At 45.5% G+C, this 278886-nt stretch overlaps 28 protein-coding genes, 2 long non-coding RNA genes, 1 other non-coding gene and 3 pseudogenes across 46 annotated transcripts; 16 read left to right on the top strand and 18 right to left on the bottom strand.

Moving 5' to 3' along the window:
- The first annotated feature begins 9773 nt into the window (after positions 1-9773).
- Positions 9774-16431, top strand: LOC133915082 (squamosa promoter-binding-like protein 6). Of its 2 annotated transcripts, none has more exons than XM_062358091.1 (11): positions 9774-10973; positions 11457-11638; positions 12293-12595; positions 12690-12910; positions 13765-13839; positions 13913-14020; positions 14098-14215; positions 14333-14474; positions 14590-14734; positions 14825-15412; positions 15759-16431. In XM_062358091.1, exons 1-11 carry the CDS (start codon positions 10291-10293, stop codon positions 16200-16202), a joined length of 3009 nt encoding a protein of 1002 aa, XP_062214075.1. In that variant the 5' UTR covers positions 9774-10290; the 3' UTR covers positions 16203-16431. The 2 variants fall into 2 exon arrangements, with proteins under 2 accessions (XP_062214075.1, XP_062214074.1); XM_062358090.1 differs by having other exon boundaries at positions 12681-12910.
- Positions 16432-16553: 122 nt separating this feature from the next.
- On the bottom strand, positions 16554-24701 carry LOC133915084 (tRNA:m(4)X modification enzyme TRM13). The gene is made up of 9 exons (XM_062358092.1): positions 24484-24701; positions 24341-24415; positions 23964-24254; positions 23633-23870; positions 17959-18016; positions 17678-17764; positions 17438-17569; positions 17128-17266; positions 16554-16878 (listed from the first exon to the last, which is right to left on the bottom strand). The coding sequence occupies exons 1-9, from the start codon at positions 24603-24605 to the stop codon at positions 16656-16658; spliced, it is 1365 nt and encodes a 454-aa protein (XP_062214076.1). The 5' UTR covers positions 24606-24701; the 3' UTR covers positions 16554-16655.
- A 3182-nt stretch (positions 24702-27883) lies between these two features.
- LOC133914058 (short-chain dehydrogenase reductase 3b-like) lies at positions 27884-30539 on the bottom strand. The gene is made up of 3 exons (XM_062357218.1): positions 30513-30539; positions 29654-30420; positions 27884-28565 (listed from the first exon to the last, which is right to left on the bottom strand). The coding sequence occupies exons 1-3, from the start codon at positions 30524-30526 to the stop codon at positions 28513-28515; spliced, it is 834 nt and encodes a 277-aa protein (XP_062213202.1). The 5' UTR covers positions 30527-30539; the 3' UTR covers positions 27884-28512.
- Positions 30540-34694: 4155 nt separating this feature from the next.
- On the top strand, positions 34695-42575 carry LOC133915081 (uncharacterized). Its single transcript, XM_062358089.1, has 10 exons — positions 34695-34884; positions 36387-37270; positions 38399-38528; positions 39448-39905; positions 40037-40117; positions 40215-40313; positions 40526-40684; positions 40779-40865; positions 41056-41127; positions 41990-42575. Exons 2-10 carry the CDS (start codon positions 36494-36496, stop codon positions 42296-42298), a joined length of 2172 nt encoding a protein of 723 aa, XP_062214073.1. The 5' UTR covers positions 34695-34884; positions 36387-36493; the 3' UTR covers positions 42299-42575.
- Positions 42576-43126: 551 nt separating this feature from the next.
- LOC133913993 (probable glycerol-3-phosphate acyltransferase 2) lies at positions 43127-43692 on the bottom strand. Its single transcript, XM_062357163.1, has 2 exons — positions 43414-43692; positions 43127-43336 (listed from the first exon to the last, which is right to left on the bottom strand). The coding sequence occupies exons 1-2, from the start codon at positions 43690-43692 to the stop codon at positions 43127-43129; spliced, it is 489 nt and encodes a 162-aa protein (XP_062213147.1).
- Positions 43693-45754: 2062 nt separating this feature from the next.
- On the bottom strand, positions 45755-47224 carry LOC133913992 (uncharacterized; annotated as a pseudogene).
- A 3056-nt stretch (positions 47225-50280) lies between these two features.
- Positions 50281-52966, bottom strand: LOC133915080 (uncharacterized). 5 transcript variants are annotated; one of them, XR_009909292.1, is made up of 4 exons: positions 52634-52966; positions 52296-52548; positions 51382-51523; positions 50281-50933 (listed from the first exon to the last, which is right to left on the bottom strand). It is a non-coding gene; the product is annotated as an uncharacterized LOC133915080 (long non-coding RNA). The 5 variants fall into 5 exon arrangements; XR_009909290.1 differs by having other exon boundaries at positions 50281-52038; XR_009909289.1 differs by having other exon boundaries at positions 50281-51523.
- A 766-nt stretch (positions 52967-53732) lies between these two features.
- LOC133915079 (probable protein phosphatase 2C 36) lies at positions 53733-56930 on the bottom strand. 2 transcript variants are annotated; one of them, XM_062358088.1, is made up of 5 exons: positions 56337-56930; positions 55875-56242; positions 55777-55792; positions 55556-55620; positions 53733-54264 (listed from the first exon to the last, which is right to left on the bottom strand). In XM_062358088.1, exons 1-5 carry the CDS (start codon positions 56653-56655, stop codon positions 54052-54054), a joined length of 981 nt encoding a protein of 326 aa, XP_062214072.1. In that variant the 5' UTR covers positions 56656-56930; the 3' UTR covers positions 53733-54051. The 2 variants fall into 2 exon arrangements, with proteins under 2 accessions (XP_062214072.1, XP_062214071.1); XM_062358087.1 differs by having other exon boundaries at positions 55556-55792.
- Positions 56931-72799: 15869 nt separating this feature from the next.
- On the bottom strand, positions 72800-74613 carry LOC133915078 (uncharacterized). 2 transcript variants are annotated; one of them, XR_009909288.1, is made up of 3 exons: positions 74336-74592; positions 74021-74255; positions 72800-73215 (listed from the first exon to the last, which is right to left on the bottom strand). It is a non-coding gene; the product is annotated as an uncharacterized LOC133915078 (long non-coding RNA). The 2 variants fall into 2 exon arrangements; XR_009909287.1 differs by having other exon boundaries at positions 72800-74255; positions 74336-74613.
- Positions 74614-75403: 790 nt separating this feature from the next.
- LOC133915085 (uncharacterized) lies at positions 75404-78078 on the top strand. The gene is made up of 4 exons (XM_062358093.1): positions 75404-75691; positions 76961-77016; positions 77587-77653; positions 77738-78078. Exons 1-4 carry the CDS (start codon positions 75527-75529, stop codon positions 77816-77818), a joined length of 369 nt encoding a protein of 122 aa, XP_062214077.1. The 5' UTR covers positions 75404-75526; the 3' UTR covers positions 77819-78078.
- A 2476-nt stretch (positions 78079-80554) lies between these two features.
- On the bottom strand, positions 80555-99626 carry LOC133915077 (uncharacterized). Its single transcript, XM_062358085.1, has 3 exons — positions 99223-99626; positions 82883-83083; positions 80555-81362 (listed from the first exon to the last, which is right to left on the bottom strand). Exons 1-3 carry the CDS (start codon positions 99529-99531, stop codon positions 80880-80882), a joined length of 993 nt encoding a protein of 330 aa, XP_062214069.1. The 5' UTR covers positions 99532-99626; the 3' UTR covers positions 80555-80879.
- LOC133915076 (uncharacterized) lies at positions 93598-97018 on the bottom strand. The gene is made up of 2 exons (XM_062358084.1): positions 95408-97018; positions 93598-95329 (listed from the first exon to the last, which is right to left on the bottom strand). Exons 1-2 carry the CDS (start codon positions 96838-96840, stop codon positions 93625-93627), a joined length of 3138 nt encoding a protein of 1045 aa, XP_062214068.1. The 5' UTR covers positions 96841-97018; the 3' UTR covers positions 93598-93624.
- A 3688-nt stretch (positions 99627-103314) lies between the features above and the next one.
- On the bottom strand, positions 103315-106032 carry LOC133915072 (uncharacterized). The gene is made up of 2 exons (XM_062358082.1): positions 105916-106032; positions 103315-105813 (listed from the first exon to the last, which is right to left on the bottom strand). The coding sequence occupies exon 2, from the start codon at positions 104724-104726 to the stop codon at positions 103911-103913; it is 816 nt and encodes a 271-aa protein (XP_062214066.1). The 5' UTR covers positions 104727-105813; positions 105916-106032; the 3' UTR covers positions 103315-103910.
- On the bottom strand, positions 106018-106879 carry LOC133915075 (cell number regulator 10-like). Its single transcript, XM_062358083.1, has 2 exons — positions 106670-106879; positions 106018-106576 (listed from the first exon to the last, which is right to left on the bottom strand). Exons 1-2 carry the CDS (start codon positions 106794-106796, stop codon positions 106215-106217), a joined length of 489 nt encoding a protein of 162 aa, XP_062214067.1. The 5' UTR covers positions 106797-106879; the 3' UTR covers positions 106018-106214.
- A 6470-nt stretch (positions 106880-113349) lies between these two features.
- On the bottom strand, positions 113350-114014 carry LOC133913991 (uncharacterized). The gene has a single exon (XM_062357162.1). It carries the CDS (start codon positions 113935-113937, stop codon positions 113350-113352), a length of 588 nt encoding a protein of 195 aa, XP_062213146.1. The 5' UTR covers positions 113938-114014.
- A 5225-nt stretch (positions 114015-119239) lies between these two features.
- Positions 119240-124504, bottom strand: LOC133915071 (uncharacterized). The gene is made up of 7 exons (XM_062358081.1): positions 124057-124504; positions 122727-122918; positions 122346-122618; positions 121515-121617; positions 120932-121050; positions 120512-120667; positions 119240-119915 (listed from the first exon to the last, which is right to left on the bottom strand). Exons 1-7 carry the CDS (start codon positions 124387-124389, stop codon positions 119316-119318), a joined length of 1776 nt encoding a protein of 591 aa, XP_062214065.1. The 5' UTR covers positions 124390-124504; the 3' UTR covers positions 119240-119315.
- A 3698-nt stretch (positions 124505-128202) lies between these two features.
- LOC133915070 (uncharacterized) lies at positions 128203-130162 on the top strand. The gene is made up of 4 exons (XM_062358080.1): positions 128203-128756; positions 128881-128932; positions 129042-129109; positions 129455-130162. Exons 1-4 carry the CDS (start codon positions 128571-128573, stop codon positions 129986-129988), a joined length of 840 nt encoding a protein of 279 aa, XP_062214064.1. The 5' UTR covers positions 128203-128570; the 3' UTR covers positions 129989-130162.
- A 113-nt stretch (positions 130163-130275) lies between these two features.
- Positions 130276-135858, bottom strand: LOC133915069 (pumilio homolog 24). 2 transcript variants are annotated; one of them, XM_062358078.1, is made up of 17 exons: positions 135577-135858; positions 135418-135471; positions 134900-134961; positions 134747-134828; positions 134534-134657; positions 134337-134420; positions 134045-134159; positions 133826-133976; positions 133508-133720; positions 133187-133258; positions 132963-133013; positions 132820-132870; positions 132621-132731; positions 132384-132554; positions 131697-131771; positions 130891-131129; positions 130276-130653 (listed from the first exon to the last, which is right to left on the bottom strand). In XM_062358078.1, the coding sequence occupies exons 1-17, from the start codon at positions 135787-135789 to the stop codon at positions 130524-130526; spliced, it is 1998 nt and encodes a 665-aa protein (XP_062214062.1). In that variant the 5' UTR covers positions 135790-135858; the 3' UTR covers positions 130276-130523. The 2 variants fall into 2 exon arrangements, with proteins under 2 accessions (XP_062214062.1, XP_062214063.1); XM_062358079.1 differs by having other exon boundaries at positions 132384-132548.
- Positions 135859-136568: 710 nt separating this feature from the next.
- LOC133915067 (uncharacterized) lies at positions 136569-141315 on the top strand. Of its 3 annotated transcripts, none has more exons than XM_062358075.1 (6): positions 136569-137373; positions 138317-138531; positions 139773-139956; positions 140027-140112; positions 140710-140801; positions 140961-141315. In XM_062358075.1, exons 1-6 carry the CDS (start codon positions 136999-137001, stop codon positions 141218-141220), a joined length of 1212 nt encoding a protein of 403 aa, XP_062214059.1. In that variant the 5' UTR covers positions 136569-136998; the 3' UTR covers positions 141221-141315. The 3 variants fall into 3 exon arrangements, with proteins under 3 accessions (XP_062214059.1, XP_062214060.1, XP_062214057.1); XM_062358076.1 differs by having other exon boundaries at positions 136570-137373; positions 139776-139956; XM_062358073.1 differs by having other exon boundaries at positions 136571-137373; positions 139731-139956.
- A 258-nt stretch (positions 141316-141573) lies between these two features.
- On the top strand, positions 141574-142698 carry LOC133915068 (uncharacterized). The gene has a single exon (XM_062358077.1). It carries the CDS (start codon positions 142038-142040, stop codon positions 142503-142505), a length of 468 nt encoding a protein of 155 aa, XP_062214061.1. The 5' UTR covers positions 141574-142037; the 3' UTR covers positions 142506-142698.
- Positions 142699-148695: 5997 nt separating this feature from the next.
- Positions 148696-236642, top strand: LOC133915066 (protein GLUTELIN PRECURSOR ACCUMULATION 3). Its single transcript, XM_062358072.1, has 18 exons — positions 148696-148700; positions 229153-229242; positions 229336-229433; positions 229647-229785; positions 229878-229906; positions 230031-230127; positions 230211-230266; positions 230383-230490; positions 231003-231059; positions 231558-231649; positions 232366-232450; positions 234037-234189; positions 234774-234868; positions 234955-235131; positions 235210-235313; positions 235799-235868; positions 236006-236098; positions 236201-236642. Exons 2-17 carry the CDS (start codon positions 229160-229162, stop codon positions 236063-236065), a joined length of 1503 nt encoding a protein of 500 aa, XP_062214056.1. The 5' UTR covers positions 148696-148700; positions 229153-229159; the 3' UTR covers positions 236066-236098; positions 236201-236642.
- LOC133915064 (uncharacterized) lies at positions 151175-155844 on the top strand. Of its 3 annotated transcripts, none has more exons than XM_062358069.1 (6): positions 151175-151571; positions 151868-151993; positions 152093-152151; positions 152253-153899; positions 154708-154843; positions 154921-155844. In XM_062358069.1, exons 2-6 carry the CDS (start codon positions 151879-151881, stop codon positions 155595-155597), a joined length of 2634 nt encoding a protein of 877 aa, XP_062214053.1. In that variant the 5' UTR covers positions 151175-151571; positions 151868-151878; the 3' UTR covers positions 155598-155844. The 3 variants fall into 3 exon arrangements, with proteins under 3 accessions (XP_062214053.1, XP_062214055.1, XP_062214054.1); XM_062358071.1 differs by having other exon boundaries at positions 151178-151571; positions 154711-154843; XM_062358070.1 differs by lacking the exon at positions 151175-151571 and adding an exon at positions 151580-151774.
- Positions 175122-177394, top strand: LOC133913990 (uncharacterized; annotated as a pseudogene).
- LOC133913989 (protein transport protein SEC13 homolog A-like) lies at positions 177988-192177 on the top strand (annotated as a pseudogene).
- On the top strand, positions 199933-200005 carry TRNAE-CUC (transfer RNA glutamic acid (anticodon CUC)). The gene has a single exon. It is a non-coding gene; the product is annotated as a tRNA-Glu (tRNA).
- LOC133915063 (translocase of chloroplast 101, chloroplastic-like) lies at positions 201081-206219 on the top strand. 2 transcript variants are annotated; one of them, XM_062358068.1, is made up of 2 exons: positions 201081-204841; positions 205947-206219. In XM_062358068.1, the coding sequence occupies exon 1, from the start codon at positions 201303-201305 to the stop codon at positions 204834-204836; it is 3534 nt and encodes a 1177-aa protein (XP_062214052.1). In that variant the 5' UTR covers positions 201081-201302; the 3' UTR covers positions 204837-204841; positions 205947-206219. The 2 variants fall into 2 exon arrangements, with proteins under 2 accessions (XP_062214052.1, XP_062214051.1); XM_062358067.1 differs by having other exon boundaries at positions 201081-204872; positions 205890-206219.
- On the top strand, positions 216844-219924 carry LOC133915062 (electron transfer flavoprotein subunit alpha, mitochondrial). The gene is made up of 8 exons (XM_062358066.1): positions 216844-217003; positions 217262-217444; positions 217604-217815; positions 218371-218531; positions 218894-219052; positions 219210-219262; positions 219545-219685; positions 219778-219924. Exons 1-8 carry the CDS (start codon positions 216914-216916, stop codon positions 219853-219855), a joined length of 1077 nt encoding a protein of 358 aa, XP_062214050.1. The 5' UTR covers positions 216844-216913; the 3' UTR covers positions 219856-219924.
- Positions 220192-227225, bottom strand: LOC133915061 (acyl-CoA-binding domain-containing protein 6-like). Its single transcript, XM_062358065.1, has 18 exons — positions 226843-227225; positions 226580-226650; positions 226149-226212; positions 226003-226071; positions 225663-225863; positions 225491-225568; positions 224784-224894; positions 224620-224686; positions 224444-224505; positions 224022-224161; positions 223231-223357; positions 223038-223152; positions 222287-222375; positions 222127-222210; positions 221900-222052; positions 221419-221574; positions 220901-220960; positions 220192-220700 (listed from the first exon to the last, which is right to left on the bottom strand). The coding sequence occupies exons 1-18, from the start codon at positions 226987-226989 to the stop codon at positions 220518-220520; spliced, it is 1977 nt and encodes a 658-aa protein (XP_062214049.1). The 5' UTR covers positions 226990-227225; the 3' UTR covers positions 220192-220517.
- Positions 236643-238774: 2132 nt separating the features above from the next.
- On the top strand, positions 238775-240742 carry LOC133915060 (ferredoxin-3, chloroplastic). The gene is made up of 2 exons (XM_062358064.1): positions 238775-238984; positions 240040-240742. Exon 2 carries the CDS (start codon positions 240056-240058, stop codon positions 240509-240511), a length of 456 nt encoding a protein of 151 aa, XP_062214048.1. The 5' UTR covers positions 238775-238984; positions 240040-240055; the 3' UTR covers positions 240512-240742.
- Positions 240743-241290: 548 nt separating this feature from the next.
- LOC133915058 (actin-3-like) lies at positions 241291-244623 on the bottom strand. Of its 2 annotated transcripts, XM_062358061.1 has the most exons (5): positions 244487-244623; positions 243222-243285; positions 242723-243116; positions 242004-242620; positions 241291-241718 (listed from the first exon to the last, which is right to left on the bottom strand). In XM_062358061.1, exons 2-5 carry the CDS (start codon positions 243279-243281, stop codon positions 241653-241655), a joined length of 1137 nt encoding a protein of 378 aa, XP_062214045.1. In that variant the 5' UTR covers positions 243282-243285; positions 244487-244623; the 3' UTR covers positions 241291-241652. The 2 variants fall into 2 exon arrangements, with proteins under 2 accessions (XP_062214045.1, XP_062214044.1); XM_062358060.1 differs by lacking the exons at positions 243222-243285; positions 244487-244623 and having other exon boundaries at positions 242004-242617; positions 242776-242934.
- A 3988-nt stretch (positions 244624-248611) lies between these two features.
- Positions 248612-251054, top strand: LOC133915059 (abscisic acid 8'-hydroxylase 3-like). Its single transcript, XM_062358063.1, has 9 exons — positions 248612-248817; positions 248905-249223; positions 249307-249459; positions 249553-249813; positions 249906-249992; positions 250405-250483; positions 250569-250675; positions 250760-250878; positions 250964-251054. The coding sequence occupies exons 1-9, from the start codon at positions 248612-248614 to the stop codon at positions 251052-251054; spliced, it is 1422 nt and encodes a 473-aa protein (XP_062214047.1).
- Positions 251055-251303: 249 nt separating this feature from the next.
- Positions 251304-254626, bottom strand: LOC133915057 (glycine-rich RNA-binding protein RZ1A-like). Of its 2 annotated transcripts, XR_009909286.1 has the most exons (5): positions 254356-254626; positions 253580-253692; positions 252492-253010; positions 252018-252337; positions 251304-251944 (listed from the first exon to the last, which is right to left on the bottom strand). XR_009909286.1 is itself a non-coding variant. In XM_062358059.1 (4 exons), exons 2-3 carry the CDS (start codon positions 253688-253690, stop codon positions 252525-252527), a joined length of 597 nt encoding a protein of 198 aa, XP_062214043.1. In that variant the 5' UTR covers positions 253691-253692; positions 254356-254626; the 3' UTR covers positions 251304-252337; positions 252492-252524. The 2 variants fall into 2 exon arrangements, 1 of the variants encoding a protein (XP_062214043.1); XM_062358059.1 differs by having other exon boundaries at positions 251304-252337.
- Positions 254627-262143: 7517 nt separating this feature from the next.
- Positions 262144-265980, top strand: LOC133915055 (IAA-amino acid hydrolase ILR1-like 3). Its single transcript, XM_062358058.1, has 5 exons — positions 262144-262579; positions 264464-264589; positions 264830-265144; positions 265224-265352; positions 265448-265980. Exons 1-5 carry the CDS (start codon positions 262298-262300, stop codon positions 265823-265825), a joined length of 1230 nt encoding a protein of 409 aa, XP_062214042.1. The 5' UTR covers positions 262144-262297; the 3' UTR covers positions 265826-265980.
- LOC133915054 (mRNA-decapping enzyme-like protein) lies at positions 265936-270820 on the bottom strand. The gene is made up of 8 exons (XM_062358057.1): positions 270521-270820; positions 270370-270410; positions 269410-269459; positions 268570-268714; positions 267990-268043; positions 267301-267430; positions 266626-267141; positions 265936-266279 (listed from the first exon to the last, which is right to left on the bottom strand). Exons 1-8 carry the CDS (start codon positions 270701-270703, stop codon positions 266223-266225), a joined length of 1176 nt encoding a protein of 391 aa, XP_062214041.1. The 5' UTR covers positions 270704-270820; the 3' UTR covers positions 265936-266222.
- Positions 270821-278886: the final 8066 nt, after the last annotated feature.

The following is a 278886-nucleotide window of genomic DNA, read 5'->3' as shown; positions in this document are numbered from 1 at the left end:
CGTAACAAACCGCTTGTGAAAATACATTTACTTTTTATTTTTATTATTTTCCTGGAAATATGCTTCTATTACAAATTCTATATGCATATATTTAAAACAATATATCATATTATTGTATTACATATTTTTGTTACATGGCAATGCGTATACAATCGTTTTAAATATGTTTTTGACAAGTCTATTGGACATTATCATTTTTGTCACTTTTGGGAATCAATAAGCACATTGGAAATTAAGTTACATATGAAATATCATATTGGAAATTAATTTACACAACATGAATGTCGTAATAGAAACTAAGTTACATAACATGACACTATTTGCCTTAAATTGTTTTTACTAGACCATCAAGGTGCATGTAGAGCATCACAGATCTATTGAGGGTCGCTTCTACAAGTTTGATCTTTTCTGGATCTTCAAAAGGCGGCACATCATCGAACTGATTGTATTCTTCCTCATCCCACATTCTCAACTTCGATAATTCTTTGTTTTCCGGCAACAACTACATACTTCTTTTCATTCGCAGGGTTGATTATATAGAAAACATGTGCGGCGTGATCAGTGAGTACCCACATGTCATCTTTGTGCCTACAATGTTGAGGTCGACAGTTGTGAACCTGTAGTTATCCATCTTTTGTCTTGTTCGATATGTCCAGTAAGAGGCCAATTATGCTATTACACATATTCTTCTCAATGTGCATGACATCGATGCTGTGGCGAACGTTCAAGTCCTTCCAGTAGGGAAAATACTTTTAAAAAATCGGCATCTTCTTCCACAGCATGCTGGTCGGCGTCTCACGTTTCTTACTCTTTTTATCCTTCGGTAGCTTCCCAAAAACAACTTTGATGCTCTTGACCATTTTAAACACTAGTGCCTCACTGCGAGATTTTGGGCCAGTACCTTACTCAATCATGTTGTCAAAATATTTTTTTATCTTGTGGTATTTGCGAGTTTTGAGTAAAAACCATCGGTGTCATGTGTACGCTACATTTTGTGAGTACGGAAGGTACACAGACACGATTTCATCCAAGCACATTACACATCTTTGCTTCCCTTTGACCTATCCCGATAGGAGAAAAGGGCGGGATAATCACTGATGGTAATAAAAATCATAGCTTTCAACATGAAGTATTGTTGTCGGAACTCATCCCACACCCGGTCCCCATCGTTCCACAGTTTCGCCATATCTTCCATCAATGGTTTCAAAAACACATATATATCGGTGCCAGGTTGTTTCAGTCATTGGATAAGAATGGACAACATAATGTACTTTCGCTTCATGCATAGCTATGGAGAAAGGTTGTAGATGGCTAGAACCACTGGCCAACTGCTATGTGAGGTGCTCATGTCATCAAAAGGATTCATTCCATTGGTACTCAACGCGAACCTTACATTCCTTGGTTCTTCAGCGAAATCTGGATACATGACATCAAACTTTCTCCATTGGCTAGCATCAACGGAGTGTAGAAGTTTAGTTCCATCCTTCTTGCACTTATCAAAATGCTAACGTATCAGTTCAGAGTCCCTAAGGTTCGAGTACAAACGCTGCAAGTGGGAGATCACTGGCATGTACCACATCACCATCGCATGACTTTTTCTCTTCTTCTCCATGTTGGAAGAAGTGTATTCTTTGTCACGACTAACATTAGTCTTCTTCTTCTTCACGTTGGCGAAAGCATATTCATCATCACAATTATCATTCCTCTTATACCGACTCACATTGCACATTAGGCATCTATCCAAGGCTTCATACTCTTTACGGTAGAGGATATAGTGGTTTGGACACGTGTGTATTTTTTGCACATCTAATGATAACGTGCAGATAAGCTTCTTCGCCTGATAAGTAGTGGTGGGCAAGGAGTTAGGCTTCGGAAACATGTTTGCCAAGAGACTTAACAGATCCAAAAAACTCTTATCGGATCATCCATTGCTGGCTTTCAACCATAGAAGTTCAAGCACCGAATGCAACACCGTGAACTCCTTATCACAACCCTTCAATTTCTCATACAAAAGTTCTTTCGATGCCTTCTATAATACCTCAAAATTATCTAAACCCCTCATGTCCCTTAAAACATGCGGTTCTACGTGGCACAACATTTCCTCCATATCGAAATCAGCATCATCATTCATCATAACTCCTTCGACACCATCATCATCACCATCCACTTGATCAGGAGTGATGTCCTCGTTTGGTTCGCATATACGTTGTTCACCGTGTTTGAACCAACTTATGTAATCCTTGAAAAAACCTCTCAAGATCAAGTATGATTTGATTATGTTTGATTTGTCCTATAATTTTTTGTTCTTAATGTTAGAACATGGACATTATATTTCCTTTGTCTTCTTAGCTAAAGAGTCCTTCTCGGTGGCTTCAATAAAAACAGGGAATCCTTTGATGTATATTTCTTCATATCTTGGCGCATCGTGCATCCATGCTCTGTACATCTTTAACATCAACCATAAAATTAGATACATAAATTAATTAATAAGAAAATCGTAATAAAAAGGATTTTTTTAAAAAAAATAGTCTTGTTATAATTATAATATGCCTACGTAATTGAATCTACAATGAGAAAAATTAGATCAAAACAATATGGATTCATTCTCTCTCCTTCTATATTTAGATCTAGATCTATAAAAAAAAATTCCTATTCATAATAAAACCTCCTATAGGATATAAAACATCAAATTCAAGCTACATTTTTAAATATAATGCTAGAATCATGTGAATCTACACAATTTAATCAATATTTATCACAAATTTTAGCTAATTCAAGAATCTAAATGGCTAGAACCATAAGCATCTTTAGATCACATTCAAACACTAATTAAACTTTAAATCTAAATCTAGACTTAAAAATACACTAGCTAGGGATAAGATATCTTTATCTTAGATTGCTCCTTCAAGGAATTCAAAAATAAAACCTTCTCCCCTCTATTTTCAGATCTCGCAGCCGCCTCCGAGCTGCTATGTTCGGATAGCGAGCTCTGTCTGAATGAAACTCCCCCGCAGACAGCTACTGTTTATGAAGATATTATCATAGATGGTTCACATAAGAAATCGTCTATAAAAACAAATTTTCAGAGACAGTTCCTTATATGAATCATCTGTGTAAATTCTCTATTCACACAGATGGTTTACATAAGTAACCACCTATAAACATAAGGAAAATGGACTCTATTATCACAAATGGTTAACATAAGAAACCGTCTATAAAAATATGATATTTTCACAGACAGTTCCTTATGCAAACTGTATATAAATGGAGCTATTTTTACAAGTAATTCACATAAGAAACCACCTGTAAAAATTAATTTTCACAGACAGTACACAAACACATAGGGCTACAACCTATTACTTAAACGGTTTATCAGATGAACCGGCTGTAAAAATGAAATCTAGGTGGTTTAAAAAATAGTTTTTATATAGTGAATGAGTACTCCATATGGGCGTATTTGTACTCTTGTATTTTATGGGAGTAGGAGATATGCATCTACTTAGATAGAAGCATCTACTAGATAGAACAATTTACTAAGTAAAAGATGTGTCGTGTACTCCTCGTTCTTCAACAACCAGTTCAGAACGCAAGGGTTCTTTCTACAGCAGTCGCAGAAAAAAGAACAGCGATATCTGGTGCGGATTCTGAGGGAAAAAAGGACTGGTCCTGGAGTCAGCCTGACAATCCCTCTCTCTCTCGACAACACCTACCAGGTGCTCCTGTTTGACTCGAATTTGAAATATAAAAACATTCAAGCATTTTACGGAAATAACAATGATTTAAGACTCAGTGCTAAGATTTTGGAGTATCTGTGTCTCTAAGTGAGGTCTTAAGTCGCTCAGAAAAAGAAGTCAACTCCATAATGGGGTTTAAAGAGAACCAACGTGGACATGCATCCATAAGCGAGGCAACGTAGACTTGACGCTTATGCACCTCGAGAAAGCGTGTTCCTAAATCTTCACAATGATAGAACACCTAACAGGTGAGTCCACAGTCGTCATATCATATAATATTGGGAAATTATTTGACCACATCTATAACCTCCTGAATTTAGGCATGCTAATTAATTATAAATTTCACTTTAAATTAATTTTTTTTAATTTATTAAGCTAACTAAGGTTAAGAAAATAGGTATGTGGTCATGTGGATATATATACCAGTATGTATACATTCATGTATATTAGATATGCTAAGTTGAATAAGTGTTCCAAAATACACTAGAATTATTTTCAAAATATTCCTTGTATTAAAATATTTCTTATGCATTGGTTTATGTATTTTATGGTTCTTGGTCTGAAGATTTGAAATTGAATGTCTCTCAATTTCAGTTTTCTCTCAGCTCAAATCAAGTTGGATTTAAATCCCTTAATTCAAATCCTCTTCCGAAGATCTTGAAATCCAAATCAAAGTTTGAATATGTTCGTTTGAGTTGATCTTAATCTAAAGTCAAAACTAAATTCAAATACCTCATTTAAATTCATCTAAAAAATTCCTTCTCTTTTTCTTTTTCTATTTTCTCTCGTGGCCTCATTCTCCGCTTCCTTCTCCCTTGCATGGCCCACGGCACCCGGCCCAGACTCCCTTTCCTCCCGTGTGCTCGGCCCCCTCGCTCACACGCTGGTCTGCCCACTCACCCGCACTCCACGCGTCGGTCGATCATCCGCGTGTCCACACATCGCCCATCCGCGTCGCGCCCGCGCCTCTCCCCCCTTTCTCCTCCCTCCAGCACGACGCGCCCGTCATCGACCGCCGTTTTCCCCTCTCTGGGAAATATCCCGCGTGCCCGACTAACCTCCGCTTCTCTCGCTCTCTCCTTTCTATCTCACTCACTCTCTCTCTCTGTCCATGCTGCGCGCCCATGCCGTGCGACTTTCGCTCCCGCGTACGCGTGTGGCCGACACAGTCCGACCATGCCGTGGAAATAAATGTGAGTGTCACCTTGCCACCTCACTGCTGCTCAGCTCACCGACGGTCGCATGACGCGAGTGACTGCACCGCCTCGCTACTCCCTTCCACCTCTATAAATAGCATAGCCCTGGCCCCCTCTCCTTCCCCCTTTTCCCATTCACCGCCGCCACCGCCACTACATGCCACCGTAGCTCGCCATCGTCGATCAGCCGGCCACGTGCTTCCTAGGAGCTCAAGGAGGATGTCGCCATCCCTATGCCGCTGTCCGTTCACCAGAAGCCCGACGGGAGTCCGCCCGTGCCGGTAGCCAAGCCACCTCTGCTGCCACCGCTTCGTCGCATCATCGGTCGTCGCCTAGCTTCTCACCATTTCTGAGCTTGGTGAGCTTCCCGTCCCCTCGCGCAACCCCCTAGCTAGCATGTCATCACCCCCGTGCTTCCTTCTCGCGCATAGCCACATGCCGCCGTGTTTTAGCTTGCTACCGGTTTGCTTGTGCCTCTGCTTGTGGTCCGACCATTGTGCCGTCTAGTCTAGGGAGCCTTAGGCTCATTTTTCTTGCAAGGAAATCACGCGTAGGCTAGGGGAAATGCTGCCTAATTTCTATGCCACCACGTAGATCGCCTCCGTCCGCCGTCTGGCATCGCTCTGGCCCCAGTCCACCGCCGATAAGCCCCAGATGAACTCGTTGTCGCGTGTAGAAGCCTGGCGACCATCCGTCATCGTGAAACCTTGGCGGGTGAGTGATTTTGGTGAGCCCTCCGGCGTCGCTCTGCCGCATTCGCTCGTCGTCGATCCCCCCTTCACCACTCCGCTTGGGCCAGCGCGCGTGGCCAGGTCGTCCTCGCGCTTGCGCGACCCAGCCCAGCCGGCCAGCCTAGCCACCCGCAGGTCGCGCCCTAGTGGGCCGACCCAGATCCTCAGCCTGTTAAAACTGGGCAGCCCAACCCGAGTGGGCCAATACTTGCAATCCAAGCCAGACCCAACCCATTCAGGCCGGCCTCGGCCCAATCCGAGCATATTTCGGGCCAACCAGTCACTGTTCATGTGGGCCCCACCGAGTCACTGTTCATGTGGGTCCAAACTACTATTCAGTGGACCCCACCCGTGGGTCCCACCTATGAATAGTGCCATTGCGTAATTTCCCGATTTAATTTTCAATTAAATCTTCCGGGAGGCATAACTTCTCCGTTCTGGCTCCGATTTCGGCGATTCTTTCACTGAAATTCATCTAAATCAAAATCTACTCATCTATCATATTGTGATATATATTAGAGCTCATTTGGCTTTCTATTTGGTGTTATTTAATTTTTTCTCTAGTATAGCCATTATTGATCGTAGTCGCAATTGCAGATCAACCAGAGTTCTGCGAGTGCTACGCGAGAAGTGTTAGGAGCGAGGAGGATCCCGACTACAACCAAGAACTTGAAGAGAACTTCGGAGAAGGCAAGTCCTATCTCCTTGATCATATTGAACCTATGTTTTTAAATAATCTACATGATCAACTTAAAATTGGACTTATATCGCATGTGCTATGTATTGCGCTTTACAAACTGTTTGTAGTAAATATTATCATTCAAAACACATATTATCATAGAATTACCTGTTTTATCAATATTAATAACAGACGACGTCTTGATATCTAACATGCTTAGAATTGAATATGTCTCTTCGGAGACGTCGCTTTTAAAACACATGTTATCAATGGTAACTCATATACCATGAATCATTGATGGTTGTGAATTCCGTGATAGTTGTGAAATCCTTGATGTCGTGTGAGATATGATGGGAGATGTGTAAAAATAGGTGAAAACTGCTTTAGCATGGGCAAGTAGAGTAGTACTCTAGACGAGGATGCTCTTGAGGGCTTGAGTTACCTTTGTGGTATTCATTTTGCTGGAAGATACCTACCCTGGCTATTTAAGGACCAAGTCTTTTCGCAGTCATACCTTGGCAACCCCCGTGCAACCATACGTCTTGAATGGGTAGGACTTGACTTCTCCTTCACCGGACTGACTTAGGCATCATATTAGGAGGCTGGGAGCAGCGAGTAGTCAAGTGACCATCCGTCCCTCTGTTTAGAGGTTGCTAGTACCGGCCTAGGCTTAAAAGGGAGACTAGCTTTCGGTACATAGACTCTGGCGCTTGGGGTTAAATCTCGTAGAAAAGCTCGGCAGGAAAGGTGATTGAAGTGTCTCGGTATGATTCGCTCTGAGCATATCGTGTGGGTAAAGCTGTACAATATATACAGAGTGTAAATCTATTCGAATAGTCGTGTTCATAATCATGGACATATGAAGGCAGAACCTTTTTGACTAAACTCTGGTGCGTGTCTTGATGAGTGAGTGTGTAAACTAGATGTCCGTGTGATGATGTTACTGGCTGAATCCACTGGGATCTGTGTAGTACTAGAGGTACACAAAATGTGATAAAAAGATACTGCGGAGTGAGGTGTGGCCCTTTTCAGGACCGAGAAAATCCTATATACAGCTTGATACCTAGTTTTAAACTATTTAAACTGTTTTAAAGTCAATCATAGATGATACAATTGGATACCTGCATAAACTACTTTACGTTTAAAACTAAACCATAAAGCTCTATCCTTGAATCACCCCTTTATGCATATATCAAACACCTTGAAGTAGTATGAGGCCTACTGAGTAACTTCCGTACTCATTCTTGCTGTCATTCAGATGAAGAAGTCGATGCTGATTTCGCCGGAGGTGAAGACAATGATAAAGAATAGTCTTAGAAGTTGCGACCGCATCCTGCTTATGGCTTAGGCTTTTGCTTTTCATTTTGTTTTGTTGGCCTCTCGACCAAGTTTGTAATATACAATATTGTTTGTAAATCTTTATACTCTGTAACTTTAATAATTATATTTAAAATTTAACTACGATACTACAACTGTTATACTATACATATCAGCTACTTAATTCACATACTAATATTAGAGGCACAAAATAACCTGACTTTAGAGTCTTACAACATCGCCCAAAAAAAAGGTCTTTCTACCCAGGTTTGACGCGAGCTCTGAACTCGGATTAACACTTCGGACTGTAATCCATCAGAAAACACAATCTAGTGGTCACATTATTTTTTTTAATAATAATCCATACACCACAGCCAAATGTCTTGGCACTAATTACTTGATTTTCGTCCTGTTGTGTGTTGACACATGGGCAAATCATAGGACGACGAGGTGATAATTAATCCCATGTTACTTGTGGTAATAACCGTGCATGCATCAAAATGATGTCGTCAACTTGTCATAGTAATTAAATATATATATATATATATATATATATATATATTAAACACAACATGCATTATTAACAATCTTGAGGCCACAGTGGCATTAGCAACGTATGGTGTGGCTCCATGATGGTGGCAACCATGATAGCACCACAGGTGATGAGCCGCATGAAGAATTGAACCGACTAAAGCGAATTTGCTAGGCATAGTAGGTGGCCGGCCGGCGAACGACTCAACGCCATACAAGTAACCATGTTGAAATGGCCATGGTGCTATTTCCATAAAAAGGAATGAAATGACCATGCCATGGAAGGGAACTATGCTAGGGGCACACATGCATGACCAATTAGTGTTTTTGCTACATTGCCATGACCAAAAGGCAAGTGTAAATACAGATCTAAACTTTTCAATATTGTAATTTTTGGCTGTTGAAGATCTTCATAACATTTTCTCGTAGGAAAGGTTTAGACAGTTTATTTTTTTCATGCTTCACAACTACGACTAATATAGATACTTATAAATTATTTTCGTTTAACCAAATACCTATATCTCAAATATGTATCCACCTCATATTTTTACTCTACTTTATGTGAAAACTTGCATCATAGGTGGTTAAAATATTTATGGTTTCATAGCAAGTTGGTTGTGGCATGAGGGGTTAGCATGGTAGCCACATTGCATACTTATGACAATCATGCTAGCACAATCATGATGATATTGTGGCCATGCCAAGATCAGAAACTAGTAAGATAGCTATGTTACAAGCTTATAAAAATCATGTTAACACAACTATGACATACTATGGTTTTGCATGATCAAAACTATAATTCTGAGGTCCCTTGAACATAGAATGTACATACAACTAGAAGTGACAAGATATATATGGAGGAATGTGATATATAAGTTATATATTGAAAAAGCTCTCTACGACTATAAAGTTTATTCATCATTATTTCATGGTAGAAGCATATTCATTAGTGGAATATTACAATTCAGTAATAATATATCTTTTTATTTTTCTTACATGTTAAGGATTACATGATAAACATGTATATGCTGTTGATGAGCTTTTAAATAAGAAGATTACTAAACACATGTCGAGATAATATGCAACAAATGTACTCAGATTTAAACTCCACATCAACAGGCTAACTAAAATTTAACTTTTTACATGTACATGTGTTGAAGGTATGCTTTTTAACGGCTATACTTGTCACATATCTACTATATATTCGGTAATCTTATCACACTGTCGCACGATATTTAAATGCTCTTCTCTTTCCGATGTAATTTATATGAACTTTATTATTTAGTTAAATTTAGCACAAATCATGGCGTCTCTACTCATTATATTGATATCGTATATAGTTTAATAACTTTGCTCCTCACCTTATTATATGACATAAGTAGTTAAACACTAATTAGTTTTATACCGATTTAAATATAATTTAACATTTTTATCCTCTAGTCATAGCATAAAAAACCGTTGGAAAACTTGGCTAACCACACGATTGATTCATCTTCCTTTGGCCTGTGCGAATCGTCGTGTAGCCGCTGGGGTGTCGCATGCAATTTGTGGCGCCCTTTTTCTACCAGACCATCCCGCTACGCGTCCCAATCTACCATCTCCCCCACTCACACATCCCATCCCCATCTCTGCCTTCGTGCTCTTTCCCCTCACCCCTGCTCTGACTCCACCTCGACTCCATTTCTGCATTCCCACAAAAAACGTCCGCCCCGAATTCCTCAACCTCCCACGGATTTTGCGCAGTTCGTCCCCTCCGGAGCTCGATTCGTCCCCAAAGCTACGGCCTTTGCCGCCAATTCGGCCGGTTTGGTGTCCCGCTGATTCGCTTCATTTTTTTCCTGGAATTTTCGTGATTCGCCCCGTATGAGCTCGGATTGGCGGTGGTGTTCCTGATACCCGCTTGCTGGAGGCGGAGGCGAGTGGGCATGTGGGTTTCTCTGGTGTGGATCCGGGGCTGCGTGGGCGTCACGTTCGTCGATTTCCAGGGCGGGAGGGGAGCCGACTAGATCTCTCGGCTCCTGCGGCTGCCGCGCTTGGTTGCAGAGTCTGGGGAGGTTAACTGCGATCAGAGGTTCGTCTAGGGTTTTTGGAGGTGGGGCGCCATGGAGGCGGCTAGGCTCGGCGCACAGAGCAGCCACTTGTACGGCGGCGGGTTGGGTGAGCTTGACCTGAACAGGCGTGAGAAGAGGGTGTTTGGCTGGGACCTCAACGATTGGAGCTGGGACAGCGAACGCTTTGTTGCCATGCCGGTGCCCGCAGCGGCAGCAAATGGCTCGGTGATGAACAACTCACCGTCCTCATCAGAGGAAGCTAAGGCTGAGGTGGCTAGGAACGGTGTGCCGGTGCCCGCAGCGGCAGCAAATGGCTCGGTGATGAACAACTCACCGTCCTCATCAGAGGAAGCTAAGGCTGAGGTGGCTAGGAACGGTGGCGTCAGAGGTGACTCTGATAAGAGGAAAAGGGTGGTGGTCATTGATGATGATGACACGGAGAATCAGGACAAGATTGAGAATGGTGGCGGGGCACTCAGCTTGAGGATTGGGGGTGGTGCTGTTGGTGGTGGATTGCTGGAGAATGGCAGTGTTGATGAGGAGGGAAATGGAAAGAAGATCAGGGTGCAAGGGGGCAGCTCGAGTGGGCCAGCATGCCAGGTTGAGGGCTGTGGAGCGGATCTTACTGCGGCGAAGGATTACCATCGGCGGCACAAGGTCTGTGAGATGCATGCTAAGGCCACCACTGCTGTGGTTGGGAATGCTGTCCAGCGGTTCTGCCAACAATGTAGTAGGTTAGTTTTATGACTCTACTGCTATTACCTTTTACTTGCATGCAATTATTTGTTCATATGGGAATGGATAGTGAAATATCTCATGCAAACTCTATTTAGCACAGCCAGATACAAAACTCGACACATGTGCAAGCTCTGATGATGATGTTATAAATTCCATCTTTTGATCTTTGAGAGTCACCATAATCCATGACAGGTGTAGACAAAAGAAAATGCACACTTATCATCTGTAGACTGAAATGACAATATTTAAGTGAAAATTGTTTGGAAGGAAATCTAGGTATAAGTTTTAAAGATGGGAACGCTCGCCTTCCATAGGCAAGAGTTAGGGATGATGCTGGGAGAACTGGAGAAGTGGTTCAACAAAGTCATGCTTAGAACTTAAGAAGTCAAATAGTGTGTTGGTGCCACTATATACTTAAAAACAACATTCTTTTTAAATATTGGCAAGTTCTCTGTAGTTACTTAGATGTCCTTGTACAGATTTCACCTCCTTCAAGAATTCGATGAAGGGAAGCGAAGTTGTCGGCGACGTTTAGCAGGCCACAATAGACGGAGGAGGAAAACCCGCCCTGAAATTGCTATCGGTGGAACTGCTTCAATTGAGGACAAAGTCAGCAATTATTTATTGTTGAGTCTTCTTGGAATCTGTGCCAATTTAAACTGTAAGTTTGCTAACTTACTACTGCAACTTAGACAGTTGTCTATTCTGCATATAAAGGTTCTAATACCAGTATAGTTTGTTTTCCCTTCAGTCTTATGAAATTGCATCAGTTATTTTCAATGAAATTTACTCGGTATACTTTGCTAAAAAACAAACAAACTTAGTGTAGACCTAAGAGAAGACTTATAATCACGTTCCATGTCACTTTCTTGTATACGGCTTTACAGTATGTGAGTCACGGTTCTTGTTACTCTATCTGACACATTGATGGAAATACAATAAATAGTTTTTAAGACCATAAGGATGTAACATGGCACTGGCTGTACTGGAAGTTTCATGTATTGGTTCATTTTATTCAATTCTAGGATTGCTGACAGGAAGTTACTTCGCCACATGAGTGGTAGGATGCCCCCTCATATTCAGCAATTCACAATCTTGCACCGATAGAATGCTGCAATTACTAGCTGTGTGACCTTAATTTATTTCTATTCACTAGCTGTTCTTGTTGTCTATGCAAGCTTGTCTCTTAAATATAGCGACAACACCTAAACTGCACTAGTATGACTTATGAGCATAATTATTAGTCTAATAGTCTTCAGAACAACTCATTTGGTCATATTCAGGATGAGACATGACTTTAGAATTTTACTTGCAGCTGACAATGCTGAGCATTCAAACGGTCAGGAGTCGCTATCCAATCTTTTGCGAAACCTAGGGACTGTTGCCAAATCACTGGAACCAAAAGAACTCTGTAAACTCCTGGAGGCAGTCCAAAGCCTGCAAAATGGATCGAATGCTGGATCCTCTGGAACAGCTAATGCTTTAGTGAATACTGCTGCAGCAGAGGCTGATGGGCTATCTAACCCTAAGGTGCCTTTCGTGAATGGTAGTCAGTGTGGACAGGCGTCATCATCTGTTATGCCAGCACAATCAAAGGCTACCCTGGTGGCAACTCCAGGTATGATGTATAACCATTGCTAGACCTTCAGAAAATGTCTTCTGGTAAAAAAAAATCAGCTTATCCTTTTTCCCTGCCTGCAAAGAGCCTACAGCATGCAAGCTTAAGGATTTTGATCTGAATGACACTTGCAATGATATGGAAGGCTTTGAGGATGGGCAAGAAGGTTCACCTACACCTGCCTTTAAGGCAGCTGATTCTCCTAATTGCCCATCATGGATGCAGCAAGATTCTACTCAAAGCCCACCACAGACTAGTGGCAATTCGGATTCAACATCAACTCAATCATTGTCAAGCTCAAATGGAGACGCTCAGGTTTGTCATTTATTCCTTGCAACAACTTCATATAAAGAATGCTAAAGGGCTTATTGCGAGTTCATGGATGACTTACCGATCTGTATAGTGACAGACTTATATATTGATGACCACAGAAGTCAACTTACTATCATTTTTAATGGGAAATTGACAACTCACTAGCTGTCAATATGCTATTGGAATGTTATACATACATATGCATCAAACTGTCATCAGGAAACAACTTTCTTAGGTGGAGGCTATTCAAGGTTGTATTTTGAATTGGAATGGAATTTTCAGTGCACTGGAATGAGGGAGTGAGACGTCAAAATACATTCGGTTTGTTCGGAACTAGGTTTTGAATCCAGTTTTTTGCTTTCAGGGATATAATAACTCATGTGTACTGTTTCAACCTTCTGACTTTTACACCTACCTGACTTTTTGATACCCCTACTAGAAGTTGTGACAGATGTCAAGAATGAACAAAAAATCTGCAAGAGTAAAATCTGAATGGAACAGTGCACCAAACAAACATCCAATCCCCAAGTTCCAAACTTTTTAGAAGTTTTATGCACCAATAAAAATATCTCACAGCAAAGATATAGACTTCAACCAGATAAATACGCCATTCATTGCATCTCTTCTGCACAAAAATGCCGTGCGAATACTGAACTGAACAGCCTTTGACGTGTATCAAAAGTATGCATGAAAGAGGAGAATTTATGTTAACAACAATAGTCTTGGCAGCGCTTACATAAATACCAAAATGCCAATGTCACCATATTTCATAATGGATTTGAACCTACATATGCTTAGTTCTCTTTTTCTTATGAAACATCTCTCTCTCATACAGCTTCTTATTATTTTGGTTGCAGTGCCGAACTGATAAGATTGTCTTCAAGCTTTTCGAGAAAGTTCCTAGTGATTTACCTCCAGTTTTGCGATCAGAGGTAATTTCTGCACTCTCTTAGCATGGGATAAGAGAACATATCCTGAATCTAACACTTAAATCCTAAATTTCAGATTATTGGTTGGTTGTCCAGTAGCCCTACTGATATAGAGAGCTATATTAGACCTGGCTGTATTATTCTAACAGTGTATCTTCGGTTAGTTGAGTCTGCATGGCGAGAGGTATGCTTCCTTCCATAATTATTTTATCTCACTATAGTGCCCTTTTTTGTTTGGTTATTGATTTTTTTCCCCTACAGCTCTCTGATAATATGAGCTCACGCCTGAATAAGCTTTTGAATAGCTCCACTGACAACTTTTGGGCATCTGGCTTGGTATTTGTGATGGTGCGACACCAGTTAGCTTTTATGCACAATGGTGAGCCAAGCCCAGGCTCTTAACTATTCTTATACAGTTGTACTGCTGTTCAAGTTTTATTCTGTATGCTTCATGTAGGAAGATTGTTAATATTGCCTTGCATTCGTGTTACTGTAGGTCAAATTATGTTGGACAGACCACTGGCACCCAGTTCTCATCGTTACTGCAAAATTTTATGTGTCACACCAGTTGCTGCTCCTATTTCAGCAACAGTAAATTTCAGAGTAGAAGGCTTTAACCTAGTCAATGCTTCATCAAGGTACTTTATGATCTAGAATTTACATAGGCTCATTCTTGAAGGAGATGCTAATAAAGCTTGATGTTTTCTTAAGCAAATCCATTTTCGTCTAAATACCATCTTCTCATGTTCGCAGGCTAGTTTGTTCATTTGAAGAGTGTTGTTTCTTCCAGGAAGACACAGCTACTATAGCTGAAGATACTGTGCACGAGGATAGGGATACCGAGTACCTCAGTTTTTGTTGTTCTCTCCCTGGTTCAAGAGGAAGAGGATTTATAGAGGTACAACTTGTTAGATAGCTATTCTTTTGATGTGGTTTTGGTTTTTGTCATAACTTTCTAACTTACTCTGAACATAACCCACAATTTCAGGTCGAAGATAGTGGATTTAGCAACGGTTTCTTCCCCTTCATAATTGCTGAGCAGGATGTATGCTCTGAGGTTTCTGAGCTGGAGAGCATATTTGACCCCTCCAGTCATGAACAGGCAGATGATGATAATGCCAGGAACCAAGCTTTGGAGTTTCTAAATGAGTTGGGTTGGCTTCTTCATAGAGCGAACAGAATTTCAAAACAAGATAAAATAGAGCCACCTCTAGCTGCCTTTAACCTGTTGAGATTCAGGAATCTTGGCATATTTGCCATGGAGCGGGAGTGGTGTGCTGTGGTCAAAATGCTGTTAGACTTCTTATTTATTGGACTTGTTGATGTGGGGTCCCAGTCTCCAGAAGAGGTGGTGCTTTCAGAAAATTTGTTGCACGCTGCTGTACAAAGGAAGTCTGTCCGAATGGTTAGGTTTCTGCTGAGATACACGCAGAATAAAAACTTTAAGGGAACTGCACAGACATACCTATTCAGACCTGATTCTCTGGGCCCTTCAACAATTACTCCCCTCCATATAGCAGCTGCCACTAGTGATGCAGAGGATGTATTGGATGCGCTAACTGATGATCCCGGACTGGTATTCCCTCATCTAATTCTTGGAATGTTGCCTGTGTTTTTCCACCTCAAATTGAGCTATGCTTCAATTCTTTATCTAGTTACAGCAGTAAAACGATGGCAACTGTGTAACTTGTCATTCTTTTGATCTTTAAGCTAATGCACAGAGATCTATGCATCCATTGAAATGAACTCTGAAGTGTAACTTGTCATTCTTTTGATCTTTTAACTAACGCACAGAGATATATGCATCCATAATGAACAATGAAGTGATGAACACATGAATCATGTGTAATCACATGCGTTATATATCTTTTTAGCCTAGTTTATTTTTATCTAATAGTTCTATTATTGCTTTTCCCTTCCAGGTTGGAATCAGTGCATGGAGAAATGCACGGGACGAAACAGGCTTGACCCCAGAAGACTATGCTCGCCAGAGAGGCAACGATGCTTACCTGAATCTGGTCCAGAAGAAGACTGATAAGCATCTTGGCGAAGGACATGTTGTCCTCGGTGTCCCCAGCAGTATGTGCCCTGTAATAACCAATGGTGTGAAGCCAGGCGACGTTAGCCTTGAGATCTGCAGAAACACGCCAATGACAGCACCAGTGCCAAAGTGCCACCTCTGCAGCCGTCAGGCTATGATGTATCCAAGTTCTGCGGTGAGGACCTTCCTGTACAGACCAGCAATGCTGACGGTGATGGGCGTCGCCGTGGTCTGTGTCTGTGTGGGCATACTTCTTCACACCCTGCCCAAGGTTTATGCCGTGCCTACATTCAGATGGGAGTTGTTGGAGCGTGGATCAATGTAAGGAGTTTTAGGACGAAATAAGTGTAGCTGTCGTTGTGTAACTTGAGAGTTTTAGTGCGGTGTCTAAGATCAAAGGAACTTATGACCGCATGAAGAAGGCCCTTTGTATTTAAAAGCAGAATCGTTTCGCTGCTATAAGCTATATGCCGTGAATATCCCGTAACTATATTTACAGCCTAACATGTGGAAAATATCCTTCCATTCCATTTATCCATTTTGATTGTAGAATTCATTCTTCGCCGAGCTTCTGGGAACCGTCGGAATAAAACATATTCTTATTTGTATATAAGTTGAGCTCTAGTTCTTATCTGTATATAGGTTTGAGAATCAAGACAATGTTTGCTCCTGAAAATGTTTGAAAATCTCACGATTATATTTTTCAGCACAATCTATTACAGCTGAAGTTTGAATATTTTCGCTGGGCCAAAATACATGCAGCTTCTGTTCAACCCAATCAAGATTTACATTTTGCGATGAGTAGTCGGTTCTCTGGTGAAATGTTTGATGGAACATAGCTTACAAGATCTGCAACTAGACCCTTCTGTCTAAGCCATAGCAGCCTCCCAGTATCGATGATATCTTTACACATGAATCCCAAAGAGGCCCTCTCCTCTGCCGGTATACTTCGGATAATTCTCGCAATTCCAACAGCCTCCGGACCAGGCTTTTCTGGTTCTCTGCACCATAGTCCAATACAAATGGCGTCAAATACATATCAAGCTTTCAATGGCGCGGCACCAAAAGTCCAGAAAATGAATTACGAGAGTTATTTAAATGTTGAATGTTGATAGAAAATAAACTTGAGATAACCAGACATGATGTATGGATGACACTAAAGGTTCGAACAGAAATTCTTTAACAACAATAGAAAATGTAGACAAGACCTAATGGATAGTTGGCACTTGTACATGCTAATGATTCCCTACCTGACTTCAGAAGACGTGTCTTCAACCTCCACAGAGGAATCTTGGGAGCTGTGATCACCATCCACTGCCCAGCTGCTAAGCCATGTCATAGCATGGAATGCTTCCTCTGTAATCCCTAGTCCTGAGAGGAAAGATTTATCTGCAGCGACAAAAACAAATTGTTATCTGGAAAGCAATTTAAACAGCTTTGCTGTACTTCCAAAAGAGGACAAACTTTTATATATGTAAATGAGCTGTAAGTGACATGACATATCGCCCCCCAAAAAAATGTTTAAATGCTTAGCAATCTTAAAAGAATATCAGAAATTACTTGTGTAATGCTTCCATTGGCAAAGATGGTGGCAACAGGTAGCTAGAGCAAGGCCCTGGAGATGATGTTTGCCATAGTGTTTTTCTTCTGTTGGGTCATATTGCTCATGAAGACAGCACATCATGGTCATATCTGGAGATGGAATACAAGTTTTCTTAGATATATTCAACTATTCTCAAGCATATATGCATCACTATATCTCTGCATGCATAAATTATAAATATTAGAAGTTAGAACAACCTGTCGCAGGTCCACATAGATGTTTCCCAATTGCTAGATACTGAAGTCCACTCAATTCCTCTATTCCATGCAGGTTCAAATCCTCAACTGCATTGTATTTATGTTTCTTATCAGTGCTTATATTTTGTTTAAGAGCGTATGTACAAAGCACATACAGATAAATGATAGTAAAATGAACCATCTCTCTTTCACAAAAAAGGATTCAGTGAAGAAGGTGCTTGCAAACCACTCAAATGTCATTATGTCCACTATGCAGCAAAGAAAGAAAAAAGAAATCTTACTATCAATTCTCAGACGCTTCAAAGTAACAGCTTCATTTTGTCGCAAACTTCGATCAGCCTAGAAATTGTAGAGGAAAGATAGAACAGGACAACAAAAAGGCAGTCAAGAACTAATCCTGACGAAATTAGATTTAACATAATAAATTTCTCAGATGTCAGAAAAATCAACCATACAATCAAGTTTACTATAGAATATCATTGTTGTAGGAACTGTTGGAGAGTGTTGCTCAATAGGAAGGCGAGGCCCATTCAGCCTCGTCATCCCGGAGCTCGGTAGATGGGATCGAGAGGATGGGATGAAATAACCAATTAAATTCTTGCTTTCTTATTCATCTCTTGTGCTACTCTTTAAAGGAGAGCTAACAAACTCTTGATTATCAGAATCTAACCCCTGCCTAACAACTCAAACTTATCTGCTTAACTAATTCGAAATTATCTAATGGCAAGCGGCTCGATAAAGTTAATCTCTAATACTAACCCCTTCTGTTGTGACGTACATACGTTTGGCCCCACATAACATCTCCCCCCCCCCCCCCTCGACTAGCAGCTCGTCCTCAAGCTGAAAAGCAGGATATGTGCGCTTGAGCATTTCGACGTCTTCCCATGACGTAGCAGAATCTAGCTGCCTGAGTCATTTAATCAGCACTTGGCGCACACCTCTGGCAAGGCGCCCCTTCAAAGCCTTCTCCGGAGTAGGCAGCACAAAGCAATTGTGAGTCGGAGGCAGCGGCGATGGAGCGATCGGTGGTGTGCCTACAAATTTATTCAGGAGCCCAACGTGAAACACATTGTGAAGGCAACTCCCCTGCGGCAGGTCCAGTCGGAAAGCGGTCTCGTTGATGATGGCGCTGACCTGATATGAACCATAGAACCTTGGCCGAAGCTTCCCTTTTGTTTCTTGCTGGAGAGACGTTGGCGAATAATGATGGAGCTGAAGCCAAACCTAAACGTCCACGGTGAAGGTCTGCTCCCTGTGGAGTCTATCATAGGCTTTCTTTGCAAAGGACTAAGTCTGCTCCAGTCGGTACCGCATCTCAGTAAGGAATTCATCTCGTTCTTCCATGGTCTGAGCTACTGCCGACACCCGGCATTCCCCCGCTTCATACGAGCGTATAGAAGGCGGATCACGCCCATACACCACACAGAATGGAGTGTCTCGGAGAGTAGTGTGAAAGGTGTTGTAGACGAACTCGACCCAAGGCAGCCATCGAACCCAGTTGCGTGCATGGTCGCTCGTGAAGCAACGAAGATACATCGTGATGACCTTATTGACCGCCTCCGACTGCCCGTCTGACTGCGGATGGAAGGCAATGCTCATATTTAACTTGGTTCCCATGGTGTGGAACAGGAACTGCCAGAATGCCGATGTGAACACTGGATCTCGGTCGAAGACAATGGAGACCGGCATGCCGTGCAGACGAAATATTTCAGAGAAGAACACGGCAGCCACTGATTTTGTCGAGTAAGGGTGCGCAAGAGGTATAAAATGCACATATTTTGAGAACCTGTCCACAACTGTGAGAATCACCGATTTTCCTCCCACCTTTGGCAGTCCTCCGATGAAATCGAGCGCAATGTCCGACCAGACTTCTGACAGCACAGGAAGAGAAAACAGAAGGCCGGCGGGGTGGAGACGATCCGTCTTGTGGCGCTGGCACGTGACGCATCCCTTGACATGCTCCTGAACTGCTAATCGAGCATTTGGCGTGTGAAAGTCCCGACGGAACCTGTGCAATGTTTTCTGGATTCCTTCGTGGCCTTCCTCGTGAGCTGCAGCGATCAGCATGGGGAGCAAGGGCGAGGAAGGCGGCACATACACCATGCGATTGTAGGTGATCAGGTCGTCCTTAAACTCCCAGGGCAACCCCAGTGCACCAGATGAAATCTGCTCCTGCAACGCAGCTATGGCCGGATTCCTGGCCGCTGCCGATTTGAGTTCTGTTAGGATGTTGAAGCTCGGTGCAGAGATCGCCCGCAGGGCAGAAATATCGTCATCGCGGCGAGAGAGTACGTCGGCTGCTTGATTGAGACACCTTGGCTTGTACTCGACTGTGAAATTGAATCCTAGTAACTTGCTGACCCAACGGTGTTGCGGGATTGTTGCCAAGCGCTGATCGAGCAAGAATTTTAGATTGTAATGGTCCATCTTGACAACGAATTGGCGTCCCCATAGGTATGACCGCCAATGGCGGACTACCTAGACCAAACCAATGAGTTCGCGTTCATAAGCAGCCAGTGTGCGATATCTTGGTGCTATGGAGCGACTGAAATATGCGATTGGCTCGCCGTCTTGGTGGAGCACGTGCTGAACCCTGTTCCGGATGCGTCGCACTCAACCATGAATGGTCATGAGAATTCCGACAAGGACAGTACAAGTGCCGTCATGAGGGTGATTTTGAGTGCATGGAACGCCTCATCTGCCTGAGACCCCCAGTTGAAGCTATCCTTCTTGAGTAGTTGAGTCGGTGGTGCTACGATTGCTCCAAAATCCTTGATGAATTTCCTGTAGTAGCCTGCGAGCCCGAGGAAACCAAGAAGGGAGCGCAGAGACTTTGGTGTTGGCCAGTCATCCACTGATTGCACCTTGCTGGCGTCCATTGCTACCTCGTATGCCGAGATCCTGTGCCCGAGATATGTGATCGAAGGCTCGCCAAAAGAGCATTTTGAACGCTTGACAAAGAGTTGGTGGGCGCACAAGGTGCTGAGAACAACACAAACATGGCGCCGATGATCTGACCATGATGAGTTGTAGATCAAAATGTCGTCGAAGAACATGAGGACGAACTGGCGAAGAAATGGTCGTAGCACATCATTCATTAGCGCCTGAAATGTTGTGGGGGTGTTGGACAACCCAAATGGCATGACAAAGAACTCGTAGAGTCCCTCGTGGGTGCGGAACGCTGTTTTTGCCATGTCGTCTAGGTGCATGTGCACCTGATGGTACCCCGAACGCAAGTCGAGCTTGTTGAAGATGATGGCGCCATGCAATTCGTCGAGGAGCTCATCGACCACCGGGATGGGGAAGGTGTTCTTCATTGTGCGCTCGTTGAGGGCTCGATAGTCCACGCACAGGCGCCAGGACCCATCTGCCTTCTTCACTAATAGCACCGGTGAGAAAAAGGCCGACGTGTTACGTCGGATCAAACCTTGGGCTTCCATAGTGTGGCACTGCCGCTCCAACTCATTCTTCTGAAGGGCGGGGTAGCGATAGGGGTGCACGGATACCGGTTCTGTCCCTGGACGCAAGTGGATGTGGTGGTCTTGCGACCTGGTCGGCGGCAACCCCTTGGACTCAGCGAAGACATCTTGGAAGTCGTCGAGGAGTGTATCGAGCAGATCATGGCTCGTGCAGGAGCCAGCTGTGGACTTGTTGATCCGGGAATGCCTTGCCATAGAACTCGGCGATCCTTGTGCCAGAAGGACATGGTCAGCCGGCCAAAGTCCTACGAAATTGGCCCTAGTGTGGCCAACCATTGTGTGCCGAGCACCATCTCATATTTGCCCAAGGGAATGACGTAGAAATCCACCACAAAATGCTCCGTGTCAATGGCGAAACACGAGCGTTGGAACACGCTGGCATAGGGAATCCGCTCGCCGTCCGCCACCGTGACAGAGAGATTGCTCCATACTCGGAATTGCATCCTGGACTGAGTCGCCGCGGACTCGGAGATAAAGTTGTGCGTCGAGCCCGTGTCGAGGAGGGCGGTCACCGTGGCTGTGCCAATGTGGCAGCGCACTTGCGTCATCTCTCCAGTTCTGATGCCCGCAATATCGTGAAGGGAAATCCGCGACGCATTTGTGTCAGTCTCGGTCGCCGAATCCGCGCCTTCGTCGTCGTCCGTCATCTCGAGGAGGAAGAGGCGTTTGCAGGAGCGATTGTGGCCGCGAGTGTAACGCTCATCGCAGTTGAAGTAGAGGCCCAAGCAGCGACATTCCTTGAGCTCTTCCGGCGTAATGTGCTTGATTGTGCGCCCAGCCACTGTGACAGTCCCGATTGTCACAGTGCCTGCACCCGTCGTGGTCGTCGGTGTTGGTGTCGTTGGGGCGACCGATGGCAGGGTCGGCAGGAGTGGTGGCGCGGACCTGAGTGACAACGAGCGGGGTGCGCGAGATGCCGTGGCCACTGCCTGTTCTCGGCGTTCGAACGAGTGTGCCAAGTTCATGGTGATTTCCAAGGTTTGCAGCGTTTGCATTTGAACGTCGAGGCTCATAGGTTCTTGAAGGCCTACGGTGAAGAGCTGGACCTGTTGACTCTCAGTTAGAGGCCCTGCTCGAGAGAGGAGTGCCAGGAATCGCTCCTGGAAGTCGGCCACCGTGTCGGTCCGGCGGCACGCTGCCAGTTCGCCGAGAGGATTTGAGCGTAGTGGAGGACCAAAGCGTAGACTGATGAGCTTGGCGAAGCGTGGCCACGATGGGGTTCCTTCTTCTCGTTTGACACGCATATACCGTTGTTGGGCGGCGTCAGTGAGGTGGAAAGTTGTAAGCCAAACTTTTTCCTCCTCGATGGTGCGCTGGCCGCAGAAGTAATGTTCGCAGGGGTTGAGATAAGGCAACGGGTCGCCCTGGCCATCGAACTTGGGAAAGTCGAGCTTATGGAAGCGCGTTTGGCCCATGGGACCGTCACGCGCTCGCTGGAGGTGATCACTGTTGCGGCCAGCGGGAATGATCTCACGTTGATCGCATTCGAGCCGGCTAATGGCTAGGTTGTGCGCGCGCCGCTGTTGGTCGATGTCACGAAGTTGGCCTTCTAGGGACTCCAGGCGATCAAGCTTGGTGAGGATGGCCTACATAAGCGCCTGGGTCGCATCCTTGCCGACGCTGGAGCCGGCGTCGCTGGCCGACATGTTGGTTGCGAGAGGAGGACAACCTGAATCTGATACTAGATGTTGTGGGAACTGTTAGAGAGCGTTGCTCGATGGGAAGGCAAGGCCCGTTCAGCCTCGTCACCCTGGAGGTCGGTAGATGGGATCGAGAGGATGGGATGAAATAACCAATTCAATTCTTGCTTGCCTCTTATTCATCTCTTGCGCTACTCTTTAAAGGAGAGCCGAACACCATAACAAGCTCTTGATTCTCAGAAACTAACTAAGACCTGCCTAACAACTCAAACTTATCTACTTAACTAATTCGAAATTATCTAATGGCAAGCGACTCGATAATTCTAATCTCTTATACTAACCCTTTCTGTTGCGACGTACATATGTTTGGCCCCACATAACAATCATATTCATCCAAAGTATTAGCAAAGTCTCCAAGTTAACTGCAGTGGCATTTCAGAAAAGAATAACGAGTCAAATTCATAAATTCACATCACTACAAACAACATCTGCATACATTATACACTTATACATTACATCAGTACTGAAGTCAAGGCGTGTTAACAGCTGATTGCAAAATACTGGCTACATTGAATATAACAAAACTACGGAAATCAATAGGTTGTAAACACTGAGACATCATATTGCAAAATCTGAGACAATGCACTTGCTGTTAAGCCTAATTATGATGTCAGCAGCATTTTCATCTAGTGGAACTGAGTGGGCAGAAAGGTTAATTTCTATGGTTGCAAAGTTAAGCTGTATTTCGCAAAATAGAGTAAACGAACAGCAAGCATTTAATAAAGTTCGAATGGAACTTATCCCAGAAATATAATAATTTGTGTAGATTTACTGACCTTGAGCTTGTAAGACCGTCTCTCAACCAAAAACACATTTGCAATCCCATAACAGTCCACCAGCACCTGCGTCAAGTACCCTCTCCCAGCTCCAAATTCCACAACCGCCTGAGCACTCACCGCCGCATCCTCCCCATTGACCACCGCCACATCGCCCCTCTGCAGCAAACCAAATGCCTCCATGTTTCCAACAATGGAGGCCTGCTGTGCGACATGCTTCTCCTGGTACGGCACCTTCCTGTAGTCCAATTCACCAACAGAAATCACTCCCCACTAGTAAACGCTCATAAAATCCCAACCATTACACTCTCGAACTGGCAAAATTCCCCACCTATCGACCTGCCCTCTCATCCACTTTTCGCAAGCATCGGTGATCAGGTAGGACTCGCGCATTGCCACGGCCGCGTGTGATGACCGGATCTTGCCCAGCAGATTCCGGAACTCCTCCTCCGTGAGACCGTACACGGCCGCGCGCTTCTCCGCCGACGTGACGCCGCGGCCAGCCTCGCCCCCGCCGGAGTTGACGCCCTTGGAGTAGTACGGCTGCGCGGCGAGCGCGGCAACCTGCTTCTTCAGGGGGCACTTGCCGACATGCGCATCCAGGTTCTCCTCGAGCACCGTGCTGCGTGTGAGAAGAGAAGGCGGAGTTAGCGGAGTGGAGCGGCGGCGTTGGGGTCAACCCAACTGGGGGGTGGTGTTGGGGCTTACTGCGATGGGTCGACGGGGCAGGGGACGCGGCGACCGGCGCCAGAGGCGGTGGTGGGAAGGTGGTTGCCGCAGTACCTGAGGAGTCAGGGTTAGCGTTCAAGGGTCAGGCTGATGAGCGAAGAAGCTTAACAGGAGTTGCTTACTGAGAGGAAGGGAGCGGGGAGTTGGCGCAGTGGCGGCGTTTGTTGGGTAGCCAGAAGTGGCAACGGCCCGGAGGAGGATGCGGTGGCGGTGAGCGCTCTCCTTTAGCCGGAGCATGGCCCATCCCTGACGGCTGTGGCGGCGGTGGCGGCGGCGAAGAGAGAGGGAGACGCCGGGGAGGGGAGAACAGAACAGTGGCGCCGGAGAGGGGGATGTGTTTTGCCTTAGGTGAGAAGTCGAAGAGCCCCCACCCAGAAGATATCCTGAACGTCAAGTAGAATATAAGCGGTCCAGATTAGCGCAGGATAAAGAGCGGTGCGGGCAGTTTTACACTTCAACCCTTATACTTAGTCTAAAACTCTTCAAATGAACCCCAATTTGGATCGCGATTAAGGCCTTGTGTCGCTAGACTGGAGCTTCCAGATTCACTTCAGATCTCGAGACTATAGGATAAGATACTATAATTTAAATATTTATTATCTTCGGTGTACTACAATCTCAGTTTCATAAATAGCTGGAATACTAAGTCCCAAACTAGGTTCCTTATTTGTCCAGATCGAGGACAAACTGAAGACTCCCGGTTACATAAGTATATAGTGTCTTTCTATCGGAAACTATTTGGTTTCAATGAAGAACCTCATATTCATCTTAAAGAGGGTTTTTAGTGCTAATCAGCAGCTACCTCTACAGGACCGAAAAGACTGGATCAAGGAGATCTCGGAGGTTTTCAATATAAAAATTGTCTCTGCGTCGGTCCCTAACGGGTTTAGGTATCTTTTTTCAAATATTTTTGGGATATTCTTAAAGATGATTTTATGGATTTGATGAAAGATTTTCACAATGGAGCTCTTAATTTGAAGAGGCTAAACTATGGTGTTATAACTCTCCTTCTAAAAGTTCGGGATCCAGTGTCTATCAAACAGTACATGCCTATATGTCTGTTGAATATGGATTACAAGATCTTCACCAAGATAAAGACTGAGAGAATCACACCTTTGCTCTCTCACCTGATCAGCCACCAGTAGATTGCTTTTATTAAAGAGAGGAATATCCTAGAGGGGGTTATGATACTACATAAGATGTTGCGTGAATTGAAACAAAGTAAGACTAAAGAGGTCATCCTAAAGATTGATTTTGAGAAGGCATACGATAAAGTTAGATGGAATTTCCTTCATGAAGTCCTTGTGAGAAAAGGTTTCCCTGACACTTGGATAAAATAGGTGATGCAATCTGTCTAATGTGGACAGGTGTGCATTAACATCAATTGGCAAAGGAATCCATACTTCAAAACTTACCAAGGACTTAGGCAGAATGACCCTTTGTCTCCAACTCTTTTCAATTTGGTAGCTGATGTCCTGGGAGACCTGATGGTGAAGGTTGTAGAGAAAGGTTTAGTTAATGGAGTTTTGACTCATCTGATACTAAGGGGGTGTCTTGTGTTCAATATGCAGATGATACTATTTTGATGATTGATGGATTAGATCATTCCATTCTTAATCTGAAAATTCTTCTTTATTGCTTTGTGTGGATGTCAGGGCTAAAGATCAACTTCCATAAGAGTGAGATCTTCGCTTTTGGCTTTGACAGTGCCAATAAAGAGAGGATGGCCAATATGTTAAACAGCAAATTGGGGGCACTCCCTTTGAATTATTTGGGGATTCTCATCTCAGATTAGCATCTAGGGGTTAAGATGTTCGAGCCTGTTAGTACGAAAATGTATAAGAGACTCTCTCTTTGGAAAAGGAAGAACATGTCTTCGGGGGCAGGGGGGAGACTTACCTTGACCAATTCACGTCTGAGCAGCCTTCCCACTTCCACTATGAAGTTTTACCATCTGCATGCAGGGGTGAACAGAAAGATGGATTCTATTAGAGCTAATTTCTTCTGGCAAGGGGCTGATGATAAATTTAAATACCATATGCTGAAATAGGATGCAGTGTGTAGACCAAAAGAATATGGTGCTTTGGGCATTACAAATACCATGAAGATGAATGAGTGCTTGCTGATTAATTGGGTCTGAAAAATAGTGAAGAATAGCCAGGAGGCATGATGTCAAATCCCGAGGGCTAAATATATGCCTGATGGCTTATTCTTCAGATCAAAGAGAAGGGGGGCTTCTCAATTCTGGCAGAGGCTTCATAAGGTCAAGCATCTTTTCCAATAGGGGGCCAGATACAAAGTGAATGGAGGGGATAAGATTGTATTTTGGAAGGATGTGTGGCTAGGGAACACCCCACATAAGGTCCAATATCTAGAGTTTTTTGACCTCTATGATGACCCAGATACTATGGTTGAGGATTGTTACACTAATGGCAGCTGGGCCTTAACTTTTAGAAGAACCCTAAACCAAATAGAAAATGGCAAGTTGCAGGTACTCTACACACAGTTACAAGAAATCCATCTATGATGAGAGGATGAAGTGATATGGGCCTTAGATAAGTCTGAAAATTATACCACCAGATCTCTATACAAGTTTCTTATCTTTGGGGGGTCACCATTAAGGAGGTTTGCATGGTCTGGGATAGCAAACTGCCTCTCAAAATAAAAATCTTTCTATGGCAAGCTACAAACAACAAACTGCAATCTGCAGCTACTTTGAAGAAGAGGGGTTGGAAGGGCAGTGAGAATTGTTGTTTATGTGGCAAATTAGAAACATCTGATCATATCTTGTCTAGATGCCACATAGCTTATTTTGGATGGTGATGTTTGGTTGAATGTTTTGGTTGGAAGGAACAACCTAAATCTATGGGCGATATGTTTCATAATTGGATTAATCTGACTTTTAAAAATTCGTACAATTTGGGTTTGTTTATGATTGCAGGTTTTGAGTGGGCTGTTTAGAGGGCATGCAATAAAATGACGATTGAAAAAAATTCCCTGCTTCTTCGATTGATATTATGTTTTCTAGGATTTCATACTTGTAGAAGTGAAGACTCTTCTCAAAACTGATGAAAAGATGAACATGGAGGCAACGATGTCGAGAATGGTGTAGTGGATCAAATCCTTTGAAGTCAGCTCCGTGTGCGCGTCTGATATGTTGGAGATCTAGCCCATGGCGTTGTGTTGTTTTTGGTTGGCGCCAACCGAGCTCAAGGGTGAATGTTTGCTGTGGAAAATGATATCACCTAGATGTTTTGAAGCTTTGTGCTGTAGTCTCTAATCTGTCAGCTGGTCCTCCCAGCTTTATTTTTGTTTCGTTTTCGGTTTGGTTCTGTATGGTTCTTCAAACTTTTTATTGATTTTCAATAAAAATCGAGTAATCTTCCATAGAAAAAGATCGAGGATAAGCTAGAGCTGCCGGTGTGTTTTAGCAAATAGCCCCTTTGAAGACTTGGTATTACACTTGTTTTCAGTCCAGTCACTTCTTCCTCGAGTCGCTCGCCCGAGGCCGCCGCCGCCGCCTTGCTCCATGCCCGCCCACCGTCCGCATAGCACCTTCGCGCTTAGCTCCGCCTCGCGTATGGCGGTGAGCACGCAGCTGGCATTTGTTCTTCACGAGGCGAGAGGCCAGCTACGCGCGATCGCCCCGTCCCACGCCAATCAACAGGCAACCGACCACCAAAGATTCGAATTTGACATTTTGACGCACTCGCAGTGTTCTTTGTGTCTTTCTTTCAGGTAATTATCACACAAAATTAGCCAAGAATAATCTTCAAATTTAATGTTAGAAAGCGTAGACTCGTATCATGCAATGCGAGATTCAGAATTCAGAGCACACCAGGTTGTTCAGATTTCATAGCATGAAGATCTCATCAACCCCAGATTTTGAGTGTCTCAGCTGAAACAACATCAATGCAGTATTTGGGGGCCTCTAGGGCGCATTCAGGCGTCCATTGCACTACATCTCCAGAATGGCAGAGTTGAACTGCTTTGTTGTAGTCAGATTAATTTTGTTGCTTTTTACGAGCTTGTTGATAGTGCCAGGCGAAAATTATACAGATCACCAACTAAGTTAAACACAAAGTGCATTGATCAGTGACTGATACTGCAGGTAATCATTGCTGCACATGAAGCAGAAGCAGGTGCTGCCCTCACAACCTCGATGTCAATTCCTTCTGGGACAAGAAGATCTCAGAGATTCTCCCTTCAAAAAAAAAAAAAAGATCTCAGAGTTAATCAGACATGGCATCGCTTAAACTAATCTCTCTGCTCGTCAAGTGTCAAGCAGCAGTGATTACGATTTGCAAGCACAACGACTAGTCGTGTAGTCACTTTTGTCAGCACCACGTGCCCCAGTGGCTGACTTTTATCATAGATTCATAGCCTCATGTGTGCGCTGACCAAAGCTGATACGGTGAACATTCCCGGAACGGGTTTGAGGTCACTGATCATACTGATTTTCTGGGAGATTTGGAAGGAACGAAATGCCAGGATTTTCAACGGCGCTTATCGAACCGCACTCGCAATGGCTCACAAAATCATATAGCCATAGGAGGCGGTCTTTTGGGACCTCGCAGGAGCACGGCGCCTGGGGCGTCTAATTAAATTAGGTGAGAATAGGCCTTCAATACTTTTGGCTACGACCTTCCTTTTGTTTTGTAAATACTTTCCATCATCGGTGGGGTGCTTCTTCTTATTAATATAAACAACAGCTCTCATGCCTTCAGGTTCCCAAAAAAAAACAAAAACAAAAGTGGGTTCAGACTTTGAAATCCTTCTTTTCTTCAAGCTTCAGAAAAAGATGGTGAGATTTATGTCACAGAGCAATTCAGGGAATGCATTGCATTCTGATTGGAGGGGGAAAATGTAGATTACCAACCAACTACTTTTTTTCTTAGACCAAAAAGAAAAGAGTACTTGGTGCATTTCACAAAATGGCGAGCAGCATCAGTCTGTTTTTTTTTTGTAGCAGCTATAATATTCTACTGTAATAGCCAGGCATCAACGTTGATAACTTAATGCTTTTTTTATCATAGCCTCATATTTTTTTTTTGTAGCAGCTATAATTTTTCATAGCACTGAAGAGGTATATGGACAAAGCAATGGCCTCTTTTGGAACACTGGAATTTTGCAGAAGTTTCACTGCAAAACATTTGATTCTCAAAGAAATCGAGAGAAAAATTCAGTGTTCCAAACTGGGTCTAAAGTGGAACCAAATCAATGTATCGAAACAACCAAAGAGATGGAACATGCATCAAGGTATCTACGAGTATATCTTTGACATTCACATACCGACGGTGTGCAGCACGGCGGGGTTGACTGCGGTGGTGGCGCCGTCGACGACGAGGTTGTGACCGCTGACGAACGCAGCCTGGTCGGACGCCAGGAACAGCGCCGCCTCCGCCACGTCCTCCGCCCGCAGCACCTTCCCGCGCAGCACGCTGTGCGGCACGGTCATGGCCTCCAGCTCCTCGGGCCCCACGCCCATGAGCGCGCAGCTCATGGGCGTCGCCACGCCGCCGGGGGACACGCAGTTGACGCGCACGCCGTGCCGCCCGAGCTCCCCCGCCGCAGCGCGCACCAGGCCCAGCAGCGCGTGCTTGGACGCCGTGTACGACGCCGGGCCGAACCCGCCCTGGAGCGACGCCACGCTCGCCGTGCACACGATGGCGCCGCGGGTGCCGCGGGACACCATGGCGCGCGCCGCGTGCTTCACGCACGCCGCGGCCCCGCGGAAGTTGACGGCCATCACGCGGTCCAGCTCGCGGAGGTCCATGTCCATCACGGACCACGTCGGGAGCAGCACGCCGGCGTTGCTGAGCATGAAGTCCAGACGCCCGTGCGCGGCCACCACGGCGCCCACCGTCGCCTCCACCTGCGCCTCGTCCGTCACGTCGCACCGCATGTACCAGCACCCGGCCGACGCGGCCACCGCCTCGCCCAGCTCGTCCTGCACGTCCGCGATCACCACAGTGGCGCCGCTCGACGCGAACAGCCGCGCCGCCGCCTCGCCGATGCCGCTCGCGCCGCCGGTGACGATGGCCACCTTGCCGTCCAACCTGTCGTCGACCATCAAAACTCAACCATGTCAACGCACGAGCTGCATGCACGTCGCAACTCGAACTAAAAAATGAAGGCCACCAGCACTAACCTTGGCTTTGACATTGTCGATGCTAACTTCGTTGGCGCATGGTTAGGGATGGACTTTGGATGTGTTTATATAGGGATTCCTTAGTTTTCTTTAAATTTCGTCAACTTGGTTAGTATTTTAATCATAAAGCAACAATTTTTTAAAAGAAACGAGAGGGCATGATTGAGCATTGTTACACTTACAGATTAATACCAAATTAGTTCTTGAATGTTGAAAAAAATGAGCCATAAACTACTTGAATCCATCATGGTTTAGGATTTTGATGGATCAACGGGGAATACGATCGAAGAGGAGATGAATCTGTGGACACGATATGGAAGGAGGAGGAGGAGCAGGTGCATGTGGAGGCCATGGGTGATTGCACCCTTTGAGGCAAACACAGCCATTGCAGTCTTACACGGCTCTGGCCCGGGCACTGCTCAATGCTAGCAATGCACTACTAGTAATCCATACAAGATCAGAATATAATGTTATTTGGTGACTCATGAAATGAAAAAAGAGAGCATCCTGAATATAATGTTATTAGTAGCAATGCACTACTACTAATACATACAAGCTTGCTTTGCTCGAAAAAATAAAATAAAAAGCGAAGGTTGGTGCGCAAAATTTGCAGGAACTTTTGTGCTTGTTATTTTACATCCTGAGTCTGTTCATGTGCCTGTTCAATCGTGGCGACTGAGAGCAAGACAGTTGGGGTCTGGACTGATGGTCGATGCTCTCATCGGATCTCGTGCCATCATGTTAGCTCTGCAAGCTGTTTTTAACTCCATTTGCTTTCGCTGTTTCAGGTCAAGAGCAGCAGCAACTTAACCAATCAATTGCTCTGACTCTCTTCCTGCCTTGATCTCGGCAGGCAGAAGGCAGTTGCCTCTCTTGCGGTCAAAGCACATAACTTATTCTCACTCAGTTTTTAGGCTGGCGAAATGGTGAAAGTGTTACTCTGAATTGGAGCATTTCTTTCTCCGTTTTCTAGTGGTCTCATGATTAAGCTGCTTAGTGCTTGTTGATACTGTTATTGAATAATTGAATTTTTTTTGCAAATAATCTAGCTGTTTAGCGCTAGCTGATTCTTGTTTAGTTTTAGAAAGTAGGGTGGTGACTGCTTACTGTTGGTGCGGGTGCTCTCTGACACTCAAGATTTGAAAGAGAGGCAAAAATGGAATTGATTCTGACTTTACAACCAAAAGCATCATTCCAGTTGAGTTTGTTTGTAATCCGCAGCGGCCAGCCAGAGCTGACTGCTATATCGATGCGTTCAAACGACGGTGTACTTGCATTGCGTTGCTGCAGTTGACCTTAACTGAAGAGACAGAGGGCGGGGGGTGGGGGGGGGGGTGGGGGTGGGGGGTGAGAGAGAGAGTAAAGAATCCTATGAGCAGAAACATGACACTCCAGCTTGGCTTGCTCCTCATCCTAAGATCATCTCTAACGGTTTTCCTTCAGGGGCTAAAATCTCTTCACGACGAGATTTTTGTTCCCTTCAGCGCTCCAACGGTTTCCCTTCACGGTTCCCGTCACGACGAGATTCTCAGAGTCATTCCCTTCAGGACGGGATTCTCTCTCCATTCCCTTCGCGATTCTCCTCGAGGGGAAGCTGTTGGAGATGAGAGGAAATAAAAAGAATGAGAACAGGGAAGGGAATCGAGAAGGGAACGAAATGAAGGGAATATGGTTGTAGATGGTTAAGTACTGCATTTCTTCTTTCTCCCCTCTCCCTTTTGAGTTTTGGCCAGCCATTAATCTACCATTTCTTTTGCTACTGCTCAATCATTGTGCATCAGTTAGGTAAATAATCATGATCCACCTCTCTTGTGACCACCAGACTTCAGTTATATGCTTTCTGAACCTGAGTGAGGTATTCTGAAGTTTGAGCATGCACTCCCATGGCTGAATCAGTGGAGCTACTAGCTTCACGATTCTAATCACTCATGGATACTTTAGTTTTTCTAGATATTAGGTTAAAAATACACGCAGGAGCAGTTTGTCCAGCAGATTACCCTTAGTTTTTTCTGGATAATTGGTTAAAAATCTCGGCTTCTGCATCTGGAGGTGCACACGGCCTGAGCACATTAGTCTTAGTGCATTGCAATCAAGTCTTATGCGTCTAGCTATGTGTGGCCATACTAGCAAATGTAGCTTACGGATCTGGCTAGGTGTCCGAATGGTAAGAACATGTGCAATATCTTTTGTACACATCTTATATTTACTAATTGAAGGTTTCTTCTCGTGCCTCCACGTTAATTCTAAGAAAATTCTAAAAATTCTCATAAAAAAGCAAAACATCCGACCGTCGAATTAATTGGTCGACTAACTATAATCATAAATCAACAACCAGACGAAACAACATAGAAGATTAAAAAACAAATCATAGAGTCCAGCCCTAAGATTACTTCTTACCTTATCTTTCCTTCCCTTTTTTTTTATTATAGATACTATTTGTCCAACAAGTTATGTTAGCAAACTCCAACTTAGTTACGTTAGCAATCAACACATTTTTCCAAATCAATTATAATCAAATATTACACAATTAAAATAACAGAACACAAACATATTACGGATTATCACACAAAATAATATCAAAGAATTTATAATGTATTTCAAAAAAAATAATATGAGATACGGTGACGACATTAAAAATAATAATAATTTCAAAAAATCAAGAAACAAATAAAAATCAATTTGCATAACACATAAAATGAAAATTATAAATTAGATCTATTCACAAATAATAAACATGATTCCAATATTATGAAAAAAATTACATTTATATTTTACATTCTAATATTTAAATATAAATAGTTGGTGTATCTTAGCATATAACTATTGTTAATACAAATATCTACAATTCAGCCGTAAGCTAAATTTCTAGCCTGTGCAGTCGTACGGGTTGATGTGCTAGTGGTTCAAATCAAAAGCATAGATAATTAAGGGGAAATATAACTCCACGTGCCCTTATGAACTTATAATATATCTCGTCTGTCAATTCCTCCTATCTAATATTTATCTATTTGATTTTTCCACCTTCTCAAATGCATAAAAATCCAGTTTAAAAAAATCTCAGTACTAACCTGCACATATTGACCATAATATTGCTTCAAATTTATGCATATTGCTACGCCTATAGTGAGCGGTGCACCGAGCTATTTTCATTCTAACTTCGCCTCTGGTTCCAGTCTGCTGGTGGTAATGGTGATTTATTCATCTCGTGAAAAAAAGAAAAGAAAAGAAAAAAAAAAGGAAAAATAAGATCCAGGGCCCGAAAGTCAGAAGTCAGCCAGGAGCTGCTACTTCTGTTTCCACTTTTCAGTGTAGAGTGTAGGCTACTTCATGCAGTTTCTCCGATGACAAGGAAAAAACGTGATGGAAATTTCGAAATCCAACAACACAGGTTCAAGATTTAGAAACTTAATATTTTTCTAATTCGCACTCGCAACAAAATTGGGCATGGCTGCAAAGGAGATTTTCGGAAAAAGGAATGAATACCCATATATGCCCCCTCATTCTGTTAAATGTGTGCAGTGGCCACGTTCAAGCTGTCAATCTAAGTTTAATTAGGAATATTATAATATATCAACATGTCACGTTTAGAGTTTATTTTTACAATATTTGTATTGTAATGATCCTTTCTTTATTTATAGTCAAGCTATCTGACGTATGAGAGATCTCATATGATCCAGTTATGACAAGCTTAGTTAGATAACCACCCGTATGGCAAGCAAGTCATGATCCAATGCAAAAAACATGGGATTTTCATAACACTCCTGTACGACACGTATTAATTCATGTAAAACTCGTGTGAAGTTTCTGCATACAACAAGTCTAAGTAGGGGTACGACTTGGTGTTGGAAGAAATATTCATACATTATAAAATCAAAGCAAAACAAAAAATGGGGAGAAACTAGGTTGTTTTAATTTTAAAAGTATTTTTCTAGAAAATATAAAGAATAAACTTCCTCACATATTTCCAAGTCAGCTCTTTTTGCAATGCCGCTAGACCTGGGCTACGTGACAACATTATCGTGTGGGGACAAAGTTGTCCGTGGCAAGGATTTGGCCACGTCACCGGCAACATACCTAGTATGGACAAAAGTTTTATTTTTTAAAAAATACAGGAGATTTATTTTTAAAATCTTTTTAGAAAAAAGTTTTGAAAAATAAAAAACGAGAAATTACTGAAGAGAGAGCAGTAAAGGAGTAGAGGGGCAGGCAGAAACCCAACCGGAGCGTGGCTGCGAGCGAGCAGTCTCGTCTCACGCCTTCAGAGTCCAAACCCTAGCCTCCCACCCTCCGCCGATCCTCCGCCGCCGCTCCCCACGTCGCCCCTAGTGGGATGGAGATCCGCCCGGGCGCGGATTGATCTCTTCCCGTGTTGGTAAGTACGCCCTAGCTTTTTTTGGATGGGATTCCCCTGTTCTAAGAGTTCGTTGGCTGCGTGGCGAGACCCTAGAATCCAATGCAATCCATCCATGGTTCGATTCGATTAGGCTTATCTTCTTCGTCCGCGCTGGACCGATCGGTATTAGTTGACACAACAATAGGGAGTAATGGCACCCAAGGTGCGGGTGTAGTTTATTTTCAAAGAATTTTGTGCCCCAGCGTTCGCCCCTTGCAGCACCGATGCCCTGTTGGTTTTGGCGATGCACACTAGTTGACAACTGCTCTACTCGAGCTCCGTAACAGTAGGGAAGCTGAACTTAACTCAAACTTAGTTCTTGTAAGCGATAAGTCTTCCATGAGTTGAATATGTGCTGCATTGTAGGAGCATACTTACCTGACTTATCTGGGGATTAGGATTCCAACTCCCTGAATGGAAACACTGCTAGCTGAGGATTTATTGAAATTCTGGATCCAGCCAGATTTTGGTAAAGTGGTATATAGTCATCTCTATATGGGACCATTCACATCGATGGACAACATCATGCGGGTATCAATACCAGCTCTTAAGAGAAAAGAGGAGGAAGGGGATAAATGGAGGTGGGGAAGAGCTCTTAATGGCAGGATGGCATGGGAGTATGCGGGATCGACATCGGCTGGTGATATTCGGCGGCTAAGGTTGACTGGACCTCACCCAAGTGGCCGCCTAGCCTTACTGCCTAGGCTGTAATTGCGGCGGCCGGCCACCGCCTAGCGCCTAGGCGCCACCTAGGCTGATTATTTTAAACACCGGGGGTAGTGACAACACGCATGCACGCAGAATTGTTCACACCCCGATAAATTGGCCAGCGATGTTGATACTTCATTCAATGTCCAAACAGACAAAACAGCGGTTTCTTTCTGATCATTAACCTTAGCAAGTATTTTTTTTTGGATCAAGCTAGTCGCTACTTACGTTCATAGAGTATCTTGAACATGTACAGCCTAATTGTTTTATTTTCGCACATGGAGTAGTTATTGAGAACACATGGGACAGTGTTGCTAGCCTTCTGGTTGCTAAATGTTTCTTTAACTCCCTAACATCTATGGATTGATCAACAAGAAACTGCTTTAGTCCCACACATGTATAAAAGAAGATAGTCGCTCTTTTCTTCTGTTACCACCAGCTTATATCAAATTTGAAGTTAAAAATTTCAAATACTAAACCTTACAAGATTTCGCTATTTTTTTGCCCACCAGCAGGGAGCTGTTTGGTAACATATTTATGGAACCCGTGGCTTGTTTTTTGTCCTAACTTACCATAAGAAGTTTGCAGTGTTCTGTATCTAACAGATAGATTATGAAACCCATTGTTTCTCAGTATCATAAAAAATAGTCATGCATGCGAATGTGAGCATATTTTCTGTTGAAGTATATATTTTCTCTTCTTATTATTCCTTTCATTGGTAGTGTTTTCATATCTATCTTTGTGGTATGTAAGTATGTTTTGTGTACCCGTAGGTACTGATTTTACTCAAGGGGGATGGAAATATGTATTTATCCTTGTTTGTTCTGTGAAAGCTATATCAACACCTAAGCTGTCAGTATACCTTGTTTTGAGTGAAATCATGGCTCGGAGAGGAAATCAAAACAAAAGTGGTCCCAATCAGGCTTCACCTAACTGGCAAAATACAGCTGATGGTGATGTGCTAAGTACCCCCAAAAGGGGCGCAGCGGATAGTGAAAATCCGAGTTCACATGTTCAAGGAAGACCAAAGGGTTCTGAAGGAAGCAGCGACAAGAAAGCAAGAAGCAGCAAAAAGAATAGCATCTCTTCCTCAGGAAAATCAGATGACCGAGTTTCGTATAAACAGCAACAAATGGATACCAGCTGCGATATAAGCAGTTCAGAAGAAAATGATCTGCCATCAAGAACTACTAAAAACAGAAGTGGTAGCAAGAAATCTTCAAGGCGTGGCTTTGGTAAAAAAAATTTGATAGAACAAACTTCATTGCCTAGATTGGCAGAAAATGTTTTGGAGAAGACCAGGTGCATGGCTTGCATGGCTGCATCCATTTTTAGAGCTTCCATGATGTATGTAGTGGAAGAAAGCAAAAGATTCATCGACAGAAAAAGGCCAACAATCAACACTCTTATGGCTATTGTAAACAAAGGGCATGCCTATGCCTTCAGTAAATTTGAGTATGTTTATCCTATAGCTCGAGCCTGGATGCTTAATGCTGGAAGGTTGATGTTGCTTGCGTTGGCGGTTTGGTTAGACTGCAACGTGAGGGGCTTTGATTCTTTGCTACGACTGGGGACAAATTCCCTCCTTGCAATACTTTGGTGCAGCATGCTATCGATTTTTGCAATGATTGGGATAAAGAAAATGCTCATATTCGTGGTATGGTTCAGCTATTCCTTTTGTCTTTTCTGCTAAAATTATTGACAATGTAAATGTGTATGGGCTTAGTATATGATATTTCTCAAAGATGTTGCACAATGCAGCCAAGCAGAAATTATATTGCAATCTCCATGATAACCTTGTTCATGTTCTATAATTCAATTTTTTCACCACAGACAAAAATAACAATGATTAGGCCATACAGCAAGGTTATGAACCTCAACAGTGAAAGGGCTGTCTTGCTTGTGCGCTAATCTGTCCAATGTGCATGCATATATGAGATGGTTATCTTATGTTTGTTCCTGTTCAATGTGAAATTGTAGATAGTGGCATCTTGCTAGCTAGATCATTGGACCAAGAGACCTGGTTCTTGTTGCAATACTTGCACAAGTGATATTCTTTCCTATTGCAAATGATATATTTCCTGTGACTTATGAAAGCTTTTACCCATGCAGTTCCATTCATTTGCCCACACAGTTTTGTGATTTCTATCGTATTGCAATATGTGCTTGCTATATATGGACATATGATCTTTCTTAGAAGTGTCAACCTGCTCATACTTTACTTTCCATCAACATTTCATTTGCGAGCTTCTTAAGTAGCTGGCTGCAACACAGTACTGCATCTGCAGTAGTGGGAGTCTATATGCATTGTTTTGGTCATTATCCTCGGATCTTTAAAATGAATTTAGTTGCCAAGCAACATATGCCATCTAAAGTCTAAACTCAAATGTACATTACAATGGTCATGTAATCCTGCATTTTATGTGTTCTATTTTATTTTAATCTCAATTCGTACTTTGTTTGCTAATTCTACTGTTTCTCCATTATGATCAGTGTTAATATAATTTGAAATGCTTTGCATAAAGTGGGCACTAAAGTCCGGCATCTGCTAACGCACAGTAATGCTATCTGATTTATCTTTTCATAGCCTCTCATGATAGTAAATGTAGCTTCAGTAAAAGTTTGTCTTGAATGACCAATATGTTTTTAGTTTATACCATAACATCATATATTAAGTGATCATGGAAGTTAAGTGCTCTTGTCATGGTGTTTTTCTTGTTTGATTTATAAAATTCTATGCTCATTGTCTCATAAATTTTCCGTCTTTGCTACTCTCTTTATCCAGGTGATTGCTGCTTCTGCAGTTGCCTTTATTGGTATAGGTTTTGGTATCCTGCTTATCTCAGTGCTTGCAGCGGTGATTTTGTGGTTTTATGGAAGCTTTTGGACAACAAGTTCTGTAATAATTCTTGGAGGTCAAGTTCCACAACTGATCCATAATTTATTTGGGATAGAGATTTGGGAAAATTGCAAAAACCCATCTGCAACTTTGGGGGTTTGTCAAAAAAAAAAAAAACTACGACTTATTTTTTGTTGGTCTACCCCCTGCAACTCTTATTTGATGACAAATACCCCTTGACACTGTTTGACTGCATGATATAGTGCATGTGTGACTTCCAAAATGATATGGTGGCTTCTAGAATGATTTTCATAGTCTGTAGTACCATTAAATTGGATCCACTACTTTGATTTTACACACTTAAATATGATGAATATTCAAAAGTATGTGAGTATGAAGCCCAAATAATTGGTTTAAATGGTTCCCTAGATGCCAGAAGTAATGCTAGATATCACTATGCCACCCTAGTAACCTAAGGTTGCTGTCTGGCAAATTTGGAAGCAGCGAAATGGCTTTATCTTTCAGAATAAAAGACCAGGCCTCTCTTCTTGGAAGTTAGGCTTCTTGGAAGAGTCACATCTGCAATCTCATAGATTAAGGACTCCTTTAGAGTAGTTTTTTCAAGCTGGCTTGATATTCTCTTTTAGCTCTCCTATTCCCTGTTGCTTTGGATCTTTGGAGATCCTCTGTATAGTTTTCTCTTTGTACAGTGCCTCTTTTTTTTTAATAAAATCCCAACTGTAGGGGCCTCCCCTACTGTTTTCGCTTAAAAAAAAAGGCAGTCATGCATACACCACATTGTGTGGCCAATGGTTATAGGGGGGTATTTGACACCACAGAATAATTGCGGGTGGGAGACTGAAGAAAAAGAAGTTATAGGGAGGGGGGGGGGGGGTTGACGAACCCAGAAGTTGCAGGTGTGTTTCTGCAATTTTCCCTAAAGATGCGGTAATATTGATAATTAAGTTTTGATATCCTTTCTTCCTAAAATGCAGGTGCTTCCTTTTTCTTGAAACGTGAACGATTAGCTCTCCTTGTTACCTGTCTATATTCGATGTATTGTGCAAGAAGCTACGTTGGATGGCTCGGGTTACTTTTGAGCCTCAACCTGTCTTTCTTTTCTAGTGACGTTCTAGTGCAGTTTCTGAAGAACAAAGTAGACAATAAAAAATCCAATGGTTCTTCAAGGAACTCGGAGCGAAGCTCAGGTAGATCAGGCAACATGTTTGAAGAATTCCAGCAAGCATCTGCAGACAGCACCTCACAATCTGGATATCCTCAAGCCTCAGATCGAGGCCCTGGTTATCCTTCAACAAGTGGAGCTGAGAAAGAGTTAACCTCTGAGGATGAAGTGGCTCGTTTACTGAACTGTACTGATCACTATTCAGCATTAGGTTTCCGTCGATATGAAAACATAGATGTATCATCACTCAAGAGAGAATACAAGAAAAAGGTGATGCTATAGATGAACTAAAATTGCATAACCGGTTTACTTCCGTACATGTTGCCTTTTCAGTTTAAAGTTAGTGTTATCTCAAAGCTGTGTTATTAGTCCTTGTTAACGGTGATTTATTGATTTTGCAGGCTATGTTAGTCCATCCTGATAAGAATATGGGCAATGATAAAGCTGCTGATGCATTTAAAAAGCTTCAAAATGCATATGAGGTCCGTGTATATTTCTTGTTAAGACAATTACCGATGCAATTGTGATGCATCTTTATTAAGGTCGTGTATATTCATGAGGTTCCAACTCAATGCACAGGTTCTTCTTGATTCATTGAAGCGGAAGACATATGACGATGAGTTAAGGAGGGAAGAACTCTTGAACTACTTTAGACGGTTTCAGAGTGTTTCCCAGAAGGTCTTGCTAGTTTTCCTTTATCTGGTTGCCATTTATGCTTTGGTAGCCTTTTCCTATATGATTTTTATTTGACTTTGTGGTAGTTCAAGCGTGGATTCCTAAAACTATCCGTAACTGCTGCATCAAATGTTTATGTTGTTCTAAGACATTTCCTATATGCTCTATCTGATTGGTGTGATTTCTTTTCTTTGCTATTTCTCTAATTCTACTAGAATGGAAGAAATGGCAGTTTTCAACATGGGTTTAGCCCTTCTGAAGGTGTTGATGAAGGTCCTTATAGTTTATCAAGAAGAATAGCCTGCAAAAAGTGTGGTGATTTCCACCTTTGGATTTATACAGGAAGAGCTAAATCACAAGCTAGATGGTGCCAGGTGCTTTTTTTTGGGCATATGATATCGGTGCCTTTTTTATTACTATGCTACTGGTAATTGTCTCAAAATAACTATCATGTTTTTTGTATTGCAGGACTGCAAGGAGTTTCATCAAGCTAAAGACGGTGATGGATGGTTTGAACAGTCATTTCAACCCGTTCTATTTGGGATGCTGCACAAGGTAAATGTCAGATTATTCCAACCCTTGATCTCAGTAATTAAACTTTAGCTTTCTTTTCAGGAAACAAAAATGATATGTTTGCGTTGTACCTTTTTTTTGGAGCACTTGTGTTGTATTGTACCCACTGAACATATGACCTAGTCATCACAAATGTGTTGTGACTGACATGATATTGTGTACTGTTTTGCAGCCAGATTTACCTCATGCATATGTTTGCGCGGAAAGCTACATATTTGATGTCACTGAGTGGTTCAACTGTCAGGTGATACAGATTTTCTTTGATGAAATTTCAGATCCGTTCATTAATATTTCTATTAAACATTTGCTTGTTCTGCATGGAAGGGCCATCACTCTTAGTTTGTTAAGTACTTTCATGTTACCAAGTATTGCATATTGGATGCTCATAAGTATGGTCTTCGGTCTTTAAAGGGGCACGGTACCCCTGAAATAACTCATGCATTGCAGTAACTACTAGTGAGACTAGTTACTAAGGTGTTCTTTCTTTGATTCTCCATTTTGGATAAATTTTAGCATTGTGGATATGTAAACAATACACCTATGTTATCTCCACACTAAAGCATGAGTTAATGAGTTCTAAAGAAAGCACTAGAGAGAGCAGCATCGCCACATTTTTAACACTACTGTCGGATCCAAATCCATTGGACATAAATGCACCTAAGGAAACATTTAATAGATCATACTTCTAGAACCTGACATGGATTTCTAAGGAATACTAAAAACATGTGTGGATTTGTTAAAACTAAACAAGAAAGAATGTCTATAACCATGCATACAAGATTAGTTGACTAGGGAACTAGGCTTCAAATCCTTCCTAGCATTTTGGGGAATACAGATTTTCCATACTAAACTACAAGATGAATTTTCCACAATGAAGTGCGGGTAACCCTAGTTGTAGTTAGAATATGAGCAATTGTACATTTTCTCAAATATGAGGTGACTGGCGGAGTTATCCACAATATCATGTGGAGTAGTGGAAAAAAAATCTGGCTCTGCCTTGTTAATAGACAGATAAGTAAGGATACATTGATCTGATATTTTCTGTTAGTATACGGGGACGTAAGGGCTATCTGAATTGATATACGGTTATCTGTGTTCTTCTCCAGGGAATGAGATGCCCAGCAAACACTCACAAGCCGAGCTTTCATGTTAATGCCAGTCTGGCAAAGCAGAGTAGTGGCAAGGGGAGCACCTCGGCGCAGAGGGGTGGTGGGATCCCGAATGACGCAAATATGGATGGAGGAATCAACGAGGAAGAGTTCTTCGAGTGGCTTCAGAATGCTGTGCAGTCTGGCATGTTTGAAACTACATTCCGTGCGCAAAGCGACTCGCCTTCTCCTGGCAGTGGAAGCAACGCGAAGGGTAGCAGTAGCAATAGTAGTAGGAAAAAGAGAAAGGGCAAGAAACAGTGGTAAGTGAAGCAGGTTAGGATTGGCATTCACTCTAGAAAAACACAAAATAAACGTTTTTGAGTAACTAGTTATGCAATACAGCTTCGAAAAGTTGGTCCTCCTGACTCTATGGTTGGTACGCCACTCCCTTCAGAGGGTGGTATCGAAAATCCTGGCTCAACTTGGAAAGCTCACGGTGTTGGTGGATATTACTCTATCGTCCTGACCATTGGAACCTGCTTATGATGACTTGCTACAAACCACATTGAAATGCAAAATACATGTAGACATGTTCAGCTTATGTGTCCATGAATTGCAGGAATTTTAGCATGGGCTACATTACCCCTTAATTTCTCTGGAAAAAAGCTGTGCTGTTTAGCCGAAATGTTACTGGAATCAAAAGCAGCAAATCGGCACAGCAAAATTAGTTTGACGTTGCTGTGGCTCCATGATTAAATTGCTCTGCTTGCTGTCTTTAAATAGGTCAGATATGGAATGCAGGTAGTCGTTGGGATCATAACCATGATGAATTTCCTACAGCAATATCTGGTTGCAACAAGGACACCCGTTGTAGCCATCCCTGCAATGAAGTGTGCATAGTGAGAGCCTATTTGGTAGAGATTCGGTTCTTAGAATTTTTGGAACCGGTATCCTAGTTTTAAGAACCTATAGAGTTGTAGCTGTGAGTATGTTAGAGGTATTTAGACTGAGTTATTTTATTTTTATTTTAAATTAAAAATAAAAATTTAACCTACTTTATTTTAATCTACAAACTCTAAATCTACAACACAGAATAACACAAAGAACCTTTATTTCTTTTTTTATCCTTCTCGCTAAAGCCTTTAATTGCAACTAGCTAGTACAAGTAGTGTTCTTCTTGGCGCCGTGGTCGACGTCGACGAGCCCTTCGTTGCCGGCGAGCATGAGGTACTTATTCCTCCTCGTCAGCCCCGTGCACGTGTACCCCAGCGCCTCCGCGATCCGCCGCTGTACCTCGTTCGCCACTGTGCGCGCCGCCTCCGGGCTATCGCAGGCGCCGGCGCACTCGACGGGGTCCAGGAACTGCACGACGTAGGCCGGCACGGGGTTCATGAGCAAGAACAGGGGTTCCAGCGCCTTCCATCCCCCCGCCGTCGTACCATGCCCACCGCCGAGTGCAGCGCCACGTCGGGGCCGAGCTCGGCGAATAGCGGGCTGAACCGCAGTAGGAACGGCTCGCGGCTGGTGGTGCCCTCGGGGCAGACCACCAGGCCGCCCCCGCCGCCGCTGGGCCCCCACAGTTTCGCCTGCATGGCGGCGCGGTCAGCCGCGCGGTCTCGGGTAAGGCGGAAGGTGAGGATGGGCGACAGGATCTCCGAGAGGCGACTGATGCTGTACGTCGCGGCAGCGAGGTCCGCGCGCCCGGCGGCGGCGGCCATATAGAGCGGTGGTTGCAGGCGAAGAGGTTAGTGGTCGCCGAGGACGAGTTTGTATAAATTAAATTTATATAGATGGATTTTAAATCATCTGTATAAAAAAATTATACAGATAGCTCGTAAATAAAACCGTCTGTACTAAGTAAAATCACATATAGCTTCAAACTTTGAACTGTTTGTGAACTAGAAATAGTATAGACGGCTCGTAGTTTAGAATCGTTTGTACTAACATAAAAAAAAATGGTGTCTTGCCACGGGGAGCTATAGGTTCAGCGCCTATCATGACTGCTTGCGGCGCTTCTTTTTAATTAAAAATTGCATGCTTAATAGTAAGAAGTAAGAACATATCAAGTAGTATAGAACGAACAACAAATCTTGCAAGAAAAAGCATAACCAGAGCATTACAAGATAGTACGGCAAGCTGAAAGTGCATCTAGACCCCTAAGTGAGTTTTAGCTTATTGATGATAAAACGATTAAGGAATTAATGAGTTTATTGAAGCTATGAACAGGTTTTAGGCTCATTGGTGAAGTTATATGATATTGACGTCTCTCAAAAAGAAAGAGAAACGGTTTGTAGTACTTAATAGGATTTAATTTGATTTTATCTTGAAATTGAGTTTAGAAAAGTCGTACTATCAAGACGGATGTAATTGTTAGTTTTGATGGTGTCTCAATGTTCAAAGTAACATCTTAGAACCAATTGTTGAGAGACACATTCACCCACGGACACCGAAAAATAGGCAAAGTGTTATGAGTCCGGAGTCTCCGGTGTTCACCGGATACTCCAGTGCTTGGTGAATTTTGGCTGGAGTCTCCGGCAGAGAGCCTCGGTTACATTTATTTTAAAAAATGGCTGGAGTCTCCGGTGTTCACCAGATACTCCGGTAGATGGAGTTGTCGACCGGAGTCTCCGAGTGAGACTCAGCCAGAGAGTCTCGGTTAGCATTTATTTTAATTGTCCGGAGTCTCCGGTATTCACCGGATACTCCGGTACCTAGAGAGGCCGGAGTGTCCGGCAAGTCTCCGGGTCTTTTTTTTTGGCAACTAAGTGCCACCCGAAGTCTCCGGTGTTCACCGGATACTCCGGGCAGTTCAACAGAACTGTAACGGCTAGTTCTGACACTGTTCTGAGCACATTTTGGAATTATGGTCGGAGACTTCGGTGTTCACCGGATACTCCGAGTTAGGTCAACCAGAACAGTAACGGCTAGTTTTTTAGAGATAGCTATATATACCTCCACACCTTTTTGCATTGCTTGCTGTTGTTGCTGAGCTACTCTTTGACAAAGCCTCCTAAGAGCATTCAAGAGCCCCTCCAAACCTCTCTAGTGCTTAGATTGTTCCAAGAATTAAGAGATAGGGTTTGGAAGTGTGATTTGAGTTGTTGAGCCAAAATGCAACCTTTGAGCATTGAGCCCGTTGTCAAGCGTTCACTTGTGATCTTTTCTCTTGGAGCCTCGTGCTCCTCGACGGCAAGGCGTCGCCCATAGAGCATCCAAAAATTATGGAGTGCCACGGGAAGTTTGTAATCGTCCATCGATTTGAGTAAAAAAAACCTAGCTTGATCTTTGTGGTCGCTAGGAAAGGATAGGGTTGAAAAAGACCCGGCTCTTTGTAAGCTTCTCAACGAAGACGTATGCGCTTCTTAGTGAGGTGGCCGAACTTCGGGATAAATTCTTGTCTCCTTATTTTTGTGCAAACTTTACTAATTCTTGTAGTTCTAGGATTTTTCCAAATTCTATTATTCGTGAGTATCCTACTGCAGGGTATTGTTGTTTAAGTATTTTACTCCTAGTAGAACCTGTAGTATCTATTAGATTCTAGTAACTTGCTTAGATTCATTTTGATTTTGAAATCTTGTATAACTCGGATAATTCGGACAAGACCGGATAGTCCAAACACCCGGAGTATCCGACCTTCACCAGAGTATCTGGGCTCTGGTAAGCCGCTGCTGAGTTTTAAATTTCAGAAACGCCTATTCACCCCCCTCTAGGCGACTTTAAGTACATTCACAAGCAACGATTCTCCCACGAGAACACGAACAAACCTATGAGTAGATCCATTCAGATATGTAAGATGGTGGGAGAGATCCAGCAGATCCACCCCTTGAAATCGATAAAAACTTCTACCCCTTCATAAACCATCTCATCGATCTCATCAATGGAGGCCTGGAGATGAGTCGGGTAGAGATCCAGCCCGAGGTTCCCAGCGATGCCATTGAACTTGGTGTTGAGCATCCGGATGATCTCCGAGCTCTCATTGTTCACCACGGTCTTGAGATGCTTATCTCACAGGACCTACAGTGAGATTGGCAGCAAGATCTTATCAGCCCAATTATTGTAGCGGAAATGAAAAGAGGGGCTTCAGAGTTCAGACTCGTAGGAACATTTGGCTTCCCGGCATAATTTGTGCTGGCGATTTCATAGAGCTCCTTGACGCTCTTTACGCCATCAGATGGTCGTTAGTCTCCTTAGTCCTCTCAAAGATGGGCTTCACCGCCTGCGATTCATACACATACAAAACATGCAATCAAACAAGAAATTGAAATCAATCAATGGCTGAACCCATGAAACGAGACATAAGAGGGCATATGATAGTGTGAGTTACCGTGACGTCGATGGCGTTATCTAGACCCTTGAGCTTTAGGAAGGCGAGGCATAGGGACCCCTAGGGGCACATGTAGGAGATGTAGAGGTGGTACCTCCCCGACACGATGGGGAACCAAGTGGAGGCGTCCCTATACACCGAGCTCCCGAAAGTGGATGGCGACCGTTCGAAGGCGCCAGTGTCGGTGACCTCGTCCTTGGTCCATCGCGGCGGTTGGATATGGCGAGGGAGGACGGGGTATGCCCTTGGCGACGAGGCCCCGCTCCCTCTCGACGGCAAGGCCGCCGAAGATGGGGAGGGAGGGGCGGATCTGAGAGGCCCGGAGAGGTGGTGAGGCGTTGAGATATGAGTTTGCAGCGGTTTAAAGAAGGTTCTGGGTCTATACAGTTAAGATGTGTGCGTTGCGTTGGGTGTTGTGATGCGGGACACTCCAGTTAAAGATGTGTCTGTACTTGTTGCGTGGGGCGTTGCAGTGCGGGACGCTCTAGTTAAGACTCATCTGTACTGCGTTATTAGTTCAGACGATTCTCATTTGGAACCATATATATTATTAGTATAGACGATTTCTAAATGAGAAACGTCTAAACGAAAACGTCTCACCGCGTGGAAACTACTCTCATTATTTTTTTTCAAACGGTTCTAGTTTGGAACCGTCTGTGATATTATTTGCACAGATGGCTCCAAATACATGTCTATACAGGAGCGCCCTACTAAATCATTTCTATAGTAGTGATGGTGCGGATGACAGCGAGGGCCGCGCCCAGGTGCAGCTACATGAACATGGCGAGAGTCGTGGCAGGCGCCGGCCGAAAGGCGGTGCAGACGTCGTGGAAGATGAGGAGCTAGCGCCGGCGCAGGAGCGGATGCCATTGCCGTTGCGCTGACTCGGTCGGCACGTACACCTCCTGCATGCATGTATCCCTCATCAGTGTAAAAACCACTTGCAGAAATGCCAGAAAAAATCGGGTATAAGGTTTTAAAGCACGCACTTGCGCAGTTTGCATATTTTGTTCAGTTTGCTGAATTTTGCCAAGATATATATAACTATTGTCAAGTTTAAAATTGTACTAGATTGTACTACTCATTTCAATCATAAATACTTACATTTTAATTAAAACCCAGTTAAGTTTTTAAAACATTGATCACCAATAATTTTCAAAATATTTAATTTAAAAATATAAGAATTTTATGTTTAGATTTTTTTTAAAAATACTTTAATAATATTATATTTTATTAGATATTATAACTATATTTTAATAGTAAATAATGGTGAGAGCCCAGAGGGACCGACAGTCGAGCTCCTAAGATAATTTACCATTGCAACTACTATAAGAGGAAATATCACTTGGTTGGGTTTTGCTTTCACCGTAGGAGAAATAAGCGGCGTGAGTGGAAGTGGAGTACCTGAGACATGTATCGCCTCTTTGTTGGTGTACATGAGCCTTTTCTCCGCTCCTACCCATGAGTCTCTAACATTTTTAGTCTTTTCCTAGAGGCATTGCTTGGCATTGATTTTATCATAACTCATATAGTTTTGATCCACATGTAAGAGGCTTTGACTCCTAGCGTTTTGGCGGAACATGTTTTTCTCATCGTGGTACTCACCTCAACGTATTGGTGTTAAGTTGTGTGCACCTACTATTTCTGCTTCAGGACGAATGACCGAATATTGGATTCCTAGGAGGTTTTTGACTAACCCTAGCAATGAGCCATCCACCTTCTATTCTTCTCATATGTAGGTGGCAAGCGAAGGTCTGGAGAACAAGTAGCTCATCGACTCAGGTTGTTCACGCCACATGACTGGAGATTCATCATGGTTCTTCAGTCTCACCCCAACGAAGCATCACGAGTACATCATATTCGAGGATGATCGGAAAGGTAGAGTGAAGGCTAAAGGGACTGTAAAGGCAAATTAGAGTTTCACCCTCAAAGATCTAGCTTTAGTTGAGCATCTAGGATACAAACTGCTTTATATATCTCAGTTGCTAGATGAAGACTTAGAGTGTATTTTAAACGCAATACTTCTCGAGGTGCTTTGATTTGTCGGATTTTCAGAGTTGGGAGAATTTTTGGAGCTGATTTTTCTGAGTCTTTAGTTTTTCTCGTTGTTTGATTACTCAACCTTCTTCTGAGCTTTGGATGTGGCATAGGAGACTATGGTACATGAGCTTTGATTTGCTTATTTATTTGAGTGCCTTAGATTTTATCCGAGGATTGCACAAGCTCAAATTTAAGAAGAACCTTATTTGTGCTCTTGGTGACATGGCAAGATGGTTGTTGTGCCTCACCCACCAGTTAATCTGGTAATGACTGAACGACCGAGAGAACTTCTCCATGTAGACATTATTGGTCCTTTACAGGTTCGTTCGGCGGGTGGGAATTAGCATGTACTTGTCATTATTGACAATTACTCTTGCTACTCTTGGGTCTTATTTCTAGATGAAGTATTCTCATATTTTCAGAGTTTAGCCTTGAGATTGTTCAAAGAATTCCCTGGTGCATTCAAATTAATTCGCAGTGATAATGGCACCAAGTTCAGAACTATCTCTTTGATGCTTTCTATCTTGAGTACGGTTTTAAGCATCAATTTTCTGTCCCACGCTTTCCTCAGCAGAATGACATGACTGAGAAAAAGAACAGGACTTCAGTTGAGATGGCTAGGACAATGCTCGATGATCATAGGACTCCTAGAAAGTTTTGAGCTGAGGCCATTAGCACAGCATGCTATATCTCAGATCGGATTTTTCTGCGCTCAATCTTGAATTTGACTTCTTATGAGTTGTGCTTTGGGATGAAGCTGAAGGTTTCACATTTAAAAGTTTTCGGTTGTCGTTGCTTCATCCTAAAGCGTGGCAATCTTGACAAGTTTGAGTCACGTTCTTTCGATGGTATTTTCTTAGTGTATTCGCTTCATGGTCATTCTTACAGGGTGTATAATCTTGACACTAATACCATAATAGAATCCTGTGATATGACTTTTCATGAATCAACTCATTGTGCTAGTTTTGTCTTTGAATGTGCAGATGATCAGGAGATGAGCGAGAGCATCTTTGTAAATGGCGACCTTCCAGTTCTCGGTGATGATAAGAATGATCCACTACTTCTCTTGATCACACTTGCTCCAGAGCTGACTCCTGCTTCTTCTACTTCCCTTGATCACAGCTGCTTTCGAGCATGTACCATCAACGTTTGAGGGAGAGGAACACTCACAGCGTGAGGCCCCTCAACACATTCAGCATTGACACCCTCCACAGACGATGGTCGGTGACATCAATGAGAGGGTAACGAAGTCCAAATCTGCTTCTCATTTTTATTTCACTGGTTCTTCATTTGTTGCTTCTTTTGAACTCTATGATGTTGAACATGCTTTATCTAATTCAAATTTAGTCAATGCCATGCATGAATAGCTTGAATTTTTTTTTTAGAGAAGCCAAGTTTCGATCCTTATAGAGCAACATCCAAATGTTCACACCATATGCACAAAATGAGTTTTTTTTTTAAAAAAAAACAGGAAGATGGTAGGTCTATAGTGAGAAACAAGGCTAGACTAGTGGCACAAGGTTTCACTCAGGTTGAGCAGACAGACTTTGGAAAGAATTTTACACCTATAGCTAGACTAGAAGCTATTATGATCCTCATAGCATTCTCGACATATCAGGATTTCAAGTTGTATTAATGGAGTGTTTTCCTAAATAGTTTCATAGATGAGATATATATAAAGCAACCTCCAGACTTTAAGCACTTTAAATACCCACATAGAGTTTACAAACGTAAAAAAACTCTGTATGAGCTTAAACAGACGTCTAGGGCTTAATATGATAGATTCTGCTCGTAACTATACCAGCAATCCATAAATGTCACTTTACCTGGCATAAAATGAGTATGAAACATCGTTTCATAGATGAGAATTAATAGGTACAAAACTGTGCAGCAAGTAACATAACATGGCATCTTCATCTTTTTTTTCCTCGAACACGCAAGAGGACTGCACATCATTGCATTAAGAGAGAGGAAAAAAAACCAAAAACAGTCTAACAAACCACACACCCCCACAAAAACACACTCGGAATGACATAAAGCAGTGCACCTTTGACAAGAAAAGTAAAACGACCCTTAAGGAACTATCATAAACTACAAAGCGATTTGCATCAGCGCTAAGCCCTTAGCTCCAACATCAGCCCACATTATGGCCTCCTCACCAGCCTTCTGGAGGACGGCATGCACACTTGGAGCCGCACCATTAAACTCGCAATCGTTGCGATGCTTCCAAATCAGCCAAGTGCCCAAAATTACCAGGGAATTGTTTTCGCATTGGCTTCCAAATCCTATCGCTTGCTTGCTTCCAGCAATTACAGAATCTGCTGTCACTTGCCTGCGGGGAAACATCAAGCACTCCAAACCGCCTAAACAAGGAGAACCACACCTGTCTACCAAAAACACAATCCGTTAGGAGATGTTGAATTGTTTCAACCTCTTGATCACAAAGTGGACAGCTCGCCGGGTGTGGAAGTCCCCTCCGCGCCAAACGGTCTGATGTCCAACATCTATCATGCGCCACAAGCCACAAGAAAAATTTGCAGCGTGCCGGAGCCCATGATTTCCATATGTGTTTCCAAGGTTCAAAATGAGTAGCACCTTGGAAATAAGCAACATAAGCAGACTTGGAAGAGTACTGTCCCAATTCTAAGTGACACCATTGATGCACATAAATATTAATGTGCGTGAGCTAAAACAAAGTTTACAAGTTTACTGAACAAAAGAGATGCCAAATTTAATTTCTAACAGCTAAAGCTGAAGTTATTTGTCTAGGCTCAAGTACAATATTGCAAGCTTGAATTCTTTTAAGAACCAAGAATTTTACAATTTACAGTTGTTCTTATGACTAGGCATAAAGGAAGTGGTTTGACATTTATATAATTTCTTTAGGTTCAGCCAATTATCATGGTATAGAGTCATTGTGGCCTTGCCGGGGTTGAAAATGCAATTAAGACAAATGAACTTTACCTAAGAAGTAACAAATTGCAAGTAAATAATGCAATCGGAGCAGTGCTGCCTTATACACTTAAATGCATTGAAGGGATACCTCATCGAGTAATATCACCATGTATTCTGTTGGCAAAATACGAGCATGGCCAGATCCCTCTATGGATGTACGAAGACAACATCCTGTGAGGATAACTTCTCGACCTTTCTTCAATATACCATGTTGTCCTATGTAGTCGTACCTGATACAAAATTTATGTCAGTACAGGAACATGTATAAGTATTCCAAGTATCAAGAGTGTCATAAAAAAGGAAATAAACACAATAACCTATCCAAGAATCATATTCCAAAATATACATTACGGACATTACTGGTTCAGCATTTAGGGGGAAAATAACAACCAACCATTATTTGGAATGAAGAATCAACGATCAAACTTTCGTAAATCACAAAGATCTGTAGTATCCTACAACTAGAAAAGTTACATCTATACTCATTCGAGAGCAATGGACAATTCGCAAAGTGCTCAAAGTTCAACAGAGATTCATAATAGCATAGTTAGCATTGCCATCTTCCTTGCCTACATATTTATCAATCCAAATTTGCCGACACGTTCTTTACTGACTTCTAATATCAGTCAAACAAATATGAACATTAACTAAGCAATATGTAGTCAGATCCACCTTCGGTGTAAATATAAGTCGATAGTGGATGCACTCCACGTGTCTCCCAAGGTAAGCATGTATATGTTTGTACCTAGAAGAATGGCACATGACTAAGGATGCAGTCGAGAAAATGCAAGTTGCTAGTCATGTATCAAAAGGAAATTAAAACTGTAAGCAAGTTTGTTCAAGAATTCTGTTGGACGGATTGATAATACCAATAAATAGAAATTTGGAACTTATAGGTGCTAGTCATCCAGTGTACTTAAGTGCCCTGCAATGCTTCTTTGTTAACTACCCTAGAAAGTTAATAGCAATTATAGCTTGTTCATAGCATAGAAGTAAGTATACCAGGAAGGACGAACACGTCGATGATGACAGCTTCAAGGAGACTCTTGGGAGAAAGGAAGTTCTTCTCACAGGTAGAATCGAGTGTAACAGTATTAGGAAGCCTCCTCCTCTTATTCCTCGTCTTTATAAGGTTGATCAGCTCGACGTTCCTCTTCGAGGTCAGGGATTTACGCTGTTCTCTCCAAGACTACCAAGAGAAGCCAAACTTTAATCCCTATTGCATCTTTCAATTGCAGGAAAGCACAAAACTAGCCTGGCAAAAGAGTAAGCAGACTTTATCGCACAACTCATGGAATTGCCAATTGGCGCCGCGCCGCGGCGAATCTGATCAAACTAACCTGGAATGGGTCGGAGAGGAGGATGGCGGCCGTGACGCCGCTGGAGTAAGCGCAGCACGACTTGAGCACCTGCGCCACCGCCCACCTCCAGGGCGGCCGCGCCGGCGCCGGCGCCGGCCCGTCCCCCGGTGACTCGTAGCCGTTGCCGTCGGCGCCGGAGGAGAAGAGGACGGAGATGGCGTGGTCGACGAAATCGAGGAAGGTGCCCCCGTCGGACGAGGCGGCGAGGGGTCCATGGAACCCTAGTCCCTAGCGCAGTAGCGCGGGAGGCGAGGAGGGCGGGAAGGAAGGGAGACACGGAGAGTGGAGACTAGCGCCGGGCCGGTCCTTAGTGGGTGGAGCGGGGCGGCCGACTCGGGCCCTAAAATTCAGAGGTTATATATATATAAATCGATTTAAAAATAAATTGAAAAAATTAGATCTGAGCGATTTTAATCTCGTATCGGGTCACCGAAATATCAGAGCCGGGTCTGAACTGTGCGGGAATGGTTTTTGCTTCGCACGCTCACCAGACACTGATACACGTCGCACTTTTCACAGCAGAAGTTTTTTAAAGAAACACCGGTGTAGACGTACGCGCATACTCACGTAGCGACTATGGAATACCGGAGATATGACTTTAAATATTGATAAAGTTACTCTACATATCTCACTATCTGAAAATTTAAAGCTTGATGAAATATATAAAAAGTAAATCTAGAGTTTGATACAAACACCTTCATTGGCCATCAAGGCTTCTCAATTTCACGGTAGAATCTTGACTCGAACATTACACGTCTAGAGATTTGTTCAGAGATTCTCTAGCACAAGCTCTCTATTTCGAGTTCTAATGATCTGTTAGGAGCGCGGGATTTTAGTATTTTCCGGAGAGTGTAATGTTTTCCTGTAAAAATTCCGGGCGTGAGAGATTATCAGATAAATCATCATAATTCATATATAGTATCTGGTGAATCATCGACCAGGCAATAACATTGGAGGCACGTATCACATATCAGTGGTAGGGTTTATGCATGTAACCTTTCCACTTGTGCCAACTCTGAAGCATGGGTCGAACAATTTCTGCACAAGATGGCTCTGGAGTACTAAAATCGGGTCGCAGTAAGAAATGTAAGAAGCTGCGATTAAACAAGCTGATAATTCTTACATACAAAACGAACTAGCTTGTAAGCGAGAAAATGAATCAATCAGAAGTTACAGAATCCTTTATAACCTTCCCTCGCACTCAAGGCATTTATCCGACGACATTTCAGAGGAGAAAACTGGCAATTTAGCGAGCTGTCAATTTTTATGTGCAAAATTAAAAAGGCAAAGAAAGCTGCTGCGGGAGGTTGTGTACTTTTCACAACCAGCTGACCATGTCATCTGACTGGAGATTGCTGCTGATAGGAGCTGAACACCGGTGGATGACTAGCTCACTGTCAATAATCTAGGGCGCATCTGATAGAGAGGGATTGTTCTTGTGCAGCGCCTTTCACTAATAGGTCATAGTTTATAAATAAGACGATGACAGTAATGTCATCATGGAAATGCCTGCGGACCTTCTTGTCAATCTTTGTAAGGTCCGAGTAACGCATCTCACGCTTCCGTGCTGCTTCTTGCAGAGCTGCTTTTATGAGCCTTCTTGCACTTCCCTGAATAAGAAAATAGTGTCAATCATAATAAGAGCAACTCTAGTTCAAGAAAATAACAAAAGCAGTTCGTTGTATATGTAAGCAGATTTGAACTGCTTAACCAACAGCCAAGAAAATCAACGCAATCCTTGCATCTGTGACAAGTGAACCAAACTTCTAGGGTGCACATCACGACTAGCACAGTAAACTAGCATGTCGAATTGTCAACTATATGTCGTAGATTTATTTAGTAGTTTGGTATATGCAGCAATAACATGTCCAGCCATGGCAGCAAAGTGAAATCATGCAAGTCAAGTCATCAAGAGTCAGCAGACCAAACAAATACACACAACAAATAACATGAGAAAGTGACCAAATGGACCTCAGTCATGGTACCGCATCCCCAGTACTTGAAATTAGCTCAAGACTGTTCCTTCCATGCAAGTAGTACAATTTATTATGCTGTAGACCTAAATAACCCGGTACACAGTTTGCATCATCGGAAACTAAATATCATGACCTCAATTCTCCTAACAGCAGGTGGTACGCCGTTGACACAGCTAACTTTTTTCCCCGAAGGTGGTACCAAATGATTTATATAGGTGGGATAAATAAGCTCAAAATGCTTCAAGCTCTTCACAGTAACAGGATGATCCTAACTGCAAAGTAATCAAAGGTATAACTGGTCACTGGGAAATATGTTGCCAGCATGTGACCCTATGGGGATCATAACAGGTGCAGAACTGTGGGCACCGGAGACAGGTTCCATGCCAGCAACAAGTCCAGAATGAATTAACGGTTAAGTCTTGTAGCAACAATGCTGGCCATACTGAACTATTCATGCTGATGCTGAAAAAATAGTGCGGTCTGGATTTTAATACATCAAAGTTGTGTTCTCCTTTGCTTATAAGTGAATCCAATGCTATAAGAGCTGTCAATCACAAACACATCAGATTATTGCATACTGAATTGATTACATTAGCTGATAATCATAATCCACAGTTAGTCCCATGGGTAGAATAAATAGGTTAGGCAAGGATTAAAAAACAATTCCCTGGTACTGCTGAACTGCAAACCAACAATCTTGGATCTTGGTAGTTGGTACAATGAAAGTATTATTACCATGTGAAAAAGGTTGTTAGAGAAGTTGTAGGATTTTAGTGTTAACATACATATGTGATGTTAGATGCTCTGGCCATTAATATTTTTGCAAACTGTTTGTTTTAAAATCATCATACGAAACAGCAGAAAGACAAATAAAATGAGAATTACAGAAACAAAATAAGGTAAATTAAAAGATGTGGAAACTTACAGCTTGTTGATGGTTGTGAACAATCTCAACAGCTTCCTGATTACTCAAGTGTTCCCACAAACCATCTGATGCGAAAATGACAAAACAGTCACTTGGTTGAAGATTGCGGGAGATGATAGATGGGTTGGCACTCAATATAGGTTTGCTGAAAGGTTCAGAAACTCTGAACTTCGGTTTGATCCTCTCAGTGTTATACCGCGCATGTTTCAGGTATACATTACCTATTGATCTTGATACCTGCACCACCCCTTACATAAGCACTGGGCATTCATGTCTCCAGTTTCAGCAACAAGAAACCAGGGATTCAGATAAGACTGACCTGTATGATGCCTTTCACTCTCCAGACCCCATGCTTGACCGCAACAATCTGCGGATCATCAGGGTGCTGAGCCATGAGCTCATTCCTAACAGCCTCCTCGCTGGCATTGTGCTCACTGGACAACTGCTCCGCAGCAATCTGCCCTGTGCGGCCCACCTTCCTCCCGAGAACAGCCCGGGAATCACCAAGGTTGGCGACGAACAAGGTCCTGTGGTGCACGACGCCGACGAGGCAGCACGTCCCGACCGTGGCAATTTCCGGCTGGGCCTCCCACATGCGCGACACAAGCGCGACGAAGCCTTCCTCCGTGGCCAGGAACGCCTCCCTGATGGCTTCCACCGTCACGCCCTGCGGGCCGGAGGACGCCTCTGCACACAGATCAAAGCCTCAACCGGCATCAAGCCATCCGCTACCTGCGGCTACCGAATATGAAGACGATGAATCGCATTCGGGTTCGATTACCTCGGAGGTTGGGGAAGAGATGGTCGCAGGCGAAGCGGGCGGCGTCGGTGCCGGCGTGGCCGTCGAAGACGCCGACGACGGTGCCGAGGGGCGGGGTGGACTCGAGGCGGCACTGGTCCTCGAGCACCTGGTTGGCCTGGGCGACGGCGACGGAGACGTCGCCCGCGTGGCAGCGCGCGAGGTCGCGCCACCAGAGGAGCCCGTCGCGGCCCTCAGAGTTGGCGGAGGCGTCCCCCGAGGCGGCGGCGGCGCCTGGGGCCGGCGGGGAGGGCCAGACCGCGCCGCACGCCGAGAGGAACCTGAGGAGCGGGCCCAGCATGCTCCCGCCACATCGCCGACCGGGGCGTCCCCGAGGCGGCGCAGGAAGGGCGAGTGGGCGCGGGGAGCGGCGGAGGCTGAGTCAGGTGGGGGGGGGGGGAGGGGAGGGGGAGGACGCGCGCCTGGTTCGGTGGGAGGGCGATGGCGTCGTGTGCCGGAGGAGGTCGCAATCAGCCGCGTACGAGAAGAGGAGGAGGAATGGAATGGGGGAGGAGAGGCCGTGTCGGGGTTTGGTGCGATGCGACGAGGTGCGCGCCTGCCCCCCGCCTGCTCGGTGGAGTGGACGGTTTTTTAATTCTTTTCTTTTCTTTTCGTGCGTGCTTTAAACTCGGTCGCGTCATGCGGTCAGCGTGTTGCACGTACCTTCTCACACTCACAGGTGTGCGCACATACGCTCCAAATCTGCCGTGGAGCACCCATTTTTGTTTTGTTTCTGAGTTCAAACACTTCAGAGCTAATATTTCTCAAAGGCTTCGATTCTTTTTCTTTTTCTTTTTTGAAATTTAAGAACATTACTTCCCCATTTTACAATGAGGTCCTAAAACATAAGAAACTAACAAAGCAGGATGTCTAGGTTCTCAACTAAAAAAAAAGAACTCTCCCCTTCTTTTCTGCTACAGTATAGCAGCAGCAAAAAAAAAAGTTGATTCGACTTCAATCTCCGTTTTCGGATGGCCCCTCCCTATCGTCAGAGAAGGAGGGTGGCCGGCCGAGGTTGCTGGAGTAGATATAGACTAGGTTCTTTTGTTTAGCGTCAGTTGTGCTCGCTCTGGTCATCCGACGCTGATGTCGTGTTGTGGAGGGCTACAGAGGAGGAGGCCAGGTCTAGTGGCGCTAACTCAGGAGGCTCCTCCCTGTTCTTCGTGTCGCTTGTCGTCTGTGTCAGGCTCAGTTGTCTCGCCATACTCGTGTTCGTGGTGGAGGTGGCGTCGGGTGACTTGTTGTTCTAGCGGCCGATGTGCTTAGTTTTCCTTACTAGCTTACATCTAGTTAGGGTAGATCTTACTATTTCGGTGCTTTTGATTGGCTTTTTAGCCATGTGAGATTGTTGTGCTTCATCTCTATTTAGGGATGTGAGCTTCACTGTAAGAAAATGTTTAAACGGTATTCTAATTAATAATTAAATCGTTTATTTACTTAATCATGACTTTAATGATTAATTAGAATATCGCCCTTGTCGGAGAGTGAACTCCTGTCGCAGGGATCCCGAGAGACCCCTTTTTAGAGATTCGGCCGGGGGGATGATCCTGGAAAAACTTGTTTGGGAAATAAGCGGGAACGGAAATAAATGCGATGGCTGGCGGGAGACGATCACCCTAATGCAAGAAAAAGTGGGTACGCCGGGTTTTAGACAGGTTCGGGCCGCACGGAGGCGTAACATCCTACTCCTGTATGAACACTATATTTATCCTTGAAGGGAATTCTTCAAGGAGGTATCTGGTTCTAAGGGGAGAGCTGTTTACAAAGAGCTTGAGGCTCTTATGTTCTAGCTTAACTTGAGCTGGTTCGAGTGTCTGTCGATCTATCTTTGGCCTGGTTCGTCGGAGATTGTTGGTCGTCTGGTGGTCGGGGGCCTTTTTTTCCTTGCTTTTAGTGTTCTCCATCCTTTCCTTTTATAGGCGCGCCGACCCCAACATATCCTGAATGGGAAAGAGGGGACGCGAATGCCAAGGTGCCACGGAGAAAGGCGTAATCATTTCATTTTGGCGAAGTGACAGGGGCGGTGGAGAAATGCGGCGCGCATTCGACCACCAGCCGCTGCGGAAGCCTCGGGGCGCCCTAAAAGGGGCCCACCGGTCAGCCTCAGAGGTGCCCAGTGCGCCCACCCTGTCTTGTTCTTCTGCCAGGGCAGGGTGGCAGGCGGAGTGCTTCGATTCTGGCAACGTTATCCCGAGGCACCTGGATGAAACGGGACGGGACCCGTGCATTTAATGGACCCACGGCCCCCTGCTAGTGCATGGCAGGGTCTGACACTGGGGCGTGGGCAGCTGAGAATGTCAGGATGTCAGACCGCGCGTGCCTATTAAATGCGATATTGGGCCTTTGACTGGATGACACCCTGACGACGGGACCCTTCGGGTCGTTGAATGATCTTGCGCGAACCTTCGGGGCACCGAGTCCTCGGGGGCTGCCACGTGCAGCCCCGAACACTCTCTCCCGAGCACTTCGGTGGGACCTTCGGGGCACCGAGTCCTCGGGGGCTGCCACGTGCAGCCTCGAGCACTCTCTCCCGAGCACTTCGGTGGGACCTTCGGGGCACCGAGTCCTCGGGGGATGCCACGTGTAGCCCCGAGCACTCTCTCCCGAGCACTTCGGTGGGACCTTTGGGGCACCGAGTCCTCGGGGGCTGCCACGTGCAGCCCCGAGCACTCTCTCCCGAGCACTTTGGTGGGGCCTTCGGGGCACCGGGTCCTCGGGGGCTGCCACGTGCAGCCCCGAGCACTCTCTCCCGAGCACTCCGGTGGGACCTTCGGGGCACCGGGTCCTCGGGGGCTGCCACGTGCAGCCCCGAGCACTCTCTCCCGAGCACTCCGGTGGGACATTCGGGGCACCGAGTCCTCGGGGGCTGCCACGTGCAGCCCCGAGCACTCTCTCCCGAGCACTTCGGTGGGACCTTCGGGGCACCGAGTCCTCGGGGGCTGCCACGTGCAGCCCCGAGCACTCTCTCCCGAGCACTTCGGTCTTAGTATTTGGACCCTGCAGATCATCGGGGAACTAGGGTGCTCGGGAACCAGAGGCGGCGGCCCCGAGCACCTTCTCCCGGGACTTAGCTTTTTCTTACCTCGCAGGGTGGTGACATGTGGTGGATAGCCGGCCTGGCCTCGGGACTTAGGGACCCCTGGTTCTGAATATACCGACAGTAGCCCCCGGGCCCGTTGGTAGCCGATGGGACGGAGACTGCGAATGGGCCCTTCGTCGCGACCGAGGCCAAGGCTAGCGCGGACGCCATGTGGCAAGCTTTCGAGAGGTGGCCCTTGCGGACCTAGACCTCAAGTACGTTCCAACGGGAAAATGAGTGGACGCGTGTCCACACAACTTCCGAAGGGTATGATAACCATACGGGCGGCACGCGCGGTCGCCGCGCAGATCGAGGAAAATACGCCTGGCAACCGCTGACATCGCGCGATCGGCGGGAGATTCGTCTGACAGTTGCGTCGATCGAGGCGACGCTTCGCCGAGCGAACCGTCTGGGGCGGCAGTTTTCGAATTTTTGAGATATAAAAGGGGGAACGGATCGGTCCGTTTCCCCTTTTTACGCTCTCTTGCACTTGCGCTCCTGCCTTCTTGGTGCTCCGAGGCCCTCAGGAAAATCCCAGGCGACCGGAGCATTCTCCCTTCTCCCTCTTCTCCACCAAAAAACACCTTCCACCCTGTTGAGATGACGAGGGTTGGAGGAGGACGCCGGGATAGGACTTCGGACAGCATCTTGCCGGAGTCTCGTCTGAGGAACGAGGAGGCGGCGGATAAGATTAGGAAGCTGTTGGTACCGGAGGGTCAGGAAGGTGCCGTGGTGGTGAGGCCGGCGACTCTGACGCCGGCGACGACCGTCCCTGGGCGGACCGTTCTCTTCACCTCTTTCGTGGTGGCGGGGCTAGTGCCGCCGTTCTCCGCCTTCTTTCTGCAAGTTTTGGAGACGTACGGCATACAAATGGCGCACCTAAGCCCTAATTCCGTCGTGGCGTTGGCGGTCTTCGCGCATCTCTGCGAAATGTTCGTGGGGGTGATGCCGTCGGCGACGCTGCTTCGCCATTTCTTCGTTCTCCGGCCGGTGGGGAAGAAGAGGGGGCACTCCACGGCGGACGTCGCGGGGTGCTGCAACCTTCGGCTCCGGGAAGGCCTGGGGGATCATTACATTCCCCAGGTGCTGCGCAGCAAGTGGGAGGAGTGGCGGCGGGACTGGTTCTTCGTCGACATCGACCCCCACGAGCGCCTCGAATTGCCAGAGAGGGCGGCGGAACCTCGGCGATCGACGTGGGAGGCGCCGCCGCCAGAAGACTCGAGGCTGAAGCCGGTGCTGGAGCGCATCTTGGAGCTGCGCGAGTCCGGGCTGACCTCAGTCATGGTGGTTGTGGACTTTCTGCGTCGTCGGTTGGCACCCTTGCGAGAGCGGGCCCGACCAAGCTGGTTCTACACCGGGCCGGAGGACATCACCAGGACCCAGATTGGCGCGAGCTGGGATCTGGGGCAGGCGGAGCTGCGAGGGATGACCCGAGTGATCACCGGGACGGAGGACATGAGCCGGGCGGAGCTCCCGTGGCCGGAGATGGCGCTCTGCGCCAATCTCAACCGGGTGGCCATCATGGCGGGGCTGTCGGAGTTTGATGCCCAGGGGCCCGTGGACCGGCCACGAAGCCGGAGTCCCGAGGCCTCCGACCTCCCCGGCCTGGAGGAACTTCTTGGCGAGGAGGTCGCTGGTAGTTCGGCGCGGGCTGGCGACGGGGCCGCCGCAAGCAGCAGCCGCCGTGCCGGAGAGGAGGGCGCCACTGAAGTTGTTGAAGAGTTGGCGCCGGGAGACCGGGGAAAGCGACCCCGGGCCTTGATCCTAGTGCCGGATTCTCCGCCGTCGCCGACGGCAGCGGCGGCATTTCCGGTGCTGGAGCCGCGCCTGGTGCGGATGGGGCCTGCATCGACGCCTGCGACCTGCACGGCGGAGACCGAGACCCGTCCGGCGGCACCCGAGGTTCGCACGACGGCGCCCGTGGCCTGCGTAGTGGCTCAGCCGAGCCCCCAGCGGAAGAGGCGGCGGGAGGAGTCCGGACCGGCGGCACCGGACCCGGACATCAGGCTCCCAGCGGCCAAATGGCGGTATCGGTGAGTCTTCTTTCTTGCTTTTCCATGGGCATTTTCGGCCCGAACTAAGTTTTGACAACTTTCACTTGTCTCCCGCAGGCCAGCTGCAGGCGCTGCTGTGACGGAGAGAGAGCAGGCGCCGGAGCCAGAGCCGAGCCTGCCTGCTGCGACGGCGGAGGCCGGCATAGGATCGGCGGAGGTGCCAATCGACGTGGCGGCCCCTGGGAGAGAGGCGGAGGTGGCAGCCGAAAGAAGGGTGCCGGCGGAACCTACCCCGGGCGCGGAGAGCCCGGGGCGGATAACGGTGGAGGCGGATGTTCTGCCGGGGCCGGTGGACAGGGCGGCCGATGCGGGAACGCGGCCGCCGTCCGAGACCTTGGCTCCGGCGGAGCCTACCCCGGGCAGGCAGAGCCCGGGGCGGATGGCGGTGCAAGGCCCTGCAGAGAGCTCAGCCCCCCTGGAGGCACTCTGCGGAGAAGCCTGGGCCCCACCGGTGCCCGATCAGCCCGCCGATCTTTTCCTGGCAGCCATTGAAGGCGTTCAAGTAGCGGTTGGGCGGCTGGGCGCAGTGGTGAATGCCAAGGAGGGGGAGCTCGAGGCCGAGCGCGCCCGCCTGGCACTGGAGAAGGCGCAGCTGGCGGGCGCCCAGGAGGAGGCCCGTGCGGCAGCCGCGCGGGAGCAGAAGCTCCTAGAAGACATCCGCGCGGAAGCCGCGCGGGAACGAGAAACTCTGAAGACCGCGCGGGCAGAAGCCGCGCGGGAACGAGAAGACGCCGCCCGCTTGGCCGAGGCGTCGAGGCAGCAAGCTGCCGAGGCCCTCGCCAGGATGGGGCAGGCGCAGGAGAGGGAGGTGGCAGTCGCAGCCCGGGAGCATGCTGCGGAGGAGCGGCAAGCCGAGCTGACCCGCCGGGAGGGCGCGGCCGAGAAGACGCGCGCCGACCTCCAGCGCTGGGAAGACGACCTCCGGAAGATCAGAGAAGAGATCAAGCGCTGGGAAGAGGAAGTCTCCATCCGGGAAGTAGACAACGAGCTATCGGCGTCTGAACTCGGTGCCCGGGAGGATTCGGTGGTCCAGCAGGAGGAAGTGCTGGCCCGGCGGGAGAATGAGCTGAGTCGCCGAGAAGGCGAACTGAGTCGCCGAGAGGGCGAAGCTGCTGCTGCGGTGGCCGCCGCGGCTACCAGGGCGGAAGAGAATGCGAAGCACGAGGCGGAACTGGCCGCCCGTGAGCGCACCTTGTCCGAGATGGTGGCCAAGGCGAAGCAGGCTGCCGTCCCCGCCGCAGCTGGCGGTTCTTCTGGTCCGGCCAGGGACCAGGGACTCGAGGCACAGCTGCGGGCCGCCAAGGAGAAGCTCGAAACCGCCTTTGTCTCGCGGGTCAACCTTGAGCATATGCTGGAGGACATCCTCCGGCGGATGCGACGGGCCGTGGAGAAGGGTGGTCTCGGACGGCTTGTCGACGACAAGAAGGGCGACGGCCCCGCACGACAAGTGTTGGGGCTGCAGCAGGTCTGCGAGCGCCTCGAGATCCTGCCCTGGGCAGTTCAGGAACTTGCCGCCCGGGAGGGACGTGGCTTGGCACGTGCCGTGGCCGAGCACGTCCTGGCCTGCTACCGAAGCAGGGACCCGAACTTCCCATTGGAGCCGGCGCGGGAGGGAGTAGTCGAGGCTGAGGAGGAGGCCGCCCGGGCAGCGGTTAGGAGTACCGCCTCCGTGGTGGCGGCCGGCTTCAGGCGAGAGGTGCCGCCGCCGCCAGCCCCCGGGGACGACTCGGAGGATTCAGCCGACGCCTCTGCCGCCGACTAGGCCTTCTGTGCCCTCTTTTCTTTTGTTGTAGATGTAGGAGTGAATATTAGGAGTGAACCCTTAGAAAACGCCTTGTATATGTCTTGTGAATATAATGGTAGCTTTTCCTTGGGCTCGCAACTCCAATTTCTCTGTGTGTTTGATGTTTCTTCTGGTGCTCTGCCTGGAAGTCCCGGGGAGTACTCAGTCGGGCCGTTCCCGACCTTCCCATCCCCGAGAAATGAAGTTGTTCCGGTCGCTGGCGTTGGCGCAGCCAGCCCTCAAGCTCTCGCGAGTCCGCACTGCCTAGGTTAAGAAACGAAGACACAAACTCCCTTGCCCGGGAGATAGATCGATCCTGCTCGGAACACGCCGTGCCTAATGAACACTTTTTCACTTTGCGACCACTCAGTTAGTAGAAGGGAGACGTGTGCGGGCGAGAATGTGACCAAGAGTCCTCGCGGTCCGGTGGTGCCCGGGCTTGAAACGGGCCGGACCGAGCACTGACAGCCTGCCCCCGAGACCTGAGCTCCGGACTACCCGAGTAGCTCGAGCGATAGGATTACCCAGGGTACCCGAGGACTCGGTAGTGCTCGGGGTCCATAAAAGCAGACCGAACACCACGACGACCACGAAGGGCTTCGGTCAGACATTATCGCAAGCACGGTACTCCTTTCTACAAACCGCTATGTCGTTCTGGGAAAAAGTAGACACGCGGCAGGGTTTTTGCGTGCAAGGAGACCACCTCGCCGAACAGATTAAAGCGCGAGAGCCCCCGAGAATGACTCGGGAACATAAATTTACTGAAAGCAGACTTGTCTGAATATAACCACTCACCGGACAGCTGTCGGCCTTCCGGCCAACCGATCCAGGAGGGGTGTGCTTCCGAGCTCGGGGGCCCGGGGACTTGATTCTTTCAACGGAGCGCCCGAGGGCCCAGAGGCATACGAGGCTCCTAGGGTCGGGTGGCCTCGACCACCTAAGCCTAAGTGGTAGGACCACCCGAAGACCCTTGGGGCCGACCAGAGACCGGGGCATTGAAGCCCTCGCGGCCGAACTGCTTGTGATTGCCAGCCTGTGACTTGAGAGAGAATATAGAATTTCTTTGTCTGGTGCGCTCTGTTAGTGCGGTACTTGCTATAGACTGTTCTCGTTTTTGACCCGAGACCTCTCGAATACCCAAACCGGCGAACAAGAGCGGACAGAGGCATAACCTAGAGGTCCTATGGTTCGGTGGCGTCCGGGTATGACAGACCAGACCGAGCACCGACAGCCCGAGCTCCGGACTACTCGAGCAGCTCGAGCGATTGGATTACCCAGAGCACCCCGAAACTTGGTAGTGCCCGTGAGCCTGCCACGACACCGAACACCACAGCCTACCATGCCGGACGTAGGTCAGCGGCGACTGCTCGCGTGCATACCGATCGGGATTCTTTTGTCAGCGGGAAAAAAGAGAGAGCGAACTTTTTCTCGCACAACCGAGCTCCTCACCAGACATATTAAACATACGGAATCTAGAAAAAGTATTTTGATATAGCGATTGCTTATTGAAAAACTTAATGTGCAATATTTACAAGGTTGGGTGACATCGACTTACCCCATGGGGCGAAGCCTTCAGACTGCTCGGGCGGGGAGAAGCCCCCGGCCTTACAAACCTGAACCACGAGCACGACCATCTACGGGTAGAAGCGTCGAAGATGCTCGATGTTCCACGGATTCGGGAGTGGCTGTCCTTCCTCCGTCGCCAATCTGAAAGAACCTGCCCGGGGGACCGCGATCACGGTGAAGGGACCTTCCCACATAGGGGACAACTTATTCATTCCTTCGCGCGACTGGATGCGTCGGAGAACTAGGTCCCCCACCTCGAGACACCGGGCCCGGACATGGCGCAGATGATAACGCCGCAGACTCTGCTGGTACCGAGCCGCCCGGACAGCAGCACGCCGCCGGCGCTCCTCCAGGTAGTCTACGTCGTCGCGCCTTTGATGCCCCTGCTCACCCTCAGAGTATGCATGCACTCGAGGGGAGCCCAGAGTGAGCTCGGAGGGGAGGACTGCTTCGGCGCCGTAGACGAGGAAGAAAGGAGTCTCCCCGGTAGCGCGGCTTGGCATAGTCCGATTGGCCCATAGCACGGCTGGCAGCTCGTCCACCCACCCCTACCTGGCGCGCCAGCTGTCGGAGAGTGAACTCCTGTCGCAGGGATCCCGAGAGACCCCTTTTTAGAGATTCGGCCGGGGGGATGATCCTGGAAAAACTTGTTTGGGAAATAAGCGGGAATGGAAATAAATGCCATGGCTGGCGGGAGACGATCACCCTAATGCAAGAAAAAGTGGGTACGCCGGGTTTTAGACAGGTTCGGGCCGCACGGAGGCGTAACACCCTACTCCTGTATGAACACTATATTTATCCTTGAAGGGAATTCTTCAAGGAGGTATCTGGTTCTAAGGGGAGAGCTGTTTACAAAGAGCTTGAGGCTCTTATGTTCTAGCTTAACTTGAGCTGGTTCGAGTGTCTGTCTATCTATCTTTGGCCTGGTTCGTCGGAGATTGTTGGTCGTCTGGTGGTCGGGGGCCTTTTTTTCCTTGCTTTTAGTGTTCTCCATCCTTTCCTTTTATAGGCGCGCCGACCCCAACATATCCTGAATGGGAAAGAGGGGACGCGAATGCCAAGGTGCCACGGAGAAAGGCGTAATCATTTCATTTTAGCGAAGTGACAGGGGCGGTGGAGAAATGCGGCGCGCATTCGACCACCAGCCGCTGCGGATGCCTCGGGGCGCCCTAAAAGGGGCCCACCGGTCAGCCTCAGAGGTGCCCAGTGCGCCCACCCTGTCTTGTTCTTCTGCCAGGGCAGGGTGGCAGGCGGAGTGCTTCGATTCTGGCAACGTTATCCCGAGGCACCTGGATGAAACGGGACGGGACCCGTGCATTTAATGGACCCACGGCCCCCTGCTAGTGCATGGCAGGGTCTGACACTGGGGCGTGGGCAGCTGAGAATGTCAGGATGTCAGACCGCGCGTGCCTATTAAATGCGGCATTGGGCCTTTGACTGGATGACACCCTGACGACGGGACCCTTCGGGTCATTGAATGATCTTGCGCGAACCTTCGGGGCACCGAGTCCTCGGGGGCTGCCACGTGCAGCCCCGAACACTCTCTCCCGAGCACTTCGGTGGGACCTTCGGGGCACCGAGTCCTCGGGGGCTGCCACGTGCAGCCCCGAGCACTCTCTCCCGAGCACTTCGGTGGGACCTTCGGGGCACCGAGTCCTCGGGGGATGCCACGTGCAGCCCCGAGCACTCTCTCCCGAGCACTTCGGTGGGACCTTTGGGGCACCGAGTCCTCGGGGGCTGCCACGTGCAGCCCCGAGCACTCTCTCCCGAGCACTTTGGTGGGGCCTTCGGGGCACCGGGTCCTCGGGGGCTGCCACGTGCAGCCCCGAGCACTCTCTCCCGAGCACTTTGGTGGGGCCTTCGGGGCACCGGGTCCTCGGGGGCTGCCACGTGCAGCCCCGAGCACTCTCTCCCGAGCAATTCGGTGGGACCTTCGGGGCACCGAGTCCTCGGGGGCTGCCACGTGCAGCCCCGAGCACTCTCTCCCGAGCACTTCGGTGGGACCTTCGGGGCACCGAGTCCTCGGGGGCTGCCACGTGCAGCCCCGAGCACTCTCTCCCGAGCACTTCGGTCTTAGTATTTGGACCCTGCAGATCATCGGGGAACTAGGGTGCTCGGGAACCAGAGGCGGCGGCCCCGAGCACCTTCTCCCGGGACTTAGCTTTTTCTTACCTCGCAGGGTGGTGACATGTGGTGGATAGCCGGCCTGGCCTCGGGACTTAGGGACCCCTGGTTCTGAATATACCGACAACCCTGATAATCCTGACACGTATTTTATACCCAAGATCGGAACATATGTCTTTCAAACATATCATATCACAACAAAGCTTAACAAGAACGAGTGATTAAATTATATTACAAGTTCTTAAGCATCCATAAATTCTTACAATTTACAGCAAGAGAGTTAGAAGAAAACTAAAATTATTAATTCCTAGAACAAAGAGAACTATTCAGCGGAAGCTAAAACTATGAATAACAAAAAAAAAAGATAAAACCATGTACTCTTAGACCCTATCACAAAAGCACGACCTCTGAGTAGTTACCTACTCATACCCACTACCACCCTCGGCCAGCGTGAAATAGCTAAAGACCATCTCCTCCTGACCAGTAGCACTAAAAGAGCGGAATGAGTGCGAAGGTACTTGCAAGACATAATCTATATTAGGTACTTATAGATAACCTGACTACAAGAATTATGAATTAGGATGTTAGTAAGAATATGGTCACATGGTTAAATAAATTTATATGTGAAAGTAAAATTTGATAAAAATATGTGTGAGCATCTAGACTTAACTGACATAACTATCTAACACATAAACATCAAATGAATATATATGTAAAAAGAACCATAGTAATAGCATCTGTAAAGAACCATCTTAGCCCAACAAACACCTCAAACCAAACTCGTAACTCTACAATTGTTGCAAATAGACAAAATCATACTCATGACTGAAAGCGTAGCACTTCGATATATTTTTACACCCTACAAGGGTACATCTTTACCCACGAGACTTGATGATCATATGGCTTGAGTGACCACACAGGTCCACCCAAGGGGTACTCTTGCCAACCTTTTTCAATAAGCTATAACTATTTGAATTAGGCATCGCTCGGTGCGGAGACCACTTAGGTTAACTCCCGAAGCAACCTCAAATGTCTCTTACAAGCCCGCCCGCTCACACCGTCGATATACAAGCTCAAACGATTACACTTACATAGGTATTCAACTTATATTACCATTAGATCGACATGTGGTAAGTACGGTAAGTGTCAGAGCCAACTGTAACAACGATCGGTGCTTAAGTGACGCAAGTGGTCTACGGTGTTCGGGTTCCTCTCCATACCTACCCTGGGAACTCCACATCGGGGTAGGAGAAACACACCTAACACCGTCCATATCTTGCCTCATCCTCACTATTAAACCAAACAACACTATCAACTCAACATTGTTATCAATATGACAGTAATTAAAATCCATAGCTTGCGAACGGGGTTGAACCATCGCTCGACTTCTACCGAAGAATCTATGCATAACTAAGCATTTTGGTTAACTTTTAAACTAGACCATCATCAAGTTAAACCTCGGTTATAATGAGATGGATCACCAATGACTCAAGATGGAGTGTAATGTATCAACATAGGTTCTATTCATACAAGATCCGACATCAACGCAACAGCATGCATAACGTATATAAAGCATATGATATCATATTAGACACATATAATCCAAATTAATGGGAGAAAATACTTAGATGTTTGCCTTACTGCTTAGACGATTGTCTGATGCTACCCATACAAAATTCACAGAACTTGTGTGGCTCGGTGTCACCTTCAACCTCACTCGCGTCACACTTCAGATCCTCGTTCACTAAAGAAAAATGTGTGCAATGATGAGTATGAATGAAGGCAACAATGTATACTACTATATGCATAACAACAAGCTAACAGTGCAAGACATGTGAAATAATAGCAAACTTTGCGATCTAAATGACTTCGAAAAGTTAACAAGTGGCCGGAGACTCGGGTTGAACTCGGAACCTCCGGGTTGTACCCCGGACAAGGGTTCTCGATTAGCCATTTTGAATTAACTCGGAAGGTCCTGGTTGAGTCCTAAACCTCCGGGTTAGGCCGGAATGTCTGGGTAAGGCTCCGAGCGAGGGTTCTATGCTAAATCTAAAATGAATTAACCCGGACCCTCTATGTTTAACTCTGACTATCCGAGTTGGGCGGATTATCTGGGTGAGGCTCCGAGTGAGGGTGCTCGCTTAAAAGCACCGCGAATTACCTGGGTTTAACTCGGACTATCCAGGTTAGACAGACTTACACTTCTCTACAATCCTCCTCGGTTGATTCGACTCACATGTTAAATCTATCATACATAAACATACATATACACTATATAAAAGGGTTCTAGACTTTCACTTGCACCCTAAACCCTAACTATTTGGTAGCACAATTTGTCAGGGTTTTCACTGGGCTACCCGGACTATCCGAGTTCTGCACGGACTATCCGGGTTGTCTAGAGAGGTTGCTTCAAGGGGGGAAACTCGGTCAATTTGATTTTTGAGTCTCTTCAAACCAAAGAGAAACATATTTAAGATAGTTCATGGAGTCTATAACTCACTCACCAACCTAGCAATACGATTTCTAGCACAAAACTCATCTGAATCCTTTCTTTTTGTTCTAAAGCTCAAGAACTTAAGAACTTCACAAACTTGGCTCCAAACTCAAAATCGACCCACCAAAACACACATCCTTGCCATGAGAGCCTAAGAGACTCACCTAAGATGCTTTGCCGAGGTTGGTGATCGTCGTTGGAAGGTGAAAAAGCTTGGAAAGAGGAAAAACATCGGTACTCCTCATGCTTCAACTAAGAACACCAAAAGACATCAAAACATGCTTGAATCCTTTGGAAACGAAAATAAATTTAATGGATGAGGAGCTCAGGAGCTAAGGATCGCATTAGTAACACATGCATACCTCGATTCTTTCTCTTGATGTGGGATTTTGGGGGAGAAGAAGAGAGTGCTTGAGAGAGGGGGGTCCTTTGGCTTGGCCGGTTGGAGAGGAGAGGGAGCTCAGGTGGGAGTGAGGGAGAGAGAGAGAGAGAGCAGGTGGGCTGCTGCCCAAGAGAGTGGGGGGGTGGTTGGGCTATTAGGTGGGCCCCACGTATTAGAAAATAAGTCCGTTTCAACTATGAATTTATTTTTTTTCTCTCGAATTTTCTTCTCTCATCCAATTTACTTAAAACCAAGTGCTCGAATGCTCCGAAACAAAATTACTCAAAATTAAACCTAATGATTATGAAGCATAATTAGGCTTAATTGCATAATTACAACTTTGGGACATGACATTCATGTTCGAGTCAACGACATGCTTGTCGGAGACGCTGGTTGGAGGAAGAAGAAGAAGGTCTTGCAGTTTTTCAATGTGCTGCTCAAAAGCCCTGGTGTGGCGTTGCGGTAACATACTGGTGCTTTTAGGGATGAAGCAGATGAACGGTCTGTCCTCTCCAGGCCTTCTTCAGATTTCTTATTTGACTCAGGGTCATCTTTGTAACATGTGGGAAGTGATGACCTATTTCTTAATATAAATCCAATCCCATTTCGCAAAAAAAAAAGGTCCTCAACTCCACCTTACTTCCCTCCGGTCTCTCTCGATGGACATTTGAGAGGAACAGTAATGTTATAAGAGGAGTGGTGTGTGAATTAGGGCACTTTATAAACTATTCAGCTCTAAAAACTTTATAAGTAAACCTGTCTCAAATTATATCTAAATGTGCTCTAAGTGTATCTAGTGTGTCTACTCTACTGCTTAAGAGGATTGCAATTTACTCTAGCAAGATAAATTGTAAATAAGTAAATACGAAAACATAAATAAGGTAGAGAGATAAACTCGGCACAAGAGATTTTTATCCCGTGTTATCGATGGCATGAATGCCACCCCTAGCCCACGTTGAAATTCCACAAAGGATATGCTGCATCTCTTCCTCAAGATGCAGCACCTAGCTACAACTTGAGGCTAAACCTTGGATTGTTGCAAGAGCTAGTGCCACAGAACCACAACCGAGATGCATCTAATGATAAGAACGAGCATAGGTGGTTACCTCGCCTGATTCAGTTGAGGAAACACCACTCTGACACCACCACCGTCGGGATGCGTAGACACTAGAAGCCCAAAAGACACATCTAGCATCGTAGGACCAAGATCCAACAACCCAACAACTCACAATAAAAAGAGGGATAACATAGATCCTCCTAAATAAACGCATCAGATATACATAGACATACCTCATGAAATTGTAACCGAAAATCACGTCAAGAGCGTGCAACCTCACCAGAGACAACCATGAGGAACAAAAGTCAATGCCTCCATTAGAGACTCCAAATTTACTAACCTAGACTAACACATATCTACACGCCGGATGCTACTGTCGCGAGGCCGATTCCCTCACCCTCCAGTGCTGGGGAGGCCATTGGATGGGAAGGGAACCGACGGATCTAGCGTCGGAATTTCGCTTGAGTTGCCTTCCATTTCGCCTCTCAGTACTGTAGCATTGGGACTTTTTCAACTTGGGCTTATCAACCTGTTTCAAAGACTTCGATTCGATTAGGATAGAAAGGGTTTGTTAAGATGTCATCTCTAAGAAAAATACATTTGTGTATCAAATGGACAACTTGAATGATTCGGTGTGTTATACCCGGCTAATTTAAAAGGACGGGCCAAATTATCCTAAACTTTATATGACCTCATGTAGTCTCTATTTTTCCATACATGTACTCCATTAAGAACTTTTTTTTTATGGTGTAGATTAGTAAGGCTAAACACAGAGGCTGCATCTATTTGCGATGACGATACTATCGAACCACTTGCATCCTTATCCCCCACTTGTATTATTAGTTCTTATCATTTCAATCACATCCATAATTTTTTAACCTGGCCCTTAGATGTGGTAGAAAAAACCGACAATGCATGCCACACCAATAAGGGACGGTGGCCTATCACTCAATGACAACGTGACATATTTCCATCCTTTTATATTCTAGGGTCTTCTCTTAAAAAGTTTTAAAAGAAATACAATGGTACGAACTAGATGATTGGGGTTCATAACCACCAGTTTCAGCGCGATATATATTTTTTTAAACGATAGTGCCTTAGATTTATTTTGTAAGAAAATATAATACTTCGGTAAACATAAGAAATGAGATTCTCATTTTGATTCTAGAAAAAAAAGTAGGCGACAAAGCTACATTGTTGTACTTGTAAGTACCAGCTACAAATATTGTTTGAGTCCGTCCTAACAATAATTTAATGACTTGCTCGATAGTTTTGAAATACCATTGTAAATTTTGTTCCACAATTGCAGGTACGCACACTATTGTGACGCAAAGTTAAATCCTCCAAAAATTTGTGCCCTGCATGATTGAACGGTTCAGATCAGGAATTGCTCGATCGCATACCAGTTAGGCTCTATTTGGTTTCTGGAATTGAATTGGTTTCCCGGAATTAGAGATCAAATTCCATTTTCTGAGGAATTAGAATTAGACTATGATTTTAATTCTGTTATTTGGTTACAAGCTGAATTTGACTGACGAGCCCAGATGCAATTCAATTTCAAAATCTATTTGGATTTGCCTTTTGTGGAATTGTCTGCTTCCTCCACTGAATTCTCTAGCATCAATATACATCACTTAACATGTAATCCAAATGGGCACAAAGGTTAATCTCCTTTTCTTACGGAGTTACAATTCCCAGTATGAAATGCATGGTGCAGTCATTTGGTTAGAGTGTTCACTTGGGCAGTTCAACATTAGAACACATTAGGAAGTTGAAAAGAGCAGACAGCCTGATAATAGGACCTGTAATTTGGGAATGTTTTTTATCTTTTTAGGTGTTAAAGTAATAAAACAGGAATGCAGTTGTTGCATGAACCTTGTATTCTTGGCTCTTAAATAACTCAGCGTAGTGCAACAATATTCCAGCATCCAAGCAAGTACACAGCAACTGTGGTGCATACTGGTACACAAATCCTAAAGATGAACACAAGTTATAGATCCCTATAAAGAGCATTGACCATGGCTGCTCAGTATGCGGCTATGTGCTCTCATTACCTGCTCAGATGGCTGTTCAAGTTCAACCTAACTAAGTACAACATTTAGACTGAGCCATTACACAGATTTCTAAACTGGACAACTGGTCTTTTACAGTTTAAACATCATGACCTCAACCTAAAACCATAAATACCTTGGATTCATGGAAAGAGTACCCAGCATCTACTAAGTAGCACTTCCCTATTACGACCTCAACCTAAAACCATAAAAAACTCAGTTATGCAGGTCCTGCGCCCAATCAAACAACAATCCGATGCCCTGAATTCTTCTACAATTGCACAAAAATATACATCAGCTCTTCTTGAACACTCAACACAATTATAAAACAGACCATTATGGAGCATTGTAAGCTTCGATTCTACCAATTTTTGAAGTACATATCATAACTTTGAAATTTTCCTTATCAAAGATTTGATTAAGTAGATAAAGAATAAAAAGCAAAGTGTAATTATTTTGCCAAAATGGGGATCAGAGGGTGGCATTTATTTGTGAACCCTGCTGAGGAGAATGTCTAGTGCAAATTCATTTTTGGGTAAAAAACACAGCATATTGTTGCACGAGATTTCTATGTACTACATCTAGATTTAAGGGTGCTAATGATAAATACTTAGTGTCCATCACAGATTGACAAATATGAGTTTTATAAATGTAAAACAGCAGTTCACATGTAACAGAGGCCTTGTCAGCTTTGGTTATAAAAAAAAGATAAATGACTATCATTTTAACCAATCTCTTCTGGTATAGACAGCAATTAAAGACAAATCTCCCCTGAGGAAATAATGTATCTCACAATACAGTAGATACTCTGGCCTTCTTAACATTATCCAAACCTAGAAACTAAACTTAATAAAAAAAATTCCCAAAAGATAATCAAACAGGAAGGAACTAAGGATGATAGCCACCATACTGATTGTAAGCCCCAAACATGAAAAAAAACCTATCAAAGAAGAACGTATTAATGCCAACATGCCACTGCAAAGCCTAGATTTCTCCTACCATATCAACTAGCGAATCCCAAATCAGCAATCAATTAAAGAGAACAAATTTCAGCTCGTATCCACGAGATGATTTACCGAAGATACTGCAGCGTTCATCAGTGACTGCGCCATTGGCACCACGCAGAACCTGGAGCAGAGCAGCAGTCCAACAATCAGTACGAGTGCGGAACGCAAGATTGGGGAACAAAAGAAAACGGGACGAAGGCCGCCGCGGCCGAAGAGGCCAATTCAGCACGGTGATTGGGCAGGCATTAACATTCCGCGGCCGTCAGAGAGGGCTTCGTCGGTGGGGTCCGTCCACTCGTCGAAGCTACGGAGCGAAAGAAGAGCAAGTAAGCGCGAGAGAAGAGGATCTTCGCGGGACAGAACATGTGGCATGTTTTTTCTTACATCCAGTCGTAGCGGCGGTCGAAGATGAGGCGGCGGCGGCCATGGCAGACCAACAGAGCATCAGGCCGAGTCCCAAATCGATAGGACGGCGGCAGCATCGCAAGAGGGAGGGAGGCGGGACAGGGAGACGAGGGGACCGGATCTGGGGCAGCGGCGGCGGCGGACAACGGGAGGAGGACGACCAAGAGAACATTGGGCCGAGTCGGGTGAAAGGTAGGGGCGAATTCTGAATGATTCAGCGGCTAAGGGTGTGGAATCGGAGGGAGTTGAGGGCTGATTCCGCGGAATGGCCAGTGAATTCATTTCCGCATAGTCCGAGAAAACAAACAGATGAATTGAATTAGGCCCAATTCTAATTCCACGATTTTGGGCGTAATTCCGGAATCCAAACGGGCACTTAGGGATGTCAGTTAGGAATGACAGTGTTCTACTGTTCTATAGTATGTCAGATCAGAAATTACCAATTTATCTGCAGATCATGTATATATCGTATTTGATATCTATAGATATATTTATGATAAAAAATATTACATGTTAGGTAAATTATATTTACCCGTATAACCTCTCCAACAAATAGATCTAATGCTCCAAACCTTAATTTCCTTACCCTTCAACCCTTCTTAGTTCTGCGATTCAGCATACTAACACCACACACCAGTCATCACGACCTATGACTCACCACGTTGTCACCCTCGTAGTCCTAGCACCACACCGCTCCCCACCTCGCCCTGCCGAGCCCCTCCCCTCCCCGCTGCCGCCCATTAAAAAGAGCTCGGATGATGAAACATCCTACTGCAATGCCTTCACAGGGTCAACTGCTCCCCTATGATACAGATACATGGTCAGTCAACTTTTTTAAATTCGAAGTCTAATTAGCTATTGTTTTAACAAATATAGGGTCAAGTTGTTGTATTCAAATGAGTACGCAAATAGCCGGTGGATAACAGGTATTTCGCCTGCGGGTGATAAGTTTAGTGTCCACTCTTCGTTCACGGACGTTCGTAGTATACTTACAAACCTATACGGTATAGGTGAGCACTACCGTCACTAATGCCAGCCCAGGCATCCGCACGAATCTGAAGGCCCCATCCGCGGATAACAACCGCAGAGCCAGCTCCGTCATTCGCAGACGATCGGAGAGGAAATCTGAGCTAGGGTTTAGGCAGCGAGCGAGAGAGGTAGGCATAGGCGATGGGTGCAGCGGGCGACGAGACGGCGGCCGCGGCGGCGGGGGGCGCCGCCGCCGAGGGCGAGGCTGCGGTGGACTCGAAGGACCTGCAGCAGCAGAGCAAGGCGCTCGACAAGCTCACCGACCATGTCGAGGACCGGCAGCTCGACTCCTCCCGAGTCCAATCCGTACGTTCTAGTTAACCCCGAACCAATCCAATCCCCCTATCGATCCCTTCTCTTCGTTGCGTCTCTAGTAAGATACATATATGGATTGGTAATCAGTTCGTTCATTAGTAAGCAATCGGCATGGACATTTGGATTTGGTGGATGCATCGCACCTTAGCTGCAGTGAAGTCTTGGCCACAGGGTTGAATTTGGACCATTTATCTACTTTGTTAAGATGGCATGTTTCAGCTTTGGTACTGCAAGCAAGATAACCTGAATCCTGATATATCAACTATACCGCTCCTATTAACTTGCCTGAATCATGATGTATCAACCAAACAGCTCCTATGTTGAGTACAAACTGTTCAGTGCAAAATCTCTAACCAATGCTCTTGCTATTGTACTCCTCAATCCACTACCATCATTGTAATTCACAAGACATCACACTAGGCGGACACCTGTCCGCTGACCTTTGCATTTGCTACCTATGAAGCATTAACCTTATCCGCTTTAAGTATTTCAAGATGTTGAAGTTCGTTTATATCTGTGTATCAATTCAGGAATGCCGCGCCACTTAAGTTTTGATGGTTGCTGGTAGTATCTGAGTCACGTTGAGCTTAAGCACAAAAATATTTGTAATCTTGGCGATCTGACTGTAATTATCAGTAGTTTGTCTGTCACATTTGATTATGAAAGTCAGGTTTCCGGCAATGTACAGAAATGTTATAGTCCGTCCATATACAAATGCATTTCTTTTTCGGCTAGTTGAAGTCGAACTTTTCAATGTCTGACTACTGAGCAAATATATCTAGATCGATGGAATGACAGTTATACCAATAATTTTGTCATTAAAAAAATATTCATCACACTGTACTTTCATAGTTGCTTACTGACGCATTGTGATAGAAATTAGTATTCAAAGTAAACTAGCCCCTTCCTCCTGTAGGTATGTCCAAAACCATATATATTTATGCAGGTAGAGAGTATGTAACTTGAAAAACAATTGAATGAACAATCAAAGTGGCTTCGAAAATGTCTTTCTTGCAAACTTTTGATTCACCTTCCAGTCTCGTCTATCCATTGTAATGATCTTTAAGGGATTATATAGACAGTCTCGTTTGAAACGGAAACTTCCTAACACAACTAAAGGAAATCATTTATTAGAAACTCAATGCTAAATTCATAGATATCAGGAAATTATAAGTAATATGTAGAGTCATAGACAAACGTTCTGTTTGATTAAGTTAAAAATATGTCACTGTAATTGGCATGCCTTTCTTTATTTTGCAGGCCATGGCAGCTCTTGCTTCATCCAAAGAGGCAGATTGGAATGCCATGAGACTGAGGTTAGCATATGAAATATCCACAACTGTTATTATGTTCCTAATGATGTTCTAACACCTTCTCTCATGGTAGCTGCTGCAGCATTGCATTTCTGTGGGAGTCAGTCACTGATTGTATTACAGTACAGAATGCAAATATACTCTACAGGAACTTAAATTGAATCAATGACCAGAAAAAACCATGCATGAAAAGTTGACCGCGAAATTTAATTCAAATCATGTGTTTGCTTCTATAATTTTTATCTTCATTAGGTAGTCCAAATATGAAAGCCCAGGAAAAAGAACAAGTCAATGACTTAACCATATTTGTCTTGTTTTTCCTTTTTGGTTCACTAGGGTTTGCATCGTTTCTACTGTTTATCATCCTTGCCATTTGTGGATATTTTATAGTTCTGATGTGTTATTAGTTCTTTGAATCATTTGAACTTCCATGTGAAATGAACACAATGACTGTAGAATTAATTAATCTGTTTCATTGCGAGACAAATGGATCTATTCTCATTCCCTGAAAGTGTAATTTACAAGCCATATGACAGTTATAACATAAATGTCATGCATTTGCTCTTTCATCAGGGAGAAAGAATTAGCTGCTGTCAAGATCAACCCTACTGATGTTGAAGTTATTGCTAATGAGCTTGAGGTGACAATCCAAATTTCTTATTGACCGATAATTTTTTTAAGTTGTCCTAAGAAAGCCTGTTCTCAAGTATATTTTAATATGCAGTTAGATAAGAAGATTGCAGAGAGAACACTCCGAGAGCACAAAGGTGATGCTGTAGCTGCAGTCAGGTTCTTGCTTCGCTAATCGGACACAAGTTTCCAGCATTCAGACATTTTCCTTTAGTCCATACAACGTGAAGCAGCTCTACTTTCCTATACCTGTTTGAGGATTTTTTTTTTGGTATCGCAATGAAATTACATACCTGTCATTGTTCTAGGACCTCCATGAGGTTTGCGAACTGGTCTCTGTTGTTCTCCTCGGAAAACCTGTAGGTTTACCCTTGCTTGTCATTTGATCCGAAATGTAACTGTACCTTCATTTTATATGCCTTGTTCTTTCAGAGATCCAGATGTTTGTCAAGGTAAAGAATATGGGGTCCTCCTATTAGGATGATCTACAACTGCTAGTTTTTATAGGACAGTTTTCGTTCTTTAATTCGGGCCAATCGTGCGACCATTTGGCACTACACGTGGTCCTTAAACTTCGTTGGAATTTTTGCGACCAGCCTCTATTAGTCGTGGGATAGGTACTTATATAACCAGTCGATTCTTATTTAATATCGTTACCCATGTTGTTTTCCTTCCCCAGATGCTCCACTTTGGCTGAGCCGGAGTTTTCGTGTTTCGTCTCGCAACATTAATTGCTGCTTGACGAACTCGTAGACGCAACAGGGAGCGTGGTAGGCCGCGTGGAAAACCGGCGATGGGATAGGGCAGGCTGTGTGACACGGGAGTGACAAGTTGGGATGCGGTTGACGGATGGGATGGTGTCGGAGGGTGAACTCCTCAAGCAGGGATCCGGAGGGATCCCCTTTGAGATTCGGCCGGGGGGATGATCCTGAATCTGTTTTGCGGGTGAAATAAATAGGCGTAAATGCGATGCAGGTGGAGTGGAATGATCGGATGCCGAAGTAGTAAATGCGCAGAAGGTTTTTAGACAAGTTCGGGCCGCACTGAGCGTAACACCCTACTCCTGTGCGTATGCTATAAATGCTCCGAGAATGTCTCTCAGAGATGTTGCTGGTTACAAGAGTATTTGTCTAGCCTAGAGCTTCGGGCTCCTTGTTCTTTAGTGATCTGAGCTTCTGTGCTTGTACTGAACCTCTGTCTTCTTCCTTGGCTTGCTTCTAACTTCGCCATCTCTTTCTTGTCTGAGAGTCCGCCCCTTCTCCGGGGAGCCCGCCGTCTCTCTTCTATTGGAGTTTACTCATGTAGACTAATACAACTTAAATTTGTGTAGTGGAAGGAATGTTTTGACCTTGACTGCACCACATAGAGGGGCGAAAGCGAATGACAAATATTAAGTATGTGGTCAAGAGACTGCTTATTAAACAGATATAGCTTTTCATACGATGTAAAGTTTTCGCAAAGCTTAAGGAAATATGGCAGGATGAGCTTAGCTTTTAATTTGGTTTGGTGTGTGCAGAGTGCAGAGCTTCACTATTATCATTGAAGCTGTTGTCATTAGGTTGCTGAAGGTGTCCAAAGGGTAATGATTTGCTAGAATGTATGGCATCTACTTATTTTAACTTGGATAGAAAGACCATGTATCTTTAATGATTACAATAGATTGGCAATAGAAAAAAATGATTATTACAATTATTGGCACCCTTTGCTAATATATGAATGTATGAATATATTGTTATGATTAGTGTGCACTTGTAGAGTGTCTGCTCGGGGAGAATTTTTATGTTTTGTTTTCATCTTTTATTATCCTGAATTAGAGACTAGAAAGAATTTCAGGTAACAGTGGTGGAGGAGCGTTGGACAGAAGCAAAAAAGGAATGATCGAGGTAGAAGAAAGCATGTGGGCCGTCAGATGCAAGATAAACAGCTCAAACATCAAATGTTGGGGGCTAAAAAATGCACGAGCATCATGTAGATATGTAACTCTTTGCATATCAAAGAACATGCCGACTGAAAATTCTAAAGATTGAATCTTTTCTTTGATTTGGATAAAATTTATTTTTTAATCAATAAATGTCATATTTTGTGCAAGATCTTTGACAATTTTTTAAACACACTTACAAATTTTTAGTTTCTATTATAATATTATTGATTGCACGTTTGGTGTAAAATTACATGTTGGAATGATTTACAAATTCTATTGTTGCAAATTTGTATGCTCAGCACATGGTGTCTGAAAAATTATTGTTTTATGTAGAATATGGGACCGTTTCGTATAAAATATAGATTTTGTTGTAACGTACGGATACTTACTATTATGGTATAAAAGTATATGTAAATTTCTTTCATTTTTTTTTCCCTTTGGTTGTCTTTTTCATGATAACATGAAGAAATAATTTTTTTTTGCATATGAGAACTTCCTTTCCATTAAGCGGGATAAAATAGAGTACATGGATTATTAGCAGGATAGGACTATAAAACTAACCTGAAAAACATAGCAAAGTACAACCAAGAAAAAGGCTACTAAACTTGAAGGACACAATCTAATTAAACTCTGGCCTGACGAAAATCCGATAACAGTGACCTACAGCAGGCAATAACAGAGATCTACAACAGGCGATAACAGAGACTGTGCATAGATCCGTTCTTTTTTTCTTGAAAATATATACATCCAGTTTAGTAACCGATAAAAGCATTCAGCCTAAAACCAGACTAACGCGACTTAGTAGGAAAAAAAAAAGACTCGCAGCCCATACCAAATCACCACATGCTAGCTAGGTAGTCGCCTACGACCACTAAAAAAATTTCATACATGTACAAGAGCAAACCTTAGGTTTGATCTGTGATGGTAGAGGGTTCATTAACCATTTAAGCCAATACTTGATTCTCACATAGTAATTCGACTGGTTACGTAAAAACAAAAAAAAGTATGTTTCACAACTGATACAACATATTGTCTCTTTCACCATCTCAACACATAGCCCTTCTGTTTGCAACGAGAATTGCAAAGCATGTTTTAGGAGACCAACACATCATGCCACGTACATTGAAATTTCGAACACATTATTCCACGCAGAAATGAATTAAATTAACGACCATGCATGCAGTAGCTTGTTCCACGATAAGGGAAGAAATGTACGAGTCTGTACCACACTACACGGTACACACATATGATGCACGTGTCCATCCATGATCCATCAATCGGTTGAGTTGGGCATGCGACCGGTCGAGCTGATGGATCAGAACTTGGCGATGAAGTCGTGGATGTGTTTGCTGACCTCGTCGGCCTTCTCCTGCTGGATGAAGTGGCCGGCGCCGGGGATGACGACGACGTCCTCGAGCAGCGGCACGTCGGCCTTGAAGCCGCCCTTGTGCAGGTAGTCCTGGATGCCCGGGTAGTGGTACGTGAGGTCGCCGTCCCCGACGATGAACTTGGTCGGCACCCGCACCTTGGCGTCCGCCCACGGCGCCGCCAGCTCCCAGTTCCGGTCCATGTTGCGGTAGTAGTTGATGGCGCCCGTGAACCCCGTCCGCTCGAACTCCGACGCGAAGTAGTCCACGTCCGCCTCCGTCAGCCACGGAGGGAGCGGCGAGTCGTCGTCGGCCGCCGCCGGCGGCTTCTCGCCGCCGGCTGCCTCGGAGGTGAAACGGTTGCACAGGATCTGCCGCATGATGTGCCGGGCGTTGGCCGGGCAGAATTCCTTCTCTGCAACCCCAGGCTCCTGCACCGTGCGTCCGTGCAAACAACAAAATTATGTACAGCAGAATTAATCGTACCGTGCCACTCACACACGATACGTGCTATAGCTAATTTGGATGCCTGATCCTAGCGAATACTCTCTCCATTTTTGTTGCTTTGATTTTGTTGCATGTGTTAAGGAAAATTGATTTTCCTAAAAATTTAATTTGCAAAATTAATTGAGCCTGAGAATTGCTAATAGGGCTTGGCTGATGGGGGTGAGAGGTGAGAACGAGTCCTCTCGTTCTCATGGCGCAAGGCTGTTGCGTCCGATTTCCGTGCCTGACGACTCCTTCCTCTCCCCTATATTTTCTCTCCTATGGGCTCTTCTCAAGTACATAGAAAACACGTCAATCTAGAGCTGCCTTCGTTCACTCTGTTCTCTGCTGGTTCTACGGTAGATCGGCGACAAGCTCGCTAGCTTCCGGCAAGGTTGTTCTACAAAGTTCCGAGGAGAAGGAAGGTTGCTTCACCGAGTATTGGAGGTGCGATATTGAGGCTCGACTTCATATCACAGTGTGCTACGTCGTACAACAGAAGTACTGTATCTACATCTTCCTTGCTGATGAGATCGTGACACAAGCAGCGGCAACTGGATTTATGGGACAATAGCGACACCACCGTGCATTGCTCTTCCTTCTAAACAACTTAGAGTGTGTTGTTCCTATGTAAGTAATCTGGGCAAATTTCTTAGTTTGTTTGGTGCGTGTGTTGTACTCACATTGATGAATTTGGGTCACTGAAATAGAACTGAACAATTAAAGTTGCTGATAGGGCCTTGAACTAGTAGTCTGATCAATACCTGTTTCCTGTCATTCTAGAAAATATTAAGGGCTAATCACTGTTTAGAAATTGCTAATCATATCTTGCTGTCCAGAACTTGTTGTAGAGGTTTGGCACATCCTGTTAGAATTTTTCTAGTAGTCTTGTGTAATTCTTCAAGTTCTTGGGTCTAGTCTGTTTGGTCCGGTTGACATCGAACTTTCTGAATTTTGGCTGGTCGAGCAGTACACATATGCAGCTCTGAGTTTCTGATTAGCAATTTACTAGGAGCAGTAACTTTAATTCTTGATACTTACCGTGCATGATTAAGAAAGGTTAGGGTTCAAGGCCTTGTTAGCTTAGATAATTGTCTAGTTTAATATGTGTGATCACACTGCTGATTCCCCGTATGAATAAATATGAAAAGAAGTTTGCTTGGTTACGATTCATGCAAGTTTTAATATAACAGGCAGTCCCTTTGGTCAGATTGTTTTTTTTTCTTCCCCTATGTGTGACTATTTTCCTATTTAATATAACAGACAGTCTCATTTCGAAAAAAGATTCATACTAGTTTTCCTGGAAGTTTGGAGCGTTTCCATACGTAATACTTGACTTCCAAATTCCAATATTATCCTAGTACTAGTACTATAGAAGAAGGAAATTTGCAGAATGCATATTACGGTTATATACGCGCGTGAGAAGATTAACAAGTAGAAATACAGAGTATACCAGCTTAATTACCTGGAAGCGGCAGATGTAGTAGGTGGGTCCGTAGGTGCGGTTGAAGTAGTCGGTGGTCTTGACGGCGCCGGCGCCGGCGCGGATCATGACGCGGCGCATGAAGGCGACGCTCGTGTTCACCAGCGCCATCACGCGGTCCGGCCGGAACAGGCAGAGGTACCAGGCGATGAGCGAGCCCCAGTCGTGCCCCACCACGAACACCTTCAATTCAATTCGTGCAATCGTATCAGCATGCGGGATTCTCTCCAGAGAAAATATCACAAACCGGTACTGGCGTTTCAACATGTATGGTAGTCCAAGTCCAGCACATGCAGACTTGACAAATGCCACGAGAGCTGACATGATGCCGTACTAGTACCTGCGTTCCATCTACGTAGCGGTCTTGGCCAACTCAGAAATCGAGGAGCTAGTCATTTTAAAAATCGTCACGGTCACAAGATATTACTTTAACCACTAATAAGGAGTAGTATAAAATGTATACAATATATATATATATAACATAGTTGTAATATTTTAAAAGTATTTTTCAAGATAAATCAAGCTATATTATTTTTAAGAAGTTCAATCAATTTTTTTGAAAAAAAAATTGATAGTTAAAATTTAAACATGTTGACTACACACAAGTATGCCCCCTAAAATGACTCCCTTTTAGTCTTATTTGTTTGGGCTTAGACTTACAAATAAGTATTTTATGGATAGCTTTTCTTTAAAAAAAAAGAGCTTACCCGATCTTTTTTTAAAAGCCTAAGCTAGGCTGTTTGGAAGCAAGTTTAATGCTAAAAAGACTTAATGGAGGATAATTGTGGCTATTTTTTATTAAATTTAGTGGTATTGGGCTAGTTCCAAGCTGTAAAAGCCTAAAAGATCACCTTAAAATGGATTAAACTTATTAGTTATAGAGTGGCTTAGAATTTAAAATATATATCGATTGAAAAGTCTCCCATTTATTTAGGCTTATGACCCTGTTTATTTGGATTTAGGCTAGCTTCCTATGACTATAGGACCGCGAGTAGCACAGTGCACGCCACTTCTGGCGTCATGCTTGAATATGCCAGAATATCTGGTGTATTTTATGGAAATAGTTAGAGTAACATGCAGAGAATACACCTCATATGTTGACTCGTATTTCTGGACGGTATGGAACACACGAATCTTTTGCTTCACGTCCCAATCTAGTCCCTAGCATCTTCTTCTTCTTCACCAGTTTCCTTTTTTTTTTTTACACGAAACCATTTTCGGATTGGAAATTAGTGGAAAGGAAATAAGGCACACACCCACACAGTGAAGAAAATTGAAAGGTTACCAGCCGATGCTAAGACCATTCTTAACTATTTTCCCTCCATTTCGTTTCATTTCTTTTTTTTTTCATTCTCATTTATTTTATTTTTTCTATCTCCAATAGCTTTCTTTCGAAAAGATTCGTAAAAAAAAAGTAGAGAAAATCCTGATCTAGAAGGAATTACTTTTGTCGGTGTATTCAGAACAAGGGGTCCCTAAGTCCCGAGACCAGGCCGGCCATCCGCCACATGTCACCACCCTGCAAGGTAAGAAGAAGCTAAGTCCCGGGAGAAGGTGCTCGGGGCCGCCGCCTCTGGTTCCCGAGCACCCTAGTTCCCCGATGATCCGCAGAGCCCAAATACCAAGAAGGAAGTACTCGGGAGAGAGTGCTCGGGGCTGCACGTGGCAGCCCCCGAGGACTCGGTACCCCGAAGGTCCCACCGAAGTGCTCGGGAGAGAGTGCTCGGGGCTACACGTGGCAGCCCCCGAGGACTCGGTGCCCCGAAGGTCCCACCGAAGTGCTCGGGAGAGAGTGCTCGGGGCTGCACGTGGCAGCCCCCGAGGACTCGGTGCCCCGAAGGTCCCACCGAAGTGCTCGGGAGAGAGTGCTCGGGGCTGCACGTGGCAGCCCCCGAGGACTCGGTGCCCCGAAGGTCCCACCGAAGTGCTCGGGAGAGAGTGCTCGGGGCTGCACGTGGCAGCCCCCGAGGACTCGGTTCCCCGAAGGTCTCACTCAAGTGCTCGGGGGAGAGTGCTCGGGGCTGCACGTGGCAGCCCCCGAGGACTCGGTTCCCCGAAGGTTCGCGCAAGATCATTCGACGACCCGAAGGGTCCCGTCGTCAGGGTGTCATCCAGTCAAAGGCCCAATGCCGCATTTAATGGGCACGCACGGCCTGACATCCTGACATCCTGACATTCTCAGCTGCCCACGCCCCAGTGTCAGACCCTGCCATGCACTGGCAGGGGGGGCGTGGATCCATTAAATGCACGGGTCCCGTCCCGTTTCATCCGGGTGCCTCGGGATAACGTTGCCAGAATCGAAGCGCTCCGCCTGCCATCCTGCCCTGGCAGAAGAACAAGACAGGGTGGGCGCACCGGACACCTCTGAGGCTGTCCGGCGGGCCCCCTTTATGGCGCCCGAGGGCTTCCACAGTGGCGGGTGGTCGAATGCGCGCCGCATTTCTCCACCGCCCCTGTCACTTCGTCAAGACGAAATGATTACGCCTTTCTCCGTGGCATCTTGGCATTCGCATCCCCTCTTTCCCATTCAGGATATGTTGAGGTCGGCGCGCCTATAAAAGGAAAGGATGGAGAACACTAAAGGACGACCCCCGACGAACCAGACCGAAGACGGACCGGAAGGGTGTGAAGAAGAGGACGCAGACGCTCGAACCAGCTCAAGCCAAGCTAGAACACGAGAGCCTCAAGCTCTTTGTAAACGGCTCTCCCCTTGGAACCAGATACATCCTTGAAGAATTCCCTTCAAGGATAAATATAGCGCTCACACAGGAGTAGGGTGTTACGCCTCCGTGCGGCCCGAACCTGTCTAAACCCCGGTGCACCCATTTTTCTCGCATTAGGGCGATCATCTCCCACCAGCCATCGCATTTGTTTCCGTTCCCGCTTATTTCCCAAACAAGCTTTTCCAGGATCATCCCCCCGGCCGAATCTCTAAAAAGGGGTCTCTCGGGATCCTTGCGACAGGAGTTCACCCTCCGACAGCTGGCGCGCCAGGTAGGGGGGAATATCCCTGGATTGTTTGTTTCACTTTTTTCCCACAGGAAAAGATGGCCGGTGGGCACCGTCTCCAGCGTTCCGGCTCCACTTCCAGTGACGGAGCGCTGCCCGACGTCAGAAGGAACCCCGTCGCTGCTGCAGACCAACGGCAGCCGCCATCCACGTGCGCGGTTTTTCCCGCTCAAGGGGATCAAGGCGCTGGGCCCATCAGGGCCACCGCCGCCGCTGCCGACGTACTTTCCGACCCCCACCAGGTGGTCGGGACCTCGGCCGCTAGGTCCGCCTCTGGACCACGTCGGGTGCCACCTCGGCGCAGGCTCGCTTTCAGCGAGGCCAGCCCAGGGAGCGCGCTGCTTGCAGCACATGCTCTCCTCAGGCACCCGCCCGTTCAGGCCACGCCGAACACTCCGGAAGGTCGGTGGATGCAAGATGTCGTCGCTTTGGTCGGCACTGCTCGTCGCCAGGTGCAGGCCGGGAGTCCTCGCGCCACTTCTCAGCATGGTGCCGCCAGAGCCGGCTCCTCAACGGGCAACACCCGCACGGGCCGAGGGGTCTCCAGGCGGAGCGCCGTCCCCCTGGCCGTGTCTGAAGCCCGGGACCTTCGTTTGCACCTTGACGAGCGGAGGGGCCACGAGGATGCCCGAGTTACTCTCGAACGTCAGCGGGAGACCCGGCAGGGGGTTGGGGCAGAGGACCAGGCTTCCTCTCTCCCGGCCCGCAGCCACCGGGGATCCCCGGCTCGCCGCTTCTCGCCACCGAGGACCCCCGCTCGCGCTGCGGGGTACGGCACCGGTTGCCGTGCCTTCACCACCGAGCTCCGCCGGGTTAGGTGGCCTTCCAAGTTCCGCCCCGAGCTGCCGGAGAAGTACGAAGGGTCCATCGACCCCGTCGAGTTCCTCCAGATCTACACGACGGCCGTCCAAGCGGCCGGAGGCAGCGAAAAGGTGATGGTAAACTATTTTCATGTTGCCTTGAGGGGTTCCGCCCGCTCTTGGCTTATGAACTTACCCCCAGGGTCTATCGGCTCCTGGGATGACCTGTGCCACCAGTTCGTGGCCAACTTTCAGGGCACATTTACGCGTCCCGGTTTGGAGTGCGACCTCCACGCCGTCCAACAGCAGGAAGGGGAGACGCTACGGCGATTTATACAGCGTTTCAGCCAGGTTCGCAACACTATTCCGCGAGTGGCCCCCCATGCTGTTATTGTTGCTTTCCGGCAGGGCGTCCGTGATGAGCGGATACTCGAGAAGCTAGGTACGCACGAGATCGAGACCACTGCGGAACTCTTCGCACTGGCCGATAAGTGCGCCAAGGCTGCGGAGGCCAGGGCGTGGCATGCTCCTCGCCCCGCTTCCGACCAGCCAAGTTCTTCCCGCTCTGATAAGCGGGAAAAGAAAAAGAGAAGGAAGCGCGAGGCCGCTCCCGTCGAGCCAGCCCAAGTCCCCGCTCACAGGGTGCCGCAAGAGCCCGATCACCGGCAAGAGCATCGGCCGGGTGTCGATCGGCGCCCCGTCAGGGCCCCTGCTCGGGCTCCTCCTCGGGCCTCTGTGCCCGCGAGGGCCCCAGCACCGGCTAGGGCGCCAGCTCCAGCAAGAGCCCCGGCCCCTGGCCGAGCTCCTGTTCCAGCAAGGGCCCCCGCTCCCGCGGGGCCCGAGCCAGGTAAATGGTGTCCCATACACCTGACCAGATGGCACGACCTCACGGAGTGTCGTACGGTCAAAGGACTCGTGGAGCAGCGCCAGAGGGAGCGCGACGAGTCCCGCGGAGGAGGCGATATTGAGGTCGCCCCCAACAACGCCGAGCTCGGCTTCCAGGAGCCCGAGCATGCGGTCGCCTTCATCGACGGGGGCGCTTACACACCCTGCTCGCGCCGTGGCATCAAGGTCATGCGACGCGAGGTATGCTCGGCAACCCCGAGCGAGGAGGCCACAAGACCCCTGAGGTGGTCGGATGCTCCGATCACGTTCAGCATGGCTGATCACCCCGCCAGTACTGCAGCCGTGGGACGGCTACCTCTGGTAGTGTCTCCCACTATCTGCAATGTTAAGGTCGGCAGAGTGCTGATCGACGGTGGTGCCGGCCTCAACCTCCTTTCCAAAGAGGCTTTTGAGAAGCTGCAAGTATCTTCCCGACGCCTAAAGCCGTCACTCCCCTTCTGTGGAGTAACCCCCGGGCACTCCCTGCCCCTCGGGCAGGTTGAGTTGCCTGTCACGTTCGGGAGCCGGGACAACTTCCGCACGGAGTGCGTCCTCTTCGATGTCGCGGAGCTCCCTCTCCCCTACAACGCCATCCTCGGGCGTCCGGCGCTTGCCAAGTTTATGATGGCCGTGCATTATGCATACCTTACGGTTAAGATGCCTGGCTCCGCAGGCTCTATCTCCGTGATCGCCGACTCCGGCGGCGCCGTCTCCTACGCTGAACAATCATACATGGCTCTGGTATCAGCGCAGGCCGAGGTTGATGGCTCTACAGGGGGCCCGGGACCCTCTTCATCCAGACCCCGACTCGCCGCCGACACCTCTGTTCCAACGAAGGAGGTCGAGGTGGGCGAAGACGCTACCCAGGTTGTCCGTATCGGCAGCGACCTGGGTAGCAAATAGGAAAGCGCGCTCGTCGCCTTCCTCCGGGCTAACGTAGACGTGTTTGCCTAGCAACCGTCCGACATGCCCGGGATCCCTAGGGAGGTGATCGAGCATCATTTGGCCGTGCGTCCGGACGCCCGCCCAGTGAAGCAGAAGGTCCGGCGGCAGGCGCCAGAGCGCCAGGAGTTTATCCGCGAGCAGGTCCGCAAGCTCCTCGACGCCGGATTCATCCGAGAAGTCCTCCACCCCGACTGGCTAGCAAACCCAGTCATCGTTCCGAAGGCCAACGGCAAGCTTCGCATGTGCGTGGACTACACCGACCTTAACAAGGCTTGTCCTAAAGATCCCTTCCCCTTACCTCGCATTGATCAAATTATAGATTCAACTGCGGGATGTGATCTTTTATGCTTCCTAGATGCAAACTCTGGGTATCACCAGATTCGCATGGCCATAGGGGACGAGGAAAAAACTGCTTTTACTACCCCGGTAGGGACTTATTGCTACATGTCAATGCCTTTCGGCCTGCGCAACGCTGGATCCTCTTTCCAGCGTGCTATTCGTATCACTCTTAACTCGCAGGTTGGCCGCAACGTCGAGGCTTACATCGACGATCTCGTGGTCAAAACCCGAGACCGCGCCACCCTGCTCGAGGACCTTGCCGAAACTTTCAACAGTCTCCGCTCTACCCGCCTCAAGCTCAACCCGGAGAAATGTGTCTTCGGGGTGCCGGCGGGCAAGCTCCTTGGTTTCTTGGTCTCTGGCCGAGGGATCGAGGTCAATCCAGAGAAGATCCGGGCCATCGAGCAGATGCGACCCCCGGTTCGACTCAAGGAAGTCCAGCGCCTCGCCGGCTGCATGGCAGCCCTCGGGCGCTTCATCTCCAAGCTCGGGGAGCGAGGGCTCCCCCTCTTCAAGCTTCTGAAGAAATCCGGTCATTTTGACTGGACGCCGGAGGCCGAGCAGGCCTTCCGAGACTTAAAGAAGTACCTTACTTCACCACCCGTATTGGTGGCTCCCTTCCAAGGTGAGCCCCTGCTGCTTTATGTTTCGGCCACTCCACAGGTCGTGAGCATAGTGCTGGTGGTGGAGCGCGACGAATGTTCGGGGCCGGGTGCTGGGTCCCAGCTCCCAGAGGCCCCCGACCACTCACTTGTCCTCATGGCTCCCCCTAGGCAAGGGGTCGAACCCGAGCACACTGCTCTTCCCAGCCAAGGAATCGAGCCCGAGTACTCGGCCAGCCCCGACCATACCGCCGACCCTGGGGGCTGTGGCAGCCCCCCGGGTGGGGCCACCATCCGGGCCCGCCGGGTACAGCGACCGGTATACTTCGTCAGCGAAGTCCTCCGGGAGGCCAAGACAAGGTATCCCCAGGCGCAAAAGCTACTCTATGCCGTGCTCGTCGCCTCCCGAAAGCTGCGCCACTACTTCCAGGCGCACAAGATCTCGGTGGTTACCACTTATCCACTGCGACCCATTCTCCGGAACCGGGAGGGCACCGGGCGCGTTGTCAAATGGGCGGTCGAGCTGGCGGAGTTCGACCTACACTGCGTCTGCCGCCAGGCGATCAAAAGCCAGGCACTCTCCGACTTCTTGGCAGAGTGGACGCACGTCCCCTGCGTCATCCCAGAAGAGATCTCTACCTATCCCGGGCGCGACGCGCCCGGGTACTGGGTCATGCACTTCGACGGTTCCCTCTCGCTTAAGGGCGCAGGGGCCGGAGTGGTTCTCACCTCCCCAACAGGTGAAGAGCTCCGGTACGTCGTACAGTTGCAGTTTCGCGCATCCAACAACATGGCGGAGTATGAAGGTCTCATCGCCGGCCTCCGGGCTGCGGTGGGGCTCGGGATTCGTCGCCTCCTGGTCAAGGGGGACTCCCAACTGGTCGTCAACCAGGTATCCAAGGAGTACCAGTGCACGGATCCTCAAATGGCGGCGTACGTGGCTGCAGTCAGGAAGCTTGAGAGACGCTTCAACGGCCTCGAATTGCGGTATATCCCTCGCCGCGACAATGCTCCGGCCGACGAGCTCTCTCGCCTGGCCTCCTCACGTGCGCGCGTCCCTGCCGGAGTCTTTGAAGAAAGACTCGCATGGCCTTCCGTCCTGCCTGCCGAACAGGATGAAGGGGAAACCTCGAACTCAATTCAGGGGACCCCGGCGGTGCCCTCAGTGGGAAGCCCCATCAGGGCGCCGCCGTCCGGCGAGTGCGCTGTGCTCGCCGAATGTTCTCAAGATGCCTCGTGGATGTCTGACATCCGAGGGTACTTGAAAGAAAAGTTCCTACCCGGGGATGAGGCGTCTGCCGAAAGGGTTGCTCGGCAGTACAAACGCTATGCCGTAGTAGATGGGGATCTCTACCGACGTAGCGCAGGAGGTGTCCTCCTGAAATGCATCTCTCGGGCAGAAGGCGGCGATCTTCTCGCTGAGGTCCACGAGGGCGAGTGCTGTGGCCATTCATCGTTCCGCACGCTGGTCGGGAAAGCCTTCCGGCAAGGTTTCTACTGGCCTACAGCTCTGCAGGATGCTTCCGAGCTGGTTCGGCGCTGCAGGGCGTGCCAGTTCCATGCAAAGCAGATTCACCAGCCAGCTCAGGCTCTCCATACCATTCCCCTGTCATGGCCTTTCGCGGTCTGGGGTTTGGACATTCTGGGTCCATTCCCCCGAGCAGTCGGGGGCTATGCATACCTATATGTCGCTATCGACAAATTCACCAAGTGGCCGGAGGCGGTCCCAGTCATCAAGGTGACCAAAAACACGGCACTCCAGTTTATCTGCGGCATCACTAGCCGCTTTGGCGTCCCCAATCGGATCATCACCGACAACGGCACCCAGTTCACGAGTGCCTTGTTCGGGGACTATTGCGAAGATCTCGGCATCAAGCTTTGCTTCGCTTCCGTCGCTCATCCTCGGAGTAACGGGCAGGTCGAGCGCGCCAATGCGGAGATTCTGAAGGGCCTCAAAACCTGGACCTATAACGTGCTCGCTAAGCACGGGAAGGGATGGGTGGACGAGCTGCCAGCCATGCTGTGGGCCAATCGGACTACGCCAAGCCGCGCCACCGGGGAGACTCCTTTCTTCCTCGTCTACGGCGCCGAAGCAGTCCTCCCCTCCGAGCTCACTCTGGGCTCCCCTCGAGTGCATGCATACTCTGAGGGTGAGCAGGAGCATCAAAGGCGCGACGACGTGGACTACCTGGAAGAGCGCCGGCGGCGTGCTGCTGTCCGGGCGGCTCGGTACCAGCAGAGTCTGCGGCGTTATCATCTGCGCCATGTCCGGGCCCGGTCTCTCGAGGTGGGGGACCTAGTTCTCTGACGCATCCAGTCGCGCGAAGGAATGAATAAGTTGTCCCCTGTGTGGGAAGGTCCCTTCACCGTGATCGCGGTCCCCCGGGCAGGTTCTTTCAGGTTGGCGACGGAGGAAGGACAGCCACTCCCGAATCCGTGGAACATCGAGCATCTCCGACGCTTCTACCCGTAGATGGTCGTGCTCGCGGCTCAGGTCAGCAAGGCCGGGGGTTTCTCCCCGCCCGAGCAGTCTGAAGGCTTCGCCCCGTGGGGTAAGTCGCTGTCGCCCAACCTTGTAAATATTGCACATTAAGTATTTCAATAAGCAATCGCTATGTCAAAATACTTTTTCTGGATTCCGTATGTTTAATCTGTCTGGTGAGGAGCTCGGTTGTGCGAGAAAAAGTTCGCTCTCTCTTTTCCCCGCTGACAAAAGAATCCCGATCGGTATGCATGCGAGCAGTCGCCGCTGACTTACGTCTGCCATGGTAGGCTGTGGTGTTCGGTGTCGTGACAGGCTCCCGGGCACTACCGAGTTTCGGGGTGCTCCGGGTAATCCCATCGCTCGAGCTGCTCGAGTAGTCCGGAGCTCGGGCCCCCGGAGTGGGCTGTCAGTGCTCGGTCTGGTCTGTCATACCCGGGCGCCACCAAACCATAGGACCTCTGGGTTATGCCTCTGCCCGCTCTTGTCCGCCGGTTTGGGTGTTCGAGAGGTCTCGGGTCGAAAACGAGAGCAGTTTATAGCAAGTACCGCACTAGCAGAGCGCGCCAGACAAAGAAATCCTATTTTCTCTTTTAAAGTCACAGGCTGGCGATCACAAGCAGCTCGGCCGCGAGGGCTTCAATGCCCTGGTCTTTGGTCGGCCCCAAGGGTCCTCGGGTGGTCCTACCACTTAGGCGTGGGTGGTCGAGATCACCCGACCCTAGGAGCCTCGTGCACCTCCAGGCGCTCGGGCGCCCCGTAAAAAGAATTAAGTTCCCGACACCTGAACTCGGAAGCACATCCCTCCTGGATCGATGGGCCGGAAGGCCGACAGCTGTCCGGTGAGTGGTTATATTCAGACAAATCTACCTTCAGTAAATTTATGTTCCCGAGTCATTCTCGGGGGCTCTCGCGCTTTAATCTGTTCGGTGAGGTGGTTTCCTCGCACGCAAAAACCCTGCCGCGTGTCTACTTTTTCCCAGAACGACAGAGCGGTTTGCAGAAAAGAGTAGCGCGGGTGCGATAATGTTTGACCGAAGCCCTTCGTGGTGGTCGTGGTGTTCGGTCCGCTTTTAAGGACCCCGAGCACTACCGAGTCCTCGGGTGCCCTGGGTAATCCTATCGCTCGAGCTACTCGGGTAGTCCGGAGCTCAGGCCTCGGGGGCGGGCTGTCAGTGCTCGGTCCGGCCCGTTTTAAGCCCAGGCACCACCGGACCGCGAGGACTCTTGGTCACATTCTCGCCCGCACGCGTCTCCCTTCTACTAACTGAGTGGTCGCAAAGTGAAAAAGTGTTCATTAGGCACGGCGTGTTCCAAGCGGGATCGATCTATCTCCCGGACAAGGGAGTCTGTGTCTTCATTTCTTAACCTAGGTAATGCGGACTCACGAGAGCTCGAGGGCTGGCTGCGCCAACGTCAGCGATCGGAACAACTTTGTTTCTCGGGGATGGGAAGGTCGGGAACGGCCCGACTGAGTACTCCCCGGGACTTCCAGGCAGAATACCAGAAGAAACATCAAACACACAGAGAAATTGGAGTTGCGAGCCCAAGGAGAAGCTGCCATTATATCCACAAGACATATACAAGGCGTTTTTCTAAGGGTTCACTCCTAATATTTACATACATTGAGACGGCAAAAGAAAGACAAAGGCTACAAAAGATCTAGTCGGCGGCAGAGGCGTCGGCTGAATCCTCTGAGTCGTCCCCGGGGGCTGGCGGCGGCGGCACCTCTCGCCTAAAGCCGGCCGCTACCACGGAGGCGGTACTCCGGACCGCTGCCCGGGCGGCCTCTCCCTCAGCCTCGACCACTCCCTCCCGCGCCGGCTCCAGTGGGAAGTTCGGGTCCCTGCTTCGGTAGCAGGCCAGGACGTGCTCGGCCACGGCACGTGCCAAGCCACGTCCCTCCCGGGCAGCAAGTTCCTGGACTGCCCAAGGCAGGGTCTCGAGGCGCTCACAGACCTGCTGCAGCCCCAACACTTGCCGTGCGGGGCCGTCGCCCTTCTTGTCATCGACAAGCCGCCCGAGACCACCCTTCTCCACGGCCCGTCGCATCCGCCAGAGTATGTCCTCCAGCATATGCTCGAGGTTGACCCGCGAGACAAAGGCGGTCTCGAGCTTCTCCTTGGCGGCCCGCAGCTGTGCCTCGAGTCCCTGGTCCCCGGCCGGACCGGAAGAACCGCCAGCCGCGGCGGGGGCGGCAGCCTGCTTCGTCTTGGCCACCATCTCGGACAAGGCGCGTTCGCGGGCGGCCAGTTCCGCCTCGTGCTTCGCATTCTCCTCCGCCCTGGTAGCCGCGGCGGCCGCCGCAGCAGCAGCTTCGCCCTCTCGACGACTCAGTTCGCCTTCTCGGCGACTCAGCTCATTCTCCCGCCGGGCCAACACATCCTCCTGCTGGGCCACCGAATCCTCCCGGGCACCGAGGTCCGACGCCGATAGCTCATTGTCCACTTCCCGGATGGAGACGTCCTCCTCCCAGCGCTTGAATTCTTCTCTGATCTTCCGGAGGTCGTCTTCCCAGCGCTGGAGGTCGGCGCGCGTCTTCTCGGCCGCGCCCTCCCGGCGGGCCAGCTCGGCTTGCCGCTCCTCCGCAGCCTGCTCCAGGGCTGCGACTGCCACCTCCCTCTCCTGCGCCTGCCCCATCCTGGCAAGGGCCTCGGCAGCTTGCTGCCTCGACGCCTCAGCCAAGCGGGCGGCGTCTTCTCGTTCCCGCGCGGCTTCTGCCCGCGCGGTCTTCAGAGTTTCTCGTTCCCGCGCGGCTTCCGCGCGGATGTCTTCTAGGAGCTTCTGCTCCCGCGCGGCTGCCGCACGGGCCTCCTCCTGGGCGCCCGCCAGCTGCGCCTTCTCCAGTGCCAGGCGGGCGCGCTCGGCCTCGAGCTCCCCCTCCTTGGCGTTCACCACTGCGCCCAGCCGCCCAACCGCTACTTGGACGCCTTCAATGGCGGCCAGGAAAGGATCGGTGGGCTGACCGGGCACCGGTGGGGCCCAGGCTTCTCCGCAGAGTGCCTCCAGGGGGGCCGAGCTCTCCGCAGGGCCTTGCACCGCCATCCGCCCTGAGCTCTGCCTGCCCGGGGTAGGCTCCGCCGGAGCCAAGGTCTCGGACGGCGGCCGCATTCCCGCATCGGCCGCCCTGTCCACCGGCCCCGGCAGAACATCCACCTCCACCGTTATCCGCCCCGGGCTCTCCACGCCCGGGGTAGGTTCCGCCGGCGCCCTTCTCTTGGCCGCCGCCTCCGCCTCTCTCCCAGGGGCCGTCACGTCAATTGGCGCCTCCGCCGTTCCTATGCCGGCCTCCGTCGGCGCAGCGGGCTGGCTCGGCTCTGGCCCTGGCGCCTGTTCTCTCTTCACCGCAGCAGTGCCTGCGGCCGGCCTACGGGAGACAAGTGAAAATTGTCAAAACTTAGTTCGGGCCGGAAATGCCCATGGAAGAGCAAGAAAGAAGACTCACCGATACCGCCATTTGGCCGCTGGGAGCCTGATGTCCGGGTCCGGCGCCGTCGGTCCGGACTCCTCCCGCCGCCTCTTCCGCTGGGGGCTCGGCTGAGCCGCTGCGCGGGCCACGGGCGCCGTCGTGCGGGCCTCGGGTGCCGCCGCACGGGTCTCGGTCTCCGCCGTGCGGGTCGCGGGCGCCGATGCAGGCCCCATCCGCACCAGGCGCGGCTCCAGCACCGGAAATGCCGCCGCTGCCGTCGGCGACGGCGGAGAGTCCGGCACTAGGATCAAGGCCCGGGGACGCTTTCCCCGGTCTCCCGGTGCCAACTCCTCAACAACTTCAGTGGCGCCCTCCTCTCTGGCACGGCGGCTGCCGCCTGCGGCGACCCCTTCGCCAGCCTGCGCCGAGCTGCCAGCAACCTCATCGCCAAGTAGTTCCTCCAGCCCGGGGAGTTCGGAGGCCTCAGGACTCCGGCTTCTTGGCCGGTCCACGGGCCCCTGGGCATCGAACTCCGGCAGCCCCGCCATAATGGCCACCCGGTTGGGGTTGGCGCAGAGCGCCATCTCCGGCCACGGGAGCTCCGTCCGGCTCATGTCCTCTGTTCCGGTGATCACTCGGGTCATCCCCCGCAGCTCCGCCTGCCCCAGATCCCAGCTCGCGCCAATCTGGGTCCTGGTGATGTCCTCCGGCCCGGTGTAGAACCAGCTTGGCCGGGCCCGCTCTTGCAAGGGCGCCAGCCGACGGCGCAGAAAGTCCACAACCACCATGACTGAGGTCAGCCCGCCCTCGCGCAGTTCCAGGATGCGCTCCAGCACCGGCTTCAGTCTCGCATCTTCTGGTGGCGGCGCCTCCCACGTCGATCGCCGAGGTTCCGCCGCCTTCTCTGGCAATTCGAGGCGCTCGTGGGGGTCGATGTCGACGAAGAACCAGTCCCGTCGCCATTCCTCCCACTTGCTGCGCAGCACCTGGGGAATGTAATGGTCCCCCAGGCCTTCCCGGAGCCGAAGGTTGCAGCACCCCGCGACGTCCGCCGTGGAGTGCCCCCTCTTCTTCCCCACCGGCCGAAGGACGAAGAAGTGGCGAAGCAGCGTCGCCGACGGCATCACCCCCACGAACATTTCGCAGAGATGCGCGAAGACCGCCAACGCCACGACGGAGTTGGGGCTTAGGTGCACCATTTGAATGCCGTACGTCTCCAGCACTTGCAGAAAGAAGGCGGAGAATGGCGGCACTAGCCCCGCCGCCACGAAGGAGGTGAAGAGGACGGTCCGCCCAGGGACGATCGTCGCCGGCGTCAGAGTCGCCGGCCTCACCGCCACAGCACCCTCCTGACCCTCCGGCACCAGCAGCTTCCTAATCTTGTCTGCCGCCTCCTCGTTCCTCAGACGAGACTCCGGCAAGATGCTGTCCGAAGTCTTGTCCCGGCGACCTCCTCCAACCCTCGTCATCTCGACAGGATGGAAGGTGTTTTTTGGTGGTGAAGAAAGAGAGAAGGAAGAATGCTCCGGTTGCCTGAGAATCCCCTAAAGGCTTCGGAGCACGAAGAAGGCAAGAGCACAAGTGCAAGAGAGCGTAAAAAGGGGAACGGACCGATCCGTTCCCCCTTTTATATCTCACAATTCAAAAACTGCCGCCCGAACGGTTCGCTCGGCGAAGCGTCGCCTCGATCGGCGCAACTGCCAGGCGAATCTCCCGCCGATCGCGCGATGTCAGCGGCTGCTAGGCGTATTTTCCTCGATCTGCGCGGCGACCGCGCGTGCCGCCCGTATGGTCATCATACCCTTCGGAAGTTGTGTGGACACGCGTCCACTCATTTTCCCGTTGAAACGTACTTGAGGTTTAAGTCCGCAAGGGCCACCTCTCGAAAGCTTGCCACATGGCGTCCGCGCCAGCCTCGGCCTCGGTCGCGACGAAGGGCCCATTCGCAGTCTCCGTCCCATCGGCTACCAACGGGCCCGGGGGGCTACTGTCGGTGTATTCAGAACCAGGGGTCCCTAAGTCCCGAGACCATGCCGGCCATCCGCCACATGTCACCACCCTGCAAGGTAAGAAGAAGCTAAGTCCCGGGAGAAGGTGCTCGGGGCCGCCGCCTCTGGTTCCCGAGCACCCTAGTTCCCCGATGATCCGCAGAGCCCAAATACCAAGAAGGAAGTACTCGGGAGAGAGTGCTCGGGGCTGCACGTGGCAGCCCCCGAGGACTCGGTACCCCGAAGGTCCCACCGAAGTGCTCGGGAGAGAGTGCTCGGGGCTACACGTGGCAGCCCCCGAGGACTCGGTGCCCCGAAGGTCCCACCGAAGTGCTCGGGAGAGAGTGCTCGGGGCTGCACGTGGCAGCCCCCGAGGACTCGGTACCCCGAAGGTCCCACCGAAGTGCTCGGGAGAGAGTGCTCGGGGCTCCACGTGGCAGCCCCCGAGGACTCGGTGCCCCGAAGGTCCCACCGAAGTGCTCGGGAGAGAGTGCTCGGGGCTGCACGTGGCAGCCCCCGAGGACTCGGTGCCCCGAAGATCCCACCGAAGTGCTCGGGGCTGCACGTGGCAGCCCCCGAGGACTCGGTGCCCCGAAGGTCCCACCGAAGTGCTCGGGAGAGAGTGCTCGGGGCTGCACGTGGCAGCCCCCGAGGACTCGGTTCCCCGAAGGTCTCACTCAAGTGCTCGGGGGAGAGTGCTCGGGGCTACACGTGGCAGCCCCCGAGGACTCGGTTCCCCGAAGGTTCGCGCAAGATCATTCGACGACCCGAAGGGTCCCGTCGTCAGGGTGTCATCCAGTCAAAGGCCCAATGCCGCATTTAATGGGCACGCGCGGCCTGACATCCTGACATCCTGACATCCTGACATTCTCAGCTGCCCACGCCCCAGTGTCAGACCCTGCCATGCACTGGCAGGGGGGGCGTGGATCCATTAAATGCACGGGTCCCGTCACGTTTCATCCGGGTGCCTCGGGATAACGTTGCCAGAATCGAAGCGCTCCGCCTGCCATCCTGCCCTGGCAGAAGAACAAGACAGGGTGGGCGCACCGGACACCTCTGAGGCTGTCCGGCGGGCCCCCTTTATGGCGCCCGAGGGCTTCCACAGTGGCGGGTGGTCGAATGCACGCCGTATTTCTCCACCGCCCCTGTCACTTCGTCAAGACGAAATGATTATGCATTTCTCCGTGGCATCTTGGCATTCGCATCCCCTCTTTCCCATTCAGGATATGTTGAGATCGGCGTGTCTATAAAAGGAAAGGATGGAGAACACTAAAGGACGACCCCCGACGAACCAGACCGAAGACGGACCGGAAGGGTGTGAAGAAGAGGACGCAGACGCTCGAACCAGCTCAAGCCAAGCTAGAACACGAGAGCCTCAAGCTCTTTGTAAACGGCTCTCCCCTTGGAACCAGATACATTCTTGAAGAATTCCCTTCAAGGATAAATATAGTGCTCACACAGGAGTAGGGTGTTACGCCTCCGTGCGGCCCGAACCTGTCTAAACCCCGGTGCACCCATTTTTCTCGCATTAGGGCGATCATCTCCCACCAGCCATCGCATTTGTTTCCGTTCCCGCTTATTTCCCAAACAAGCTTTTCCAGGATCATCCTCCCGGCCGAATCTCTAAAAAGGGGTCTCTCGGGATCCTTGCGACAGGAGTTCACCCTCCGACAACTTTAGAAATCCTTTTGTGAAGTAATCGTGAAGGAAAAATATTAGAGTACTGAAGTTAAAGATAATTCCTTTACGAAGAATTCTGAGTCACGGAAGAAATTTATTAGGTATGGTCTAAGTGCAGGGCACTAGTTCGTGTAAAGAACTGAAAGGAACTGGTGATGTGAACATCTAACTGGACGTGCGTACCTTGTCGAGGCCGAGCGCGTCGAGGAGGGCGACGACGTCGCCGACGACGTGGAAGGCCGAGTAGGACGACACCTCCGGCGGCGCGGTGGTGCCGCCGTAGCCGCGGAGGTCGGGCGCGATGCAGCGGTAGCCGCGCGCGGCCAGGTGCTCCATCTGGTGGCGCCACGAGTACCACAGCTCCGGGAACCCGTGCAGGAACACCACCGCAGGCCGCTGTGTCCCGTCCGCGACGTCGCCGCCGGCCTCTGCCACGTGCATCGAGATGCCGTTTGCCTCCACCGTCCGGTGCCTCACCGCCGGCCCCTCCATGCTAACCGGCTCTCCCTTCTCTCTCGCTGGCTTCAGCTAGTTTGCTCTGTGCGCGCGCGCGTGCTACGATCGATGAGCTGCGTGCTACTTATCGGCGTCTCGTTTGCCAAGGGGAGGAGGAAGCGAGAGAGCGACGTGTGAACGGAGGGGCCGAACGGGGACGGGAGCGGTCAGTGTGACGTGCACACTGACGCATCACGCTTGATGCTAATCGCGCACGTGGAGGGAACGAGCGTGGAAGCTGGCAGAGCCGAGCGAGTCGGCATGTGTAGCCAGTCCGGCGATTCCGGCGAACGCGTGCATGTCGCGGGCGCGTCCATCGGCGGCAGCGTCGCGCTCCGAATGGTCACTTGTCGGCGAGGTTATCACGGACGGATTCACAATCACTTCAGATTTGGAATCCGATTACAATTCTAAAGAACATGAATATGGAAACATCACTGAGATTACAAAAGAATGCAGGAAAAGACGGCCAATGCGTCGTGGACTTCAGTTGTTTTCTGACCTATTTTCGAGGAGTAAATAGTACTATGAAACAGGACAGCTCGTGGAGAACCAAGACTGGGGATCCTGGTACACGCAGTTGTTTTGTTTTTCAACTTGTACAATCGGTCTCCTAATTTGTCTTGCGAGTACTTCTTTTTCCACACCTTCTAAATTCCATACGTCTAAAAATTTAGAAGGTCTTTTTTCAGACGATGAATAACACCTACATGGTTAGAGGAGATGTGAACTTCTTCGTCATCGGACTTAGAAGAGATCCTAAGGAGGAAGGCCGGTCTAGCGGAAGAGAAATGTTATGACTTAGAAGAGATCCTAAGGAGGAAGGCCGGTCTAGCGGAAGAGAAATGTGCGACGTTAGAGCGTTGAGGTGACAGAGACGTCACGGACGGTGAAAGACGGCCGGTGGGCCAATAACGGGACGAGGGAGGAAAGGAGATTGAGTTAGCGTAACGATAGGTGACGCTAGCAGATCTGGCAGATCCAATAGGTGGGAGACAAGGGTGAACATGCGAACTCGATTGACGTACGGCCAATCGATCGTATCACAGCAATGTGGCGCCGATGATGAGAAGGTGGAGAATGACGGCCGCGATCTTGATGAGCTTCTCGAGCTGGTGCGCGCGCTTCTGCATGACGTGCATGGCCTCCCCTGTGAAATGCGCGCAGCTGCCCCAGCACGCGCCGAACCCGTTCGCCGCGCCGCCCAGATGCTGCATGGCCTCCCCGCGCGCGCCCCGCTTCATCGCTGCCGCCGACGCGTTCAGGCTCTTGACCGCGGCGTCCACACGCACAGTGCAGTCGCGCACGCATTGCCGCAGCCGCGTGCCGTTCTTGGCGCCGCCGATGTGCACGTACCCGAAGGCGGCCAGCGCGGTGCCGGCCTCAATGGCGACGCGTGTGGACACCTCGGTCAGGCGGCGTAGGTCGGCCGCCCGCTCCGGGTCCACGCGGAAGGAGAGCGCGCGCGCGCACTCGTCCGGGAACGGCGTCTGCACGCAAGCCTTCATCAGCGGTTTCGGCAGGCGAACGGCGCCGAGGTAGCCCCACCCCGGCTGCCCCGGCGCGGGCGCCATCGCGGCGCCGTACACGGGCTTCGGCGCATTGCCGCGCGGTGCCGGCGGGGGTGGCACCGCGCGGGCAAGGGATTGGAGAGGAACGGAGAGGGTGAGGAGGAAGACGAGCGGTGCAACGGAAGCGGCCATAGGCGCCATTGTTTCGATCCGTTTGATCTTGAGACCTGGACTGACTAGCGGTCGTGTCGGTCGCGTTTGGTGATCACTTATACGCGCGGGAGCTGGCTGTGTTTGAGGTGCAGAAGAGTTCGCGTGCATGTCGCATGCAAGGCAGAATGGCTAATTATAACGGCTGAACCATTTCCAGCACCGTGCGTAGCAATGGCGGATCCAAGGCACAAAGTAGGGACCCTCCTCACTCTTCTTCCTTCTCATCTTCTTCAAAATTGGAAGGAAGGAGAGGGAGGTTAGGGAGTTCCCAGATGCACCTAGGGCAGGGGCTTGAGCCCCTTCGCCCCAATATTGGTGGATCAGGGTTTATAAAACTGTTTGAAGTTTGGAAACCGTTTGGCGCCGATTTTTTAAAATTCGTGAATATCGTAAAAACCGCTCAAAATTTGGTAAGAATTCACTCAAATTCAGTCGGTCAAATTTGTAAATCGATCGGAGGCAAAACCGACTGAATCGACGATTTGGTAACCGCTCAATTTGAATCAAAAACCGATCGAATTCGATCAAAAATCGCTGGTTTTATCAAAAACCGCTCAAGTTCAAGAAAAAAAAAAAGCTCAATCTAGTAAAATTGATAACTAATTCATCTGAGCTTTAAATCAAGTGAAACAATTTTTTTTGGTTTTCTTGTAATATTATCTACATGATAAAAGTATTTATACTCATAAAAAAAGTTGTATATCTTCTATGAGAAAATGTATTTACTAAACCTAGTTAAATGCATAGTTAATTCTTTGCTAATCCCAAAATCATGAAACCAATTTTTTTTGTCTTCTTACATGATCCTATGTGTTTTAAAAATACATGAACTTATGAAATAGTTATTGTAACATGTATGATTGTGTAAATGTCTGCAACTAGATTAATTCATAACTAACCTATCACATCTCCAAAATTAGTGAAACTATTTTTATTAGTTTACTTATACTATTATTTATGTAGAAAAAATAATTGTAAATATGAAAAAGTTAATTACAATGTTGTTTCTTAACATGTTCACTTTATGCTTGTGAACTTTGTAAAAATTATGGAGAAAATAATAAAACTTTGAATGAAGTGAAACTAATTTTAAAGATCCTCTTAAGATATGTCCTACATAAAAAATATATATTTGCATATGAAGCTTCTCCTTAACGTGATGGGCCAAATCATCATGTTCATATGACCCATTTCAGCATTTTTTTTTCAAACTTCCTCTCCATAAAATACGATGCAAACGACATTATTTTTGACTTTTTTTTCCTATAATGTCTTAGAATTGTCTCTAGTATTTTTAGATTTTTTTGTGATTTTTTTTAAAAATATTTAAATTCGAAAACTGGTCGATTTCTTAATACGATGCGGACCGAATTAGCCGATATTCGTAAATATCTAGCGGTTTTCAACAATTTTTTAAAAAAAAACACGGATACCCATGCAATGTACACGTCCTTCAATGACCCACGACGTGCATCTGAAATCATAAACTGATCTATTGATGGGCAAATGGAGCTTGTAGGGGTACAATCTACATTGTACCATGTTAAGAAAGAGAGATGGCCGAGCTCATTTTTCTTCCATTAAAAAATAGGTTTGCTTATTTTCAACCATCTGAAAATTTCATATCCGGTATATCTCAATCACTTAAAAAAAATACAATTATGTAGCTTAAATCGAAGCACTGTGTGAGTTGCTAGCTGAATACTGATCTGATGATGCAAAAATTGACGGAAAAGTAAGAAAAATCCGGTCACTTAGCAATTAGATACTCCCTATAAAACGAGTTTTAAGCAGAGTGCATGTAACCTCTTTTTAGTATGATGCAAATATATTTTCTCTAGAAAATTAAACCGAAGAATTAGGATATATATAACGACCAAATCCAAATTGATGGCGTAGGCTGCATCAACACATCAATCGTAAGCAAAACCCAAAAGAAAAGGCTAAATACTAAAATCAGGATGGGCTATATATTTACTGAGAATCATGCAAGGACAATTGTAGCGTGGCTTTGTAGTATATATAGATTAATGATCAATTAAATGCTAACGAGAATAGTATTTTTTGGCGATTACATAGAAAAAGAAGAACACAGACACACATCATTATAAACAAACACTATATTCATACACACACGAGTACACTTGCAAGGATTTACCACTGGAAACACCTGCATGTGTCAAACTGTATTGTATGAGTAGGACTATGGGGTACACTCTTGATTGTAATTGGAAACACTCGTCGATGTCAATACACTCACGATATATTGTAATTGAGCTTGATTGTATCAAATTCAGAGTTCAGTCAGATGTACAAGCTTCTTGAAATAATGAATGTCAACACTAGTATTGACTCGAGTTGATTTCAACAGGAAACAACAAGAGAGGGAGGAGCCACTGAGGTCTCCATATTATTCTTGGGCTCACAACCAGCCAGAGGCCTCTCATGACACATGTCACGATACACAGGTCACAATTAATCGACGCAAACTATACCAAAAACAACACAATACACAAAAGAAAACTCTACAAAATAAGGGTTAATTTGGAGCTCTTGTTCCGCTCTCTTAAAAAACTCTTATGAATTAAGGGAACGTCTATGCATGCAGCAGCGGCGAGGCGAAGAGTTACGGCGGGGGCGGCCGGCGCGTGCTCATGGCATCGCTGGCACCGGCGGGGGAGAACCCGGCTTGGGCTTCATCTTGCTGATGAAGGCGACGGCGATCTGGAGCATCTTCTGGAACTCGACGAGGCTGTGCTGCAGGATGATGCGCACGTCGCCGTTGAGCTCCTTGCAGCTGAGCGTGCACGACGACACGTCGCCGATGGCGCGCGACGCCAAGGTCTTGGCGATGTCGTTGGCGCCGGCCTTCGCGGCGGCCGAGGCGCCGTGGATCTTCTTCATGGCGCTCTTCATCATGACGGTGCAGTTGTTGAGGCACTTCTTGAAGGCGGGCACGCTGGAATTGAACCCCTGGAGCTTGCCCTCGAAGATGGACGTGGCCACCGCGCCGGCCTCCGCGGCCGCCTCCATGGCCACGGCCACGAGCGCCTTGGGGTCCACCTGCCCCGGGGCGCCGGCGATGGTGGCCGACTGGTCCGAGGCCGACGCCAGCGCGGTCTGGATGTCGAGGAGGCGCTGGCCCAGATCGCGCACGCAGAGCTCGGGGAACGGCGCCGTCATGCAGGTGGCGACGAGCGGGCTGGCGCCCGGCGGGAGGCGCGCGGCGTCGGCGGCCGTGAGGACGTGGAGGGAGACGCAGAGGGATAGGACGAACATGAACGTGCCCACAGACGCCGCCATTTTCTCGTTCTTCGCAGCTTCTTTCTCCTCTTCTGTTCGAGCTTCGTGATCAAGCATTCGATCGCACGCGTATATATACGTTGCTTGATTGTTCAGGGAGTGGTTCGTGGTGTTCGTCGTCGGTGTGGTCGGGAGACTTTTCCGACGAGGGATGCGCGCGTGCATGGGAGGCCGGGCGAGGGCAGAGGAAACGGGTCGACTTGTGCGATTTCCCCGGGTTGTTTTCTTTTTCTTTTTTCATGCCGGGAAATACATCTTCACATCTTCTTTACATATATGCCTAACCTTATCCATCAATTCTTCCTGTCTAATATTAGTCTATTTATTGACTTTTTATCTTATATTTTTTTCACATATTTTTTAATACAAATTTTAACGTAAATAATCGGCCGTGCATACCTTGCAATTGAACAGATGGCAGCGACAGCAGGCTGACCGTTAACACGAAGGACTGCAGGAGCATTATCAGTATCAGGGGATGATGGCACGTTGTCTCCACTTTCTGCTGTAGGCTCCTCTTTCTTTTTTGCAGGGGTGAAAAAAGCTTTTGCTATCTAGTGGTTAGTAGCAAACATTAGCTTTGTAACCGATGAGTAAACATTTGCCACAATGGATATTGCAGTTTTAAGATATGTAGTTGTGGTTTTAGGAGATTGAAAGATAAGATATATTTTCAGGCGATTGAAGATTAGCAGAGCTGGTAAAGGAAAAAAAAAAAACCTTGCGAAGGGTCATGTTGTTTGCGGGAAACCTTGACCCTGGAATTTAACATGAGTTGGGTTTAGGCACGGTCTACGGGAAGAGAGGTAGAGAGGCGAGATGAAAATGGAAAAAATGAGTTAGTTAAAAAAATAATGGAAAATTTGCTTGGGGTTAGGAATCGATGGGGCACGTTCGAAAGTCGTTTAAGACTAATGAGCAATGATATCATCAAACAATGGTAGCTGAATTTGTACTTTAACATTAAATATGAAGTGTTAGGAATGCAATATCTTTGAAAGTCGTGTATGTCTAATGAATAGTGATATCATCGAAAATTGCGTATCTACTTGATTACTGGTGCATTTGACTTGTCACGCAGAGGACTATTGGATGGAGGATTATTCTTTGATATCAGTGTCTATCACCTGTGCTGTCATGCATGTTGTCAGTTGCCTCTAGCAGAGCTGAACGCAAAATCCGGTACACATGTGGCTTGACAAGGATCTGATCGAATTTACAAATCGGCAACACCCCGCAGAATGTTGCGTCTCTGCAAAGTATTTGGAGGTAAAAAGATTTCAATTATTTCAACGACCGGAGGAGGATTAGCATTTCAGCAACACTTGGTTTGACTTATGAACCATTTAATTACCTTTCCTTTTATTCTAAACAATGGAGTCGCCCCAAGAAATGCAGTAAACAAAGAGCAGACGTACACTCCGTGCTGATCTTTACATCCACATTACTGTTGTGGTTTTTGTTTTTTTTTGGAAAGAAATACATACACATTTTGTCGTACCAATCCTGAGACCATTTCACAGCAAGCCACATCACCATAATACACAAAAATAAATGCAGTACAACATGTAATTTACCATGCAAACTTCACCGATGATCACGTGATGATCTGATGGATATTACTAGTAGCTGAGGTCGCTGGGGGCAACGGAATCAGCGTCCCATCTGCTGCGCGGCCGGCGGGTAGAAGGCGCCGGAGCCGGCGGCCCTCTCCATGTTGAGGTGCCAGCCGAGGTCGGGGTCGAAGCCGCGCGCCTTGAGCTCCTTGTACTGCTGGCAGAGCGCGCAGGTCTCGCAGCAGAAGTGGACGCAGCAGTCGCAGCAGGGGGAGTCGGGGAGGTTGAACTGCGCGCGCATCTTGGCGCGGTACGTGCACGAGTAGATCCACTGGCACCCCGTCAGGGACAGCAGCAGCGCGTACAGCGCCCCGCTCGTCCCGCACGACGACGCGCCGCGGTCCACGATCTCCGCGATCCGCCCGAACGTGATGCACGGGCACCAGCACGTCAGGCAGCCTGCAGCAGCCACACCAAACAGCGGTCGTCAGCTAAACGGACAGGCAGATTGATGGCGAGCGAAGAGACGGTTGGCAATGGCAGGGTGCTTACAGAGGCCGCAGTCGTCGAAGCAGTCGAAGAGGCCGGAGGACCACTGGCCGGCCGCGGGGGGGCCGCCAACGGGGACGCCGGTCACCGGCGCCACCCCGGCCGGCTCGTTGGGCTTAGCCGGATACATCTCGATCTCGACGTACAATGCAGTCGTGTCTTCTCTCGGTGTCAGATTGCACTTGCGTTTGCCTTGCCGGGAATGAGCAGGGCTGGGGTTTATATAGGAGCCCAGCCGGCAAGCGGGGAGTCGTCGGTCAGCTCGATTGCGCGTCTCGCGCACCCGCGCTTTGGTTGGTAAAAGATCGCTAGCCTGCCAACCGAGTTAACCAACGGTGGTTTCGTTGACCGGAATTCGCAGCAGAACGCCGGGAAGGCGTCAGGAAGCTCATCTGTGTATCTGCACAGCTTTGCGATGCGTTTGATCTTATCAATTCGTTGGCGTGTTACGTGACTTGCTAGCCAAAGTCTAAGAATGCGACGAAAAACGGCATGCAATACTGCATCGGAGCACGTGCTTCAGGTCAACGGGAATTTTCTGTATTTTCCACGTGACGGGGGAAAAATGCGGCACAAGTTGCTCATAGCACTGGATGTATATACATACATGCAACGCTAGCTGCACCCGCTCTCGATTAAAACTGAGAAGAGAGATGCACCGGGCTGTATAGGATCATAGCCATGTGGCTAATGTCGAGATTTGAATTTGAGACGTATTTTGTATTGAAAAAAGTCATCAGAATAAACTTTAACAGCTAATTTCTCTTATAATATATTATTAATTGCTATAAAATCAATATCATATTAAAAGTATTTTAAAATACAAATCTACTAAAACAAATTTTGTATATTAATTTTATATAATTTAACTAATTATTGATCAAAACTTATAAAATTTGATTTTTTAATAAAATCCACCTTACAAGGAAGTACTATTCAAATGTATGTCTTTAGCCTACTCAACTATTCTCTAAATACAAGTCATTCTCAAATTTTTATGCACTTTTTTCTCTTTTGTTACCTTCTTACCTTTGTTTAATAAATGCTATCACTCTCATAAATGAATGAGTTATCTTTTCCAATGCAGAATAAATAAGGAATCACAAGGTTATTTGATCTACTTTCTTAATCCTTGTGCATAAGTCTAAAGCGACCTAGAAGGGAATAGCAGACAAGAAAAGACCAGACTTAAATGGCATCGGGCTTGCAATGTGTGCTAGCTGCATTGTGTATCAGATAGGCGTGAAGTAAATCTAAATCCAAAACTAAATCCAAATCCAAATCCAAACCCGCCGAGTGAGTCTGCTTACAACTAGGATAACCGGAGGGCCCACACACAGCATGACACAGTTGCAACTTGCAAGTGGCGACGGCGCCACCCCATTGCCACCGTCGACCAGCTCTCCGACGTTGATATGTACGGACGGTTCACTGTATCCAGCGCTCTTATAGTCCTGACACCAGAGTCCGAAATGCAGCAACGTTTCTCTTGTAGGTGAGTATGATCCCAATATCTAAATAATTTTTTTATTTATTAGTAATGTGCCCATACGTTACTACAATACTCAAATCATGCACTTAATATTGTATTTTTATGCCCACTAATCTATGCAGCTTCCAACTGATTTAATTTAGATGAGTGAAACATGCCAAATAACACAAGCCCATATACATATAGGCACAAAATGATAAAAAAAATGTTTTCCCATAAACTGCAACACCATAAGTCCATAACTTATATATCTCTTAAAGAGAATAGACCACAAGCACAAGTTTATCCAACTTGTACTGCTCAAACCTAAAAAATCTTTACCTAGCAGACCCGTGGAGCAATATAGTATGGCGTCCCAACAGTTGAGAAATCATGTGTGACAACAAAAATTTTAATTAAGAAAATATGTCACGGAAGGTTGAGGTTGTAGAGTGTAAACACATGATATATATGTTCTGACAAGTATCTGTGCAAGATATTATGCAAGCAAAAGATAAATTTACTGGATTGATATGACGCCCAATAGGTAAAATATAAAGCAAATATACAAATTTTCTCTGGTTTATCTGCCCGTGCTGAAGCTATTTGTGTTGACTTCTCCATCTTCACCCATAGGTTCGTCTTCATTCAAGGTCGAGAGCTTTGAACAATCGATTTACATGCATAGCCCAAAATTTGACAGCTTCATATGACCATTCTTGTTTAGAAGAAGTTATCAGGCTTAATATCTTTGCAAATGATAACAAACCGGATACATAAATAAGCAAAAATAGAGAACTAAAATCTATTAGATGTTTTAAACAAAGATACGTAACATGTGGATATAGTTATGTTTATGAATGAATTCAATAGCAATAATTGTCTCAGCAATGTAGAATCGGGCCACATGTTCTGTTAAGGTATGCTTCGAGGCTTCCAACGAGAGGGACTGGGATAGATGCAGCTATCAGAAAAGGACCGTCAGATATGCATGACCATGGTATGTTCTGACTTAGAAAAGAGAAATTATTTTACGTGGAGCATAGAAAATTGTTTTTTTGATACCCTAAAATTCCAACTCCATTAATGTATACTGCATTCGTATATCAATAGCCAATAGGATCAAACAAACTTAAGCAAAAGAAAGAAAGAAATGAAGCAGAAAAGCAACAAGTGTTTACATATTATATCTACTAACTTGCAAACTGTACTGACAACTAGGGGCATTGTAGCTTATTTTCCCCATAGAACCAGGAGGAAGGGCAACATGGTGTTGCATAAGTGCATTTTCAAGTACATTCTGCAAGATAGTCACCAATATAAAGTTGTGTACGCTAACAATAGACGATGGATGGCAGAATCAGAAAGCTTCAGCAAGATATTAAACAAATTGAGAAGCAACAAAAAAAAAAAGTAGATCACACATGCAAAAGATCTACAGAAGTCTTACCCCAAAAATCAAACAACACAACTATATGCAAGTTTTGTTCGTATAGTCCTGAATAAGTTATAGTCAAAATTGTTGCTTCATCTCTTTTTTTTAGACCAAATAGTTGCTTCATCTATGACATGATACAGTTGTGCCTCAACAACACTACTGTTGCTTTAGTAAATAAGATACCTTCTTCTCTATCCTAAAACGTGTAATAAGAACTTATTTGACTTAAAAATAAAGATGGGTTAAGATACATGTTTCAACTTTAGATGCACAATCTAAATACTGGCAAAATTTACTACGATAAGCTAACTATTCTTTTATAGAAGGGTCGGGAAGACCATTATAATGTGTTTTCTAAGAAGAAAATATTTAAAGATTTCCTTGTACGTGTAATTGCCAATGGGCACAAAGACCTCCAATTTTTGAATGGACGGGCATGAGTACATATTGTTCCTAAGGAAAGGAGATGATCATACTGAGATACAGAAAAGGAGAAGGATATAAGGCTTACTTTCTATTCAAGAGTTCATCTCAGTAAATTGCCATTCACCAATGAAAGAAGATGCTGCATATTATTGTCGCTTGTTTGATCTAGAGAATAATCAAGATCTCCTCCACGATTACTCCTCACCCTACTTAATTCATAAGCCAATCTTGTGTAGATTACTGCATAGTAAAAATGCACTTTGTCAGTGAAATGCTAAGCATTCCCTCAAATTATCTTAAGAAACTCTGCTTATGATACTTCTTGTAGAAGCCAAACATATCAATACAAGGCTAGTCCACAGATAAATCAAAATTGCTGATTAATTAATGGAGAATATTAGGGATTCTTACTTTTCCATCAAGTTGTATCACTATCCTAATAACATTCAAACTGCAATTTTGGGTCAAACTATGGAATTGCCTCAAATGATAAACCATTAACTTCATAGGGCTTCTGATAAAACAAATATACAAAGTAAACAAATCAGATATTCGAGTTTAGTTGGTGTTGACAGAAGTTCATTTTATTTTGGGCAATGACCAAACCTAGAACCACATATCCTACATAGTTATGCCACTTCTTTCTCAGAATTTACGTCGACATAAAAGGTGTAATTGATTCTCAACTTAGAAAATTTACAATAATGATACAAAGCATTTTCAATATCTTCAACCGAAGAACCATTTTTCTTCAGCGTTGCTTGTGCCTGGTAGTGGTTTTGGGTTTCCCAAAGTGCAAGCCATGGCATCCTGGATGAAAAATGGAAATACAGTCCGTTATATAAAATGTACCTAGCGACTTACAAGGCATACAGACAGGCGATGACAAAAAATGAAAATTGAGAAAACCTTGATAATCTGCACACATTCATGCATCAAAATTCCCAACCAAAACTGAGACAAGAACTATGCATGCATACACCTTCGAGGACCAGCGTGCATGCTCACACACCATCATTGTGAGTATAAGCTGCAAGCTCCGGGAGAGCTTGATCGTGTCCCGCGGTATGTGACAGGTGGGATGCATCATGTATGAACTACGCTGCGCTCCGTCATTGCCAATGGAACCGTGGGGCTGGGTACCGAGGAGCAAGGGGTGGAGAGGCAGCGGACGCGTGGTTCCAGCGACGCATCATGCATCCCCAAGATTACATGTACAAGATCGCAATCTATCAAATACAAAACCCTCGATAGCATCAACGCGACCACCCACAGAGCTAGGCGAGATGGCACAGGATTGGAGAAGCTCATCTAAGGTAGCAAGGAAGGTAGACACGACGGTCTGGTAGGCAGCAAGTCTCAGCGGTAAGGTGCGAGGGATCTCGCGAGGGCCTCGAGTTCCATGTGGGCCGCGAGTGCGCGGAGGCGGTGCGTTGATAGTTCCCAGACCCCGCCACTGCCATGGCGAGGGATCTCCAATGAACATTGCGTGGACGTGAGTAGGCCTGCAAGGTGAGTAGACGGGAGGAGACTACGCGTGTGGGAAAGGGCGGCGAGCAAGGGCGTGAGGAGAGGAAGGGTGTACCTTGAGGATAATGGTAGCCAAGCGGTGTGTGGCGTCGGCTGGGGAAAATCGAGCTCATCCTCCTCTATGGATGGGATCGGGAATTACGGGAGGAGATTGAGGGAAGAGACGGGAGGAGATTGCAGGAGGGGACCCTCCGCTATGGAGCGAACCCTCGGGCCGACGACATTCGTGGAGCAGGGGAGGGGCAATGGGGATGAGAGAAGCGGGAGAGGGGGCAATGGGGACGGGGGCACAGGGAGAGGGTGTGCAGAGGACAGATGCAAATTCTATAGGATCTTATCCTATAAAAAACTCTCTTTACTATAATAACAAATATCTATTTTCTCTCTCTTATCTTTAATCCAGTCATTAGATCACATGATGAATGTTATGAATGAGATATTACGATAGTCTTTCTGAATAGAATCCTATAAAATTTATTTCCACAGAGGAGAGGAGACGGAAGGCCGAGCGGGGTTAGCGTGCGTGTGGATGGGGGAATGGAATAAATGCGTGAAGATACGATGCTGTAAAGATTTTTTAAGTAGTATAAATATTTTTCTTTTTAAAATAACATAAATACGTGCTTATTTTTAAAATTAATAAAAATAGGCCATTTTGGCTCGCTATATGGGCGACATATATGGACCGTCAGCTGAATGGACTATTCATGTTAATCGCTGCACTATAGGCAATATTTGACATGTCATGCTAGCAGGTTGTATGGACGATTAACGTAGATTGCTCGCTTCCCGTTAAACGGGCGATCCATACAACATGTGATAAGGGTCTATTTTTTTGCAAATTTTAAAACATATTTACTACATCACAGTTGACTGAAATTATGGACAATTTTAGTGAATATGTTTCCACCGGAGTTAAAGCTGCCAAGGTTTGGGGAGGAGGGGTTTCCGACGGAAATTCATGAACAGCAAGCTTAAAAATGAGTTCGAGAGAGGCAGACTGGTCAGGTCGTGAAGACGGGTGAGATAGCGAGACGGGGGTGTCTCAGTCGACGAGTTAGCGCAGCGGGGGACGACGAAGGCGAGCCCGGCGGTAGGGATGGCGCCGGGGACGAGAGCAGTGAGAATAGGTGGGGGGCGAGCACGTGGACGAGAGAAAACGCGTGAGAGACCGAGAGCACGCACGCGTCAAGAGAAAGAAGAAGCACGTGCGCCTTCAGATCGTGATCGTGTGGCTAACGCCGTCAACTAAAACGAATCGGTTTTTTATTCGATTGAAAGGTAGCCGGCCCCATTTTAAACATGTGTGCATATTTCGTTAATTTTGAAAATAAAAAATTTATATCTAAAGCGGAAGATGGACCCGCAATAAAAGGCGCCCAACCATAGTCAGGTTCCCGACCCAGAATAATGAGGTGAAGTGGCCCAAATTATTCAGCCCACCTAAGCTAGTCGATTACAAATGAAGTTTCATTATTACTTTTTCCGACGAAGATGAAGTTTAATGACCATGGTAGTATGACACTAAGCTCCGGAATTAACATCTAAAAAAAAGAGCTCCAGAATGAACACGAGATCTTATTTCTATACTAATCTTTTCCTACACAGTAAACATGATACTAGATATCAAGCGGCAGGGCATTTCAAGAACGGCAGGGAGAGTGAATGAATCAGTCAATTCACGCAAGAACTAGTTAATTGAGACAGATAAATTTGTAATGGCTAAAGAGCTAATCTAATAAACGACTTGGGCGATCAAAGAAGAAAGAATACCAAGGTTACTCGCGAATAATGTAGTATGTGTCAATAATAAGGATCTCATGGCAACAAGGGCACCGGCGCCGGCGCCGGCGCGGCTCCGCCGGTGGCCTTCTTGATAAGCGCGTTGGTGATGGTCATAATGGTCTCGAAATCCTTGTTCCTTGCGAGCAGCGTGGCCTTGACGGGCGTCTCGGGCGCGTACTTGCAGCTCTCGTCGCAGGACCACGAGTCCCTGTTGGCGTTTTCGAGGAAGAGCTTCACGTCGTTGAACTTGGCGTCTTCGATCTCGCCCTCCGTGTCGTCGAGGTGGGAGACGGCCTCCTCGATGTCCTCGGCGCACTCGTCCAGGCACTGCCACATGTCGTTGTCCTGGACGATGTCCAGCTGGGCGCGCGCGTAGGTGCCCGCCGCGGCGCCGACGTTGGACGCGGCGTGGATGGCGACCTCGGCCAGGCCGCGCGGGGTGGTGGCGTCCTTGCTGTCGGGGATGGCCTGCAGGACGGTCCTGCAGACGTCCGGGTGCGGCGTCGTGGAGCAGGACTCGTCGAGGGAGACGGCGGCGCCGGCGAGGGAGGCGGAGAGGAGGAGCGCGACGACGGCGAGGACGATGGAGCCGCGCTGCTTGCAGCCCGTCGCCATGATCATCGATCGGCTGGTTGATAGCAGATCCTTGGTGCTACGTGCCTTGCTGTTGCGATGGAGATGTTTGTTGGAGCGAGCGAGAGATGCACGGGTGGCATATATGCGCGAGGGACGTTGAGGGTGCATGCATGGTACGATGGAGCGACGTACGTGCGGCCGGGAGCGTTTCGCGAGCCAACTGTTTTGCATGGGGAAGGAAATTCTACGAGATTTGATCTCATAAAAGTATTCTCTCTTATGTATGTTACGTATCATCTTTATTTCTCTCAGTTATATGTGTTAATTGTTAGATCAGAAAGGACAATATAGATTAGAATCTCGTAGAAATCTTTCGATTAAAAGTCATATAAAATTTACTTTTTTTTTTTATAGAGGGAGCAGGAGCGACAGTGTCCTGTCCACCCGCGATCGCACGCTATCTCTGCTGTGTCTCCGATCCGTTCAGCAACTGCGGAACGTTGTTGCAACATCCAGCCATCCATGTGGCCTTCCTCACGGCCGGCGGCTCTTTGGAACATCTGGACGACGCGTAATCCATGCCAAGGTCTTGGACAATATTGAGACAAATTAACATTGCGACGATGTGCGGAAGATCTCTTCTTATGGTCCCACCGCTGCTCCAAGCCTTCGCAGTCTGCGTAGCTGCGGTGCACAGCTTGTATATATTATGTGGTGGAGACAACGATTTAATTTGGTCATTGTCATGTGTTGCTTTTAATCTGTAAGTTCTTTTCCGCAGGCTCTCGCTGCAATAATCGGTACTGAAATTGCAAGATCACTGCACGTGTGGAACTTCTCTCTTTTTCCATGTCTTCAAATTATTTCCAATTTGACCTTGGCACGCATACGGCCGTCAAGGTTAAGTTTCGCGAGTTGCCTATATGTCCAAAATGTCACTTACCTGTGCTGAAGATATTGGATTGTACTCGATTATATTAGGATATTGTCGTGTAGTAAATTGTTTCAAAAATGGATTTAGCTTATCTTCATGTCGTACTTTTTTGGCTTAAACAACTTTTATTTAGTTTGCATTTTTGTTCTCTCTCTCTCTCGTAGCTTTCTCCTACAACGCTGGCTGATATCTAAAGTAGTTTCAGAAATGGATTTAGTTTATGCATCTTCTCTGTTTTGTGTACAATCACACATGAAGTTTTAATAATGATGAACTTTCATTTCTAGTCCTCAATTTTTTTGTGCTAGGATCTTATTTCTAGTCTTTCTTTTTTTATACAATGAACATTGGCTGATCCAAGGGCTCCGGCCCCCCTATTGGCTGGTGGAGGAGGGAGGAAGAGGAGTTGGGGAAGAAGAAGAGGGAGAGGTGGGCGAGGAGATTGAAGAAATCAGCCCTCCCTAAAATTTGGTTTCACCTCCGCCACTGACAGTGAACAAGATAAACATAAAGCGGCACGTGCCAAGAACGATAAGGAAAGTGAATTAATCAATCAATTAACGTAAGAACTGTTTATTTAATTTAAGGCAACAGCGCCTAAAACAAATACCAAAGTGTAGAATGCTATTTTGTCACCAAATACACATACACATATTATAGGGCCCTGGGCTGGCGACTACACGCATAATTATAATTGGGTCGTACAATACGGGAATAGTTTGCTATGAAATATTTGCAGACTAATGTGAACCTTCACGGACCAGTTCAAAGCACAAAAATAATATGTAATTGCTAAGGCTAATCTAGAGGCTGAACGCATGTTGACGTGACCAGCCCACCATGCATGGCCCATGCAAAAGTCCCCATACGTATTAGCCCGGCAACAATTCGTATGCATACGGATGTAAAGCTTTGTTGTGGCCAGACCCATCAAGTCAAGTTAGACGGCAAATGATCACGACGCTTTCCAGAAGCTTCTCGCTAGCATGCAGGTCGGCTACAACCTCCAATACGCATCAATACGAACTATCGATATGCAATGGTAACAAATAACAGAAACATCTCTCTGTTAATTGGTTTCTAGAAGAAACGCACGTATACATCTTTATCTCTAATCTAGCCCCACTAGTCAGCTTATTGCATGGTTCACACGGACTCGGCCACGACTCGATAACGTCCCAGCTGAGAGATAAGCATGCATGCGCGCCGTCCCAGCTGAGAGATAAGAAGTTTCGGGTTCTAGCCGTGCGCCGTCGAACTCTTTACTCCGGTCACGCGCTAGCAAAGTTCGGGCTCTGATCGCAAGTCGTGAACTCGATAGCCTTGCCGTCTTGTCAATGTGTTCGTGCCCACGTGCACGCCGTCACTCTGCTGCTAGTCCGGCCGCCGTGCTGTCTCTCTGAATATGCGTGCCGTGGCGGCGCCGATGCTCGCCGTTGTGCCTAATTGGTGGTCCGGTTGTCGCATGCTCTGTCTATGTGGTGTTCTGGGCGTCGTTGTGCTTGATCCTGAAGCCCGGCTGCCGTTTGGTTGTCAGATACTTGCCGGCCATCTCTGTGGTGCTGCTGTGCTATTGATCTCTCCCCATGGCAGCCATGGTTACCGTCTGTGCTGCTGCTGGCATCATGGTCTAGTTGTTGATGTGGATTGGTGCCTTTGGGCTGAAATCTTATTACCTGCTATGCTATTGTCGGATGGGTATTTCCCTTAATCTCTGTTGCAGGGTATGCTTACTTTGGCTTTGAATCTGATGGTGGCCGGCATGGTTCCTGTTGCCGTGAGCTCTCTGCCACTGAACTTTGGTTAGTGGCCTATGCGGCTCCTGACTCTCTTGTCATCCTGGGACTGGGCTTGAGGTGTATGCTTCTCCTCTCTGTTGGTGATACTGATGTCTTGCATGATGGTAGCTGGTGACATGGTGCTAATTGTAGAGAATTTGATGCCTTTGTGGCTCACGGTGATCGCCCTCTCGCCTTTGTGGCTTCATGCCTAAGTGGCTGTTGGATAATACTGGCCGTAGAAAATACATGTGCTATTGTGACAGGAGCCTTCATAACTCATAACTGATCACTCTTGTCTTTGTGGCTTTTGCTTGTATGGCTCGTTGCCTGTTCCATTCAGAGATCGTCAATAAGGATATGTCTGAGGTCCTGAAGAGGAAGTTAGTGAGTCAAGTACAATATCGGAGCTTCTAGTTGTGGTCACATTGTCGCTTTTGGTAGAAACTACGTGTTGTGTGCCGCGCTCCTAATCCACCTATTCACACATATATACACAATTCTGAGATCATACGTGGCTGATGATGATCCGAGATACATAAATAGTCTAAAAGCTTATGCTAGACTGTTATCTCGTTCTTCGCTGCTTTTATTTCTAACGCTTGTTTGATCTTTTGTTGCGTGTGACTACAACCTTGCAGATTGAACATGATCTCGATATGACAACCGCTAGCGCATCTTAATCAGAGGTAGCCCAAATACGGGCGTAATTAACCGAAGAGTTTCACGAAGCTCTGGGAATCAAGACGAAACAATCGTCAAAATATGAGATTGTCAGATAGTGTGTGTGCATTGTGGAGTAAAAATGTATCGTGGAAGAAACTGTACTTTATGATTTCGACATGAATGAATAAAATTTACATGTTTCCGGTTACTACATTCGCTTGTCTCCTATATACTTTGTATACTAGCACACCGACAAATATTCCATACAAAGTTTCTAATACAAACTTGATGTGAGTTTTTTTTGCACAAAACACAAAGTTAGGTCATCTTTAGTACATATTTTAAAATTTTATTCTTATAATACTATTACAGCATTCTCTAACAACATTACAATACTCTATATTTTTTTTTATCTCCAGCAGCTACCATATTTGCTACATTCGATTATTTTCTATTTCTTTTTAGAACTATAATCGTCCTCTATAAACAGTGATTCATACTGAAAAATACCCCAAATATAGAGTGCTTGCCCTGCCCGCATCGCTGTAGCATTGGCAGCATTGATACGGAAGCACCAACCGGCCCTCAAATCCGTCTACATTAACTATTTATCACTCTTATCTTGTACCAATTTGATCTTTCACTGAACATGTGAAGCCACTGAGTGACTAAATATAGGTCATGGTGATAAATTTATTGTCACTCACCCCATAAAAATGACAAAAAAGTTAAATATCTGTAGCAACAGGAATGCGGACTGCGATACTGGCTCGCTTGAGTCGCCCTATATCGCAAATAATGTACGAGTTGATCTCATGGAGACTCCGGCGCCGGCGCCGGAGCGGCTCCCCGGGCGGCCTCCGTTTTGCTCTCCGGATTCACCAACGTCGACATTGCCTTCTCGCACAATTTCGGGTGCGCCGTGAACTGGCACCTCTCCTTGACGTTGACCGTGGCGACGGCGCCCCAGAGGGAGATCGAGACGGCGAGGAGCACGACGAGGCCGCGAAGAGAAGGAGCAGCCATGTTGATCTGTTCGTTGGCAAACGGGAAAGGGAGTTCCTTGTTTCACGAAGCATTCGAGGTGTCCTCTCGTAGCGTGAGGCCGAGACGATTCGCAGCTGCATGCATGCATGAGGAGAACGAGCCGACTCGTACGGACGATGTCCATGTCACGCGGTCAACTGCTTTCGACTTTGACCCAGTAAATTTACTTTGTTGGCGAATTAGTACCTGTAAAGTGGATTATACAAATATTTATTTAAAATAGAGATACATAAAAGTGAATGACATGAGATTTTATATATGTTTGGGTCTTCTTTAATATAATAGCTCTATATTATATGTTGTCTTTGTTAATCTTAAAAGAAAATAATTATAATGAATTATGTGTCTAGATCTACTCCTATAAATCTCGATGAGTTCTCTCGTGTTCTAGATTTATAAGTTCTTGTTTAACAAATCTGGCTGTAACTTGAATCTGTTGTGCATTTTAATATGTTATTTCTGCTTCTATTTAGCCTTCTCTTTGGCGTACCTTTTTTCTCTTCTTATATAGTTGGGTCGGAGAGGTGTGCCCTACTCAATTATTAACTTAGAGATAATTTTCGTGTGAAATATTATGAACTAACTGTTATATCCAAACATGTCTTATTTCCCTCATATTAATTATTAAACCTACCGGATGAATGACACATGTACGGTGGTATCATTTCCTTTGGATATATCATTAGTTCTAGCTATCCTTATTTATTAATCATCAATACCTCATCGTCTATATTGACTGCATAAAAAAGATGCCAAAAAGTTTTTTTTTATTTAAGGTTGTTTTACCGTCCTTGAAAACGTACCAAGCGGGACCAAAATTATACAGACCTAGGACGTACCAAAATTTAGTAAAAAGGCTTGTTATAGTAGGTTCAATGGTTCGTTCGATTCGAGAGAAGTATGGCAGACACTGAGAAGAAAATTTTGAATCATGAAAAAGAATTGGATTAATCACAACTGAGTTCTACAATAATTCACAGGTCATTTTTTGAGGAAATTCACAGGTCATTTGATGTTGTACATACACTATTATCATCCTTCTGAAGCTGTTCCAATAACGATTCCATTGTACTTATATAACTAGGCATGTAATGTTCTTTAACCATATTTGGCGCAAGCCTTATTTTGCCATACAAATCTCTCGGTGTTTCGTAAATACCAATGATCTCATTGCTGCTGGTGCCCTCACCAGGATTTGAGTCCGGCGGGGGCAGTGCAACCATGTGGATGATTCTCCCAGGAGGGAAGAATTGTCGCGAACCGCTGGAAGAAAGCGGTTCTTTCTGTTTATCCTTTCCGGCACCGTTCTGATTCAGAACTTCTTTTCCTTCATTTGTTGGCAAGGATGATTGCTGAGTGCCCAATGATTCATCGGTATCTGCATCTTCTTGTGATGTAAAGCCTGAACTAGCTACAGACTTTACACTGATAACATTATCGTTGTTAACTAGCATGACCCTTTCTTCAGAACTAGCAACTGTCCCAGCTGTAAACCCCTGTTCTGGATTTGCCACGAAACACAATTGTTGCTGGCTGCAATCGATGCTGTGTCCATTTGCTACAGGCTGCGTGATATCTGTTGCATGTTTGAGCAAGGGCTGCATGGCAGAAGGAACAGGTTGTCAAAAAATCATAGTTCTTCTAGTTTCAAGAGAGAGAACCTGAATCGTCTTGTCTTACAGCGTGCTCGAACTATAACATAACACTAGCACTGACTTAAATCAGAAAAAATTGGTAGGTATAGATAAAGTTAACATTCGCACTAGATCGGTTGTCTTGGTGAAAGAAGGGGCTTCCAAGGAAACCCAAACATAAGCAGAAATGCACGATGTTAATAGGTAGCAAGCTCTTATATTCCACATAATTTTTTTAATGCTTGCATTCTCAATGAAAGGATAATCATTGGAACCAATATGTACGAACTACTAAATATTAGACAAAAGCGTTGCTGGCTCACAGTTGCTAGTGACTAGTGGTATTAGTACTGATTGGGATTGGCCACCAGAAAGAATCAGTGAATCTCAATTGCTAATAGTACATTACAACCCCTGGATGATTGACCCCAGATGTGGTTTAAGAATTTATTTTAAAAGAAAAAAAAATAGAGTTATGATTGATTGACTTGTTGGTTCCAGTAACGAGAGCAACCATAATAATTTCATGTGTAGAAACGGGAAAAGTCGAGGGATTTTACCTCAGAGATACTAGAGCCATGATCTGCATTCTTCCCTGTTGAATGGGAGATAGGCAGCATATTGGACTTGATGAAGGCAACACGCTGACTTATAGTGGCAAATAAACCATGGTGAAAGTGATCCTGCACATCATCCAGCTTTGCCGAAACCATTACCTACAATAGAAAAATAAAACTTCCATTGTAAAGCTAAAACTTATTGTGACATCAGAAAGATGAGAAAGTGAGCTTTGCAGCTTTCTAGAAAAAAAAGAGAGAAGGTTCCTACTAAATACTTGTACAAGTATCAAAGGACAGTAAGGAGTTACTTGTTAGCATTTTAATCCTTTTTTCTCGTGAACAGAAGTCAATGTTAGCCAAAGTCCAATTAAATATTATTTAGCAGCAAGCTGCTGCATAGAACAGTGGCCGTTAGGGTACCTCAGATCGCAGGCTCTCAGTCGAAACTTTCGAAAATGCTGGCACCACATCATTTCTATTGACAAGAGAAGTGACAAAATCTTTGCCTGACTCCGCCAGCTCCCATGTCATACAGGCAGCTAAATAACACAAAAGATACTTTAGAATTCAGAAAATTATTTCCGAAGAATACAATATACTTCTGTCACTCTCAGTTCAGATAGCATAAATCTCACAAATCAGATGCGGTTTGCTTAACTTTGCATTCACCTGTGACATTCAGAAGGCTTTATTATGTCTGCTCATGGTTAACTGATGCAAATTCAGGAAATAAATTTCTGGTAAACAGTTAGCATGGATGAGAATCTTGTGTAGTGACTAACTTTGACGCCATTCAAACAGAGAAAGACTAATGAAAAAGACTGAAAATGACCAACTCTGGCTCGAAACACAAAAAAAAAACAAAGGGATATCTCAAAGCCTAACAAGATCACGAAATGGCAGTTCAGGGGCTCTGGGCAACTATCAATAAAATGAAAACCAAAACCTCCCACATCACATGTTCAACAATAAAGAAGACAAACGGTGTGTACAATTCACTTACGAGGAGCAAACGCCAGACATGTGCACGACGAGAACTCATGACGCTCACGAAGAATATATGTCAGAATTGTTCCAATACCAGCTCCCATTGAATGCCCGATGACCTAGTGCAAAGGGTAACACCAGTGTTGGATTAGATCATTTCACACATGTAAACATGGTTTGGCAAGAAATAGAGAGAACTAATACTCGATTGTAAACTATAGCAATGATATTTCGATCAAACCTTATTATTTTTGCACAGAACTACAGCTAGCCTTATAGAGCAGTTAGAAGCAAAGCACCAGATGAACTGGTAAGCTTAGGAGGCACATACCCCAACCACATTTCAGGTATGTATACAAAGCATTACCAAAAGCATACCAACATAGGAAGAAACTAAAGTAGGTCATCCTTCAATTTGAAAATTCCAGACAAATTAACCAATGAAAGAGCGAAATTTCCATCTGTTCATTCAGGACCTAGACAATATGAAATGTATCAGTATAAAGCAGTGCTACTGCTACTTCTTGAGAAGCACATGACCCTGACTTCAATAATTTAACTATGCATACTGCAAAGTCATGAATCTAAAGCAGCTTACTTAAAGATCAAGGCTTATTGGTAGTCTTGTGGGGAGGAGTTATGTAGATGATATAATTAAACCTAAGGGAGGAGTCCCACAGTTTCGCCTACAGCACATCAACTATCAATGGCTGTTATTTGCAAATCAACACTCTCATCTACAAGTAGAGTTGACAAAAGCAGAAGGGGTTGTGCATTCACGTACAATAGACTGCAACTTGATCCACATCTGATTGTTTCATCCACACACAGAATTGGTGAGAATTACCTTTATTTGGTAATCAGGGAATTCTTGTACTTTGCTATGAAGATGGGGAATGGCAAGCTTTGCAATCCAACGAGCAGCCGCAAGCATCCCGCAATGTGCATATCCTAAAACTACATTGCTGATATGTCCTTCACTTAAAATTATATGGTGAAAAGGAACTTCAGCAGCAGCTGCTGCAGTCAGGCGCTCCTTTGTACTTATAGCACCCCGTATGAAAAGCAGAAAGTACTTGGTTCTCTTGTCACACACCAGAGCGAAAGAAGGCTGCATAAGCTGCATTAAGCAAAGAGTCAAGAATAAGAAATTTTATTCAAATATATGGTATGAAACAATAAACCGAGTACCTTAAGCACAAGATAACTATAATATAGTGATACTCACCCTTGCCCTAGCCTTGTGAATGAGAATGTCTTCTTGACTGTACCCACCAAACTTCAGAAATGCAGAAAAAGTTTTCTTTGAGAAGAACATGCAAAGCTTCAAGTACTCAAGGAGAGTTGATACTTCAGTATGCGCCTCATGACCTTTAAGTTGACGGCAATCATTTCCTCTATAGTCATGCTGCAAATTACCCTGAAGTGGCACAGGCAACACAAATAATAATTACAACATGTTTTACTCCATTGCCTATTTGTAAAATGTGTTCAAGAGAACAATGAAGAGTAAATTAATAATATTTCTCACAGCTGATCTACTTTCAGAGAGCATTCTAGTATGCACACATTTTTAATGCAATAAAAAAAAGAAAAATGCAAACATTATGCAGCCTGGAGCTTACTATGAGATGTAACTGGAACTGATTTAGCATCTTTTTACTCCTGGAAACAACATTTTATTCACAAGAAACAGCTTTGCATGGCACACAAACATAAAACTGCATATATCCATCTCAATGTGGAATAATCACCTTCTTCAAGAATATTCGCACAAATATAATTAAAATAACCAGATCGATCACGAAAATGTGCATGGATCCATCACGAAAATGATCGAAGAAAGAAACACCAGTTGGGAACGTGCATCACCAATATCTGCAACTTCTATTTCTCCCCAAATACGTACTTGTACCACCATTCAGTAAAACGCCTTCAATATAATGATTCCATGACCAGTATAAACCAATGCTACTGAGAAAGCCAGCGAATCATATATTTAGATCCATAAAATTTAAAAACATACTCGAGCTCAAGTACTGAGCACGTCATTATGATCGGGACACTGCAAGTGCTAGGATCCTAGTGCAGTGGCCGTACGAAGTGAAGTGAAGGCAATGCAAGCAACTGACCAACAATCCAAATAATTACTAGTACTACCCAAAAGTAAAGAAAAATCAAAACATTTCTTTCAAGTCAATGCAAACCAAACCGTAAAATGGTCAGAAACTCTGCCTTTACGCAAAATTCTTCAGCAACTAGGAAAATGGAAACACTCAACAGAAAGCAACTAGCTTAATCACTGGAGCCAATCATACTCGTTTTCACCAAATGCAACTAGCTTAATCACTGGAGTCAATCATACTAGTTTCACCAAATGCGCCAGTTAATTACAGGAACCTTTTGAGCTTTATGATCACTCAGTTTTCAAAGCTACTGATCAAATCATCGTTTTGATCCACTACGAAAGCAAAGCACCAAGCTGAGGAAACTCGAACAAGCACGCCTGGCGTTTCAGAGACTAAGTAAACAAGAGGAAATGGAAAAATCTCGCTTACCTGACGCTTCATATGGCGCTTGATCCCGAACGTGATGCCGTGCAGGCCCCACCGCCCGACGGTGAACTCCCACGTGCGCCAAGCCGTGCGCGCGGCCACCGCAGCCGCCTCGCAACAATTCACCGGCGCCCTATCCGGCCACGGGTCCTCGCGCTCGTCCCCCGCCTCACTCCCCTGCGCCACCCCCGGCCCCGACAGCAGCGGCGACGCCTCCTCCTCCTCCCCCCTCTCGCCGTCCGGCGCCGGCTGCGGGCGGCAAGTGAGGAGCAGGTAGAGGAGGAGGGCGCCGCCCGACGCGGCGGCAGCAGCCGCAGCCGCGACGGCGGCCGGCATCGGTGACCACCCCTCGGGATTCGCGGCGAGCGGGCGGGCGGGGAGGTGGGATTTGGGCGATCGCGAGGTGTTGAAGTGGCGACGAATGAGAGGAGGGTGAGGAGAAGATTTGAGTTTGTGCTTTTGTGAAGGGGGCGATTTGTAAAGTCTGAAACTTTCAAGCGAGGAAAGCTTATTTTGTCGAAAACTTTTTGGAAAAAAAATTGCTGCTATACATACAACTCATTTGTATAACCGTATTATAACTATGAGATCTGATATCTTAAAGTAGTGTTTGACGAGACTTCAAATCTAAGATGCACGATATATCTAGATAAAGTTCTGCTAAACGAGATGACTCTAATTTTATGTAGTAGTCAAATCCACTGATCTCTCCACTTCTATGTGTAATTATGTGAAACGGTAAAAATCTTGCTCTAAATATGTATTTTTCCCATGAAAACCAACTAGTCTATCTAGTTAAGAAGATATTACATGCTTTTGCTATCAGTCTACTAATAGATCTACTTTATTATAAATTTATAGATCTATGAAACAAATCTGAAGTTGAAGTGCTATCGATCAACCCCTAAATCACTAGGGTGATTTATAGATCTGTAGAAAAAATCTAAAACTAGAGCACTGTCAATTAGCCTCTAAATCACTTAGGTGATGGTTCACTTATTAACCAAAGAGCATGAATTACCGGGTTGTAACGCGGTTGTACAAATCATTTCCATTAGAAATATCTTGCGTAAAAAAATTGTCGGTTGCAGACGTAGAAAAGGAGTGAATATGTTGATTCTAGCTTGATTCAGAAGTTATAGCGTGCTTGTTTACGAGCTTATGAAATGTGACAAGACTTGAAATGGACAGCTCAATTGGGTCTGGTTGTAATCATCTAGCTCTGGCATTTAAATAGCGAATTGAATATGAATATTGTATGATCTAAACAATTGTACAAATGCACGTTCTTGAAGAAAAAAAATATATACAAATGCAAGTTCTTGAATATTTTTTGTACAAATAGACTCCCGTTTTTGCGAAAACGACCTCGTACAAATCTGTAGCTGAAACCCACAACCACGGAAGACTACTCCGGATGCTTATGGAATGGTGGGACGGGTGGGCCCGGGAGGACAGCGTGGAGTCACATGGCCCCATGGGGTGCAGTTGGTCCACTCGCCATGAATCAGAGAGCAACAAGGCTGCACAATGATTGATGTCTACTCCCCCGACTTGTGGGCCCGAGACCTGTGGGACCAAAAGGCCTGCTGGCGGGTAGAATCGGACCCGTTTGTCATGTATGGGGGTAGAGACGCATGCACCCACGTGGAAAGATGCCGGCCTGTAGGGACCCGCCTGTAAAACCAACGTGACTCTGACGACGTGGGCCCACATGCAGTAGGCCTCATCCGTTGTGCCTGCTCTGCTCTTAGTTTTTTAAAACAACAAACATCCATACATGTAAGCACACACTTACGCTATCATATACCTACTCATACAATATTTACTAAAGACATGAGATATAAAACTCAAGAATTAACGAAATCATCATGTATATATATTGTTATCGATAAGTATATCACCTATCATTAAAAAAATCTATTTTTACGAGACACATAAAAAACAAAACTAAAATTTAACCTCTAATAAACAGAAATACAGCCAGCTTCACAGACTATCCAAACCCAGATTTGGTTCTGATTGTTCTGTACTTCCGTTCACGGGAACCAGCAGAAAAAGACTAGTGTTATTTAGAAGAAAAAGTTTCATTAATGTAGGAGAAAAAGTTTTGGAACCGAAAAACCGACCACCTTGAAAGACTCGTGCCTGGAGGAAAATAAAACGAGGGCGCTAGGCAGCAACAAAAAAAAGCTCTACTCTCTGATTACGCTCCTTCCAAATGTTCTATGTATATTATTATGCCGTTCACTTCTTTTCTTTTCTTTTCTTTTGTAGAAGAAGTTCTGAACTTGTGTCGGGTTCTCTGTTGCTTGGCGTTGCAGTAACATGAAAACGAACAGCATTTGTCGCGCACAACGTCGTAGAGCTTGGGAATATCGTACAGCTGAATTTTTGTATTAACTCTATTTGTCCTTAGAAATTTTAGGTCTGGAGCTAGCGTTCCAAAACAAGCTAGTATCGGACAAATCTGCATTGATAGTTGAGGCTATGAAGTAACCTGTAGTTGGAAGTCTCATAGCATTTTCTTTGACTGAATTTCCTCTCTCTTTTTGTCAACTAGTAAGACTTCTGAGACATTGCTGTCAGGATCTCATGGCTCAAGGAGCTGCTAGTACAATGCTTAAGCTATTTTTTAGTTATGACAGTATGACATTTAGATTCTTATCACGCGTAGAATAATGGAAACAATGCATGCATGGGAATGGCAAAGTTTGGAACATACTCAAGATAAGAATCTAAAATTACATTCTTAATTTCGATCTCTTTGATATACACTAGACGATAATGTGAACAACTGAAACCTGAAATCAAGCAATACGTGTATGTTTGTTTTTCATTGCATGTATAATTCCAGCAGAAACACGCGGTTAGTTGGAAAACTGAACACGGAGCATGCATGGTTGCTATCTGATGATCTGTGCATGTACCAACTCCGTATTAATTAAATTGACCTTCATGCATCACGGTAGATCAATTTTCTTGAAACACCAGAATAATTAATAGACGCACGTCCTAACTCACAAAACGTTTATCAAAAATCAAAATATGGAGTGTCAATGTAAAGAATATAAAGGCCTCCTGTCAGGATGGTCCGTAACAGTCAATTTTGGATAATATCTACTTTTGTTCTTTGACCTATGACCCCCGCGCGACCAGTCGACGCCACCACGATCATAACTAGGGTCTTCGCATGATTCCCCGTGATCAATCTTTACTATTCGCGGGACAGGTACTCGTCTAGACCAGTCAAACCTTATTTATTGCTGCTACTTATGCGATTTTCCTTCCCTAGGTAGTCCACTCTGGCGGAGACGGCATGATCGGCGCAGAGTTATCTTATCCCGTCCCACAAATATTAATTGTTGCGGGACAGGCTCGCAGACGTGACAGGGGGCGCAATAGGCGCGCATGAGAAGTCTGCGACAGGACAGGGTAGGCCGGACGCTTCGAACGCGATAAACGGAGGTACGACTGATGGACGAGATGGGCGCCGCAGGGACCCAGAGCAGGCGCATCGTATTTTTACTTGTAATGATTGTTTATATATTTTCTTTGTGTAGACATGGGTCTTTTTGTTAGATCCACTTATAAGATTTCTTTCCCTGGAATATAAAAAGGTATATCTTTTATAAAAAAGAAGGATGGAGAAGAATACATAGGATGTAGGGCTATTACACTAAAGGGGTCTGAATATGGATAACTTTGATGTTCTTGAGTAACAAACACACATATTTCACATACATACTCAAAACGTCAATCACGCACCTACTGTCGAGCATATACTAGTATCATTATTAGAGATTTAATCTCAATATGGAGCTTAAAAAATAATAAAATCATTATATATGTATAAATATATATCATCTATCATTGAAAGAAAATCCTATACGGATAAGACACACAAGAAACTGATCCTTAATGGTAGGACATATAATCGTCTCCATTAACCATTCAAATAAGACTAGATTATCACAGCCGATCAAGATTAACACATGTGCGGAACCTTATTAGAAGGACGACACGAGAACATTGTTCGCCATGCCCAGCCTAAAAACAAAGCAATTTTGCACGGAACGGTGGCCAGTTCCCGAAGAGTGACACTGGCATGTGGGGCCCCTCCCTCGTCCCAGCCTAGCCTGCTGCTTTCTCGATCTCGATGCGAGGGAGCGGGCATTGCTCGCCTTTTCCTCCGTTTCGAAACCGTCACCCCCGCAATCCCCGCTCGTATTTTGCTCGCTCATCCATCGATCCCCCAACCCAATCACGAAACTTTTTTGTGTCTTCTTCTCCGGCCTTCGATCGATTCTCACCCAACTGGAATGCACACGATCATACATACGCACACCTCCGATCCTTGCTGGGTCATGGCCACGACCACGCACGGAGCGCGTACGTGACGCGCGCATGTGCATGCGCGCGGCCACTATTACTGCTAGCGCAGCGCGCCGTGCCACCACAGCTCCATCTCGTTCTCACTAGGAGTCGAGGCTGAATCTGTCACTGCCACTGCTTGCATGGCGATCGAGCGGCGGCGGCCGGGCGATCGAGCAATGGCGGGCGCGGGGCGAGAGCGAGACGCGGACGCCGCCGCCAAGGCGCAGGCGGCGCGGGAGGTGTGCGCGGCATCGGCGGCCTTCGCGTCCTGCACGCACCGCCGCCGCCGCTCCCCGCACTTCGTCGACTGGTACCTCGTCCTCGCCGTGAGTGCGCCCGCCCGCCCGCTCCCTCCTCCTCCTCCTCCTCCGGTCACACACCCACCCCCAACCCCAATGCGCTATTCTCGTACATGTATCCTGTTGAATTCCACTCGCGCATGGCATGCAGATCGGCGAGGCCGCGTCGGAGGACGCCGTCAGGCGGCGGTACCGACAGCTCGGTAAGGCAGAGGCATCGTAGCATCAAGTGGAGGTTGATTTGTCACGCAATACGTATAATGGATGACTAACTAATGATTCATTTCGTTCTGTGATTTTGGACGCATGCAGCGCTGCAGCTGCACCCGGACAAGAACAGGCACCCCAAGGCAGAGGTCGCCTTCAAGATCGTCTCTGAGGTAGGAGTACATCGCTGCTCCCTACTCATCCCCGAATACTTACTGATTTCTGAATACCTCGGTTCATCAGTGGATCGATCCGATTCTCATGGGAGATTGGTCTTCAAGTGATGTGTTGGATTCGGATCGATATCCATACAGGATACAGCTCATGCAGAGTGATAGGTTTGCGTCAGCTGTATCCTTCCTAGTGCCCGTGCCGTTAGGATAGTGGCGATCCGACGCGACGGATTGGCCTACGCATGCAGGCGCTTCAAACTCGACGTCTCGCACGGCATTGACTAATCCGCAATGCACCAGCATGGCGTGATTAATTTGACGCGCAGTGATCACGGCTGCATGCAGGCGCACGCGTGCCTGACGGACAAGGTGCGCCGGCGAGCCTTCGACGTGGAGCGGCGCGCCAGCCTCTGCGTCGCGTGCCACGATCGCCACCACGTCACGGCGGCGGCGGCGTCGCCCACCACTACCGACAGGAGGACGGCTGCGTCGGCGTGCGGCGCTGCGGGACGTGCAGAGCCGCGCGGCAGGAGGCCTCCCGCCGCGCCGGTGCAGGCGCTGCGGGACGTGCAGAACCGGCTGCGGGACGAGTGCAGGGTCATCGACAGCTGCCTCCGGGCCAACAACGCCGCGGCCTGCGCGCGGCGGCGCCAGTCGTTTCCGCTCTTCGACCCGTCCGACCGGTGCCGGTTCCCCGAGTACCCTCACGCCCGCCCGCCGCTGCCGCCACAGTTCGGCCATGCGGAGTTCCGCCGGTTCGAGGAGCATCTTGGCCGCATGGACCAGAACCAGAACCAGAGGTGGTGCAGAAGCGGAGGTGAGTCGCCTGTGTACCAGATCAGGACGGCGCCAGCAGAGCGGACCGCGCGTTCCTGGTGAACTTAGCATTAGCGAAGTGCAAATTTTTAGGTTCCTTCTTCTCCCTCTCGAAAAAGAAGTGTTCAGATTTACATTCAAATTCCTTCCTCTTCGTCCAGTTGATAAAACTGGTTTTTAGATCAGCTGTACTTAAGAGATTCGAAAAGCATTGCAATGAAGAGGATCTAAGGACAATCACGGAATCCGTGCACACTTGTCATGTGCAGACTTGTTGACACGATACTTGTGGTGAAATGAGTCCTGCAGCTCATAATTCAAATAAATCGAACTCATGCTAATTAAAAAAATAAACTCAAAAAAGGAACATTTGCATCTTGAGTACGATAAGTTCACAGCAAAATTGATCCGGTTTATCCGACAGGGTACACAAGACCATTGAAAGTTAAACTCATTGGTACATTCCACTCTTAACAAGTGACAACAATTGCTCGGCATAACGTGATGAAATGACAAAAAACTATCCATTACACAACAATGGATGTCTTGTCCCCTGTGCTTGTACCGCAATTGATGCAAAAAGGTCCACGCTCAGAAGTCATTTCTCCACTGCTTTATGGTCTGGGATTTTCAGAATGCCAGTATCAACCAGCGGCTGTAGCTCAGATTTTGCAAGATCCCTCACCTTGGAACTTGGAGATTCCAGGAACGCTGCAACCACCTTGGAACTGCAACAACCAAGACATCCAAAATATAATTCAATTAGATAGATCCAATAACACCATGCAGGTAAAACCAGAAGATGTTGCATCTCGACTTCACAAGCATGGCGTTACGCAAATTGCAAGTTCACAACCAATAATGGAAAATCGATTAAAAGTTTGGCGTGATTACACAAACATAGCACACCCGCATGGCTTTTGGAAGCACCAGCACGTGGCATCATATTGTGTAAAACTAAGTACCTGTGTCCATCAGCCCATATCTTGCACTTCCCTTCAAGAGCCTTTTTCCAGAGAGTGACAGCAAATGCAGGACACTCAATTACTAATCTTCTGATTACACGGCTGGAATGGAAGTTCTCAAAGGCATGCTCAATATCTTCCGTCTTCGGTTGCGCTGCATCAGAAGCTATTGCATCATGCAACATGTGGATCCTATCAGCGATACCCTCCAAAATATAGTCTTTTCCACCAACTGCGACCTTCATATTTGTAAATGGCACAATGGAACTTGAGTCGGAAATAGTCATGAAATTAATGCAATGATGACAATCCTGAGGCCCATTTGCTTCAAGAGCCAGACCAGGACAACAAAGAACAGTGGGTAGGTTTGTATAGAGCATTATGTACATTGTTAGTCCCGGTTGATTCATCAGTCAATGGATAAAGAATCAACAGCTATCTATTAACATGAGGGCCACAAAATGTACCACATTTCAGGTAAAATTTGGACTTGCATAAAATTACATTAGAAAAAAATTGCACTATTAGTTTATCAGAATGTCATGCTAACACAGAGAAGCACAAATGGAGGCATCAAGAATGAACAATGGACATTATTAGGTTAAGAAATGGTATAGCATGCAAATCATAGCTGTGATTAGGAATTTCTTTGGTGAACAAATACCATGGAGGATAGAATGTTATGCAGTGCTAATGACTAATTAACTCAGGGTCATTAGGCAGAAAAGGGTAGCATATAGTAACATGGAAGCAATCGACCGAGCAGGTTTCACAATCAGCATGGAACAATGGGCAAAGGAGATAACCTCATATAATACATCTTTTGCCAAATTTGTTCGAAGTAACTCCCCAACATTTTCAATGCAAGACTGGATGAGAGCCTGCAAAAAGATAAAGGTAAATTAAAATAATCAGGAAGGCCTAAATTATATCTTCCACGTTCTAAGGAAGATTGTAACAGGAAAGGATGCAACCTCCAATACATAATTTTCCAAATGATGAAGCATTTGATAGTTGCACTTAATGTTATATAACTTGTACGTATGCTGCCAGTACAACATCAACAAACTTTTGTATAAAAATAATAGCTACAACAAGTAAGGTAGGCCATGGTAAAATATAATCAGAACGACTGGTAACTTCAGAAACAGCTAAGGTATCTTATTTGTTAGGATAGAAAATAACCAGGCACTGACAAATAGACAATGGATAAAAGACAATACAGTGGATCGCAGACTTGCAATACTGCACGGAAAAATTAGGTTTGCACTTATTTGCCTCCTTTTCTATAAAAAAGGATCGTTCACACAAGACAGTGTGTGCTGCAAACCAGGGGCTGAGGGGCATCAGTGAATAGGCATGCTTGGATTAGGGGTTGTGTGACTAATGATCATAAAGCCGTGTGATTGAAAGGAAAGGGAAAGAAAGGCTGAAAAAATTCATGTCGCCTCAATTGAAAATTTTGAACTCTAAATAAATGATATGAGCATCACCTCAGCAAGCTCATTTTTTATCAACAATTCATGTCGCCTTTGTGATGGATCCTTCTTGCTGTCAGATGCAATCTGAGTTCCTTCTAAACTGCCATGCTCTTTATCAGCCACAGTATCCACCTTATTTTCCGAGATAATTTCAGCAGCACTCTCTGATGCCTCACCCTGAACCTAAACAGCAAATATTTAGCATGGTTCTCTGGAAAATACTTATATATACCAGAGTAGCTAACTTGCCTCCCTTGAAATAAGAGAAGGCACGTTGTAGCTCAGACAAGCCAGATCAGCTGGAGGAAGATAACGCGAGCAAAGAGGGTGAAGTAGTTGCAGCAATGGTCGTCTCCCATTCTGTTCCAGCAAGGAGATCCATTAATAATTGACTTATTTGCTTTACCTTTATTAAAACACAATATAAGAAGCTACGTTTTCCCTTTACCTTGTCAAAAATGAGTTGTTTTATATGCTTTGCCAGCTCTTGAATCACAATCTACCAGACCAAAGGAAAACTATTGGTATTGACATTTATGGCTGCTTGTAACACAGCATTCGACTCACAGAAAGCAAAAGACTGGTGCTAACCTTAGAAACAAGCTTTGTGTCATCAACAATGGAAAGAATGCAAGTGATGAACTGAAGAAAAAGAAATGTGTTAGTTGTGGACTGAGGGTAAATACATATCATTTGCAAGTATGAAATGGACTTGAATCCTGTCAGCAAAGGGAGAATCACTTTGCAAGTTACAAATCACAATATCTTCCTGTTTAAGAGCCAATTTTTTTTTGGTTAATATAGACATTACTTACAAGGCATCCAAAATCATTCAGAGCAAGCTTCATAACGTGCCCCTTCAAACTTTTAATAATCTTCTTCCTATCCTGAAATTCATTACCATGTCAAATTAGTATTACTTGTGAAGATAATCCAACAGTATTAAATATATATGCAGAAAGAGTACTGAGTAGTGCATAGTTCAATTTGCATGATAAGAGCACCACCAAATATACCAAATCAAATCAACATCAAACAAAAAACTCCAGACGATGGAAGTGTACGAGGTGATTGGCCTGAAGTAATAATTAAGGTAAAATGATAATTTGATTAAAAAAAGGGCTACTGAGTCCCACCTTTGCACTGCCATGCTTGAGGCAGCTCATCCCTATTTTTAATCCTTCCCTTGAATGCATGATCCGAACAATAAGTGGTTCTGACAGCCTTTTCTTCTTATCTTTAGTTTTGTTTGGTAGTTCAGGGGCAACTGATGCTTCATCTACATCTATGACTGATGATCCTTGAGTGAGAAGGGGGATTAGTTGACGAATCACATCGGAGGCTGAGGTCTACAAAAACATGCATATATTAGAGTGTGATAAACTGAAGAAACAATTTAATGAAAAGAGCAGGTAGAGTAAAGATAGGCAGAACACATCATAGAACATGGATACCTTATCTGCAATTGTAAAGTACTCCAATATGACCGTGTGTACAATGGAGTACTCAACAATACCTTTCTCCAAAATTGCCTGAATCACAAGAGTCATATACTGCAGGACGGATGATTTCTGCAATCCAAGCTTGGAAATTGTCTCTAACAAACTGAAAAAAGGAGTTGAACATTAGGGGTTTGCAGTATAAGAGAGGACCGGACAGTATATTGTATCAACCTGCGAGAACTTTGCACAGTCAGGTCCTTGAACAGCTGAAGCTCAGTAGAGTACAGTTCCAATAACAACTGCCTTTTCTGAGGTTGTGTTGCCCGCTGAAATGCATAGTCGACGACTGCAAGAAAGAACATAAATTGATATGAGACTTTGATTTACTTTATTATTTACACAGAATATAGGAACTTGTGCATCCAAGTGGTTTACAAAGATTAATTGACAATTCCTATACAAATGACAAGAGAAAATGGCGAGTTTGAAGCCATTCACAACAATGATACAATAGAACATATACCTGCAGCTCCTATAACATGACGAAGAAGTTTGGCAATATGGCCATGAAGAGTAGAGATGAACCAGGCGAACTGTTTTTTAGTGGCTGCAACAGCAAGCAAGAGCTATGTCAATGAAGTTAAGGGTCGTATCAAACCATCATGCAACATTCTAACATAGTTGCATACACCCCATATAATAATGTTAAGAGAAATTTACCGAGTTTTATGAGCTTCTTTACAAGGAAAACGGCATATTTCTTGCGGGAAAGAGTGAGCAAATGTGGCTGCAGAGCATTAAAAATTGCATCCCTCTCTGACTGTGAACACCACTTCACACATGTCTGCGAAAAGAAACAGTGATCAAGACTAGGACAAAACCAGCATAAAAAATATGCAGCAGGTTGATAGATAATGTATATGCTCAGCTTACTTGAAGAACACGTGCAGTAACATGGGATCCAGCAATATCCAAGTACTTCCCGTCCATTTTACGAAGAGCCTCACTTACTAGCCTGTATGGTTGCCAATTTTGTCAATGTACGAACACAAACATAAGATGCAAGACTTCGATACTAATGCTTACTTGGACCTCTCCTCTTTGCTCACATTGTGACATCTCATCTTTTCCCATAGTTTTGTTAGTTCCTGCCAGTATTTAGGTGTAAGCAGTAAAAAAGAGAATTGAGTTGGCAAACTTATAAGTTTACTGTCACCATAAAAATCGGTCAAGGTTCAAACACTCATCAATACTGGGGATCAAAGTAGGGTTACAGGGCAACATCTCAATTCCAACAATCAAAATCAAGTTTGGATATAACACATTATAATCAAAAGAGCAGTATTTCCTTATTCAACAAGTTAGAAGTGCAACGAGACTCTGACTCCAGAAATGAAATCCCAGGAAACAAATACATACAAGTAGACGTGTTAAGGTAAACTCTGGACACCATTGCACCAATCGACCGATACTTGATAGATTATAGTGTAAGTTATGTTGCAGTTTGCAGCAAAAGTGTTACTTCTATAATCATAATCTGACCTAGAAACAGGTGCTCTAGCCCCAAATTGGTACATACGGTGCAAAAGCCAGCGCTACAGTACCTTCTCAAGGCTGTAATGCCTCTTCCTCTTCATCTTCCTGGACTCCACCATTTCCTGTTGTCAATCGCACCATCCAATTTCAGTTCAAACACAAGTTAACGGCCTCAATCGAATCCTACGCTCCAACGATTCTAAACACAAGCAAGCACGCAGCAATACCTTGGCCGCCAGGCGCCTGTCCCTGGCGGTAACCGGCTGCTTCTTCGCCACAGCCTCGCCGGCGGCGCCATGCCCCGCGCGGGCGCCGTGGTACTCCTTCCGCTTCGCGCCGCTCTCCCCTCCCTTAGCCTGCGGCGGTTTGCGCTTGGGGATCCCCTCCGCGTTCTCGCGCTTGCGCTTCTTCGCGCTCTGGAGGTCACCGCCGCCGGCCATGGCGCGCCGCTCGCTGTTTTTGAGGATCGGGGGAAGAAGAGGGGGTTTTGCTCGAACCCGATCGGCTCGGCTCCTCTAGGGTTTATACCGCTCGATGGCAGTGGGCCCAGCCCGTGTTGCAATGGTCAGCTCAGGCCTTCGGCTACGGCCCATGGTGGCAGCCCACGTACAGCAGCCGAGGCCCATATACCTGCGAAGTCTCTAGAAGGTTTGCCCGGGCCGAGCCCAGACTGCCCCCTCGGCAACCCGATCTGTGCGGATCGGCTCGTGCCAGCGAAACAGCAAACAGCGACGGAAGTGGGCTGCCCCTTTGGTGCGCCGAGCCGCGCAGCGACACGGGCGGCTTTGTTTTCTCCCCTTTGTTTTTGGGTAGGTGTGATTGTTGCGCATGAATCGATGGTATATGCAGGGTGAGAAAAGTAATATCTTTTTAAAAAATATTTAGTTAGTTGTATTTATTTAAATAGATTAAGTCTAGTTTTTATCCGGATAAATCGAATTTAAGACTACTGGGTAATACTAAAATTAGAGTCTCATTAATTATTCATATAAAAGTAATTTATAATACTAATAAATAGACCTAACTGAAATATATCAAACTAAAATAATACATATCGTCGGGTTAGCATCATGGAGCAACCAATCATCCCTAGTGAGATGAGGATCTCTAACATCGCACACTATAGTGTGAGACTGAATGCACATGTCAGGAATAGTCCCCCTAACATCGACGTCATAACATCCGGATCCGGGATCCCTAGTGTCGGTCTGGTCCGATGCGGTGTGTTCGCGCCCGCGCGTGGATTCGAGTGTGAAGTGCCAAGCGAGGTGACTGGCGGCAGCCTTGGGACTGAACCGCCGCCGCCTCCAGGAACTAGTCTCCTGGCTTGCTTGGGAACACGAGAAGCGGAAGGATTTTCACTGCTAACCTTGGAGATGTTATGAATTTTGGTGTGGAATCTCTCGAGTGTTGTTCTGCAGTTTGTAAGATCGATCACTCCTGCACAAGATTAATACACTTCCGCTTTAACAGATGTTGAGTACTCTGAAAAAATATCAAGTGGCTGGCATTTGTCGCAATTTTCCCTCTCTAGCGCATCATCGGAGCTTGGCTTGGATACCAAAACCCTAACCCTAAGCATCCCAATCCCCATCCCCGCAAAACCCTAGCCCCAAGCCCCCTACGCATCCCTCCTCGCCTCCGCCGCCATGGCAGGCCCATCCGACGGCGCTGCTTCCTCCTCCCGCAGCGTCCCTGAGAACCGATTCTACTATCCTCCCCACGTCCGCCGCCAGCAGCAGCAGCAGCGGCGGCTGCAGGGGCACCGGTCCCCGTCGCCGTCTCCACGGTCGGCGAGGCAGAAGCCGGGGGCGGTGGCCGCGCCCGCGCCGACGGATGTGGACAGCCGGGTGGATTCCGATGACTCCTCGTCGACGACTTCGTCGAAGCCGTCGGTGGCGTCCACGGCGGCGGTTGAGGTGAATGCGACTGCGGTGGACGCGGGGGCGGTGGATGAGGCTGTGAATTTGGAGAGATTTCTTACCTCTACGACGCCTTCGGTGCCCGCGCAGTACTTGCCCAAGGTATTCCGGGGCTTACTCTTTGCTACTTCAGTAGATTGCAATATGGTGGTCTCGAGTCATCCGGTTGTTGATAGGAAGGGGTTTCCGATGAAATTGTATAATCTTATATGCCGTGGTATCTAGTTTTCCCCCATTTCATTTGTTATCCTAGGTCTTGAGAAAGTGTGTGCGGCTGCTAAATCAAGGTACATGTAGGTAATCTTTGATACGTGGTTGTTGTATCTTATTAGCTGTCGGTTCATGGAAACAGTTCTGTGCTGCATTTGCAAAGGCAAGCAAACGATTCTGGACAAACACTGCAATTAACATCAGAGAAGGGTTCGTGTTTTGGATTATAGTCTGTAGTATTTGTTTCAGCTTTAATGACAGTAGTTCTGTACTGAAAGCAGCAATAATAATTTTTTGATGTAGGAAGATGACCATGATTCTAGTAGTTGATAACTTTATGAGAACTTATAATTATAAATTCTGTCCGTCCAATGCTGGTTGGCTTAGCTCTTGGTTTGAAGCACTGTTTTATGCTTCACATTGTAAGTGACCATAGTGGTGAAATGGAAAAGGTCTCTCTCAAACATTGGGTTTCTTAATTACTATGCTCCACTTGCTATAACTTTGATCTGTAAAAGTAACTTTTGCTTGTAGAAACTTCAAACCAGCACATGACTCAGGTCATGTGGTTTCATCCCCATTTCCATGTAATGTGTGTATGTATACCCATTGCTATCTCTGGATTTTGATTTTGTTATCAAATCTAAACAATGTAAGAAATACAGACTGCAATTTGGAAGACAGAACAACAGATTTCCATATTTGTACAATGTTATGTGCATGCACAACTATTTCAGTTTTTGGTTGAAAGACCACCATCCTTGAAAGAACCATCTTGCTTTTCTGCTGCTTACTAACTCTATAATTTGATTATAATGGTTTTGGTGTCTTGAAGACAAGCCTAAGGATGCAGAGAAGTGGCAATGTTATGGTTTCACGACCTTATTTCTGCCTTGGAGATCTGTGGGAGTCTTTCAGGGAATGGAGTGCTTATGGGGCTGGTGTTCCACTGGTGTTAAATGGCAGTGACTCTGTGATACAGTACTATGTGCCATATCTTTCTGCTATCCAACTGTATGCAGATCCATCGAGACCCAATTCAAGAACCAGGTAGCGTCCTAGTCTATATCACACCAAATTCATAATATCTAGATAGTTCCCATGACTAAAACCATCACAACGTCAACCTTTGTAGCATATTACTTTCAACTGCCTGTGCCTTTGCTTATGCTTTGGTTTTTTGAGCTTTGGTGTAGTAACAGAAAACTTAACTGAATACTGATGGAATGGTAAGGAATGTACTCCATGATTTTCAATTTTTTTACATCTAGTCACGTTATATGCTGTGTTACAAGGACACGCGTGTCCAAATTTTATTTGCCGTGTCGACTCACGTCGGACACGGTGCGATACGCATCCAACACGTTTGGCCGTGTTGAAGACAGGGGAGAGGAGGAGGAGACGTAATTGCAGCACGTCGCCGTAGCCCGGCGCGCCGACGCCCATCCCCTTTCACTAGCCGCCGCCCAGATCTGAGCCGTGGGGGAGAAAAGGAGGCAACGGTGGCGACAACGGCGTAGAGGAGAAGATTCGGGGGGAGGAGGTGCCAGCGGGGGAGCAGAGGAGGCGGCGACGGCCCCGGGGGAGAGGAGGCGGTGGCGGCGGCGTATAGGAGAAGACTTGGGAGGAGGAGGCGGCGGCGGAGGAGAGGAGTGTGTGATGCGTGCGTGATGTGTGCGGCTGCTGGCTAGAGGACTCGCGTGCATGATGTGTGCGTGAAGCTGGATGGGGATGGGCAGATGGGCCAAATATTAATAAGTAATGACGGTCCATTTCACGTTTTTTTTCTTTCTATTTTCTATTTTCTTTTTAGCGTAATCTAGTGGATTGATGGTAAATTGGAACTACGATTTTATTTCTCCTTCTAATGTATTAAAGAAGAGGTAGATCTCTATGTTGTATATATATTTTATGTATATACTTAAGTTTAAAATTAAAAAATTAATATATATTAGGCGAATCCCTGAATCCTACATTCTCGAGTTTACCGAGTGGGACACCCGCACCCGAGTCGGACTCCGACACCCGTGTCCGTGTCCCGATAACACTGGCTATTACTCTGTCGACTTTAACCTTTTTCCTCTCATGGACATATAGTAAAAGAAATGAAATGAAGTAAATGAATAAGAGAAAGTTACAAGGAGAGATAGATACAACCAACACATTGTGCAGTATGGTTGCTTTTATTACCTTGGTGACGTCTTTGATAGTGTATAACTTTTTCTAGTTAATTTTCTCGCTTACTTAAGGCGTCCTGGGGATGAAAGTGATGGGGAATATATGGATACTAGCAGTGAGAGCAGCAGTGAAAATGATGTTGACCGGCTAAGAGTCCCATCCATGGATGCTACACATTGGCTGGAAAATGGTGGCCTACGAAGTGATGATGGTGAAGCTTATGCATCTTCAAGTTTTCCAATATTTGAGTATCTGGAGAGGGATCCTCCATATGGTAGAGAACCTCTGACAAACAAGGCGAGTTTTTCATAAACTATGCTTACTATAGACGTCCTGTGTATAGAATCTTACTCTGCATGGCCTTCAGGTATCAACTCTTGCAGGTAGATTTCCAGCTCTGAAGACGTTCAAAAGCTGTGATCTGCTCCCATCTAGCTGGATGTCTGTCGCATGGTATGTATCAAATACTATTGATTTTTGTTCACTTGGTTTCTACTTCCATTTTCCTACGGTAAGGCTTTTTTTTATCCCATAGATGCAATATGGTTCCCTAGGTTCCCTATTGCTATATATGCTATAACATATGTTTTGACTTTTGAGATTGCTACGAGTTATTGAGGTCAAGTTCTTTTCTAATTTCCACTTGATATGTGTTGAGCTAAGTTTTTGAAGGTCAATTTTTCTTGTGACTTACCCATAATATGTGAGCTGCTACAATTTTCCAAACTATCTGCACTAAGTTGATCTCATGTATTTATCATCCGACAACATCTAGTTTCACTGCCATAATGTTGCTCTTCTTTTTTCTGTATACCATGTTTTGGTTTGTAGAAACTAGAATGATGCTGTTGCATCGGTCAGAGTTATGACATTTGCCAACTGTGCTGGCCCATGCAGAGGATGCCTACCAGTTGCAATGCCTAACAGTGGCTTGCCTACTGTGCTGAATTTCAGCATAAGACACAATCTGTGTAGAAGAGCAACGCTGCTAATGTGGCGTTGCTATGATTCTATACATTACTGGTTTCATCCTCATGCTTCCAATTGCAGGTACCCCATATATAGAATTCCAACAGGACCAACGTTGAAGGATCTTGATGCCTGTTTTTTGACATTCCATTGTCTAGCAACACCTTGCAAGGGTAAATACTAAGTGCCTTCTAGTGCCCTATGAAATAGGGTGTTTTACTTTGCCACAGATAGATGACACCAGTGTAATATTTGCCTTTGTAGATGCAACTTTAGATTGCATTGGTCTTCCATTGATGCATAGAGTTTTTACATTCCCTTTATTCTTGCAGATTGTGAGCCTTCTATGCCAGCATGCCCTGGTTTTGGGGGAGTCAACCGCTGCACTAATGCAACAGGCAAACTATCTTTGCCTATCTTTGGGCTGGCGCCTTACAAATTCCGCACCTCCATTTGGGCATCTGATGGAACCCGAGAGCACGATGGCGTCACCTCACTGATGCGGGAGGCTGACAACTGGCTGCGCCAGATACATGTAGACCATCCGGATTTCCGGTTTTTCGTCTCCCATTTCAGCACAACATGGAGATGACTGTAAATGCTTGATAGTACGACTGCTCGCCGTTTGAACTGAACTGCCTTTAGCACATCTATCTATGGCGCATAGAGACCGAGTGCCCTCATGTACGGGGGTTGTACGAGTTAAAGCTTACATGCTGCTAACTTTTCTTGTCTCCAATAAGCTGTCTGTTGTAGGTATGTTTTGTGGGAAAGTAAAGATGGATGGGTGGGAAAGCAGAATTGGAGACTTGTATAACTTGAAGAAACAAAGAGGGAAAAGGAATAAAGATTTTCACTTCAGCTAGAAAAGCATCATGTCTTCTATCAGTGTATGCATGTATTGATTGATTCTCTCTCTCTCTCTCTCTCTCTCTCTTTCTCTCTCTCTCTCGTGGCATCATCGAGGCATCGACAGGGGTGCCATGAGCCATCCTCGAATGCATTTGACTGAACGTGCATAGCATGCTAGCTTAACCCGCCCCAGTTGCCTTGTTCATGTGTTTTTTTTCTTTTTGCGAATTATTATGTTGGTTATGGATGTATGTTGATGCATATTATATGTGAATTTCACTCTTCCTGAAGAATAACATTCAGATGCTGATTCTTTTGTTTCAATGGAATGGTTTTCTGCAGGTGTGCGCTGTGAAAATAGCTTAACCACTGCTCCGAGACTCGTTCCGTCCAGCTACGAGTCAGGCAGGCAGGCGGCGGACGAATCCCAGCTGCGGAAGCGGGACGGGGCAACCACTGCTCCTCCACTCCCGCTAAAATAATTGCAGCAGGGAGAGCGAGCTCAACGCAGCGTGCCGTCCTCTCCTGCTCGATTTCTTTCTCCGGCCGGTCGATGCATGTCATGCCAAGCACCAACGACGAAAACTTCCCGCCTCGCAGCGTCGCAAAGCGATCGCAATCACCGGCCCGTCCCGTCGTGGCCGTCCCGTCCGCGAATTCTCCCCGTCTCCTCTCTCTGTCTGTCTCTACATATACGCGCGCCGGCCCTCCCACGTCCGTCCTCCAAGAAGGCTCGAGCTGTGCAACGCGGCTGCGACACCGGGCGCACCGCCAAACACGTCGTCGCCGCGCGCGCGCGCGTGATGAGGGACCTCGAGGAGTTCCGGGGCAGCGGGCCGCCGTCCCACGGCGGCGAGGGGGGCGCGGGGTCCGTGTCGTGGTGGTCGGACGACCCCGAGGCGAAGCGCCGGCGGAGGGTCGCGGGGTACAAAGCCTACGCCGTGGAGGCCAGGGTCAAGGCGTCGCTCCGCCGGGGGCTCCGCTGGATCAAGGACCGTTGCACCGGCCTCGTCCGCCGCCACTGACCGGCGACGAGGTGCTGTCGCAGTCGCGTTAACCTTTTCATGGCGTGGCGTGTCAGGGCGCTTTAATCGGCCTTGGTGTTTGTAAATGTTCGTTCATGCAAGTTTGTGCTTCTTCTTCTCCCTGTGTTCCCGGGCTGTGCATGTTCATGCGTGACCGCCTGATTGTTTTGCTGTTCTTACGGATGCAAGAAATACGTAGACGGGAATGCTCCCAACAACTTGAATGCCTCCCTATGTGCAACAATTGATAGGCCTCTACACTACTTACAAAACATCACATATATAGTGCTCCATTCGTACCGATTCAACAGTAATTGACACTAGAAACGTATCAGTACCAGTTATTAAACTCCCGCCGCTACTGACCGGCGACGAGCTACTGGGAGGTGCTGTCGTGTTAACCTTTCATGGCGCGCGTGGCATGGCAGGGCGCTTTAACCGTCGTGTCCTTGGTGTTTGTAAATGTTCGTTCATGCAAGTTTGTGTTTCTTCTTCTCCCTGTGTTCCCGCCTGATTGTTTTGCTGTTCTTACGGATGCAAGAAATACATAGACAGGAATGCTCCCAATAACGTGAATGCCTCTAGGACACGTTTTGGCTTGATTAGTTGATTCATTCAGATGGAAGCTGCACCAGGAGATGATTCGTGAACATCTCTAGCTGCTCGTCAATAAAACTCAGCATATTTTTTTTTTGCGTTGACGTGCTTCTCCGGAGGCCGGACGGAGCAATTAAGTTCCCATGGAACCATTTCGGCGTTATTCAATATTCGAGGGGAAGCCATAGACAGAGTCACTGCACCATGAATCCATATGAACAGAAGCATGAGGAGTAATTGTCTGTGTTGTTAAGTGACCGAAACAACGTTGACAAGTAGCTCCTCTCCAAGATCAACACCAGGCTTGCTCGTAGTCGTAGCAAAGTAAGCGAGGAGGGACATTAACAAGATGTTTGGTTTGAGGAGCAAGATGGTGATGGATCATCTCACTCCCAAAATTTTTGTTTGGTTTTGAGGAAAGAGAAGGGTTGATACATCACCACCTCATTCCTCATAAGTAGATGTCTAGTGTAATCGTTAGGAATGGAGTCTTTGCACCAAAATGATCTCGTAATAAATCATTCCACATCTAGGATCAATTGACTCATCGAACCAGACACACAAATAGTTGGCTGTGCACCTGAGGTTTGAGTCTGAGTCTGCCAGGGGATGCCGCGGCATTTCGTTCGTGGGCCTCTGTGCGATCCATCCGCTCTGCTGCAAATGATGGGCCGTCGGTCTGTCCGAGGCCCAGGTTAGCAGATGGTCTGCACACCAGCAGGTAGGGAGTTTTTTTATTTTTATATTTTTTCGATTAAAAAATTAAATAAATAGATTTCTGATGAAAACAATTGCAAAACTAGACGCTTACCGTACTCTCGTTACACGGTTAACGGTAATCAGCTCTTACCACCCCTGAGGGCGGTAAGCAGCTCTTACCGCTCTTTCGGGGGCGAGTAGGGATTACAGCCCGCGGTAAGCGCAGTATATGAACAGTAATCCGCGATGAACAGTAATCTCAAGTTCAATTTCCCCTCCTACCTTTTCTATTCAAAACAATAATATTTTATTGTTCCAAAAATTCTAAAACTTTTTTACATATTTCATAATTTATGTGCAACCCATTTTAATTGAATTCAAAAAAAATCCTTTATCACTAAAATTCTCCAAAAAAGGCTACTTTTATAACTTCTAGCAATTTTTAGGGCTCAAATAAATTTTTAAAAATCTGATAAAATTCACTAATATTCTTCTTATATGATGTGATAATTTCTAAAATTATTTTCAGCCCTATATTATATGGTAAAAAAGTGGATTCCTTTGTAATGCACTATTTATATGTATTTTTATAATTTCATGTGATATTCTTCTTTTAACTTAATTTGAATTCAAACATATATAAACCTACTACTAAAAATAATTTTAGAAATTATCTCATCACATAAGAAGAATATTAGTGAATTTTACCAGTTTTTTAGAAATTTATTTGAGACACTAACAATTGCTAGAAGTTATAAAAGTAGCCTTTTTTTTGGAGAATTTTAGTTTAAATTCTACACAGGATTTTTTGGTGAATTCAATTAGAATGTGTTGCACATGAATTAGGGAACATGTACAAAAAGTTTTAGAATTTTTGGAGCAACAGAACATCACTGTTTTGCATAGAGAAGATAGGAGGGGAAATTGAACTTCAGAGTGCTGTTCATCGCGGATTAATGTTCACGTACTGCGCTTACCGCCCCTTCAGAGGGCTGTAAGCCCTACCCGCCCCCTGAAAGTGCGGTAAGAGCCTGTGTGATTGCTTATCGCCCTCTCAGGAGGCGGTAAGGGTCTAACCGCCCCATGAGAGGGCGGTAGGCGCCTAGTTTTGTAATTGTTTTCATCAAAAATCTATTTATTTAATTTTTTAATCGAAAAAATATAAAAATAAAAAAAACTCGCAGGTAGGTAGCAGCTCTGTTTGCTTCGAGAGTTGCTCGAAGCCTCTTAAGCACACACAGAACGTAAACAGTAGCAGGCAGGAGGCGACTTAGGGTACACCGTCACCACTAGCCCCCCACCCAGATCCGGCTAGGCCGCTGCCTCCAAGGCCGCCCGGCGACAACGGCGATGGCAACCCTGTCCTCCCTCGTTCCTCCCCTCTCTCTCTTCCCCTCCCCCTGTTGTGTGTTGTGCTCGCCCGACCGAATCCACCCTTGTGGCTGCTTGCTCCTGTCAGATCCGTGCCGTAGTTTACCGGATCTACCTCTTCTCGACTGCATCCACGCGAATACTCACCTCTTGCCGCCTATTTGCGGTCCCTTTGGCTCCGGCAATGGGGTTGTGGGCAGGTGGGCTTCGCGAGGCTCGTCGATTGCTGCGGATGTGGGCTACTAGCCGACGGGTCGCCGTCCTGCTCGACTCTACCTGTGGCCGAGCCGTTGCTATCGACGATCCCAGTCGGGCCTTCAGCTAGCCTTGGCACACCGTGCACCCGATTGGGCTGTCAGTAGCCCCCAGTGCTCCTTGTGGTGGTCGATCGTTGCTAAAGATGATGTGGGTGCTAGCCTGGCGGCCATGTTGTGTGTTACTGTGGGCCAGGGCTTCACCCTAGTCGTCTCTTGCTGACGGATACATTGTGCTCTTGTACTGCTAGTTCTTCTCTTGCAGGTGCTTGGTCTGGTTGACTCGTCAAGCCTCAAGCTTTTCAAGGGGTTATGCCGTGGTAGGGGGGACTAAGGACGAAAGCCCTTACAGGCACCATGCCATTGTCAACGACGGTGACGCCTGCGGGCATCATAACCTCCTTGAAGGCGCCATGATGAAACTCTCACCTAGGATCTTTTCGGGTGAAAACCTTGTTCGGCCTCTCGGACGAGCGACGACGGTTCCTTTGCTGCCACCTTCCTGAAGGCGTCATTTCAGAGAATCCCTCTATTACTTGGTGTTACTACTGGCGGCACTCCTTGCAGGGCACACCATCCTCCACCGTTGCTCCGACCCCTTTGTTCTCTTGTTCGGTGGGGCTTCTCATCGCCTTTCGGCGCTTTACGACAGTGGCTATGTTCCGACGTCCCAGGACCCGTCTTTGAGCTTGTGGTTTGGTGTGGCCGCGGACCTAGTCGGGTAGTCAGGCGCGAAAGCAGGGCTTCGACTGTTGAGTTGTCGGGTTGTCCTGGTTGAGGTGCTAGTAGGGCATGGTTGCTTACAGTGTAGTGTTGCTTTGGTGTGGTTGCTATTTGTTGTGTGGTTGTCGTATTGTATGCTGCTTTTTCGTACCTTCGTTGTTTGATTGTTATGGGGGTTTGTGGTCTATTTCTTTCTCCTTTGTCTTGCGCGTGAGCTGAGTTTCGCGGGTTGTAATTCAATGCTTGTTAAGTTTTTCAGATCTAATTTTTCTTATAAATTAGATCACTCTTTCTTCTTAATACAATGACGCGTAGCTTTTCTGCGTGCTAGAGAAAAAAAACAGTAGCAGGCAGCAAGGTCAGCTGGGTACACCACTTGAGTAGGAGCTAGGAAACAGTCCGCATCCACACGACACAAATGGAGCAACCGACGCTGGCCGAATCGCTGAGAAAGACCAGGGCCCTGAGCCATGTGCACCCGTTCATTCCATCACTAGTTCAGCTGTGCTCCCAGGCCGCCTGCATATTTGGTTCGGCAGTCTCGCATTGGATGGATGGGCGCCATCGTTCTTCTTCTTTTCTTGGTATGCACGACACACCACCAGAGCGCGACAGCACTGCATGGGGCAAACATTCGCCGGATCAGAGGCAGGTGCCTTGCCTTCTTCTTGCATATTGCCAGGCTTCACGGTCGAGATGGAATGGCGAGGTACATGCATATGAAACTGCATGCTGTACCTGACCCTAAGATTGGTAGCAGCTAAATAATTGCTCTGGCCTGTGGCGCCATTGTGATTGAGAAATTATTAGTACGGCGTAAGTTGCTTCTCTCATCTCTCTGTGAGCGTACTCTCAGTTCAGCCAAAGGATGGAAGATAGGGCTTCACGGTCGACTTTCTTTATTTTTTTCCTGGAAAATCAAGAAGGTTGAACTCTATCGATCAGCTGGAATACAATGTGCACGCAATTTAAGTGCGGTTGGTTGGTTGCAACTTGTAAAGATTACTCCATGTACATGCGTATGGTGTCATCTTTTCAGAGTGCCGCTTGCACTGCACTGTGCAACTGCTTCGTTTACATGAAAAGGTATGTATAAATCTTGCAGGATCTCCTACCTAGAAAGCAGAAAAAAAAAAGAGTGAGCCTTTGCTCTCTGAAAGCGTGGGGAAGAGTGAAAAAATAGCTAGCACTCTCACCGTCATCGTCCTCTGCTGTGCTATTGCTACTGCTAGCTGCACCAACTTCCGCACTACTCCCAACTGAACTTGTGGCTCAAGGTGCAAATGCAAACGCAGTGCAGCAACATGGAAAAAAAAGGGAGATCCCCACGCGCTGCATTTACCTGACTGACGACAGACCACCTCAAGCATAAACCTTTGCTTACCCAGGGGGGAAAAACTGTCATGGTGACAGTTTACCTACATGTGCTTCTCTGGACTGTTAGTTACACAACAACAGGAACAAGGAAAGAATCATCTTTTCAGATCGATCATCGTGATGAGACCAAAACCAGCGAGTAATCTGTTTTGTTTCCTGCCCTGTCGAACAGTCTGTTTGTTGCTTTTGTGCCTCTGGCGCATGTAAAGTTCACTCTTCTTATTAATATATGCCGATATTTGTGTTAATAATAGTTGTATGTTAAGATACATCAGCTATTTATATTTAAATAGTAGAATGTAAAATATAAATGTAATTTTTATTTATAATATTGGAATTATATTTATTATTTGTGAATAGATCTAATTTATATTTTTCATTTTATGTGTTATGCAAATTGATTTTTGTTTGTTTCTTGATTTTTTGAAATTATTATTATTTTTAATGTCATCACCGTATCTCATATTATTATTTTTGAAATACATTATAAATTCTTTGATATTACTTTTATGTGATAATCCGTAATATGTTTGCGTTCTGTTGTTTTAATTTTGTAATGTTTGATTACACGCATATTTAATTGGCATATTTTAATTGATTTGGAAAAGTGTGTTTATTGCTAACGTAATTAAGTTGAAGTTTGCTAATGTAATCTTGTTGGATAAAGGGTGTAAAAAAAAGACAAGCAAAGAAGCAGCCTTAGAGTTAGACTCTATGATTTGTTTTTTAATTTTTTGTTTTTTTATTGTTGATCTATGGTTACAATTAGTCAATCAATCAATTCGACGGTCGGATGTTTTATTTTTTTATGAAAATTTATAAGATTTTTCTAGGATTAACGTGGAGGAAAAAAAATCTCTAATTAATAAATATAAGATATGCTGGTAATGTTTCGAGACTACAGGGAAAGAGGACAAAAAGAAGAGAGAGAAAAGGCAGGTCATATTGCTCCAAGGATTCGTCAATTCGAGCTGTCGATTGTTCGATCTGATGACAGTGGAGAACGCCTAGATAGGTAGTCAGTCTCCTCTGAGCTTGACAGTGGTGCGCGAGCGACCAATCAACCTGCTCCCTAAATTCGTCAGGATGATCAGTAGCAGACCAGCGGCACAACCGTTAGGAGTTAGGACAGCCATCTCTGCACCGCAGCTGCCGTCTTCCATCGACGAGACGACGCCATCCTACCTATCGAATCGAAGCCAAGGGATAAGCCTTCGTCTAGGTACGGTAATGGCGTGGTTGTTGAGGCATCACACCACACGCACCCCACACACTCACGAGCAGAACAAAACTGTTTACCAATACTCCCACTAATCCTGTGTCCTTAACCGTTGCTGTTGCAGCATCAGACACTAATATTAACTGTGCCCTGCCTGCGAAGGAACCGATGGAACTGGATGCGTGATTACCCCTCTCTAATCTCCATCGTCAACCGCGTATAGTTGCGGATCGAGAATGCACCGGTCAGGCTGCTGTCTACAGACACAGGCAGGCAGGATCACTGTCACTGGCCCGTAGCAGATGAATGCGTGCCTTGTGGACGAGATAAGCCTCTGCACTCCCCGTAGCAGACACACTGCGTGCGATGCTTCTTCTCCCTCCCGCTGCGCTTCTGCGATGGCGGTTGGTGAGATGTTCGGTCAGCTTCGTATCATCCAAAGCGTACGTCGCCATTGGCGTCTCGCGGCGTGGACGCACGTACATGACAACCCTGCCGCGGCGGCACCGCATTGGCGAGGCGGTTTTGGCGTGGTTAACAGCGCGATGATGCCGGTTTTGTCCGCCACGGGGTCACGCCGCCACCAACCATGAAGCCGTGCGTCGGTTCATCTCTGCCGTGGGATAATGGCCAAACATTCCCTTCGCCTGTGATCGAGCCGCCCGACCTGCCGTGCCCGTGTCAGGGTATGATACGCCATCCACCGCTTGGACTACCGTAGCACCGTCACAATCACAGCTTACCGTACATATTGGCACCGGCAACCGGCACAAAACCTACGGGGTTGGGTTATCTAAACGTGAGCTAATTTCCAAATCTATGTCTGTGTCCATTACCGGTCATGATAAGAAATGTCACTCATATCCTGGCAACACGCCTATATATTTATAGGCATGTAAACATATACATATAGAGGATATAGAAAAACCACATGAAATATATAATACGAATTTCATCAATTAAAAATGCATCACACATATAATTAACATATATCTTAGATAAGTAACAAGTATCTCACATATAATTCACATATGCGATATTATATCACGTAGTTCATATATACAAATAGATAATTTAATAATTATCAGGTACTTAGAAGTGGTACAAGGGTCAAGCCATGCCTATGTTTATCTAGCTGTCGGGCTTAAAATAAAACTAGTGCCCAAACCCATGTGCAAAGAATACGACACAAACCCACAGGTAGTCTGTACCCATTGTCATTCTTATTCGGACCAAAGATTGTATCAAGTTGTGGTTAATTGAGTAATTAGTGTAAATGACTGAGACAATTTCGCCCATGCTACTGGAAATCCACACAATTCACTAAGATGCAGTTGTATGCAGAGAATTACTCTCCAGTAAAAAATGCATATGTTTTGGACATGATACGATCTCCGATATGTATTTGTTACCACTATTTTGTACTATAATATATTTATAAAATCTAATAAATTTATAAGATTAAGAAAATATTGTTCAAGAAAAACCTACTTATATGATTTTTGGTATTTACAAACTGATTATTTTAAAAGTTATTGCCATTTAAAATTTTAAATATTTGATCAAACCTTGTTTAAAATATTAAGTATTTTTAACTGAAGGGAGTATTGCTGGACAATACAAAGGCTTGACCCATGCAAAAACTAAGGAGTTCGTTGTTGAAATAATTTGGACCAAAATGAGTGATAATATGTAGATCTCCTATGGTGTATTGGGAAATTCTATCTCAGGAACCGGAAATGACATGTCTTTGTAAACAAATAAAATGGTCCAAACTGACAAATGTATTGCACCTTTGGAAGAACAGAGCTAAACTAAAGAATGTGAATTTGTAAGAGTAACAGTCCTCTAGTTTGCAAGTTTTAAAATTCTAACAAGAGCATTCAAACCTGTTGGAAGTGCTAAAATTTCACACAAGATGTGTAGATATTTGATTTTTAATGTAGGATTTCTAGACAATCATTGACTGCCAAAAACACTTTTAACTTATAACCTTATTATTTTTTAGAAAATGGGGACAGTTGGCTAATGCAGTCATCTTAAAACTCGCAATCTGTATGGCTTGATACATGAAAAACAACAGTGGAAAATACACAGCAAGACTATGGTTAGTGGGAATGAAACATTGTTCATCACTTCATTTCATACATAAAACCTTTTTTTGAGCGGTATACTATGACTGTGCAACAGTATTAACCTGGAGAAGAAAATCAAGAGCAGAGTAGCAGACATTAACCCTTCTCTAGAATCCCAGTTGTCTCCACAGACTGTCCTATCAACACCAAGAAATCATTCTTTTGCCCCGGACTAACTGCTCTACAAAACTCCAAAAACCTGGTTACCTGGGGCCAAATCATCCAATCCCAAACGCCAAAATCTCGTTACTTACATCACGAAAACGACCAAACCGATCCTAAAAAAGCCCCCCGCCCTCCAAAATTCTTCTTTTTTAAGAGGAGAACCCAACCAAGACCAGACGAAGAGCACAGGACAGAGAGGACGCCTCTCTCTCTCTCTCTCTCTCTCTCACGCAGCGGCATTAATGGATTCCGCAGCCGCGGCCGCCTCCCACCCTCGCCTCCTCCCCGCCTCGGCAACCCTAATGTGAAGCCCTCCTCGCGCCTCGCACGGATCCTCCTCCGCGGCGAAAAATTTGCTCGAGGTGTTCGTGGAGGGGGGGGGGGGGGGGGGATCGCGGCTTTGGGAGCTCCCGGGCGAGGCACGGCCCAATGCGGCTCGATCCGGATTCGTCTGCTCAGCGATTCGGCTCGGATTGGGCGCTGGTTTGGTGAATCCCGCGCCGTTGACCCGCGCTGCCCCGGAAAGGTTGGATCTTTATGGCGTTCTGTTCTATGGGTGTGGGTGACTTGTGGTTTCTTGGAGTGGTTTGGGTTGGGGATTACCCCCATAGAAGCTTGTTGGTAGGATGCGGGGGCTCAGCTCTTTGTTGGAATTCTTGGTTTGTGCGAGGTCAAAGTTGGGATAAAGATTGGGTTTCGGGGGACTTGGTGCTGGTGCTCTCTTGATTAGTGAGTTTAGCTGCATTTGGGCTACATATGCTTAGGATTCTTTGTAATTTTGATTTGTTGTGTTTACGTGAGCAATTTTATTTGCAAGTGTAGAGTGAGGAGAGATGGATGTGGAGAAAGCTGCTTCAAAGGGGCATGGATTTTTTGGCCTGCTTGATTGGGGTAAGAAGTCTAAGAAGCGGCTATTCAGCGGAAGCGGGAGCAGTTCTCCGATTTCAAGTAAGCAAAATGTGAAATAGGAGTCGAGTGGTTGCTGTAATCTGGGTACATTTTCACAAGGGACGTGCTGTGCTTCTATCCTAACCATCCTCTTTGCAGGGAATACTGGAGGTGAGAAGGAAGTTGATGGTGGTACACGAAGTACACGGTCGAATTCGGTGCGTGCTCTTGCGCACAATTTTTTTGGGTGTAGTTCTGTTTGTTGCTTAATGTCCTGAATGACTAAAGCTGTGTGTATCACTGGTTTGACATTTGGCAGATCCTCGAAGATGCGTCGAGCTTGAAGGAAAGCAGTGAGCATAGTTGCTCGTCTTCAGTAATTGATGAAGAAGCTCAGGCGAGGAGGTGTCCCACTGTTGTGGCTAGGCTTATGGGTTTAGATTCCATGCCTGCAAAAAGCTCATCCGAATCAAATCCCATGCCATTAACTGTGCAACCATCCTTACAAACCAACAGCCATGACGATTTGATGGGCAGAAGTTATGTTGGTAGTCCCCATAAGATGCCGGGTAGTCCTATTGATCGGTTTAAAATGGAAGCATTGCCTCCAAGATATGCCAAGAGGGCACTATCTGTTGCACGATATAAGTTATTGTCTCCCATGAATAACCCTAATCATATATCTGGCAGAAATGCAGCTGATATAATGGAGGCAGCATCTAGGATCATTAGGCCTGGAGTTGAAAATAACAGTTCTTATGGAGTTCATGATGTTGGGCGCTCAAATGCTGCGCGTGCCTACAACCCAAGAGAGATCATAGGAGTCCAACAAAGATCACAGAAGCTTAATGAAGAACTGAGGAAGCGTGATGGTTCTGCATCTTCTAGGCCACCAAGTGGAAAACCTTTGGATGGAAGGTTGAAAAGTTCAGAGAGCACCTCATCTTCCAGGATCTCACAGTCAAATGAATGTGCTCCAGTTGGTCCAAAGGTCAAGGCCAGCAATAGATCATCAAATGTTGTTCGAGCTATGTATGCCCAAGGAAAAAAAGATATAAGAAAAGGCGGCAGAAAACTTGAAACTCGCAGTAGGAACCCTGAAAATAGCACGGTGGGGAGAAATGGGTTGAACCAAAGAAAGGATAATAATCGAATGGGTGCAGCAAGTTCTTCCAATGTGGTTGTGCCGAACAACAGAAAGCAGAATACTATGGTCATTAAACACAAGGTGAATTCAAACCCAGCAACACCCAGCCGGCAACGAAGCAATGTTCATCAAATACATACATCAGCCAGAAAGGTTGGGGCTGCTAGCACATTCGCTGGAAACAATACTCAAGGTAACAGAAAGGTGGACTTGGAGCCAACCAGTCATGCAAATACAAGAATTCATTCTACAGCCAAAACGATCCCCAAGCCAAGAAGGTTACAAGACAGGAGGATGTACTCCGATAAAAGCCAGTCAACTGATAGCGTAATTTCTGACAGAAGCCAAAGGCGGATTCGGCACAACATTGTGATAGATGAGCAATCATCTTTTTCAACGAACAAAAAGAAAATTAGCACTGAGATTGTTTCATTCACATTTACCTCACCAGTCGACAAATCATTAGATGGCTCCCACCCTCCCAATCATTCAGTTGAAAAAGAGTTTATAGAGAATCTAAATGCTGTGTCAACTTCAAGTAATACACCGAACACTAAACTTGATGTCATTGATGGTGATTATTTGGGGCTTCTGTTGGAGCAAAAATTGAGAGAATTGACTTCAGGGGTGAGATCACCCTATTCTAAGCCAGCCAAAGGTGTTCGAGTATACGCCCCTCAACCAGTTTTTGAAGATACGGCATCTGCATGTGAAACATCTAGCATTGCTTCTACTGATTATGATGGGGAGTCATTACAGTCTGTCAGGGATGGAAAAAACACTCTCCCCCGGACAGACCGTGCTACAAAAATTAGCCAGGTATGGCACCTCAGAGACCTAGACACACCTCTTCCTGTCACGCCCTCTTATCATCACTGTCTTATGCATATTAATTTCCTGATTTCGCATTCGATAATTTTTACTGTACAGATCAGAGCAAACGGCTCCATAATTGGTTAGGCATAACAACTTTTCTCAATATAGCTATAGTACACTGTTTATCTGGCATTTCAAGTTTGAGAGGACTTTGACAGTACAGTAGCTGATAATACATCAAAAGATGCATATATCTTGTCCTGCGCTAAAAGAGAGGCACATCTGTGTTGTCCAACAGAAGTAACAGCACTAGACTTAGGTGTTAATAATGTTGAAATAGTTCGTATTAATGTTTGTAAATCAATTTTCTACCCCAAAAACTGCACCTCTTTATCTGGTAGGTTGTCAAGCAGACTTTACTTGATCAACTAAAAATAAGGTGCTATTGGCATAACAGTCTATATATAAAAAGCTGAATATTTTAAATGATGAATCTTCCATTTTTCAGTAGATTTAGGTGCATATCTTCCATTTTATGTAGTATCAGGTCCATTTTTCTTCTATTTTAACTGAGGATGCAAACAATCAGATCAGAGCAAAGTTAGAAGCACTGAATTAATGTCATATATCAATATATTTCAAGAAATCCAACTTTGTTATTCTGAATTAGAGTTGAACACTTAAGCATTCTCATTTGTGCTACTAAGGCTGTAACCAAACCTGATACCAGCACAAAGAGAACTGTCTCTATATTAATGTAGTCATGACAGGTTAAGCATTGATCTGTATGCTGACATTAGCTCCCTTTCAGCAGTCATCGCAATCTGCAAAGTATGATAATGATGCCGCGGAGCTAGAGCATCTTCGTCTAAGCTCTCTTTCGACATGGGAAGCTTCTCTTTCGACTGAAACCTGCAGCTCATCAGAGAGCTGGAGAAGTGCAAACGGTAAATCGAGTAGCTTGGTTTTGCTATAGCACTAGCCATGGACCATCCTCAAATCTCTCCCTGTTTCATGTTTACAGGAACCAGATTATTTAGTTCAACAGAAGGAGCAACAACTTCTGATTCTACACACTTCAACAAATTTCTAGAAGTGGAAGCTTTGTCAGAGTATTCTGACACAGCCTCCTCAATCACAGTGACTACATCAGAAATCCCCCGATCAGAAAGCAGCAGCTCATGTCATATGGACTATAGACAGGAGGTGGAGTTTATAAGAGAAATTTTGAATGCTGCCTCTCCAATTGGTCACATTTTCTCTTGTTTGGAGCGGTTTGGTAATTCGGAAATTCTGGATCCACATCTGTTGGAACTATTAAATGGCAATATTAGGCTGTTAGTTGGTGAAGAGGACAAAGCTTTCAGATTGAGGCGGAGGCTGCTCTTTGACTGTATAAATGAATTATTGAGTGTGAAATGTGCATACTACTTCAACGCTGGCTATAGCTCATGGTTTATGGGAATGGCAGTTCTGCAGAACCTCTCAGCAGATGAAATCCATCGAGAGATGACTGGTCTGAAGGTTGCTGAGGAGTGGATGGTAGATGAACTTGTCTACAGAGAAATGAGTAGTCCTATGGGGAGTTGGGTTGATTTCAAGATGGAATCATACCAAGTTGGCGGAGACATAGCGATGGAGTTGCTAGGTTCCTTGGTTGATGAAATTGTCGCTGATCTTTTGACTGGCTCGTTTTTGTAGCAGGTGTTGATCCCCTCACTAACGATACCAGTTGACACAAGGGTTTTGTTCCATGTGTTGTCTTATATTTGTATATTGGTAGCGTTGCTCATGCAATTGTGTAGTGTTCTTAAGAGTGGAATATCGCTAACCTACTCATTATCTGATGATTGGTCAATGTCTGCATGAGTAAAACATTATTGGCCTGTTTTGTGGACAATTTGGGCAGTTGTGGGTGAAAATGATTATCAGCCTCATTTTGGGTAAATACTAGCTGTGTGTTAATGGTCGCCTATGAGTTGTCATGATGCAGGAAAATATCGATGCATGCTAAATTTGCTAACAATGGTCCGTGGTTAATGGAAGTAGCATATCTTTTCAGCTGTATTTATCTCATTGTTGTAGAGGAAATACCTGGTGGGATTGGCATTGTTGTGTTGTAGCCACAGTACTGATAACTGAACCTGAATCCTGGTCTGTTGTGAATTGGTTGGTGCAGGTATCTTGCTCTAATTTTGCTTTATCTCTAATCACTTTTTTCTTTTCTTTGTTTTCTCTTCCTTTTTTGCGAATGAAACCTTTTGATTCAGACCTGAGCCGTTTGTAATTTTAGCGAACAGAAAAGCCTCCCCTTGACTTCCATCAAATGTAAACCCTGTTTCCTCGTATGACAGCAGCCAATTTGGTGCTGCAGGGTTTGTTGCAGAAGGCACGTCAAATTCACGTGAAACTCCAGTGGTTCAAGCTTGCCTGTATGCTTCAAGCATTTCTGGAAAGCTGTGTATGGTTCGATTCTTGCATCCTGCGGCTATGATGGCCGGGTGGTAGTTTGAAATGAGGGTGCAGCTGGGCAATGGTCCCAGGCCCGTGTGTTTGCGGGCCACATGTTCTCAGTGAATATAATTCCAGTGCTTGGGCTCTATACGAGCTGTTAGACTATCTCAACCATATTTCTTTCATTTCATTCCTCTTCTTATTCTCCTTCTCATTCTTATTCTTTTTATTTTTTTTTATCTTCAACAATTTTCTTTCGAAGGGATCCGTGAAGGAAAAATGAGAAAGAATCCCATCCCGAAGGGAATAGTTTTGAGAATCCTTTTGTGACGGAAACCGTAAAAAAAAATTGTTGGAACGCTGAAGAGAATGAAAATTCCTTCGTGAAAGGATTCTCGTCCGCGAAGGGACTTCCTTATGGATGGTCTTACTACATGACCAATTAACGCCTGCTTAGGCTGTTCGTTACTGATGTGGCCGCATACTATTGCTTATCTGTTCAAAGTCTTCCCTATCCCCTTTTTCGCAATGGTTCATTACAGATACCATTATCTGTTTTACATTGGAACGGCTAACCAAGCCGAGCATGGTCCTAAGAGGACCATTTTCTGGTTTTATTTCGTGATCAATTGCTAGCAATTGAGGAGCAAGTACAGTCCAGCCAATTGTAAAAAAAACAAACAATTGATGGCCTGCTTTATTAGATCACACACGAACATGAGTTACAAGCAAGCATGCGTACAAATTGTTGCCTTGGGCTAAACATAAAGCTAGTCTCTGTGCATCAAAACTTGCACCATCCATCTAGAGATCGCAGAGGAACTCCTCGACGTAGTAGGCGGGATGAAACGACTCAGGGGGCGCCGAGAGGAGCTGCTTGACGAAGGCTTGATCCATTGGTGGACACGCCAAGCCGCACACCATCACGTCGTCGTCGGTACACTGACTTGGCAAGGCGCTGCACTCGCCGGGCGTGGAAGAAGCGAGCAGCTCTTCAACGGTTACCCCAGCATCCATGAACTCGATCTTGTCGTCGTTCGCAGGTGGACTATGTGACGTCTGGACGATCCTGGCGGCGGTGCCCTCCGGCTCAGCAGCGCATGGCGCCGCGTCGTCGTCGTCGGTCTCGGTCATCACGTGGCTCGTGATCTCCTGCTGCTTGACGTAGGCATGATCCATTGGTGGACACGCCAAGCGGCACACCATCACGTTGTCGTCGGTGAGTGGACTTGGCAAGCCGCTGTACGAACCCATCAACTCGTCAAGGCTAAACTCGATCGCGCCCTCGTCCGCTGGGGGGCCATGTTGTGACGTCTGGACGCACATGACGGCGGCGTCCTCCGGCTGAGCAGCGCATGGCGGCACGGCGCCCGGCTGATCGTCTCCCAACAGATATCGTACGTAGCTGAAGTCGTGGGGGAGCGGGAGTTGGACGGCCATCTCGTCGTCGTCGGTCTCCATGAACTGTCGCAACCACGGCAGTCCGCTCAGGTCGCCCGCGCTTGGTGCGAGCTGCGCCTCACCTCCCGACACGTGCTCTGTCTCCTGGAACGCCGACGCCGAAGGCTCACCGCCTCCCGACATGTGCTGTGTCTCTCGGTACGCCGGCGCCGCGGGCTCGCCTCCAGACATGGGCTCTGAGTACTCCTGGTACGCTGGCGCCGCACGATCGTCTGACAGGTCACGTTCCAGGCTGTCCGCGAATAGCATGCAGTCATCGTCGTCGCCCCCGTGCGTTTGCTCTCGCAGCCAGAAGCTGGGTGTGCGTGGAGCCTCGAGGTGTTCGACGACATCCGCCTTCATCTTGCGGCCCGACGACGCCGATGTGCGGGGAAACGGTACGTCCGAGCCAGGCCCCCGAGGCGATTTGTATATCTTGCATAGGACGATGTTGCAGCCACCGTCTTCTTCTAAGATGCCGTACTCGATCATCAGCCAGCCCGGCTTGACGAACCCTGACGCTGTCCTCTCGTGGTACGAGAAGTTCTCTACGTACCCGCCGGCGGCGTTTCCTTTCATCATCTTCTTTTTTCCCTCCGAGTGCCAGGTTCCTAGCTTGCCGTTGGCGCCGACGGTTCTTGACCGTTTCCGGGACCCGCCGCGGCGGCCGGACGCGTCCTTGCTGCCGACGTAGCGCACGGGGCTGAAGAAATACCAGATCCTGCCATCTCCGTCGCCGGTGCCAAGCGCTGGCGCGCGGTTGCGCACGAGCTCGTAGGGGTGGTCGGTGTAGACGTCGACGTCGTGCATGAAGCTGGAGGCGTCGTGGGGCTCGCCGGTGATCTTGGGGCGGAGGTAGCGGTTGATGAGGCTTTCGGCGGAAGGGGAGAAGAGGTAGTCCATCTGGATTAACTGATGGAGTTGTCGACTCGACTCGAGTGAGTCGATCGACTGGAACGAGATATTTGGAAAGCCAGATGATCGTTATGGAAGAGACGACACTGCGCTGCCCTGCCTCCCCTTTTATATATCCACGGACGAACTTACTGGTCAAAAGGATGTAGCTGTATCGTGCATAAGAATGTCGCCTTGGGTGAGCGTCTTTTGCATAACTTGCACCTTTTGCTTTACCTTGCACCTTTTGCATTACCTTGCACCAGCGGATCGATTGAGGTTTAGTGGCGGCCGCTACGTGCAAAGTTGGCGCCTGTGAAGAATATCCATGCAGCAGCAGTGGTGGGCTGGTGGTACGTGTCCAAGTATTCCAGGGTTCAGGGTCGAAATTGACTTTGCATCCGGTGGCTGGAGGGGCAGAAGTATGCAGGGTATGTCATGCATTGTCCCGGTAAGTTGGTTTACTTGTGCAGTTTTCCGAATCGAAAGTGGATCTAACTTCAAATCGGTGGCATGTGTTTCTAGTTCCATTCCTGCATCAGCGGCAAAGGTATAGAGGTATGAATGCAAGCGTTAATTTGTCCCCTGGATTTGCAATTAGGCCCCTGGATTTTAGGATAATTATCTTTAGGTCCCTGAACTTTGCACATAAGCCCCTAAAACTTTCTGTTTTTACAATTTAGTCCATGCAATCTTTCAGAAAAGCCCCTATAGAGTAGAATTAGTGTAACTTTTCCATACGAACTCCGATTTAACTGATTTTCGCGCTCCCGAGATTGTAGCAGCGTGTACTTTCCGTTCATAAACTTTTTAGAGTTAGTTTCTCCTGTTTAGTGTGATGTATTTAGCTGTTTTGTTATTTCTTTCTGGTGTGTGCTTCGGCTTTAGGAGGAGAGCAGAGTGCCAGCATTCAGGACCAAGTTTTTGAAGATTCCGAGCAGTCAACTTACGAAGGCAAGTGTCCTTGATCACCTTGGTTTCACCATAGATCATTATAGTTTACTTTTTCTTAGTTGCATGCTTGTCTAATTTTGAAATCCCATAAATAGGGTTTACTAGAATTTGTGTGGCCATTCCTTGTAGTCTCTTTTGGGGTTTTTGGGTCATGTAAAAGGGTAGTCATGCTAGTGCAGTCAGGGATTAGAATTATTATGAACTTTGATTAATAACTATGAAACAAGTACCTGGGAGAATTGATAATCTTGTAGTAACTTGAATTTAGGGATCCCAACTGGATGGCTAGTATGTGGTGGAGCTACACAGCAGGGTTTGTGTACGTTCTTGTGTAGGATCCTAAGGACCGGTTCTTGGAGCCTGTAACCTGGCAAAACAGCACAACCATGAGGTCTATATGGGTACGGTCTGACTAAGTAATTAGTGTTCTTCACATTCTGTACGCACCAATGGTTGGTTCAGTGGCACAAGAGGGGGCCTCTGCAGTGGATGAAATCCCTGTTAGTGGTGAAACCTCAGTGGGTGCTTATAGATGTGGAGATACTTTGTAACAGCCTTGTAGTGAGACCCCGGCCATACACCCCGGAAGTGTAAGGCAAAAAGAGAATCACGACTCGTGGGTAAAGTGTGCAAACTCTGCAGAGTAAAGAAACTGATCGATCAACCGTGCTCACGGTCAAGAGCGGCTTGGACTTCTTCAGGATTAGATGGGAACTTTAATGGTTGGTTTTGGGTAGTCGGGTGGTGATCTCCCGATGAGTCGGTAGCCGGATATGGGGTATCTGGTGAGTTTGGTAGTCGGATGGAATCCGATGAGTTATATTCTTAAATTGTTGGAATAAAAATCTAGTAAATAGGATTGCTAGGTTGTTTGAGTCTGGTTTAGCTGAGCATAGTCGCAGTAATCCCTAAGTTGACTTTTCCTTGTCAATAGCCTGCATGTCATATTTTTCCTCCACTTGCTGAGTACTTTGTGTACTCACGCTTGCCTTTTCCCTACCCTCGGATGCTGCTCAGAAGGTGAAGTCTTCGAGGAAGTCCCGGGCGAGGACGCTGAATTCTAGAAGGAAGAAGGCGTTGATTGAAGACCATGTCCTAGGCTGGTGTTTCCCCCGGACAACGCCTGTGGATGGATGGGTGTTCCGCTGCCATTTGAAGATTTATTAGTATTTTCTTTCAGACCTTCGAGTCCTTTTGTAAGAAATGTTTACGTTATTTAAGACACAGTTTATGTTATCACTAATGATGTCGCTGCATGTATGTAAAACTTGATTCTGGCATACATATGGAATACATCTGATTGTTTCCTTCAAAATCGGGTGTGACATAATTTCTCCTTGTAACGTTGATCAGATTGAGATTTCCAGTGCCCGAGCCAACAACAGTACGTACCATCGCTGAATACCTGCTGTATTGGCAAGGAATTCACTTTTCCAAACATTCTGCTTCTGGATTTTTTTTTTTTTTTTTTTTTTTTATCTATTGCTAATCCTAGAACATGAGTTGTTTCGTTTAAAACGAATTCGATCAAGAACAGGAATGAAAGCCTACTCCTGTGAGTTAGTTCATTCATTATGAGTCACCATCCATGCTAGATTACGTCATATACAGAAAAGGAATGGATAATTAGTTGCAACGGAGCTGATTGGTTGATCTATTAACTTGCGTCCAAAATGGTTAAGTTCTCTCGCATAAATAAAAGGCTGAGTGGTACTGGTGGCGCCACCCAGATGTGCGCACTCGCCGCTGCTCTCCCCGCCAGCCGCGGCTACGAGGGACAGGCAAGTCAGTCTGATTGATGCAGATAGAAGCGACGTCGGACTGTAACTAACCAATCTGCCCTGCCGCGCGAAAAGAAAAAACAGGTGAGACTCTCCGGCCGGATCGAACGAGCACCACCGCAAAACGCAAGACTCGGGAGCTCGCCAGCGAAGGGGGAGAGCTTGCTGTCCCCTCCTCAATCTCGACCGTACGATACAGATCGGACGGCTCTAAGCTGCAGTGGCCGCGTCCGCAAGTAACAGCTAGCAATAGAGAAGAAAGCAGGCAAAATATCAGCTGATTGGCAGATCGATCATACCCTGACGAGCAACCCAAGGAACGCGGGCATAACTTTTTGTCAAGCTAATATGGGTTATTGGTCTCAAAAATCGAATGGCAGAAAACTTGTGGTGCTACCACCCCTGAAACACTCGAGTGCCCTTTTTTATACCACGATTATAATACCCCGTGACATAAGTACATAACTGTCTTCAGTCGTCTCCTAAACATGCTTTGCAATGCATAATTCTCACTTCAAATTTAGGTGCAACTTTGCAGCTAATCCTGAAACAGCACCTGTTCGTGGTTGTAAAATTTGCCTAAGTCGGATCTTTCATCCTGCTGTTGGACATCGAGGTGGTCAAGTTTCGCGTCTTGCTGCCAGTGGAGACCAAGCTGATTCGATTTTCAATGTTGGCTCAATGGCTAGTGCATGATCGTCATGCAGAAAGACCAATGTTCCATGTTCATGTGCTGCGTAATTAGCTTCAAGGTTTGGCACTAGTGGTGTAATGGTGTTTTTGAGTACGTGTATCAAACTTTTAAGGCTGTACTGAATAGTGATACGTTTCTTGTTTAGTACGTGGATCATGTTACTACTATCTAGTATCATCTTCAATGGATAGATCCCTATGAATTTCACCTCTTATGCGAGTAGTGTATCTAAGATAGTCACGTATATAAATTATGGGCACTGACAATAGTATATAATTACTCCGTCATCTAAGCTAATATGCTAATTGTAGTAAGAACATTGAGGCTTGAACATATATATGGATTGCTCTAACGCTATGGATCCATAAACAAAAAAAAGATCTTAAGCATGCTGGTACTGATATCGTCATCGGTTGAGTGACCGGATATGAAACATATACTAGGATCCAGATGAAGATGAGAATCATTGTTAGCTTCAATCCTCTACAAGACAGACTGTAAAGTATTTTAAACACATCCAAAAATTAAATTCTTCTCTGCTGACTCCTAGGGTATTGCTACTCCCTTCAAATCACATCATCTATTACTGAAAGAAACCCTCGTCAACCACTGGAAGGGAGCAATCACGACAACAATGTTCCCACTCTCCATGACACCTCGGCCAGCGGAGTGGAACCGAGGCCCCCAATTATCTTGGTAATTGAACAAACTGATTCTAGCTCCCCCGTGATCCAAAGCCATAGATAAGCACAACATGTGTCACTGGCAAGTGCAAACCTGACGTTAGTGGACTGGGAGAAGCATCAGGCGGGCGGGAAAAAGCATTCGACAGTCTGACGAACCGAAGGAATGACTGGAAGAGGGCGTTTGACGAACCGGAAGATGCTCACGACGCACTCGCAGAAGTGCGGTACATGGTATATCCCACCTCTTGCTTGTGCAAACGACTTGTGGTACATGAACTAGCCATACACTAGCCTGTAATATTCAATGGCAACGAGGATCTTCCTGCAGCGACTGGGGTTCCACACGTTGGTCTTCATGCAGAACATGATATTGTCACTTATCCTGTAGTGGTGAATCCCTAAAACAATTAAACAAGAAATGAGTTGTCAACAATATGCAATGTAGATTCTGTACTATTACATTGTGAAGTGAGTGGTATACCTCGACGTTCCTGACGTAACCTTGCCCAGGCTGCGCAGCGTCGTAGTCCTCCTTTGACATCACACCATGTGTCTTGAGCAGCTTGAAAGTGTTCTCCTCCATCAACAGCTTCATGTCGTTTACATTCTGTGTTGATGCTAGTTCATCCTTGAGCATATCGAGAATGGAGAGGGTTGGGAATGCTAAACCACTCCTGGCGCAAACGATGCGAGCTCTGGACTCGAAAGCCTCAACAGTCGCATGCCACTACATTTATGAGTTAGTGGTTATGGTTTTAGGTTGTCCAAACTATGGATCATCAATTACTATCATAGCATTTTAATTTCATGCTTTTTATGGTGTATTTTGTTCGAGGATTGGGATAGTGATTAATCATTGCTCTAGACCTAACCACCTACTTGTTTAGTTTGAGAAATGTAATAGCTTGAATATCTCATTCATTTACAAGAACTTGATTAATGTAGCATGAAGAATTTTACCATCCCATCAAAATTTATGGTTCAATTCCATGGTACTATCCCCATCCAAGATGAGTTGATTTCTTGAATCAAACACCCCATTAAATTTTTTCTAGACATCAGAGAAACCAACCTTCCAGCTTCTAAATCAGAAAATTGTCCTAACACCTACACTTTTAGATACAATGATACTTTCTTAACATACAAAACTAGCCACTCCGTTTTTGTGGGATATGACAGCTTAAGGGAAAGATAAGCCCAAGAACCAAAAACACCACAATTTAAATTATGCTACAAATTGTGGAATTCCTCATAAAAATGTACAAAAGATGCAAGGTTTAAAATAAAGCCTAGCTTGGGTGGTTAGTGGAGGTGATTTACCTCCTGCTTATTTGTGCTCCATGTGTGTCTCACTAAGGTAGAATTTTCTTTCAGTGGTAGACGATGTTCTCGTCGAGTGTGTGCGTACATTTGTGAGTTGTATTGGTGTTTCTCAAAAAAAGAAAAAGAAATTGGGTTGTTCTAGACACAAGATGGGGGACAATTAGACATGTAAACAATAGAACAAGGCCCAAAGAAAAACTATCTTTTTTCTCCCTTATTACCCATGACCACGTATCCGCAAGCACGCACGCATTCAACCTCGGTATACTGTATATGTATTAACTGACATTCGATTAGCAAGCAATAGAACAACTACTATATTGAATGAGTGCAATTCATACTTGGAAACTTATAGAGAATTTGTGAGCATACATGAGTCATGCTGCCATGCTTCATGGCAAAGTAAGAAAAATTCTAGAGCTATGATATTTTGGCATGATTGAAAAAATCTAGTATCTAGATTTTTAAGGAAGTGTGTGGAATGTGCTCATGAATAAGTATAAATAAAGGTGGCCTACCTCCTTGCCACCATGCCATAGGAGCCAAGTAGCCATACCAAGCCACCATGACATAGGAGTTCCTAGTAGGAGCCACCGTACCATGAGCATGCAAGGTTGCCATGAGTAAGTAGTAGAGATAGACAATAAGAATAAGAGTGTATCTTATGTCATATCAAGTTGTTGTAGTATAATAAAGAGTTGAACTATATTGTCGTGTAGGAGTTGGTCTCCTTGGTAAGCTGCATACTTCTTAGTACTCAGTTCTTAGAGTTGCATTTCATCATAAGGTAGGCTCTATCACCCAGAAGCTAGAAAATTGGCTCTGCCGCTAAGTATAAGAAAGAACTAAGTAGTAAAAAGAAAAATCTAACCAACATTGGATAATTGGTGTAGTAGAGTGTAGGTCTCTGGTGTAGCACGAGTATAGGTCCACAGGAGAAGTGGTATCACTCCAGTTTGGTAACTGTACGATGCCATTTTGGTGTATATTTGCACTTGTATACGTGTACATATACATAAAAAAGAGAAAAAAAAAGAAAAAAGGGGCAGCGCGGCTGGCCTTCTGCCTTTTGGGCCGGCCCAGCCTTTCTGCCCATTTTTTCTCCGGCCTTCAGCCTAACCCGAGCGCCACCCCCCCTCCTTATCCCCTCCGCCCGAGCACCCCCAATCTTGGCTCCTGTTCATCTTCTCCCCCGCCGCCTCTCTCGCGCGCGCCGCCTCCCGCACCGCGTCGAGCCGGCCCGAGCTGCTTATGCGCGCGCCTGACCAGCTCTCTCTTCCCTTCGCTCTCTCCTTCCCAGCATCCGAGCCGGCCTGGGGGCGCGGTGGCTTGGCCCTGTTCTTCTTCGAGCGGGTGCCACCGCAAGGAGCCCGAGTCGCCCCACCACCTTCTCTCCCTCTGCTCGCTGCGCTGCTCCCTCTCTGGCCGAGCTCACCGAGCCGTTTTCTCTGGCCGAGTCGAGCACCACTTCCCCCCTCTATCCCTAACTTGATTTGGTTCGAATTTGTTTGAATCGGAGTCTGGCAGCCGCAACCTTCTTCAAATCCCAACTGAACCCTAACGGATTGGGCTTGATCTCTTCGATTAGAGGATCCTTATCTCTCGTGGGAACCCTAGGCTGCCCCTATAAAGGCAGGGAGGGGTGCCCGGGGGAAGGAGGAGAGTTTTGGAGAACACGCGGGAGCCCTGCCACTTTGCGCCGCCACCTCACCGCCACCTCGCGCCGTCGCCCTTGTGCTCTGCCGAAGCCTTGAAGGGTGTCAGCCCTGCTGCTTCCCCATCACTGATCAGAACGTGCTGTTGATCCTCCTCCATTGCCACCATGACGTCGACCCAAGGTGAGCCCTGGCCGTGACTTTTCTCTGTGATGCACAGCCTTGTCGTCGTAGCCGGTGCTCCGGCTGTGCCGTTGCTCTTCTCCCCCTCTGCTCTGTGATAGCGCGGCCTTCGTGCCGTCGTGCTTTTTTCGTGGGCGGTGATGTTAAAACTGAGGCCCAGTGCGTTCCCCCTGTCTATGTGGTGCCGTTGCACTTTGGTTGTGGCCCGGCCTTGTCCTTGTTAGTCGGTTGCCGTGTGTTCGTTGCTCTGTGGTGCTCGGTCATCATGCCGTGAGGGTTCATATGTGTGGCCAATCATCATGCCGTGCTCGCTGCCGTGTTCCTGCTGCTCCATCATAGAGAGTTTGTCATCGCCAAGATGCTAAAACTGAGGCTCTCCTTTCCTCCTCCTGTTCTTAGCTGAGTAGTGGTGGCCTGATGCTGCCCTTCTCTCTGATGGTGATGCTATACACTGATGTCTGGCTGTCGTGCCGTGAGGCTTGCGTTCATAAGACTGCTGATGTCGGTGATCATGTGTTGCAGAAAATTCAGAGGATGGGTTTCTTTTGGTTGCCCCGATACTGAGTTATGCTATTGCCAGATGCTTAGTCCTTTTATAAGATGTTCAGTGCTATGACCCATTACTTGTTGTTGTTAATCCCCTACTGCTGTGGTTGATCAAAGAATAGTGAGGGCTGCTCTTTGCGGCCCCATAGTCTCCAATTTTCCTGTGGTAAAGGAGCTGTTCATGGTAGTTGCGACTCACTGTCTTTGGAGTTAACATGGCCCTATTGATGGTTATGTATCCATGCGGATGTTTAGCTATTCAGTGATGCTTGTTTCATCTCTATTGGTGATAATTGATTAGTGGTGGTTGTTCCTTTTGTTGGCCGTGCTACTCTAGTGTTCGTTAACACTGTTACATTGCCTTTCTATGTCAGATTGATCCTGTTACATTGCCTTTGTGGCTTCCGGTTGCCGGCTAACATTGTTACCCTGCCTGTGTGGTTATCGCCTTTGTGGCTTACCAGAATATGCGCCTTTGTGGCTGGAGCCTGCGTGGCTCACAAGTGATCACCCCACCTTTGTGGCTTTTGCATGTGTGGCTCGTTGCCAGTTGCCTTCGAGGATGGCCAATGAGGACAAGTCCGAGGCCCAAAGAGGAGCTAGTGAGTCAAGCACGGCGTCGGAGCTCCCGGTTGTGGACATGCTACTATTTTTGATCGAAGCTACGCGTCGTGCCGCGCTCCTAGCCTACCTCTTCATAAAAACACAAATTCTGAGGCCTATGTGGCCGATGATGACCCGGGATACATAAACAGTCCAAAAAGCTCATGCTAGACTGTGATCCCATTCTTTACTGCTTCTTGGTTTCTAACGCTTACTTTGCTTGGTCTTTGTTGCGTCTGACTACAGCCTTGCAGACTCGGAGACGACCTCGGTATGACGACCGCCAGCGCACTTAATCGGAGGTAACCCAAAGACGGGTGTAATTAACCGGAGAGCCTCACGAGGCCACGGGAACCAAGACAAAGCAATCGCCAGATCGTGAAGATAGTCAGATAGCGTGTGCGTTGTGGAGTAAAAAATGTATATGAGAGAAGCTGTACTTTATGATTTCGACATGAATGAATAAAGTTACATGTTTTGATTATTGCATTCTCCTGTCTTTCGTATACTCTGTATACTGGCACGCCCGCAATACCACGTACATACAAAGCTACAATACAAATTCAAACGCGAGATGTTTCGAATCCGCGAAACAATAACATTTCCTAGGAATTGGTGTCAGAATAGGTGATAATGGTTGTCCAACAGTAGGCATATGAGTTTAGGTTACTGACACTAATTCTCAACATATTACAAGAAATAGGGAAACAAGGGAGTTTTTATTAACGACAAGATGGTGAGGGGAACAAGAAGGTAAGTATTGTCTTCTGTCTGTCTCGTCACTGGAGGCAAGACGTTGAAACCATCGATTAGGTTGTCTTCCTAGGTGAAGTGGCAATGCATTTGAGGTCTCCTCCATGGCGGTGGCATGCTCTTGGGGCGCAGAGAGAAGGGGCACAAGAAAAAGACTAGGTGGAGAGAAACACATATGTGCAAGAGGCGAGCTAGCAATGGCAGAGGAGTGGCTTCTTTTTTCTTTTGGGTGCTGTACTTCGCTCGCTGCAGTGACATGCTAAGAATATTTCTTATCGTTACATCAAGATGATACAACTGCACAAGAGTTCACTCCTAGTCTCTGCATATTGAAAGGATGACCTGGGACTCCGATGAAGCTAAGGAAGCCATTGCCTGCAAGAAACCCGTCCACAATGACTCATCATCATTCTGAACTTATCGAGCAAATCCTCAGAAGAATGACCAACATTAGGGGGAAAACTTGATACAAGTTACCTCTCCTACCGAGTCATCAGGCACGGTGGTCACTTGAGGAGGCGATCGAGGGGGAGCTCTAGTTGCTCCCTATAGGAAGGCCACCCATACAGATCGGGCGTCAGTTGGCATATGCTCGATAATCGGAATAGTAGCTAGACTAGTGATCATTTAAGGACTCGATTTCAGTACCAGCTGACTTTTTCCCCACGTGCGCTTGAGGGGCGGTGAGTCGGATGGCAAGAGCGATCGCTTGGATCCAGGAGACCCTTCAGCCTCTTGATTAGTCAGCGTTTTTCCCTTGTCGTTGGCACCAAAGGAGGAAGTATCCTCTTGGTGGAAGGCTGGAACCTAAAATCAAAAAGACAAATCAGGTTGAGCAAGTAATAATCAGTACTACTTTCTTAATCCAAGCAAATTCTCACCGGTGGTCGAGGATTCATGAGGGAGCAGGGCTGAATAGAGCATGGTTGTGCCTCTTTAGCAAACAATTTGCTCAATCGAGCAGCAGTGTCCTGCAGGGACAGAGTTAAAGAAAGAAGAAGTCACTCGAAAGAGTTCGACTGCAGCTACAGAAGTAGTAAAATGCTAACTAGATCTTACATCCGGTCACGTCTTGGGAGCTATCACCGTCTCCAACATAGTCCCAAGCAAAGCAATCCCGCGCTTTGAAGGGGCTCGACATTCAACTAATGAAATCTATAGCCACATGCCACCTGGTTAAGCCACTCTGCCTAAGTTCACCAATCTTCTTGACATAGTGTGTAGTGTGGTCAGACACGCGGTGCTTCTTCGACCAGGATGGATTTGGGCGAGGTTGAATGCCCATATAAACTAAGAGAGAGTTGACTGGGTCGGGGTTAGAAATGTAAAACCAATTCTTCTTCCAATCTGTTTGCCAGGAGGAGGTTAGCGCAACCGGGGTATAGGAATTCTTCATCCCATTCCTCAGTTGGAAACCACAGCCTTCGACACATTTGCTTTTAGTATGCCTTTTCAGATGATAGAAATACTGGAATAAATTTAAGCTCAATACAATACCAAGTAAGCCTTCACATAGATGGACAAACATGCTAAGTATGGTGATCGAGTTTGGGTTCAAATGGTGAAGCTCGATTTGGTAGTGGTTAAGTATAGTGAGAAGAAACTTGGAAGGGGGAACATTGAAATCGTAGTGGAAAAACGACTCAAATATCACAATCTCATGATCAAATTAGCAGGATGGGGAATTCTTCACCTAACGTCGGCCTCCAGTTGGCCAGCTCGCGAGGAGGAACGATTCCTTCGCCTTCAAGTTCTTGGAGCTTCGACTCTTGAATCGTCGATATCGCCCAAACATCGGTTAGGAGCTTCATCTCGTCCAATTGTTTGGGAGAAGCATTGGCAACCTTCAAGTCGGATTCCTTCCCATGCGAGGAAGGAGAGGCGGCGTTCGCAGAAGGGCTGGTGGCCACAGAGTGAAATTGCTATGCGGTGGCACGTGCTTGGGCGAATAAAAGCAAAAGCTTGAAGCAGGAGACTAGTGGCGAGAGGATGAAGAATAGTTACAGTTCAGGTTCGTACAGTAAAAAAAGTCTGGTACTTAACGTTTCTTTGGTAACCACTCCTGTTACTGTGGTGCCTTGTTCAGCGTGAAAGGTGGGTTGATGGTGTTGTGCGAATCTTTGCACGTCCATCTGGATGCATTAAATGCGCTTATACTTAATGGTTTAAATTTCGGAAGTTTCTTTTTAACTCCACCCAAAGTCAGGTGTCGATAAGTTGAATTTTTAAGCGTTTCTTGAGACTTGAGTGCAAACAACGGCAAGGCGCTCGACCTAATTGTGCTTCCACTCGATACTTGGAACATGACCCTTTTTGCTCGATTCTTTTGACAACAAGCTTGATCCACCTTTACTCGACCAAGCTTAGACTTGGCGATACTCGAGTGGGCGCTTGTGGAAGCCCTCCCTGCTGAGTAAAGTTAGGGGGCTATTATCGAATATCTAACTATAGTATATATACGCATAAGGAGTACATCATATATTAACAGGTTACATCGTACACATGTTTAACAACTCAGGATATTGCGGACCCGAATCTGCAGGACCCAGTATACTCGGGGATTTCAAAAACCTATACTAGGAAGGTCTTGATCGAGTTAACCGACTCGATTACAACTAGTATCCAGGTTGGATTCGATTGCCTTGCCTTGGTCGACGAGATAAGGGATTCCCTATCGACTATGGCTAGACCCAGGACAGCGTCAGGATCCCTATATAAGGCGAGTACTCAAACCCCTAGGAAGGGACCAAGGCATATGCAACACAACGTAAGCAGCAGCAAGACCATAGCCATCAGAGATACTCATCGACTTCAACCTTTGATTAGTTTAGATTTGATCTGCTCCATTGTAATAGGTCTAGCCACATTGCTCATACTTGAGACATTCAATGTACACCATCATCTACATAGGACGTAGAGTATTACTCCAACCGGAAGCCCGAACCTGTATACATCGCTTGTCTTCTTTTCGATCCCTGATCTCGAAGGTACCTATCGAGGGTTAATCCCTGACAATGTGTCCGGGGTATATCGGTCGACGGGAGCATGATCAACGTTTCCTACGAATGGGTGTGTGTGTGTGTGTGTGTGTGATGATGATGATGAACTCAAGAACACAAGGGGTTATTCAGGTTCAGGCCTCCCGGTGGATAATAGTCCTACATCCTAGGTATTTTCTTATGATGGGGATCAACTCGATACAGAAAGAGTTTCCTTCGGGTTAGAAGAGCCGTTGTACTTTTCAGCTAGGACTGGCCGAATCTTGTCTGGCCAGTGCACCTCTCGCAACAGGGTTGATAAGGCGTTGCACCCTATCCTGTAACGGGGAGTCACCGTCTGATGGGCGGCCGCATGTGCTCTGGGAGAGAGACAACTATCACGAGGTCCTGGCGACAGGATGAAGGAATTCGACGCCTCCCTGCGAGGGGGAGGCGAGCGATAGGGCCGCTTGCCCTTATCCTACGGTCCCTCTGGCCCTGGATCATGCTGCGGAGGTCACGTTGGCGAAGAGAGTCATGCAAGTCAGGGGTTTGGCTATCCCAATGCGACAGGGTTCTCCTAGTACCCTCCCCCCGTTATAGTGGGGGCACGGGATTTGTCCTACCACGGGGCTTGCTGCGATTCCTGGCGACCACGACCGTCGTCAGTCCCAGAAATGGGCGTGGTCTTTGCCACCGTGACTTGGCGTCGTGTGGTTTCTACCATGAGAGTAAGGTCGTGCAGCCATGACGCCACCGGTGAACCCTTTGGTATTGCCACAGGTGGCTAACTAAGAAGCATCCGGTACGGTCTGCATGTTTTGTGCCAGCATCATGGTGTCGAAGTCAAGCTGCTGACCACGGAGCGGTGAAATATCGCGAGGGAGGGAGCCCCCGACATTCATGTGACGCGAAGGCCTAGGCGGTGATGCCCTCAAGGGCTGCTCCCTCGGCAGGCGCTCCTTTGGGTAGCGTTATAGTTGTTGGAGCTGTATCGGAGCGCCTCCTTGTTTAGCACCGGGTGGGTTTCCCTCTGGGAGTATGGCCTGGGGGTTACCGCCGGTGCCCGGGGGACGAGAACCTCCGCTGTTCCCCGCTGTATCGGCTGCCATGCAGACTTCTCGTTGGGTTACGGAGTCCTCGGACTCTGTTTTGGTATCCCAAGCTTGGAGCATACCGGGCTCATCTAGGTCATATCTCATGACGAACACCTCACGGAGTCCGGGGTCCTCGGAACAGGACTTAGTGATCGTCGTGGATGCAGCCAAGGGTAGCCCAATCAGGTTATCAACACTTACCGAAACACGAAAACGCGCCCCCTACCTGGCGTGCCAACTGTCGAGGGTTAATTCCTTATAATGTGTTCGGAGTATTCCAGTTGACGGGAGCGTGATCAACGTTTTCTACAAGAAAGTAGCATTAAATGAGATTAGATTGGTTACGTGAATACCTGCCTCACGACCAGCAAGGGCTTGTCGTGGGGTTTCCTTCTACGATCAGGGGATTGGTCGCGCAAGCCCTGCCAGACGTGCGTGCCGAAGTCAGCTTTTGGTATATTTACTGCCAACGGACTATTGCTGGTGTGGGCCCACAGAACAGGGGATCTCCCTATTCTTTACATCGACAATACCCCTGTTTAATTACGGATATATTGTCGGGCACTAATCTTCGACAGAAGTCTAGACTTCCATCCAAAACGGGTCAAGAGCTCATTGGCCACTCAATCCAAGTGTGCGCATGTCGTTGTAACCAACATGTGGTGTTCCTGCCGTTGTAGCACATACCACGTACAGACCCAGTGCGTACAAGTAAAAATAACTTGCAAAGGAAAAGAAAAGTTTCTCTTATTAAGGACGACGTCATTCCTGCATAACCATTGCGACCAACAAAAGGTGGCCGCTAGTGTGTAAGCATGCGTGTGTTTGGTGCATATAATCCTGTTATGCATTCCTAGAACCCCAGATCAACAAAACAAAACAATCAAAGCACAAGATGATCAATTTTACGATGATTTGAAAGGAAGGGGAAAAAAATTATATAACACCGCTAACCTGATTCTAAAAGAAAAATGCTATAGTGCACACAATTGAAAACAAAGGATATTAAAGTTGAAACTCATGGACCACTAGATCTCCATCCATCGCCTCTCATGCTTTATTCCTATTCTAGCCTCAAGCCCTCAACTCTCTCTCTCTCTCTCTCTCTCTCTCTCTCTCTCTCTCTCTCTCTCTCTCTCTCTCTCTCTCTCTCTCTCTCCATCTCACTCAGTCGCTCCCTCCTTCTATCTCCAGTAGATCTCCTATAGTTGGATCTATCGTCGATATCTTCTATCACACTAACCCAACGATGCTTTGCCTCCCTCATCACCAGTACCATGGCCACCAACTGTACTTCGCCACCTTGATGTGCCCCACCCGACACTTGTCACCACCCTAGGCCCCTCCCGCCAAACCTAAAAATCTCATGATTTTAGGAAAAAATGATTATGAAAAACAACAATAGTGTATGCTTTTTTAATCATATATTCTCACACGCCTAGGAGGTGAGAGGCAACGAAGGACGGTGGCCGCTAGCAGGGTTAGGGGTTTCAGGATATGGGGAGTCCTCTATGGCTGCCGGACTTAAAAGAGGCTTCAAGGGAGGAAGGTAGACCAGGAGGAGGAGGCGGGCATGGGCATGGGCGCAGGGGCAGAGCGGCGAGGCGGCGGGGACGTCGTCGGCCATGGGCAGTGGAGGACAGCTGGTGGGTGGTGTCGGCGGCGGAGGAGGTAAAGATGCAGCCCGGCGGAGCCAGGTTAGCATGGCGGTGGGCGGCGGGCACGGATCCGACGACAGAAGAGCCACTGGAAACGGCTGAAGGCAGGCAGGGCGAGGGAGCCATGGAGGAAAAGTTGTTGCAAGAGTTGTTGCGCGGCGGGCGGTGGGAGGGGATGAAATCGTCGGGAGGAGGAAGAAAGAAGGATAACCATATGATCTTTATCAAATGGCTGAGATTGATCAACTGAAGAAAAATATAAAAAAACATGCATATGATAAATAGCATCACTCATATTCTCACGATAATGAATCATAAGCAAGCAAAGAATGCATACAATCGTGCTAACTATCCGAAACAACAAATGAATGTGTATAACTTGTTGCCTTGGGGCAACGCCTAAGCTACTACACACTATGCATCAAAACTCGCATCGATCGTGGAGCTCGCTATCATATGGTGCATGGGACGCTGCCATGAGGAGGTACTCGACGCCAGCAGGATGAAATGGGGCTCAGGGGGCGCCGAGAGGTGCTGCTTGACAAAGGCACGAGCCATCGGTGGACACGGCAAGCCATACACCATCACGTCTTCCTCGTCATTTAGTGGGCTTGGCAAGGCGCTGCACTCGCCGTGCGCCGAAGAAGCGAGCAACTCCTCAACGGTTACCCTGGCATCCATGACGAACTCGATCTTGTGTGGCGTCTGGACGAAACCGCGCACGGCAGCACGGAGTTGTTGTCCGTCTCGGTCAGCAGTTGGCACGCGATGCCCTGCTGCAGCAGCGGCTCCTCGGTGAAACGGCCGGCGCCTGGTGCGAGCTGAGTCTCTTCTCCCGGTCCCGGCACGTGCTTTGCGCCTTGGTACTCCGAGGCCGTGCTGTGGTTAACAGGTTGCGGTCCAGGCTCTCCGCGATCATCATGCAGCCGTCCACCTCGTCTGTCTGCTCTCCTCCAAGCATGCCTTATGTGGCTCTGTCTCCTGGAACGCCGCCGCCGCGGGCTCGCCGCCTCCCGGCATTTGTTCTGTCTCTAGGCACGCCGTCGCCGCACGGTCGTCTGACACGCCGCGCTCCAGTCTGTCCGCGAATAGCAATGTCGTCGTCGTCGTCCTCGTCCTCGTGCGTTTGCTGCCGTGGCCGCAAGCTGGGTGGGTGTGGGTGGCGGTCCCCTGATTAATCTTGACCATACGATACGGATCAGATAGCTCTAAGTTAACCAGCGTGGACGTCAAATGAAATACCGACCAGTGGACGGTAAATGAGATAACGTCCGCCCGTGTCAGGCATTCAACGCCACCCGCCGGGAAGGGAGGAAGAGCAGCGCGTCCGGCCCTTGACGACGAAAGCCTTGGAACCCCGGCGGCGGCGGCGGCACGAGGCACGGCAGACTCTGGTCCTTTGCGCGCGGGCACTGCCGCTCGGCTGTGCGCAAGGCGCGGCTGCGGATGGATAGCGACCCTGGCGTCCAAGCGGTCGAGCGGAGGGTGGCCATGCCGGAGGCGGCGGTGAGAACTGAGGCACCGGCATGTGGAGGGCACCGGCATGTGGAGGCCATCGGCATCTCGATGCACGTGGCGCAGCGCCCGCGGTGTTGTTCGTGCACGGCTTCTCGGAGCTGTGATGCGCGTGGCGCCACCGGATGGGGTACCTGGCCGCTCTCCGCGGCGACGGCGGCACCACCGCGCCTATGATCCCTGCCTCCTACACGGTCTTCCACATCGCCGGAGACCTCGTCGTGCTCCTGGACGGCCTCCCACCCCACCAGGTACCCACACGTGCGGCCCCAAATTTGATGAGGTCGATGTGTTAGTGTTGCGGCGAGTGTGTTCACGGTTGGGCATGACTGGGGCGCATCGTGTCTGTTGGAGAACATCAGCTCGGAACTCTGGATCGCTCAGCTCACAGCTCTCAGCTCTCTCTGCTTCCTGACGGAAATCCGTCTGTTGCCGAAAATACGCGCTACAATAACTGAATATTCAGAACTCTGAAGATTGCTCTGGTTTTGGTGCTGTTGATGTTGCAGCGTTTTCTGAAGATTTGTACCTTATATAGGAAAATAACAACTCGATCATGGCCATTTAGGCCTCTAATAATTTTTTTTTTCGAACGGACGGCAAGAGATCTATCGATTTTTTTATTAGGAGGAGTAAAATTATAAAAATACAGAAATACAAAAGGGCCGCGAGGCCTCTAACAATGCGCGCCACGATCACTCACGACTGCGCCATCCCACAATCCAGGATCGTGCCGCGCTTGACGCTACTGACTGACTACCTCTAACTGACAAAGCTACCCTGACGAAAAGAGCGGAAAACAAAGTTATAGACTCTCACTGAACATCTAACTAACTAACTGACGAAGCGAAAGACTTGGCGAAGTGGCTAGATGTGCGGGGATTGGACCCTGTCAGTGTCGTGGAACCTGTGCCTGCTGCGGCCGGACTGGGTGCGCGCGCTCGTCAACCTCAGCGTCGCCTTCATGCCCCGGCATCAAGCCCCTCGAACACTTCCACAGTGCCTACGGCGACAACTATTACGTCTGTCGATTCCAGGTGAGAATTTGCCTCTCCTACGGCAGTGGCACGGTGGCACCTAATCAGTAATCGAGGGACTAAACCTAGGTCACTGCTGCCGATGCTTAGCATCCACAAATCCATTAGCAATTTGTTTGAATTGGAGCATTATTTTGGGTGTGATTAGCATTTCTGCAGTTGGTGTGGAATGGGATGGCATTGCCGTGCCATTTGTTTTAGCAATTCTACTATAAAGGGGCTATCGAAAGAGGGAAAAAGGATGAGATTCCTTAGTTATTATACAAATTCACGTTTGGCAGCGTACCACAATGGTGTGGGATCTTGGAGTTCGACTGGTTGCATTGTGCCACCTTTCAAGGAGTCCAAACACAGATTCGAAGTGATGCTCCCATGTGTGCTTCATTTTTTATTCCTTTTTGGGTAAATGAAAGCGCCCACCTGACTTTACTCAAATGAAGTGTCTTACAACAGGGTACAAATTTACAACATAACGTGATGTTGAGTTTTTTTCATACTTTTGTACTAACTGACTATTTGGAAAATAGGTGTTTGCGGTCTTAAGGCACTAAGGAGCAGTGTTGGCATGTGCCATCAGGCACTATCATCGTGTGCAGGAGGTTGCATCTTGTGCTGAACCTGTCGTTGCAGTATAACCACGCGAAGATGTGTGCTTCATCTTAATGCATTAACGCCTTAGTGGATAATCCGCATAAGGCAGCCTTGGAAAGGCCCAATTTTGTGCATCTTCTTGGTTGGTGCATTGATGGTTCCTGTCAATTGATCTTCCAGAGGTTTACTTCAGTATGTGCCTATAAATTTGCTTCTGTAGAGTATTCCTCATTTGCAAGCACTTCTCTGTCTAGAGGTGACATCTCAGTTGGGAATAGTTCTTTTTTTAGTTATTTACCAATCTCTGATATGTTAATTATTACCAATAGATTCAACAGCTCTGTGTAGTGTATACTAGTTTCATTTCCTGTTACCTTTTATGAGCTTCATACTTGAGCTTAAGTTTCAGTCATATGATACTGATTTCGAAAACTTACCTTTATAGTCGTCACATTGGTTGGCAGCAACCTGGAGTTGAAGCAGAATTCAATAGTTTCGGCTTGAAGAGGTTCTTCTAAATGGCATTGTCTGTTCAAAGCACAGTTTCTTTTGCTATGTCCCTTCGAAAAATGTGAGCCAAAAATAAGGAAATTACACACCTTTCTTGGCTCCCCGAGGAAGATATCAGTTACCTAGGAAGTGTATTAGACCTGTAAGTCTGTAACCTTTTGAAATTCAATCAGGAAATCGAATCATAAGCTGCACAACATACTACAAGTCGCATTGTTGTGAAACTTTCTGCACATACTACAAGATTCAATGGGAGTACTTCTAGTTACTGTTGTGATATAAGATGCTTTTAGCACTGTTTTTGTTCCAGTGGTTCTCTAGGTAATTTTAGATTTATACTCCACAAAGCTTTGTTCTGCTGCTGTGATGAGAGGGAACCAACCCCTGGAGAGTGTTTGATCCATGTAGTTGAAAGTGCCGATTGTGAACCATAAGACTACCGAACAATTTTTCAACCTAGTAAATCTGATATAATGATTGGTTTTTTCTCTATACTTTTGTATATTGATGTTCACTGCATTAAGAGAGATCATATATAATGGTAATAATGCATGAATTCCCTGTATCTTTTTTCCTTTACTGATTTGTTGTTTATGTCCATCTTGGGTGCACTTATGCAAATTTTACCTATACAGTAAATTATACCACCTGCTCTGCATCGAACTCATTGCTCCAATTTGATCGCAGCTTGGACTAGGAAGGCGGTTGTCAAGGCAGGGGCAAAAATTGGGTTGGAACTATGTCGCCAAAGAAGATGGCCCTAGACCACAAGGACATGGTCCATGATTTGGCAACTGACTACTACGGGAAGCGCCTAGTGACAGCCTCTTCAGACACCACTGTGAAGATTATCAACATTGGAAGTGCATCCGCCCCATCCTTGCTGCTTGCAACCCTCACTGGCCGTCCTTGTAGCTGTTGTTTTAGCGTGATGTCTTTTCATCTTTTGTTCTATCTTTTTCGGTTATGAACTTATTGTTATAAGCATGGAAAAAAAATTTGGATTTAAAAAAAAATCGGGGGGCACCGGTAAGACCGCTAAGACCGAAAACCAGAAATATTCGGTTCGAAATTCTTCAAAAATTTGGACAAAAAATGACTAAAATCAATGAATTTAATCAAAATTGATTCAAATTTGAATAATTTCAGCTGGTTTTGACCGGTAACACCAAATATCGGAGGTAATCGATAGGACCGAAATTCGGCCGAAATTTTTTTCCATGGTTACAAGACACCTAACGATGTTGATTTCATTAATTGAAATTGGGGTTCGTCCCCACGTCTAAAAAAATTCTGGTCCTGTGTGTTACATTCCCGGTCGATCCAAGAAGGGGATAGGGATCAGAGAAGAGAAGAGAAGAGAATTGGAGGTAGAAGAAGCAAAAACAAGAGGAAGACGAGAGACAGAGGGAGGACAGTTGTATTAGCTTTTGGTCGTCTGTTCTCAGTTGAGTCCCACGCTCGCTCGCGCACGAGTCTTTAAACATCACGATTCTCACTTTACACAGCCCACTGGCCCGACAGGTATCGCGAGTTGGGCTTGGGAACGCTTGCGCCTCACGCTCTCCCTTCTGGCCCATGCCTGGTAGCAGTTTGGCCTCTCACTCCTTGGTCATCCTCTCCACTAACTAAGGCGTCGACCGTGACATCTCCCCGTCCTTGGGTCGCGGCTTTCCCCTAAGTCGCTGCAAACGGGAAACGGTGGCACAACTCCGCTTCGTCCTCCCATGTCGCCATCTCCGAAGGTAGTCCCGACCACTGGATGAGCACCTGGCGAGCCGCCCGGGAGCCCTTGCAATACAGAAGCCACCGAAGGATCTTGTCAGGTGTCGATGGGACGACCTCCTCGCTGTTGTATGGATCCGGCATAGCACTTTGCACCGGCATAGCAGGAGGAAGACCCTTCTTCAGCTGAGACACGTGTACCACCGTATGGATCTTGCTAGTTGTTGGGAGCTTCAACTTGTAGGCAACCTCTCCGATGCGAGCTTCAACCTGAAAGGGACCGTAATATCGAAATGAGAGTTTATGGTTAACCTGATTAGCAATGAAGGACTGGATATAGGGTTGTAGCTTGAGGAAAACCCAATCTCCAATATTGAACGATCTTCGGAACGCCTTTTGTCAGCTTGGTCTTTCATGCGCTGACGAGCGCGCTCAAGATGCTGCTTCAGCAGGTTGGTCTGCAACTGACGGTCAGTAAGCCATTGGGCCAGATCAGGAGCACAACAAGTTGATATGTCAGTCAAACCAAAGTGCTTAGGTGGATGACCATATAAAGCTTCAAAAGGGGAGCAACCAATAGCTGAATGTAAAGTAGTATTATACCAAAATTAGGCTAAGGCAAGCCAAGAATACCATTTGCGGGGGCAAGCATGAGTGAAACAGCGCAAATACGCCTCGAGGCACTGATTCACGTGCTCGGTTTGCCTGTCCAATTGCGGATGGTATGTCGAAGACATACAGAGGGTAGTGTCGGCCAGCTTGAACAACTCCTTCCACGGCATACTAGTGAAAACACAATCATGATCCGAAATCAAGGATTGAGTTATACCGTGGAGTTTGTAGATGTTCTGAAGATACAGCTGAGCAACCTACCCCGTAGTGAAAGGGTGCGCTAGCGCCAAGAAGTGAGCATATTTTGTCAGTTTGTCGATGACGACCAAGATACAATCGAAGCCGGCGGAGCGAGGCAAGCCCTCGATGAAGTCTAGAGATACGACCTACCACGCCGCATCAGGTACTGGAAGCAGTTGGAGCATACCCGGGTACCGAACGCGCTTTGATTTTGCTTGGATACAGACTGCGCAGGCTGCAAGATAGTTTCGAACACACTGTTTGAGCCCCGTCCAGGAAAACAGCTTGCGAATTCGTGCATATGTCACTTGGAAACCAGAGTGCCCGCCAATTGGGCTGGAGTGTAGCGCTTCAAGAATTGTAGTCTGAACTTTCTGGTTGCAGCCGACCCAAATTCGCCCTTGTGGCGCACAATCCCATCTTGCAAGCTGAAATCTTTCAGGGATGTACCGGCTATAGATAACTGAGCGATTATCTTTTGAGTGTCGCCATCATGTTGATACCCATCATTGATAGCTTCTAACCAAGCAGGCACAACTGAGGAAAAGGCATACGCTTCTGTTTCTACTCCCATTGGACAGCGGGACAACGCATCGGCGGCCTTGTTATCTTGCCCTTTCTTATACATCAACCAAAACTGAAGACCCAACAGCTTTGTCATAAGCTTCTACTGCCAGGGCGTATCAAGTCACTGATCCTATAAGTGGATAAGGCTCTTTTGATCTGTACATATCAGAACTTCACCATGAATGAGGTATTGACGCCAATGATCTACCGCCAGAATGATTGCCGGCCCTTCTTTTTCATAAGTGGATAAACCTTGATTGCACGGACCCAAAGTTTTGCTCAAAAATGCGATTGGGTGGCCCTCCTGCATAAGGACCGCTCCAATGCCTTTGTCTGCAGCATCAGTCTCAATAACGAATTGCTGGGAGAAATCGAGCAAGGCCAGCACAGGAGCTGAGATAAGCGCCATCTTCAGTTTATTAAACGCCTCCTGATGCTCAGCGGTCCAATGGAAGATTGCATTCTTCTTCAAGAGATTTGTAAGAGGACGACTGATCCATCCGAAATGCTGCACAAATTTGCGGTAATATCCCGCTAAACTCAGAAATCCACACACCTCTTTAGTACCTTTTGGCACCGGCCACTGTTGTACTGCTTGAATTGTCTTTGGGTTTGTAGCTACGCCTTAAGCACTAATCACATGGCCCAAATACATGAGACTTGGCCTAGCAAAAGCACACTTCGATTGCTTGATCTTCAGTTTGTTGGCTGCCAGGATTTGAAAGACTTGGCACAGCATATGCACAAGAACTCCTTTGCGCAGCAGAGGGGCTAGGATCCGATTCATGACACTCTGAAATGTCACGGTGCACCAATGAGCCCATAGGCCATGTGTAATACCAAATTTTTGAGAGAGAAAAAAAAAAGAGAGTTTTGACCAAAATTTGACTTTTTGATCCGTTGCTCGTATGGACAATCGGAGACTATGGTTGCGTTCATCTCGTCGAGACGAACCCATTTTGCTATTCATATGTCCGTTCCGAGCACTTTATGACCCGTAGCAAGCCCAATAAATTTAAACCGTTCGTTGTTTTTTTAAAAAAATAAAAAAAAAGAAAGAAGATAAGTACCGGCCGATCCATCCAGACGTCTCCACCGTTTTCCTTTCTCTCTCTCCTCGTTGCTGAGCACGCTGCTTGCCGAGCTCCTCGCGCCGTACGCTGCCATCCGCCGCGCCGGCCGCTCGCTGCCACTGGTTGCTGCGCGCCGCCGGCCACCGTCGCCTCCGCCTGACCGGCCTGCGCCTCGCCGCTGCGCTGCGCGCCTACGCCACCGTGGCTGCTGCTGCGTGCGCGCGTCGCTGCCGTACGCCGTCGCCGTTGCTGCGCGCGCCGCGCGCCTGCGCCTGCGCCGCCGTCGCGCCGTCATGCGTGGCGTCGCGCTCGCTCTGCGCCAGCCGCCGTGAAGAAGCAAGCAAGCAGCCCGTCGTTGCCTCTGTGCTAGCAGCTGAGAAGAAGCAAGCACAGAGAAGCAAGCAAACCAGCGCAGGAGAGAAGCCAGGAAAGAGAAAAGAAAAGAAGAAAAGAAAAGAAAAGAAAAAGAGAAAAGGAAAAAAGGGAAAAATAGGAAATTTCGGAATTTCGTCGGATTCGTCATCAATCCTTCGAATGTGATTTCTCAGTAATTCTTAGATGTTTGTGGTTGGACTAAATTAAATTAATCAATTCCTGTCGTATTATTTCATATGATTAATAGTCTGTTTCGTTTCGATAATCATTATTGATTCGAAGATACGACATTCGAGTCGAAGTATTCTTTTCGTTCATCGAAGCGAAGTCTAATTAGTGAGAATTTTGGTTCGACTCTGAATTGGAAATAATGTATCATTTCATGTGATACGGTTTTCTGTTCGATTTTTCGAAATATAGGCGTATACGCGACATTTTCAGGCGTAGGATTGACGCTTCATATTTTATGTGTTTTAAATGTGTTTTAGTTCTAATAGTATGCCTGTACAGGTGGTACTATTTTCGGACGTTCTTGATCGAATTTTCTTCATCGTCGGTAAAGGCAAGTGAATGTATTGTATGACTATGCTTTAACCTAATATTGGGTTGCCTACATTCTTTAATTACAGTGCATTCATCTAATCTGAATGACTGATTCTGGGCTGAGTACTATGTTGTTTACGTTTCCAGAAGTTTACTCGATGATTGATTTATGAAGTGCAGTAGGCACGATATGCCATTCTGCAGTTGTTCATTAGTGTTGTATGCAATGTTTTTTTTTTGAAGTCTCAAGCATATTCCGGAAGTTATGTTGGTTATGCTTGAAGCACGTCATACATATACGTCTCATGCATTGGAAGTTTGTCGTCGTCTTCTGGCCGCGACCGTACCGGTACAGTACCGTATGTCACCCGAGGAGGGGTACGGTGCACACCCTTACGTTACCCGAGGAGGGGTAAGGGTGAGAAGAGCATGACATGTGCATGGTTATGTCTTCTTGTGAAATTCAATGAATTATTCATATCAAATCTTATTTCCTTTAGTTAGCGTGTATATAGATATATATGCGGCTCTGAAGGCTTATACCAACTGAATGTTAAAATGTTTAATGTTATCGTTGGACTTGCTTAGTCATAACAGTTTCTCCTAGTGTTGGCGGTCTGTTTCGTTACTAGTTTCTATTTAGAATTGTTAGCACATTCAACTGTGGCTAAATAGCTTTTTGTTAAAGTACCTTTCACTTGCTGAGATTTTTGAATCTCACCCGTGTTTTCTTTACAGGTATGTTTAGATGTTGACGTGCATTTTGGGGATGGATCTCGGTAGCTGCACACACTAACTTATCACGATGTCAATAGCTCAACCGGTGTATACAAGTGGTGTGTCTGATGGTCCGTCGTTTGTTTTTGTTTATGTTGTGGTACGACGCTGGTAGCGTCGTGGCGGACTCTATATATATGCTGGTTATATCTGTTTCTGCCTGTCTATGATATTTCTTTTGGTCAGTTATACCTCTCTATAGAGAAAATACTGCCAAAATTTTCCTTTTTTTAATAAATAGGCTTGGTTGTAAAGTAGGGTGTTACACCATGACCCGAAACTCGTAATGCCCATTATGCATCTTGAAAGCAGTCTTCAGTTTATCATCGGGATGCATGCGAAATTGGTGATAGCCGGCTCCCATGTCTAGACTGGAAAAGACTGAAGACCCTGCTAACTCATCAAGCAACTCATTGATTACTGGGAGAGGAAAGCGATTATTGACCGTAATTGCATTCAACCGACGATAGTCCATGCAAAATCTCCACGATCCGTCCTTTTTCTGTACAAGCAGGACTGGCGATGTAAACGGGATGTGGCTTTCCTTTATGACTCCTTGCTCAAGCATCTCGACGACTTGCTTCTCGATCTCATTTTTCTACGCCGGGCTATAACGGTAGGGTCGAAGGTTCACCGGCTTGGCACCAGGGATCAAAGGGATGACATGGTCATAATTCCGGCGCGGCGGCAAACCAGTCGACATCGAGAATAGGTCAGCAAATTCCAGTAACAGTTGAGCCACTTGCTCTGGCAAAGGCCCCCTCTTCTCATCTGGGCCGTAGTGGAGATCAAGTTGGATTGGACAAAGTTGCACCAATTCAGAGATAGCGTCTCACCGCACCAAACTCCACACATCGACTGCAGACAACATATCGCCCAGACCAGACTGAGGTTTGTGCCCACGCAAAATCACTTGCCATCCTTGATAATCAAACGCCAGGACCTTATTTTTCCAGTGCACTGCCATGGGGCTATGATGCTCCAACCAGTCCATACCGAGAATCACATCATACCCACCTAATACCAGCACCTTAAGATCAGTACAGAACGAGACGCCTTGAACCCACCATGTACACTATCTCTTGGCCACAGCTCATTATGCCCCAATCCGCAATGTGTACTATCAGTGGTGTGATAGACCGTCGACGACAATATAAGTGCATAGCAAATTTGTCATTGATGAAACTGTGTGAACTGTCGGAGTCAATGAGCATCAACGCTTCATGCTTCTGTATGAATCCGAGCAAATGAATAGCCTTGGGCCCATCTGTACCAGCTACTGCAGCTTCAAAAATAGACATCAGTTGTTCATCATCTGAACTCCGTGGTTGTTGCTCCTGACCTGCCCAGAATTGCAACATTTCTTCGACAACATGTAACTGTATGTTGGAAGCGCACTGATGATCGCGGGCTCACTTCTCCCTACATTTCATACAGAGGCCTTGGGAGCGCCGGTGTGCTCGCAAAGCTTCCAATCTGTCTTCAATGGATGGAATCCGAGTGCCTTCCACCCCCCCCCCCCCGACGATCCTCCGCAGGCGCCATAGGGGAACTCTGTGATCTGGGTGGGGGTGGTGGTAGTGGCAACCCCGTCTGCAATGAAGAGTGGGCAGTATTGTGCTCCACCCGGCGATGATCACGCGGACGCGAATGCTCCAGCACTTCTTCCTGCAGACAAGCAAGCGAGATCGCAGTATCCAAATCCGAGGGGCGATGTAAAACAACTAGAGCTCTAATTTCTTCCCTTAACCCATCTAAAAATTGAGTGATAAAGTATTGGGAATCCCAGGAATTGTGTAGTGCCATAAGAATGTACATAAGATCACTGAATCGCTCTGTGCACTGATGGACATTCCCATTTGTTTCAGATGGGAAATCTGCCTCAACACACTCTGGAATTCCCCACTCCCAAACTTATCGCTCACCGACTGTTTGAATCTCTCCCAATTCAGGAACTGCACAGAAGGATTGGCTTGCAGCCATAGTGCTGCGCTCCCACCCAAATGAAGAGTAGCAATGCTCACCCAATTCTCCTCATGAACCCCAAACACATGAAAATAAGCCTCACATTTGCACTGTCATGCCCGAGGATTCTCTCCATCAAAAGAAGGGACATCCATTCGGGGAAGCTGATTGATCAAAAATCCACCCGCGCCCCGAAAATGCTGAAACTCCCCCTTGGAATCAAAAGGTCGAACAGGTTCACGGGAATAGCTCTTACCCCTATCCGGAGGTGGCATGGGAAAAAAAATACCCATTCGCCGACCCCTGGTTCCAGTGATCCACGTGGTGGCACGAAGGCCCGAGTGCGACATCCTTGCGACAACCGGAGGACTCGCACTCCGCACGACCATAACTTGACAGTAATGGCCTAATCATGATCGGTGAAGGCAGCATTGGAGGTGTGGCGATCAGCGGCGGCAGATCGAAGGCTTCGCCATCAAGACGGTCAAGCTGCGAGACTTGCTGGCGTAGTTCTTTGAGCTCTTCTCGAACTGCTTCCATGGTCAAGTCAATCTTCGGCCTCCAGCTAGTCAGGTCTGCCATGGTCTCGAGCAGAGTCTTGCTAGACTCCTACAAGACCACCAACGCCTTGCCGATCTCTGCCAGTTGCTTCTAGTTCTCCGTTGCCTTCCGTTGCTCACGAGTCTGGTATTGTGGCTTGCACATGTACTCTGGTGGCTCTAGGACAACGGCTATGATACCAATTTGTTACATTCTGTCGGACTCCTTCTTTGAAGTTATCTCGTGTAGCTCATATCAGTCTCTGATCAGTAGCTAGTACATATGAACTTCAACAGAAATAGATTTATAGTCATACATCGAATAAATACGATAATAAAGTACAATACAGAGTTCATTATAATAGAAACTCGAAGGCATAAATTAGCAAACTCTCAAAACACAGCGGAAACACATAAAAGCGACCCAAGCCCTACAGGCAGCTTGAGTGCAGACGAAATCGACTTCTCTAATCTTCATCTTCTTTTTCAACAAAGTCAGCCTCTGGATTATCTGGATCCACAATTAGCAAGTGTGAGTACATAAGGTACTCAGCAAGTCCTACCTTAAGGGGAAAAATTAAATGCTTAAGGGTAGATCAAGATAAGGCTGTAAAGTCTTTTAGGTTTTACGGAAAGCTAATTTTATTGATGCAGGGTTCATTTTGCAAAGACTAACTTTAATAAAAATATTTCCGAAGAGAACATATATGTTGAGCTTATGGGGGTTGACGGCCCTGGGGGAGATACATCCGTCCCGCCAGTTCCCACAAGACTTTGCCAGTGGACACACAGTCCAGGAAGCTTAGGGCACAAAGCTAAAACCCTTCTTTTTTGAAAACACGGGCACACAGCCCACTCACACACCAAGGAGATACTCACGCCGAAAAGCTAATCATTGTGACCAAACCATAGCATGTCCTTGACCGAGGACACGGCTATTCGGATAGGTTTAACACTCTGCAGAGGTTGTACACTTTACCCATAAGATATGCACAGGCTCCCACCTTAGCAACTAGTGAGGTCGTCATAATGAGACGCAACGACCTCACAACGAAGCCACAATATCCACCCAGGGGGCACTAAGATACCAGGGGCCTTAGAAGATTCACGGGAAGGACCACTTAGCAATCCCAAGGCTTTGACTTAGCCTCAACAATATCACCAGCCGGACCTTGGGCTACACACTACCTAAGTCTTCTCCTGGTCCCCATTGCCACTACCGGCCTCCGGGTGGGTACCGCACTAAGTCAGAGGGGTTAGGTCAAGTCCTGCCCATACAGGCCATGTGGTTGTACGAGTGAATATTAGGTGAGATGTCACAGCGAACCGGTCCTTATACGACCGAGATAAGAGTCTCCCAGCAAGAACACCACAAAGGCGAACCTTGCTCCAAGGTAGTTCCCACCTTCGTGGGGCACCTTACTCACCCTCGTCAACACTACTCTAGAGTTTTCCCAAGAACACAAGTTTTACACGCACACGCACCAAGCACACATCACTTCACATTGTAAAGCATAACTATCACATGTAAATAATCTAGTTCTTTATTTTGAGCAAAGCAATCCTAAGCATACTAGTAAACAAGCATTCGTCCAACAATCATTATAGTTGATGTTGAGATCCTTCTAAGATTTCAACGGAATAAAGATAACAATGACAAGGCATAGGATAAACAAGCTGGGTCATAACTATTCTAGCATTTCTTAAAGATCACAACTATTAATATAATCATGCATACTCCTATTGTTTGAAACAACGGCTCTACGGGTTGTATTTAAAAACATAGGATCAATATGATCAACGGTTGTAGGACTTGCCTTCGTTGAAGTCCTCGTTTGCTCCTTCTTCAAACTCCGGATCCTCGGGGTCTTCCTCGAATGCTCCTTCCTCTAATAATCGCAACAACGACATAGGCACAATCAATCAAACAATTAAAACAATGACCAAACAATTTACAAAAATTATGAAATTGATATGATTGGGTAGATCTCGAATTTAGATGAATATCGGTGGAAGAATCGATGAAAACAGAGTTAGGACGGAGGAGAAACGGGCTTCGAAAATTTTGCCGGGAGAAAAATTCAGAAAAAAGAAAAGAGGAGAATATTCCAGAAATATTCTGCTGAGTCGGCTCAGGATTAGACTCGGCTCACAGCTCAGTGGCTCGGCTCAATTTTGCGGCTCAGGCTCGACTGTCGGTGGGCTCGACGGCTCGGCTCAGGCTAAAATGGGCGGCTCGGCTCAGCTAGCAAAGGGGCCTACCTGTCAGCTACACAGAGGGGAGAGAGTTAAAAGAGAGAGAGAGTGGAGAGGGGCGGCTCAGGCAGCAGAGAGAACGGGAGGGAGAGAGAGGAAGGGACGCGGCGGTGGCGCTGGCGGCGGCGCGACGGCTGAGGGCGGCGGCGGGCCGGGGCCGGGGAGGCCGGCGGGCTGGCAGCGGAAGGACGGCGGCCCAGCGACGGGAAGCGACGGCGGCCGGCGACAGAAGTGGCGGCGACCGGCGACGAAAGAGACCAGGTACGCTTTGGGGAGAGGGAAGAGGAGAAGGGACTGGGGAGCTCACCGGCGGCGGGGGTTCTCGGAGAGAGAGGCGGCGGGGAGCGGAGGGGCTCGGGAGAGAGAGAGTGGGAGTGAGGTGGGGAGAAGAAGACACTGTTCATCACCTTTTATAGCACGGCGGCGACGGTGAAAGTGCATCTAGCCCCTATGTGTGGTTTTGGTAATTAATGACAATACCTATGGACTAACAATGGTGTTGAGTTTGTTAGTAGATTGTTCCATAGGTGATGCATGGATGAGATATGCATGAGCTTTAAGTGAATGGGGAGAATGAAAATGCATCAAGATGAATGAGCTCTAGGTGATGCTCGGATGTGATGCATGGAGGAGAAATATGCATCTAGATAAATGAGCTCTTGGTGATGCTCATAAGAAGATTAAGAAGCTCAATAAGATTAGCAATAAGCTTGAAGGCTAAGTTACTTGTGGAGATCAAGTAACTAAAGGTATGACTTGTTAATAGAGTTTTATGGACTAACCCGTGTGCTATGTGTTTAATAATGAATGGGGTTAGGTTCTATACGAAGATTGACAATATGCGTGAAGGCTAATAAGTTACTTGTGAAGATCAAGTAACTTAAGGTATAAATGTTGTCATTCAGGTTTTATGGACTAACCCATGTGCTTTGTGCTTGAGAGTGAGTTGGGGTTAGGATCCATAAAAAGGCATAAGTTGAATTGAAATCATATATGCCAAGAGTGAAGAACAAGAGTGGACTCCATATATGAAAAAGTGAATTCCTTGAAGATGTCGAATACAAAGTGGTTTTCTATGGCAAGACGGTGAAGGGCAAGCAAGACTCGGCTGCGATGGACCATCCGTGGTGAAGGGCAAGCAAATGGCTTGGCGCCGAAGGACCAAGGCGGTGGTGAAGAGCGAGTGAAGGCTTTGCGCCGATGGACCGTGCGAGGCCATGGGAAGCTATGGATGATTCACATCAATCATATGCAGAAGAAGAGATGGAGTAAAGAATATATGGAAGTTGGCAACCCTCAAGGTTTGAAAGAAAAAGAAGCGGTACTTGAAAGTTTTCAAATGCTCAAAGTGGTTCAAACGAGTTTTATCTTTGAATTTGAGTATAGGTATGCCGCACTATTAAGAGGGATGCAACGTGAGCTAATTGTCGTGTCTCAGTGCTCAAGAGTTCCCAACCAAACCCAAAGTGAGAGTTTGTTGTTAAGAGTCCGGAGCGGAAAGTGCGGAAGTGTCCAAAATGGGTTTTGGAGTGTTCCTAATTTGTCCTATGTCTTTTAGGTCATGAATTCAGTTGGGATGTGTAGCCCTCTGAATAAGCTTTCCATAGAGTCCAAAATCGTCGAAATCGGACTCCGGGATCAAAAGTTATCGCCGTTTTTCGGAAGTCAGCTGTGCTGTGGCCGGAGACTCCGGTGTAGGTCGGAGACTCCGGTACCTGGAAAGGCCGGAGACTCCGGTGAAGTCCGGATACTCCGGTGAAGTCCGGATACTCCGGTACCTGGAGTGGCCGGAGACTCCGGGAAGTCTCCGGGGGTGTTTTCTGGGTTAAGTGTCGACCGGAGACTCCGGTGTAGGCCGGATACTCCGGTAAAAGTCCAGAAAAGAGCGTAACGGCTAGTTCTGACACATTCTGTGACCGTTCTGACGCCGTATTTGGATTTAGGGCCGGATACTCCGGTGTTCACCGGATACTCCGGCCAGTTCTGTCAAAAACAGTAACGGCTAGTTGTTTGGAGTGGGCTATTTATACCCCACTCACCCCATCCTTTGGGGCTGCTGAAAGGGCACGAAAAGAACACATTTTTAGAGCCAAAAGAACCTCTCCCACTCCATTCTAGTGTGTGATTTGAGAAGAAAAGTGAGTTGGGTTGAGAGATTGGAAGATTGAGTGCAAGCGAGCTAAAATCCATTCTTGAGCACTTGAGTTCTCGGCAAGAAGTTCGATTGCGTTTGTTACTCTTGGAGGTGAAGCCTCCTAGCCGGCTAGGTGTTGCCCGGTGAGCTCCCGCGCGTGTGGTGAGCCGCGGGAAAGTTTGTGAAGGTCGATCTCGCCTCCGAAAGAGAAGAGATAAAGCTAGTGGATCGAGGAAAGCGGTTGAAAGAGACCCGGCTCGTTGGAGCTTCCTCAACGGAGACGTAGGATTCACGGTGGTGAATCCGAACTTCGGGAAACAAATCTTTGTGTCTCCTCTATTGTTTCCTTACTTTTATGTTCTTGCTCAAATCTTTGTGCATATTGCTCGATCTACTTGTTTGTGTGTATTTGAGTGTAGGTTCTTCGTGAATCTACTGGGAATCATCTCCGGGAACACACGACATCACTTGGTTTGAGCTAGAACTCTCCACTCATTAATTTTATTCAGTTTCGGGCTCTGTTCTGTACAGAAACCGGAGAATCCGGACTTTACCGGAGTTTCCGGACCTGTACACACCGGAGTATCCGGACTACATCGGAGACTCCGGGGTGAACAGTGTTTTCAGGCATATGAACAGTATTTTCAGCCTTTTTCAATTTAAGTTTTATTGCATATCTCTTGCTAGAATTGAGTAATTTTTGTCACCTTAGGATTGTAATTTCCACACTTATTTAGGGTGATTGTGCACTAGTTGAGCCTAGCATATTTAGATTTTTCTCTTGTGAAAAACTCGTTAGTTTATATTCCGCTGCAAGTTTAGGCCAACGGTAGAAAGGGTTGAATTTTTGTAAAAACGCCTATTCACCCTCTCTAGGCGACATCATTGTCCTTTCAGACGGATCGAGCGCGTGGGACGAGGTGGCTCGGGGCGCGAGACGGCGCGGGGCGCGAGGTCTGCTGACGAGCGGTGACAGGACGGCGCGGCGCGGTGCGGCAGCGACGGTGACAGTCGGGTCACGGGGAGAGAGAGAAGAGAGATAAGGAGGGGGAAAAGGGGAATAAATTTTTAGAAATTTGACACATTCTCAATCGATCCAAGAAGGGTAGGGATCAGAGAAGAGAAAAGAATTGGAGGTAGAAGAAGTAAAAATAGGAGCAAGACGAGAGAGAAGGAGGACAACTATATTAGCTTTTGGTCGTTTGCTCTCAGTTGAGTCCCACGCTCGCTCGCGCATGAGTCTTTAAACATCACGGTTCTCACTTTACACGGCCCACTAGCCCGACGGGTATCGCGAGTTGGGCTTGGGCACTCTTGCACCTCGCGCTCCCCCTTCTGGCCCATGCCTGGTAGCAGCTTGGCCTCCCGCTCCTTGTTTATCCTCTCCACTGACTGAGGCGTCGACTGTGACACCGTGTGGCGTTCGATGGGCCTATCCCAAGTACGGTTCGATTCTTGCACCCTACGGCTATGATGACCATGTGATAGTTTGGAAGGAGGGTGCAGCTGGGTAATGATCTCAGGCACATGTTTTTGCCTACCACAAATGCTCTGTGAACTCAGGTTGCTTGGACTCCTGATGAGCTTGGTCTTTGCCTAGCCTGTGGATCTTCCGACGGTACTGTCTCTGTAATGACCAAGAGTCCAACCAGCTTGGTGGAGGATGGGACACTGCGAGCATTGATCGGGCACACCCTGTTGGGGTGATGTCTGTCTCTTGGGCACTTGAATCGAGGGTTGGTTCGGGGCAGCTTGTTCAGAAGCTCGCGCCGGGTGGTTTTGACTCTGGTGTTAAGGTCTGGGCATTTCGGACATGCACATGGACTGCGTGAGCGATGTGTTATCATGGGCACTCTGGGCCTTGCGATGTTAACCTTCGCCAGCGCGTCTGGAGCAAGGTGAAAGGAGACGAGTGGGAAGGGAAGGTGATGCACGACTTCGAGGCTCCAGTGTGGAGGTTGCCCTTGTCCTTGGAGGGGAACCTACTACTGTCTGCGGCCGCAGCCGGTGACAGCAACATCACCCTGTGGAAGGATGAATCGGATGGGCAGTGGCAGCATGTGACCAGCGGCGGAGCCAAATTTGTATGGCAGGGGGCCGGACAGAGGGGCGGTGGCGCTTAGGATACTGTTCATGTCCATGTTACTGTTCACGCAAGACAGTGAGCTGAAAGGCAAGAGGGGGCCGGAGCCCAGGTTGGCCGAAGCCTGGCTCCGTCCCTGCATGTGACCAAGGTGGAACATAGGAAGAGATTGTTTCTGCTGTTTCCATGCCGTTGCAGCAGATTCATATTTCCAGGAGCAGCGGCATGATGTGTTTTTCTTTTCAGCTTTTCATCAAGTGTAGTGTACTTGAGGTTCATTCACCTTAGTTTGCTACACATTTTGTCATAGTTCCCACATGACAAATCTTCTCCATCGTCATACTTAGTTACAAATTTTGGGCGGGAAACCTGCTTAAGGTGTTTGTTCACTGGTCACACAATTATTTACACTGTTAAAAGATCTTCTCCATCCTGTAAATCGTCATGGTTCAGTACAAACAACTTTATATGTGTATATTGTTCGTTTGGTTCGTGCAACAGCTATTTCGGCGAGCAGGTTCCTGAATACCATCGTCCAGTTTTTTGCGAAGAGAATCATAGCGTAATCAGATCATTTGCAAGAAAGCAAATAATTAACAACAACTGAGACAATTGGTAAAACAACAATAATGCCTGCTTTATTGGATCATACATTCCCACGACAATGAGTTACAAGAATCAACGAATAAATACAATTAGCAAACTGTCCGAAACAGTAGTCGATTTGTACAACTTGCTGCCTTGGGCTAAACCTAAGCTAATCTCTGTGCATCAAAAGCTGCATGTCTATCTAGAGATCCGAGAGCAGCTCCTCCACGCAGGAAGGATCAAACCGCTCAGGGGGCGCCGAGAACAGCTACTTGACGTAGGCACGATCCATCGGCGGACACGCCAGACCGCACACCGTCACGTCATCGTCATCGTCAGCAGTGAGTGGACTTGGCAAGGCGCTGCACTCGCCGGGCGTGGAAGAAGCGAGCAGCTCCTCAACGGTTACCCCAGCATCCATGAACTTGATCTTGTCGTCGTTCGTAGGTGGACATGCCCAACCGCACAACATCACGTCGCCGTCGTCGTCATTGAGTGGTTTTGGCAAGCCGCTGAACCCATCAACTCGTCAAGGCTGAACTTGATCACGTCCTCCTCTGCTGGGGGACCATGTTGTGACGTCTGGGCGCACGTGACGGCGGCGTCCTCCGGCTGAGCAGCGCATGGCAGCACGGCACCCGGCTGATCGTCTCCCAGCAGATATCGTTCGTAGCTGAAGTCGTGGGGGAGTTGGACGACCACCTCGTCGTCGTCAGTCTCCATAAACTACCGCAACCACGGCAGCCCGCTCAAGTCGCCCGCACCTGGTGCGAGCTGCGCCTCACCTCCCGACACGTGCTCTGTCTCCTGGATCGCCGACGCCGCGGGCTCGCAGCCTCCGGACATGTGCTCTGTCTCTTGATACGCTGGCGCCGCAGGCTCGCCTCCAGACTTGTGCTCTGACTCTTGGTACGCTGGCGCCACACGATTGTCTGATAGGTCGCGTTCCAGGCTATCCGCGAATAGCATGCAGTCGTCGTCGTCGTCGTCCCCGTGCGTTCGCTGTCGCGGCCAGAAGCTGGGTGTGCGTGGAGCCTCGAGGTGTTCGACGACATCCGCCTTCCTCTTGCGGCCCGACGACGCTGATGTGCGGGGAAACGGTACGTCCGAGCCAGGCCCCCGAGGCGATTTGTACACCTTGCATAGGACGATGTTGCAGCCACCGTCTTCTTCTAAGATGCCGTACTCGACCATCAGCCAGCCCGGCTTGACAAACACTGACGCTGTCCTCTCGTGGTATGAGAAGTTCTCTACGTACCCGTCGGCGGCGCTTCCTTTCTGTTGGGGATCATCTCCCACCACCTCTGACTAGAAGGGAACCGCGAAGTTTACTGGAGATGCTACGTGATAGCTATCGTGCTGATTGCAGGAGTTCGTCTGTCAATCGCGGAGATTAGGGAGCGAAGTTGGTTGAAGGGTGCGGGCGTCCACGCACCTTCAGGTCCCCGAATCGGCGAAGACAGAGGCTAATCGACTTCGACTGTCGAGCGAAGCCTCGGTTCACATCCTGCATCTTTTAGAACGAGCGAAGGCACGACCTGGTCTTCGCCGGGGGGTGAAGGCTGCTCATCATGCGGTCAGGCGAAGAGGGCTTCGACACCCTTCAAATGGATGGCCAGCTCGACAGTAGGCCCGACTATGGTTGTCCTGGGTACTGTTGTAATTATGGGATCATGCTCATTTGTACCATATTACCCCCAGATATTCCAGGAATATAGTAGGTTAAGGGGTAAGATATGTAAACGGGACCCGTGATCACCAGGTACGGGTTATAAATAGAGCCACAGTGTAACCGTAAGAGGTAATTAAAAACTGTTCCACTTCCAGTATGTGTCACTCTAAGGGACCTTCGATACCTCCACTTCCGAAGGCCCGTCTTGTTTGGGACTTCGATCCCAACACTTTCATCGTCTTCTTTTTTCCCTCAGAGTGCCAGGTTCCTAGCTTGCCGTTGGCGCCGACGGTTCTTGACTGGTTTCGGGACCCGTCGCGGTGCCCGGACACGTTCTTGCCACTAACGTAGCGCACGGGGCTGAAGAAGTACCAGATTCGGCCGTCTCTGTCGCTGGTGCCAAGCGCGGGAGCGCAGTTGCGCACGAGTTCGTAGGGGTGGTTGGTGTAGACGTCGACGTCGTGCATGAAGCTTGAGGCGTCGTGGGGCTCACCGGCGATCTTGGGGCGGAGGTAGCGGTTGATGAGGCTTTCGGCGGAAGGGGAGAAGAGGTAGTCCATCTGGATCGATGGAGTTGTCGACTCGAGTCGAGTGAGTCGATCGACTGGATCGAGATCTTTGGAAAGATGATCGTTTTGGATGGAAGGAGACGACACTGCACTGCCCTGCCTCCCCTTTTATCCACGGAGGACTTCATGCGGATTGCTCTTAAGCGTGGCGACAGCGACTTCGGATTGTAACAACCGTTAAGCGACTTCGGACTGTAATAAACAGTCAAGTTGGTCTCCCAGTCAGCAGCAGCAATGCGCGGCACGACACGGACGCCGCAGCAACAGCCGAGAGGAGGGAGGCCATGGCGGCGGTGAGACTGGAGGCCGACGTAATGTCAGATTCTTGGGGCTCTTTGGTTCGAACCCTGGACCAGTTGCCTGGATACTTGAGCTGCCTGTCATTGCTTGCAAAATTACCTGGTCAGGCAGACCTCAAATCCATGCCATTGTTTGATTGAAGCCCTAGATCGGTGCCTGAGTTGATAGAAGCTACATGCAGTGTTTGGTTCATGAGTTGCATAGGGTTGCACTGCACTCACCATTGGTTAGAGGCGTGGTGAGATTACCTCTAGATGAAACTTTTCAGATGCAATAAGTATTTGGCTAATACTTGAAGCATTTCACAAGTATGAGGAATAACAAAAGAGAGTATTCAAATGGTGGTACAAAATTAGTTCAGATATTGTAGACTAAATAAGAGTATTAACCCTTGTGATAAACTTGAAACTCTGGCTTGCAAAGGTGCATTTCCACTGCCATCATATCATTTGGTGGTAATACAATCTTCTTGAGCATGTCCCTTAGAGGACCATTAGGCTCTTGTGGAGGTGCAGCCTGCACTAGTTTTTCAATGGTCTTTTGGATTCCCACCAAAGTATTGGTAAGCACCACATCCATATCGTTGTTATCATGCGATGAAGAAGATGATTTTGACTTCAACTTGTTAGCCTTATACATCTGTGCTGCAGTAGGTAGTGTCTTTGACTTGCCATCCCTTTTGAAACATTTCTTGTTAGGTTTCATTGACTGGATACTAGATGAAGAAACTTGGCTAGCAGCTACAGCGAAGGCAGCCATCTCCTGACATTCATCACTATCATACTCTATTTTATCCGAGTCTTCACCTTCTAGAACATCTGTGTCAGCATAGCCAGACATATCATTCATTATGTCCATTTTGTCAGTATCATCATTGTCTGATTCAGTTATTGTGCAAGAATCTTGCATGAATGAACCATCACATGTGGAACCACTAAATAATTCTTGCAACTTGTCAAAGAACTGAATTGATTTAGTGAGAACTCTGTGATCATTTGGCTACATGGAAAAACTTCATAAGGATCATTAGCAACAAATGCAGATATCACGACCATTACAGGAAAAGATAATTACCGATAGCCTTTTTAAAGTAGATTCAGACAGAGTTATCATTTTTTTACTGTCATCTCACCCATTACCACTGTCATTGACATGCTTAGCCACAAGACCCCAAGTATCCCTATGACGTCTCCAGTGGCGATGAACTTGAGCAACACTATAAGTAGTGCCATATTGAGAATTGAGAATTTACTGTTGTTGTACATGTAGTATGATGCAACTTCTTGAAACTAGCCTTGGGATGCATCGCCATCTTCTTCTCAATGTACCAATCAAGAAGAAATTCAGATATAGTTGTAGGCCAAGTTATGGCTTTCGCCCTTGAACTTGATGCCCCACCTTTCTCCTTGCCCCTAGCAATTCACTTGGCTTTCTCCTGTATCCATGGTGTGAACTACAAGAGGATACATGATGGAAGTAATAACCAGAACAAGCAAGGGTAAGGAGAAATTTTGGATAAAATAATTTAGTGCAACAGCAAAAGAACAAAAAATGTCTTGCAATAAAATAGCACCGAGTAATATCAACGTTCACTCCACATGTCATTTGCTAGATCATCCCGCATAGCCACCCATTGTCTATTCTCTGCAAGTTGATCTGTAGATGTTCTAGCTGACCTGGGCAAACTGTTATACCAATGATCTTCATCATATATGATGTTGTTAGGACAATTATCAAGGATCCAATTGTGTAAAACACAACATGCTATCACAATCTTCACTTATGTTCTAAATGGAAAATATGGCTTGTTTGCAAGAATTTTAAAGCGGTTTTTTAAGGTCCTAAATGCTCGCTCGACAGTTGTATGAAGGGAGGAATGTCGATGATCGAACAACTCTTGTGATGTTTCTGGATATCTCCCACCCCCATATTCCTTCAAATGGTACCGAACACCTCTATACGGTGGCAATATACCATGTCTCGTTGCATACCTAGTATCAGCTAAGTAATATTTGCCTACAACATACAAGATGAATGCTTATTGCCTTATCAAAATTTATTGTATAATAGCCAACCACTAGGACTTTATGCTAACCTTCAGGCATTGGAATTCCGTTTGATCTTTTAAGGGTAACTTTAGAACTACGGAGTCATGTGCCGAGCCCTCCTATCCAGCAAGAACATAGGTAAACCGCAAATCAAAGTCCATAGCTGCAAGCACATTTTGAGTTGGATAGGACTTACAACCTCTAAATCTGTTAGCTATATTCTCATGGACAAATGCAGGGATATGGGTGCCATCAATTGCACCAATGCAGCCCTATATTACAGGGAATTTTTATTAGTACAATAAACTAGCCATGGGAAATTAAATTTTGAATGTGTGTTACACGATATACCTCAAAATATGGGTAGAATCGGTTGGTGCTATTGAGTATCTTTGGATGGGTCTCTATTGACCTAAGATTTATCATATCCTTGGCAAGTTATAGAGTCCTCAAGACCTCACTAAAATACCGGCTTACAGTCTCACCATACCTCTTGAAATATAAGCCAATCACACAATTTCTCAAATTGTGGTCAATTGTGTGCACGAACATAGCTAATTGTTCTTCAACTGAGACATGAATTATATCTCGTAGTAGACCAACATCACATAATCGGGATGAAAGCTTTCAGAACACGGCTTTCCTCATCCGAAGTTGATTAATGCAATCTATATCACTTCCATTATATAATTCATCTAGCTTTGTTTGCCTCACCAAGTCTCTGTCCACCAATGGGCCATACTTTCTTGGTGACCTTCTATAGCAATGACGCCTACGTTGGCGCCACTGGATAATGCCCACAACAACAGCTAGGACACCTAACATTCGAGCCCTTTATTGGATAATGTAATCAGGAATATGTTCTATATCCATCCGAGCAACAAATGGAAAAAAAAAATGTAAGAAACAAGTGCAATGCTAGTTCACAGTTAGGATCACAATCATGTACTAATCTTCTGTAAGAACTTTAGATAGTTGCTGCTTTAATCAAGATATTAGATAGCATGCATGTAGCCTACTACTTCCTCCCTGATCTAGAGCTCGCGTGCTGCATGGAAAAGGATAGAACTATTTGCCATGCAAAAAGAGTACCACCAATCTAGAGGTCACAAGCTGCAAGTAAAATCAATTGAATCGGGCAAACAAAAAGAATAAAATAGAGGGAGCAAAATCGGCAAGAAAGAAAGGGATTATACTCTTTGCTGGATAATATAATCAGATTTAGGTTCTAGATTCATCTGATAGCTTCTTTAATCAAGATTTTAGATGGCATGCATACCACCACCAGAAAAAAGGAAAAACTTGGAAAATAAAATGGAAGCTATGCTCGACCAAAAAAGAAAGCTAATACAAAGGATTAAGGAAGAGAAGCTAATACAACTAGCTTTCGATTAAAAAAAAGGAGCATCAATCTAGAGTCAGAAGCTATGCACGTGGCGGAGACCGCACCCGTAGTGTTGTTGCTTCCCGGAGCTGTGACGCCACCCAGATGTGCGCCCTCGCCGCTGCGCCTCACCCGCCCTCCGCGGCTACGAGGGACAGGCAAGTCAGTTTGATTGATACAGACAGAAGCGACGTCGGACTGTAACTAACCAATCTGCTTCTGGATTGATATTTCCAGTGGCCGAGCCAACAACAGGTCGTACCATCGCTAAGACATGCTCAACTGTTTTCTTTCAGGGACGAAAATCTTATTATAAAGGAATTTTTTTTTCCTTTTAGCGTTTTAACGGTTTTTTTTACGGTTCTCGTCACGAAGTTATTCTCAAGTTTATTCCCTCCAGAACGAGATTCTCTCTCCTTTCCTTTCGCGATTCCGTACGAAGTGAAGCTGTTGAAGATGAGAGAAAATAAAGGAAATAAGAACAGGGAATAGAATAAAAAAGAAACGAAATGAAGAGAATATGTTTGGAGATAATCTAATTCTAAAACATGAGTTATGAGTCACGATACATGCTACATTACGTCATATATACAGAAAAGGAATGGATAATTAGTTACTACGGAGCTAATTAGTTGATCTGTTTGGCACAATATTTTTTTTTTTACATTTCAATCTCATTTGCACGATCTTCATTAGAAATCCAAAGGTTAGGTACGGAGTGAGAGATCGAACCCTCGCCGGACTCGACTTCACCATAAAACATTGCCCCCATACTCTGTGCGTGACCGTATAAATCGGAAAAATCTCGTGAATACCCGCGCTTGCACGAGAATGCGAGCTAGCTCGGGTGCTCGTACCGTCGTTACCAACCGAGCTATCGCTTGGATGCTGTTCAGCACAGTTTCTATTAATTTGTGTGCAAAATGGTCAGTTCGCTCTTGCATAAATAACAGCCTGAGTGGCAGCTACGTATGAGTATCAGTATCACTCTAGCTAGCTCTTGAAGGAACTTGCAAGCTTTGTGTTCACATCCAAGTATTGAATTCAGGTGTAGGTGAGTATCATACCTGGCCAGTTGGTCTGTTGATAATCAAGTTATTTGTCTATGCACCTTATGTTTTCTGCCAAACTATTTTCTTAAATTCTCGCAAACAAAAAACACGTTCCCTTAATGGAGGTTCCAGCTACCGTGAAAGTCTAGAGAGTTGAAATTTAAATCATACCTAATGCAGCCTCCGTTGTAGTCTAGCTGGTTAGGATACTCGGCTCTCACCCGAGAGACCCGGGTTCGAGTCCCGGCAACGGAATATTTTTTTTTACAAATCTGCATTTTGTATAGCCGATTTGAGTTGAAGCAAGAGGTAGGTTCTTCATATTCTGGCCTCTTTTTTTTTTTCTAAAACACTTCGAATGAAAAATGTTAGTTCATGTTGTTGTCAACGGCTCACTTCCACGGAAGGTGCTGGAGCGTTAGGAGGCCACATCCATTACACACACACACTCAGTCTCTCTCTTAAGCTTTTTACTATGATTTTGTATTTTTCAACAGTGCAAAATTTAAAAAAACGCCCCAAAAAGACACATCCATAAACATTAAGTCTAGAGAACTTCTTTTTTATATAAGTTTCACAAAAACCACACTTTTTCTATGGTACCATTGCAATAAACTACACTTCTATTTGCATATGTCTCCTCTTTTGCTAGGCTAACAAATGGAAAGGTATTTTTAGCTACGATGACGATTTTTATAACTACAGTTTTGTGAAGCTCGGTGGAAAAGGAGTTGTCTCTCAAAAATCGTTACGTAAAACAGTATGCCTTTGAGATAGTTTTGAAAAAGCCAACGTAGTTCTGTAAAATTTACCTAAGTTATTATAAGCTCATGATTTTGGGTTGCAATTTTATTTTAAAACATTATGTGCAATATACCAACGGTACAGACCCTCTCAAGTTGCGACAATCACTTACTCCAATATCATAATAAATTTACACCTCGTTTAATTCATCCAAACTTTAACTTATTGTAAATAAAAAATGAGCAATATACTCACTTAATTCAACAAGGATTTAGATTCATAAAGTGTTGTATATACCATTCCTTACTGACCGTTTTCCATATTTTCATTTAAATCCCTCGACACGTGCACTCCTTTCTAGCCAAGAAATCAAATTCCAATCCAACCACAAGAGAAAGGAAATACACGAGAAATGAAATCCTAACCAATGCAAACTTCATAAATTTAACACCACAATTATAACAAGAGGAGAAAAAACCTATAAAAATTTAGCAAGAGTCCAAGCTCCAAAACCCAACCCCGACCGCACGCAGTAAAAGTCCAAACCCTAACTACGTCGCCCACCGCTGAAATCCCCATCGCGCGCGTGTCGTCTTCCCCCGCCACGGCTCTCACCCACCAAACCGAATCCTCCTCCTCTTCCTCAAGCCTTGCTGCTTGTTCCCCTCCAACCCCCACAGAAAAAGATTCAATTTTATAAAGAGAAACCAGCAAAGCCGACGCCTTCCGAATCCAAATTTAGTCGGACTAGGCGGCTGCTGCTCGCCTTCGCCTACCACCACCACCACCTCCCGCGTCGGCCGCCGCCATGGCGCTGCTCGTGCGCGCGCGGCTCTCCTCGCTGGACGACGACGACGCGGCCACCTCCTCCTCGCTATCCTCGGCCGCGTCCTCGCCGCCCCTCTCGCCCTCGCCACCCGCCGCCGCCGCCCCGTCCCTGCCGCTGCGCGCGCGCGCCGCCGTCCTCGGCGCCCCGCGCGTCGCGGCGCAGCTGTCCTCCACGGACGAAGACGGCAGCGAGGCCTTCGACGACGCCACCAGCTACGGTGAGGACGGCGAATTCGTGGAGGAGGTGTCCAACGGATTCTTCTTCAGCGTCGCCAAGGTACCGCCGGCGGCGGCCGAGGACCCGAGCCTGGTCCCGGTCCCGGGCGACATGCCGACGGGGGGCGCCGCTGCGTCCGAGAGCGGGAACTCTGGCACGGTGGAGGGGTCGCTAGAGGAGAGCTTCATGAGCGCCAGGAGCGTCTTCGAAGTGCTTAACGCCGGCACAAGGAGCGGATTGGACGGTGTCGTTGCGGATGGCAAGGGTACGGGCGTCGAGGGCTCGCTGGATGGGAGGTTCCAAAGTTCCACGAGCATCGTTGGCGCGTTGGATGACGGCGAGGCTGCTGCATCTGGTGATTTGGTGAATGTTTCAGATGACCCTGTGTTGAAGGATGATAAGCAGGGGGGACAGGATGTTGGTGCTGAGGCTCTCAGTGATGTGGTTCCTGAGCCTTTCATGGCCGATGCTGGGGGCATAGATGGTGTTGACATGCGCATTGTGGATGCTTTGGAAGGGGAGGGCGGAGGGTCTGATCATGATGTTGCTGAATTGCCTGCTGTTGCGAATGCTACAGAGGAAGAAGATGCTGGTGTTGAACTTCGCAATAATGATTCTGACGTGAAAGATAGCACGACCAAGCATGAGGTTGTTACAAATGTTGAAGATGCCAGTCCTGAATATGTTGACACTAGAGATGGCACATTTGAGCCTGTGGAAGTTCGTGACAATGCTGATGGCCCATATTCTATTGCAGATGGTGGTCATAGTAAGGTAGATGAGAAAACTGGTGGTGATCATGAAGCTTCTGATGATTCTGCATCCATGCCAATCTCTGGAGGTGATGATGCTGGGGAACTTCTCGAAAAAGAATTGGAGGACAATGTGCCTGCTTCCAAAGGCACACACTTTGGTGTGGATGATTCTAATGAAGATGAGGAGGAGATGAATGGAAAGGAGATCGAGTTTTTGGATTATGCAGCTTTAGCTGAACTTCTGTGGGCGGCCAATAGATCACCTGGACAAGGTAATGCCAAGGTTTTCCCAGTTGAAACCTCTGAGCCCAGAAATCTGCCTCCTACCGTGGTCAGCATTCCTAGGACAGATGTGGTTTCTACTCCTGTGCTAGAAGTAGCTGCTGACCCTGAGAATGAGATGACTGATGAAGAGAAGAAGTTGTACAGAAAGGTGGACATGGCACGAATCAAGTACTTGCGTCTCATTCATAGATTAGGGTATGATACTGACCATCAGGTACCTGTACAAGTTTTATATCGGTTTAGTCTTGTTGAAGGCTTCAGGCGCTTAAGGATTGCAAACCATTCCTCCGAGCTTGAGAATGCCTGGAAGAGGGCATTGCGGCTTGAGGCAGAGGGAATAGAGAACTTGGAATTCTCTTGCAATGTATTGGTCCTTGGGAAGACAGGAGTAGGGAAGAGTGCAACAATAAACTCCATCTTTGGTGAGGATAAATCCAAAACAAATGCTTTTCTACCGGCAACATCTTCCGTTAAGGAGATCAGTGGAGTTGTTGATGGTGTTAAGTTTCGTGTGATCGACACCCCTGGGCTTGGGACTTCAGCCATGGATGAAAAATCAAATAGGAAAGTGCTCAATTCTGTTAAGAGGTATATGAATAGATGCCCTCCTGACATTATTTTGTATGTTGATCGGATTGATACCCTGCGACAGGATGAAAACAGCCTATCCCTCTTGAGAGGTATTACCACTGTGCTAGGACTGTCAATATGGTCCAAAACCATCATTACTCTCACTAACTCAGCAGCAGCCCCCCCTGAAGGGCCCAGTGGTTCAGCAATGAACTATGAGATGGTTGTGACTCGTCGAACTCATGCAATTCAGCAAAGCATCCGGCAGGCAACTAATGATCCTCGAATTGAGAATCCAGTGGCTCTTGTGGAGAACCATCACCTTTGTCGGAGGAACACGGAGGGTGAAAAGGTGCTTCCTAATGGCCTTGTTTGGAGGCGTCTACTCCTTCTCCTATGCTACTCGCTAAAGATGGTCGCTGAGATTGACAGTCTTTCAACCCGCCGTGCTGCCTCAGCAGGTCTCTTTGGTCGCTATCTTAAGGTGCCTCCACTTCCTTATTTTGTATCATCTTTGCTGCAATCTAGAGAGCACCCTAGGCATGCTAATGACCAGAATCTTGAGAGTGTGGAGTCAGATGTTGATCTAGATGAGTTGTTGAATGAGGATCAAGGGGATGGAGAAGAAGACTACGATCCACTTCCTCCCTTTAAGCCATTAAGTAAATCCCAAATTGCAAAGCTCTCCAAGGAGCAACAGAAGTTGTATTTTGATGAGTATGACTACCGAACTGAGCTTCTTCAGAAGAAACAGTTGAAGGAACGGCTTAGAAGATTCAAGGAGATGAAGAAGAGAGAGGGAAATAATCATGATGTACCTGCTGATGATGATCGTCCTGATGATGAGTATGACACGGATAGATCTCCTATGCCGGACTGGGGTTTGCCATCTTCATTTGATTCTGATGATCCTGTGTACCGTTATAGGTGCCTTGAGCCTACACCAAACCTTCTGGTGCGTGCTGTTACCAACCCTGATGGATGGGATCATGATTGTGGATTCGACGGTGTGAACCTCCAATACAACCTCGAGGTGGCCAATAAGTTTCCAGCTTCTCTGTGGGTTCAAGCTCACAAGGACAAGAGAGAGTTCACCATTCATTTGGATTCCTCAATGTCAGCTAAGCATGGGGATTATGGTTCGACCCTTGCAGGCTTTGACATCCAAACAATGATGGATCAGTTTGCTTACACTCTCAGAGGGGAGACTAAACTCAAGAACTTCAAGAAAAACATCACTACTGGTGGTTTATCCATGACTTTCTTGGGAAATACCATGGTAACTGGAGCAAAGTTTGAGGACAAGCTTTCAGTTGGTAATAGGTTAACACTGGTAGCAAACACTGGTGCTGTGTCCATGAGAGGTGATACTGCATACGGAGTGAATATGGAGGCCATCCTGCGAGAAAAAAACTATCCTGTAGGTCAAGGCCTTGCAACTTTGGGTGCATCCTTAGTAAGGTGGCGTAAAGAATGGACCATGGCTGCAAACTTGGATTCCCAGTTCTCTGTTGGAAGGACTTCAAACATGGCAGTTCATGTTGATGTAAACAACAAACTAACTGGACGGGTGAGCATCAAGGCCAACACTTCAGAACAGCTGAAGATTGCTCTATTAGGTATCTGTTCAGCGACAATGTATTTGTGGAACAGGATGCATCCTGGTGCAGATCCTAATTCTGAGTAGCACTGGTTAGTAAGGCGATTTTGAACCCTAACATTTGTGTCCTTTTCTTGTTCCATCTGTTGGGTTTCTACTTGTTTATTATACTACTACTGTTGAACTTCTCCAGTTCTGCAAATTTATCCTCTTTCTTGTGTTTATTTTTTTTTTAATAGCTGCAAATCTCATGCAAATGTGTAGGGTTAATAGAAATGAGCAGATGTCCGTGTTTGACTGTTTTCCTGGCTAATGTTGGCGATTATAATTCATGTCCTGGATTTATGTATACTTTGGCTATTGTGTTGTCTGTACTACTGTCTAGTTGTTTGGTATCAGTTGCATGATTATCATTGGTTCTTTACATTCGTCCATATTGACAAATGTGCATAAAGATGGCAAAGATCGAAGAACAAATAGAACATCTCTCTTATAGGAACCACTTAGTCCAGACTGATAGGAAGTAGGGATTCCATGCTATACTGAATTGTGTTGGGCTAAACGGTAAGGAACAATTGGGCTAAATGGCTAAGGAACTGTATCGGGCTAAATGGCCAAGGAACTGTATCGGGCTAAATGGCTACTAAAGTAACAGATACCAAGTGTATGGGGCTACTATCAAATGGTTTAGTGTTCCATTTAGTTATGGCTTGTACCACTGTTCCAAATCCACTTTCTCCTCAGATTGCATTTCTGTTGATAGGCCGCATAGAGTTTTTTCTTTTGAGCCTAACTTGACATCTTTTGTTCGAGGTAAACAGTTGCAATGTGAATTTCATGAGTATAGCCCTGCAGAGAAACTTGGAAGCAAAACCACAGAAGTAAAAGCAACATCGTTATTAGTACGCTTATAGTAGCAATAGCTGGTAGTATGTGTATGGACTGGTGAAATATCCAGTCATGACATTAGGGGGGAAAAGGACAAATTGATTGCTGCTAGTTACTTTATTGAAATTTTGGTTAGGAGGGGATACTTTTTACAATACTACCGCCAGAACAGTTTTGTTCAGTTGAATCTATGTTTATCCATATTTCATTGTTCAAAGTAGTAGACAAAGCTTTTCCTTAATCTGACTTTAGAAATCATATAAATTTTCTGATACACTTACAAAGTGCTGCTGTATCGAGAACTCCCAGGACTCCTTTCAGAGGTTGGCTAGCACATCATTTTCGTCTCAGCTTGTGATTCAAGGAGGGGAGGTTGCTGGAAGATGCAAACTCTGGGAACTTGCTAGGAATGGAAGTTGTACTGTCACTTTCAGTCAAGAATCAATATAAGTGTAGCTGTGCTGCCATTTATTTTTCTCCCTTTGGTGCGCAGTAGCTGGAGAACTTCATGTGCTGCTCCACTAGCGACTCAACTGATAAATCATAATATCAAAGGAAATTACTATCGTGTGTTTCTCTTCCTTTGATGAAGCCAGGTGTGATGAACGCAAGAAATCTAGATGTGCTGTTGGGTAAAATTACAGGGCTATACCTTTTGCTTTTCTCGGCAAAAGCATCATGATTATAGAGAATCAAAATATCAGTTGTACGCCCTGACCTAGTTCTGCTTTTTGAATAGGAGACACCTGATAAGCGTGAATGCAGAAAATATAGTTTCTGGTAGCTATTGTGATAAGGCAGACAATAAGTTGTCCTAATTTACACGCCAAACTTAAAGCATACCTTGGTCAAGTCTTTTGTTTCTGCTAATACACTGGCAATTTCTCAGTGGATATCTGAAGATAAGGTGCTCGAGAAAGCTAGCAAGAGGATTGGTCCACTTTGTTTTGGCTTATCCTGACAAGTGGGAGGCTTTCTTTTCATTTCTTGTTTAGAATAAGATTCGTAGGCCATTAGTCTACAGGAAAAGAGGAGCCGAATTGAAAGTTGCTTCCCTTTTTCTTTTATTCTGGGTGACCTGTGTCCATGTTATCGATGCTATGATAGTGCACATATTAGTTATTATAACTGATACAGTACTGCGAAAACACATGCAGATAAAGGAAGCTTTCTTGCAGCTTTTGGTATGCTCTGTATAATCTGTATATGTATTGAACTCTTGAGAGCTTTTCATTGCTGAAAGTTGCTTCCCCTTTTTTATTCTGGGTGACTTGTGTCCATGTTATTGATGATATGATATTGCACATGATGATATGATATTGCACATATTAGTTATTACAACTGATACATTACTGCAAAAACATATACAGGTAAAGGAAGCTTTCCTGCAGCCTTTGGTATGCTGTGTAATCTGTATATGTGTTGAACTCTTGAGAGCTTTTCATTGCTGCAAGTTTTCAACTATTCTTCCCAGGAAAACATGAACTCTTCAAATCATTAGCCTTTCATGACTCACGGGCATGAAACCTGCTGCATAGCTTTCAGAACATAACCTACTGAACCCATCTACTGAACGAAAGGAAGGAACTGAATCAAAGGTGGACATGCAAAGGGGGAGGTCTGTTTTCACATCCATATCAGTTTCTAGATGCTTCTTTGCACGAAAGCATGAACTCAGCTCATGAACATGTGTGTCATGACCAGGATTGAAATTTCCAACAATTCTTAACAGATCAAAAGGACAACAAGAAAGAAGGATCACTTTTACACATAAACCAATGAACATACCACCTAGTGGTACAGTAGAATATAGAATCACTAGATTAGCAGTGTTCATGTTCTCTGCACATACCAGAAGAATCTGAAATTCTGAACTAAAGCAACTGGAAGCAAAGGTGGACATGTAAATGAGGGAAGATTTTTTTTTCGTCATAGCTTTTCACAGGCTCTTGTTACACACCTTAAGAAAAACAAGTTCATGGCTACAAAGTTTCGGATCTTCCTCTTCAACCCACACCCATGAACTGATCTCGTGTCTCCAAGAAAACATGAACTACATACCTTTATCAGATCATACCCATACGGCTATATACCTAGTTAGCCCTTATGAGTTCATGTTCATGGTGCAAACTCCATAGTTTACAACACAAGCTCCAGTTTTTTTTTTTCCAGTTGTTGCAGATCTGGCCAAGACATGGCCATGCAAATGTATGCAGCCAGCCATGTTCTTTGTATACAGATCTTTCTTTCTTTTAAGTGTGACCCCAGGGAGCCAAGAACATGACTCTCCTTATGGGATCTTCTGCAGCCGAGCCGCGGCAGTCGGTAGCACGACTCGGCGGCGCGGTGGTGGTGCGGCCTTCGCCGGCCGGCCTGGCTGCCGGCGCGGCGGTGGTGCCGCAGGACCGCCGCAGTTTGTCACGGAGGGCCTGTTTGACCTCGTGAGCCCAGGAGCCTTCCTCTACAGGCAACTGAGGGGGTTTCATGGCCTCGGCACAACTGAAATCCGAACACTGACGAGCAACCAAAGAGTGTGTGCAAGAAAAGAAAATTGTAGTAGATTCATCAGAGCCTTAGCAGAGGAGGCTTATTTATATGCGAGAGGAGGTGCAAAAAGGGAATTCCACTTGCGAGTTGGGAGTTGGTGCGCCTGGGATCGGGTTCCAATTAGTAGCTGGGTTAATATTGTTAATCCCTGAAGCCCAGGGGTTGGGCGGTCATAATGGTTAACTAGGCTGGTTTTCGTTGGAACGGTGGTTACCAAATGGCCTTTGATAACCATGTCATGAAAGGTAACGTTCTAAAAAGAAATAAATTAAGATATTTAAAAATTAATAGTTTTAAAAAATTTATAAGATAAATTTATTTTTATTTAAATATACTTTAAATTTATCTAGTGTGTCTACTTTACTGCTTAAAAGAGTTTTGTAACCTATAATCAAACTTAGGAAACTACTTTAGAATGATAAGTGCGTAAAGACAGATTGCAAGAATGTAAATGCGAAAATATAAATAAGGTAGAGACACAAACTCGATATAAGCAATTTTTATTCCGTGATATCGGTGGCACATAAGCCACCCCTAGTCCACGTTGAAGCTCTACAAAGGATATGCTCCCGATCACCAAGTTTATTCCAGTCATAGCTCTTAAGCTCTCTTCCTGTCACTTGTGCACTATCTTCACTTCGAGGCTTTACTCAACTCTTAATATCTAGCCATATTTAAAGCATTAGAGGGATTAGAGGGGCTAATGAATGGTTATGAATGAGTTTATCTCGAGTTAGTTCAGTAGCAAATGAAGGAGGAGATGAGAGGGGTATTTAAACCTAACCTCCCAAACTAGTCATTACAATACCTTTTGTACTGACCTGAAGTGTTCGTGTTCATCCAGAGACTCCAGGTTGGGCACTCAAGCCAAAACCGAGAGCCCAACATGTAGTCTAACTCAAAGACTCTGAGCTACTGTCTAGAATCCGGAGTACCCGGTACTCCGGATTCAGACAACTTATGCAATTATCCTAGTATTCGTGGGTGATTGTGTCCCTCAACTTTTAAGTCTAAAAGGGTACTTTGAGTACTGGGACACATTTAAGACTATCAACACGCATCCCTCTAGATAGTACAACATTCATAAACTTAAATTCAAAAATAAAATAAATTTAAACCTATGAGTAACTGCATGCTGCTTCTCTTTTCTTTTTTAGGGACACCAACGCCTTTTAACTTTATCGACGGGACTAAAACTTATTCATAACTTCAATAAACTCATTAGTCACTTAATCGTTTATCATCAATTATCTCTACATATGAGGCCTAGATGCACTTTCAGAGACTATCAACTTGTACTTTGAAAGAAGAGTTTGAAGTATCTTTCTCACCACTTGATCATCGTCAATTTGCTCAAACCTAACCCATTGATGCAAGAATATCAACACATGAGTACATGCCATTAGTATTTTTATAGGTACTTGTTTGATGCCATTAAGCTTAGTCACAAACACATATTATTTCTCATTGTGCACATCATTTGTGGCTTCATTTATTTCAATGAGACAATTCCAAATATCAAATGCATTGGTGAGAGAATAAATATGATTAAATGCATCAATATTTAAACATGATAAAAGTGTACTCTTTGCTAATGTATCTAAAATCCTCTCCTTGTTGGTGACACGTTGTCTCACCCCTTCTTCGATGACTCTGCAAACATCTAAATCTTTAGCTTGCAAATAACAGGTAATAAGAATTTTTCATCAGGGGAAATTAGTGTCGTCAAAATATGGAGCGCTATGGATATCCATCCCAACCCCAGACGTCACAACAATAGGATATTAAGTCTATCAAGAGCACGAGGCTCTGGATACCAATTGTGAGGAACGGTGACGTACTAAGAGGGAGGGTAATTAGGACACTTAAAAACTAATAGCTCCAAAAAATTTACAAGATAAACCTATCTCAATTTCTATCTAAATACGCTCTACGTTTATCTAGTGTATCTACTCTATCGCTCAAAAGGATTTTACAACCTATAGCCAAACTTAGCAAACTACTCTAGGAAGATAAAGGCGCAAAGTTAGACTGCAAAAAATGTAAATACAGAAACATAAATAAGGTTGAGAGACAAACTTAGCACAAAAGATTTTATCTTGTGGTATCGGTGGCACACAAGCCACCTTTAGTCCACGTTAGAGCTCCACAAAGAATATGCTCCTGGTCGCAAAGTTTATTCCGGTCACGACTCTTGAGCTCTCTTCCAGTCACTTGTGTGTCGTCTTCACTTCTAAGCTTTAGTCACAAAGATAAGGATCTTTACGTCCTCGCACAATCTTCTTACCACCACTACACATCAAGTTGGAGGGTCAACAAGTTACCGACGAGTCACAAAGACTCCAAGACACTAACGTACCTCTCAGTACACGGTTGGATCACTCATTGATCTACTCTCTAGGTTGTAGTACATAGCAACACTTCTCTCCAGACCTAATAGTAATAATCACTCTCTAATTATGTGGTAATTTCCTTGGATGAACACTTTTAGCACTTTGATGGTATGGATGTCTTCTCAAGTGTATATGAGCTTTCTCTGGACTCCAGCAGTATACCACACCTTTAAATGACTGAATGGAGGAGTATTTATAGCCTTAAACCTACCAATTAGCCATTGTCCTAACGACTCAGAAAAACTGTGAACACCAGATGATCCAGTGATAACAGTAGTACAAGCAATGGATCATCCGGTGAGTACATCAAAAGAAATTAGCTATTGAAACCTACTCAAATTCATCTGTGTGTGACGACTCACTGAACACCAGATAAATACACCAGATTATCATATGTGTATATATTCATTTTGTAGCTCTCTGAAAATAATAGTCTGATGTGTTCATTTTGTGAACATCGGATCATCCAATGAGGCAAGAGACTCTGCTTCAAACTTTCTATGAACACCAGACTGTTTTTTATTATTCTCACTGGATTATCCGGTGTAGCACCGGACTAATTTTGATATGAACACTGGATTATCCGGTCAGACAAATTTCAACAGAACAACGTTATGTATTTTAGGTATAACTTTTCACTTCGAACTCTGATTTTGATGATATTGGGCTCTATGGAAAGCTTGTGAAGAGCTCTACAAGATTATATAGAAATCCATCATATTTGATCACATCAAAATTCGTAGAACAAGTTTAATTCATTTCTTTCTTTGTTTCGGCTTCGGTGACTTCTCTTTTATTGTATTGAGACCTACTAAAACATATACTTCACAAATATATTAGTCTCATTAACTATATTATTATTAATCATCAAAATCACATATATGTTCTAAAGATATTCTATTACAATCTTTCTAAAGACATGTTCGCTACAAACTAGCTGTTTGACAAAATATTAGTAAATATTTCTTCCCGGAGTTCAAATCGTATTAGTAGTTGAGTCTTAAAGTGATAATTTTAGCTCCAAGAATTCACAAGTTAGAGTTGTGATATATTGAGAGTATTTAGATAAGTCTTCTTATTTCTATTTTAAATAAAAATAGAGATTTAAAATATTTTATTTTAACCTATAATATCAAAATCTGTAGTGAGATGGAAAGCTAAATCAAACATGACAGTAGTTACCGGTTATATGATTTGGTTTCAATTTGTACTAGCTGGTTGAATCTTGGCTGCTCAATTGAGCATGGCTTATGTTATGGGGCTATCAAGGATTCAGCTAGAAAATAGTAATAATAGTTATATTAATAAATCGGCTAAAATAATATAAAATGCATTAAAAAATATCTAAAACTCAAAGAAATATGAAACAAATTTAGTTATATTTGTATTACTATCGTCTACATGTTAAAATTATGAGCATGCATGAAAACATCACTATTTTTCTTATAATTAAATAAATATATTAAATATTTATTAATAAATAAATAAATATTAAAATGTCTAAAATTTGTGAACCTAAACTTCTTAGCTTTTTTCATGCTTTGTAAAAAACGGACGCGGTAGACGCGTGAATTATTGGCCAGCTGGCAATGACGTCCGCACAGCGCCGCAGGCTAGATGCTGTGGCCGTCGCCGTCGTGGGCCCCATGCGTGACTAGGCTCCCACTCTTTTCCGCGTCGCGGGCCCCGCCAATCACTGTCGTTTGTGGTGACTGCGCCGACTGGAGCTGCCTGTCTCGCTCGTGTCAACAGGACAGGACAGGCGTAGGGTTGCCTGCTGCTGGCCACCTCTTTGTTTCTGCCCGTCGCCATTAAAACCGACCGGTGAGCGAGCGATCACCTTCGCTGCCTTCGTTCTCAGCAGCGGCGAACGCAAAACTAAAACGGAGCTTGAGGTGATGAGAATTGAGAACAGGGTATTAGACCATGTTTGTTTGACTTCTGAGAACAAACATGGTTTACTTTTGCTGGTTTCTCGTGATGATTTTTAGAGTAAAAGTAGTCTTTAGCTACTAAAAAATTTAAGAAGCTAGAAACAAGTTTGGATTTGTTTTGTTGGGATCGGAATTCCAGACAAAGTGAGTCTTCGGATACAGAGATATCGAAATGTTCTCAGAGCGATACGTGTTGGAGAAAGAACAGTTTTCGATACCTCTTTCAGTACACTGTGGCTCTATTTATAACCTGTACCCAGCAACCATAGATACGGTTTACAAATCCTACCTCCTCACCTGCTACATTTCTGAAATATCCGGAGGTATTATGATACAAATAAGCATAATCACATAATTACGGCAGTACCTCGGACGACCGAAATCAGGCCCACTTTCTCGAGGTGATTCCTGTCTCCGAAGGGCATCGAAGCCTCCTCCGCTCGGATATCCGTCGGATAGCCTTCGTCCCTCGAGCGAAGGTCAGCTTGCATGTTCGCCCGCTGCGAACGCCGCGGACTGCGGATCTGGGCTTAGCTCGTCAGCCGAAGGTCTCATTCGACTTCGCCGGTACGGGAGATCGAAGGTGCGGACGCGTCTACACCCTTCGATCGACGTAGCTCTACGATCTTCGCTCCTTGCAGATGAAGTCTCTGGAACAAAACCACAACGGCTAGCACGTAGTATTTCGAGTAGACTTCGCGGTTCCCTCCGAAGTGGGGGGGCGAGAGATCATCCCCAACATGTTTGTATTAAAATAGATTTTTAGAGAAGACATATCTTGTAGAAGCTCATCTTAATATATATATATATGTATATATATATATATATGTATATATATATATATATATAATATTGAGACTTGTCATATTTTAGAAAAAAGATATAAGTAGATTTACAATGAAAAATACTTTCAAATGCTTATGTTTTCAATAACTTTGAATGAAAAATACTTCAAATGGTTTTTTTTTCATTTCTTGTATATGTTATTTGTCGGATGATGAACTCCTGTCGCAGGGATCCCGAGAGACCCCTTTTTAGAGATTCGGCCGGGGGATGATCCTGAATGAGTTCGTCAGAGAAATAAATGGAAGTGGAAATAAATGCAACGGCCAGTGGTGGGGGATGATCGACCTAGTGCAAAGAGAAATAAATGCACCGGAGTTTAGACAGGTTCAGGCCGCACGGGGGCGTAATATCCTACTCCTGTGTGGATGCAATATCCTTCCCCGAAGGGGATCCCTCATGGATATGTCTGGTTACAAGAATATATTGTCTAACTGAGAGCTTTAGGCTACCTTGTTCTAGCTCTACTCAAACTTGCTTGCGGTGTTCTTCGGATGATGTCTTCGATCGTCCCGATCTGTCTTCGGATGTTTTCTCGTGTGTTCGGGTTGTCTTGGTCTATGTTCTCGATTTTCTTTGTCTTCTTTCTGTATGCCCGTCCTTTTATGCACTCGCCGGCCACGACATACCCCAAATGGGAAAGAAGTGGCACATGTTCCAAGACGCCACGACTGAGAAACGCGTCATCATTCCCTCTGGGCGAAGTGACAGGGGCGGTGGAAAAATGCGACGCGCGTCCGACCTCCCGTCACTGTGGACGCCCTGGCGCCATTGAGAGGGCCCACCGGGCAGCCACAGAGGCACCCGGTATGTCCACCCTGTCTTGTTCCTCTGCCAGGGCAGGGTGGCAGGCGGAACGCTTTGGTCCTGGCAACGTTATCCCGAGATACTCCGGATGATACGGGACGGGACCCGTGCAATTAATGGACCCACGCCCCTCTGCCAAAGCATGGCAGGGACTGACACTGCGGCGGGAGCAGTTGATGTCAGGATGTCAGGCCGCGCATGCCCATTAAATGCGGCCTTGGACCTCTGACTGGTTGACACCTCGTCGGCGGGCCCTTCTGGGTCGTCGGGGCATCGGGTGTTCTCGCGCGAACCTTCGGGGAACCGAATGCTCGGGGGCTGCCATATGCAACCCCGAGCACCCTCTCCCGAGCGCCTTTGCGCGAACCTTCGGGGAACCGAGCGCTCGGGGGCTGCCACGTGCAGCCCCGAGCACTCTCTCCCGAGCACTTCTGTAGAACCCTCGGGGAACCGAGCGCTCGGGGGCTGCCACGTGCAGCCCCGAGCACTCTCTTCCGAGCACTTAGCTCTTCGGCCCATCGGGGGACTAGGGTATTCGGAGGCGAGCGGGCACCTCCCCGAGCACTTTCTTCCCGGTACTTGGACTCTGTGGGTCATCGGGGAACTGGGGTGCTCGGGGACCAGAGGCTGTGGCCCCGAGTAACTTCTCCTGGAACTTAGATTTTCCTCATCCCGCAGGAGGAACCTCGCAGGATGGTGACGCGTGGCGAACGGCTGGCCTGGTCCTCGGGACTCAGGGACCCCCGGTTCCTGATACACCGACATTATTCTTATGCGCTTGGGATGGATATTTTTTATTGGATTAGATCTTTCTACGGTGCTTGGGAAGGATAATTTAAGCGCTTTTTAGTGTACTTTCAGACCCCATTAATCTCTACTGTGCTCTTTGGTTTTAGACATTCAGGTGTGTCGTGTGTCGATGGAATTGGTTCGTACCATGATGGCTTGAGCTGAAGACAATGCTGTTGCACTTAAAATTCCTGATGCCATCATCTTTGAATCCCTGTAGCGCTTGATTTTTAATTAATCTTTCTGCAAAAGACGAGTTATGACAGCTATGAGGAATATTAGAATGCTGGTGCTAATTTCAGCTGTGATTTAGGTGAATATGTGAGATCCTCCTTATCCTATGGCCAACCTGTTTACTATACTGTTTTAGCTTTCATTAGTGTATTTATTTGTACCTGATGATGAAACACAAATGCATGAGAGGTACACATATTATTTGATGAGCATGTTAGAGTGCATTACGCAAGTCCAAACTGTGAAGAAAATTATCTATTAGAAATTGGCTAATATTCCTTGGGAAGACTTGGCTTTGAAAAGAGCAAAGCCAAGTCGAAGAAAAAAAGTCCTCTCAAAACCATCTTTAGGAAACCTCTCAAAACTAGAAGACGATGCTTAAAACTGGCACGCATGTTTACCGAAGCCAAGACCATCCATGCATGCACATGTTCCTGAAGAATTGGAGACTGAAAATCTGAATAGACAATGAGGAAATCGTTTACTGTGAGACAAGCTGAGAGAGAAGCAACACGTGCTGAAAAAGAAGCAAACCGTGAAGATTTGCATCCACCCATCAGAAGTCCACTTCTTGCATCAATCAATTTTCATGAACCTACTCATTTTCACTTTGCTTCAGAACTTGCAGATCCTCCCAGAAGACTGGCTACAAGTACTTCTGCCTCCCTGCTATATATGGAAATTTTCATGATACATGTTAGAGCAACTAATTTTTCATGACCTCAAATTATGTTCGTTTGGTAATCTTGTACTGTAATTTCAGCACGTGTACCTTATAATGATACTTGTCATAATAGTTCACTCGTAAGTGCTTACCTCTGCGCATCGTTGACTTGCCTGTCATAGAAATAGATTACAGTTTGTCTACTTAATTGTTACAGTGTGTATATAATGTTATTCTGGTGTAACTGGGACTGTAATTTTCTAAAGATATGATTGTAAATTGCTACCTTCTTATTTTTTAAATGAAATTTGATTCAACAGTGGCTGCCTCACCCTCCCCCCCCCCCCTCTTGTCTTATCCTATTTAGCGATTTTGATCGCTTTTAGTTACACTACATTTTGAATCTAAGTTTTTTTATATGACTTTGAGCTAATTTAGCTACACATTAGTCCTTTTTTTTCTTTCTGCTCACGGGCCTTCTTTCTGAATTTTTTTGCAAACAATTTTTTTTGCTCGACTGTAGTATAGACACTCCCTAAATAATATATTCATAGTGAAAACATAAAAGGAAATTAAGGCTCAAAAAAGAAAGAGATTAGCACAGTGGGCCTAACTGTTCTCTGGAATTGGAACAATCTCTGGCCTAACATGTTTGACCTATTGGATTAACTCACTCCGACCCGATCTATCGAGGAGAAATTAGATGATACGACCCGGCCCATATAGAAATGAAGTGGGCCGGCCCACTCTCTGTCAATATAGTCGTAAAAAATTATGTAGTGTAGAGAATATTATTATCTAACTCTAAAAGAAATTCAGATAAAAATATGATTGGTACCATTTCTAGATTTGTAATTTTTTAAATAGGTTCATATATTTATAATTTTTTGATTTAAAAATAAAAAATCGAAAAAAATAGAGTAAGTAAGCAGTGAGCTGTACACACGTGTTTCTCTCATCCAAGGATCCATCCAATTCCGTGACGTCTCTGCACCCTTTCCTACTCCTTCATAAGCTCAGACTTCAGAGCCCTCCCGTTCCATCTTCTGAATTCAGAGAGAGGCCATGGCGGCGATGGTGCTGGGGGCGCTGCGGAGGGGAGGCGGAAGCGGCCACTGTGGCTCGCTCGTCTTTGCTCAGTCGCTCCGCAGACTCGTGAGTCCCCTTTCTCTCGTTCCGTTCACCTCTCTCGCTATTCCCTCCACCTGCCGGGGGAGGGAATCTGTTCCGCGAGAACCTAGATGCGTTCGCGCCGCGCGAATTGTTCTCTCCAATCGATGCGCTAAATTCGAATCCCCCCGGTGCTAGTTCTAGCCGCGGTGCTCTGCCCAGTCGTTCAGGCCTTGGATTCTGTGCTCCATCGATTAGGTCCGACTGTGGGGTAGCGCTTAACTATGGTGTGTGTCCCGCTAGGTGAGCACGCTGGTCGTAGCTGAGCACGAAGGAGGGCTCGTGAAGCCGTCGTCTCTGAGCGCATTGGCGGCTGCGGAGGCCATCGCCAAAGAGAACAGGATTTCTCTTCTGTTGGGTGGATCCGGGCCAGCGCTTCACAAGGCTGCCGAGCATGCTGCATCCAGCCATCCATTGGTATCTGAGGTACTGTACTGCTGTTTGCTAGTATTTCTTACTCTTTGGACACTAGTCAAGCAATTATGAATTGCACAAAAAAAAATCAAAGTAATATGTATTCATCCAGCCATACATTGTTGTTCTTTCGAATCTTCTGCTTATCAGTTGATTGATCTAGCATTGCAGGTGCTGGTTGCGGATTCAGACACCTTTGCGCATCCTTTGGCTGAACCGTGGGCTGAGCTAATCCGTTCTGTTCAGCAGAAAGGTGGATACTCTCATGTTATAGCTTCTTCAACGTCGTTTGGGAAGAATTTGCTTCCACGTGCTGCAGCTCTTCTTGATGTCTCCCCTGTTACTGATGTCACTGCTGTAGCGGAGGCACGGGTCTTTGTGAGGTTTGATATTCTTCTGTTTGCTACGATTTTTAGCATTTTATTCAACATTTGGGAGTGGGATGAGACCAAACAATGGCACTTATGTTAGTTGGGGTCGCATGTGGTTTTGAATGCATGATCTTTGACTGGTCTGTTTTATGTGTTCATAGTGTCCATGGGCCCATTTTCATGTCTTGAGTCCATACATCTCCATTCATAATGAATCTAATGCTTAATGATTTATCGAAATCTCTGGTATAGTTTTTGTTCATTTCCAACCTTCTTTGTCACATTTTCCATGCTAATTTATATTAGTCTTCCCACTGTCCATACCCTTCCGATACTAATTTATATTAGCTTATGGATGTTAAAATGCATGAGCCTAAAGAGTAAAGTCCATAGTACGATCCCCGTTCCCATGAGTCCACAGCTCCCTTCTGTGATGCTTGCTGCTTTTGTTGCGGTCTACTGTATTTTCTTTTGTTGGGGCTTGATGCTTCAGTGTAGAACTCAATGCTAGTTGCTAGATGACATCTGCAGTTTCATGCTTTAATTATTGTATGCTTCTGACTTCAGGCCAATTTATGCTGGAAATGCACTTTGTACTGTGAGATATACTGGAGAGGATCCTTGTATGATGAGTATTAGATCAACTTCGTTTTCCCCAACTACTGAGGCTATGTCTGAAACGAAGGTTGCACCTATCACCCAGGTTGATCTCTCTTTCCTCAGTGAAGGTTTGTTTGGTTTCTACCATATTCTTCTATTAAGAGTTAGCAACACTTCAGGATTATTCTTATTCATATTGTGATGCTCTTTGTTGGACCTTGAGTTTTTTTTAATAATATGGTATTAAAGATCACTACATTGATTTTATTTTCCACGTCCTTGTTAAAGTTTGTAGGATTATTCTTTATTCATATTCAGCAATTCAAAATCTGGGTAATTAAAGATCACGACATTGATTTTATTTTCCACGTCCTTATTTTTATAAAATCAAAACATGATGCAGGAAAAAGGACCTCTTAGTCATGTACTGACAGTTTGTTAATTTAAATTTTTTATGTATATCTAACAGTATCTCTCCTTCCATGTATAGGTAGCTTAGGGAAATCAACATGGGTGAATCTGACATCCCAAGATACAGAACGGCCTGACCTTGCAAATGCACAGGTAGTAGTCACCGGAGGCAGAGGTCTGAAAAGTGCTGAAAACTTCAAATTGTTGGAGCAGCTTGCTGAGAAACTTGGGGCAGCAGGTTTGCCTTGTATCTGATTTTTTTTGTTATTTCCATGTAATTGTTTTAACCTATTTGGCACTGAAATTGTTAGTGTTGATATTTTATCAGTGCCTCATTGAAAATTTATTACACTGCTCACGGTAATTTTCTGAGTGATTACTTTTCTTTTCTGTAGTGGGTGCGACTAGGGCTGCTGTTGATGCAGGTTTTGTTCCAAACGACCTTCAGGTAAGCGCTTCAAGTCTACCATGTGTGCTATACCTTGTCTTATAAAAATAACTAAATGGGTTCTGAATGGATCCAGCTAATATAAAGTTGTAGATGCCATACACTGATTCATGTCTTATGAAGCTAGTAGGCTAATAGCATTACCACCATGATCGACATGCTATTGCATCAGTCCAATAGTTCATAGCAAGCAAGGTTGAGTGAATAGATGTTACTTGGACGTGTGCCCTTTTGTATAGTTCATTGCTATCTCATTTTGTTGGAGTGCTTTCTCCCCCTCAGGTTGGTCAGACTGGGAAAATAGTTGCACCGGAGCTCTATATGGCGTTTGGAGTTTCTGGAGCGATACAACACTTGGCGGGAATGAGAGATTCGAAGGTTATTGTGGCTGTTAACAAAGATGGCGATGCCCCCATATTTCAGGTTCCTCGTCCCTGTTGATAAATACATATGGTCTACTAGTATAATTAAAAAAATCCTCAAAATTCTAAGCCTGTTGCATCGGTGCTGTCCAGGTTGCAGATTATGGACTCGTCGCTGATTTATTCGAGGTTCTCGACGAATTGTTAAAGAAGATCCCGGACAAGAAATAAGTGGCTGTCGCTTCCATGTCTCATTTACCCATATGCTCTTAATAAGATGAAATAATCTCATGATGTGAATACCTGCAGTATCTGGAATTATGTATGCTGTGGTGCTCAACCATTCGTAGCAAACAAATAGGCTGCTTAGCTAGGGTCGCGTTGCACCATTATGCCATCCTACCGTGTGATACGCTTTGCGTTAGAAATAATCAGTGAGAATTTAGACGTGGTCGACAGCAACATGTCAACAGCATATCCACAATATTTGCATCACAAAGTGCAACAGTACACAGAAACAAGCGAGCATGGACGCACGGGCACGAGCCAAGGAGTCAAGGGCCTAACTAATATGAACAGGCGACTGAAACGAACAATCTATATCGACAAACAGCACAACGTCAAAAGAACGGCCATACATGTTGTGTACAATGTTAAAACCTAATTATACATTTGAGTGATTGCGAAAAGCCAATCAGAGGACGGACAAATGAATTTCTATGAGAACATATGACGACGATCGCCAGGAAACCTTATTCTTTTGTGGTCAAAATGAACACGAATGCCAGAAATGAGGTGAAAAACTGTAGAAATATCAAAATGATTTATAAATGCTACAGGTAAAATATACAAATCACGGCCTGTATGAACTAAAGTATTCGATCGTGAGGTGATCACGATTCAGATTTATCAGGAGGGGTTCCAACGAGCCAACCCCACATGCCACCGGAGCTTTGCCTCCGCTTTGCATCTAACGCTGCTTGCTCTGAAGCAGCTCTCTGTCGTCGAAGCAGCTCGACCTCCTTTTCCAATGCGTCCATACTTTGAAGCTTTTGTCGTAGTTCCGCAACATCGACCTAAGGAGGTATTTCAGAAATTAAGTGTGATCAGAACATTTTCAGTTATACTAATGACTGTTCAGAGAGAGAGAGAGAGCTGTATAATAATCTCTCCTAGAGCAATTCACTGCAGAAGTGGAGGGCTAATGTTGTTGGGTTGGCTATAGTGTACAACTAGTCATTTGGAATAATCGGTACAACAAAAGGCCAATATGTACCTCAAGTTTGAAACATCTTGACTGCTCAGCAGCAAGTTGGCCACGGGCAGCTTGAAGTTCCTATACAATTTAAATGCACAGAAGAGTCCAAACATCAGCTGAGAAATAATATTTATATAGACATGGCTCAAATTCCTTTTCAGCGTACACAAACTAAAAAACACAGAAAATATAGTTTTATTTGTACAATGAATAATCACAATTTAACTTTGAAACCACTTTGCTCAGGTTTGTTGAAATGATATTACACACAATGATATAATATTATGTATAGTGTATAAATGAATAGACCCATACAGTATCCAATACAGCAAAAGCTTAATCTCAAATTTTTGGTAGGATGTAGTTTAAAAGTAGCATTTAGACCTCTGAGCTGTTCCAAAAAAATACAATAATATTGCATAATAAGCATAGTCACTCTAAAAGAGAAAGTCCATTAGATGCTTGAAAGAGTATACGGGATAAAAGGAAAAAAAAAAGGAGCTAGTAACCTACAAGGTAAGAGCAAGATGACTTGCCTTTGTCAGCTCTGCATTTCTGGTCTCTGCTTGAGCAATTTCTTCTCTAAGTTGTATAGTTTGCAGCTGTTCCCTGTTGAGTGTTGCTTCTAGTTCCTCTTTCTCAGCTTTAAGAGCTGCTAAAAGCTGTTCACTTGCTTCATCATTTCTGGTTTTCTGGAACTCAGCACAGCACAAAACAAAAGAAAGACAGCGTGAGTATCCCCAATAACTCAAATCATCATTGGCAACAGCAACCGCCATCAAGAATTTTGTATCAGACGCATTCTATTTTATGAGTCCCTGTACTAAGATTAACTGCACTGTCTATTTTGCAGAATTTCAATAGGTACGGACCCTGATTTCTACAACACACACACACACTAGATTTGGGAGGAGAAAAGAAAAAAAAATGTTCTGCTCCCTAGAAGTGGCTAGGCCAACATAGGAAGGGTCATACAGTTCTAATTAACAGGGCAAAGTATCCTGAGCAGGACATTACCAGATCTGAATCAGCACTGTCCATGGCAATCTCTCGTATCTTCCCATCTTGAGAAATTTCAACCTCAGGTTCCAGGGTCCTAGATGTGTTATCTGAAACAGTTTCTTCTTTTGCGGTTGACTGTGAATCTGATTTGAGGCTAAGAGTGTAAACCTGCACATCATACAGAAAATTGTTGGTAAAAGTTAACTCCATGCATGAACATAAGACTTGGAAATGCCAACTACCTCGTTGCTGTATCGTCCATTGTATCCTCCAAAAGAAATGAGATAATCATTTCCATTGTAATTGCTATGCACTAAAGTCATCCCCTAGAAAATAAAAACTTCAAATATCAGAAGCCAAGGAAAATCATTCTGACCACTAAATATTGCTCAAGAGATATACCTCACTGGCAAGGGGAACACATCCTTCCACGGTGCTAACAACTGACCATGTCAGAGTTGACATGTTAAGCACAAGTGTTTCAGACACACCTGTAAAGAAGAGTGTATAAGACTATGAGCTGACTACATGCTTAACATATAAACGCAAAGAAGTTATTTACTTGAAAATAACTCAATGTTTGTTGTGCCACCCTGCTATGATTTTGGGCATTAACAAATAATGTGTGTTACCATTAACCTGTCAGGGGAAAAAAGATAGCAAAACCCACATTCCAAGAAGGCAGCTCTAGTTGAACCATTGCTTCATATATTCTTATTATATCTTACTGGATATTTTATAAGGTTATGTAATATTGTGATCACTCAACACAAATCTAAATAACCTTCTCATGTATAAGCAACAAAGGACCAAGCTACAAGTTGCAAGGAAAAATATACATTCTACCATCATTTAACTGTTGGGTTAATGCTACAAGGTGCAGAAGCATTCCCTTGTTATTTGCAGACATGGTTTATAGATAATGTGGCTTCCAAAATTCTTCAACACACACAATTAGCAAAGAAAAGGATTAAGGGCCTCTGTTTGGCTACGTTGGGATCAGGTGGGATACCAACCCATCCAAACGAGGTCCAATTCAGGAGGCAAAAAGCCACTGGTAACATGAGCATATAAATTGAACTCCACAATGACTACACCATAGATTATCAAAAAAAATATTCTAACATACTAAGTTAAGACATTAAATACTTACCACTTTTGTTATTGCCACCCCCGACTATGTACCAATTCTCCCCAACAGTTGCACCTGCATGGCCGGCTCGCGGGCTTGGAGTCAGACCCTGTTGTTTAGGTTTTGACCATTCCATCTGTAACTCCCAACAAAATTTAGTAGTCAAATATAAAGCACCAGTCTTTAAAGAGTTCCAGCAAGAAAAAGTCCGTACCGTCTGCAAATCAAGGACATGTAAGTCATTGAAACATGTTGCATGAGATCCCCCACCAAAAATCAAAAGATAGCGGTCAGCATGGCAAGCGGCAGCATGATCTGATCTTGGAGAAGGAGGGGTGCCTCTAAAACATAAAGCCAATATCACGATGAGCTGAATTCAGAAATATAGTAATACAATGTTTAGCTTTAAAGGATCATTCCTGTTTTCAGAACATGTGCATGAACTGATCTAGCGATATTATTCTATAATCCATATATATGTGTTATTAAAATACAGTTTGATCAAATGTTTAGATAGGGAAACATATTTTGCACCTTCATAATGAACTATAAATAGGCAATCATTTTTATGAGCTATAAAAATATATTCAAAGTCTTGCATGCAAATTATATTCCCTGATTTCCCTTTTTTTGTTTCATTTTTTCCTTTTCCCTTTTAAGCTAGAAAAAGCTGATGCCTGACTGCCGATTTAGTACTTCCATTGGTCCAGACTTGATTGAGTCAAACTGCAAAGTCTATAACAACAAAGTGGTGGAAAATATGTCGGTGAAGAGAAATTACTGAAAAGTGATAACCTAGATTGTGCACAAAGTAGCTCATTAGCCAAAGAAGCTTCTAAATTCTAACATATGTGGTGAAAGTTAACATGTATACCAATTATGTTAGGGGACTGGTGTACCAATTAAATCTAGGAACTTTTGAAGTACTATTTTATCCTTGCATAGCAGTGACCTTTTTACTAGGTGAACAACTGTGCATAGATCCATCAAGCTTCCTGTACTTACATTGCATCCACATCATCCCATGTCATGGTTTCAAGATCAAGAATGTGCAAGTCATTCAAGAGACATCGTTTTGCATCTTCACCACCAAACAAAACTAGAGTTGTTCCAACAAGAGTCACCGTCTGACCTCCACGTGAAACCTACAGCAGATGAAACTTACATAAGCAATGTACTTCACCTGGGTACAACTCCATAATTATATCAAAGAAATTAAGCATTATTCTGATGCAGAATTTCTTATCAATCATTTTACAATACAAACTTTCAGCTAAAATCAGGCACAACCAATAAAAGAAACCATCAGGGAAAGCACACTAAATAAGGTACATGCTCAAACATAAGAACAGTGGAACAAGAATTAATAATTACTATATTTGGTGTTGGTTCAGAGTAAGAACCATGGATTGAAGAAATATGATTACCGGTGGTTTGCCGTAAGTCCTGACAATTGACCAGGTACTAGTATGCGGATCAAATTCCTTCACTAGAATAAAAACACCAGAAGCGAAGCGTCAACATCAGAAAAACAAATCACAGCAATGAGAGACGTAATTAGCAGAAAAGTATCAAAATAGATTAAAACTAAATTTTAGCAAACCTGTAATGCCTTCAGATGGTTCTTTTGTATGTCCAGCAATAGAGAAAAATTTGTCGTCCCATGATATCTACGAAATGGTACAGAATAACAGGCAACCGCTATTAACTACCGTCCTAAAGATAAATGACTTTGCAAAAGTTCTAACTATTTGTGCAGAAGTGTACCAAAGAATGTCCAGCACAAGGAGCAATTTGTGCAGTTTTAACTGAATCAGAAGATTCTGCTTGCAATTTGGCATCAATCTTTGACCAAGTCAAACTCTTCAGATCCAAAACCTATTTTTGGTAAAAATTGTGAATAAGGAACATTCATTAGACCAGTGATATTTAATGCTTAGCTGCTTTGAAGCGACATATTTGTATTGTCAGTGCCTGTAAATGAATTTGTTTTCCCTCCCATTCATACTGCTATTCAAGCTTCTCACTCCAAATATTATCTAAACAACTTGATTGAGCAAATGCTACATAATTAACTTGGTATTTTCCATGCAGGAAATACCTAAATCATCAAATACCCAAAAACTTATTAATTTGTTAGCATTATTTTGGGGGAAATAGGTGCTTATCCTTGTATAGTGACAACATACTCTATTACATAACAATCTATTAACCCAACAAGTTTGGCATAAGGAGGCAAGGGATGACTTGCATCGTTGACATCACACCAATATTACAAAATGTCAAGTTTAAGAATGAACAGAAATGGACAATTAATCCAGACAGTGCATCCAATATGACAACTAGTTAAGGATAATTTGATCAAAAGCAGTAGAACAGCATATGCACACATAGTCGCATGCTTCCAAGTCATAGCTAATAACTTAAGATTCATATATATGGTCTCGTGGATTGCTGCATTCAACTTCATGTACCTGAAGATCACTAAGGTAACGTCCGTTATGGTTTCCACCAAATATATACATCTTGTCTTGCAAGACAGTCGCTCCATGCTGCAGCAACCATAATTCTCATTAGTGCTACCAAAGTAAATCGAAAAAACAAAAGAGTTAGACAATGGAAGAGGAAATGGAAGATCTGGCGCACCTCATAACGAGGCTTCGGACGATGACCACTGGCAGATAATGGAGTCCATTCTTCACGAGAACTAACATTATCAAGGCCTTCCAGAATAACATCTTTGTCCTGTGTCCCCACAGAACTTTCATTTTCAGAAATGGTTTTTGGTTTTGGAATTGATGTTCCATTTGTTGAAGCTGGTACAACCTGTGGCTCTTCTTTTGGTTTCTAATAAAAAGAAAACACAGATGGATAACTTACTAAATCTGTTAACCAAAAAAACTTAGAAAGCTGGACATTGAGATGGAAATAATCCCATTATGAATATTTAGCAAAAAACAATGAAGCAGCCATTAGTGTCACCTACATGCATTTGAATATCTACAACAGGCTCAGGGTTGAACTCAGGGACCTTGTACCATCCAGGATCTTCCTCCTGCCAAAACACCAATACATCAATTACATCAATCTGCAAATTGTGCACACCGAACAATATCATGTAATCAATCATACCTCCAAGATTTTGACAAAAAGACGCATCGCCTCTGCTGATGGCATGCTTCCGAGCCCATGCCAGCTAAAAACACAAATGAGCAGTGTTTTAAGATATGCAACTCAACGTTAAAATGGTATTTGATCCTGGGTATTTCCCACTCCATCAGCTCCCCAGTCCCCAGGTTGACCCTTCCATAATCTAAATTACACTGATATTTATTGCGGCATAGGTATCTCAATTTCTAAGTTCTGGGCTCGGGATGGCGACAATTCTGGCTTAAGCCTTAGGGGACAGTACATGACAACGAACTATTTACTGTCCCTGCTGACGTCTAGTCACATTTCAAGTTCTAAGTAAATCTACTTTTCCATAGATATAGCCGAAACTGCATAGAAGTTGGCTTCTACCGTGACAACTTGAACCAGGATTTGAGTGCAGGGGTACTAACCTCGTCCATTTGCTCTGCTCCACGGGGTTCCACGCCCTCGGCTTGGGCACATTGCATGGTCCAACTGTGGCCTGCACCGAAACAGAACCCAAAATCACCAAAGCAAATCTCTCCCTGGGAGCCAGAGATGAGCAAACAAACGGTACAATTCAAACCCCGGTCAGCACCAATTCCGGCTAATTCGCTCTAGATCCACGCAAACCTCACCAGACGTCCCGAATTTTTCGCAAAAAAATAAGCAAAAACATCGGCCGACGCGTCACCTGCTGGTACAGGCCGTAAAGGAGGAGTGCAACGTCGTTCTGGAAGCGGGAGATAGCCGCCGAAGAGGTGGCCCCGCCGGCGCCGAACCCGGCGTAGGCCGCGGCGGCGTAGAAGCGGTCCGGGTAGGCGAGTCCGGAACTCGCCATGGCCGGCGCCGAGCCCTAGATCTCCCTACGGATCTCGCGTGGACACCGAACTACCACCGGCGCGAGGCGGCGGTTAGGGTTCGCTCCGCCTCCGCGTCGTCGCCGTCGTCGCGCTGAAATGGAAATATGTAGGGGCTTCGAGCTGAGATCTGGAGGCAGACGGCGCGGCGACGCACGCTTTCGCTTCGTTCGCGGGCGATGCTCTTGTTGGTTTGGGTGGAGCTTTTAGCTTTGGGTTTTTCTGTTTTGTTATTGATTTTTATAATAAATTTTTAACTTTTTAAATATAAAAATCATAAAATATCATTTTAATCAGCTTCTCAGCTTTTAATTTTTTAAAAAAAAGATTTTTAATTTTTTAAAAATCAACTCATAACTAAACGGTTTAATTCGACTTCTAAATTTAAAAAAACGTAAAAAAAAAAGCCAAATAAAACAGACCCTAATGCTCCTCACCGAGGTGGTTATGAAATGAAAGGGAGGTAGAGATAGATGCTGACAGGAGCGGCCATGTGTATGTAACAGGTGGGCTCTACGGAGTCGTGTCACCAGTCTGGTGTTTTGTTTGGGCTAGGGTGCTTTTGGAGTGAATTGATTAACATCTTAAAAGTTATGCTTCGATTATTTGTTATTTTAAACTTTCATTTCAACACTTTGTTATTAAAAATACAGTCTACATTTGATTCCTTGCTATTTTAGCCTATTTTATTGTTTTGATTTATTTCATCCCGCCTGATCATGTCAAATAACCTTTCTACCCCTTGATAGTGGTGGGGTTGGGGTGACCGGAGGGTTGTCAGAGTGGTAAGGAGGGATATCAGAGATGGTAATGGCAGTTGTTCAAATTGAGACTATACGGGGAGTGTTTGGCTCTAGACTCGGTGCTACGGGGTACGGGGAGGCCTTTAGTGGGCTCACCTGCACCGGGGAGGTACTTGCGATGGACGGTGGCAAGAGGAATGGGCAGCGGGCGGTGAAGCTCTGTGGGGGTGTATGTGCAGGCTCGAAGAGGAGAGGAGGAGGCCACCAGGAGGTAGCGTGAGATGAGATGGAACTTACCATGCATTCGCCTGGGTGGAGGAGTGGCCGGAGACGAGAGATTGGCAGTGGTGACCAGAATCAGGGGACGAGTCAAAGGTGCAACATAATGATGATTAGGAAGGAGAGGGGAGGATGGTGACAATGGTGTGGTGTTGAGGAGGACGATCGAAAGGCTATTTTATATACACATGAAGACGGTGGAGCTCGCTGTGATATTTTGTGCAGTAATGGTGGTGTGATAGGTGGCCATGTCGGCTCACGCGAACATGATGTAACATTGGTGCTTGGTGGTTAAGAGCGCATATATAATTTGGATACAGTGTAGCTATAACTGCAAGCATGCGATATGATGGGACGGGGCAAAGGGTAAAAGTATCATTTAACATGACCCAATCGGATAAAAGGAAATCAAAACAAATAAATAGGCTAAAATGGCATGAAATTAATGTGTAATTTTTTTTTCATATAGCAAATTGTCAAAGTCAAAGTTGAGGATGACAAATAAAAGAAGCCTACCTTATAAAATGAATTTTGATATAGTAAATGAGTGTAAATGTGTAAATAATGAACGTTACATGTACAATTTTTATATAAATGTTGTAGTTGATCTCACTAATAAAGATATTATTTTGTGATATTTTATGGCTATACAGTGATTTTCTACAAATAACCCCTCCATTAGCGAAATTAACTATAATCTTCAAATAAAAATCGAATTGACGACATTCTTATTCATACATTTACACCTACTTCCTTGTTTGCGTCTAACATTTCTGAACTTTTAGAACGGCAAATAGTCCATTTTCTCGTGTTTTCGTCCTCCTCTGACTCTGTTTCACAGATCTCCTTCGACTGACCCCCCTACCTGCCAGACTCCCCTCGGCCACCGCTCGCCGCCGCCGGACTGAATCCGCCGTCACCCATCCTCCCATTCAGTCCACCGCTCAGAGTGCCGCAGCTGCCCCCCCTCCCCCCAATCATCAGCTGCCGTGCTCTCACTTACCATCCGATCCGGACATCAGCTGCTCTGCCTGGCCGAAGGGGCCTTCCAAGGCGAAGGGTCAAGCTCTATCCGAGACACGCCGTAGTCTGGGACCAAGAGCGACGAGACGAGGGGAGGGGGGGGGGGATGCAGCAGCTGCAGCCGAAGCAGATGCACTGGGTGCGGGCCGACTCCTCCGACTTCGGGGGCGACCGCCCCGCCCCACGCAGGTAAGCAACCCCACCTCGCCGCTGCCGTTTCGGTCTCCCATGGAGTCCCACCCCACGCGCTTAACAACCACGCGGTTCCGCGATCTCCTGTAGCGGGCACACGGCGGTTAGCATCGGCAAGTCCAAGGTGGTCGTCTTCGGCGGATTCGCCGACAAGCGCTTCCTCGCTGACGTCTCCGTCTACGACGTTGGTAAATTAATTTCCACTCAATCCATTCGCTTGCTCTGCGTAAATGGTTGGCCGCATCGAAGCAAATATGCATACACTGCGACACAACCTAAGGGATGTCAGATTTAGAGATGTAGTTTGCATTTAGATGCTTACGATTGTTATGGAGGCAGCATAGGCATTGAAGTACAAGGAGCTTTGCCTTTTAGACTTCTGAATACAATTTATATTGCAGAGAATAAGCTATGGTACACACCTGAGTGCACTGGTAATGGATCGGACGGGCAGGCAAGCCCGAGCCCAAGGGCGTTTCACATAGCTGTCGTGATTGACTGTAACATGTTCATCTTCGGTGGCCGTTCAGGGGGCAAGAGGTATGCAATCCATACAGCTATCCAGCAGAGTTCGAAGCATAACATAACTAATTTCCTTGCTTGTTATTTACTACTCAGTATTTATTTCCCAGGTTAGGTGATTTCTGGATGCTAGACACTGGTAAGCCTCTATGTCTCATCAAATTGTTAAGACCTCCTTTTCCTTGTTTTCTTTTCACTTTTACTTGGGGGTTTGTGTGACCACTAAGCACTGTCATGAATCATGATGCTTCTTTCATGTTCAGACATATGGCAATGGTCGGAGCTGACTGGCTTTGGTGATTTGCCGTCACCACGGGAGTTTGCTGCTGCTTCAGCTATAGGAAACAGAAAAATTGTTATGTAAGTATTATCTGGTATGCATTCCCTTGTCATTATTGCATGTATCATCACTTGTGACAGACATTCCGTTCATCTTTGTTCAGGTATGGTGGTTGGGATGGCAAGAAGTGGCTGTCAGATGTATATATCATGGACACAAGTAGGCAAACTGCTTCTTTATTCAATCTTTATTGGGAATTGAATTTAAATATTTAATTTTTATTGAAGATGGCACAAAAAGTTGAGCATTCATTTCTTGCATTCTCTGCTGTATAGTGTCACTCGAGTGGACAGAATTAGCGGTTACTGGATCTGTGCCACCTCCAAGATGTGGGCATTCTGCAACCATGATCGAGAAGAGACTGCTTATATTTGGAGGCAGAGGTGATTGCTATTTCTTGATTCGTTCGTGGGTTCCTCAAAGATTGTGGTTTATCATTCCGTTTTTATTTCTTACGTTGCAACAAGCTGATATGTTTCTCATTCCTCCCTCATCGAGAAATTGAAAGTAAATTTGTTGATTATTTTAAATATCTTTGAAATCTAACAGATGAGTGAAACTAATATGCTTTGATGCAGTTGGATATTTCAGTATTGAAAAAACGAGTCCTTATCAACCTTTTGTTTTCACTTAGTTATACATGTGCATTGTCTTTTGATTTTTTAATGATAATATTCTTTTTTACTTGAATTATCTTTTATTTCCTAATAGCAACCATATAGCTGCGATCTTGCTATTTGATTTTCATGTGGATTGTCTTGTGGAAAGCAAACTATTTTCCTGATGAGAATTTGTAGTGTGAATGTGTGATGATGATTTCCAGTGATTAGTTAATGCATATTTTTTTTGCCATCATCAGCCTATTTCCAATTACTTTATATCTTCTTTCCCACAGGTGGAGCAGGACCGATAATGGGTGATTTATGGGCTTTGAAGGGTATTACTGAAGAAGGTATCTCTTTCTATTTATTTGTAAATCTATTTTAATTGAAAGAAGATGCATCCTAACTTCCTGACTGCTATGTACAACATATGCTAGCCCCGTTGATGATGACACCAGTGGAACTAACAGTGCATCTGGAATTTAGCCAGTTTGAATTGTTGTGGATCATGATCAGATGTGATTAGATGACCTTTTTTTAATTATTTTAATACCTAAGGACAAAAGCCAGGGTGCATACCCTCACATCTTCCTTGTCCTGTATGACCATTCCTGCTTTCTTGGAGGACATGGAGTTTGAGATGGCCCATCAGTATTATTTAACCATTGAGGAAAGCTAAAATCACCCTTTTTATTTGATATATGTTAAGTGCTTGTTGACAAATATTATTGCCAATGTTTCTCCTGTTGAATTATCTAGCTCATCATTCATTTGTATGCTAGTATGGAATTGCACTTCTCAGTTGATGTAACCAATTAGTCGGAACCTGATTTTGTTTACTTCGGAAGATAATGAGACACCAGGTTGGACACAACTGAAGCTTCCAGGGCAATCTCCCTCTCCACGATGTGGTCATTCAGTAGCATCTGGTGGACCTTATGTATGTAATTTGATCCCGTCATACACGCATACTTTGCTTTTAGAATTGTTTCGACTTCCTGAGTGCACTTGTATAAAGTATTCGATAGCTGTCGTATGACATATTTGGATAGTTAGCCCTACTTGAATGTCTGTATTAGATATTAATTAACTATCATTGCCACCTCATATAAATCAAAATGCATTGATGATGAATATTTAGAACTCCTTGATTCATTCTGATTTATTATAGAACAGTAGGAACTTTGTTTTTGACCCTGTTTTCAATGAGGCTATGAGTTTCCTGCTACAATGAATACAATAACGAATAGCCTTCTAGGTATCCCTTTGGCGGCTATGCTAATTATTATTTACCTTCTGCAATCTCTGATATTTTAAGATCTTAGGTATCAGATTTATCAGTATGTTCAACGCATTGTCATCAACTTAGGTTGGTTATGGAAGCAAAAAAAAAATTAGCACAGCCTTGTTTCCTTGTCATTAACTGCATAAATGAAAGGGCCTAAAAGTTTATATTCAATCATTTATTTATTTTAAATAATTGCCTTTGTTCTTTACTGGAGCCTTTGCAACCTCAAGGCTCAAGTTGCTAATCATTCAGTTCTAGAGTTTATATAATCAGGAGATGGGCTCTGTTGGATTTCTTCTCACATTTTCTTTTGCAAAATTTTAGTTGCACAATCACATAACTGAAGAAATGTAGATTTTTCTTGTCAGCTCTTGCTATTTGGAGGACACGGAACTGGTGGTTGGCTAAGTAGATATGATGTGTACTACAATGAATGCATTATTTTAGACAGGGGTAAGATGTGATTGTATTTTTTTTTTGTGCATAGGGACACGCCGTATCTTTGTAACAATTTTGTTGAGTTAAACAGTTTTTATTTTATATTACAAAAGAATGCTTACTGGTAATTAACTTAAGATGCGACTCCACAAGTAAACTTCTAGGCCTAACCTAAAGAAGAAAATGATCTAATGCTGGTTGATTCTATTTGTTGCTTGGGGCCAGTTTGGGGCTGCTCTACACCACGCTGTGGAATGTAATTAGTTAAGGGAATCTTCACCGAACCAGTAAGATTTTGCCGTCACAGCTCCAAATAAACTAACTACTACATCCTATAAATAATTTCTTTTGAAAACCATTTCAATGCCAAACAGAGCCTTAGTTACGCCAACCCATATTGCTTGTGATTAAGGTAAACGAGTGTTAACTATGGATCACATCCTAACATCAATCATGAAGACTAGAAAAGCTAGTCTGGTAAATATGGCTTAACTTATCACCATTGATCAATATACAAAATGCATGTCAGATAAGTCTGTGCATGCATTGTTTGGGTTATCTTTGTTGATATAGTAGTTTGAAGGCTTTAATATGATACTCAACCACATACACCATAATCTGTGTTGGAAGTCACTTCATTTGATGAGGCATTTAGAAGGTGTTAATATTATACTCACCTGCATATACTATAGCCAGTGTTGAACTAACACCCTCAAATAAAGCCAATCTTGCAACCCCCAAAGCTCACTGCAACGCTGATAGATCTCACCACTGTCAACCCAAAAGTGACTAACTAGGTTATTGTGGATTTACTGAACGCAGTACAGACAGCTAGGATAATTTCCTTAATTCATTGCTTGTCTCTAATGCTGACCCATCTTGCATGGCACTTGGCACATTCTCATTCAGCACATGTCCATGATTTTTTTTTTCCGAACGACGCAGGAGAGCTGCGTGTCATTTCATTAAGAAGAGAATAAAAACAACGGAGGAGAGGCAGAGCCTGCTTCCCCAAGAACCAATTACAGGACTCTTAGCGCCACACACTAAGAAAAACAGACGTCCACTGCCCAAGAAACGCCTAAACAGCCAAAGGAAGCAACCTACTAAGAAGCTGTTGCAGAGCCTTAGCTCCAGCCCAACACCACAACAAACACTCTTCAGAAACTACAGATAAAACTCTTTGAACACAGGGACTAGCACCCTCAAAGACACAAGCATTCCTATGCTTCCACAACTCCCAGGCAACCAGAATGATGAGTGAATTCAGTCCCTTTCTTGAACTGATATATCCAGTCTGTGTGGCATGCTTGAACCCCCCTGATTGGCATGTATCCATGCAGATATCCAATTAGGTAAAACCTCCGACATATCAGCTCAAAAGGATCAGCCTGTTTTTTTATGGGTAGATTGAGAACACATGCTCTCTCTACCTACCTGGCTAATAAACTACTTGGCCACAAACCTCAAAACCAATGTATCACTCAACAACCTTTCATTGATTTTTTTTTTCACTCACGGTCTTCTTTTCGAGGAACCGGCACTTCATGTAATTTCAACATTACAACTTCTTTGTTGGCTAATACTTCGATCCCTTGCAGTCTCTGTTCAGTGGAAGCGTCTACCAACAAGCAACGAACCACCCCCTCCTCGGGCATATCACTCCATGACTTCCATAGGGTCTCGATTTCTTTTATTTGGTGGCTTTGATGGAAAGAATACGTTTGGCGATTTGTGGTGGCTTGTTCCTGAAGGTATAATTATCTCATGCTTGTCTGAAAAAGAATAAACTATATCAGTATATTGATATCTTGAGTTTCTGCTCCATTTATTTTTGCAATTGCTAGATGTTTAAAACTCTTCAAGTCCAGCCAGCATGCACAGGTAGTAGAGTATTTACATGTATGAGCACTAAATCCTAATTCACTAAACTTGAACTGGCCTATAAAGTACTGCACATAAATTGTTCGATTCATATTCCTGCAGTGATACCCTTTAAGCGTCCATGCATGGTGGTTCAGTATTGTTAAATGAGAAGAGTTTTGTCAATTTGTAAGATCACAAGAAAAAAGGAACTCATATGACTAATTGTTGTTATCATTTTCTAGTTAACTGGATGATTCAGATTCATTTACCAAATTGTGTGAAATGAGTTGAATTAACTCCATATTTCGTTACCCCCCGGCCCAAATAATAATAATAATAATGAAAGGAATGTAGCTTAGCCATTTTTTATTTTCTGTAACCTTTCCCCTAACTCTCTTGATTTTTACTCTGTGATGCTTGATGAGGAGCGATAATTTTTCCTTTTCTAAATTCTATCTTATTTTATGCTCAGATGATCCTATTGCGGAACGAGATTTAGCTCCTAACAGCGATTCAAACAGCAAACCTAGCACTATGACTGGTGATGCCCAGCAATCCAAGTTAAAGGTATGTGCTTGCTTGTGTGGGAATTCATTGTGAAAATATCATGTTGCAGAAAAGCCTGTAATTTCTAAAATATCTGATGATTACAGGAGCTGCAAGTTGATGAGTCTCCAATAATTGAACTGGCCAAACGACTGGGAATTCCACTTTCTGAGGAAGTTTCAGCAAGTTTTGTTGACGAAATCAATGATAAAGAACTTGTGGAATTGTCCTCTAGGCTTGCTGGTCAATTGCTTCCAGCTAGTGACCAGGTTGCATCAATTCAGGTACTTATGCCTCACTTTTACTGTAACTCGCCTGTATCTGCTTCTGAGGGGATTTTAACATTTTTGTGTGATATCAAGGTACTTCGTGATCATTGGAAAAGTTCTCCGGCAAGCTCACTACAACTGCAGGAACTAGGCCCTTTGCTGAGGGATTATCAACGCCTCATCCTCCGACGCTATTCGTATGGTTCCACTCTTCAGTCTCCCTTCTGCATCCGTTATGTGCTTATTTAACCATTTCTCTTCTGGTCCATGAATTATTCTCTTGTCATGATGATAGCCATAACTGCTAGAAATGAACTCATATTGGGTATTTTGGACAAATAGTAATTGTGAATTTTGCACGATTGAATGTTCTGAATTTGTCATTTCAATTATGTATTTTTATCGTGGAACTTATGCTACATTTCCATGCCATCCCACCTGTTTGACATGGATAGGTGCAAAACAGTCCAAAATAAACCACGGTATTTTCAGTAGGATTCTAGTGTACTTGTTGGTTAAAAATTGTGCAGGTTCAAGTAATTCGGCCATGGTCAGAGCTTGTTATGCCAGAAAAGGATAATTCTTCATTATCTAATCATCAAATTCTCCATTTGAGCAAAATATTTGGTAGCATTCTTTTTGCATCAATTATGATTTCATTTTCTTGCTACAACAAGTACAGGGGAAATCCATTTACAGTTTTTCGTGAAATGGAAGCTCACCGGTTTTTCCATTTGAAAAGTGTTTCTCAGGTATGTATAGTAGTTTATGCAATCCGGTAATCCACCACAAATGATCAACTCTAATCAATTGATGATATTTGTATATAATACTCTCTTTTTTCATTGCCTCCTACTTATCACTGTGTTGTATCCCTGGTATACCTCAGTTGCGCATGGATGACATTCCCATCTTGTTGAGTGAGTATGGAAGGCTGCTTTTGACATGAGATGGCATCTTGCAAGTTGTGCCTCTTTGCTTGGTAGGTGCTTTTGAACTTAACCGCTGTGTTCGCACACCATTTTCTGCTTTTGTAGTCATAAATTCTTTAGTTTTTGGTCTTATATCATCATCTATGCTTCAGGTTTTACCAGGAAATTTGGAACTTAAGAAGGCAGCAAGGGAAGCAGCTTATGTGCCATCTTACTCTGATTGTTGGGTAGCATGGGCACAACACAGTGATGGCCGATGTACCAAACCTTTTCTCTCAAAGATAGGCTGAAGAACATTCGTAGAATTGTGCATCATGAACACGTTTAGGACCTATCATTTCTGAACTAAAATTGAAGCGACAACTCCTGGGATCGAGAAGTTGACAGGAAGACACTTCGCGCTTGTTCTCTACTCCTTTGATCCCTGCTTTCACCTCCCTGTAGCGCGCCATTTCTTCCCATTTTAGATAATTGTATGTTCTGCGTGGGTTGGCTGTACAAATATACACAACTGTCCCATGCATCCATGCATGATACATCGTTCAAGAAAAGTACAATTGGGGAATGTCGGCAGTAACACATCTCCATTCCTAACGTTTTTTCTCCACACAAACTTTGCCCACTATTTGGGCGCGGGCATCTGCAGGCTCTGAAAGCTTTTGTGTAATCTCGAACTTGTTGACCAGTGTTGTGGTTTCTTTATCAATCCATTACGGAAAACCCTGAAAAAAATTCGAGCTGTGAATTACTGAACTGTTATTCAGTAGGGGATGCATGTCTGATTCGGAGCCATTTGTGACGCACAACACACAAGTGATTGCTGGACTCATGGAGCCATTCCTCCTCATTCGTTTCTTAATTCAAGTCTGGGTCATGATTTTCTCGTTTCTTTTGGAGGATGGCACATTGAACCTGACTGGGAACTGGGACAATTACGTTGAACCTGACTGGGAAGTGGGAACTGGGACAAGTACGTTTGCATGCACTGGACGAATCGAACGGGACAGCAACACGTGATGCGAGAAGGTGAGGCGGCGTGCCAAGCCGCGCGTCGTCGAGGCCCGCGTGAGACTATGGTCAGCGGCACATGTTCTCGCCCTTCTGCTGCCGATCTGACCAGAAGGGCATTGCATTGCATGTGCGCCGGGTAAGTCTAGCCGGTCGTACGTTCAAACGCATGTGTTGCTTACCATTGTCCATGCGTGTACAAAAGGTGGAAAATGCAGCCTTCAGCTTCGCAAATGATAACGGCATGTTTCGGACTGGGCTTTCATAAAAAAGAACAGCTCGACTTTATTTCATGCAAGAAATCCGTGAAAAATCCTACGTTCTTGATGCTGCACGATCATGCATTTCCTGGCTACGCATTTCCTAGGTTAGGTGCCCAGATGTTTTGACGCTGCAACGTAATTCATCTGGAGTAGCTGACCGGACCACGGTACTCTATAATTTTTTCCTTATCGAGTAAAGGACTCCTGCACAGCTTCTTTTGTTTGTTAGACCAACCTTTCCTTCAGGTCTATATTCCTGTTGAGAGAATTTTCATTCACTTCAGCGCTCTAATGATTTCCCTTCACGGTTTCCGTCACAAAGATATTCCTAAAATCATTCCTTTCAGAACAGGATTATCTCTCCTTTCCTTTCGCGATTCCCCTCGAAGAGAAACTGTTGGAGATGAGAGAAAATAAAAGGAATGAGAACGGGACAGAGAACGAAATAAATAGAATATGGTTGAAGATGGTCTTAGGCCCGGCCCAAACCAAACCGAGTCCAGTCCTCCCTGGCCCAAATGCGACCTGCTCAGTTCCAGAACCTTCCATGGATCCAGTCAAGCGAAATGAGTTGCGAGCCAAAAACTAGAAACCACATGTTAGGAAATCTGAAGTTTTACAACAGAATTTGAGTCCATCTTGATCTCTAAAGATTTGATCTTATCGGAATAGATCAATATTTCTTTGAGATTGATTATATCTCTTAGGGGTTTTTAACACTATATATACGAGACATCAACTCTTATTGTAAACACAGATGAATAAAAAATAAACGGTTTTTCTCCTATATCGTGTCTCATTTGTAATTGTTCTCTCGAGGGATTGTAGGACTATACCCGGTAGCAATGGTTACTTAATACGTTATCAGCATGAAGCTCTACCGAAGACCAAGCTAGTGGGACAGATATGCACTGCATCGAGCGGGCATGTCATGACCTAGCCTATATGCCCTATGCGACACGAATTGCTCGCAAGGATTGAAAAGTATGAGATCGTCATGTATGTTTTCTCGATGCTATTGTTCCTCACAACTAAATAGATATGCATAGCACGCATACGCATGAATACAGTAGCCCATAGCAATAACAATATAAACCAGATCTATAGCATCGAGTAGCAAATATGGTGGGCCTGTAGCCGCCACCTCGTCGTCGACCCGAAACCAGCGGCCACCCCCTTCACCTCGCCGCGGGCCTGGAATATGTCTCTATTGGAATTATATCTCTTAGAGTTTTTTTAATTTATATACGGGACAATACATCTCATTATAAACACAGATAAATAATAAATAAATAAATTTTCCTTACATTATGTCTAATTTATACTTATTCTTTTGAGAGATGGTTACACTATTCCTGGTACCTACACTTGCTTAATACCACCCACCCACCAACCCGGCAGGCGCACCCGGATTCGGTTCGACCGCACCCAAAGCCGGCCAGCCAGCAAGGGCAACCGCGTCGTTAAATACGAGGGCTTGGCCGCCGCCTCGGCCGCCAACTCCACTCCACCCCCTACCTCTCTCTGGTCTCCACGCCGCGAGGGTGACGGAAGGAGACACGGCGCGAGCGCGAGGGAAGGGGAAGGAAGAGACCAGGCCACCGCGCCGCCGCCGCTTCCTCTGATCTCCTCCGATCTCCGCGTCGGCGCCGCCTCAGGCGCGAGGTACCTCCCTCTCCCTCGCTCTTCCGGGCGTCCGGCCTGGAGTTTCGAGGATCCCTCTCCCCCATCCGTTGCGTGTCCTCGCGAGTTCTGAACCGGGCTAGTCTCTGGTAGCCTAGTTGGTCGTGGGATCTTGTGTCCTATTTTGGAACCATGGCTCGGTGAATTATCAGAAAAGACCATGCTTTGGAGCTAAGCTTTGATTGGATTCGATGAGACGCTGTTTATAGCTTTTAGCCCCCTCAGATTTCTGTAGTCTTGTAGTACATCTTGACGAGAAAAAAGGGATGGTTTTGGATTTGTTTTTTTGGGGGGGGGGGGGGGGGTGCTAACATGTGCATGACTGGTGAACATCTTCTATTTTCTGTACTCGGTTGTCCTGATTCGGGGAATCCAGTGCCTGCGTGGTTACCTCTACCTCATCTGTTATATTTTTGGATTTTTTATTCATCAAATCGCTTGTTCTATCAAGTTTCGTAAGGAAAAAAGAGAGTATCCGATGTATTATGCCCCTGGAGCTTCGAGTGAAGGGCGGGGAGCATATGCAATGCCTGCCTTTCTCATACTGCTCCGCAGAGTAACCGTGCCCTTTTCATGCAGGGAATGGCTGTCATGTGCCCATTTTTCTTCATTGGTAGATACCATTGGCATATATCAGCAGCCCCTTGTGTTTACCTATGACCTGTTTGTTACCATGAAAATATTAGGTGTTATGAAGAGCTGGTGGCGATATTCACGCAGATTTTGGTCATTTTCATGTTAATATCTGAAACTTTTTCTAGAAATTGGTACTTCTGTTCTGACCAGTGTGGCTCCCAACTGTGACCCATGAGCAGTATAATTGTGTGACTGATTACTATCTGGTTTCTGGAAGTGGCTTTTCCTGATACGTGGTTGCAACACACATTCTGATAATTAGGTCATGTTTCATATGTGGATGCTTAGTGTCTAGTGTTTCTTTCATGCTATATTAGGAGGATTTCATAATTTTTGTATGTTGCTTAAGTTGACCATGATGGTTGAGATTGCTGACTGTGCTCCTCTCCTTGGATTTGAAGGTTGTCAGGTTCAAAGATGTCGACCAGCACGTTTGCAGCTTCCTGCACGCTCTTGAGCAATGTTAGAACTCAGGCCTCCCAGACAGTGGTGAAGAGCCCTTCATCTCTGAGCTTCTTCAGCCAAGGTACACAGGTCCCAAGCCTGAAGACCTCCAAGAAATTGGACGTTTCTGTGATGGCTGTCTACAAGGTGAAGCTCGTCACACCAGAAGGACAAGAGCACGAGTTTGAGGCTCCAGACGACGCCTACATCCTCGACGCTGCTGAGGATGCCGGTGTGGAGTTGCCATACTCGTGCCGTGCTGGTGCTTGCTCCACCTGCGCCGGCAAAATCGAGGCCGGCACGGTCGATCAGTCGGATGGATCCTTCCTCGACGACGCTCAGCAGGGTGAAGGCTATGTGCTGACATGCGTGTCCTACGCCAAGTCCGACTGCGTCATCCACACTCACAAGGAAGGAGACCTGTACTAGGGCTTCACTCTGGCAAGGGACCAATGCTCTCACGTGTTGTCAAGCAACCTCCATTTTTCCTATCAGTTGTGTGAACCGGCTGGCATCAAACTTGCCTGGCTGTTGTCATTTATGTTCCGTTAATGTAAGTTCAGGGTTGGTGCATTAAGATTGGGAACCCATCGAAATACTAGCTAGTCAATAAAAAACTGATGCGATGCCATAGTAGTATAATTTCATGGCTTTTTTATATGTTTGGTGTACTGGTGTTTTCAGTAGTTGATTCTGAATGTCACTGTAGCAGCTACCATCCAAAGTTCCAAACTGGCTCTGTCACGTGCTTGGTCTGGATGCGTGAGTAACTGCAGAATATGACAAAAATGCTCGAGATAAATCATACCATAATCCAAATCACTTTCTGTGCCAAGAACCTTGAGCTTCTCATGGGGTGAGGATGCTGAAGTTAATTGTTGGCGTTTGTCATCTTGATAGCGAATGCCATGGTTGGTAATGCGTTGGACCGGTGGCGTTTGGCTCTTATTGTCCTCTACCTACCCGAACTGGTGTTGCCTTTCGATTTGGCTATGCACTCGACATCAATCACCCAACTTAATTTTGCTTCATTTTTATGCTGTACCTGGTTCATTTTTGTTTGACGTTTCATTATGTTAGGAACAGCTATTTAATTGTTCGATGAGTATCATTTTTTCCCTACCCGATTAAAACACAAGTTGTGGCGTCTGTTGTAGGAAAAAAATATTTGGAGATATCATAGGTGTAGGTGTGACCGCTAATGGGTAATCATCTGCAAGAAAACACCACGAAATGTGAAGTTGATAACACTGTACTCGACCCATACGGAAGACGAGAAAACGACATACAGCCAACACGTAAGCAGGTAATGATATACATAGCTAATGTTACGGACAGGATAGCTGAAGCCAAACCGATACATTTCTCACACGCTATTATCGACATCACCAGGACAAACGGCATCTGGATCACTAAAAAGCAGGGCATCTCAAACAAAGGCTTGGTTGGGTCTACTCTTCCCTCACGCAGTAATACTAGCACATGCGCAAACTGCTTGCAGAAACTCGAAATATACTTCATAGAGACACTCTCACACGACTGGAGACAACAAGAAGTCACGACCGAAAGCTCAGAAGCATTTTCGGTGGACGATTGAAGGACCAGATTCATCATACTCTCCCTTAGATATCCACATCTGCAACAGGAAAAAGAATTGGAGTAAGAAGTGTTGGGAATCGGATCTGAGGAGTGAAACAATACTTCCTTCCAAATTGAACTAGCATGAGTAAAACGTCATTGTCATTCACAATTTAGATGTATTCCCATCCACGAGGAATTACAGGACTAATTGGCTGGATGGTTGATTATCAGTTTCACTTAAAATGAAGATGTTAAATTTAAAAGACACCTAAAAACTGTCTCCAGAATAAGATAAATCATAAATGCTATGACAAAAAGAAAGGGCCATGTAAATAAGTACCTGTTGGAATGTGCTGAGGGAGGCGAGGATAGAACCACCAATCCAGACACTGTATTTTCTCTCAGGAGGCGCCACCACCTTGATTTTCATACTGCTCGGTGCAAGGGCAGTAATCTCCTTGCTCATCCTGTCAGCAATGCCAGGGAACATGGTTGTTCCTCCACTGAGAACAATGTTGCCATAGAGATCCTTCCTGATATCAACATCACACTTCATGATAGAGTTGTAAGTGGTCTCGTGGATGCCGGGAGCTTCCATACCAATCAGCGAGGGCTGGAAAAGCACTTCTGGGCACCTGAACCTTTCCGCACCAATTGTGATGACCTGCCCATCAGGCAACTCATAGCTCTTCTCGACAGATGAGCTGCTCTTAGCAATCTCGAGCTCCTGCTCATAATCAAGGGCAACAAAGGCAAGCTTCTCCTTTATATCTCTTACAGTTTCCCGCTCTGCAGTCGTAGTGAAGGAATAACCCCTTTCTGTGAGGATCTTCATTAGGCAGTCAGTCAGATCACGACCAGCAAGATCCAACCTGAGAATAGCATGAGGAAGTGCATATCCCTCGTAGATTGGCACAGTGTGGGTCACACCATCACCAGAATCAAGCACAATACCTGCACAGACATGGGTAGAATGGGGTCATATCACCAATGAAGAGAATTGGAAATATAATTATTTTAGACAAACTCATCAGTTAATACGAGAAAATGGACACATGCTTGTTGTACGGCCACTGGCGTATAGGGAAAGAACAGCTTGAATGGCAACATACATCGCTGGTGCATTGAATGTCTCAAACATGATCTGGGTCATCTTCTCTCTGTTTGCCTTTGGGTTTAGAGGAGCTTCTGTCAGCAGAATTGGATGCTCTTCGGGAGCAACACGCAGCTCATTGTAGAAGGTGTGATGCCATATTTTCTCCATATCATCCCAGTTGTTCACAATACCATGCTCGATGGGGTACTTCAAGGTCAAGATTCCTCTTTTTGACTGTGCCTCATCACCTACATAGGCATCCTTTTGGCCCATTCCAACCATTACACCTGTGTGCCGAGGGCGGCCAACTATGCTAGGGAACACTGCTCTGGGCGCATCTTCACCAGCAAAGCCAGCCTGCAGAGAGGAGAGATAGAGGGGAGGGTGGTTTTTTTTTTTTGTAAAAACTCCTTTTACAGGTTTCAGAAAAGAATCAATGAACAAATGGAACGTGCATCAAACCTTGACCATTCCGGTCCCATTGTCACACACAAGTGGCTGGATATCCTCACCGTCAGCCATTGATCTGCACAAGACAGCTAGGATTCAGAGGCCATCTTAAACATTTACTTGTTGCAGCACAAATTTTGAACCTAGTTCATGCTAGATTGCTTGAAAATTAAAATTAAGGCTGCTGAGGGAAAGACCATCTACTTTTCAGACATCTAATGATCATTAAGAACAATTCAAGATAACCAAGTAAAAGAAACAAAAAAGTATGTAACAGATCTTATCTCTAGTCTAAGTTGTAGTAAGATTATCACCATCAATGAATCTACTGAACAAAGGACAAGCTGGTAAATAGGACTAACAACTTTGAAGGAAAACATATAGCACTACGATAGCGTTAGTGGGTCAATTATGCTCAAGAAACTAAAGAGAGTAATAAGCTGGCATAAGCTGTCCTTGCAGGCAGAGACATGCTCACTTGCTCACCCATGTGCTACTGAGTCTAACAAATTGAATAAAACTACAGCTGTACTGGATCACAATTATTGCTGTTGCTGCAAATCCAGCCTATTGTTAGAAATTCATTTAGCCGTAGATTATGGAGGTCTAAAGTCCATGTGCCAGAAATTAGCCTGTAGTTGCATCCAACATTCTGATACCAGGTAGCAAAAGAAATTCTCAACTGGACTGTTCTTTCACAAATAACAATAATAAGAAAAAGGCAGTTAGCAAAATATAAAGTTGTCAGGTTGAGCTGTTTACACCAAGATATTTTGACCAATGAATGGCAAAGATTCTGCAGCTATTATTGTATCCACCGAGACGGATGAGCAGAAACGCCTAACTAAATATCACTTAGTCTTTCATTTCCCACAAATTGCCCCAAGTGAGCGAGTAACCGATATCCCAACTTGAAACCAGAACCAGCACCATGAGATGAGATATAAGAGCATCTTCATATCAATCCATTTCTGTTTCCGAGGATCCAACTATTCATGAATGAATCTTATGGATAGTTTCCCCTCTTGGTCGATGGGAACAATACTAATAGCCTACAGGATACGATCAAGCTAGCACCACCCACAAAAAGATCACTTTAGGCTTGTAACATACTGCATAAGCCTAACAGCTGAACTGAAACCTCTTCGCTGACTGCAGTTGCGCAGCGCTAACGACATAGACGGATCCAGACGTCAGAGCAACCGAGCAATAAGATTGAGACCAGCCCAACTCTTTCCCAACAGGGGATTCCATCCAAGGAAGAGAGGATTGCTTACCAATAAAGATATCAGCTCCACTGGACCGGGAGAGGAGCGGCGCTGTGGCGGCGGCGGCGGACTGAGGAGCGGCCGGTGGAGGATCCGGCCGAGGTGGGGAGACGAGCAGGAGGCGGCGGTGAGATTGGCGCTGCCTGCTCTGCCCTGAAGGGGAAAGGAGACGGTTGCGGAGTGTCCCGTTTTATACCTGCGGTGGCGGGAACAAGGGGGCACGGGGCAAGCCAAATTTCAGACGCTCTAATTTGGCCTCTATCTGTAACACTATACTCTTTCCGTTTAAAAATATTAGATCTATTTTTTTCTCAACCTTTGAAATTAAATTTTGGTTAAGATTTTTCCATAAAATATATCATTTATAGCTACAAAACGTAAAATTATTTTGAATTGTAAACCTAGTTATATAAATTTTATACACTAGACATTCTTATAATTTGATTAAATATTAATCAAAATACATAAAATTTAACTTTTTTAAAAAATATATATATTATTTCTGAACGGATGGAGTATTTTAACTTAGTTATAAAAATGCCCAAGTTAGATTTTTATCCATATAAAACAAGAAGTCACGAGGAGAAATAAAAGTTAGAGCACTACTCATTTTTTTAGCCACACGCACGACTTCGTGAGCAACGGGCACGTTGCACTGACCATTGTGGCTCATCCATGTGTGAGGCATTGGTGGAACTTATTAGTCTACTTATTTATTCTATTAATCTTTCGATCTATTATATGTGGGATCTATATTAATGTTATAGATTGTGCTATATTTAAGTTATTGGAGAGGTTATTTATAGTAGTATCTATAGTGATATGTAGAACTATTATAGATAATAAATATCTATATTATTAAAGATGCTCTTATCTAATAGTGACTGAGATCTTGCAAATCTCTCTATCGCTAAAATTTCAAAAGAAATTGATATTAGAGGTGGATGATTTAAGGTTGGGGTCTGGGGATTTATGGTTCGGGATAGATATTTACTTGTGTCTGGAGGGGTTAGAGGGACTATCGGGGAGGCCGGTCGACCCGCCGTAGTGGCGAAGAACCACCGATGGGTAGTGATGATTAGCGGGAGAGTCACTTCCCAGTTAGCTTCTTTGAAAATAGAAAACAAGGCGGGCAATATGCATGATTAGTGTGAGGAGAGTACTCTAGCCATCAAAAAATTGTAAACCAATTGCTATTGAATCGATGACGATACTTTGACAAATTATTAAATGGGTAATCTACCAAGATTGGTTGATACGGGCCCTCAAATATATAAAAACTATTTAGCTTCATCTTGTTCCGCTGGAGGGAGTGCCCAAATCTGAAGGTGTTTACCTGGATCCCTCTCAAATGTTGTAGTTACAATTCTTACTTGTTGATCTTGTTGCGATATAGAAATATTCTGATCAAGAATTTGCACATCAACCGATCAGCCTGCTTCAATAGCTTGATCAATAGTCGTATTAGTATTTTTAGCGTAACCGGAACTTGAATTAACTGGCTTATAAAAACTATTGATCGTCCTTAGCCTCTTCATGACTAAACAAGTCAACAATTAATTGCTATCAATGCAGTCTGGAATTGAAAATAAAGGGAAAATAGATTTTTCACGGCATGTCGTTATCATCAATTAATCATCACATGTATAAAATACCTAATATAAGATTGAATAATTCCATGCAGTGTCCGAAAGTTAGATGCATGTATCACCTACTTGGTCACACAAACACATTATATTGTTAAACACCATGTGATTCCCAGTTTTTCTCTTAATCACGATTATCTAGAAAGTTCAATATCAACTGTTACTATTGGTCCAATTTTCATGCTACCTACTTAGTATCAGAAGATTGGCAGCGTAAGTCCTAATTTAGAGAAAACAGCAAGGTATGAAAAAGAAAAGGTAGGCATTCACCATAAGTAAGAAAGCCCAGACTAAATACCTGTTCAAAGTAAGGAACAGCCTCTGAAGCCGGCCTATCGATGAATGAGACAATGGCGATCCGGCGAGCAGCGATCCGCCTGCGGCCTGCTATTTGGCGGCATCATAAATTAATCATCACAACTAAATAATACCTAATATAATTAACACTAGCTAAGCTAACCGGGCAACCGGCTATCAAATTATCAAAGCACACTAATTATTAATTAACAAATTAAGATTAGGTAAGTGAATGATTGATGTAGCAGATTAGCTAACTGGCTATAAAACTATCAAATCATACTGTATCTCGACCACTAATCAATAATCAAATTTGGGAACTATCAATAATCAATTATCAAATAAACAACATCAATGTTTGCCACACGGATGTGTACAGATCAATTTACCGCAAATCCATCTGTGGCTCGATGTGTACACACGGACGTCCGCCTGCAGCCTGCTTGAGTGCTTGTGCCTTGAATCTCGATGTGAATCACTCGAATTAGGTCTGACTCGAATACAGAATACTCGATGGAGCAGTATTGGCTGGCTTGCAGCAGAGCGCGGCGGCCGGCCACGCGGACCTAGCCTAAAAATCGAGCGGGAATTTGCTAGCTACAGTAACTCTGGTGCTACAGTAAAAATATCTACAGTTCACTAAATCAACAAAAATGAGTAGAAACACTCTATATTGCTGGATCCGCTCCTGCCGGCAACGGCGGTGCGGCACGACAGGACGTGAGGAAGTCCAACGGAGGAAGTCGTAGAATCGTTGTGGGGGTTGGGGGGATGCCTCTCCACCCCTGGAGACGGATCCATTATCTAAACCTCTCGCTAAATTTTGGCTTCTCACAATAGAGCTGTGAACCAAACATGCCCCTTTGCCCATAGAACTGCACAACTTTGCTATCAAGCGGACTGGAGCCGTTTGGCAGGCTCACTAGTATTGATTTTGTTTTTTCTTGTATTTTTTGGCTCGTACTTGTAATTGTTCCGAGCTATATAAACCAATTGAATATCACATACTGCTAAAATTGAGCCACCGTCGCTAGACATGGCCTAGGCACGGCATTGCTCCGTTACATATAGCTCTAGTGGAATCATTCATATGTTTAATCTGCTTGTCAGTCGTAAAGATTTAGCACGTGTTAAACTTTATAATCTTTTGTAATCTATAATTAGAAAAGACTGTGTGTATTGGACACCATGCCAATGTCTTAAGCGACGTGTATTTGGAAGCAGATGGAATACTTGATTTTCTATTTGCCTGAATGAGTGTATTCTTTCTTTACTTGATGCCAAGCTGAGAAATCCGTCTCGTTGCAGCTTGCAAGCAGAGGTTCAGATAACTTATACCTTCTTTAGAGGTTCTATTAAAAAAAAATCAGTTTCAGAAACGTACCATGAAAAACGCAATTCCTAGCCTTCTCGTGGATCGAATCACTTGAATGATCGCATCCAGTTGCCAAATTCATCGACATGTGGAATATCTCAAATTTCTGGGAGCTGCGACCAAAAAAAATCTTAGTGGGCGAAGACCTTGGTATAAACTACAAAAGAACTCGCTATCGCATCTGCTCATCACAAATGGCAGGCATATAACAGCTTATTCACCTGAACAAGGGCGATAATGATGTCTATTTCCAGCAGGATTGTTCAGTGTCCAAAGCTTGTTCTCTTGTAGTCAGAAATTTTTATTTTCAAGCAGTGGCCAGTGACATTGTGACAACAATATAATTAACACCAAGGCATGTCTCTGCATGTACAGTGGCACAAAACAAAGCTTAGGTCGCTCTTTGGCACTCCTCTGTACCTTTCATCAACTTGCATAAGAAACACAAATGTTTTTAATTATCGGCAGGAATATAACCAAATATTTGCCAAAGCAATGACGTAGTCTTTGATCCAAAAGGACGATCTAGTGCAGTACGTGTGCCCACCCGAGAAAACAAAGACAACAAAAGGGAAAAACCGAGCAGATTGAAAGAAACTTCAAGGATGTAACGATGACAAAATAAGACACCAAAGATAACAAAGAAACTCCAAATGGTTTCCTCGCGTGTAACGATGACAAGAAAAGATAACAAAGATGAAGATGCTACCGAGGAACCAGATATTTCAAAACAAATATTGAAGTACATATATAATCACCTGACATTGATGGTATGCAGCGCAGATCTCTGAAGACAGAGCTACTTCGGTATCTGCCATGGCTATCTTTGGAGCTCCTGTGCTTGTAGCCGTGGCAGTGGCCTGTGCAGGCCTCATCTGGTTGAGGTCACGGAGCTCTTCAAAGGAGATGAGGGACATCCCGGGCACAATGGGCTGGCCTGTCATCGGCGAGACCGTCTCCTTCATCTCCGACTTCTCGAGCCCAGCCGGCATACTCAGCTTCATGCGTGACAGGCAGAAAAGGTGAGTTGCATTCTAACGCTATGAACACAAGATGTTTGCTGCAATCAGTGACTGATCCGGATTGCGACTTTGTTTGATCTTTTTCAGGTTCGGCAAGGTGTTCAAGACGTACGTGCTGGGAAGGATCACGGTGTTCATGACAGGGCGGGAGGCGGCCAAGATCCTGCTGTCCGGGAAGAACGGTGTGGTGAGCCTGAACCTGTTCTACACCGGCAAGCAGGTGCTGGGGCCGACGAGCCTGCTCACCACCAACGGCGAGGAGCACAAGAAGCTGCGGCGGCTCATCGGGGAGCCGCTCTCCAACGACGCGCTCAAGAAGTACTTCGACTTCATCAACAAGCTCGCCGTCCAGACGCTGGACACATGGCTCGGCAGGAGAGTCCTTGTCCTAGAGGAGGCCTCGTCTGTAAGCAGACTCTAATTCTTGAAATCTTTCACAAGATTTTCTTCAGATCTTGATTTGAGATTTTGGTTTCTTGTGCGCGTCAGTTCACGCTGAAGGTGATCGCGAACATGCTGATGAGCTTGGAGCCGGAGGGGGAGGAGCAAGAGAAGTTCCGCGCCAACTTCAAGGTCATCTCGTCTTCCTTCGCGTCCTTGCCTCTGAAAGTCCCAGGGACAGCCTTCCACAGCGGCCTACAGGTACACCTGATCAACAGATAAATAGTTTAAAATTTGCACTGATTGCATGGTCAAAGATGATTCAATCGTGAGGTTGCTTGATCGATCAAACAGGCGAGGAACCGGATGTACGCGATGCTGGACTCGGTGATTTCCAGGAGAAGGGAGGGCGGCGAGGTCCGGAACGACTTCCTCCAGACGCTCCTGAGTAAGCACGCCAAGGACGGCAGCGCCGGCGACGACAAGCTGACGGACTCGCAGCTCAAGGACAACATCCTGACGATGCTCGTCGCCGGGCACGACACGACGACGGCGGGCCTGACGTGGCTCGTCAAGTTCCTCGGAGAAAACCCTGATGTCCTGGAGAAGCTACGGGTGAGTCTGCATGCATGCATTCAGGTTGTTTCAGCCCTCAGGCTTGTCAGCTATTGCTGATTTGAGTGGTGTGGTCAATGCTATGTTTGCAGGAAGAGCATTTGGAGATCAAGGAGAGGTTAAACGGCACGTCGCATCTCAGATGGTCGGACGTGAATAACATGCCTTACACCACCAAGGTAAGCTCAGGAAGATGAAACAAAATCGCTTCCGTTCTATTACGTTCATCTGAAAATTACTAGTGTCACGACATCGCTACTGATTAGACTGGTTTAGGATTTCTTGTGAACAGTCTAGGAGCAATCTTTTCTGAGGCGTTCCCAAGGGCAGAGAGAACTTAGTATCTCTTAGTATGTTTAAGAGCGTGTTTGTTTTAGCTTCATATTGTGATAATCTAGTACATTTGTAGAATCTGTGAAAACTTCTTACTTTATGGAATTTTATAGTACAATTTAACTTATGAGTGTGAGAATCAGTTTTTATGACAACTTGTTTTTGCTTTTACTTTTAGGACTAGAATCCATAATCACAATAAAAAAACAAACATAGGCTAAACAATCACTACTGCTCTACTCTGTGCTACCATTGCAGGTGATGAACGAGACCCTGAGGAGGGCAACCATCCTGCCATGGTTCTCAAGGAAAGCCGCACAGGACTTCAGCATCGACGGTCAGTATGCAGCATCTGATCGCAATAGTATCACACTGTATGTATGTGCTGTCGTTGCTGACGCTACGAGGAAGTGGATTCGCAGGGTACGAGATCAAGAAGGGGACGTCGGTGAACCTGGACGTGGTGTCCATCCACCACGACCCGGCCGTCTTCGCCGACCCGGAGCGGTTCGACCCCAACAGATTCGACGTAAGCTTCCGGCAGACTGACGAGCTAGCAGAACGAGCCTTGCGCTGATTGAACTCACCACCTCTCCTGCCGTGTGCCGCGCAGCTCACGCTCAAGCCCTACAGCTTCCTGGGCTTCGGGAGCGGGCCGCGGATGTGCCCCGGGATGAACCTGGCGCGCCTGGAGATCTGCGTCTTCATCCACCACCTCGTCTGCCGATACAGGTAACCAGCAGCAGGCCAAGAAACCCAACACCTGATGCAGCTGCAGCTGCAGCTGACGCTCGGTCGATTTGCGTTGTGGTTGCAGCTGGAAGGCGCTGGACGACGACGACTCGGTGCAGCCGACGCTTGTGCGCATGCCCAAGAACAAGTATCCCATCATAGCTACCGCGCTCTAGGAACAGATTCGTCTGGCTCATGTACGGAACTCCATCTCCACAGCAAGATGAACCAAGATACAGATACAGTAGAAAGATACAGTCTACGGTTGTCGTGCTGTACTGCGCACTTCCCAACAAAATGAAGAATTTCTGAATATTTTGCAAGCATGAGTGCAACGACATAAAATCAAATCACACGCTGTGAAAAACAGCGGACAGCAGTGCGCGAAACGAAACTGAATCCGCTGGATTCATGGCTAGCAGATGGCAGAACTCGTCAACCGAGCTGTTTAAAAAATGGGAGAAATCTTACTACCAATGTAAACGCAGTTGAGTACAAATTCAAGTTGCTGATAATCAACAGCAAACGATCGTGCATTACATCCCGATAAGGTGAACTAGGAAAAAAATGATCAAAATCAAGACTAACATATCCCATGAGACGACCAAGCAACAACTAGAATGCTGTCGATGAAGCATAACATCATTGGAGAGTTCAAAAGAGCAGCGGGTGGTTATTAAAAAACAGGGCAGAAGTAGCTATTCTAGTGGTGCAGCGTAGAAGGAACAGCAACCGGATAGCATCACATTCACCCAGCCTGCATAAGCATGATCCTTGATCTCAAGCCACAAGGAACCAGACAACTAAAGAAACAACCCAGAGGCAGCCACTCCAGCGTGTCAAAGGAACCATAACCTCTTTGCATTATGGCACCCAAGAGAAAGGCAGAAACAGTATGCTACGTTGCAGAGGTCCTTCAATACAAACGGCACATCATAGAATGGAACCAAAGAATGTCTCCTTGCATTCATGGAACAACTCAGCCAGACTAGTACGAGACAACTGAAATGATCTTACGACGGTAGTAACCAATTCAGAACAAGAGAACAAATAACCAAAAAGAAGCCTGCCAAAACAAAACAGTCATTTAAAAATGACGTGTTAACACAATATTGAAGATAAAAGATTGAAAAGATTACCAGTTAATTTTCCCTTATGGATGATTCATTGCTTGCTTTGAGAAGAGGTGACAAGAACCAGAGAGATTTCCTTGTAGGTGTGTTCAAGCAGAATATAGTTGATCCCTTGCTTCCCCGAAATAACACAAACAAGAACACACAACTTGCCATCCGATCCCCGTATCCCAAGCATTTATGTTAATCCCCATAAGCACAACTAAGACCAGCATCATCAACACATGGTGACAAAATCCACCTTTTAACAAGCTGGATTCCAGCCAATAGCATATCAAGCAAACATGCAGGATCCAAGCGCCAAGCACTATGACCAAGTCATATGCCTGGCAAGCAGGAAACGATAATAAACCGGTCAGTAATATGGTCTCATAACAAAGCAACTGATTTCTCACGGTACATCATAATTCTCCAACTACTGGATCACAAAGTTCCAGACACATGATAACAAACCTTATAGTAGTAGATAGACTTCCATACCTGGATGGAACATACTTCTCGAGAACTAGGCCATCAGTAGGGACCAGATCGGTCACGGCTGTAATGGTCACCCCCATAGCTGCCACCATCTCGGCTGCGGCCTGAGTATCGATCACCACCACGATCAGATCCATAACGATCACCGCCACCACCACCACCATACCTGTCATCTCTGCCACCATATCTGTCCCCTCTCCCGCCATCCCCAGACGGGCACTCTCTAGCAAAATGACCAGGTTTTCCACATTTGAAGCAATCCCCACCACCCCCACCACGCGGTGCACGCCCACCACCATAGTCACGGCCACGGTCATGGCGAGATCCACGCTCGCGATCAAAATCACGGTCACCATTACGGTCTCTACCAGGTCCTTGTGGCTGAGCTTTATCAACAGTGATGTTCCTCCCATCCAAGTCCAGTCCATTCATTCCTTCAATAGCATCCTCCATAGCTTTCTTCTCATCAAAAGTCACAAAGCCGAAACCACGAGATCGGCCAGAAAACTTGTCAAGAACAACCTGCATATTACCAGCAAAACAAACTTAAAGTAACCATAAATAAGAGGCCATGCTGAATGACCAGTAAAATACAAGGCAAAATTGTAGAAACAACAGTGTCTATATGTTAAGAGATGAGAAGTTAAAAATACTGAATAATTCAGAATATTTCCAAAGATGCTAAGGAAGACAGGAATAAAATAACGTAAGATCAATATTGATACCAATACTGTATTAATCTCTAGACTTATTTGTTAGGAACCTTCGAAGATTAAACATACGGCACAAATTTGGAGATAGAGCAAGGGGAAAAGCCGTGCTTGACCATCTTAATTAAAATTAAGATTTTTTGGAGACAAACTAACATGACTCTAAATAGATAGGCAAACACATGTTTAAGCATACTGAATGTACCAAGACTCTTTATATCGCAAAAGATGGTTAAATTCATTGCAGATACAGCAGGATATGCACAGAAGTACAGAACTATCACAAGCAACAGTTATCAAAACAATCTCCAATATTATCATATGAACAAAAAAAGATAATTCCCTGCAAAACTAAAGAAGATGAGAGGCTCTCAAAGTCACCTTTGCCTCGGTGAGGTTGCCAAATTTGCCAAACGCATCCTTGAGGCTATCATCAGTTGTCGACCAGGACAGGTTCCCAATGAAGCAACGGAACTCCTCAACATCAGCCATCTCTTTAGCAGATAAAGAAACAAATACAGCACATAAGCAAGTAGGAAGCTAGAGCGTATTAAAAAAAAAAGAATACTATGGATTCTCTGGTGATTAGAACAAGCAGTTGGGTCAGTACAATTTCTAAGCCATCCTTACTCATTATACGACAAAATAAAGAACATAAATCCACCAACAAAATGTTTGCTATGATAATTTTTCCGAAGGTTTCCTAGAAAGCAATAATTTATCAAAGTCCAGTGATACTGTGATAGTTCATATAAGTCGAATCGTATAACAGACGAAGCAACTGTAAATAAGCATAGGCTCACGGTAATTGATTTAATCAGTTGCCCCTTTACTAATTTACAAAAAATAAGTCTCTAATCAGTTCACGAAGTCAATCAAAATGCAAATCTGCAGAAAACGATTCTTTTCACCAAAAAAATAAGCTAGAGAAACCTAACTACGTTCACATCGAAAGAAGAACGCAGAAAAGAGAGAAACTCTCTAACCATTCGACGCACACATGTAACTCGACGATTGACATGTCATAATCTGGGGATTGCGTTAGATACGAAACAGAATGAGAGACAAGCTTCATATCAGAACTGATGCAAGCACTCGTGAGCTTAACAAAGCCCAACCAAATCTGACTAGAACAGCAGAACAGATGAGAATCATACAGGAACAAACGAAATTCAGAGCCCAAGGACGACCAAGGAAGAAGACCAGGCACGTCGGATCGACGACTTCAGCCTTGCTATTTTTAGCGAGGGTCTGGATCGAGGAGGAACGCGGCCGGGGTTTTGTAAGGAAGGAGATGGGGAATAATCACCGCCCCTAGAACCCTAAATCCCAGCAGCGGCGCGGAGATATTTCATGGGGGTGGAGCCGGGGACACGCACGCGCGTAGCAGGTGCGGATGCGGATGCCGGGTCCGGTCCGGCCGTCCGGGCTCGGGCACGGCATATGCTGTTGCAGGAGACGGATCCTCTGCAGTTGGCACTGTGCTGAAAAGACAATACAGATCACTACAGCGGTGCACAGTGTCCTGCAGCAATATTGTAGCATGTCTCTGTACCAACAGTATTTCACTTTACTGTATCATTTTTCTTCTACTGGACAAGTTCCGTAAGTATCTAATCTAAGGTTATTTTTAGCAGCTACTTAAAATTTTATCTCTAAAAATAATATTATAACATCCTATTATTATTATAATATTTTTTATTTTTTTATCTCCAACAACTATCTTATTTTCTATCTTCTACTTACTTTCTTCGATCCCGCTGCTTTGTAAACAGTGTTCCCCTCGGGACCCACTGCAGCACTACGAACAGTGTTGCTACAGTAACCCTGACAAAAATGCATGCCTACGCTCCCTCCGCAACAATGTAACAGTACTGTGTGGCACTGTAGCAGCGGATGGGGTAGCCGCTGGAGACGGATTCCTATGCTACCGTACTTTGCGGTACTATAGCACTGAATAACTCTGCTAGAGTTGTCCTAAACGTTTGTTTTCGTTCCTATGGTTGAAAATTGATCCCAATGTATAATACTGTAGCTACTCTACAGTGATAACACCACTGCACAGGATCCGTGTCTCTTGTTACCTGTCATTGCGGTTGCGACTTCATGCGTCAACTCATAAAAGAGTCATGCGCTAGAGCTGGGCCGATCGGTGTTTTACTGCCGATCTGGACCGTTGCTCCGTGCGCTAGCGTTCTACCGATGAACTTTTTTATAAGTTTTAAATAAAAAATTACAAATATATACATTTAAATCTGTAATTATATATATATATCTGCCGACCCCCTTTTCTTACTTGAGCCCGTAACTTTTTTTTACTATCTCATCCAATAGGTAAAGTCCTCTTAAAAGAGAAAAACCTAATAGCTAAAGCCATCTCGGAAGAAAAAAACTAATAGTGAAAGGCGAAAACACACTAATTAACTCATTTTCCCACAACAACGATGACGACAAGTTCCAATAAGTTGAGTAGGCTAAGATGAAACTCAAACCATAAGAGTAGCTGGGTTTTTTGTTTGGCTTGCCAAGCCTAACACAATCCTCATCTTTTTGTCCGGTCTTGGGACCTGCTTTGTTGAGACAGCGTAGGCAGTTTTTCAGGTAATGTTGAAACATGGGTGGAGTTACTAATTAATGGGAGGATTTGTAAACTCTCCGTGCTTCGTTGTTACCTTCATCAGTCTAACGCAACCTGTTCAAAAAAAATATTGGAAGACTTGAACTTGTGAAAATAAGAAATGAGACGTGAGACGACGACTTCAGTTTTGGGCCCCCGTTATCAAAGTTCAAAGAGACTTGGTGCAATTATGCAGGCACCATTCGATGCATCCAGCAATGCACCTCCCTCATGCGATTTAGGAACCTTCAAGTTTTTTTTAATAAGCCGGGAGGATATCCATATCGATATGAAAAGAATTACATTGGAGTCCATACAACAACATCATTGAGAAAGATAAACAAAATATCGTGAGCCTTGCCAGGATATCCTGGTCCTCTTCATCACCGACGATCGGAGCAGCCACTCAAGTAACCACCAACGCACTGGTAGTAGATCACACTGAGTTTGCAACCTGAAGCCGACTCCCTTCCCGACAAAAGAGCTTTCAAGAAAGCTCTAAAGATTTTCATTGCCACCAATAGCACATAGAAGGACATGATATCGAACCGTTGAATGCTCAGACACTTCATGGCAGTCGTCGGCCATAGCATCCCCGACGTATGTGGCCGTCGCCGTCGCCGCCAGCGCGTTCCAGAGGACCAAGTGCACCATCCTCCGGGCAAAGAAGTCCTGGTGCTAACCTCTACTGACTAGCTAGAGCCCAATTTCGGCTGCCTGGTTGTGCATTTCCTCAAGATTCTTCTTTTCAAATATTGTTTTTTTACAAGATCAGATATTGTTATTGTGTACGCTTTGGAGATTGTTTCCAGCAGTGGAGATTATGAACTGGTATGTATATATTTATCTGAATAATTTGCAATTTGACCGAAATGTTTGGATTGTATGGGGGAAAAGTTTAATTGTGTTTGTTGTGATGTACTCCAGGATTCTTGAGCTCCCGTGGTAGTCTTCTTTTCCCTTGAAAACTGGGCTCTGTCCTACGTGGAGGTTTTGTATATGATGATGGTTGATTGCTGACACACTGCCACGCCTGGGGATGAAGAGGGTTTTGAATTTTTCTTGTCGTTCTAAGACAAGTTATCCACCGAGAGATGACACAGCCCGACCAAGGATTCTGTATCCACAATCCCATTACCAGTACTCAACTGACTAGGCCTACTAATACCATCTAGAAAACTAAAACAATATCTATTTAAGAATAAAATCTTCCTAAAATCACATCTATTTCAGGCCGGGAATACATTAGTCTTGAAGGGAACACATGCTTAAGGCAATCGATGTTGTACTATTATCTACACTATTTAATCTCAAACTTTGTACTAGTACATAGCAAAACGCGGTTTCTAGATAGCAAAACTCTGTCAAACGAGACAGCTTTAGCTTACAGCGAGCGTGTTGGTCATGCTTCTTTGTGTCTTCCTTTGCCTCAAAAACAACAAAGTGACGCCAATGCGTTTGTGAACCTGAATCTGACGCAGCTCCGAACCATACCAGGTCTGAGTTAGCCCATCTCCAACAGATATTTTTTTAAAATATATTCTATAATATTCTTTAATATTATTATAAATATATTTTTGTATTTTTGAAACGGATGTATATTTTTTGCTAAATTATAAAATATAAAATAAAAGGATTCATCTTTTGGCAGCGTCAGGGAAGATTTGAGACTGCTGCGATGCGAAAGAAGGTGGCATTGCTGCGTGCTGATCCGATGCGAGTTGGGCCTTCTTTTCAAGAAAACAAGATTGAAGAATGTATTGTTGAACTGAATTAGGCCAACTCCAGCAGTGCTGTATTTAGTGCTACAGTACTTTAAATCGCACTCGGTCACCTACCTCATCTAGTGCTACAGTGTCAACAGTGACGCTACAGTGTTGCGGAGGGAGGGTATTTTCGGACTACTGTAGCAGCAAGTATCACTGTAGAACACTGCTGGCAGGGACTGACAGTGGGCTGGAAGTAGAAAACGCGCCGGGTACTGTAGCACGCTGTTCACAGAGGCTGACAGCGGGCCTGGAGAGAGGAAAAAAGAGAAGTAGAAAGTAGGAAATATGGTAGCTGCTGGAGATGAAAAAATAAAGGGTGCTGTAATAGTGATATAGGATGCTGTAATAGTATTTTTGAGGATAAAAATTTAAAGTAGCTACTGAAGATGACCTTATAGAAAGGAGGTTATATGGAAACAGCGGGCACAACTGACTTGGCTCCAAGGAGGAGACAAAAATATGGGCGTCTTCTTCTTCCGACAAAAAACTAATGCAACGAGGAAAAACAAGATCAGCCGGTTGTGCAGGCCGGATGGCTCTATCTGCGAGGATGATGTTAAGATCGATGACAAGTAACTTGTATCAACATCTCTAGGCTTCCGTAGGCCTATCTCTTCTTTGATCAAAACGAAGACTTGCTAAGGTTGCATTGACTTGTTTTCAAACACCCTTCGGTTCCTCTCCTTCCATAAATTCCAAGCGGTATACATGATGATCGCCGCTGATGTATGTTGCTGATTTGGCGCAAGAAAAGACATGGAGCCATTCCACCAATCCTGTACGGACTGTTCTTGTTGAGGCAGGAGTATTGCGTCATGTGACCATCCTCTCACCTTCTCCCAAACCTCTCTCGCATATAGGCAATGCAGGCATAGATGCACTGCCGTTTCTCGTTCTTGATCACAAAACGGACAGTCAGGATTGCACGGCCAATCACGGAGAGCCAGCTTGTCTGCCGTCAAAATCTTGCCCTGTACTAGACGCCAGGTGAAAATTTTGACCTTGGTTTCTGCATGAGCTTCCCACAACGACTTGGTATCGAAGGAGCAGTACGATCCTTGGAATTGAATCAGGTATGTTGCCTTGGTCGTGTACCCTCGGTGAGTAGTTCATCTCCGAGCGATTGAATCGGGTTGGTTCGTTAAATTAATATTCTCCACCAAACCCCAGAGCGTGATGAGTTCCACCATCTCATCCGTTGTCGACGTCCTAAGCAAGCCTTTTGTCTAACTAGCATAATTTTTTCGCTAAAGCTACGATGATATTTAGTAATACAATAAAATAATCAAAAGATGATATATATTTTAGTAATTAAGCATAGAATAAGTTAGATTTAAGACTCAATCAAAAAGATAAGATAGAGCTTTTAGTTCTCATCTTATTGCATAGGAGATTGTTACATAACAAGTAACAAAACCGATTTTAGATAAAGTTTGTACCTTGGATTCTAAATATAAATATGACTCAACTTTAGTACAAATAAATAAGTGCATAGAAATATATTTATTTTCACAACTATATTTTTTAAATCGTCTTGCCCACAATGCAGCTAAGATATTCTCCTGCAGAAATTACATATCGACATGAATTCCAGTCGTACGTTAATAGGTTGATAAAAAGTGTCTCCTTAGTGCTTGACCATCCTGCACATGTATCATATATATGTAAATGTAAATATATGTCATATGTAAAATATAGTATTATAACTTGAAATGTGCATACGATGGTGCGACAAAGTAATATGCTCACCGTGCAAATTGGCGTGTGTAGCTTTTTACCATTCTATACGTATATGAATTGCAAAACGAAAAAACAGATAATAAATAACTATAGTATAATGAATTGTAAAATCTGTGTTAGATAAACATACTTATTGCTTATTGCTTCTAGTGACGTTCAAAGCAAGTTACCCGTATATATCTGTTGAAGTACTAGATAGAAGTATATGTTGCCATCTATAAATATCGTCGTTCCACACAGGACGTGCTACTCTCATAGCAAGCATATAGTACTTGATAATATGAATAAATTTATGTGCATGCTGCTTATATGGTTATGCCCTTTTACCGGTTTATTCCAAATTTCTACCACACGGTCATGGAAATCATCCCGAGTGAACCAGCTAAGTTTTAATTTGAACTGCCTCTGATTCCCTAGGAAAGCCGCTATTTCAGTGTCAGCCAACAGGACATGTGGTCCGAAAAACCTCTATCCAGAGCGTGTACAGAGACCAACGGATATTTAGACTCCTATTCCGTATTCATAAGAACTCTATCTAATTTTTCATAGGTCGGATTAGGAAGAAAATTTGCTTAAGTAAATTGTCGATCTGTTAAGTTAGTTTCTGTAAGATCAAAATTGTCAATGATATCATTGAACAGAAAAGATCAACGATCATTATATCTGTTGTTATTCTTCTTGCTACTATTCCTCATGATATTGAAATCCCCACCAATCAGGGTTGGAAGATGGTTCTGCTGGTAGGCACGCACTAATTTTGCAAGAAAGCTAGATTTGAAATCATCTTATGTCGGTCCATCCACTGTTATAAAGATCTAAAATTGTCTATCTTGTTGCTTAGATAGAATTTGACAAAAGATTTTCCTTCTACAACCATAGACAAATCTAAAGTGGATATATTAATCCTGAGGAGAATGCCTCCCGACCTGCCGCGAGGTCGGAGGCAATGCCAAACAAAATCAGCGCCACCCGAAAAGCGAGTCTAATTCGATCTTGACATATCGCTCTTCTGGGTCTCTAAAATAGCCACAAAATCCAGATTATTCTCTCTAATACCATCAGCGGCATACGAAAATTTAGCCAAATCCGATAGATCTCTACTATTCCAAAAGATACATTTCATTAGAAAACTTTTTTATTGGATTTCCTGGCACTGTTCGGGGTCTTTCGCCCTTTTGTCGTAGAGGATGATTTAGATTTTTTAGCAGTAGTCATAAAGTCACAAATTTTTGTGGATAGCTTCGCATCATCCCAATCTACCTCCGACACTTCCTTAACCAAGTGAGCGAGTAGGGCACCGTCAAGTTCGGTGTCCTCGTCATCACTTCCGTCAAAGGGATTTAACACTTTTGTGGAGTCATTATTTGACAATGTACTTGTTGATTTGGTATTAGGTGCCACCATCATCATGTCTATTTCTACATATCTCAGAGCATTAATAGATAGAGCTATCTCATTGCTACAACTACCAAAGAAACACCTAATTTGCCTAAATAAGATGTAAAAGCATCATTGGGTAAAGAGGCAATAGAAAAAGCGGAAGAAGAATGTGGCAAATCTAGATTAGCATCATGAGAGCAGGTAGCCGAGCGTGGTGTCTTGGAGGAATCCAGATTACGGGCAATAACTTGCTTCGTAGCCTTGGCCATGAAATCTTCATCCGCCACCGCAATACCGTTAAGTGAGAATACCGCATTGAGGCGGCCGCTTCGGCCTAGACCAGCACACGCCGCCTCATGCATCTGAACAGGAGCAGGGACCAAGGGCACATCAGCTACGAAGCCGCGGCCTTCAGAGCCGAGGCAGCCACCTGAGATGGTGCAGCTGCCACATGCAAGCGTTGTGACGACGTGGCCGCGTGCCCTTGGCGCATGACAGCCGGCGGAAGCAGAGGTGTCGAGTCCACCAGAGAAGCCCCAACCATCGCAGACGGCACATCACCCTAAGCATGCATGGCAGCTGCCGTGATACAGGCAGGATGGTTGCAGCAAGTGCAGTCGTATTGGAGGAGTTATGCGACCCAGCCCACGCTGGAAGCTGTGGGCTGCACTGAAGCTCTTTGTCTTGCGCCGATTGCAATATAAGCAATGTTTGTGTGACTGCTTAGAAGTGGTGAAGAACATCAAAGAGTTGAGTTACCAAAGTGCAGGTATTATGCCATTCTAAAGGAGATTGAAGCTCGTCAGAAATCTTTTGCGAATGTAATCTTTGGCCACGAGGGCCGGGAATCCAATACAGAAGCTCATAGTAATGTAGCAAAGCATGCATGTACTTTAGCTACTGGACGCCATGTTTGGCTCCATGATCCTCTATATATTATATGGTCAATGTACATGTAAACTTTGTTATGATTTATGAATGAATAAAACTCCCGCCTGCGCACGGTGGATTCTTCCATCGAGAACGGCGACACCGAAGCGCTCGAACGTGTGTTCTGTCGGTGTTCCCGACGAGACGAGAGGGACCGCATTTCCGACGAATCAATGCGAAAACGACATGCATCTTGTTTGTTCTGATCTCGAAAAGGTGCTGCGCATCGCAAACACCGCGCCGCTCCGGCCGGCCGGCCTTGGCAGATGGCCTAGCAACACGGCTACGCCCGCCTGCCAGCGTCCGTTGCGACACGCGCGAGGCGAACAAGGCACCGAGCTGAGGCTGCGCTTGCTTGCTGTGTTAATGCTGTTAGCGACGTGACATGGTGTGAGAGATGGGCGGGCTGAGGCTGCCCCGCTTACCACGGGCGGCACGCGGATCGCCTCCTTTCGGCCGGATCAAAACCAACGAGGCTTCCCCGCGGAAACAAACAAGGCAGGCCAAGCGAAGCGGCAGGCAGCGCGACGCTCTGAGAGGCGAGCTACTCCTCCCACCAGTCAGTCACACACTCAACGCCGCCATCTCCTCCTGGCTCCTGCTGCTGCTGCGGCTGCTCGTCCTGTCGCGCGTCTCGGCCAAGACCAGGCGGCGCGGGCGTCGATGGCAGCGTCAGTGCTTGCCCGCGAGCTCCTGGACGCGGCGCGCGCGCCGGAGTTCGCGGAGTGGCAGTGCGGCGTGCGCCGCCTCATCCACCAGCACCCGGAGCTCGCCTTCCAGGAGCACCGCACCAGCGCGCTCGTCCGCGCCGAGCTCGACGCGCTTGGCGTCGCATACGCCTGGCCCGTCGCTCGGACCGGCGTCGTGGCCACCATCGCCGGACCCACGGGCGGCGCGGGACCCGTGTTCGCGCTCCGGGCCGACATGGACGCGCTCCCCATCCAGGTTTGTAAGCCTCGCCTTCTTCATTGATTCGGAGCCTGGAGGTCACTGGCTCAATGCATACATACGGTGTGATCGAACTTGTTTCTTCGCGGATTGCAAATTTGCAATAAGCCAATATTTTGATCAAAGTTTCTGTCTTTTCTTGAAGAGAAAAATGCACAAATCCACCCATAAGTCACTCTCGTTTGGAGATTCCTCCTTATTTTGTTGCAAAAACCCTCCAACAGTAATTTAGATTTGCAAAAACCTCCTCAACAATTGTTTAATCCAGAAATTAGGTTTTCTTTAATATAAAAAATATGTAAATTCTTTAATAATTTAGATAAAAGGTTTTAAAAATGATTTTTTTGGTGAAATAAATAAAATGAAATGTTTTTAATTCTATTAATCTTATATATATATATGTTTTTAATGATAAAATAAATGTTTTAATTATGAAAATAATTTAGAAAATCTAGAATAATGTTTTAATAGGTTTTCTATGTTCCCTTTTAATTATGGAAAAATGGTAAATAATTAGAAAATAAGTTTTCTTTAGTAAAATAATTTAGAATGATCTGTTTTAATTCTTTTTTACTATTTCTTTAATTCCTAAAATTTGGTAGAAAATTCCAGAATCCTCCAGAAAATCCTAGAAAAATTCCTACGCTCTTCTTTCATGCTCTCCAAGACATATCTCCACCGTCGCAACTCCGATCTAATCGTTTCTTTCGCCGATAATTCACCAAGAATCATAAAAATAATAAATCGATTAGAGTTTGGTCGTCGATGAGACCTGCAAACTCTTGCTCCTGGACGTCAGCGTCTAATCGTAAAATAAAACAAGATAATAAACACCAAAAGCCAAGCAAAAGAGCTAAACACCCAACCGATGACACTCCTACAGGGTGCTCGGCCATAGGCCAACAATAATGATGCCCAACTCTAATGACGGTGGAGATATGCCCATAAACACCCAATGAAGGTGGAGATATGGCTTGGAGAGTGTGAAAGAAGAGCGTAGGAATTTTTCTGGGATTTTCTGAAGGGTTCTGGAATTTTTTAGGATTTTCTTGCAAATTTTAGGAATTAAAGAAACACTAAAAAGAATTAAAACAGATTATTCTAAATTATTTTACTAAAGAAAACTTATTTTCTAATTATTTACCACTTTTCCATAATTAAAAGGGAACATAGAAAACCTATTAAAATATTATTCTAGATTTTCTAAATTGTTTTCATAATTAAAACATTTATTTTATCATTGAAAAACATATTATATAAGATTAATAGAATTAAAAGCATTTCATTTTCTTTATTTCACCAAAGAAATCATTTTTAAAACCTTTATCTAAATTATTAAAGAATTTACATATTTTTTATATTAAAGAAAACCTATTTTTGGATTAAACAATTGCTAGGGAGATTTTTGCAAATCTAAATTACTGTTGGGAGGTTTTTGCAACAAAATGGTTTATAGAAGGAATCTCAAAATAAGAATGACTTATAAGAGGGTTTATGCATTTTTCCCTTTCTTGAAGCGGCGACGTCACGCATGCATGAATCATTTTTGTTTATTTCGACCTCCTGTACTCTCTTGTGGACCCAAAAAATTCCCTGTGTTGCCCATCAAACTTGATAACGACTGAGTACAACTACACAGAACTGTCAATGTTAAATGCTTCGCCTGTCGCATCATAGAACGGACAACATTTCAAAAAAAGAAAAAAAAAGATAGAACTGGACAAGTAACAGATAGAACAAGATGACCATGGTGCCAGCAAGATGTGATAAATATTTTCTGGAGCTGCATATTACTCTATGTTCGAATAAACCTGCTGCTGTTGAATGTTGGTAAAAGATTTGGATGACCTATTGTCCATTTGCCATGTGCTCCATTGGCAGGAAATGGTAGAATGGGAGTTCAAGAGCAAGGAAGATGGGAAGATGCATGCTTGTGGGCATGACGCTCATGTGGCGATGCTTCTAGGAGCTGCTAAGCTGCTTCAGTCTCGGAAGAGCGATTTGAAGGTACTCTTGGAGCAGCCTTAGGCTTGATTGTTACAAAAATACTAATAGTACATACTACATAGTTCTAAACTGTATTTGACACAATTCATATTTAACTCTAACTCTGAGAAAAGATATATATAATAAAATATAGGATCAACGATATCCATTCGTATTCCATCCAAATGCACCACTAGTTCTAAATTGTAATTTTATTTCCTAAAAATGGCTAATTTGTGTAGTCCTTGGTTTTGTCCGTAGGGCACTGTGAAGCTTGTCTTCCAGCCGGCCGAGGAGGGCCACGCCGGCGGGTACCATGTGCTCAAGGAAGGCGTCCTGGACGACGTGCAGGCCATCTTCGGCATGCACGTCGACACGGATCTGCCGGTGGGCGTCGTCGGCTCCAGGCCCGGGCCGTTCCTCGCCGGATCGGCTCGGTTCGCGGCGACCATCACCGGGAAAGGCGGGCATGCGGCGGGGCCCCAGCACGTGATCGATCCGATCGTCGCGGCTTCCTCCGCCGTCCTCAGCCTTCAGCAGCTCGTTGCTCGCGAGACAGATCCACTTCAGGGCGCAGTACGTTTGCTATCTGCAGATGCAGCATCCTGACGTCATGTAGCTGGCTCTCTGTGATCTTTTCATGGTTACTTTGCAGGTGGTGTCCGTGACCTTCATCAAAGGAGGTGAGGCTTTCAATGTCATCCCAGAATCTTTGACACTGGGTGGCACCTTCAGGAGCATGACAACCGAAGGCCTATCCTATCTCATGAAGAGAATCAGAGAGGTAACGTGCCTAGCCTAGACAACAAGAGATTAACAAACCCACACATGCGCACTGCCAGTTATTGGGTTTAACTCGATTTCTTGGGCACATGGCAGGTGATAGAAGGGCAGGCCGCCGTGAGCCGCTGCACGGCGACCGTCGACTTCATGGAGGAGAAGCTCCGGCCTTACCCGGCCACCGTCAACGATGAAGCTATGTACGCGCAGGCCAAGGAGGTGGCCGAAAGCATGGTCGGAGAAGCTAACGTCAGGCTATGCCCCCAGTTCATGGCGGCTGAGGACTTCGGCTTCTACGCGCAGAAGATACCGGCTGCCTTCTTCAGCATCGGGGTCAGCAATGCCGAGACGGGGAAGGTCCATCACGTGCACTCGCCGCACGTCGAGATCGACGAGGGCGCCCTCCCCATCGGAGCTGCCTTCCACGCTGCTGTGGCGATCGAATACCTGAAGAAACACGCCCCTGCATCAAGCTGAAACTAGCTATTTAGTATTTACCGCTGCATGCATGATGTATGCACTCAGATTATTTCATGCATCATGAGATAACGCTGGAATAAAATGGGACTTGTTTGGCTGAGAGTCAATTCAGAAGTATGCAAGGCATTCGAGCACAAGTTCACCACCTCACATGTTGGGTGCAGGCTGTATGCCATTGAACATTTACCTTGGCTTCAGAACGGTTGAAACTACAGCTCAAACCACTAAACAATGTTGTTCAAAGTATCAGCATCTACGTTTCACACGTCAGACTACAGCTCAAACAGTACTGTTAAAACTCATCCTGTACGTTTCTTAGATCTGCCAACAAAGGCTTGGTAAAAGGCAACACCTGAAACACAAAAAACGGCTGCAGCAGACACAACCCATCTCTTCAAGGGTACGGTCTCTTTACCATCTCCAGGTAGATCATATCGATGAAATTATCATTCTGCCAAAACAAAAGTAAAGTTCAGTAAAAACTTCACAGTGAAGACGAGGGAGATTTTGTTGGGCACATGCTCGTGAAAATGTCGTAAAAAATATCCTTGTCTGACGAGACTACCATCTTCCCCATCATATGCTGTACTGTACTTCCCTTCATAAAAATTGGTGCCTTATACCCCTAAAAATGCTAGTAAAACTTCTATTCGAAAAGAGCAATGCTATCAAAACTAACAAGCCTCAGTTGACTCCTAAATTTTTCGAAACACAATTCAATTACAGATGCAGTAAACATGGACAGCGTTAGAACGTAAACCTAACTGCAAACTAGCAGTCAAAGAAAGTGAGAATACCTGAACAAGCCTCAGCAGTGCACCCCTAACTTGGTCTCTTGTCAGGACTAGGCCATAAAATGCTGCTGGGGTAAGCAATGGTGATGGTTTTGGTGGTGGGAATGGTTGAAGTAACGGCGTGCCATATAGCGGAGAGGGGGATACAGTGGGTAGTGGGAAGGGCTGGTGCAAGGGAGCACTTTGCGGCTGATGAAGAGCAAGAGGAGGATGAAGTGGAGGAACGACAGACAGTGAAGAAGAAGCATTAGCCATTGTTGTCTGTGTAGATGCCATGGGTGCAAGGAGTGCTGGTTTTACAAGACTTGCAGGTTGGATGGTAGTAGAACTAGATATATGAGCATCGAAGGGCCTCACAGGAACTGACAAAGTTCGTGAAGGAAGCAGATTGTGGAAGGCGGAAGGCTGCGATGCACTAGCACTATGTGATTCATGACTAGGAGAAGGAACAGTCCTCAAAGATTGGTTTTGTCGTACTGTCTTGGTTCCACCAATCATATCATCTACACATGCATCTGCCTGTTTGAAGAAATTCATGCAATCGTATAAAATCAAAGACATTATCTCACGAAACTTGCACAATTAATCTAGATTGCAAAGCTATCAGAATAAATACAAACAACACTAATAATTAAAAATAGAAAATTACAGGTATGGATAGAAGGGAGGTTTCCTTACCTTCGAAATGGCTGCCACAAACTCGTTAACATCATCTGGTACCATGGTAGGGGATGTCGATTGTTCTAGAGTATCTTGAGCAGCAGGTACAGCAGATGGCCCAGACGCTGCTTCCAGCTCTTCAAACCCACTGTAATAGGCATAGTCAGAGAGGTAATTTCAACATAACACCATATCCTCACCAACTGTAGCCTGTAGGTGGTGATGTAATATGAGTTCAAGGGGGTCAATTCAACTAAACATTAGATTATATTTGTATTTTCTCTTTGTTTTTCAACAATGCATTCGAGCAATTCGATTTTCATCAGCCTTTTGTTTGAAAAGTCTAATAGATGTTCACATTAAACATTGACCGATTCATATAGAGGCCCTTGTGCCAAATTACAACATAAGCCAACACCATTTATAAAACTATTTTGCTACTTTTGTAGGGGTATTCACTGCAGTGATCATGCTGCCTCAAAGAGGCAATTACAGTTAGAAACTTAGAATGATAAAAACGACTGAAACAGCAACATAACTTCGATCAATGAGCGTACATGAAACACAATATTGAGCATAAAGATTAGTAAACCGAAAATGGACACGCAAAAAATAAATAACAGGTAAATAGCAACTCCTGTCTTGATAATTTTCACAAGCTGATTTCTTTTCCAAGGAAAACAGGAATGCATGAAAAATTGACATACCTTTTGGAAGAAAGATTTGCCTTGGGAGACGCCCTAGAATATGCATACTGTATCCTGTACCATTGCACATGACGCTAATCAGTACAAAAAGGAAAAGGTACATAAAAGCTTGAAAAATCTTGTCTTGCCCTCCCCCATAGTTCTACAATACCAAGTCAGTGCACACAAACAAGCAGCTACAATTTCTAAAGTGGCTTAGATAGTTACTACTGGTCAGGTCATATTGGTTACAAACTTACATGCTGGGTTGTGAAGCTTGATAAAATGACGCTTTTGTGGACCATGTCGTGAATGAGAACAGGCTCAGGTACCAGTATACAGCAAACTTCTATTTGGTATTTCAGTAACTCTGGTTTTGGAATGAGAAAAACACACAGAACATCGACTGGCAAATTAAAAGATGCCAATCTTACATGCAGATTAAAAGAGGCAAATCTTGGCACTTTAGCAGCAAGATATCTGAGATTAGTTAGGGCCATAATTCCACAATTGTGAGCAGCTGCATACGAAGGACAGTCCGAAATAAATGGAGAACACCGATGTGGACGAGATTGAAAGGAAGAAAGAAGTAAATAGTTACCTACTAAAAAGATATGCAACTTCTTCACATTCCTGTGGGTTATAGAACCAAATTCCGGTAATTTCTTCTGCTGCATTACGGTACATCACATAGGGAACTTGCACCTGATACTCAAAATCTGTCAAGACATCTTCGACAAGATTTTCTGTTCTAGGAGGAAGGCAACAGAAAATTCACATATTTAATTTCAACATTAACATATAAAATAAGCAAGCATAAATAAGCAACAAAATCACTTAAACAGGCTGCCCAAACTAATGTTTCAAGATACCATTTGATATCGAATAACCACGGTTTCCCTGAAGAGACCAAAATTCTGATTCAGTAATGTTTTCAGCTGAGTGAGCAAACATTGTTTTCATTTGTGCACATAATTCCCAGGTCGATGGGGTCGAGGAACACGGTACGCTACTTGTGAAAGATTTTGACAAGGCAGGGGCCAGATCGTTCCCATGTTCCCGGGACGAGGAACACGGCATGGTTCCACGTTCTCCGTGACTATGAGTGACACAAACAACCTCATATATAAACCTAAAGGGAAACAGTTTTCAATAACAGTCTTTAGGTAGGATGCATAAGTTATTGCGATTCCCAACATGAATATATCAGGAGCCAAACATCCGATAGCTTAATTTAACACAAAACTACAGAAGGCTGGCAGCAAGGACTCTTAATTAGATTATGTACTGATATAACATAGTCATAAATCTCTGGGAGCTATCCGCCTTTCATTGCCAAATGCTCCCACCCTCTAGCATTTGTTTCAACATTTTTTTATGGTCAAGCAGGGTGAAATTGCACAAGCATGCCGTGTTCAATTAAATAGGTGTGCAAGCATACCTGTATTTAGACGATTCATGACGACCAATTGGAATCTGGGTTGGGTATTCCTACAAGAATAAGTGCTTATCATTACAAAATATGCAAGATATTTCAAGGCAACCAACAAATGCACCGTACTCTTCAGGGTTCATAAACCAACATCTTCGTAGTTTAAGTAAATATGCCAGAGTACCAAATTAATACAATGTCATTAGTTGAACATTGACCATCAATACATTACATGCTGAAAGTAGTCATCACATACTTTAATAGTGATATGGAAAGGGGGAAAATGTTTCTGGACCTATTCCTGGGCATCCTATGTTGGCTATAGAATTTAAGTTCGCACACTGCAATGTTTCACAAACATGCATCGCGGAATCAACGTGTAAGTAGATAGCACATAGTAGGACCAGGATCAGGAAAAAAATAATGACCCAGCATAGGCGTACAATACGCATATCAGTTGTAAAATAACAGCATCTAAATCCACGCACAACAGTCAACATGTGACAAAGAGCAATTATTGAAAAAGTCTCCGCAAACAGTATTGCAAAAGCCACATCAATGTGTTTAGCAACACCAGATGACCAGATACTTAATCGCTTGAATCATTGCATAGAAATGACACTGCGATTTCAGAAACCGCAGGAACGACAAACAGCAGTGCTTTTGCTTAGCAATCAAATCATACTACCCGTTGCTACACAGGGGATTGCTGAATCAAACTACAATACACATTACAAAGACCAACCCAGCGTCCCAATCCATTTGCATTTCCAAGGAAGGCCAAAAATCCAAAACACCAGCATTCAAATCATCAGAATCCAAGTAGCTCAATGAGTTTTGCAAGCATCCACCAAACAACCTCAACCGACGCCAAGGCAGAAGTACAACATAAAATGTAGCGATCGACGCAACGCAGTGTTACAATCAGCACAGCCCATTAGTTAGTATACTTAGGATCACTGCACAAACCTCTTGACGACGAAGAGCGACCCCTCGACAGGCTTCCGGCTCTGCAGGAAAGGGCGCGCGCGTACACAAATCAGAGTTCGGAATTTCAACACAAGGAAATCGGACGCGGGAGGAGGGGGGTTTAGCGGGCAGCGAGGGGACGGTAGCGTACCCATTCCAGGATTTCCTCGTCAAAGCTGTAGGTTGCGACGTGCGCGGCGGTGATGAGGATGTCCGTGACGGCGGGGTCGAGGCGCCGCAGCACGCTCAGGTTGAGCACCCGCGTGCCCTCCTGGTCCCACACCAAGTTCGGCGTCACCTTCCCGCCGCCGCCTCCGCGCCTGCTCCGCGCCATGGCAGCGCGCGCCTTCGCCGGAACCCTAATCGCCGTGGCCTCACCGGAAACCCTAATTGCCGAACGATTTTTTTTCCGCGTGGGTTTCTGGAGGGAAGGAAGGCGCTCGGGATCAGAACGTTTTCTGGAACCGGGAGAAGGCGAAGAACTTGCCGCGAATACTTGTTCGCTGAGCCGCTGTTCAGTTGGGCCCAGTGATCAGTGACCTGGCGCACTTGTCCCCACTTGCAGCGAGACGAAAGCATGCCGTTGTGGTTTTCTTCTCCTCCTGGATTTCCGGGGCTGTATTGGGCTAATGGACTTGGTTAAATTTGGGCATTGGAGAGCATAAGGCCCAGTTCTACCTGGTGGGCTATTCAAATATTCAATGGGCCTACCTGTTTTTACTGTTTCAATCTGTCTGATGGGTACAAATTGCTCCAGAGTGAGCTTCACTTACGAAAAAGGTCGGCAGATGCAATGGCATTGCATCCGTGCGTGTAGGCGAGTCCATAAGTCGTACAAATTCGACCACCAATTATACGACCTCATGAAGACAAGCGATTATAATCTCAACACATACAATCCCCTTATACAGCCTCGTATTAGGTCGACCAAACAGAATTTTTTTTAACTTATCTAGATATATACAATTAAACAAACACTCTTCTTTTCAGCAAACATAGCTCCGTTTAACCTACTTCTTCTGAGTCTACATATACTGTCCATACGTGAAAACCTACCTATAGACAACCAATCGCACCCTAACAATTCAAGTACATGATTCTCCTCTTTTTAAGATTAAAAGAAATTAAAATTTGCTTGATTTGGTCACCTTACCCAACTACTGCAGAAAGAGCTTGAGAGAAGCACTGATACTGTTCCCTTCCCCGTTTAAGCCAGATCAAAATGTGGATGAAACAAAAAGAATGTGACAATACTACATCTTTTCGTCTTGTTGGCGGTCTGCCGGTTTCCTTTCCAGGCATGGCCTGGCTCAGAGAATAGTCGTTAGAAAGAGGAGCTGTGCAATGCAAGATTGCAAGTGCAATGTTAGATAGAGTCCACGGACAGAGCTGGATCAAGCTGCCTACATGGGTCACATTGACTTTCTTGGCGGGAGATCGGATCATGGACGCGACTTAATTATACAAGTTGTTAACACTCGAAATGGTAAAAGTATAACCAAATGGTCATGCCATTCATACTTCCTCCTTGTTTTTGTTATGAGGAACTTAGAGTCCGGATAGTGTTTTTTTAATATCAGTACAACTCATAAACATGCTCACACTCTTACATCATCATACACATGTACTCGTACAACATCAGTTGAAAAAAAAGATGCAAAACTTAAAATTAACAAAATTACCATATGTTGATGGATACGTCATTTAACAGTGAAAGAAAATTATATCTTAACGAGAGAGCCCGAAAGCAAATTTAAAGTTTGTGTACTAATGAGTAAGAAGTATAACTACCTTCATTAGCCATCCAGACCTAGCCTTGTTCTCAAGTCCAGATAATGCTAGTAGTGCATTAGGGAACGTTTGGTTCTCGAATGGTACATTGGTCGTCAGAAATAGGTGATCAAGAGTTGGTAGAGAGAGACCCTACCTTCTCGCTACCGAGCAAATCGTGCAAGAAACCTCACACATTTTTTGCATCCTTGTTTTCAGTTCAGACTTGAGACGGCAGGGGAGGCCCAGGGCTTGCGATTTGCCGGTCATCGCCGGACGGCACTAGCATGCATTACCGACAAGGAATGGATACAAGGACTTCTGGAGACGCATTTTCGTGTGAAGGAATGAGCCCATAAGTAGTAATCACTCTCTCGTGTCACGACAAAAACATGGACCCTGTTGGTCTGTTTAAGTTTTACTCGTTAAATTCACAGTTAAAAAAAAACATGTTACGAGTGTTGGATCGTGGCAAGAGACCACTTGCTCGTTAAACTCGCTGGAAATACAGATCACTCGCATGCGACGAGATCGCGACATGCCGCTGCGAGCCACTTGAGTTGAGCCTGCTAGTTTAGTGCCCGGGGCCCGCCGCTAGAGAGAGATTAGGAGAGAGAGGGGGGAGCACGAAGATTTATTACACATTTTTCTGTATGTGAGAGTGAGTGAGAGGGTTGGTTGTCGGGATTATTACCCTGCGGCCACGTGCGGATCTTCTTCGACGGGAGGGGCTCAAACACCCTACCGGCTGTTATTTCTCTATAGCCTTCTAAGCATTTTCTCTATTTTTTTTAAGAGAAATAGAAGAAGAAAAGATGAGTTGAGAAGAACAAAAGGAAAGGGAAGATCAACTCCTTCATAACTTCACCGTGTTCGCCACTGATTGCGGACAGTATCAGGTTTTGCTCTTTTCGCCCGGTGAACACAGCACTCGTGCTATCTGGCTGGTGCCACGACGCCACTGTGTTCTGCAGCCTGCACAAGTGCAGAGACGTTGGCTCAACATTCCTGCCGTCCTCTTTCGCGAAAAAAAAAACATTTCTGCAGTCCTTTTTGCAAAAAAAAAATCATGCCGTCCTCTTTAACAAAAACAAAAACATTCCTGCCGCCAGGGCTGCCCCACCCCGCCACCCGTCATCCGCGCGGGAAAAACTCGCCCGTTTCACGAGCCTCCTGCTACGGCACGGACGTGTAACGCTAGGGTAGTAGCCCGTTTCATATGCGACTACAGATGTTAATAGTCGTCTTATACATTTCTTACAAAATAGATAAAATATTTCTGGTTTATTTAACGTTTCTAAAAATAGTATAAACTTTAAAGAGATAAAAAAAATCTATAACAACATAACTCTACGAATGAAATATGAACCCTAATCTATATTAAAATCATTTTATGTGTATTTATATATAAAAACTTTAAAAATGAATGAAAAACAAAATAAAAAGATAGTAAAAAAAAGCAACTCTTCAAGTTGATAGTACAGAGACAAGAGAATTCACGATCTTTTTAACTATATGAATATATGAACATTTATGTCTCTAATAATAAGAATAATTACTTCGTAAAGGTGAAAAAGATATAGCTCAGAAAAATCATAACTGAAAAAGAAAAATTGCAAACTTACAAAAGAACCAAGAGACTAGAATGAGAGGAATTTAAGCTTATAAAAAACATAAATTTTATTACTCAAAGAGATCAGTCATATTTTAAATGGATTATAAATTTTTTAAAAAAAACTCTCACATGTTATATAGGTTAAGCATTCATTTTACTCTCTTCTAGAACTTTAACATTAAGGTTTCAAATGTGTGGCAAAAGTGGCTTAAGTGACTGGTTTAAACTCTTTTATAGTCCTATCTTTATAGGGTTAGAAAATTTAATCCCTAAGTTTTGTAGTTTGTTACTAAAATATATCTCTATTATAGTACATTTATACCTACCACCGAGGGTATTTTGATCTAGTTCTTGTTTCGTCCATCGAACAGCCACGACGCTTTCATGACTTAGCTTCGTCTTGACGTAAGCTTCGCGATGATGCTGCATACTACTCTAATCATTTCACGATTTTGATACCCAATCATGAAACCATATGCATGTTTCTCAAAGCGTGACTCATTACCTGTTTACACCTTAAACGAATGATATGATGTCGATATGTATACTCTGCCTTGAAATCCTGACGCTAATAAGTCTCTCCCGCTTCTAATCCTTCGGACCGTCTTGTCACTTATACCGGTATCATTTTCGTTTAACTTTATCAACACGTTATTTTCATCCTCCGTTTCATACTTTATTTAATCTTCATATGTACAGTTTGGATCATCTTTGACTCCGCACAGTCTCCTTAATCGTCCAACACCAAGCACCTGCATATCACATGTCGATTATTAAGTTGTATCCGTCACCTGCACACTATGAGATAAGTAAACCCATTTCTCTAACTCCACCTCCAACTTCAATTAGTCATAGTCAAAATACTCAAACTAAATCCAAATAATTTAAAACTCAATAAATCAAATTAACAATCTTATTAATTACTTCTCACGTATAAACCAGAAACATTTTAACTTTCTCTGCCAGGCCGCAACCGTGAGGCTTTGTGCTGCGGCTCTTCAACGCCCGGCCGTAACTGTAACCGTAGGTACAGTCAAGCATTCGCTGCCGCCTCAACGGAGTCAACGAAGTTTACAGATTGAGCAGGTTATTTATTTATTTATGTACTGTACAACAGGTTTAGGAGTAGAGGTTGCTGATGAATTCAATGCGAGACTAATTGCATCACATGGGTGTAACGACAAATGGAGACAAGTAAACGCAGCCATGTTTTGTTCACTGGAGTTGTTAAATCAGCAAGGAGGCCTAAAAGATCTTGCATAGAAGTAGCGCTGCTAATTTTGGCTTACATTGTTTAGAGTGCTGCTAATGTTAGCTCGCTGTGGTGCTAATGGTACTTACATCTCCATTTGGAAAATTTAGGTTTATATAATCGTGTCAATTGCACTTTTGACATTTGCCATTACATGTTGTCACTGATTTGCAAACTTATTCGGTTATGCTACTTGAGCCCAAAACCCCTTTTTTTTCCGTATATCTTCCCACCACGCGATCTAATTTGGAGATCTTTTACGATGCAGAACGAGAATTAAATTCTCGTCGGCTCCCTTCATCCATAGAGTTTTACCACTGAGCTACAAACCCGTTCGCAACCCAAAAACTGTTTGACTATGACAAATAACCTAGATACCCTTTTTATCCTTATGCCCTTCCTCTCTCACCTGTAGCCGAGACCCACCTCATCTTCTTACTCTTCTCGTTATTCCTCCATCACGCCTCCCTCTTCTCCCCCAAGCCATTGATTTCCTCTCTGCATCCGCACTTGATGACCATGAACAACGCTGTGGCTGGCTTTTGTTGCCTAACTCGCGCTCACCCGTCTTCTCCATCCACGCTCCCACGCTCAACCTCGTTCCAGGTTCCAATCAGACGCAACCAAGTGAAAGTGCCTAGAGGGGGGGGGGGTGAATAGGCTTTTCTGAAATTTAAAACTAAAAACAGCGGATTAAACTGCCGGATATTCCGGTGAAGTCCGGATACTCCGGTATGGTCCGGAGTATCCGGTCTAGTCCGGAGTCTCCGGCCTGACAGAAAATTTTAGAATAAATTTGGACTGAGGATCACAGCTAGATTCTATGAGATGCACTAGGTCAAGTAGATGTTACTAAGCTAGAACAACAATTAAAACTAGCAAGATTGATACTATAGCAATTTAAATGACAAATGATCAAATGCACACGATCAAGTGAGTTTCACAAGAAAGAACACGAGAATATATCCCGGAGTTCGGCCACCTCACAAAGAAGTGCCTACGTCTCCGTTGAGGAGCTCACAAAGAGCCGGGTCTTCTCCAACCCTATCCTCTTCTAGCGACCACAAAGATCAAGCTAGAAATTCTTACTCAATATGAAGGTGCTTACAAACTTCCCGAGGCACACCACAAGTTTTGGGTGCTCTTCGGGCAACTCCTTTCCTTTTAGAAACCCAAAGCTTCAAAGGAAATGATCGCAGTAAATGCTCGATGAAGAACTCAATGCTCAAGTGGCTTGAACTCTCTCCAAACCCACACTCTCAAATTTGTGCAAATTTGGCTCTAGAGATGATTGGAGAGGCTTTGAATGCTATTAAAGTGCTCAAGAGGTCTCAAGGAAACCAGCCACAGCAAGCTCTAAATGCTATGGAGAGAGGGGGCATTTATAGCACTCTCTCACAGACTAGCCGTTACTGTTTTTGTCAGAGCTTACCGGAGTATCCGGTGTACACCGGAGTCTCCGGTCCTAAATCCAAAAACGGCGTCAGAACGGTCACCGAACGTGTCAGAACTAGCCGTTACAGTTCTGTTTAATTACCGGAGTCTCCGGTGAACACCGGAGTCTCCGGTCCTGACAGTCTTTCCAAAAAGATTAAGTCCGGAGACTAGCCGGACCCTCCGGCATCTTCAGGTACCGGAGTATCCGGTGAACACCGGAGACTCCGGTCTTTCCTATTAATTATCAAAAAGATTAAAAGCTAACCGAGAGCCTCTGCCGGAGTCTACCTCGGAGACTCCGACTGCACACAAAACATTTTACCGGAGTATCCGGTGAACACCGGAGACTCCGGTCTTTTTCTTGAAAAGATTAACCCGAAGCCGAGACTCTCTGCCGAAGGCTAGCACGGAGACTCCGGCTGAGCGCTGAGTACCGGAGTATCCGGTGAACACCGGAGACTCCGGACTCAGAAGATTTTCAGAAAGAGTTTCGTGTCCGTGAGTGAATGTGTCTCTCAATTGGGTGATTCTAAAGGATCTCTTGAGCATTGAGACACTAATCAAGCAAATAAATCCATCCATCTAAGAAAAAATCTATCCTACACTCAATTGCAAAAGTAAAAAGAATTTAAGCCCTATCTTATATCCTTCGTTGATTCTTCAATTGTTTCGACGGGCGTCAAACGTCATTTACCTTCACAACTAATGCTCATACCTGTTCAATACTCACAAAGCATGTTAGTTATTTAATCGTTTTGTCATCAATAAGCCAAAACCCACTTAGGGGGCCTAGATGCACTTTCACCAAGCCAACATGACACGCACGCGCCTCGAGTTTGCACGACTTCAACGCAGGGCAATCCAGGGATGATCCATCAAGGGTGGCAAAACATCAACCTCGCTTGCTCTCAAAAATAAAAATCAATCAAATGCGGCATATCCTGATGATAGAATACCATTATATACATATTTCTTATTTTGCATAGTGTGTTTAACAACCGTAATAAGATAAATAAGTTATGTGTGAATATTTCAGGTATTTAATTGTGTTCCACACGAAAACTATTCTGAATTTGAAAAGAATCATTCAAATAACACAATTCGTAAAAGTTACATTCGAGACTTTACGTATAGTATGACTCATTGACTCAACTATATAAGAAAATGATAAGGGTACAACAAGAAGGGGAACATATAGAGCTGAAAAAGGAAGTGATAATTGGTACATAGGTTGGATAGAAAAGCAGAAGTAATTTATTGAGATCCACAAAAATTTTAAGACACGATCAAATTTATTTGTCAAGGACTTCAACATTTAGAACATGAGAAAGCTCACTGAAATTTATAGGTGTAGATATAGACACACTATATTTTAATTATCTTTTTCTGAGATCATTAAGAGAATGAGTGATAAATAAGAAAATATGTAAAATTTCAATAGCAAATGAGGAATTTATCCAAAACAGTCCCCACGCTTGGACATTGGTGAAGAGATGAAAAGATTAGGGGTATACTAGGACTTTTGGAATACGTTGGATTATGAAATAGTCACAGAGACCGACGGAGCCAAACGACAATAGCACAAATCAAATAAGTTTTGAAAATGGTGGCACGAAAGTAAATATTAAAAAATAGTAGCAAATGTCAAAACCATAATTGGCACGATAGCATAAACCTAAATTTTTCTCTCTTTTGCGTGTAGCTGCAAGTCTCTAGCATCTCTGAAGATTGAAGAGCGCAACACCAATGTAGATAAAACTAAGACTCTGTTTATTTGGATTTTTATAAGCTATAGCTTCTTCAAAAGGCTGTTTCCGGTATGAACACGTCTAAATTTATTTCTGTTTTTTTAAGACTTCTATAATAATAAAGATTATTTTTATTTCTTAGTCATAAACTAATAAAAACATATTATTTATTTCAACATTTGATTTCCAAGAAAAAAAAAATACCCAGATAAACTGGACCTAATCCAGTTGGTGAGAGGCAAGCATCGTGCAATAATCCTCTTGCGCTTTGTTCTTTTCTCATCTCTGGGTGCCCATCATGGGCCCACCGACAGCGACACCTGCCGCTCCATCTAAACTAACCTCATAATTAAATCAGCTGCTGCTTCCAACACCACAACAAGATTAGAAAAGATTGCATGATAATAATCTTCTGTCACACAAAAAGAAGGGATAAAGAAAAAAAGCTTGGGCCAAAAAGGAACCGAACAATCAGTAAAACGCGCCTGCTAATAACACTCCACCTACCGTCTTTATTAGGGCTGTTGGTTACAATTTACAGATTACGGACTAGGATTAATTTACAAGCTAAAATAAATAGACTAGGTTATAAAAATTAAATTGTACAAATTAGTCTTCAAATTATAAAAATCCAGCTATTCGTCTTTCATCGATTTATATAGATCATGCAATTTAGCTTTTTACAATCCACGAAT

Source organism: Phragmites australis, chromosome 4 (assembly GCF_958298935.1).
Source record: "Phragmites australis chromosome 4, lpPhrAust1.1, whole genome shotgun sequence".
In the NCBI taxonomy this organism is placed as follows: Eukaryota; Viridiplantae; Streptophyta; class Magnoliopsida; order Poales; family Poaceae; genus Phragmites; species Phragmites australis.
The sequence above is the reverse complement of the archived record's forward strand: the minus strand, read 5'-3'. Positions and strand labels throughout refer to the sequence as shown.

Coding starts and splice junctions, on each gene's coding strand:
- LOC133915082 (XM_062358090.1), top strand. CDS start 10,291: ATGGAGGCGGCTAGGCTCGGCGCACAGAGCAGCCACTTGTACGGCGGC. Junction 10,974..11,456: donor TTCTGCCAACAATGTAGTAG/GTTAGTTTTATG, acceptor GTCCTTGTACAG/ATTTCACCTCCTTCAAGAAT. Junction 11,639..12,292: donor AATCTGTGCCAATTTAAACT/GTAAGTTTGCTA, acceptor TTTTACTTGCAG/CTGACAATGCTGAGCATTCA.
- LOC133915084 (XM_062358092.1), bottom strand. CDS start 24,605: ATGGGCCATGCTCCGGCTAAAGGAGAGCGCTCACCGCCACCGCATCCT. Junction 24,416..24,483: donor TCCCCGCTCCCTTCCTCTCA/GTAAGCAACTCC, acceptor CTGACTCCTCAG/GTACTGCGGCAACCACCTTC. Junction 17,570..17,677: donor TCTATGTGGACCTGCGACAG/GTTGTTCTAACT, acceptor TTCCATCTCCAG/ATATGACCATGATGTGCTGT.
- LOC133914058 (XM_062357218.1), bottom strand. Junction 28,566..29,653: donor CGCCGTGCTGCACACCGTCG/GTATGTGAATGT, acceptor TTTTTTTTGAAG/GGAGAATCTCTGAGATCTTC.
- LOC133915081 (XM_062358089.1), top strand. CDS start 36,494: ATGGCTCGGAGAGGAAATCAAAACAAAAGTGGTCCCAATCAGGCTTCA. Junction 38,529..39,447: donor TTCTGTAATAATTCTTGGAG/GTCAAGTTCCAC, acceptor CCTAAAATGCAG/GTGCTTCCTTTTTCTTGAAA. Junction 40,866..41,055: donor TATTTGGGATGCTGCACAAG/GTAAATGTCAGA, acceptor ACTGTTTTGCAG/CCAGATTTACCTCATGCATA.
- LOC133913993 (XM_062357163.1), bottom strand. CDS start 43,692: ATGGCCGCCGCCGCCGGGCGCGCGGACCTCGCTGCCGCGACGTACAGC. Junction 43,337..43,413: donor TGCACTCGGCGGTGGGCATG/GTACGACGGCGG, acceptor TACGTCGTGCAG/TTCCTGGACCCCGTCGAGTG.
- LOC133915079 (XM_062358087.1), bottom strand. CDS start 56,655: ATGCTGGGCCCGCTCCTCAGGTTCCTCTCGGCGTGCGGCGCGGTCTGG. Junction 56,243..56,336: donor TCTCTTCCCCAACCTCCGAG/GTAATCGAACCC, acceptor ATCTGTGTGCAG/AGGCGTCCTCCGGCCCGCAG. Junction 54,265..55,555: donor TTCACAACCATCAACAAGCT/GTAAGTTTCCAC, acceptor TTTCTTATTCAG/GGAAGTGCAAGAAGGCTCAT.
- LOC133915085 (XM_062358093.1), top strand. CDS start 75,527: ATGGGTGCAGCGGGCGACGAGACGGCGGCCGCGGCGGCGGGGGGCGCC. Junction 75,692..76,960: donor ACTCCTCCCGAGTCCAATCC/GTACGTTCTAGT, acceptor TTTATTTTGCAG/GCCATGGCAGCTCTTGCTTC. Junction 77,017..77,586: donor TGGAATGCCATGAGACTGAG/GTTAGCATATGA, acceptor CTCTTTCATCAG/GGAGAAAGAATTAGCTGCTG.
- LOC133915076 (XM_062358084.1), bottom strand. CDS start 96,840: ATGACGAGGGTTGGAGGAGGTCGCCGGGACAAGACTTCGGACAGCATC. Junction 95,330..95,407: donor GCGGCCAAATGGCGGTATCG/GTGAGTCTTCTT, acceptor TGTCTCCCGTAG/GCCGGCCGCAGGCACTGCTG.
- LOC133915077 (XM_062358085.1), bottom strand. CDS start 99,531: ATGGAGGGGCCGGCGGTGAGGCACCGGACGGTGGAGGCAAACGGCATC. Junction 83,084..99,222: donor ACGCGCTCGGCCTCGACAAG/GTACGCACGTCC, acceptor ATTGAATTGAAG/GTGTTCGTGGTGGGGCACGA. Junction 81,363..82,882: donor ACTACATCTGCCGCTTCCAG/GTAATTAAGCTG, acceptor CGCACGGTGCAG/GAGCCTGGGGTTGCAGAGAA.
- LOC133915072 (XM_062358082.1), bottom strand. CDS start 104,726: ATGCACGCGCGCATCCCTCGTCGGAAAAGTCTCCCGACCACACCGACG.
- LOC133915075 (XM_062358083.1), bottom strand. CDS start 106,796: ATGTATCCGGCTAAGCCCAACGAGCCGGCCGGGGTGGCGCCGGTGACC. Junction 106,577..106,669: donor CTTCGACGACTGCGGCCTCT/GTAAGCACCCTG, acceptor TGGCTGCTGCAG/GCTGCCTGACGTGCTGGTGC.
- LOC133913991 (XM_062357162.1), bottom strand. CDS start 113,937: ATGATCATGGCGACGGGCTGCAAGCAGCGCGGCTCCATCGTCCTCGCC.
- LOC133915071 (XM_062358081.1), bottom strand. CDS start 124,389: ATGCCGGCCGCCGTCGCGGCTGCGGCTGCTGCCGCCGCGTCGGGCGGC. Junction 122,919..124,056: donor AGCGCCATATGAAGCGTCAG/GTAAGCGAGATT, acceptor GTGCCACTTCAG/GGTAATTTGCAGCATGACTA. Junction 121,051..121,514: donor ATGTCTGGCGTTTGCTCCTC/GTAAGTGAATTG, acceptor TGTGTTATTTAG/CTGCCTGTATGACATGGGAG.
- LOC133915070 (XM_062358080.1), top strand. CDS start 128,571: ATGGCGATCGAGCGGCGGCGGCCGGGCGATCGAGCAATGGCGGGCGCG. Junction 128,757..128,880: donor ACTGGTACCTCGTCCTCGCC/GTGAGTGCGCCC, acceptor CATGGCATGCAG/ATCGGCGAGGCCGCGTCGGA. Junction 128,933..129,041: donor GCGGCGGTACCGACAGCTCG/GTAAGGCAGAGG, acceptor GGACGCATGCAG/CGCTGCAGCTGCACCCGGAC.
- LOC133915069 (XM_062358078.1), bottom strand. CDS start 135,789: ATGGCCGGCGGCGGTGACCTCCAGAGCGCGAAGAAGCGCAAGCGCGAG. Junction 133,721..133,825: donor ACTTTACAATTGCAGATAAG/GTATCCATGTTC, acceptor ATGTTTTTGTAG/ACCTCAGCCTCCGATGTGAT. Junction 133,259..133,507: donor TCAAGCATGGCAGTGCAAAG/GTGGGACTCAGT, acceptor AATGAATTTCAG/GATAGGAAGAAGATTATTAA.
- LOC133915067 (XM_062358073.1), top strand. CDS start 136,999: ATGGCAGGCCCATCCGACGGCGCTGCTTCCTCCTCCCGCAGCGTCCCT. Junction 138,532..139,730: donor AGACCCAATTCAAGAACCAG/GTAGCGTCCTAG, acceptor CGCTTACTTAAG/GCGTCCTGGGGATGAAAGTG. Junction 139,957..140,026: donor GAGAACCTCTGACAAACAAG/GCGAGTTTTTCA, acceptor CATGGCCTTCAG/GTATCAACTCTTGCAGGTAG.
- LOC133915068 (XM_062358077.1), top strand. CDS start 142,038: ATGTCATGCCAAGCACCAACGACGAAAACTTCCCGCCTCGCAGCGTCG.
- LOC133915064 (XM_062358069.1), top strand. CDS start 151,879: ATGGATGTGGAGAAAGCTGCTTCAAAGGGGCATGGATTTTTTGGCCTG. Junction 152,152..152,252: donor GAAGTACACGGTCGAATTCG/GTGCGTGCTCTT, acceptor GACATTTGGCAG/ATCCTCGAAGATGCGTCGAG. Junction 153,900..154,707: donor GTGCTACAAAAATTAGCCAG/GTATGGCACCTC, acceptor GCTCCCTTTCAG/CAGTCATCGCAATCTGCAAA.
- LOC133915063 (XM_062358068.1), top strand. CDS start 201,303: ATGGCGCTGCTCGTGCGCGCGCGGCTCTCCTCGCTGGACGACGACGAC.
- LOC133915062 (XM_062358066.1), top strand. CDS start 216,914: ATGGCGGCGATGGTGCTGGGGGCGCTGCGGAGGGGAGGCGGAAGCGGC. Junction 218,532..218,893: donor TCTCTCTTTCCTCAGTGAAG/GTTTGTTTGGTT, acceptor TTCCATGTATAG/GTAGCTTAGGGAAATCAACA. Junction 219,686..219,777: donor GCGATGCCCCCATATTTCAG/GTTCCTCGTCCC, acceptor GGTGCTGTCCAG/GTTGCAGATTATGGACTCGT.
- LOC133915061 (XM_062358065.1), bottom strand. CDS start 226,989: ATGGCGAGTTCCGGACTCGCCTACCCGGACCGCTTCTACGCCGCCGCG. Junction 222,376..223,037: donor GGGTGGCAATAACAAAAGTG/GTAAGTATTTAA, acceptor TCTTCTTTACAG/GTGTGTCTGAAACACTTGTG. Junction 220,701..220,900: donor CAAGATGTTTCAAACTTGAG/GTACATATTGGC, acceptor ATACCTCCTTAG/GTCGATGTTGCGGAACTACG.
- LOC133915066 (XM_062358072.1), top strand. CDS start 229,160: ATGCAGCAGCTGCAGCCGAAGCAGATGCACTGGGTGCGGGCCGACTCC. Junction 231,060..231,557: donor GAAGGGTATTACTGAAGAAG/GTATCTCTTTCT, acceptor TTACTTCGGAAG/ATAATGAGACACCAGGTTGG. Junction 234,869..234,954: donor CCCAGCAATCCAAGTTAAAG/GTATGTGCTTGC, acceptor TGATGATTACAG/GAGCTGCAAGTTGATGAGTC.
- LOC133915060 (XM_062358064.1), top strand. CDS start 240,056: ATGTCGACCAGCACGTTTGCAGCTTCCTGCACGCTCTTGAGCAATGTT.
- LOC133915058 (XM_062358061.1), bottom strand. CDS start 243,281: ATGGCTGACGGTGAGGATATCCAGCCACTTGTGTGTGACAATGGGACC. Junction 243,117..243,221: donor ATGGGACCGGAATGGTCAAG/GTTTGATGCACG, acceptor TCCTCTCTGCAG/GCTGGCTTTGCTGGTGAAGA. Junction 241,719..242,003: donor CCCTCAGCACATTCCAACAG/GTACTTATTTAC, acceptor TTCCTGTTGCAG/ATGTGGATATCTAAGGGAGA.
- LOC133915059 (XM_062358063.1), top strand. CDS start 248,612: ATGGCTATCTTTGGAGCTCCTGTGCTTGTAGCCGTGGCAGTGGCCTGT. Junction 249,814..249,905: donor ATGTCCTGGAGAAGCTACGG/GTGAGTCTGCAT, acceptor CTATGTTTGCAG/GAAGAGCATTTGGAGATCAA. Junction 249,993..250,404: donor ACATGCCTTACACCACCAAG/GTAAGCTCAGGA, acceptor CTACCATTGCAG/GTGATGAACGAGACCCTGAG.
- LOC133915057 (XM_062358059.1), bottom strand. CDS start 253,690: ATGGCTGATGTTGAGGAGTTCCGTTGCTTCATTGGGAACCTGTCCTGG. Junction 253,011..253,579: donor GCAACCTCACCGAGGCAAAG/GTGACTTTGAGA, acceptor GGTAATATGCAG/GTTGTTCTTGACAAGTTTTC.
- LOC133915055 (XM_062358058.1), top strand. CDS start 262,298: ATGGCAGCGTCAGTGCTTGCCCGCGAGCTCCTGGACGCGGCGCGCGCG. Junction 264,590..264,829: donor CTCGGAAGAGCGATTTGAAG/GTACTCTTGGAG, acceptor TTTTGTCCGTAG/GGCACTGTGAAGCTTGTCTT. Junction 265,353..265,447: donor TCATGAAGAGAATCAGAGAG/GTAACGTGCCTA, acceptor GGCACATGGCAG/GTGATAGAAGGGCAGGCCGC.
- LOC133915054 (XM_062358057.1), bottom strand. CDS start 270,703: ATGGCGCGGAGCAGGCGCGGAGGCGGCGGCGGGAAGGTGACGCCGAAC. Junction 269,460..270,369: donor TCGCTCTTCGTCGTCAAGAG/GTTTGTGCAGTG, acceptor TTATTCTTGTAG/GAATACCCAACCCAGATTCC. Junction 267,142..267,300: donor TTGTGGCAGCCATTTCGAAG/GTAAGGAAACCT, acceptor TTCTTCAAACAG/GCAGATGCATGTGTAGATGA.